The 285,118-nt window shown below is 45.1% G+C and overlaps 11 protein-coding genes and 2 long non-coding RNA genes across 18 annotated transcripts; 1 reads left to right on the forward strand and 12 right to left on the reverse strand.

The window, feature by feature from the left end:
* Nucleotides 1-35,763: 35,763 nt before the first annotated feature.
* On the reverse strand, nucleotides 35,764-162,273 carry LOC132679308 (uncharacterized). Its single transcript, XR_013551525.2, has 5 exons — nucleotides 161,834-162,273; nucleotides 159,889-159,930; nucleotides 125,434-125,499; nucleotides 43,229-43,293; nucleotides 35,764-36,231 (listed from the first exon to the last, which is right to left on the reverse strand). It is a non-coding gene; the product is annotated as an uncharacterized LOC132679308 (long non-coding RNA).
* Nucleotides 162,274-167,245: 4,972 nt separating this feature from the next.
* HOXA1 (homeobox A1) lies at nucleotides 167,246-169,952 on the reverse strand. Of its 2 annotated transcripts, XM_060632772.3 has the most exons (3): nucleotides 169,530-169,952; nucleotides 169,232-169,326; nucleotides 168,659-168,764 (listed from the first exon to the last, which is right to left on the reverse strand). In XM_060632772.3, the coding sequence occupies exons 1-2, from the start codon at nucleotides 169,884-169,886 to the stop codon at nucleotides 169,267-169,269; spliced, it is 417 nt and encodes a 138-aa protein (XP_060488755.2). In that variant the 5' UTR covers nucleotides 169,887-169,952; the 3' UTR covers nucleotides 168,659-168,764; nucleotides 169,232-169,266. The 2 variants fall into 2 exon arrangements, with proteins under 2 accessions (XP_060488754.2, XP_060488755.2); XM_060632771.3 differs by having other exon boundaries at nucleotides 167,246-168,764; nucleotides 169,232-169,952.
* Nucleotides 169,953-170,125: 173 nt separating this feature from the next.
* On the forward strand, nucleotides 170,126-173,846 carry LOC132679317 (uncharacterized). The gene is made up of 2 exons (XR_009610086.3): nucleotides 170,126-170,353; nucleotides 173,708-173,846. It is a non-coding gene; the product is annotated as an uncharacterized LOC132679317 (long non-coding RNA).
* A 333-nt stretch (nucleotides 173,847-174,179) lies between these two features.
* Nucleotides 174,180-181,024, reverse strand: HOXA2 (homeobox A2). Its single transcript, XM_060632770.3, has 2 exons — nucleotides 176,038-181,024; nucleotides 174,180-175,391 (listed from the first exon to the last, which is right to left on the reverse strand). Exons 1-2 carry the CDS (start codon nucleotides 176,429-176,431, stop codon nucleotides 174,652-174,654), a joined length of 1,134 nt encoding a protein of 377 aa, XP_060488753.1. The 5' UTR covers nucleotides 176,432-181,024; the 3' UTR covers nucleotides 174,180-174,651.
* Nucleotides 181,025-181,334: 310 nt separating this feature from the next.
* On the reverse strand, nucleotides 181,335-196,141 carry HOXA3 (homeobox A3). 3 transcript variants are annotated; one of them, XM_078441136.2, is made up of 3 exons: nucleotides 196,031-196,141; nucleotides 184,159-184,804; nucleotides 181,335-182,769 (listed from the first exon to the last, which is right to left on the reverse strand). In XM_078441136.2, exons 2-3 carry the CDS (start codon nucleotides 184,682-184,684, stop codon nucleotides 181,970-181,972), a joined length of 1,326 nt encoding a protein of 441 aa, XP_078297262.1. In that variant the 5' UTR covers nucleotides 184,685-184,804; nucleotides 196,031-196,141; the 3' UTR covers nucleotides 181,335-181,969. The 3 variants fall into 3 exon arrangements, with proteins under 3 accessions (XP_078297262.1, XP_060488751.1, XP_060488750.1); XM_060632768.3 differs by lacking the exon at nucleotides 196,031-196,141 and adding an exon at nucleotides 192,018-193,152; XM_060632767.3 differs by lacking the exon at nucleotides 196,031-196,141 and adding an exon at nucleotides 187,655-187,928.
* HOXA4 (homeobox A4) lies at nucleotides 196,031-204,417 on the reverse strand. Of its 2 annotated transcripts, XM_060632774.3 has the most exons (3): nucleotides 203,667-204,417; nucleotides 200,435-200,614; nucleotides 196,031-196,113 (listed from the first exon to the last, which is right to left on the reverse strand). In XM_060632774.3, the coding sequence occupies exons 1-2, from the start codon at nucleotides 204,298-204,300 to the stop codon at nucleotides 200,436-200,438; spliced, it is 813 nt and encodes a 270-aa protein (XP_060488757.1). In that variant the 5' UTR covers nucleotides 204,301-204,417; the 3' UTR covers nucleotides 196,031-196,113; nucleotide 200,435. The 2 variants fall into 2 exon arrangements, with proteins under 2 accessions (XP_060488757.1, XP_060488756.1); XM_060632773.3 differs by lacking the exons at nucleotides 196,031-196,113; nucleotides 200,435-200,614 and adding an exon at nucleotides 201,341-203,114 and having other exon boundaries at nucleotides 203,667-204,415.
* Nucleotides 204,418-214,690: 10,273 nt separating this feature from the next.
* HOXA5 (homeobox A5) lies at nucleotides 214,691-219,273 on the reverse strand. Its single transcript, XM_060632769.3, has 2 exons — nucleotides 216,705-219,273; nucleotides 214,691-215,718 (listed from the first exon to the last, which is right to left on the reverse strand). Exons 1-2 carry the CDS (start codon nucleotides 217,597-217,599, stop codon nucleotides 215,468-215,470), a joined length of 1,146 nt encoding a protein of 381 aa, XP_060488752.1. The 5' UTR covers nucleotides 217,600-219,273; the 3' UTR covers nucleotides 214,691-215,467.
* A 20-nt stretch (nucleotides 219,274-219,293) lies between these two features.
* Nucleotides 219,294-226,093, reverse strand: HOXA6 (homeobox A6). 2 transcript variants are annotated; one of them, XM_060632775.3, is made up of 3 exons: nucleotides 224,016-226,093; nucleotides 220,976-221,237; nucleotides 219,294-219,553 (listed from the first exon to the last, which is right to left on the reverse strand). In XM_060632775.3, exons 1-3 carry the CDS (start codon nucleotides 224,253-224,255, stop codon nucleotides 219,294-219,296), a joined length of 762 nt encoding a protein of 253 aa, XP_060488758.1. In that variant the 5' UTR covers nucleotides 224,256-226,093. The 2 variants fall into 2 exon arrangements, with proteins under 2 accessions (XP_060488758.1, XP_060488759.1); XM_060632776.3 differs by lacking the exon at nucleotides 224,016-226,093 and having other exon boundaries at nucleotides 220,976-223,888.
* A 1,290-nt stretch (nucleotides 226,094-227,383) lies between these two features.
* Nucleotides 227,384-230,419, reverse strand: HOXA7 (homeobox A7). The gene is made up of 2 exons (XM_060632777.3): nucleotides 229,898-230,419; nucleotides 227,384-228,930 (listed from the first exon to the last, which is right to left on the reverse strand). Exons 1-2 carry the CDS (start codon nucleotides 230,274-230,276, stop codon nucleotides 228,596-228,598), a joined length of 714 nt encoding a protein of 237 aa, XP_060488760.2. The 5' UTR covers nucleotides 230,277-230,419; the 3' UTR covers nucleotides 227,384-228,595.
* Nucleotides 230,420-236,242: 5,823 nt separating this feature from the next.
* HOXA9 (homeobox A9) lies at nucleotides 236,243-239,553 on the reverse strand. Its single transcript, XM_060632781.3, has 2 exons — nucleotides 238,767-239,553; nucleotides 236,243-237,663 (listed from the first exon to the last, which is right to left on the reverse strand). The coding sequence occupies exons 1-2, from the start codon at nucleotides 239,344-239,346 to the stop codon at nucleotides 237,425-237,427; spliced, it is 819 nt and encodes a 272-aa protein (XP_060488764.1). The 5' UTR covers nucleotides 239,347-239,553; the 3' UTR covers nucleotides 236,243-237,424.
* A 6,194-nt stretch (nucleotides 239,554-245,747) lies between these two features.
* HOXA10 (homeobox A10) lies at nucleotides 245,748-248,499 on the reverse strand. Its single transcript, XM_060632779.3, has 2 exons — nucleotides 247,394-248,499; nucleotides 245,748-246,187 (listed from the first exon to the last, which is right to left on the reverse strand). The coding sequence occupies exons 1-2, from the start codon at nucleotides 248,355-248,357 to the stop codon at nucleotides 245,913-245,915; spliced, it is 1,239 nt and encodes a 412-aa protein (XP_060488762.1). The 5' UTR covers nucleotides 248,358-248,499; the 3' UTR covers nucleotides 245,748-245,912.
* Nucleotides 248,500-255,826: 7,327 nt separating this feature from the next.
* On the reverse strand, nucleotides 255,827-259,584 carry HOXA11 (homeobox A11). Its single transcript, XM_060632782.3, has 2 exons — nucleotides 258,731-259,584; nucleotides 255,827-257,283 (listed from the first exon to the last, which is right to left on the reverse strand). Exons 1-2 carry the CDS (start codon nucleotides 259,470-259,472, stop codon nucleotides 257,051-257,053), a joined length of 975 nt encoding a protein of 324 aa, XP_060488765.3. The 5' UTR covers nucleotides 259,473-259,584; the 3' UTR covers nucleotides 255,827-257,050.
* A 10,729-nt stretch (nucleotides 259,585-270,313) lies between these two features.
* On the reverse strand, nucleotides 270,314-274,625 carry HOXA13 (homeobox A13). Its single transcript, XM_060627337.3, has 2 exons — nucleotides 273,677-274,625; nucleotides 270,314-272,957 (listed from the first exon to the last, which is right to left on the reverse strand). Exons 1-2 carry the CDS (start codon nucleotides 274,599-274,601, stop codon nucleotides 272,713-272,715), a joined length of 1,170 nt encoding a protein of 389 aa, XP_060483320.1. The 5' UTR covers nucleotides 274,602-274,625; the 3' UTR covers nucleotides 270,314-272,712.
* Between the last annotated feature and the right edge of the window lie 10,493 nt (nucleotides 274,626-285,118).

Below are 285,118 nucleotides of genomic sequence, written 5' to 3' on the forward strand. Positions count from 1 at the left end.
TGACAGATTGCAAAGCCACCAAGCACACACTTGTACTATTATAAGAATGGAAAGGTGCCTGGCTGGCTCAGTCAGTGGAGCGTGCAACTCTTGATCCCAGGGTCATGAGTTCGAGCCCCACACAGGGTGTAGAGATTACCTAAATATATATATATATATATATATATATATATATATATATATATATATATATGGTGGACTAGACAAAAGAAGCAATTGAAATCTTGATTTTTTTAAGTTCATTTATTTTGAGAGAGATAGAGAGAGAGCAGAGAAGAGGGAGAGGCAAAGGGGAAGAGAGAGAATCTCAAGCAGGCTCCGTGCTGTCAGTGTGAAAATGAAGAGTCAGACGCTTAACTGACTGAGCCACCCAGGCTCCCCGAAATCTTGAATTTATTTTGTGGCCTAATACCTATTTAAAACTTTTTAAACCTGTGTCTTTCAAGTCATCTAGTATGGGCTTTTTAAAGAATTTTCAGAAGTGGGGGCAGGGAACCTGGGTGGCTCAGTCATTTGGGTGTCCCAACTCCTGATTTCAGCTCAGGTCATGATCTCAGGGTTGTGGGATGGAGTCCTGCATTGGGATCCACGCTGAGCATGGAGCCTGCTTAGGATTCTCTCTCTCTCTCTCTCTCTCTCTCTCTCTCTCTCTCTCTCTCTTCCTCTGCCCCTCTCCCTTGCTCACACTCTCTCTCTCTCAAATCAAAAATAAGAGAATTTTCAGAAGTGAAGGTTTGTTGTCATTTTCTAAATTCTTATCCCTCTCTTCATTTGAATCATCTAGGGCTGCTGGGGATGAGTTTATCATTGTGTGGTGCCAGCCAGAAAAACACTGTTTTCTCACTGGAATTCATATGAGGTCATTTACCCTTAAAAGATATGACACATCGGGGCGCCTGGGTGGCTCGGTCGGTTAAGCATCCGACTTCGGCTCAGGTCATGATCTCATGGTCCGTGGGTTCGAGCCCCGCATCGGGCTCTGTGCTGACAGCTCAGAGCCTGGAGCCTGTTTCAGATTCTGTGTCTCCCTCTCTCTGTGACCCTCCCCCGTTCATGCTCTGTCTCTCTCTGTCTCAAAAATAAATAAACGTTAAAAAAAAAAATTAAAAAAAAAAAAAAAAAAGATATGACACAGAACCCACCAGAGCCAACAGGTTCTGACAGATGCAGCTCACTAACTTGCCTTTTCAGTTTTTAGGTCATGATTATTGTTAATCCTATTAATGTAATTTATTGACAAGATAAGGAAGCACATTCATTCTCTTTCGCTCTCCATCATTTGCGTATACACAAACGTGTGCTTAGGCACTTTGCTGCCCTAGCCAATTATGTTAAAAGAATAATAAGCAACTTAATATAGACCGGATTTGAGCTCTTAACAAGGTGCTGCTATATGCCTTTAGGATTCTACCAATCAGGAATAAGGTGAGAGAATGTCCGTCCCATTCCAGACTTGTCAGTCAGGGGCTACCCAGCTCTCTCCCCAGGTAACAGCCCTCTTCGCCCTTTAACTGATGTTAATTTCCCCTATCCAGACTCTCAATGCTTTGGAGACATCACCATTGTAAGGTCAGTCCTGATGGTAACCTGGTTCTAACCTTATATCCCGGTTCTAGTAACTAAGTTTCTCCAGCCTGGGTTCTGAAACCAAGTCTTTTACCTTGCCTACTTTCAGTAAAAGGGGCATATTTGTTTGGATTACTTTTAGCCCTCTTGGACTATGGCTGTCTTATTCTCACAGTCTTGATTTATATCTGGTAGATTCTAGGTAGATCTCCAGAGAAGGGATGGACCCATATCCCTGTGTTGCCTTTTACTAATCAGGCTAGGTTAGTATGTGCACTAACAACATGCCAAGAAAATGCTCATTCTTTATATTATATAAAATTGAATGCAGACCTCCCTCCTTTCCATGTAAACTGTTTTACTCCTCCATGGTTTGGTGAAGTCACCTTGAACTGTGAATAGCTACGTCAAAAGACAAGAACTTTTGATTCTCTCCCGTAATTATTTTCTTCAAAATCTTTATTTTCTACCTTAGAGTTCCAAATTGAGTGACATTGAAGATTCCATTTTATTCTTGGCTCAGAAGAGACAGAGATTATCCTGGAGCTTAATATAAGAGATAATGTGCAAGGACACTGGTATAGTTTAAGCCTTTCCAGGGGTGGCTGACTCAGTTGGTAAAGCATGTGACTCTTGACCTCAGGGTTGTTAGAGCCCCATGTTGGGTGTTCACATTACTTAAAAATATATTCAATATAAATTAAGCCTTTCCAGTCCACCCCACTCCCAAGGATGATCCCAACCTGCACTCCCTGAAGTTCTACCAATCAGAGTCAAGAGAGTGGATGGGTAACTGTCTCCCTGTACACCTCAATCTAGACTGGTTTGAGTAGTCAGGTCATCTTATACCTGGATTAAGCACCCTGTGGCTTGGATGAAAGATAACTGAAAACAGTGTTTTGGAATTTCAAACATCCTGAGAGAGGCACCGGGGTGGCTCAATCATTAAGCATCCAACTCTTGACTTTGGCTCAGGTCATGATTTCTCGGTTTGTGAGCCCCACGTTGGGTTCTGTGCTGACAGTGCAGGGCCTGCTTGGGATTCTCTCCCTCTCTTTGCCCCTCCCCCACTTGTGCACGCACGTTCTCTCTCTCTCAAAATAGATAAGCATTTATATATTTTAAAAACCATATTAAAAAAAATCCTAAGAGAAGGCAGGCTGCATACACCTTCCAAGGAATGGTTTCCAGACCAGCTGTATAAACCAAGCAAGGCGTTCATGGGTATATTTTATGCTATGTGCCCTGCTCTTTCTTTAAGATAGCTCTGGTCCCCACAACATCCTTAACGACATTTGATGAGAAGACAGTCTTCTAGAAGAAAGGAACAGAAGAGCATGACTGCTTTATTAATTAAACTTTGGAAGACTCACATTTGGGCTCTGAGTCTTTTTTTTTTTTAATGATTATTTTTGAAAGAGACAGAGAGTGAGTGGGAGAGGGGCAGAGAGAGAGGGAGATGCAGAATCCAAAGCAGGCTCCAGGCTCCGAGCTGTAGCACAGAGCCCGGTGCAGGACTTGAACTCACAAACCGTGAGATCATCACCTGAGCAAAAGTCGTAGGTTTAACGACTGAGCCACCAGGCATCCCTGGGCTCTGAGTCTTAGTTGGCTCAATATGAACTATTTATTAAATTTTAATTATTTTTGTTACAGGAATTTTATTTTTGTTTCGTTATTGTAGCTATTTTTTTAAAAAAACACAAATTTAGATGAAACCTAATTTTCTAATACACTTCTAGAGTCATTTTATAGCTAAGTTAGCAGAGATTTTAGAACATTAAATAATTAGAAATGGACCTAGGTTTCTTTCTATATGCAAAGACAACACAGTAAATTGTGATCAGAGTCCTTCCTCTTATTATAGTACATCTATTCTCACTAGGCAATTTTAAAATACCAAGCTGTCTTTAGCAACAGTAATTCAGTGGGTTTGTGCCTAATATATTCATGAAGGGCTTTGATGGATTTGATAACCATAAGCAGCCGTTAACATTAAATTGCCATTTAATTTTTTTCAGTGACTTTCAAAGTTGTCAATATTAAACAGTAGTGTTTTACAAATGACTAAGACCAATAAGAATAAAATTAAATAAAATGTAAAAGGCTCAAATGCTCCCTTTTTTCTGTAATATCCCACTACGAAGCAAACAGAAAGGAAAAAAATTTTTTACAGGACCATAAGTCCTGCTTTGTATATTTGACTATAATTTCCATTGTATATTACTATACCCAGTAATTCTCCCATCTCTTCCCCACCCCACCCCACCCCCATTTAATTTTTGTCCTTTGTTCATGTAGCTCAGCTTTGGTTGAAAAAAAAAATGAATTGGAAAAACTACTGGGCAGGTCCACTTAAGTATGAACCTTAACTACAGTGGCAAAAAAATTAAGCACATTTGTCCTCATCCTCCCACAAGTAGGTGAGGTATGTGCTTTTTTATTGTTATTATTTCTTTTTGTTTTTCCAGCTTTATTGAGATACAACTGACATATATAACATTGTGTAGGTCTAAGGTGTACAATGTTATGATTTGATATATGTATATAATACACAATGTTTACCATAATAAGATGATTGCCACGTTGAGGCATGTGCTTCTTAATGATCTAGGTGCCCCCCAAAACAGCACTGGACCACAATATTCTCTTAGATTCTGTGCTGATGCCTTACTCTTCAAGAATTAAATAAGAATTCTAGCTCTTATATTAAAATTATTTACTTTTATTTCCTCACCTGAAATAAACTTGATCTGTTATTATATTATGTTTTATTTATTTATTTTTTGTTATATATTATGTTTTAGAAAATATAAAGCCAACACTGAAGCTGTGGCATTTGCTTTGTGAAAATGGAAGCAAGCAGTTTCAAAACCTGTCCAATAATAAGATTCTTTTCAATATTGTGAACCTGGGGTCTGTCAATAATTGCTCATAGAGTAGATCCAATTCATCCAGGACCAAAGGAAGAGGCTGGAAATGCCACAACTCAATGCATGATTAAGAAAAGGCAAATATTAACTCAAAAGATTAAATGGTCAAAAGTAAAAGACAAAAAAAAAAAACCTCCTACAAATCAATAATAACACAAACAACTCAAAACATCAAGAAAAAAAGACTAAATAGGGAAGAGATTGAGAAGATATGACTATAACATAGAAAGAAACAATATTATTTATATTTACATATGTAAAAATACACGGTATTATATATATGTATAAATATATATATCCATCAAATCCATGTTCAATCCCATTTCATAATACAAAATTTTGAGGGTCATTTTTTACCCTCATCCCCCCCAACAGTATAATTTTATGACATACTTAATCTGGATCTCAATTTTCACCCGTATACTTTCTCCTTGTTGGATGAGTAAGGTGATTTTATGGACTAAATTTTGGTAAGCAAAGGAAGTCAGTACTGCTGGTATCCACCTAGTCTCCGCGTTTGTGGACTGCTGCAGACGTGTCTATGGCACAGTGGGGGCGTCGAGAATTATGCCGTGTACCACACTGTTGGGCTTCACTGTCCCTCAGTCCGTTTGCTCAGCATTCTGAAGACACGTTGCTGTGCATCAGGAACATGCTTCCCCCTTGTTCTCATTCTTTGCTTTAACCCTGAGACCACACTATGGCTTCCTACATTGTGCCTCCAAGAACCATCTATAGGAGGAAAAAGACTGACAGAACGGATCCCTCTCCAGCCAGTTTGCTTTATATCGCCATGAGCATTTAATTTTTGTAATAGCCATTTTAATTTTTTTCAAAGGTAAAAAAGTACTCTTAGATTTTTATGCAATGCTGTCGAAAGGTATATTAACTTGCCAGAACAATTAACTCGCCAGAGTGCGTGCGCACACACACACACACACACACACACATACACACACACACACACACACACAAGGAATTCCTAAAGCATCCTCCAATTATATACTTTCTTTTATTATGTCTCCTCATTTTTACATTTCAAATAAAATATAGCCATGTACTTGTTGGGGGAACAATGTTCATATGGACCATTTTCAGAGAAATATTTGGTTTTTTCTTCTTTTAATTTTTTTAAATGTTTTATTTATTTTTGACAGAGAGAGAGAGAGAGAGACACACACAGAGCATGAGTGGGGGAGGGGCAGAGAGAGAGGGAGACACAGAATCCGAAGCAGGATCCAGGCTCTGAGCTGTCAGCACAGAGCCCGACGCAGGGCTCAAATTCACAGACCACGAGATCATGACTTGAGCCGAAGTCGGACGCTCCACCGACTGAGCCACGCAGGCGTCCCAATATTTGTTTTTTTCTATATAGAAAAATAAGGGGCGCCTGGGTGGCTCGGTCGGTTAAGCGTCCGACTTCGGCTCAAGTCATGATCTCATGGTCCGTGGGTTCGAGCCCCGCGTCGGGCTCTGGGCTGACAGCTCAGAGCCTGGAGCCTGTTTCAGATTCTGTGTCTCCCTCTCTCTGTGACCCTCCCCTGTTCATGCTCTGTCTCTCTCTGTCTCAAAAATAAATAAACGTTAAAAAAAAAAATTAAAAAAAAAAAAAGAAAAATAAATTCCACATCTGTGATAACTGTACTGTCATGACATTAAGAACTATTTAGCCCATACTTCAACATGGCAAGGTGAAATATTCTCTAAGTCATTCAAATAACATTAGAAACATATTACTTGCCTAAAACAAAACACTATACTTTTAAAGCTAAAACTATATTTTAATATATTTGTTAAAAAAATGTACTGCACCTTGACCGCAAAAGATAAGCACCTACACAAAATCGATGTTAATTAGACAAACTTGATGAAACAGATTCAATATATAATCTGCAAATAGGCCAATCTTAGATAATATCTGAAATGATTTCCTCTGGCAGATAATGGAAACAAGTATCTTCTGCTCCTCTAGATATTCTTGTGGTTCACTTTGTTGTAGTTGTGTTTTTATTTTGTTTGGGTTTTTTTTCTCAATTGAAAATACTTGAAAACCATTATTCATAATTTAAAGTTTCAGTTACTTTGAAATTTTCAGTCTTTTCAGTCATTTTAGTTTCTGTCAAAAGACATGACATGTAAATACAGGAAGACAGACCTGAATGAATGACTAGAAAGCATATCCCATTTTCCTTTTCACATATCATTTCTTAATTTTAAAACTAATATAGAAAAACAATAAATTTGACACATGAATTATTAGTAAAAAATCTCACATTTGTTCCTTCAAATATATTCATGTTCTTGATCTGTCATAATGAAAGACAGTATCAGTGTTACTCAGAGTACAGTCTACTGACAGGTGCCAGGCCACAAACTGTTACCAGTGCATGAAATGATAAGCATAAAATGTAAGTGTATTTAGAAACTTTTATAGCAATTTGTATCAGTCACCATGGATTAGAGGTTTAATAACAAAAAATAAATGTTCCTTGTATGTAAACCAATTTGACAATAAATTTCATATTAAAATAATAATAATAAAATAGAGAGTCTGTTTTCCTCTATATGAAAAAAAAAAAAAATGTTCCTACCCCATAGATAGCTTGAGAAGCACCGGTATAAATAACCAAAATCAGTAGACACTATCCATACTCAAACGAATAGTCCTAATTTTTTTTCCTATTAAATTATGTTTTTTAGAATCAGAGTTACAATACATTATGAATATACAACCAAATTGAATAGAGCACAAAGATTTCATTAACCTGAGATCATTTTTCAGAACACCGTTATCAGTAACATAATTTCTAAATACTATTTAAAGAAAGTCTGTATCTTCTTGTACGTATCCCTAACATCTAACATACTCACAAACTAGCTACTAAATAAAAATTTGTTTAATTAAGGGCACATCAATGTAGATCGGCCATGATGAATCAAGTCAATCAAATCTTTGCTATCCAACTCAATCACAGAATAACCTCATGTTTCATCTCTGACTTATGCCCTTTCTCTCCTTTAGGAATATCTGTGAGCTCCACATGAATGGAGCATAGAGTTCCATCTGTCCAGAACTTTGCATATATGATTTTCCATGCCTAGTCACATAAGCACTTTTCAAGCGTTTGAGTGCATCACAGCTGCTAAAATTTCATCGGTCAAAAGGAGTCAAATGATCGATCTCAGAGCCAAGCAGTGGGGAAATATTCCTTAACCACAGTGGATGCTGCAAAATTACTGCAAAGAATATGGATGTATAACGCTACTTCTGGAAAGAGAATGAAAAGTTGGAATAATAATCCAGTCTACCACACTGCAATAGGCAAGAGTAATGACCCTCACCCAAAGGTGTCCACATCCTAATCCCCAGAACCTGTGAATATGTAATGTTACATGGAAAAAAAGGACTTCATAGAAGTGATTAAATTAAGGGTCTTGAAGTAGGGAAATTATCCTGGATTACGTATGTGGGCCCAATATAATCTCAAGAATCCTTATAAGAGGGAAACAGGAGGGTCAGAGTAAGAGATGTGACAACAGAAGCATAGAGATATTTTAAGATGCTATGCTGCTGACTTTGAAGATAGAAGAAGGGGCCACCAGCCAAGGAACGCACTTAGAGAAGGCAAGGGAAAGGATTCTCCCTCTGGATCCCCCAGAAGGAATGAAGCCCAGCTGACACCTTGCTTCTAGCCCGCTGAAAGCCATTTCCAACTTCTGACATCCAAATAATACAATTGTATTGTTTTAAGCCCCTAAATTTGTAGTAATATGTTATAGCAGCAATTGGAAACTAATATACACACTTAGAAAAAATCTATAAACTGGGTAAGAGATTTCTAAATCATCAATAGAACCAGAATATGTAATCCTACTACCAACTAAATATAATTTTAGTTAATTGGACTATTGGTGGGAAACATAGTAATGCTTATGACATTAATTTCCCTAGTATATAACTATTAAACAGTTTTCTTCATACCTCAGACACATTTCCTGACAAAAAGTACTGAGACCATCATCTCTAAACTCCAGACTTGAATAATGAATGCAGTTTGACGACATCATATTTACAAAGGCCATAACTATGTTAGTCCAACCCTGATGAACTTCCCTGAGTTTCTTTCCATCTCCAAATTTGTGCCAGTCTGCCTTCCAATCTGCTTTTCACAACTCACCATCCACTCACTAATAAACTTACTCCGGTCTGGTTCTCATATTCATCCCTTTAATGAGACTCTGAGGTCAGAAGGCACCATTTCGTTAATTAATCATCTAGAAATCTCTACACTTCTTCCTGATTGCCAAAATGGTTTCATTTTTTCTTATTTATACTTAGAGTAAAATTTCTGTAGGTGGAACTAAGAAACATTCCAAGTATAAACATGTAATTTTAAAAACTGAATTGCACAGTGCTTGTTTAAGAAACTTTTTAAAGTTTATTTATTTTTATTTATAACTTTTAAAGTAAGTTATTTATTTATTTATTTATTTATTTATTTATTTATTTATTTATTTTTGAGAGGTGGGGGTGGGGGGAGAGAGAATGTCAAGCAGGCTGCACATTGTCAGCACGGAGCCCACGAATCATGAGATCACGACCTGAGCCAAAATCAAGAGTCGGATGCTTAACCGACTGTGCCACCCAGGTGTCCCAGAGAAACTTTGAAAATTATGTTGTGGTTCTCTAAACTGCATAAAAGCAACCCAAGCTTCAATCTTTGAAAAGGCTTGACTTTTTTTAGAGTGAATTTTCATTGAAAATTATTTTCAGTTGTTTATTTTTGATGATGAGAGCCTTTGAATGCAGTATCTATGCTGTGCTGATTCTCTGAAAAAAAAAAAGCCACTTAAGAGTTAACATGTGTGGGTTAAATGAAAACCATCCAGTTTAATCATAGTGACCCTTACAAACTCATCACACATTCATAGGACCATCTTCTATTATTTCTGTTCATGAAGGTTTATCTGAAGGAAACTAACACTGGAATTTTTCAGTACTACATTTTTTGATGTTTTGGGGATTTGCTGTCCTTATGTGATTGCTTTAAGTAGTGACAAATCAGAAAGCTATCATAAAATTCAGATGAATCAGCCATTCTTCCTGTCTGGGTTCATCATTGGTACTTGGGAACACGTAAATGAAAGTGTGCTCCTAAAATACATAAATAATCTTCTGATCAGCTTAAATCAGAAAATATCTTTTTTTTCCCTCATTGTTTTAACATTTTTCCATGTGGGTCAAACACTCTATTTCTTTTTAGTGATGCATATAATCCTTAAAAACTTCAATAAACATAAAGCATTTATTGTTTCTCTACAAATATTCACTCCGATTTTATTATAAATGTATTGCTAACTTCTTTTTTTAAGATTTTACTTTTAAGTAATCTCTGCACCCAATGTGGGGCTCAAACCTACAACCCCGAGAACAAGAGTCACATGATCTACCGACTGAGCCGGCCAGGCACCCTATATTTGTTAACTTCTGTGGCAGTGGGTTCCATGAAAGTGGCTAAATTCTAATTTGTAAAATAGGAAATCTTAACACACTTTTTTAAAAGTTGTTTTTTAATGCTTATTTTATTTATTTTTGAGAGCGAGAGAGAGTGTGAGTAGGGGAGGGGCAGAGAGAGAGGGGGGCAGGGGATCCAAAACAGGCTCTGCGCTGACAGCAGGGAGCGCCAATGTGGGGCTGCCACTCTGACCGCCCGCCAGATTATTACCTGAACCAAAGTCAGACGCTTAACTAACTGAGCCACCCAGGGGCCTCCTTGATAAACTTTTGATGTAAATTCCAATTATTTCAATAAAGTTATTAGGAGTAACTTCTTTTTTTTTCCCCATTGGAACTATTCAATTAACATTGCACTTCTTAGTTTTATATACGAAATTTGAAGAACATAAGATCAAATTGTGTAGTGAAAGTATGTATACTGGTTTTGAGGAATTATTTACAAAAATACCGTGAAAACTCGCACTGTATATTTGGTAGCCATGATGAGGTACTCTCTAGGAATAAAGAAACTGGGAGAATAGATTGCCCTCTGAGAATTAAACCAAGAAATCAACACATAAAAGGGGCAGGAGCAGATATATGAAACCACTTAAAAGAAACAGAAGACCTGTTCTTCTCAGTTCAGAAGACTTAGCTGTAACCTGATTAAATATGGAGACCTATATCTCAGCCTTGTGCTCAGCTACAAAAGTACGGAAAAGAGAGAATCACAGAGGCGAGCAATGACATTATTCACCTAAGTACTAGGGAAGAGACAGCCTTTGCCAGCAAACTCTCATTTGATAGGTGAAACAAGTTTGTTTATAAGCAGAGGGGAATAATCCAGTTGGGAAGACATTTAAAATATTTAAGATCCATGAGAGAGAAGTGATAATCTGTAGCATATGTTTCCTGAGAAGGCAGGAGGTGTTGGGACTCAAAGCACAGGTAGAGAAAGTGACCTTGGACGGGAAGAGAGACATCTCTTCTATTGTAACAAGAGGGAAGGAGGAAAGGATAATAGACATAGGTGAGTTTGGAAATCTGGTATTAGAAAGTTGAGGGACGTTCCATCTGAAGGCTTTTCTCTAAGAACAAGGTGAGATCATCTACGGAGTGTGTGTGGGTGTGTGTGTGTGTGTGTGTGTGTGCGCGCGCGCGTGTGGAGGGGGCAGGGGATGATGTGGCAGGGGTGGGAAAGAGGAGGAAATTCAGGTGTACCTTTTGTGTGTGTTTAATAAAGATTAGCAGCAATCCCTTCTTCTTTGGCTAGCAATTTGACTTTAAAAATCTGGAATGGGAATAGTTTTAGATCTACATAAATAAAAGTAAATGTGCTCTTATGACATCACACAACAAAATGACTATTCACACACCCTTGAAAACAAATCATGCTAATTTGTATCTATTATGATTGATACATCTATTTTATTTCATTGTAAGTAGTGGAAATTAGTGATACAACTAGAATAAGAAGTCTTGCCTCACTTCCCATTTCAACTGACTTGTAGAAAATGTTTTCCACTATGATGTCTAGTTTGGTTTGTTTTGCTTTTTTATCTGTTATCCACAACAAACAAAGACAGTTCAGTGTCTTTTTAATTGGATTTTTAAATAGGTAGCGGTTTGCTCCCAATGTGGACTCCGTGAACCTGAAAGCTGGTGTATTCATTAGAGTTAGATTTGACTGGGAATGACAGAAAGCCCCAAGTACAGTGGCTTAATCAGAATAAATGTTTATTTCTCTGTCGTAAAGTTCAGCCAGACAGCCCAGGGTGCTATGGCATTCAAGCTGACACAGGACAGTTCCACTCTTAGTTACATGGCAACACAAGCTCAAAGGGGTCTGGGAAGTATTTACTTGGGAGCGGTCCCAGGCTCAGGTAAAAATTCTGGAAGAAGAGGAAACACATATTAGGGAATGACTAGCAGCCTGCCACAAATGTTGAATACATTTCTTCTTGCTGAAGAACAGCAAAACGTAACCCATGACAGCACCAAGCTCTGAAATCCTACAGGATTTGTTTAAAACAAACAAACAAACAAACTTTCTGACTCATCTCTCCTGGCTGAATGTTCTTGTATGTCACAAAGTGTAAACTCCTTCGTTTCTCTGTTTTGGTTTGAGAAAACCTTTTTTCTAAATTCTGGCATTTTCTGAATTTGAAAGATTAGCAAACTGTTTCTACCTCCAGGCCAAGTTAATCTACATCTGTTTTATTTCATCCATGCAAGAAATGGGTTTTGCAGGATTTAAAAAATGAAATAGTAATTGTTATTAATGCATTGTCTTAGGCTTAGCTATAGAATCCACTGCCTGTTAGCTAAAGCAGAGCATTATCTGATTAACTAACTTACCAAAGAAAATGTATTAATCATAAACTTAACTGACATTGAATTGAACTTTCACATATCGTTAAGACAATCTGACTCTGCATTTTGGATGTACTATGCAAAGTAAGTGGATTAGAGTGTTTATAAAAATACCTTATTTTAAAATAGAAAAAAGTTGGGGCGCCTGAGTGGCTCAGTCAGTTAAGCGTCCGACTTCAGCTCAGGTCACAATCTCGCGGTCCATGAGTTCGAGCCCCGCGTCGGGCTCTGGGCTGATGGCTCAGAGCCTGGAGCCTGCTTCCGATTCTGTGTCTCCCTCTCTCTCTGCCCCTCCCCCGTTCATGCTCTGTCTCTCTCTGTCTCAAAAATAAATAAATGTTTAAAAAAAATTTAAAAAAAATAAATAAAATAGAAAAAAGTTATAAAGCTTTTTTTTAGTTTATTTCTTTATTGTGAGGGGTACAGGGGGGAGAGGCAGAGAGAGGGAGAGAGAGAATCCTAAGCAGGCTCCACACTGCCAGCACAGAGCCTGATGCAAGACTCCATCTCACAAATGGTGAGATCATGACCTGAGCCAAAATCAGGGGTCGGGCCCCTAACCCAATGAGCCACCCAGATGCCCCTATAAAGCTTTTTTATATGAAAAATTAATTCAGTGCTCACTAACAGAGGATGATTTAAGCCTTTAGTAAAGTCAAGGTTAAAGCAGAATTTTGCAGCCTAAAGTATTTTCAGAGAACAAAATTAAAGCAGAGATTTAAAACATTTTATTATTGCCCTATTGCTAAAGCTGGTCATTTCTTGGGATGCTTTCCATTTTTTTCTTTTCTTTTTTTTTTTTTTTTTCCCTTTTCCCTCCAGATTTTGCGGCACTTCATATAACAGTAAAAACTTTAGAAAGGCTCCTAACCACCTTACTGATGAAAATTTGGAAGCAGCTTTTGTTCTGGTTCTTCTTGTTGCTCTCCCTGACATTAGCGGTTTAGAGTACAATTTGAATAAATTTGAGGTGGAAAGAGGGTTTCTCCTAAGTGCTTTCAGGCTGTCCAGAAGCATTTTTCCTTGAGCCACTATGTCGTCTGCTCAGAATACAGCATGTGATAACCTATGATGAAGCTGTTATCATGGCACACTAAGCTATTAATATGTCACCATTCTAAAATAAAAAATTCAACCTATGTAACCGATTGGTATTCATCTCCTCTAAGGAATAAAGACAAATATTAATGTGTCCCTTTACTTTAGAGCATTCCGACTTTCAAAATGCACAATAGTCTTTATTTTTAGGTATTTAACTAAAAGTGATAGTGTAGGAGGGCCTGGGTGGCTCAGTCGGTTCAGCGTCTGACTTCTGCTCAGGTCACGATCTCACAGTTCATGGGTTCGAGTCCCGCATAGGGCTCTGTGCTGACAGCTCAGAGCCTGGAGCCTGCTTCTGCTTCTGTGTCTCCCCCCTCTCTCTGACCCCTCCCCACCCCGCCCTCAAAAATAAATAAACATTAAAAAAATTTTAAGTGATAGTGTAACACATTATCATGGAAAAAAACAAATCAAACTGGTATAAAAAGTAAAAGTGCTTTTTCCCTTCCCCGATATTATTACCCTAAATTTTATTTTATTTTATTTTATTTATTTTTTAAATATGAAATGTATTGTCAAATTGGTTTCCATACAACACCCAGTGCTCATCCTGACAGGTGCCCTCCTCAATGCCCATCACCCACCTTCCCCTCCCTCCCACCCCCCATCAACCCTCAGTTTGTCCTCAGTTTTTAAGAGTCTCTTATGGTTTGGCTCCCTCCCTCTCTAACTTTTTTTTTTCCTTCCCCTCCCCCATGGTCTTCTGTAAGTTTCTCAAGGTCCACATAAGAGTGAAAACATATGGTATCTGTCTTTCTCTGTATGACTTACTTCACTTAGCATAACCCTCTCCAGTTCCATCCACGTTGCTACAAAGGGCCGTATTTCATTCTTTCTCATTGCCAAGTAGTATTCCATTGTGTATATAAACCACAATTTCTTTATCCATTCATCAGTTGTTGGACATTTAGGCTCTTTCATCAATAGACACTTCTCCAAAGAAGACATCCAGGGGCGCCTGGGTGGCTCAGTCAGTTGAGCGTCTGACTTTGGCTCAGGTCAGGATCTCGCAGTTCGTGAGTTCAAGCCCCGCGTCGAGCTCTGTGCTGACAGCTCAGAGCCTGGAGCCTGCTTCGGATTCTGTGTCTCCTCCTCTTTGTGCCCCTTCCCCACTCATGCTCTGTCTCTCTCTGTCTCTCAAAAATGAATAAACGTTAAAAAAATTTAAAAAAAAAAGAAGACATCCAAATGGCCAACAGGCACATGAAAAGATAACCTACATTTTAATAGGTATTTTCAAAATGCCTTGTAAAAGGTTTATACTTACTTACATTCAACTATTCTTGAAACACGCTTATAAATAAATGCACTTAATAACTTGGTATTCATTTGCTCAGAGCCTTTCCATATAGATTTGTTCCTGATCTAATTTAGTTTCACAGCTTTCCTACGAGATGAAGATATTAATCTCCCAATTCTATAAAACAAAAATAAGGAAACTTTAAGTTGCACAACAGTAACTCTGTGGTGTGCTAGGAATTGAACTTTAACTTCCTACCTTGTAGTAACATTATCTAGTCACTGACCCATACTCTCAGGCTAATTGGGAAAGACAAAGAAAATCTTACAGAAAATTCTTAGAAAAGATATAAATATTGAGAACTTGGTAAGCATAAAATATCAGCCTACTATTCTGGTCACCTAATTTTTTTCTCTGACTTAGAATAAAAGTCACATTTATGACCAATTCGATATTGTTTCTATACATATGTCAATTGGGACTCATTAGCCAACAGTTATAGAGACTAATACAGGTGTCCACTAATAAACGGCATAGAACACTGCAAACAATGCAGTTCCTGTATTTTAGAGATTCTGGGAAATGCTTTCTTTATCTTTAGTTTCACATCTCATCACAAAATCTCTGTGGTACCTGCGTAGCCACTGTGTCTAGTTGTGTATTATTACTTGAGAGACGAAAAAGCACCTCTGGTGTAGAGTGGTTCTGATTCTAGAAGGCTTAATCTCGACCTCAACTGTGACAGTCACTCTCTAGAGTATCCAGAAAGTAGATGGAGCTTCTGTGAGGATTAAAGTTACAGCTCTCCTCTACAAAAAACCTGATGGGCAAAACTGTCTTTCCTAATGTCCCTTAGGCTGTCAAATCAAATTGTGCCCATCGTTCTCACTCAGATGTCTTAAAAGAGGCTCTTTTCCTGCTGCTGTTACCTCTTAGATTCACACTTAGCCTTCACATGAGTGACGTAGGATAGGAATGCGTAGCCCATTACTCACTTAGACCTCTGAGTAAGAAAAATGGATGTCCTCCTCTCTGTTGAAATAAATAATAACCTTATTCCAGTAACAGCTTTAGAACTAGGTTGTCAAGTTTCTATCAAATTTAATTCTCTAGGTCTAAACCTATAGGACTAGAACCGTATTTATTCAACTAGCGTTCATAGTTTTATGATAGGTTGTCTCTGGATGAGAAGTGAAAATGTTAAGTAAACATCTTGAAGACTAAAAACAAATCTCATTATTTTGGGAATATCCAGGTAACAAATTCATATTCAAATTCACTTTGAAACTGAAAGTTTGAGGTCATATGGGCACAACCTTTATGTCCTATGAATATGTAAGAAGCAAGAGAGAGACTGAATATATAGGCTGAGTTTTCATACCAATTTTGTTTACCCCATGAAATTTCATCTCTCATCAACAGCTCTATATTTTCTCATTTTGATGCCTCTCAGTCCCTATTATTGAATCCTAATGGTTTCTGATGGTTTCTGCAGGATTGGATTGGTCTAGATTCAAGGTATCTAATGCAGAATTGGCTTCTCCATTTAATTGTGCATTTGGATGAGAAAGAAGTAGCTTTCCTAGTAGAACTGGGAATACAGTCAGGATAGACTTGATGTATAAATGAGCAGATGGGAACTTGACCTTGTGGATGCACTGAAAAGATAAAAAATCAGTAGCCTGATACCTAGCGGCCACCTCTGTTTTCTGCTCTAACCCTGTACCGCACAGCTTCGGGGAGAAACAGAGCAAGTCTGGAGTTTCAGCTCTATCAATTTATGCCAGAACTTGGGCAAGTTACTTATTCTGAGTACCAGTTTACTCATCTGAAAGATGAGAATCAGATGGTTGTTACAGGAATTATAGATTATATTTGCATGCCTGGCACACACACAATAGGCATTCAGTAAATAGTAACTATAGAGGGGTGCCTGGCTGGCTCAGTCAGAAGAATGTGTGACTCTTGATCTCAGGGTTGGGAGTTCAAGCCCCACATTGGGTACAGAGGTGACATAAATAAATAAATAAATACATACATACATACATACATACATACATACTTAAAAAAAATAGTAACTACAGAACTAATCAGAAAATAGTAAACAGGGGTGCCTGGGTGATTCAGTTGGTTAAGCGTCCAACTTTTTTTATGTTCATTTATTTTTGAGAGAAAGAGAGAGACAGAGTGTGAGCAGAAGAGGGGCCAAGAGAGAGGGAGGCACAGAATCTGAAGCAGGTTCCAGGCTCTGAGCTGTCAGCACAGATCCCAACGCAGGGCTTGAACTCATGAGCTGTGAGAGCAAGCCGAAGTTGGGCCCTTAACTGATTGAGCTACCCAGGTGCCCCAAGCATCCAACTCTTAATTTCAGCTCAGGTTATTATCTCACATTCGTGAGTTCAAGCTCCATGTCAGGGTCCATGTTGACAGTGCAGAAGCCTACTTGGAATCTCTCTCTCTTTCTCTCAAAAATAAATAAATAAACTTAAAAAAAAAGAAAGAAAATAGTAAACATTACCAAGCTGCCAACCAAGACATGAGACATTTTTATCACCTCTCTCCCATTAAACTCTTTCAAATGGTCTGGAACCATAGAAACATGCAAAACTGAAGTTCATAAGGAGAAGACGCTGGAAAGCCCATTCATCCATTCAACAAATATAAGCAAAAAGGACACACAGATGTCAGTCTGTAAAGTGGTAAGTCATGTATGCACATCACCACATTGTACAGTAGAACAAGACACATGCCACAAGATAAAGTGAGTTGAACTGTTAGGAGCCTTTGAGAAAGAAAGTATTTCTTTCAATTGAATCACCAGACAATATTATATGGAAAGGGTAAGTTTAAACAGGATGTTGTAGGCAGAGTGGGTAAATACAGTGTGTTTATGATATAGTGACTAATTCAATTTGACTAAAGCATGGAGTAAATGACAGGGTAAAGCGTGACACAAGACAAAAAAGATAGGTTTGGACCATACCATAGAGGCCAGGCTAAGGAATTTGAGATTTTTTTTTTTTTTTTCAGCAGAGTGATAATATGATTGATAGAATAACAGCTTTATTAATAGTTGACCTGGAAGCTTTGTGAAAGAACCAGTAGAAGGGAGAAATACCAAATCCAGTTAGGAGATTGCACGGTGATACAGGTGAAAGATTGCGATGTGCTGATTTAAGGTAAGAGCAAATGGAAGTAGAGGGGGAGGAGTGGGGAGTGGATTCAAGAGCTGAGGGAGCTAGCAAATACGCTGTTTATTCATAAAGAAAGGAGGGTAATGTGGTATTTCAACTTCTTACTTTTGTTATCAACATAAAAATGTATGTTCTGTTTGATCCGGCCTTTGTTCATTTATTAAGCTTAATAAATATGGGATGTTTGACAACCAGTCTTATCAGCTGTCAATATGATTTCATTAGCAATTAAAATAAAACTTAACACTATGAAAAATAAATAAAAATAAAATAAAACTTGGCACTATGTTTGACTTCTGTGTTATTCTTCCTAAGAGCACTAGTCTTTCATTTTTAGAAGAGCGTTCTCATTGCTGGATGCTCATTAGAATCCCCTAGAGAACATTTTTTTTCATGTTTATTTATTTTTGAGAGAGAGAGAGACAGAGAGAGAGAGAAAGAGAGAGCCAGAGCTTGAGCAGGGGAGGGGCACAGAGAGAGGAGGACACAGAACCCGAAGCAGGCTCCAGGCTCCGAGCTGTCAGCACAGAGCCAACACGGGGCTCGAACTCGTGAACCACGAGATCATGACGTAGGCCCAAGTTGGACACTTAACCAACTGAGCCGCCCAGGCACCCCATCCCCTGGAGAACATTTTTAAAATTCTAATATCTGGGCTCCAGCCCTGGACAAATGAATCAAAATCTCTGGGAACTGGACTGGGGCATCGGTTTTTCGGTTTTAGTCTCCCCACTGATTCCAGGGTACAGCCTCAGTTGGGAACAGCTGACCTTGCATACGATGCACTATAGGCTCTAAATAAGCACACATGCTCACATGCTCCTTATCCATTCATCGTAAAAGTCACTGAGCGTTCTCATGGTCGTTCATACGCAAGTCTCAGCTGAGGGGTGGTTCTCCAGAATTCCCTGACGTTCGGCATTCCTTGCTGGTCTCTCTCCACTCTACACCACTCCATCGTGGGACAATAAATAATCCCAATTCCTACTGTAAGTACAGATATGAGAAAAAAATAGACTGAAAATAAAGTAGACGCTATCTACTGATAGCAGAGAGCAAAGACAGAAAGAACACACGTCCTTGGTTAATTGAACTACTATATCAATCAGCCCAGAAGCCTAATCTACCACTGGACTTCAGGTTTATATGAACCAAGAAATTTATTTATCATTGAAGCCACTTTGGGTTCGGGTTTCTGTTACAGTCAAAAGAGTATTATATTAGAAGCCCTTTATGCTCTTAAAATAAAGGGTTTTAAATCTTGTTGCTATCAGACTTCAGAAGCGACAACATGCTAACCTGAAATGTGCATCTTTTACAGGATGCCAGCCACAATTCTGTTGTCCTAGTGACATAAACACGTGGGCTGCAAGTGCTACACAGCTGTGAAAACCTGGACTTTGAAATCTGATGCATTTTCCAGCTGCACCCTGACCATTTAACTGTGTTCTTTTGTTTCGTTTTTAGCAGCATAAACTACATTACCTGAAATTTCCTTAGAGTGGTATTTCAGTGTATTTTCAAGGAAGAAAATGATTTCTAAGTTCTAGGCTCTGAATATGCCCTTGAAATGTAATCACACCTATAATATTACCAGAAACTACTATCTATTAAATTATGTGTTGAAAATAAACTGAAAATCCATTTCTTCAAAAGATGCCTACGATACAGAAGAATGTGAAAAAAAAGGGGGGGGACACAGAACCTACATTTATATTTGATTATATGTACATCAGAAAACTCTAAGAGGAAGAGGTCATGAACAATGGTTAATTTCAAGGAAAGTGGGGGACTGGGCAAATGAGAATGTTGGGGGAGACATATCCCTATAGACTTTTTATACTTTATGGTCTTTGAAGTAATGTGATTATATTACCCATACACAATTTTAAAGTATCACTTTAACAAAAATAAATTTTAAAATTCTAAAATATACTTTTTACCAGAAGTACACCCAAATTAATTGACTACTCTACCATCAAGAACCCACCCACATGATACCTGGGTGGCTCAGTTGGTTGAGCATCCAACTCTTGATTTCAGCTCAGATCATGATCCTAGGGTCATGGGATTGAGCCCTGCCCTGGGCTCTGCGCTGAGTGTGGAACCTGCTTAAGGTTCTCTCTCTCTCTCTCTCTCTCTCTCTCTCTCTCTCTCTCTCTCTCTCCTCTCTCTCTCTGCTCCTCTCCCCCGCTCATGCTCTATCTCTCTAAAATAAAAAAGCAAGAACCCACATGAGAACCCTACCATTTCCACTCCATGCCATATTAGACTTTTAGCTATAACAATACTCAATTTGAGATTTCAGAGCCTTTTTTGTGGAATGCTCTTTTTAGTGATTCAATTCTATTAGGACATCCAAAACATTAAGGCCACAAGTGACCCTGAAACCACAAAATGGAAACATTGGTTGTCCAAAATGGGTTCAAGCACTCAGCGTAAAGAGAGAGAAGACACGGTTAAAGATGCAGATCAAAGGAGGCTGCGTCGGCTTTCCAGCCCTGAATATCCAAAGAATACACACAGCTCACAAACCTGATATCTAACAACTAGATGTCCTACAAATGGTACATGAGGATTGATGGGTTACAGCTCATTGAAGGTTGTTTGCGTCTTTGTCCTCCAACTTGCCCCAGCCACCATTTCAAACCAGATCTTGTTTGAAAGATCTAGGGACAGACAGTGGAGTCCAATCCTAATACCAAAAATAATGGTGCCGGCTAACATTAATTGATGATCTGATACTCATTTACCAAGTATATATTTCAGACTCAAGCTAAGCCTTTAAGAGGCATTCAGAGACTCAGCCAGATTCATTAGAAAATCAACAAGCAAAAAAAGAAAACAGCCAGATCACTAATAAACCTAATTTTTTTTTCATTTTTTAAGAAGGCTCCATACCCAACGTGAGGCTCCATACCCAACTCATAGCACTGAGATTAAAGAGCCCTGTGCTCTACTGACCGAGCCAGCCAGGCACCACAATAAACTTAATTTTTGAAAAATTATGGACTGAATAGATTCATAAATTATAGTACAGCAACACTATGATGATACAAAACTGCTAAAAATAACTGACCACTATATTAAAATGCTGAATATATAACATAAGATTTGATCTTTAAGAAGCAGAATGTCAAATGGTATGTAAACTCATTACAATTATGTACAAGATGTGGATGAGGCACAGAAGATAACATACAAATTTTAAGATAGCTGTATTAGGAAAGTGGGATTACAGGTGGTCTTTTTTTCCTTTCTCAAAATTGCTTTCAATCTTGCCGTTAGCCCATGTATTATTTTAACCTATGTTAGTCAGCATATATAAGCAGCTGCAGAACAAGATCCAACATATTGGCAATTTAAATAAGATTGCAGTTTATTTCTCTTTCCTATTACAGTCTCTTTCCTATTACAGCCATGCAGTGCTGATTCGGTGGTTCTAAACTATGTGTCTACCTAGAAATATTGTTACTGAGAGGGAAAGAAGGGATTTGGAAATCGACCAGCAGTTTTTTTGCCTCACTACTCTCTTTTCCTAAGGGTATGAAAATCAGTTTGCAGTTGTTTAGGCTTTTAAACCCATATTAACTGCAAGCTCTCTACTCGCCCTTCCTTATCTAGTAACCAGTTCCTTAAATCAAGGATGCTGTGCCTCTTCACCAAGCACATAGCACTGGTCTTGTCACCAGAATAAGTTTTATGTTTCCCCAGATCCCCATATGGCTGGCTCCTTCTTCTCACTCAGGTCTCTGCTCAAATGTTGCTTCCTCACATACGGCATTCCTGAACTCCCCTATTTAAAGCAGCCTCCCATGTAGTCATCATGTCTTACCTTGGTTTTTTTTCTTTTCAGTCTATCATTACTTGAAATTATTTGTCTTTATGATTTGCCTTCCCCCCATAGAATTGAAGTTCCTAAGAGCAGAGACCTTGTTTACCTCTGTGTCCTCAGCATTTGGTATACAGCACCAAGCACAGTGCCTGATGTGTAGAAAGAAGACAAAAAATTTTCAATGAATGAATGAATGATCAACCCTACCGTAACTACAGTGCTGACGGGATCCAGCAGAGAAATAATAAAAGACACTTGACAATGCAGTGCCTGGCAGGCTCAGTCGGGAAGAGCATGCAACTCTTGATCTTGGGAGTTGTGAGTTCAAGCCCCATGTTGGGCGTAGAGATTACTGAAATAAATAAAACTTAAAAAAATAAAAAACCACTTGACAATGACTAGATAAAGTCCTCTGATGTTTTCTCATCGACCTTAAAAATATCAGGGGGAGGAAAAGGTGTTTTACAAGCTAGTGAGAAAATACCCGATAGTTATCTAAACTCATTTAATCTTGTAGGACTGATTCAAGGTACAGGCATATACTTTCCAATAGCAATGGTATACCACTCAGTTCTATTAAACCTGATCATCCAAATTCCTGATCAACTCATTTTCCTGTAAGCTTCAGAGTTCAATGTAACAGCTGATGGTGTTAACAGAAATCATCCTAACTGGGACTGTAATAATGAATACCAAAAAGAATTCAAAGTGAATTGTTATTTCCCTTCCTTCCAGTCTGAGACAAGTACAACACCCACAGAATTCAAGGGTACATTCCGGTGTGAATGTGTGGGTGAGGAGAATAAAAACACTACCATCCAAAAGGGAGATCTTGTTCTAAATTCAGTTTGTTGACTTTTTGACCGAATTTGGCATTTTATGAATTTTAATCATAGCTCTTAAAGCATGCCTTACAGATAAGCCAATAACAAACCCTTTAAATATGCATGGGGGGGCGCCTGGGTGGCTCAGTGGGTTGAGCATCCGACTTCAGCCCAGGTCATGATCTCGCGGTCTGTGGGTTCGAGCCCCTCATCGGGCTCTGTGCTGACAGCTCGGAGCTCGGAGCCCGGAGCCTGTTTCAGATTCTGTGTCTCCCTCTCTCTCTGACCCTCCCCTGTTTGTGCTCTGTCTCTGTCTGTCTCAAAAATAAATAAACATTTAAAAATAAATAAATAAATAAATAAATAAATAAATAAATAAATAAATATGCATAGGAGTTAACTGTAACAAATGTAAAGTTAAATACACACAAATGTGAAGAGGAATTTCTCCTGCTAAATTATCAGTAATCATACCTTGGATACTAAGACCTTACCTCAAATACTAAGACCCCACCAAGGTGTGAGGAGATGCTGAGGGATTATAGAGAGTGTCTGGCAGAATAATACTCTTAGTGGATTCTTGCACTGAAAGCATATAATACATTACATATTATATGACTTCCAAACATGACATATAGGAGGCCACTTGAAAATCCAATTATTCATGTGTTATTGCCTCTGAAGCTACACAAAACTCGAGCTTTCACAGAATCATTGATGTAAGAAATCTTTTCTTGAGGAAATAATTTGTAACAAACCTGAGAACTAAAACACTCACTAGTTTCCAAATGAGAATTCATTGTTTTCCCTCGTAAACCAGACCTTTCTCTTGGGATGCACACTCGTGAGTGGTTACACATTCTTTCCAGGCACTTGTTGGTATCTACTGCTTTCCCACATTTCCCGTGTCCACAGAGAGGCTCACAGTGCCCGTCTCCTCTCCTCTCAACTAGGTAACAACTAATATCTCTTTCACTTTTCCCTCCACCAACAGCATAAAATTTGAATTCTCTTCGTATGACATTCCAGGGGCATTCCAATTTGGATTCATTTCACCTTCCAGCCTTACCTCTTGCTACAAATCCCCCAAGCATATGCCTGATCCCTAAATAAGTTAAAAACCTTCATCTCTCAGTGTCGTTGTCCACATTTGTTGAGTCTGAAATGCCAAAATACTATCCCCTTCCTTCTGTTCCTTCTTCCTGTTCATCTTCTAGTGCTCAGCTCTAGTTAACTTTATCCCAATACCATCAGTAGAGACTCCTTCCACCTTGCTCCCATGACATTTTGCTTGTTTATAATAAAATTTAAAATAACATTATTATTATTATTACTACTACTAATACTATTATTAAGGCCTTACTATGTGCCAGACACTTTGCTAAGCAGGCATTAACTCATTCAATCATAGCCATTATTATTCCATCTTATAGAAGCCTCTACAAGATTAACTCATTTAACATTTTTTTAATGTTTATTTTTCAGAGACAGAGAACACAAGCAGGAGAGAGGCAGAGAGACAGAGGGAGACACAGAATCGGGAGCGGGCTCCAGGCTCCGAGCTGTCAGCACAGAGCCCGATGCGGGGCTCGAATCCATGAACCGTGAGATCGTGACCTGAGCTGAAGTCGGACACTAAACTGACTGAACCACCCAGGTGCCCCAAGATTAACTCATTTAAAGCCATGCACTTAGGAATTGAAATTAAGATACTCTGACTCTAGAGACAATGTTCTTCTAGAGAATTCTGCCTGACACTGTAATTAGTATTCAGAACTCTGTCTCTCCATTGATACCGTAAGTTCCTTGACATGTGGGCTGGGTCTTTGTAGCTCCGTATACCCAACAGTGTCTACCGATGCGTTTTGTGCGCGATAGTCTTGTGCTCAGATTCTTTAATAAACAGAGAAGAGGATGTGGCAGTTTGCCAACTCCAATAAAGTATAGTTTTCTTACACCACCCCTTTCTTTCCTACCATCCACCTCCCCACCTTATTAGTTCCGATCACCAAACGTGCACATAATCCATAAAGCAGAAGCTGGAGCTATCACAGAGCTCTGGCACCCCGTATTAGTGGAACTGTCCTGAGAAGTGAGGCTGTGCAAGTACCACAGGATGGGCAGCCTAACACAGGCTCACCATCTCAGAGTCAGCTAGAAACATAACAGCAGTTCGAGCTAATTTCCACACGAGCGGCAACAGTTATGTCTAAGCTACAAGCATCCCGGCCCTCCAAGCATTACTACCACAATATTCATTGAGCAATAACAATTGCTAGACGCGGTTGAGAATGTCGAATCGGATGTCATTCTTTACCTAGGAGACTGGTAATTTACAGAAACATAAGAATGGCCATTGCCTTCTCTCCTCCTTCTTCCACCCATACACGTATCCGCTAAGCAGTGCAGCAATATTCCTCCAGTGAGTCAAAGTACCCATGGATACTGAATTGGCCATTCAGCAAAGATGCATTAACTTAATCAAGCTGAGATGATCGCATTTAGTGTGCTGCCATACTGACTCGCCATATAGATCTTAGCGTCCTACACAAGTTAGTACAGTTTTTAAATGTGATTAATGTCCTCACATAGTTTATGATGTGAGATCAAAGATATAGCCCAGGTTGGCCCTGGGAAAAAAATGAAAGAGAGGCAGAAATATAATTCTCACCTCCCCTAATAGCATCACCTTCTGCTCTGTGATATGTACCCCCTTTATTCCGCTAGGCTCCATCCCATTTCTAATTTCAACTAATCTCTGCTAACAACATTTCCCTGGCAATGGGCCAATTAAGACATTACATTGTTAATTTTAATTCTGATCAAAGTAATACATGCACATCATTTAAAAACTAAAACTTGACAGAAAGCAGTCCTCTCACCCACCCTTTCCCAGCCCCTATTCCTGTTTCTTTGGAGTGACTGCTTTCAGTTCTTTTTAGCTGTGTCTTTCAGTGCTTATATCCAATTTACAAATAATGTGCTTATGCTGTTACTTCTTGATTTTTGTATTTTAAACATTATTTGCTTCCCTCTGTGGAAGATGAGGAATTACCTCTTTTGATACAACCCCCCCACACAAACACCCAAAAACACACACATATTTCCCCTTCCTCATCTTCCCAAAGTAACTACACCATATTTTTAGGTTAAACCCATAATTGAAGACTACATAATTATGAATCTATTAATATTGTTTACAGTTCAGTCATGCAATTTATCATAATTATATCTCTTGTACAACTTTTTATTTCCTAAAAGTTTATACTGTCCTCTATTTTTTTGGTTGCTTGATTTTCTACATACCTATCATCAACTCATTCTCAAACTCTCCATTCAAACTGAAAACTCTTCCCAATAGGGTCAAATCCCTCGTGTAGTCTGTCAGCTTAATTTGTTTCCTGGAGACTTCCCTAAGGACTCCTCTGTTCTTCCCTTACAATCCGGACGAACTGTTTTCTAGGTTTCTGGATATCTGCCGCTGTGGGGCTTCCTTTGCGATCATCCTGGGAATTCCTTTTGCCTCCTTTCCGTGTTAGATCCCTTATCTTTTCTATTTCACGCCTACCTCTTTCTTATTTTACTTACTCATTTTCATGGAGCATATCCTTCCATATTGTTTTGAAAAAGGGTCAGTAACTCTGTTGAGACCTCATATATCTGAAAACACATTTATTCTCATGTTTAGACAGGTATAGAATTTTTGTTGGGGGGAGCGCCTGGGTAGTTCAGTCCGTTGAGCGTCCGACTCCTGATTTCTGCTCAGGTCACAATCTCGGGTTTGTGGGATTGAACTCTCTGCTGGGCTCTGTGCTGGGTATGGAGCCTGCCTGAGATTCTCTCTCTCTCTCTCTCTCTCTCTCTCTGCCCCTTATATGAGAGTAAGTCTCTGGAATACTGTAATTCTAAAAAGTTCACTTATTGTGCTGTCACCTTCCAAGGTCAACCTGGTATAGAGGTCACTTAAGAAAACTAGAGGAAGGCTCTGGGATAGACCAAAACAGCACGCTGATGAACTTTTCTGCTAGAGCTGAGGTAAAGAATACAGGTTCCGGGGGCGCCTGGGTGGCTCAGTCGGTTAAGCGGCCGACTTCGGCTCAGGTCATGATCTCGTGGTCCGTGAGTTCGAGCCCCGCGTCGGGCTCTGTGCTGAAAGCTCAGAGTCTGGAGCCTGTTTCAGATTCTGTGTCTCCCTCTCTCTGACCCTCCCCCGTTCATGCTCTGTCTCTCTCTGTCTCAAAAATAAATAAACGTTAAAAAAAATTTTTTTTAAAAGAATACAGGTCCCGGATTCCAGAGAAGGCTATCCAAACTCCAGCTCCTCTCTGATCCATCATGAAGCTTTGGGCAATAGTTTTTTTTTAACTTTTCTGAGCTCAACTTCCTTGTCTGAAACCTGGCTGTGGTAATACCCAACAAGACTGTTTTGAAGATCACAAGATAATGTTATGTACAAGTTTCTGGCACATAAAGGACTCCTAATAAATATTCGTTGAACCCAAATTGCAGAGTTGCCTGGAGCGGTGCTTGGCTTTTCCAGATTAAAATGACACCGGAGGGCGTCTTTTGGGACGAGCACTGGGTGTTGTATGGAAACTAATTTGACAATAAATTTCATATAACAAAAAAAATAATAAATAAAATAAAATGACGCCGAATCCTCACGCCCATTAAAACCCTGAATGTTTTTCCTTATGTAAAGTGCTTTTCCTAAAAGTTAGGAAAAGTTAAGCTCTTTCCTGAGATTACTGTATTAAGATGACGGGGGAAAGCAGAGGTGATGCCAGTAACAGTCTTGAATGCCAAGTAGGGAATTTGGGCTTTATGCCATGAGGAAATGGTTAATGCTTCTAAACTAGGGAATGACACCTTAGGGGAAATTACTCTGAGAGCATTGAATAAAATGATTTGGTGTTGGGTAAAGAGTATAGTAAGAAAGATTGGTTAGGACACAATTTATTCCACGGGGCGCCTGGGTGGCTCAGTCGGTTGAGCGGCCGACTTCGGCTCAGGTCATGATCTCGTGGTCCGTGAGTTAGAGCCCTGCGTCGGGCCCTGCGCTGACAGCTCGGAGCCTGGAGCTGCTTTGGATTCTGTGTCTCCCTCTCTCTCTGCCCCTCCCCTGCTCATGCTCTGTCCCTCTGTCAGAAATAAATAAAAACATGAAAAAAAAAATTCTTTTTAAATATTCCAGAGCAGAGGCCTCAGACATTCAAAGAATGATAGTAATATTGGCAGACCTAACATGAGGTCAAAAAATCTCTTACTGGCTACAAAGTGCTCATGGAAAAGGAGTAGAGTTTACCCGTCAGATGATAGTGTGTTTATCATACATTAGTAACCACTTCACGAAGTGATTCCTTAAGATGGTTGATAGTCTCACATATCACTCATAATAACGTGAATATAGAAATGTATCTTGGCCTAAAACACTTCAAGTGAAGTTTATTTATTTATTCCAACACAAACTCTTCAGTTTTGAGGGAGGAGGATAGAAAAATGAACTTGGGAAGCCAAGACGTGAATTTAAGAGCTCAGTGAAACAGAGATAAAATTTTGGCTTCAGCCTTTAGTTTATAAACATGTTAATAAGCTTTTTATACAAGGAGACTAGGAAATAGACGAATAGGAACACACTGGGCATTCCCTTGCAGGTCTGTGGGAACCAGAAGGCTCACCAGTTGTAGGTAAGTGTGGCTCACATTGCAGGTTATGCAGGGCAGAAGAAATCGTCTCATTATTTGTGTTCCCTTTATGACTGGAGACTCATCCGCTCAAATATTGCCATGGTTTTCAGCAAGCGAGATCATTTAGGTTTACCATCTCAGGGGCTATTAAGAAATATTGGGTGGACATCACTAGGTTCAAGTACTTGTTTACTTCTTTCATTTTTCTCTTTGCTGACCAAAGGAAATTACAAACCATTATGTGCAACCATTACAGATTTATGAGAGAAATAAATGACTCCTTTGATGGATTTAAGAATGCAGAAGGCTTAAGTGGATGCTTTCCTCAAAACATAATTCTATTTCCCACTTACAACTCTGACCCCTCTCGAACTCCCTCCTTCTTCGTAACTACTAATCCCGATGCAGAGAAAACAGAATGTTGAAGAAAAATAAGTTTCATATAACCCACCGCTACAATATGCAATTCCCCAAACACATTCATAATTGTATTCAATATCTGTGTACGTAAGGACAAGGTAAGTTTCAGGGAAAATGTTAGTTCCCTAAAAATAAAGAATGACGTCTGAAAGCTCCTAAGTGGTACACCATGTCCCCCAAAGTATGACAGTTTTAATCAACTACATCTCATAGTGAGGAATCACTGAACATTTTTGAGTATGGAATTCTCCAATAGAAACTGGGAAGAGTTAAACTTCCCAAGCAGACTCAACATAGTTCAATTAAGCACTAAACAAATACTCTGCCAAATACATGGTTCTAGGAAATCTTGATCAGGTAGCACTAAGAAAGCCAGTGATCGGTAGGGCAACCAATCGAGGTGCCAACGAAGCCAAGCCCTCTTAGTGCTAAGTAAAGAAGATGAGAGAAACTGAAGTGGAAAGAGAAGGGATGCGACCGAGTGCAAAAGGGGCCCGCAAATGCCTCCCATTCCTGCACGTGTGCCCTGTACACGGACTTTGTATCATGTGGAGGAGCCAGGCAAGCCTAGTGATGATGACAGACGTGTGGCTATCATTCAAGAAGACACGGAGCAGCCACCAGATATACGTAGAGCCTCCCAACCCCAACTGAGCTAGTTTCGATGAGAAAAAACAAAAACAAAAAAAACAAAACCCCCAGCCAACCCACAAAACTGTAAGAAACACAGCTATTGTTGTTTCAGGGCAAAGCTTTAGACAGCGTGTTGTGCGGCAAAAGCTAATACAGAAAGTGGTATGAGGGGGCACCTGGGTGGCTCGGTCAGTTCAGCGTCCGACTTCAGGTCATGATCTCACAGTTTGTGGGTTCGAGCCCCACATCAGGGGCTCTGAGCTATCAGCTCGGAGCCTGGAGCCTGCTTCAGATTCTGTCTCTCTCTCTCTCTCTCTCCCCCCACTCCCCTGCTCACGCTCTGTCTCCCAAAAATAAATAAGTGTTTAAAAAAAAAAGTGGTATCAGAACTGGAAAGCTGCTATAACAGCAACTTCAAATATGTAGCACTCACTTGGGACCAGGTGGGAGACAGAGACTGGAAAGGTGGCAAAAATAAATGGTAGCCAAAACTGAGGACATTGTGAATAAATTGTTAGCAGGGGGCTAGAAAATCCATGGAGGATCTGCTACAGCACCCTGGAACAATGGAGTCTGGGTCATACAGTAGGGACACGATGGCAAAACTGTTGTCTGTGATAATTTGGAAGACAGGAAATTTACCTAATGATCTTGTAGGTTTGGCTACAGAGCTTCTCAGGCAAAAGGTTAAAGGAGTATTTTCTTTTGATTTTTGGTTGCATATGACAAGGCACAAAAAAGAGAGATGGGCTAAAGAGAGAACTATAGTTTTGCTGCAGAATTCTATAGGCATTATAAAGGAGCCAGGAGTTAAGAGCTTAGAAAATAAAACGATTTCATATCTCTGGACTTTCAAAGTAAAAGATTAAAAGAGTCTCAAAATAAGAACTGATATTGGGGTAAAGATCCAAATAAAGGGTGTGGCTGAAAGACCCTTTGGTAAACTGCTGAATGCTATAGTGCTACATAGAATCTTAAGGATGTCGTATCACAGCAGCCTGACATGCAGCCCGAAGTTGAAAGTGGCCTTCTCAAAAGGAGTTGGTGATATGGCCTGCAGGGCATAGAGTAGGCCCAAATTAGATTCCTAGAAAGCCCACAAGTATATGTGTGTGTGTGTGTGTGTGTGTGTGTGTATGTGTATATAGACATATATATATATTTTTTAATTTTATTAATTTATTTTGAGAGAGAGAGCGCATGTGCACAAGCAGGGGAGGGAGAGAGAGAATCCCAGGCAGGCTCCACAATGCCAGTGCAGACCCCAGCGCAGGGCTTGAACTCACAAACTGGGAGATCATGACCTGAGCCGAGATCAAGAGTTGGATGCTTAACTGACTGAGCCACCCAGGCGCCCAAAGACCACAAGTTTTTAAGAGAGTTGCACTAGCTAAATTCTGGCCAAACTTGGACTAAAACAGAAACAACTCAAAATAAAAAGATTCCTCTGGGCCCCCAATTTTCTACATGCAAGAAGCAAGCTGAGAAAGCAACCCAAATACAAACGTGAGCTGTTGTTTATCGAAGTGGGAGGGAGGGAGAAGAAAGAGCCCTGAAGGCCATAAACCCCCTTTCTCTGAGAAGAGCCTGAAAGGACAATAAGCAAGAGAGTCAATTTTAGGAAAAACTACTGGCCCTTATCAAAAAATGCTCCCTGCTTCTTGAGAAGAGGCAACCTGGCAACATGTGCCTGGCTAAACTTCAGAACTGCTGTGGACAATTTTTTTTTAAGTATTAGCAAAAGTTTATTATTCTGATTGTTCCTTTTTTTTTTCTTTTAGAGTAATCTCGGGGTGCCTGAGTGGCTCAGTCAGTTAGGCATCCGATTTTGGCTCAGGTCATGATCTCGTGGGTTGTGAGTTCGAGCCCCACATCCGGCTCTGTGCTGATGGCTAGGAGCCTGGAGCCTCCTTCAGATTCTGTGTCTCCCTCTCTCTCTCTGCCCCTATCCCAACTGCCCTCTGTCTCTCTCTCTCTCTCTCTCTCTCTCTCTGTCAAAAGTAAATAAACATTATATATATCATATATATTATATATCATATATATATTATACATTTTATATTATATTATACATTTTATATTATTTATATTATATTATATTATATTATATTATATTATATTATATAAATGAATAACCTCTACATCCAACAAGGGACTTGAACTCACAACTCCAAGATCAAGAGTTGCATGCTCTACCGACTGAGACAGCCAAGTGTTCCTCTGATTATTACTTCTTAAGAACTTTAGTATACAGGGGTGCCTGGGTGGCTCAGTCGGTTAAGCGGCCGACTTCGGCTCAGGTCATGATGTCGCGGTCCGTGAGTTCGAGCCCCGCATCGGGCTCTGTGCTGACAGCTCAGAGCCTGGAGCCTGTTTCAGATTCTGTGTCTCCCTCTCTCTGACCCTCCCCTGTTCATGCTCTGCCTCTCCCTGTCTCAAAAGTAAATAAAACGTTAAAAAAAATAATTTAAAAAAAAAAAAGAACTTTAGTATACAAAGTGTTCCAGGGGTGAGGGCTTTGTTCCCTAGGGATTGAAGCTAGAACCACAACAAAATAGCCTGCCCGAAATAGCAGTTCTATTCTTGCTTAGATCTTAAGAAGGTGGTCACTTTCCACATTAGAAAACTATGTGAGATTTAAACAAATAAAAAATAAAATTTAAAAAAAGAAAGAAAGAAAACTATGTGAGGCCACCCATTTTAATTAGTAACCTTTGAATTCCAGATTATCAGAACAACAGGCTTTGATGAAAATTGTGCCAGTTTCACTAATTTGAATTGCAGTTTTTTTCTTCCCTGCCCCATTTATACATGCTAGTTGTTTGCATCCCAAAATCCTCATCTGAGTTTCCTACCTCATCTCTTATGTTGAATAGAAAGGGGTTTGTGTTGGTAGTTCCGGGGGGAAGATAAGAGGCTCTCTGAAAGTAGTATTTATTAACTATAAACAGAAATATCACAGTTTTTCCCAGAATTCTACCTCCCTAATTACTTTAAGTCATATCCATTATACACCTCAAAGGTCCGCTGAGAAAGTAGCAGCAAATCACGTTAATCTGGCCAAGTACAAGAGCACAAGTTCAGGCCCAGTGTCCCTGGCACTATGATTAAGGATACAAAGAGCGAGGAAGGTAGGACTTCAGCTGTGAGTGTTTATTGGGTTACCCTGTCCCCCTCTCTCTATCTGACACAGGGTGTGAGGCCAGACAACTTCAAGAGGTACTGCACCTGAGAAGCTGCATGCAGAGAGCCTCATCCATACCTGGACTAGCTGTGTATCATAAGATCCTGGACTTTGATCCTGATACCTTAGGATAAAATTACAGGGGTGGGGGGCAAGGGAGGGGAGGGGAAGAGTCCTGTGATATGAATAAGCAGATTTTACAAATAGGAGAAATGTGAATGATTTGCAGCCAGAAGGCAGACTGGTAGACTGTTAAAAAAAAAATAGCCACATATTCCTGCCATCCCTGAACGCAAGCCCTTTTCCTATATGACTTTACAACTCAGCCCATCAAGAGATGGAATCTACTCTTCTGGTAAATCTGAATTTGACCATGTGATTTCCTTTAGCAGATAGCACACTGGCAAGCATGATCTAAGTAGAGGCTTAGAAAGTGCCAGTACATTGGGGCTTGCCCTCTGTTGCTACTTGGAATCTTTTCTGCTACCATGTAAAGGAGCCTGGGCTAGCCTGGGGGACGGTGAGAGCTACATGGCTGTCATGAAGAGCAAGTCAGAAACAGACACAGAACACCTCCCATCCTGTGAGGGAAGATTTCTCAGACCACATTCAGCTTGGCCTAGCCAGCCCAGACCAGAAGAGCTCCCAACCCCCACAGAACAGTGGGAAATAATCCATTAAATTTAGGTATGGTTTTTAGTCAGAAAAATTGCATGGATAAATGGGGTTCTTCCTAAAGAATCTTCTTCTTTGACATTATAACGAGCAGAAAAGATGAAGGAACTTGTGACACAGAGCAAGATTTTACAGAACAGCTTCTAAAAGAAATTGGAAAGAGGAAAGCAAAGGGACAATTACGGAGAGGGAAACAAAAGACAATATAACTGACACATCCAGAATTTGGTCTTTAAAATAAAAGCTGGGGGCGCCTGGGTGGCTCAGTCGGTTAAGCGCCCAACTTCAGGTCAGATCATGATCTCATGGTTCATGAGTTCAAGCCCTGCGTTGAGCTCTGTGCTGACAGCTCAGAGCCCGGAGCCTGATTCAGATTCTGTGTCTCCCTCTCTCTCTGCCCCTCCCTGACTCAAGCTCTGGCTCTGTCTCTCTCTCTCTCTTTCAAAAATAAACAAATGTTTAAAAAATTAACTAATTAATTAATTAATTGAAAGTCAGCCAGGAATCTACAAATTTTCAGTTCATGCATCAATAGTCTTACATGCTACAGTAATGGACAACTGGACAACCTCAGTTTAGATGAGTAGATCATTAAATTGTGCACATCATTTTATAATACTAAGGTAGGAAAATTATTTGATATTTCTGGAAAAATTTTCACCAAGAAGGGGAGAAATGAAAAGGATTGTAGTATTTTACATAACAAAAATTATTCAGATTATCTTATTTCCTTGAGTCTTCTAATTAATCAAGAATATGTATATTTTTTTTAATTAATTTATTTATTTCGAGAGAGAGGGGGATTGAAAGCCCACATGCAAATGCAAGCCAGAAGAGAAGCAGAGAAAGAGAGAGAGAGAGAATCCCAAGCAGGTTCTGAATGCTGTCAGTGCAAAGCCTGATGCGGGGCTTGAACCCCACGAACCGCGAGATCATGATCTGAGCTGAATTCAAGAGTCAGACGCAGAACCAACTGAGCCACCCAGGTGCCCCCAAGAATATATTTTAATTAATAGATTGCTCTCAACAGGTCTCAGGACCTTTCTACTTGCTCTTCTGTCTGTCACACTCTTCCCCTGTGCATTTCCATGCTTCAAATGTCACCTTCTGGTGATGCTTTTCCTGACCACCCTTTTTGAATTGTAAACTATCTCCTATTTCCTTTCCCTGCTTTATTTTTCTTTGTACTTAAAAACCTCCCACGTACTATATAACTTACTTACTTGTTTGGCTTAGACCTCTCCCCCACTAGAATGTAAATTTCACGAACACAGGGACTTTTTTCTGTTTTTCTCATTGTTGTGTTCTAAACACCCAAAAAACTGACAGGCTCATGGTGGGCCCTCCATAAATATTCACTGATTCCTTCGTCATTGCATTGCTCTTTGGTGTTGTATCAGCGGATACTTGTGGTTTTCATTGCCAAAACAAAACAAAACACACTGTGACCTAGATATGGTATCCTGTTCACAGCAGTAGTCAATACGTTCAAAAAGAGGTAAAACTTCAGTAGGAACCAAGCCACTTGCTCAGAGAATCATAAGGAAATAGAGAACTGCAAAACTCCTGTGATGATCTGTTTGTGCCCTGAAGCATGAGATTCTATTACCTTTATCTTAATATTCATAACTGCAGTAATATGACTAGTCATAAAATTATCTAGCCCTTTCTAATTCATCCGTTGACTAAATCTATGACCTCCCAGGGTAGTAAATTCCACAGGTTGGCCATACACTGGGTGAAGAAATATTTTCCTTACGCTTTTTTTACTCTACATTTGTATCAGCCATTAATTTTGCAAAATGAGTGACCCTCGTCTTAATAGTTGGAAGACACAAAATTACGTAAATTGAGCCTGCAATAAGGATGTCATCTTAGTCATTTTGTATGGTCGTGTTCCATGTATCATGTGAACATGTGGCTGTGTTCAAAGGGTAGAAATAGCTAACTGTGCTCCCGTTAGGCTTTTACCTTCTTAGGCGTACAGAAAGGACATGTCAGAATGAGATAAAGGGAAAAGGAGAAAAGGAAAACAAATAAACAAGGAACAAGGAACACTATCCAGATTGCAGATCACTATTGTTCTACTTGGGTTCTTTAAAATTACTATGGCCGAAGATGATAAGGAAAATTGATGCAATCAGTTTGAAAGCTGAGTTTTTCCTGGGCAACCATAACAAGCATTTGACTACTTCTATCCCTTAGGTTAGAAGCAAACGAAAGAAGGATTTGTTCTTGACAGGATCTTATTCTTAAGGCTAAGGTTGCCTTTAAAACCTATTAACGAAGTCTTTTCTAACACAATGACTGCATGGGATTTGGGTGTGTGTGTCGTTTTTCACAGGCTGTAGTCCGTTTTCGTTGAAATGGGTAAGGTCAGCTAATAAGGGGCAGTCTACTGCCCACTGCATGATTAATCAGGTTGGGGGCCTCAGTGGGATTAAGCCTTGGAATAAGAAGGGATTGTTTGTTTGTTTGTTTATGTATTTTTTCATCTTTTAGCTTTGGCAGTTCAGAAGAACGTTACTCATTGTACTCATTACAAATTTTTGTAAGAACACAAGATTCTCCATTATTTAAGGTTAGACGTCCAACTAAGTCTTGTAGGGATTACATACAGTTTTAATAGAGAGCCAGAAATGGTAGACATATGGGTGTGAGACGGTGAAGCATTTTGGCACCTGGGGTTTTTAGGAGATGAGAAGTGCGCCCACTGAAAAACAGTTAATATTGTAAATTATAATACACTGTTTATCGATATCTATGCGGGTTGGCACACATGCATTAGAAAAAAAATCATCGTAGCTGGAAAGGATTTTGCAATCATCTGGTACAATGTGAACATTTTACAAAAGAAGAAATGAGAGCTAGAGAAGAGATGTATTCATGATAACAGAGCGACGTAGTGGAAAGCACAAAGGTCAGGCAATAGTGCTGGCTTCCATCAATGGCCAACAATTGGGGTCTCCATCGTATCTTCAAGAGGAGGACCTTTTGACATGTGACCAACGGCTGGTCACTTCAAGATTCCATTCCAGGCCAGAGAAATGTGCTCCTCTTTCTCAAGATCTGGAACAGCAAAAGGACTACTTCACTTTGGGCATAATCAGTCAGAAAAGCAACTTCTAAATGTACAAGGCAAGGGTTGCGCTCGCGCCCCTTCCTTTGTGACCCCCTGCCCCAACCTCAGCTAAAAGATGACCAGAGTAACTACAGTCTTTTCAGTAGTGCACCTTCAGTGCATATGACAACACTGATGAGAATGTTGATCAAATACCTACTAAAATATTACTTCCAAACCCACATGATTCCAGTTTTCTTTACACTTTGGCACATAATTATAACTTTAGGTCACATATTATGAGTCTGGCCGGAGGCTTGGAATCATGCCACTGTTGCTTCTACTATTACTAATTCTCTATTCTTTAGAGATATTTTTATGCTTTGTGCGTCATTCTGTCACATGGAGTATGTTGTAATGAGTATATTTATGAGTCCAGCCATTGGGAGTGGGGACTGATGTATTATGTAGCCTTGCACCTCGTGTGCAGCTGAATTATAACGCAGACCTTAACAGCCAAGAAGTCTGTGTTCAGAGAAAAAAAAAAAGAATTTCCAAACATAAACCATGTTCTTGGCACTAGCCTCGAATACTGGACATTCATAACCCACAAATGCCCAGACTATAAATTTGCAAGTTGCTTTAATATGGCAGTAAAAGTCACTCTTCTGAAAGCTGCACTTGTAAAATATTTATAAATTCACATGGTTGTTCCTGGCAAATAACTACATCTGTCAGCTCTGTCTTTTTGCTCCCAAAGCAGCGGAGTTGTGTCCTGTGTAATTCACGATATGTTCATAAAAAATTATTTTGGAAAACTCAAGATGGAAGATATTTTGTTCTAGGGGGAAATAGATCTGCTCCTTCAATGGTTTGTGTTACTGTTTGATCTCCTGAGATTTTTTTCTCATCAAGACTTTTTCTCTGAACAAGTTTTCCTTTTATTGGACTTATCTAGTTTCCAAATTAGCAAGCTACCTCTTATGGGGTTGTCTTAAAAATCCCATATTAATACGTGCAACACAGTGGACTTTTTCAGTCCCGAGGTCAATATGTATCAGTGCCATATGATGAAGAAATGTTCTAGGTATATTATTATCTCCCTACAGTATTTAGGAGACATTTCTGTAGGGAGATGTCCATATAGACTGTCCAGATAGTTGTTTGTGTATTTTTAAGATAGGAGAAAAATAAAAAGAGAAGAGACACCAGATTACATTTTCATACAGATGTATGCCATCTAGGGTTATTCTTTTCAGCGTCTTGTTTCTGAAAAACACAGACAAACAAACAAAAAAAATGCCCTCTGAAATCACACCTACGAACAGGCTGAGTACTTGACGATAAAATGGGCCATTGTATTTACGTTTATATAATTTTTACGGACATCTAGCTTTTCCTTCCCTCTTCTCCAACAAAAGAAAAAAAGGATTTAGATTGTTTCTAATTGCAATAGATTTGTTATACAGACAGAAGAGTTAAAGGTGAGATCAAAAATATAAAACACCATGTAATACTATAGTCCTTATTAACTTTTTCTGGAAAACGCATCCCCTTCAGAATCTGGTGAAAACTTTGGGTTCTTTCTACAGAAAAATACATACACAACACACACACCTTTGCATACAAATTCAGATGTTCAGAGACTACCAATACTATTTCATAGACTACCAGAGAGGAAGGAGAAAGAAACTGTGTATCAGAAAATTGGAAGAAAATGATCAGTACCACTAGGCATAGAATTTAACTCTAATCTTTGTAACACGGCAAAAAGGAAAATTCAATGGGTTGTGTAGATCTCAGTGTTTAATAGAGGAATACACACCAGGTTTTCAGGAGATACATTTTAAGAGGAAGTTGTCAGGTAGATGGATCTTTGATTAATAATTAAACATTCAATGAACAATGTCTTTAACAGCAGTTTTACAAAGGTGTAAACCTATTTTTCACGTGGCCATTTCTACATTGTTCCCTTAATAAATCCTGAGGATATCCTTATTAAATAGTAATTTTTATGAGCGGTTACACCAACTGAGCCTAGGTAATCTGGCTTCTGTATCTGACCTGACATAGCAGAGAGTGATTTTCCTCTAGAGAAAGCTCCAGTATTCATAAGGCACAATGTGTCCGCAGTGGCCTTCCCTGAACTACACCTAGAAACTGCAGCCTCGGCAGGGCCTCTGGGAAACTGTCCAGATTCACCGACCCACATACCTGGTGGGCTTCCGTGGAAAGAAGGTAACTCTAAGCAAGCAACAGATACATGACTTTAAGAGGTAGAACTAAAAACTACAAATAGGTCAGAGTGGGACTGAAGTCTTGTCTGCCGTGATTTCTGCACATTGTAGGGAACTGTATGGTTTATGTGTTGATCTTTTCTCAGCCAGAAAGCTGTGCCAGTCAGGCATATCACCTGGGAACGGGAGAGAACTGATTTTGGACCAACTCATCCATCACCAAGGAAAAGAGATGCTGGTCAGGGAATTGCAAAGCTAAGGAAGGAAGAGTATTATTAGATCACTAGCTGGAAATGGATTGCCTGATTATATTGACCCATCAAACACTATTCTGGTGATTAGCAGCCCAAATCATACACATATACATATAATTTTTTTCAAAGAGATTGCCACCTAAGCTTCCTTAAAGCACTACGGCATGATGCCTTACCAAGTCAGAAGAGCACAATTTCTTGATCAGATACTTAAGACAGAAAGACCTGGTATCATCTGTGTAAATAAGGTCAGAACAGCTACTGTTTCCCTCCACACATAGAGGGTGGGTTTGGAGATTTGCTTTGTGGCATTCAGTCAATTTTGTTCCAACATTTGGGCCTGGAGGGCCTGGGCTGCATGTTCGTACCAGTGCTTGGGGCATATTCAGGGGCTAGAAAAGTTTAAGAGCAGCAGCCTTCTCCAGAACTTTCTGTTGAGTGACATCTGGGGTAAATTAAGTTTCTGTTCAGTCTTGGCTTTGGCTACAGATGTGGAGGTGTAAATGTGCTTTCCAGGAACAGTAGATTATATGGTCATGATGTAGACCACTTTTATTAGGAGCTCAAGTACCACATTTCCAGAAATATGAAGAATGACAGCAAGGAAAAAAGCCTTTAGAGCTTAAATTACAACCACATCTAATGAACTCAGAGGTGTTTTTCACTTACCAGGGTATTGCTTTTCAACTCCTGTAGCTTAAATGAATCTAGTGATCATAACAGTAAATATGGGTTCCAGAGGTATCCCAAGAGGTATCATTAGTCACATATTACATCCTTTTCTAATTTGTACACTTTCCATGTTTCAGGGTTTCACAGGACTGCTGAAACCTCCAGAATTTCATGTTTCCCTCAGCAGTCTACAATAACCCTTAGTCTGAATGACATGTATTATTTCCTCAGCAAACATGTGATGTGGGAAGCTTAGTAAAAGATTTATTATAAGAAACGGCTCGATGTTTTATTTCCTCCCTTAATTGAATACATTATTGCTCTGTGTTTAGAAATGCTGTGTTGATGTATTACACCTTGGAACAACTATGCGCATGCCATCTGCGGCAGGAAGGTTTATTAGACTACAAATCAGGATACAGATGTTGGCGGGAAAGCTATGTATGCTAAGTCATGATACATTACAGCACATTTTAAATCTGTAAACCGTGGTGGTCCAGCAGGTTTTTATTTTTTAAAAAATTAGATATTGGTACTTATGAAAATGAAGGAACTAGAAACCCTCTCTTTCATCACACAGACGATAGGTAAAGTGATAAGCCGCTGGGGTGGTTGCTATGTCCCTGTAGACGGGAAAAAGGACTAAGTAACTTCAAAAGAAAAATCTCACCTTCTTATCCCTTAATACTAGCTTTAAGATCCATATTTAAAGTCAGCACTCAGAAGCAAATGAGCAGATACATCTTTCGGAAGTGTAAATGATCACATATTTATTGATCCATTTCACAAATTTAAATTTTCATCCATTTATTCAAAGAGCATTTATTGAGTACCTGTTACTTGCTAGGTGATACTGTGCTCTGGGGTTTTATTAAAATGAGACTCACTTGTATTATTTTGATGCAAGAGGAGCTGTTGTTCCAACTATTTCAAGTTCAGTCCTCATAATGGACAAGCTGCCTCCAGAAAGTTTACAAGAATATACCAACTACTTCACTGGTCAAAAGGATTAACAGGCTAGAGCTTGGCCAGGGCAGCCGCCAGAATTGCTTTCCTGAGAGATGATGTGATTCTCTTCCATTGGATTCTCAAAAATATAACTCAGTTGTATCAATCTTAAATAAATAAAATCCAGGATGCTCACCCTTTCAAGAGGGATTAGTGTTCTGCGGATCAATTGATCGTCTGCACGCTTCTTAAAGTATCTGGGGGAAGCATTAACAACACTTTGTTCTGACCTACTTGCCGGTCATCCAAGGCTCTTCCAGCTCTCCATAAATACATTTGTGTTTTATTCATCATGCTTATTCTGTAATAAAGACCTAACATTACTGGCATTTACAACTGGGAGGCTGAAGACTTTTAAAAGTTAGATTAGAGGGGTGCCTGGGTGGCTCGGTCAGTTAAGCTTCCAACTTCGGCTCAGGTCATGATCTCACGGTTTGTGGGTTCGAGCCCCGTGTCGGACTCCATGCTGACTGCTCAGAACCTGGAGCCTGCTTTGGATTCTGTGTCTCCCTCTCTCTGTCCCTCCCCTGCTCGCCCCCCCCCCAAAAATAAATAAACATTTTTAAAAAAATTTTAATGAGATTATATATGCCCTTTAAGTAGGGTATAGATTTTCAAAACAAAGTGGTCTTTTTTTCCCCTGGAAATATTCAGAAGAGAGTTTGCCTTTGATTGGGCAGCACAGGCAAATGCAACAATTCAAGAGACCACTATAAAAACGCACATGTCACCACCACAAAAAGGAGAACATCTTACTTTCTCTTAAGCAGAGTTAAATGGGTGATTATTATTAACCATCTATTACATTTGAATAACAGTTAAGTTTCATGGCACTGTCACATGCAGTGTCTCATTTGTCACAAAGGAGGGTATGTATTCATCCATTCCTCAAACTTTCATTAATGCCTACTAGGTGCCAGGCATCTGACTCTGTACTAGGGACACTATGGTGAATAAGACACATTCTCAGCAAGCTTACTTTCTGGTTGAAGGGTAAGATATAAGCCATTAGATCGTTCTAACATGTTATAAAGCAGATATGATGAAGTATTGAAACAACACGAGCTAGCTTCATTTTACAGAAAAACAAACTGCGCGGTACTAATGTTAACAGCCTAGGATAGTTTTAAAAGTTAAATGAGAAATTGTATGTACCTAACACAATGTCAGCCCATAGTAAGCACTCCATAAATGTTATTGCTAAAGAGGTAGCATGAGTAACAGGAGCATGGCCTCTGTCAAACTTTTTGTCTTGAATCCTGGCTCTGACACCTCTTAGTTGTGTGGCCTTGGGAGAGTAATAGAATCAATCTAGGTTTCAGTTTCCCCAGGACTAAGATGGGAATACCAAGTGTACCATTTACTAGGGTTGTTATTGTGAGGATTAATTTGACGTACATGCTCAAAAAATGGTATGCATAGTAAAGATCAAAGCTGGGAGGAGGTCTGAAAACTTTCAATCACACCAAACCCCTAGTTGACTTCTCACAAAATAAAGACATTATGAGCGTAAAGATCGACAGGCCCTTAAGTTTTACTATGGCAGAGGAGAGCCCCCTGCAAAGAGTTCAAGACGGGAGAAGGCAGCAAAGGATATTTAGCATCTTGGGGATTTAGGGAAAAACTGGCCCAAAAGAGAGAGAGAGCATGGCACTAGTAAGGGTTGGGTAATGGGACTTGGGTGGGAGTCAGAGTGGACACAACAGAGAGAAATGGCTTTAAGAAGAGAGGAGGGATATGTCATCCACACATCTTGTATTCTTCTGGCACTAGGTGAGAAATAATCTTTTAATATGTCTGATCCATATTTTGTAAGTGAGGACATTATTTTTTATTAAATAACTCCTAAAATGTTATGAATGGAACTTAACTAAGTAAGAGTATCCAAAATACACCAATAATGACCTTTGAAGATATCTGATAGAAATACGGGCTCTTTGGGGCGCCTGGGTTCTCAGTCAGTTAAGTGTCTGACCCTTCATTTGGGTTCAGGTCACGATCTCACCTTCATGAGATTGAGCCCCATGTTGGACTCTGCACTGACAGCACAGAGCCTGCCTGGGATTCTCTGTCTCCCTGTCTCTCTGCTACTTTCCTCGCCTTCCCCCAAAATAAACAAATAAACTTAAAAAAAAGAAATATAGGGGTGCCTGGGTGGTTCAGTCAGTTAAGCCTCTGACTTTGATTTTGGCTCAGGTCCTGATCTCACAGTTTGGGAGTTTGAGCCCCATATCAGGCTCTCTGCTGTCAGTGCAGAGCCCTCTTTGGATCATCTGTCCCCTTCTCTCTCTGCTCCTCCTCCACTCGCGCTCTCTCAAAAATAAGTAAACATTAAATAAATAAATAAATATAAATATATATACACACACACACACACACACACATATGTATATACATATACATACATATATATACATGTATGTACGAGTATACATATATATACATATGTATATGTGTGTGTGTGTATATATATATACATATGTATATATATGCGTGTGTGTGTGTATATGTATATATATATATATATATTCTTTTTTCTCATTTGGATTCCCACAAGGAAATTGTTGTACATGAAATAGAAGCAAATGTTACTCCATAATATGTGTCATGATACTGAGAGGGTTTTCATATTTGCTACTTTTTTCTTTTTTTTTTTAAGCAAAAAGTGATTTAAATTTCTTTCTGTACATAATGGAAAAGAAGTGGCTGAAAATAAAGCCCATATATGGTCCTGAAAGTAAACATGACCCAAAAACAGAAATAGTAAGAACAACAGTAACATAACTAAGAGAATCCCATTGTCTTCTATGATAACCCCCCCCAAGGAATCTTACCATGTTATTTTTCAAATACATCTTCTCTTGGTCACTGAACAACAAAGAATCATGGAGTTTGGGGGCTGAAAGGGAAGTTCAAATAATTTAATCCAATCCCCTATTTTAGAGTTGACAAAACTAAGGCCTTTAAGCAATTACTGACTTGACAGTATTTAACAGCCTGATATACTAAGGGCATTTTTCTATCTGAACTCAATGATAACTGCAAATTTGTATTGAACATTTAGAATGGGTCAAGCTCTGGTTGTTCTACATGTACTATTTCTGTCTTCCCTCGAAATAACCCTGTTAAAAAAAAAAAAAGTCCTATTGTAAGAAAAGTCCATTTTGCCAAGGAGATAGGAGCCTTAGAGAGGTTATTTAACTCACCCTATGCCATCCAGCTAAAAGAGCCAGAAATTGGGGTGCCTGGGTGGCTCAGTCGGTTGGGCATCTGACTTCGGCTCAGGTCATGATCTCGTGGTCCGCGAGTTGGAGCCCCGCGTCAGGCTCTGTGCTGACAGCTCAGAGCCTGGAGCCTGTTTCAGATTCTGTGTCTCCCTCTCTCTGACCCTCCCCTGTTCATGCTGTCTCTCCTTGTCTCAAAAATAAAATAAACATTAAAAAAAAATTTTTTTTTAAATTAAATAAATAAAAAATAAAAGAGCCAGAAATTAATAAAAACTCTAGGCCTGCATGAAATCCAAGTCCAAGTCCTTAATTATTAATATTGTCTGTGGTGACTCTGTGGAAAGGATGCTTGGGCTCTAGTGCCAACTTTATTAATAAATAAATTCTTTTAATTTATTAAAAAAATTTTTTTATTAAATTAATTTTTTATTAAAAAATAAATTTAATCTCTCTCTGCTTCTCAATTTCCTGATACTAGAAAGAGGAATCATTTTCATCCTGTCTGTCCCACAGGATAATTGTGTGGGCAAGATGAGATGATATTTATTACAGTTATTTTTTTATTTGTTTGTTTTTGTTTTTTAGTGACCTATACCTCCAACATGGGACTTGAACTCATGATCCCAAGATCAGGAGTTGCACCTCTACCAACTGAGCCAGCCAGGCACCCCCATATTACAGTTATTTTTAAAGTATTTTATAAATGTAAGGAGCTATCTAAAGCTGGAGAATAAAACAACAGGGTACAAAGAGCCACTTTTTTCTCTACAAGCAAGAAGGTATATGGCCGGGTTAAGAGGAGAAAATCAATCCATTTGCTTGTTAACATTTTTACTCACACAGTTGGCATGGAAATGCCAGCTGTGCCCCCAATATAAAAGCTGTCGCAAGTGTGGACAGGGAGCTTGGTTTTCTGGAATAACGAAGCTACTTCACAACAGAGTTCAGAATTGGGCCTCAGTTTCTCCACAAGGCAAATGGCACACATTCACACATGTCACCCAGTTTCCCTACAGTAGTGTTTCTCAACCTCAGCAGTACTGATATTTGGGGCCAGTTACTTCTCTGTCGTGGGGGGCTGTCCAGTGCATGGCAGGATGTTTAGCACCAACCCTGACATACCCCGCACTCAATGCAATAGCACCCCCACAAACAAATTGTGACAATCAAAAGTATCTTCAGATATTGCCAAGTGCCCCTCCCCACTGCACTAGAATATGATTTTATTTTTTTTTAATGTTTATTTATTTTTGAGACAGAGAGAGACAGAGCATGAATGGGGGAGGGTCAGAGAGAGAGGGAGACACAGAATCTGAAGCAGGCTCCAGGCTCTGAGCTGTCAGCACAGAGACTGACGTGGGGCTCGAACTCACGGACCGTGAGATCATGACCCGAGCTGAAGTCGGACGCTTAACCGACTAAGCCACCCAGACGCCCCTAGAATATGATTTTAAAGTAACTAATGAATGTGAACTGAGGAAATGAAGGAACGAAGCACATTGTTTTAAATACTAAGAAATAATAAAGGGGAAAAATGTGCCCCAAATAGCACATTATCAACTTCCAAGGTGAAACCGGTTAGTACAAAATTACACAGCAACAAAATTATAAACAGAGATCTGAGGAGAAAAAAGGAAAAGGGGACCCCAACAAAAAAGTAGTGACTTCCACTGGATGAAAGCAAATGTGGGTTTTTAAACAAATTTATTGAGGTGTGATTAACACACTGTACAACTTACCCACTTAAAATATGCAGTTCAGGGGCACTTGGGTGGTTCAGTTGGTTAAGCGTCAACTCTTAATGTCAGCTCGGGTCACGATCTCACACGTGTGAGATCCAGCCCTGCGTTGGGCTCCGTGCTAGGCATGGAGCCTGCTTGAGATTCGCTCTCTCCCTCTCTCTCTCTGCTCCCTCCCCTACTCACACACGCATGCACATACACACTCTCTCAAAAATTATATATATACATATATAATTCAATGGGGCGTGCCTGGCTGGCTCAGTGGGAAGAGCATGTGACTCTTGATCTCAGCATCATGGGTTCCAACCCCACACTGGGTATAGAGATTACTCAAATGAATAAACAGATAAAAGCTATAAAATATACAATTCAATGATTTTTAGTATATTCATAGGCCTGTAAAACCATCACCACAACCCAATTTTAGAACAGTTTCAGAGAATGAAGGGATTTTAACCTGTGATTAAAATGCTGCCAGTTTAATGTACTAGAGATTACCGGAGGTCTCTTCTCCAGAAGTGAACATCCTAACCAGCAATCACCAAATGACTGAGTAAAACATGACTATATTTCACTCTTCGAGTGGCCACCTTCCTGTCAAAGGATATGTACACCCTCTTTCCTCTTTCAGGAGCTCTCTAATATTATTGGTTATGTTGTAGGCCGATTTATTACATTTGAGAACATTTGAAGCAAAAAGTGCTTCAATTAAAACCCTTTATATATAATTATGAATCTCTGCGGTGCATCACTCTCACTAAGATGATTCATAACTATGTAGCATGTCTAGGCCAGTTCAGATCCTTGTCAGTAATAGTAGGATTCTTTTAATGGCCACGCTCCAATAGATAACACTTCGACAAAGGCATTGATTGTTTGTTCTGTTAGCTACTGAACCAGTCTTTGCATACATGGATGCATAAGCATGCAAAATGGAAATTTTTATTCTAAGTTATGGGCTATACTTTGCATATAGAACAAAAGTTGTTAAAAATATATGTGGGAGGGGCACCTGGGTGGCTCAGTCAGATTAAGGGTCAGACTTCGGCTCAGGTCATGATCTCACGGCTTGTGGGTTCCAGCCCCATATCAGACTCTGTGCTGACAACTCAGAGCCTGGAGCCTGCTTCGGATTCTGTGTCTCCCTCTCTCCCTGCTCCTCGCCCACTTGTGCTCTGTCTCTCTCTCTCTCTGTCTCAAAAATAAACATTAAAAAATAAACACACACACACACACACACACACACACACAGGTAACTCCAATGTGTTTTCTCCATGAAGAAAATTAATCTGTGAACAAAGGTCTAATTTAAAATTGTATAGAAAAGGCAAATACATAACCTCTGATATGCTCTCACTCCTGTTCCCCAACCCACCCTATCCCAATCCCCTCATTAACAAAAAGTTGTCACAGTTCTTTAACATGTTGGAATAAGAATGGTATTTCAACAAAAGATGAAATACTAAGAAATCTCCTTAAAAAAAAAAACAAAAAACAACAGGTTATACGTTTATCCCTGAATCAATAAGCCAGCAAAAACAGGAACATATTTGATCTGGCAAAACCTCCTGTGCTTTTAGATTCGGTGAAAATGGAAAAGGAAAAAAAGAATTTCTCCCATATTCCTTACGCATAACAAGAGCACTTATTAAATGATGTTTAGATATGATGGTGACAGAATGTTTAGATTCATTCATTGCTTGGCATTGGAAGGGCAGTGCCCTGGAGTCTTCCCCCAGTTCAATCTTAAATAAACAGCAGTCCTTTTAGTTTTCAATGTACCGACTTGGCTCAAACCATGCCATGAATTACTTTTGTATGAGGACTGCCACAAAAAAAATTGCTACAGAATGCTTCACTGGCAGCTGGGGCCAGTACAAGCTAATGCAAGCAAGTTATGCAAGTTAAAATAAACAGCAGAGAATTGGGTGTGAAAAAATATTAATCAGGTATGTCCATCTGACCGCTTTAACTTTTAAAACATCTGTGGCACGAAGCCAGTTCTTGTCAAGGTCACTTACTGTTCCAAAAAAGCTTTTCAGCTTCAACAAAAATATCCAAGAAACAAAATGAAGGCAAAAAATAACATTCAAATACTGTAGGTGTGTTTCATTTCATGCCACTTGTAAGAGGTGGGGTTTTCAGCCTATCATGAGATTCCCAGATCTTTATTCCTCTCTAGAGGCACTGTTCGGATAAGTTCAAGGGCTTCAGACAAAGGAGACATTTAGAAAATGAATGATCACCCATACCATCAACATGTCTCTGAGAGCTGAGGGGACCGTTGTTGGAGGAAGTCACAAGAACCCATTTGTCCCCCCCAGACAGTTGCCCCACCAGCATTCCTCAGAATGGAAAGATTCTCCTATTAGCATTAAATTGGGGTGTTCTGTCTTCAGAAAGCCCTTGTTAAGTATACATATGCCGTCTATAAGGATTAACACTGCATGCTAGATTTCGATCAGCCCTTTCGATCTCCATTTTACTCACCTTCTATTTAGAGGGATTAGATAAGCTAAATGCATTTACTCAGAGCACAGATGCTGGTTAGCCCCATCGCTTGCTAGTTACATGACTCTGGTCAGTGTACTAGCCTTTTCTACGACATTGTGAAAAATACCATAAAAGCGACAGACACAGAAACTGAGCCCATCGGAAGCGGAAAAACGAGATGGTGTGGGCTGGTGGATGCTAACCAGGGAATTGGGGCAGTCCACAGCTTCTGGGTGTTTGTGGCCCCAGGCTAGGAAGGTCAACTCGTAGTTTCTCAACTACAAAAGAAGACTGATACTAATAGTACCCACTACAAAGGAGGGCTTTTAGGGGGATTAGATGAGATAAAGAATATAAAGTGCTCAGCACATGCCTGGCACTCAAAAAAAGCCTGACAGATGTTAGCTATTTTTTTCCTTAGGTCCTTAAGAGGCTCCGGCAGCAGAGAGAAAGAATGAAAAAAGAGGTAGGAGACCACCCAAGGCACAAGTGGGGTATGCACTGGCTAAAGAATCCTTTATCTTTAATTTACAGTGAGAGTGAGAAGAGCCAAGTAGGACTCTGCAATTGAAGCACCACAGCACACGATTAGGCAGAGACACCCTTCTAGGACACCCTTCTAGGGTAACTTGGCAGTGTTCGGCAGATCCTGTTGCACTAAGTGTCCAGGAGGCCCCCCACCCCCAAGCTGGGTATGTGGCCACTTTTGTTTTGGGGGGATTTTTTAAGTTTATTTTTTGAGAGAGAGAGAGAGGATAGGGGAGTAGAAAGAAGGAGAGAGATGGTGGTGCTGTCGGTGCAGAGGCAGACACGGGGCTCAATCACACGAGCTTCTCATGCACTGAACCATGAGATGGTGACCGGAGCCAAAACCAAGAGTTGGACGCCGCTCGGGCACTCCCAGCCACTTTTGGATCCACTGGCATATGGGCCAGACGCTGAGCCTGCGTCTAAGCTGTAACTGTTTCTCTCTTCTCTGGTAACAAAACTCTTATATGCAGGTTATTAGCAAAGATTCCTTGATTTCAGGAAGGTTAGGCCCCGACCTCAGCCGCAAGGAATGAGCTGAAAGTGCCCGAATCAGTCATAGTAACCTCCTTCCCTTCTTAAGGGATTGGCCAGAGAGTGGGCACATGACATTCTGGCTAATGAGGCATAGGGTAAGTCCACTAGGGAAGGCTCGTTTCCTAAAGAAAAAGATAAGACTTCACAGAAGAATCTTCACAGAAGAATCTCCACCTGTTCTCTTTCTTTCCGTCCTGAAGGTGGATGTGGTGGCTAGAGACACGGCAGCCATATTCTGGCCAGGAAAATGACAAGGAAGTTGGCCCTATAGTCATTAGATCAACGCAGGCAAGTGCCTACCTCCAGACTTCCTGTTGTAGACGAAATAGGAAATGCCATCTACAGATGGGTTTTCTATTTCTTATGGTCAAATGCATTCCCACACAGTGCTTATTTCTTACCCCTGCCTGAACCATCTGAAAGATAGTTTTTCTTTTTTTGCATCCAACTTGTTTACACTTTGAAAACATAGGTTGAGCAGAAAGACAAAAACCAAGTGGTCTGTTACTTACTTGTTTCTCATCTCTCCCTGTATAGCAATTAACTTCAAAGAGACACAAAGGGATGCTATTTCATTATTTTTGACAGAACCAAATATGTAATGCAAAAAATATGCTAAAATTTTACAACGATTTGGATTCCTTGAGCAGGAGTGGGATGAGCCACTTGTGTAATGGTCCCTTCTCTGTGTCACCTGCCACCACTCTAACCTGATGCTTTCTCTGACATCAATGGCCAGAAGCAATGATTGCCATTATTATTCTAATGACTTACAAACGGATGCCCTTTAACAATATTTCTGAGTGCTTTCGCGTATATTCTGTCCCTGAAGGCTCACAACCCTGCCCTTTACCAGCTATATCATCCCCATAAAAGGTACTATAAAACTTCTAAGGGAGGGGATCCTCATTTTAGAGGAGAGATGTCATTTTCTTGCTCCCCTAAGTCTATCTTTGCTACAGGAACTAATGATATACTATCTACTCAGCACCACTGCACTCCTCAACCAATCATGCAAAATAGCATGTGAAAATGACATGCCCACATATGGCCCTCTGGTCTTTCATCCTTATGTGGGTTTTTTCCCCCCTGTGATCAGATATGATGTCTGAATCTCAGACTGGAACAAGAGTTCTATCCAAACCTTGGCCTTCACCAATCTCCTAAGCCCATAGACTGAATTTCTGTTCTAAACTGGATCGATCCTCTATTAGAACATGAATGATATAAAGCCAGGGAAGTTATTACTATTTTATTGAGTTATCCTTAGAACATAAAACAGATTCTGCTTGATTCACAGCAACCGCTTCATAAATATTTGTTAAATGAATGAATGATTCTAGAGATTTCTGCTACTGTGCCCTAATCACCAGATCAGACCTGTATGGGGTACTAACATCCACGTAGGCCCATTTTTACTTTCCTTATCTCTTTAAATGACACAATATGGACTGTTGGACACCCCCTCAACACTGGCCTTCTATTTCTACCTTCTTGCCTTTTCCATGCAGGAGAGGTCTCAGGATACAGAGCTCTCAGCTGAACCTGCCTAAAATACACCTTGATAAAAGAGACCTTAGAGAAATTATCACACCATAAAAGGGCAGAAGGCCTCAAAAAAAGAATAGAAAAGTGAAAGTAAACCTTGTCCCTTTCATTTCTCCAAGCGGTCAAAAAGTAGCCCCATGAAAAGATGATCAATATCTTTAGCTACCAAGAAAATGCAAATCAGGAACTCAGTGAGATACCACTTCACACCCACTAGGATGTGGGTGACAACACACACTAGGATGACAACAGTCAAAAAGGCCAAAAATATCAAGTGTTGATGAGGAAGTGGAGAAATAATGGTAGCCCTTTAAACAATGATTTGGCAGTTCTTGAAATGTTAAACATAGACTTACCATATGACCCAGCAACCCCATTCCTAGGTACACACCCAAAAGAAATGAAAACATACGTCCACATAAACTACACAAATGTGTGTAGCACCATTATCCATATTTGTCAAAAAGTGAAAGCAACACAAGTGTCCCTCAACTGATGAAGGCATACACAAAATGTGGTTAACGCACAAATAGACTGTTACTCAGCAACAGAAAGGAATGAAGGAGGATTCTGGGAATGTGACAGAGTAGGAAACACCAGTAATCTGTCCTCCTACCTAGACAACAGTTACACTGGCAGAATGTGCCTGATATAACTATTTTGGAATGCTGGAGTCTATTGAAGGCATGCAACTTCCCCAGTTGAGGAAGACTAGAATTGGTTGATTGGTAAATTGCAGTTAATTTCAATTTCAGCTCTTATCACAATAGCACCTACTCATCACCCACTGGCAGGTAGCTGTGCCTATGTTACTGGAGCAGCTTGCCCACAGCTTGTAGGATTCGGGGATCTGTGCTCTAATCACAGAGGTGCAAACAAAAAGGTGGTGACCACTGTTGTTGCACCTCTCCCAAATGTTGCAAGCCCCTCCCCCTTTGGCTGAAGTGACTTCCCAGGGGATTTAAAGGGCCAATGCCTTTACCCCCATTTTTCTCTTTTCCCATTTTGGAAACCAAACATCAAAGAGTAGGACATTCAACAGCAACTTTACATATGAGGAAAATTAGAAAATCACCATGCATGTCCAAGGGCAGACATAGACTCAGAAACGACCTGAACAGACCTTAAGTTTACACTCAGTCTGCTCCTTGGCGCAGAGACAGCCTACAATTAAAATACAACAAAACAAAAACAACAACAATTTAATAACACCAGCAACCCTGAAAAAAGGGGAGAATCTGATTTCTAGAATTATCACATTATTGGATATAAATGTCCAGTTTTCAACAAAAAAATCACAAGGCATACAAAGAAACAAGAAAGTATGGACCATTCAAAGGAAAAAAAAAACTAAAATAAGAGAAACTATCCTTGAAAAATGGTGGATCTACTAGACAAAGACTTTAAAACAACTATTTTAAAGATGCCCAAAGAACTAAAGGAAGAGATGGAGAAAATCAAGAAAATAATGTATGAACAAAATGGAAACATTAATAAAAATGTAGAAAACCTAAAAGAAACCAAAAAGAAATTTTGGTACTGAAGAGTGCAATAACTGAAATGAAAATTTCTCTAGAGGGATTCGACATCAGATTTGAGTAAACAGAAGAATCAGTAAACTTGAAAACGGAACAATGGGAATTATAAAATCTGAAGAAGAGTAAGAAAAAATACTGAAGAAAAGTGAAGAGTCCTGTGAGGCACAGATATGTTGTGGGAGTTCCAGAAGAAGAGAGAAAGTGACAGAAAGGATATTTGAAGAAACAATGGCTAAAAACTTTCCAGCTTTGATGACAGACATAAATTAAACTTCTGAGAATCTCAAAAAACTCCAAGTAGGATCAACTCAATAAGAGCCACACTGAGACACATTAAAATCAAACTATCCAAAGACAAAGAATTTTAAAAGCAGCAAGAGAGAAGCAACTCATCACGTACAAGGGATTCTCAGTAAGATTATAAGATTTTTCATCAGAAACTCTGGAGGCCAGAAGGAAGTGAGCTAATATATTCAAAGCGCTAAAAGAATAAAACTGTCAACCAAGAATCCTATATTTGGCAAAACTGTCCTTCAGAAGTGAGGGAGAAATTAAGACATCTCCCGATAAACGAAGGCTGAGGAAGTTTGTTACCACTATACCTGTCCTGCAGGAAATGCTAAAGAAGAGTTCTGCAGGTGAAAACGAAAAGACACTAGACAGTAACGCAGAGCTGCATGAAAAATAAAGATCTCAGGAAAAATAAACACATGGGTAATTTTACAAAAGCTAGTTTTATTGTAACAATGGTGTGTGAATCCATTTTTTGCTTTCTACACAATCTAAGAAACTTGTAAATTTAAAAAAAAAATAGTCTAAAAGCTACTATTATTGTAACTTTAATTGGTAATTCCACATTTCTTTTTCTATATAATTCAGGAGAGTAGTGCATTTAAAAATTATGAATTTATGGTTTGGGTCACAAAATGTACAAAGATAATTTTGTGATATTAACAACTGAAAGGAGTGGGGACAGACCTGTTAAAGGAGCAGAGATTTTGTAAATTATTTGTATTATTTTTATTTTTAAGTTTATGTATTCTGAGAGAGACTGAGGGAGTGCAAGTAGGGGAGGGACAGATAGAGACGAGAGGGAGAATCCCAAGCAGGCTCCGCACGTGCACAGAGCCTGATGCGGGGCTTGCACCCACGAAACTAAGAGATCATGATCTGAGCTGAAGTCAAGGGTCGGACGGTTAACCGACTGAGCCACCCAGTCACCCCGAAATTTTGTAAATTATTGAAGTGAAGCTGGTATTAGTTCAAATGAGACTGTTATAAATTTCAGACATTAAATGTAATCCCTACGGTTACCACAAAGAAAATAGCAAAAGAATATACACAGAAGGAAATGAAAAAGAGATTTAAACATTTTGCTACAGGGGCGCCTGGGTGGCTCAGTCAGTTAAGTGTCCGACTTCAGCTCAGGTCATGATCTCGCGATCCGTGAGTTCGAGCCCCGCGTCGGGCTCTGTGCTGACAGCTCAGAGCCTGGAGCCTGCTTCAGATTCTGTGTCTCCCTCTCTCTAACCCTCCCCCGTTCATGCTCTGTCTCTCTCTGTCTCAAAAATAAATAAACGTTAAAAAAAAAAAAAATTAAAAAAAAAAAACATTTTGCTACAAAAAAAATCAACTAAACACAAAAGAAGACAGTAATACAGGAAATGAAGGACAAAAAAGGCTATAAACTACACAGAAAACAAATAGCAAAATGACAGAAGTCCCTCCGTTTCAGTAATTACTTTAAATATAAATAAACTCTCAAATCAAAAGACAGAAATTGGCAGAATAGAAAAAAAAATAAAAGACATGATCCAGGTATAGTCTGTCTACAAGACACAATGGAGTTATTGCTTAATAAGTATAGTGTTCCGGTTTTGCAAAATGAAAAGAGTTCTGGAGATGGATGGTGGTGAGGGTTGCTCAACAATATGAATGTACTTAATACCTTTGAAATGTACACTTAAAAATGGTTAGGATATTAAATTTTATGTTATGTGTATTTTACCACAAGAAAATAATTGGGGGGAATGAAGGAACGAAGGAATGACAAACAATAATGCAACACGAATAAACCCTAAAAACACTATACTAAGTGAAAAAAGTCAGACACAAAAAAACCACAGCTTATGTGATTCTGTTCGTATGAAATGTCCAGGATAGGCAAATCCATAGTGACAGAAAATAAATTAGGGGCTGCCAGGGGCCAGAAGGAGGAGGAATAGCAAATGACTAATGGGCACCAGGTTTCTTCTGGGGGTAACGAAAATGTTCTAAAAGTAGATAGTGGTGATAGTTGCACAACTCTGGGAATATACCAAACACCTCTAAGTGTACATTTTAATGCATCTTACGGTACGTGAATTATATCTCAACAAAGCTGTTACGTTAAAACAAACTAACTAACGACCACAAACCTTCCCCTTTGCAACGTTTTCAGGGCTAGAAGCCCCATCTTAGGGGCTGCGATGAAAACGTCTCCCCCCCCATCCCCCCCCCCCCCCCCGTGGTCTCCCACTGCTCAATCCCTCTGTCACTGCTGCCCCCAGGCACTCCCTGTTCCATCAGCACACAGAAACAGTAACAGGTAGAAGCAGGAGAAAATCACTGTACCAAGCCCCCACTCCCGGAGCCAGAAAAGGTGAGAGATAAACTCTGCCCCCCAGAACTTCTGCCTCTGCCTTCCTTTGTCTAGGGCAGCATTCTGCTCCTAAATTGTGATAACGCCAACAGGAAATGTAAGATTTTTTATCTTCTCTATGACCTAAACAAAAAAATTGTTCATTTGACCTTTAATATATTCTTACAGATAATGGCAATCTGAATTATGAATATTTAACTTTCTCCCCATTTAAACCATCCTGCTTCCATGTTTTCCCTCTTCTTGCTTGCTAAACAAGGAAAATTGCTTTCCTACAAAATATAAATAAATATCATTGCGATGTTCCCTGGATATTCTTTTGGAGCCAGTATGTCCTCCATCTTTACTTTTCAACAACTAATCCTCAGTCTAAAAGGGCAAACAAGATAATCCCTTATTTAAATGATCAATGGAAGGGAATTAGTACGGCAAAGCAGACAACTCTCACAACTCTATCACTCAGAACCTACAGAATTCTTTTTCTTTTTTTTTTTAATGTTTATTTATTTTTGAGAGAGAGAGAGAGAGAGAGAGAGAACACAAGTGGGGGAGGGGCAGAGAGAGAGGAAGACACAGAATCCGAAGCAGCCTCCAGGCTCTGAACTGTCATCACAGAGAGCCCTACACAGGGCTTGAACCCACAAACCGCGAGATCACGACCGGAGCTGAAGTCAGACGATCAACCGACTGAGCCACCCAGAACCTACAGAATTTTTAAAACAGTACTGCAGAAGTAGAGATGCATTAATATTTTAAAGGCAAGTTTTTCTGCCTCTCTTAGGCTTCTGGCATCATATATCCATTGTTGGGCCTTACTGTGTGCCAGGCACTGTGCAGACACTTCACAATTGTCTTCTTTCATTCTCATTACAATTATTGTGTCTGTCAACTCAGGAGACTTCCAGTTTGGGACAAGGACCAAGAGTGGAAAAAGAGGGTGGTCAACTGGGGAACTGAGTCAAGGGTGCCTGCTCCAAAATCCCTTCCTTTCAGTTTGTCACACTCCCTGAAATTCCACAATTAGATTTTGAAGGCTTTTCTGTCTGGTTTTAGAAAGTGGAGCCTCCTTAACCCATAATCAAGCAAGACCTCGGTGTCAGAGATTCCGGGAGCTCAGACTTAAAACCAGGGGACCAAGCACAAGCAGGCGAGACCAGAGAACATAATGCAGAATCTAGCGGTTCAATCCAGGAGGCTGCCCCACGTGAGGATCATTGGTCACAACTCCTATTTCTCAGGACACCCTAGCAGGCCCGCATTCTACAACGATGCAGGGTGGTTTGCAGAGTCCCTGTCTTCCTAGCTAGTTCGTCTACCTGCTATTTTAGTGCTTCTGAAAAAAGACTGTTGTTTTTTTGTTTTTAATATTTATTTATTTATTTTGGGGAGAGTGCAAGCAAAGCAGGGGCCAGGAGACCAGGGCAGGGAATCTGAAGCAGGCTCTGTGCTGACAGGCTGACAGCAGCGAGCCAGATGTGAAGCTTGAATTCACAAACCCCAAGACCTTGACCTGAGCTGAAGTCAGGACTCTCAACTGATGGAGCCACCCAGGTGCCCCCAAAAGATTGTTTTTTTTAAATTCTGTCCACCTCCTACTGAGAATCAGAATGCTTAAGTGACGTGCCCAATACCATAGAGTAAGTAATTAGAACCAGGATTTGAACCCTCACAAAGTTGGTGTTCTTAATTACTACCCACTCTTTTTCCCCACTACACTAAAAAAAGTCCAAGCAGAGTCCAGAAGTAACCCCAAAACATTTTGTTTTGGGTATCCCCAACTACTTACTTTGCTTTCCAAATACTATTTCCCTTATGTCTTCTCAAGCCTGACTTTTCAGATTTTTTAATTCTACAAGGGTGAAAAATGGCTAAATTGTTGGCTTTCCCAGAATAGCTTCCGTTTAACAGAAACCAATAACTGCAACTAAAACAATGAAGATTTAACCTTAGATTTACAGGTATTATAGAGGATGGCGGCCAGTCCCAAGACTGACTAAGTGGATTTAGAAGAAATATCTTAAGCTTGGAAAATATGAAAGGCCCTTCAGCACATTGAAACATATTTTCAGCATTATATCACTATAAATAGGACTGTGGCTCAAAGACGATGTTTTCCGAGATCCTAATTTAAATCAGCAAATGAATGGTTTCAAAGCCCGCGTAACACCAGACAATTTGATGGAATATTTTCTTAGCAAATATGAAACACAACATTGCCATGGTGCTTCAAAGGGGGAGATAAAAAGAATGGTTGCTAGCTGAAGTCCTTTACTCTTGATTTAAAGAAGGGGCGGGGGGGGGGGGGGAAGCTCTGCTTTTTAAATTCTTCTCAGTCTAGTGTCCCTGACAAACCTGTTTGATGGGCATCAGGGACCTGAAGCAGACCTGCCAGGGAAAAAGTAGCCATCATTCATGCTTCATTGGATTTCCATGACAGAATGATCACATTCTGTAGAACCTGGCATAAGCACATCATTATTAAGCCTTGCTTTAGCATTTCTTAACTGATCACGGATGCTGTGGTCCTTGGTGGCTCCTCTCTGCTGGCACTGTTTGTAGTTATTTGACCTTTTCTCAGTGGATAATCCACACAAAAAGCCCTAATTACTTCCCCAGCTTTGACCAGCCAGCAGTGTGAATAATCAATGACACTCATTTAGGTATTGCACAATCAGATGCTTATGGTGTTTAAAGAACATTTTTCCATTGAGCTGCCACAGCTGTAGGACAATTACACGCAGTAAAGCTGCTGTTGTAATCACAAGATGACCAAGTGACCTTGTGGGTTTAAAGTTGATGACTGGGGCCTTGACTGGGGCATAGTCATGATACAGAACATATTTTGGGAGAGAAAGGAAGCTTCATTGTATGCTAATGTGACATGCTGAGCCCCAAGAGCAATGCTCTGAAATATTGACAAATCGGGAGACTCATATTGGCAGGTAAAATTCAGTATTTGTTTCCATGGTTGCAGCTACTTCTTCCTATTGTATATAAAATAGTAAATAAATAAGATCGGGGAAAAATTTGAACTCTAGCCATACTCCTTTCTACACCTTTTTTTAAGGTAAACATGAAAATAAAATTGAAGCAATGTGTCCTATCCAAATAGATATTGAAAGATTACTAGGATGTTAAAATATTGTAACATACTCAAATCACAATAAATCCTTATCCATTCTCAGGCCAAACTTTCCCCACAAAGTTCACTGTTAAAAGATATGAAGTCTGTGGTTCTTTGAAATTATTAGTTACCAAATTACATATAAAGCTAAATTATAAAATACGTTGTAAGAAAATGGAATATGGCAACACTTCAAAGTGTGTTCCCTAGGAACACTACTCTGTTGAAAATCTTTTGGAAACGGGAATTCAACATCTAATAAGTTTGGGAAATGCAGCATAGATATCCTCCTCTTAGAGATTTATAACGTTCATTAGTGTATCAAAGGTTCTGGGATGTGTTTCTGAAAACAACTTGGGGTAATACTACATCTATAGATCTTTTTTTCCTTGTTACCATCTTATATGAAAACTGAATTTGTAAATATTGGTTCTTGACTCAAGAATGTCAATGAATTGACTTTCAACTCTACTTTTGAACTTCCTTACAATTTTTATAAGCTTGTATACTTACTTATTAAAAGAGACACAAAGTAAAATCAATAGAAACAAGTAAGAAAACTGGCAAGAAACACACTAGCAAGACAGAAACAGTTACGTTCCTGGTAGAAAAGATGGAGGAAAGGAAGTATCCTAAATTGAGAACATAATGGAAGAGTTTGGGAGCAGAAAAAGTCCCAGATAAAAGAAAAGGAAGGAAAGGTCAGAAGTAATGGCACAAACCATCCTCTCCCTTTCCAAACTCCGAAGGCTGTCCTGATTTAATCTGGCAAAGAAGGCAAACCAGCTCATCAGCATGCACTTGACGACTTACCCGGCCTGTCAGAGACAGCGGTATCTAAAGACACAGTAGAGAATGAGGAAAAACAGGCAAAACCCAGTGGGTAAGCCAAGAAGGCGAATCACTGAAAAAAATATATACATCAAGAAAGACTGCACATTTGATGGGGTGATCTTGATTAATCCCAAAACAGCTGAAGCCTTCATGTTGGGGGCTCCTGGGATGTGTAACCCAAGTTTTTCCTGATACTGGCAAAATCCAATTCATAATATTTGTAGTGAATGAGCCTGTTCTTTAAATTTATTTTTAGTTTCAAGAGGCATCACTGTTTTTTCATTTAGTATAAGACACGCTCGGGTGATATTTGTAACTCCTTCCTTATACGTGTTTATTGCTTTGTTAGAAACTGAAACCCATATTTTTTCTGGGCTCAGAAGTACCTGGGGGTTTACAGCAGATCTTGTCCTTACAGCCCCCTTGCAGCACTCTCTTTCAAAGTCCCAGTGACTCTGCACAACTGGTTCCAGCTTGTAATACATCTGGAAATTTTCTTTTGGAATCCAATGATCCCCTCACAAAATATCAATTCTTACATGTTGCCGAACTGTCAAGGATATGAGGCTATTATCAAGGTCAGTAGTGACAGGGGTTAGAAACTTAAGTGGGGAGGGGGCTTAGAAGCAGGGGTAGCAGCATCAGGAAATTTTACCCATGCAAACTGCTGAGTAAGGAATTTCTTTTGCAATTCTGAAAAACTCAGCCTTGTGATTAAAAGCAGTGAATGTGGCAAGACAGGGTAGAGGATGTATTCAGAAGGGCTGCTCCCTTGCATCACACATTTCACCTTCTTCACCCCATCAGGCCTGTACATGGCCTTTATGTAAATGGGAACACTCTAGATCCCATCCTAAATCTAAGCAAGAAATCTCTAGAATAAACTAAGAAGAAAAAAGGATTGAGAAAGCACACACTCAGGAAATTCCAGGAAATAAAATATATGAATATCTTGCTTCATATTGAGCCCTGGAGTACTAGGAATATGAAATTTTGAGACCTGGTAGATAAGATATGTACTACACACAGCAAATTTTTAATCCTTTGTGGATGAGGAAACTGAGAGACAGAGAAGTTAAATTCTTGACAAAGACCGTAGCTAGCGTGGAGCAGAGTAGACCATAAAGGGCTGACCTTCTTTTAGTGCTTTTTATTTTCACTGTAACATATAAAAAAAAAAAAAGTCTATTCAATATAGGGTACATAAATATGTTACATGTATAACAAGACATTTGCAGATATACCAATTAAACTTTCCTGAATCATTCTCTTTGTATAAGAAAATACCAGGTGGAGTGCCTGGGTGGCTCAGTCAGTTAAGTGTCCAACTCTTCGTTTCAGCTCAGGTCATGATCTCACAGTCTGTGGGTTCGAGGCCCGTGTCAGGATCTCTGCTGTCAGCACAAAGCCCGCTTCGGGTCTTCCGTCTCCCTCTTTCTCTGCCCCTCCTGTGCTTGCTCTCTCTCTTTCTCTCTCTCTCTCTCAAAAATAAATAAACGTTTAAAAATTTTTTTCTAGGAGTGCCTGGGTGGCTCAGTCCATTAAGTGTCCGACTTCGGCTCAGGTCACGATCTCACGGTTTGTGAGCTCGAGCCTTGCGTCAGGCTCTGTGCTGACAGCTCAGAGGCTGGAAGCTGCTTTTGGATTCTGCGTCTCCCTCTCTCTTTCTGCACCTGCCCTGCTCACACACACTCACTCTCTCTCTCTCTCTCTCTCAAAAATAAAACATTAAAAAAAATTTTAATAATAAAAAAATAAAATACCACGTTTACTCTAAGTATCAGAAAAATACTAAAAGAGTTAGAAGTGAGAAATATCATCTGAACCCTATTTGTGTATAACAGAAATTACTTTTAGCCACACCGATTCAGCTGAGAAAAGATGCTTCTTTTACAACACGCAAAATTCCAACCCAGAATCAAAAACAGCAGGACGGTGATGGTGAAGGCATTTGCCCTGCGTTTGTGTCTCCTTGGCTTTGCACCATCCAGACCTGCCAGGAATTATTTGGCTAATCTGGACAAGGACACCTAATTTTCTTACTCTTGTTTGATTAAACCACTGTATACAAGACAGCAGTTTCTCCATTCAGGATGAGTCCCTGCATGATTGAGAAACCAGTCCAAAGGAATGCTTCTTAAACTTGCAGCAACTTAGCAACTCATTATTACTAAGATTGCCATTAAACCATTCAAAGCTTTCTTTACATAAACAAAATTTCTTTTTCTAATCAGTCAGCATATCTGAACATTAAAGCTTGTTTGATTTTCCCAGAGTTTTGATTGGTTGTTTGCTCTGGGGTATTTGGCCACTTTTACAAAGTTAATAGGGTTGAGAAAGGTGCCTTAAGAAAGCTTCCAATGATGAAATGGGGTTTGTTTACTAAGTATTTCCAAGAAAAGACTTTGGTCAGTCGCTTGGGTATTTTATCTACAGAATGCCAAAAAACTCAATGTCACAAATATATTCTTGCACATTGGCTAAATGTTATAAATTGGACTGGTTAAACAATACCAAAGTACTCATAACTTATGAACTTATGTCCCTTATGCAAATGTATCCCAAATTCCAGTTTACCTTGCCAGGAACAAATCTCTGCTCAGTCCCTTGGCTGACAATTTATCTCATGACCCAGTAAGACAGCTCCCTCAGCAAGAAGTAGATACCCTTTTGTTTTTTAAGTACTTTCTACACCCAGTGTGGGGCTCAAACTCATGACCCTGAGGTTGAGTCTGGTGCTCCTCTAACTGAGCCAGCCAGGCACCCCAAGAGGTAGATATTCTTACTAGCCAGTAAGTGTAACTCTAAATTTGAACATGGAAGGAAAATGCTTAAGGCACATAAAGTAATACAAATTGTGATCCAAGAGTGGTCTGGAGACAGACTCCCCACACACACTTGTATAAGACAAGTGAGAACCAGGCTGTCCTTACTCTTAAAAGTACACAGCAGCCCTACCGACTTCTCTGAGTCACACCCTCTAGCCTTCTCATCTCTACAACATTCAGGTCCTAGGACCTCAACCTATTAACCCTATGTTAGGGCTGGTTCTAACATATAGACTGGAACATGTCATAGAATCAGTCAATTTAGGAACATCTTAAAGATTATCTGGTGCCAGAGGTGCCCAAACTTTCCTGGTTCATGGCACTATGGGTGTGTCAGTAATGTTTTTTCATAGTATCCCTAGGCGAAAAGCAGTAAATAATAGCTCCATTTATTAAGTAGTGAGACACAAACACTTAATAAGTTTATACTCTTTCCCTTTCCTTCTACCTGTTGGCTAAACTAAAAAACATGATGCGTAGAGTTCAAGCTGCTACCTTAGACCATAAGGAGGAAGCCACATATGGAGGGTGAGGGGGCAACAACACTGAAGGATCTAGGTTCCTGTTGATCTTGGGGCTCCTTATAAACCCTGGTCTGTTTACCTCTGGATCGCATATATATACGAAATAAATACATTAAAAATTATTCAAGCCATTGTTACTTGAGAGGTTTTGTCAATACCAGTTAAACCTAGTGCTAATAGACTAATCTTCACAATATAATAACACATAATGTACTATAGAACAACTATAGATTTCCACTGTTACACATTTAAAATACGTAAAAACTTAGAACACATAACTCCAGGTACCTGTGAGAAGTCATGCAACCACTCACTATTACCCTCTTGAGAATTAACCTATTTCTTCATGCCCTATGTTTCACATGGAGATATAATTCATAAACCAAATGATATCTGACTAGAATATATAAAGAAGTTAATATATTTTCATAAGGGGAGAAATTGTCACATCAAATTGGTCTAGTTTAAAATGACAAATTGAACACATCATTTATCTCTGCTTCCTCCGCCAAACCCATGAACGATGGCAGAGTTTTTAAGACAAACCCACAAGAAGAACAACAATGAAAGAAGCGACGAAGTCACAAATTTTCAGAAACTAGAAGGCAGTTGAGCAAGCAATAAGACTCCAAAGAGCTGAATCCTAAACTGGCAGCGGGGATAGCTGAGAAGCAACCTAATTTGCTTCTAAGAACTCCCGAAAGGCCGAGGATTGACATCACACATTGCAAGGAAGTGAAGAGGTTCCAATTTCACGTAGCTGGACAACTGCCCCTTCCCAATGTCAGTAGACAACAGGAAGTTTATTCTCTGAAGAGGGTAAAATAAAGGGATTCTGGACTGGAGGACTCTTGGCACAAGTGAGAGAGAAGTATCATCCTAAAAATAGGGAAATGAAATGAAAGTTTATAAACAAAACTTTGAAACCTCCAGCTCTCTGCCCTATTCCACTCCTAGAATTTGGCAGCCACGTTCATATCTTCTGAGAAGAAAATGCATGATTCTTTTTGGGGAAATATGACCAGCCCAAGACAACAGACCTAAAGATTCTGATACTGGTGTGTTCCCCTAAAAACAGCCCACAGAGATCAACCCACAGTAAAGCTCAAAGCCAACAAGCTCTCTCACATGCTCACAGCGTTCAAGTGGCTTTTTAATCTCACTACACTTAATCACCAACAGATAGGCAAGATACACCACAAAAATCTCTAATGTTAAAGTCAACTACCAAAACGAAGAGAAAAAAGCAAGGTGGAGGAAATAGAGACTGCATAGAGAAGAAAATTTCCAAAACACAAAAGAGCTATCTACTCTTACTATACCTCAGAGAGATATGAGAAGTTATCGCATTCATGAAAGAAGAATAGCATGCTTTTTTTAAAACAGAGAGTAAGAATGAGATCTTGAGAATTAAAAATCAAACATTGATGGAGAAGTTAAGATCATCTCCAAGAGAGAGGAATGTTAAGCAAGCCCCATGCCCAACACAGAGCCCGACGCAGGGATTGATCTCACAACTGCGAGATCATGACCTGAGTCGAAACCAAGAGTTGGATGCTCAACCAACTGAATGAACCACACAGGCGCCCAAAAACTGACTATTTTTAAAGTACTGAAAATCCCTCTATGCACTACTACTCTGCTTAGGTCATCACTATGGAGAAGAACTTTAGTGTAAATACTAACCCTTCTACTTGATCACATAAAACTACTTAAAAGATCTAATGGAAGGGTGTTTATATTATGATAGATAATGTGGTAAGAGTTAATGTGAGAATAAACTATCTTATTAAATAGATCTTCCAAGAAAGATTTCTGGTTTCTAGCTAAAAAATATAAACAAATAGGGGCGCCTGCGTAGCTCAGTTGGTTAAGTCTCTCTTGGTTTCAGCTCATGTCATGATCTTGTGGTTTGTGGGTTCAAGCCCTACATCCAACTCCAAGCTGACAGTGAGCCTGCTTGGGATTCTCTCTCTCTCTCTCTCTCTCTCTCTCTCTCTCTCTCTTTCTCTGCACCTCCCCTGCTCTCTCTCTCTCTTACTCTCTCAAAACAAACTTTTAAAAAAATATACATATAAAATGAACACACTAATGCTATAATTATAAATAAAACAATGAAAGCATTGCTAGTAATTGGATATTCAGTACATCCCAAATTTGTGTTTCAGTGTTAGCTTTCAAAGTCACTTAAACCTGGCACCTATTTTTTAAATGTCCTTGATTTTAATGATTTGTACACAGGGCTTTTATTTGAGGATTTATACTGATATTTGACAACCAATTTCAAGCTGGCTTAATTTGCAAGTTTATTCCCTAACACACTGCCTTGGTGTTCTCTGTTTTTTAATTTTACCATTCTTCATCTAAGTGATGATCAGTTTTTAGCAACCAGCTTTTAGTCAGGGAAATGGCTGACAAACTATTCCTTTCTACATACATTTTCTAAAGAGGAAAAAAAAAGGCTATTTAGTTTAATACTAACAGTATTTTAAAATTGTGCCTTGAAATTCATTTAGAAAATAACTTTGAAAAATCAGAATGGCTAGGAGTATTTACCTGCATCCCTAATTAGACTAGAATGGCTTTTTCTAAGAAGACTGTAGGCACTCTCCCTGTTCTAAATGAAATGTAGCCACTGCTTCTCAAATCACCATCATGAGAGCATTACGCAATTTTATCTGTCTACATTCTATTTCTGCTTTATGTTGTTATATGGGAGCTGTACGGGAGTGTGTTTCCTATCACTGCAAAGACCAGATAAAGTAGTTTAACTACTACATCAAATTGGGAATTATACATATAAATTGTCTGCTGCTGTCTATAGATTATGTCTGTAAAAGATAAAAGCATTTTTCTCCTTTTAGAGAGAACACTCCCATGCCTTCTTTGCCTCACATATAAATTATCTTTTAAGGGACCAGGTGCAATAGGCAAAGAATTGGCTGTCTTCCCAACCCAGCTTTGAGTTTTGACTTCTAAATGTACTTGTCGAGTTAGGAATCACAGAAATGCAGAATGCAGAGTTTAAAGACACCAACAAGGACTGTTTTCCTGCACCTTTTGCCTTAAGGGAGAGAAAAAGGTGGGGGATGGCACATTGGGAGAAGTCATCAGAATTGAAATGAACTTAATTGCTTTTCCTGTGGCTCTCCCTCCGCCTAGACAGGTGGCTATGAGAGTCCTATGTGTCCTCACTGATCCATGTCAATGTAAACATAAGAGGGACCTAGAATTTGGAAAGCAGGTTAGACATCCAGGCAGCTCTCCAGCTTTGGTCCAGATGCAGAATGAACATGATTCCGTGGGAAGCATTTGTATGGCATGATTAAGTTAATGATACTCAACACAAAACACCAATACAATAGTGGCCCATTCCTCTCCAACCGATTCAAAGCCAACCCCTGGAGGTATATAGATCTACGCTGGGCATGGGACCTTTGGGTATTGTTGGCACTGTACAAGTATCGCTTCGTTGATACAATTTTGAAATCTGGGAGGACTGCTCCAGAGTACTGTTGGGAGGACAAGAATTTTCTAACTAACTAGGAAATGGCCAGCAAGGAGGCTGGTTAGAGTGGTGTGCAGAGAGAAAGTAAAACTACCCTTTACTCTGGCTTGTGCCTTAGCCACCATATCCCTTCTACAATCCTATGTCCATCATGCTATAACCAATCAGAAGAAGATGCTTTTTAGATTCTGCTCTACTTAAGGAAGGAGTGCAATCCCATACATTTCTGATGGATTAAACTCGGGTCTCACTCCCATTCAGCCCAATCTCTCAGAGTACTATTATTATCTGTTAGAAGCTGATCAAGCCGGAAGTCGAAGAAAGACACAGAGCTTTTTTGCGTTTGTTGTTCCCTGACCCAGAATGCTCTTCATGTGGCCATCTTCTTATTCTGCAAGTCTTCGTTTGAATGTCACCTTCTTAAAGATATCTATCGTCAACATGCTTTATGAAGTAGATTATTTCAACTTTCATCTCTAGTTATTATGGATCACAGCACTCTGTTTCTCTCCTTCATGAAATTATTACACCCGCGATTATTTAATTGTGTACCTTTTTTCATCTCTTATCTATCTCTCCCACTGAAAGCTTTCGCACTTGAAGCTTCATGTAATATCACATTTCCAGGACGTAGCAAATATCTGGAACACGAAAGGTATTCAATAACATTTATGAGTGATTGAGTACTGAAGATTATGAAGGGACTTTACTTAAACATTTAAAACATTTTATTTTTGCTAAGTATATCAGTTAGCTTTTAACTATATTATTCAGCACTAACAAACAACGGCCAAAAAATCTCAGAACTTAAAAATAAAAATGTTTCTTGCTCACTTTTCACACGAGCTGCAGGTTAGTTGTGGCTTTGAGCCCAAGATCTTCATTCCAAGGCCCAGGCTGAGGCAGTGGCTCCTCTCTAGCACATGCCCTGGGTCATCTCATTCTCAGAGGGAAAAGAGCAAGAATTGTTGAAAACTTATAATGTGTCTTAAACTGGCATCTGGCACCTAACATTTCTGCTTACAGGAAGATGTTCTCTAAAAGGTAGAAGTTACTGGGGACAATAATACAATCGACCACAATTCTGCTCAGAAACAGTTACTTACTAATAATTTATAAACGATATTGCTGTCCATGTACTCTTCATTCGCTGGGTTTCTTGAACTACAGTTTTATCGGAAATCCTTTCTACGGTAAAAATTAAGACTTGTGAGTGGTGAGTGGTACTTTAACTCTGTTCCTTTGCCCGATTATACCTTTACGAGTCCAGGGTTGTGGCCTGAGTATTTCCTGGGTATGTACCTGTCTTCACCCTTGAGCCGAGGGCCTCCAATTCCTGTATGACTATGGTTCTACCAGTATCAGAGGGTGGCATGGGAAGTTCTTGTCCCAGAGAAAAGTTCTTCCCAGTCAAAGTAAATGACTGAAATGAACGAAGAGAGGCCATATCTGGCCTAAATCCTCAGGTCGATGTTGAAGTAACAAGTCTCATCTTACATACAGTGCATGAACATGAGGCTCGTTATTTAGTCATATGCTATTATGTGTTCAATTTTAACTGCTCACTTGGGCATCTATCTACCTTTATTCTCTAGTTTCAGTATTTACAACAGATCCCTCTGAAAGTTTTCAGCACTACGCCAGTGAATTGTTGGGAATTCTTATGTAAGATAGAAGTTTTGAACTATGGTCTTAGCCAAGGTTAAAAAGAACATTAAGCCAAAAACAAGTCTCAACTGAGAGCTTCTATATTGAGTTTTTTTGATTTGTGACCTTTCTCCAATCTAGTATCATGTGGAATTACACCCTGTGGTATGCCGCAGATGGTACTCTTTGTAATTTATAAGAAATCTTCTTTTAGAAACTACTTATGATGTAAATCAACATTGCAAGGCTTTATACGTACATGTTTGAAAATTGAAGATGTATGTGTGGATGTGCAAAAAGAAGCTTTTTAAATGTGAATTCTACTTGTCCCTGTATTGTCAGCCATGTCATCCAGAAGAGAGGGTACAGAACTTGGGAGCACAGTCTCCCCAGTTCCATAGACATCTCCCACAGGCCCAAGCCAAAGAGTGTGAATCCCATCCCATTAAGAATTTCCCTGTTCATGTTTCTGGCCTCTTCCTAGATATTATTCTCAGTTGCCTTATTATTTCCTTATAAATCTCAATTTTCCACATTTTGGGTCATTCTTTTTTCCCACCCCTGAGCCTTGGCAAGTCTTGACTTCAGTCTAGGCGTCAAGGCTTATAGAGACAATAAAAGGATGCACCAGCATACGAACAAAATATGCTCCTTTTTACAAGGTTTCTATATCGAAATTAAAGAAATTCCTCAAGTTTCACATTTGCAGATTTGTATAAATTCTATGGGGAACTCTAAAGAGAAACTATCACTTCACCAAGTTTCACTTTCCTCTGTATTTAAAACCTGCAAGGGAAGGAGGCAACGATATCCACTCGCATAAAAGAAATAGGACCACGTTCATTTTCTGTTCCTCTCCTTTAGAGACAACTGCAACCATTTCTGAACCTTTTAGCACCTGCTGTGGTTCAATCAACCTCTCTAATAGTTGTGGAATGTGAAATGTCTACATAAGATTGTGGGAGACCTTTTTTTCTTCCTATAGTTGCTACCAGATGCAAACAAGGTGATGTGTCCCTGCATGCTACTGTTGCTAAACTGAGAGTAAAGGAAAAAGAAAGACTGATTTAGATAATACATCTAAGATGCTTGTTGAGTGAAATGTCAAGTAGATTCATGTCTTGCCTTGTCCATCATCAGCCAATCAATGACACTTGAACCTGGGATGACCAGGTCAACTTGCTACCACTGCTACCAAGTGGGAGAGGGAATGCATAGATCACCTCTCCGAATGACAATTACTATGTGGAGCTATGGTAATTCCACAAGCCCCAGTCATTGTCCTGCCTGGCAAGAGGCTTCCTAGGCTCCCACAGCTAAATACCAGCTCCCTCAGATCTTGACACAAGGGAAACAAAAAGGCCTTTGGGATATCAACTCCCTGGTGACCCAGGTCTGCTCAGAATTGAATTTCACTCTGTTTAGAACAGGTTTGCGAGGGGGGGGGGGGGGGGGTAGAAAGAAGAAAGAAAGAAAAAGGATTAAAGGAAAGGAAACCTTTGAGTGAGCTGTGTTCTTTCTTTTGCATATAAATGAATATGAATACGGTCAATATACAGACTTTTGCCATCTTCCTCCCACTCCCACCCATCCCAGTGACATTTATTTTTTTAGTGACTCAGACTAGAATGTCGTCATAAGAAATAAATCCATCATATTCCTGTTTGGGATCAATACTACATATTTACTGTTAATTTGTCATGCTTTCATATGTGTACTTGTTGTAGCCTGTAATCCTTAAATTTGCTCTGGAGATTTGGAGATTTCATCAAATCCCTGAGATCAAAAGCCTTAAAATTTTTGTTTGCATTTACATGCAAAGCTTACAAAGTTCTCCAGGGGAAATGGTGGTAAGAGCATTCTTCAAACCCTTGTTAATTGTTAACTGTCAAAGCCTGAGGGTGAAATCTCAGAGGTTTGTTTTAACAGGGGGAAAAAACATGACATTAATTTTAAGTTTTCTTCAAACTCAATGGTGAACATGAACAATATTTTTTCTCATCAGCTCTCTTAAAATATAAATGTAATTGTTAGTCAAAGCTAAAAGGGCATATAAAAACATCAACTTGTTTTTTCTCTCTGGAAGATGGATGTAGAGCCTGCCTGGAGGATCATAACCGAGGCGAACTAAGTGGGGAAGCTGGTATTTTAGGTACATTATTTTAAATCACTCAAGTCCCCAAAGAAACTTTCAGTAACAGCTGTTACTTTGATCATCTCAATACTGTTGAAAAATAATATGTAAAATTAGACTACTGTATATTTATCCCTAAAATTAGCAATAAGCTGAAAGACAGAGATATAAATTGCATTTTAAATCTGCCTGTCTTACTATAGAATGACTCAATTACCAGTGATACTATCTGAGAAGACAATGCTAAATCAACTCCGTAGAGACCTACTATTTCAGCATTTGAGATGACAAATTCAAGTATATCATATATACTGAGTGTGTTTATTAAATATTCCATATATTATCATTGTATTTCTATAAAATAAAACCAGTCATTTACAAAAAGAATCACAATTCACTTTAACTGGCTGGCTTTCTAAATAACTAATTTTTTAGGGGCACCTGGGTGTCCCTAAGTCGGTTAAGCATCCAACTTCAGCTCAGGTCATGATCTCACAGTTCATGAGTTTGTGCTCTGTGCTGACAGCTCAGAGCCTGGAGCCTGCTTCGAATTCTGTCTCTCTGTCTCAAAAATAAATAAACATTAAAATAAATATTTTTAAAACTTCATTCAAATGACAAAAGATGAGAGTTATAGGGGACTGGTACATGAACACCTCTCAAAAACACTTAGACTTTTTAATGAGTCTAATGTTAGAGGTCACATCCGGTCTGTACCTCCCCAAATGAACCTACATATGGCTAACGTTCTCTGTACACATCGGTTTCAGAACTGGCAGGATTTTCACAGCAACTGACCACGTTCAGGTGGCCTTGAAATATTCAGTGATAATGACAGCTATCCCATTTTTTATCTCCAGATCAAGCTACTTAAAAAATTAACACCATCAAAGAAGAAAAGCATAAAGATTATTTTTTTAAATGCAAGCCTTGTTTTCTTTTGGCTAAATAGTATACACAGAAATACTCACTTCCATTCAGGAGATGATAAAAAGTGCCAGAGACTTTTGCCAAGATAGTTTACTTTCTAATATTTCCGCTATATGATATGTACTACTTACTCTCATGTCTCCCATTTTGTATTTCCTGGAGAGATTGAATCAGTGCAATTTCATGCCTGCAGATTTGTAGTTTCCAACACTCACTGACTAAATGACTGGTGGCTGTACAGTACTAAATTATGCTTTTAGGAGGAATAACTGTCCAAAAGAAACTCATTTAGCAGTGCACTTCCTTTGCGAGCATTTGTCATTCACTTTTCTTATGTTTTCTTTAACTGTTTATTGCAATTACTAGACACACTTTTACCATTTCCGTTTGTTTTTCTCTGATTGGCCAGAGCTCTAACATTATTCCTGGAAATGCCAGTCAGGGGAATGAGAGCACTTCCAGGAATATAACCACAATGAAGTGATTTGGCCTAAATACAGGCATTTTAATTGAGTATGTGAAGGCACAGAACGTTTCTTAAAAGCAGTGTGAATATTAGTCTCCTCAAACTGCAATTTCAAATTTACTGGCCTATTTCCTTAGCTCAACGACACCATTTCAACCCTCTGTGGGGAATGGAGTGGGGGGAGAAGTCGTACACAAACTCTGAAAAGGCTGATAATTTTACTCCAACTGCTCTTTTCTTCCAGAATTTGCTATAACCCACATATACCTCTCTCTGAGGAAAGGTAACTACATTGATTTAAATTTATAACAATGACGATAAGGAAATACTTTTCACCATTTTGGATTCTTTGGGGCCAATAAGGCACTAAATTTGCTACTAGTGGTGGTGAGGGGCTGAAATGCAAAGACCCTATTCTACGTATCCCTACGGTTCAGTGATATTTTAGGTGCACAACGTAATCCTGTATAAAATCCGAATCACTGGAGTTTGAATCGATTATATAGAATTTAGCTTCAGCATTAACTGAATTTTAATCTATTATATTCTTTGAAAATCACTTGTTTACGTAGAGCTACTCTCAGTCACGTGAATATTTTAACAACCAGAACATTCTATTTCCAAACTGCCTATTACAGTTGATATTGGCCATAATATGCTTCCTAAAAGTTTGGTAGTTGACATTCCACTAAAATGCCTCTTTGTCCTCTATCATTTTAAGGTATTTCTTGAGATGCTGCATCTAATTGAGGGGCACCTGGCTGGCTCAGTCAGCAGAACATGCAGGCTTGCTTGCCTGCATGCCTTGATCTCAGGCTCATGGGTTCAAGCCCCATGTTGGGGGTAGAGGTATACAATGGAGTATTACGCGGCAATCAAAAAGAATGAAATCTTGCCATTTGCAACTATGTGGATGGAACTGGAGGTATTATGCTAAGTGAAATCAGTCAGAGAAAGACAAAAATCATTATGACTTCACTCATATGAGGACTTTAAGAGACAAAACAGATGAACCTAAGGGAAGGGAAACAAAAATAATATAAAAACAAGCAGGGGGACAAAACAGAAGAGACTCATAAATATGGAGAACAAACTGAGGGTTACTGGACCGGTTGTGGGAGGGGGGATGGGCTAAATGGGTAAGGAGCACTAAGGAATCTACTCCTGAAATCATTGTTGCACTATATGCTAATTTGGATGTAAAATTAAAATAAAATTTAAAATAAAATTTAAAAATACAAATACATAAAATAAAAGTAAAAATAAAGTAAAAATTTTAAAAATAAAATCCAATTGAGATTATCACTCTCCTTGTACCACATTGCCTGGGATCCTTCTTTGATTAACCATGGAATGTGCCACAGCCTTTTACGCAGCTCCTGATTGCAAAGATTGCAAACAGTATTAAGCATCAAGCATTCCAAAGTTTCACTCATACAAATGCACCAAAGGGTAATCAGATTAACTACCCTTACTATCCTAAACTCACAAAGGACAAAACAAATAGATCTTCCTTTCTGTTTACCCTTGGCACCCCTGCTCTCTACTTTGAATGAATCCCTCAGAACACCACAAGTGAAGACAGCTGGCTATAAGAGCCATTGAGATTCGACCAAAGGTATTTTTTCTCCCCGAGAAAAAACAAATGTAAAATAATTCTTGTTCTGAGAATGAAAACTAACTAACCCCCCGGAGAAAAGCTGTTTCCGTTCCTGTATGTGTGCATCAACAAGGACTGCGAAGTGCCAGCAGCGGTAAGGGGGATAAGGACAAGAGGTCCCATAGTGGGGTGCTCCCCAGCCACATCTGATCTCGAGAACCCAGAACTGTGATGTCCTCTGCTCTGCACTGTGGGCACATCAATTTCTACAGCTGCCCCATATAACTGTTGTCTCACAGCCTTAAATTTTACACGAACTACATGTATTGGTTTCCTACCACTGCCGTAACAAATTACCACAGATTAAGTCCCTTAAAACAACACAAATTTATGGGGCGCCTGGGTGGCTCAGTCGGCTGAGCGTCCGACTTCGGCCCAGGTCATGATCTCATGTCCGTGAGTTCAAGCCCCGCGTCGGGCTCTGTGCTGACAGCTCGGAGCCTGGAGCCTGTTTCAGATTCTGTGTCTCCCTCTCTCTCTGGCCCTCCCCCGTTCATGCTCTGTCTCTCTCTGTCTCAAAAATAAATAAACGTTAAAAAAAAAAAAAAAAAAACACACAAATTTACGAGTGTCTGGGTGGCTCAGTTGGTTAAGCGTCGGACTCTTGATTTCGGCTCAGGTCATGATCTCATGGTTCGTGAGATTGAGCCACTTTGGGCTCTGCACTGACATCATGGATCTTGCTTGGGATTCTCTTTCTCTATCCGTCCCCCTCACGTGCTCTCTTTCTCTCTCAAAAATAAACATTCAAAAAAAAAAAAAAAAGAACAACACAAGTTTATTCTTGTACAGGTCTAGAGATCATATATCTTAAATCAATTTCACTGGGCTAAAGTCAAGGTGCTGGTCAGGCTGGTTCCTTCTAGAGGCTCTGAGGAAGAATCCATTACCTTGATTTTTCAGCTTTTAGAGGTCACTTATATTCCTTAGGTTGTTGTGTCCCTTCCTCCATTTTCAGAGCACATCACTCTACCCTCTACTTCTGTCATCACCACATGACCTTCTCCCTGCCCGCCCCCCACCTTCTTACTCTTTTTCCTGCATCCCTCTAAAGGACCACTGTGGTCACAGTGGGCCCACACTGATAATCCAGGATAATTTCCTCATCTCAAAACCCTTAATTTAATCACATCTACAAAGTCCCTCTTGCCACATAAAAGGTAAGAGTCACAGGTTCCCTGAGTTAGGACAGGGATATACATGGGGACCTTTATTCAGCCTTCAGCACTAAGGTTAGGGGTGTCTGCACTGATGACAAGGCTACGGAAGTGACTGGACTCTCCCGTATGTATAGCTCTGAAGCCCTATCAACCACACACACGCGGTTCCAAGTGTGCAAGAGGCAGAGATTAGAATAGGCATTTTCCATCTCCATAATTCATGATAATCAACAATGGGGTAAGAAGAGCTATGCAGAAAAGCAAGGCATATTTAAGCTTAAATGAAACTCAGGTCGGAGATAGAATATTTTATAATGCAGTACAATTATTATAAAGTATAGATCACAAAAATGTAACTTGAAGTAAGTGGTGTTTCGATCACAATGTCTACTAAAGGAAAAAGCTAATCTTGGGAGAAAAATGAGGTGTAGTTCTGATTATTTCAAGAATTAAATGAGACAATTGATGTAAGACCCTAAGCATAGTTTACAACAGTAAAAGCTCAAACATGTTAATTATTATGCTCTCTTCCAATACTCTGAGATAAAAACTGTTTTCTTTCTCTGCGCTCTCAATGACGAATCTACATGTAGTTCATTCCTTGTCAGATACGCACTTGTGTTACTCCCCACAAAGAGGGTGCTGACAGTGAGCTGAAGGCAATCTCAGAAGACGGCCATCCCAGCAGTCCACGATCTTCCGCAGGGGACCACCAGCACAATCTTTGACATGCTTTTCTTTCCTATGCTGACCTCCTTTCCCCGGGTTAAAGTTGAGTAGCCGGGCATCGGCTGCTACTTGGAAAAGTGCTGAGTGGCTGATGTGTATTATCAGCATTGTCCACGGCCAGCCGGAGAATGTCCGCGCGGCTCCTTCCCCTTCTGCCTGCATCTGGCAAGGACTTAACATTGTGGTGCTTAGGAAGGTGGGAAGTGATGAAAATGCATAGCTCTTTCCAGCCATATCATACACCCACTTAAAGTGCCATCTTCCCAACAGTTTGCTGAGCTGGTAGGAACAATAATGAAAATGACAACAGGAAACCATCAACTGAAGGGAAGTCTAGTCATTGCAGACAAATTTAAGAATCAGTCTGTCAGTTCCCTAGTCTCCCAACAATGACCTGTAAAAGGCTTTACAGATGGGGAATAGCACTTATTCCCCATCTGTAAAGAAAAAAAAAAGGAGGGTATTCATAATTATTAAATAAAAACTGCATTAAAATGCACCTATCTCAACAAGCAGGGTAAATAATGGGCAGTCTGCCTTCACGAATCCTCCCTTTGTCCTCCTGACCTGACACAGTTTAAATTCATCCCTGGGTTTGGTGGACTTGACTTTCTCCTTCTCCCCTCACAACTTTGTACCCCAAAAAGTCTTCTGGCCTAACTATTCACTTTTCATTTTTTTCAACTTCGTGACATTTGCCAGCAAAGGAAGGAAGAGGCAACCATCCCTCATGTTGGAATCATCCATCACTCTTGTTCTTTTTTTTTTTTTTTTAATGTTTTAATTTACCTCCAAGTTAGTTAGCATATAGTGCAATAATGATTTCAGGAGTAGATTCCAGTGATTCATCCCCTAGGTATTATACCCAGTGCCCATCCCAACAAGTGTCTTCCTTAGTGCCCCTTGCCCATTTAGCCCATCCTCCTACCCACAACCCTTCCAGCAACCCTCAGACTGTTCTCTGTATTTAAGAGTCTCTTATGTTTTGTCCCCCTCCCTGTTTTTATATTATTTTTGCTTCCCTTCCCTTATGTTCATCTGTTTTGTCTCTTAGGTTCCACACATGAGTGAAGTCATATGATATTTGTCTTTCTCTGACTAATTTTGCTTAGCATAATACATTCAAGTTCCACCCACGTTGTTGCAAATGGCAAGATTTCATTCTTTTTGATTGCCGACTAATACTCCATTGTATATATCTACCACATCTTCTTTATCCACTCACCCATCAATGGACATTTGGACTCTTTCCGTATTTTGGCTGTTGTCAATAGCACTGCTATAAACATTGGGGTGCACGTGCCCGTTCGAATCAGCACACTTGTATCCCTCGGATACCCAGCAACTGCTGGGTCGTAAGGTAGTTCTATCTTTAACTTTTTGAGGGATGTCCATTCTATTTTCCAGAGTGGCTGCACCAGTTTGCATTCCCACCAGCAGTACAAAAGGGTTCCTCTCTCTCCACATCCTCGCCAACATCTGTTGTCGCCTGAGTTGTTAAATGTTAGCCATTCTGACTGGTGTGAGGTAGTATCTCGTCGTGGTTTTAATTTGAATTTCCCTGATGATGAGCATCACTCTTGTGCTTCCAAAATCTTTTTTTCTTCTCTCAAAGTCACCTCTGTTTCCCTATAATTCTGGCAGCCAAGTCCTTTGGTGCTCTGGTTTGCCTCCAGGACATTACTTCTCGCCCTTGGTTTTAATCCGATTTGTTTTTATATGAGATACAATATAGGCAGAATGAGGTGTTTTTAGTGGTTTTTTTTTAACCCCACTGTGACATGTTCCTAAAATATTTGACAAATGAGACTAGCTTTGTTAAAATGTTTTTGTCCTCTAAATGGTACTACGGGAAATACCGTCTCAATGAGCAAGAATTATAGACTGGATCAAAAACCTAAGACTTGGTCCTCTTAGCGAAAATAATTACCCCCTGGTATTTGAACAACTATCACTTGCAGAAGGTCATTACAAATATTCAGATTAAGGGCTAGGCAAAAGTAGTTAATTACAGAGCTAAGAAAAGAAAGGGAAGATGAGGTCATAAAATAATAAAGAATTTAAAAAGTGAGGATTAGTGTTCCCTCTTCAAGGTTATCAATTCAGTGGAGGTTTGGGGCGAGGTAAACTGCCTCTATATAAATTATTATCCTTTCAGAGAGTGATTACCCTGTTAAATAGGTTAACTACCTAACCCAAACTCAAATACAGAAGGATGAATCATAAGGGGGATAAGGGTGTGCGTGTGTGTGTGTGTGTGTGTGTGTGTGTGTGTGTGTGTGAAAATATCAAAGTTCAGAGTACAAGGGGATGGGGGAATAAATAAATAACACAAACTCAGAAGGAAAAGGTAAGCAGGACAATATTTATTATGTCAGTTTAAAGACTAAGACCTATTAATATTTCCTGCCCAAGGCTTCAAAATTGTTCTCACTCTCCTATAATCTTCTAGCCTCAGACAATGAGATTACATGTACACATACAATCATGCAGTGAGACAATTGGGTTACATATACCGTTTTTCTACTTCCTCTAGGGCTTCCTAGCATTGCTTGAAATCTAATAGGAACAGAATGTTATGAAAGAAAATGAGTCTGTACAGTCCATTTCAGACTTACTTTCATACAATATATTTAAATGCTCCCATAATTTACTTGAATATCTATGTCCACTATGTCATAAAGAGAATGATTAATATGTAATGACTAAGGAACAAAAAAAGGAATTGGCACACCCAGCCATGAGTCCTAGTAATTTGCATGGCAAATCATTAATACCTCCCTGCCCCTGCGGGGCCAAACTCACACTGAACAATCTTCATCTTGTGTATATTACAAGTCATTGTACATATAAACCAGGTTTCTTAAATAAAATGACCACCTCAGCTTATAGAATGTAACCTGGTATTCAGGGGCAGGCCCCCTGTACACAGTCCCAATCTTCTTTTCCAACAACGTCTCTCAGCACTTGCTTACAAAAGCTCTCCACTCCAGGCAGACTAGCCTATTCCCTGTTCCCATGCACATTCCCATCTCCCTTATCTTGGGCCACCTAGAAAATCAATGGAATGTCCTCCTACATCAAACCATTAGAATAAGATATCTTAGAACCTTGGCACTAAACGTGATTGATTTTTCAGATCATTTGATCTAATCTCCTAATTTATGAAGTATCCAAAAGTGACCCAACCTAGACCTGAACACCCATTTCTTCCGCCTTTTCATCCTGAGCTCTATTGCTGTGCAGATTATCTTCAGGAGTAAAGAAAGCAAAGAAATGCAGAGCCTTGTATTGAAGAATTACTGGTTAACTATGTGAACGGTGGAAGTCAGAGGAGTGGAGACACCCAGGTTGCAAGGAACACATCTAGAGCCCAGGTCTGGGTCTCTAATACGATTCTCCAATAAAAGAACCCAGGGCCCCTTGGAGAAATGGCTAATTCTAGGACTCATGTACAAGTTGAGCGTGGAGCATCCTGTAGTGCCAGTGAGACTCAGAGCTCCAAAAAGCCCACAATGATCGGACGTGTCCGAGAGCGACAGGAGCCAACCGAGAGACACCCCAAGAGCCAAAACCGGAACTGAAGCAACGAAGTAAATACAGTAGTGTTGGTCATAACCCCCCAAATAAAATAAACATCTATGAGTTCATACCAATATAAATCAATGATTAAATAGAGGAGACTAGACAAACGTTTTGATTAGAAGAATTCCCAACCTTTTATATAGATACTCCACTCTCAAAGAAGGAAAATTCCCCACTCTTTTAAGCGTGGACTGCACAGAGTGACTCACTTCCAGGAAATACACTGTGGAGAGGGGAAGAAGAGAGTTACTTTACAGTAGAGAAACCTGACAAACACTACCTCCGCCAGGACACAAAGGCTAGCATCGACAGTGATAAGCCACGCTGACGGTAAATTCCTTTGATATAATTTGATGAAAGTAGTGCTTTACCTCTATGGTCTTCTCCCGAAAAACACATAACCCCAGTCTAACATGAGAAAAATACCAGACTAATCCCCATTGAGGGATGGTCTACAAAATACTTCATCAGTATTCCTAAAAACTGTCAAGATCATCAAAAGCAAAGAAAAACAAGGAAAGTCTGAGAAACTGTCACAGCCAAGAAGAGTCTAAGGAGGAGACATGACAAAACATAATATGGCATTCTGGATGGAATCCTGGAACGTCAAAAGGATATTATGGAAAAACTAAGGAAATCTGAATAAAGTATGGACTTTAGTTAATACGAATCTGTCAATATCCATTCATTAACTGTGACAAATGTACAATAGTAATGTCAGATGCTAATAATAGGGGAAGCTGGGTGTGGAATATATGGGAACTCTAGTCTACCTTTGCAATTTTTCTATAAATCTGAACTATTCTAGGAGCGCCTGGGTGGCTCAGTCGGTTAAGTGTCTGACTTCGGGTCAGGTCATGATCTTGCGGTCTGTGGGTTCAAGCCCCATGTCGGGCTCTGTGCTGACAGCTCAGAGCCTGGAGCCTGTTTCAGATTCTGTGTCTCCCTCTTTCTCTGACCCTCGCCTGTTCATGCTCTCTCTCTCTCTGTCTCAAAAATAAATAAAATGTTAAAAAAAAATTTAAAAGAATAAAAAAATATCTGAACTATTCTAAAATTAAAGCTTTATTTAAAAAAAAACACAGCAGGGGTACTGAGAAGTTTGGAGGGGTGAGTGGGCAGAGGGATAGAAAAGAAAGAAGAGGGGGGGACACCTGGGTGGCTCAGTCAGTTGAGCATCTGACTTTGGCTCAGGTCATGATCTCATGGTTTATGGGTTCAGGCTCTGCATCAGGCTCGGGGATGACAGCTCAGAGCTGGAGCCTGCTTCAGATTCTGTGTCTCCCTCTGTCTCTGCCCCTCCCACACACACACACTCTTGTTCATAAATAAATAAATAAACAAACAAACAAACAAACTTAAAAAAAAAAGAAAAAGAAAAGAAGTAAGAGGATGAAAATATGGGGCCAGCAGGAAGGAGCCTGAATCTAGCTGGAAGTCAGAGGGTTCCCAGTTGCAGAGTAACTGGGGTTCACCTGGGATCCTTCCATTTGTGCTTCTTGAACTTCTCCCCATTCTACCCCCACCCCCAGCCTACTTACATCTCAGTCTTGGTCTCAGTCCTGAAACGATACACTCACAAATGGGCCACCCTATGGTTTTAAGTAGAGACAGAGCAAGGTGGGGGGCAAGGGGAAATGGTTAAGAAAGACTCTCCCTCCTTCATTCTTTCCCTCCTTCCCTCCCTCTTTCCTTCCTTCCCACATCTTGTGCCATTCCTTTATCTCCTCCTGAGGAAGGATAATGTAAAATTCTTATTCTTAATATGATAGGCATACGAATTAGTCAGAGTTCAATCAGGTCAGCAAGCCACTAAGAGTACTTGCAACAAAGGAAATTGGTAACACAAGAGATAGAAGGGCTAAAACGCAAACTGGAGACCGTGAGGCAGTCACTGGAGCAGGGGGGGAGGGGGTCACCTAATAGCAGCTATAACCACAGCTGAAGAGAACTGCTGCGCAAGGAAGAGGGGAAGAGAGCAGTATGGTGGCTTCTTCCTTCCTCTTGCCCTTTAGACTCCCACTTCCATTCCGAAGCCAGGGGGACGCAGCCTGCAGAGGTAGGTCTGCCCTCCTGTAACACAGGGCAAGTAGGGAAAGAGTGGCGATGAATCTGGGGCAATCGGGTAGCAGCAAGCTGTCTCTTTAGAACTATTTCTAGTTTAATGCACGATTACCTCTGGGCGAAAACCAGCAAATTATTGACGTCTTTAGACTTGGAGTTTCTAAAACCCTTTTTTATTTTAACATTTTCTTTCTTTATTTTAAAACCGTCTCAGTAAACATGAATAGCCATTCCCATGTTCTAACTGGAAGGTTGAAAGACAGAGGGCTGTCTGTAGGGGATCTCAAAGAAGGTCAGCCACAGGGCTGGGGAAAGACTGAGGATCTCTTCCATCTGCTGCGCTGTCGTCTGTTTTTCACCTTCTCCCCATTTTAATTATGCACAGGGGTCCTGATGGAGTTGCAGCCAAAACCGGGAGCCTGGTGCCTTGTCCAAGAAAAACTGTTCTTCTACCAAACTTAGCTTATGAAAAGAGTGGTTTGATTGTCTCCTTTAAAACCAGGATTTGCTCTGAACAAAGCTATAGGTCCACACATTTTAAGAAAACAAACAAAAACTACAAGCAGAGGAGCCAGTATTTTGTAGCTTCTGCTGGTGTTCCATCACTTTGGAGGCAGGCGGCCAAGACTCAAGTGGGAAGATGCCAGAAATATGCAGGTAGCAAAACAGAAACATGTAGCAGCTTTTGAGACTATGTCTTGTCTTTCTAAGAGTCTTGTAGCATCCCGAAGGTATTTTTACCGCAAATGTCCTCCAGAAGTTCAGTGGAGCCCAGGGTACGCCACAGCCTCTCATTCTATGTCTTTCTCGTGTTCCTGGGCCAACTGGATTCTCTCTGTCTTAGCAACACTCTGACAATCGGGAAAAGTTTGGACGTTCCTTTCCTTTGCGTTGAAATAACAGGTCTTAGATTACTGCTCTTGTCTGCAGCCACCCTGAAGATTTCCTGTGGGACATTTCTCCACTTGCCTGGGGGTCTTGGGGAGCTGGACAAAAGGGAATTTGATTGTTCCAAGGACACTGAGACATGTAAGCTCATCATACAGGTTTGAAAGGCTCTTAGATTCCTGGGGTGAGAAACCAAGGGGTGAGGAGTAACGGTGGCGGTGGTGGTAAGAACAGAACCTCTGGGAAGATAGGGAGCACGCTTTACAGTTCCTAAGGTCTCTGCCTGAGGTGATGAACACCTATGTCCAGCAGAATGTAAAATGAAATGAACAGCAATGTGGCAAACCACAAACCATGAGCTGATCTAGTCTACTAAAGTTTTGCTACCCCAAATTTAGTCTTCTCAACACACTGTATTCAGAACATAAAGGTAGGGGTAAAATGATGATGAAAACTTTATAAGGGGGTATGAATGAGTTTTATGCCTCTCAAGATACCTTTCAGTTTAACTACAGAATCACTAAACACCAGTGCAGGTTCCATAGGACTTGAGCTCCACGGATGCAAATAGCAATCGTGCTGAGTATAAGCATTCATTCAAATTAAACTGGAGTAGAGCATACAAATTTCCCATTTTACTACGCACAGTGGTGGATTAATTTTATTTCATCTAGGCAAAATAATTTATCACATTTATCAATGTTATTGTTATTGTTATAAAATTCATCCAACAGCACATCAATCACTTTAACAAGCAGTTTCTTTTGTAAAGTAAACTTAAACCAAAAGTGAAGCTGCCTTTGAACTCAAAATAAAAGCTGTATTAATAAAAGTCCTTTGAAGTGATGTAAAAATCACCACTACTTCATTATCTTTTTTTCCTGGCAACTTCCTAAAATGAGTAACAGCCTCATTTGCATTTGCAAACAGGAAACTCTGCAAGCTATACCCAGCGCAAAGCTTAGTTATCAGGTCAGCTGCTTACAAATATTTTGGAACAAGCATTACTCCAGCATTTCAATATTGGCTAAAACAGCTTTAATATGCAAGACAGGATGTAAGAAGCTTAGCTGATCCAAATGCCAGTCTATGGATTTGAAAGACTAAAGATCACATCACTAGAAGGTTGACAGAAGTGACACTTTGCAAAGTGCCAATGATTTATGCCAATGTCGTCCTTGATGACACTGTTATAGACAGCACTGTCATTAAAAAGTCCCTGCTGACTGTCTTCTACATTTATGGTGCACAAATTATAGGTGAGCCCAAAGATCGAAACCTCCCTGCCTTTTAGATTTCAATGGACCATGTATTTCTCAGTTAGGTTAGTTATTGCCTGTACCCTCCTTTCTACCTGCTTCCTTATTTCATCTGTACACATAACAATGAGAAGCCAAGAGATGAAATTTATCCCACTAAGAAATGCGAGAGTTATAGAATGCATTTCCTTCAAGCTCCCACAACTGGTAACCGAAAAGGGATATTTTTCAAGTACCAGAAGTCCTTCACAATCTGGTCTTATTATGGAAAAAGACACCAAACACAGAGCTGTGGAGTAAACTGTCAGGATGACTACGCCTTGACCTTTAGCAGTGTTTATGATATTCCATCACTGTATGATGACTTGGGCATTTCTAAAGCAACTCATAAAATAGCAAGGAACCGCTGAGATGATTATCTTAAACACTGAACTTAAAAAAAATCTTCTGCTAGAAAAAAAAAATTTCTGCTAAACTTCTGCCTCAAATATACACATATGTATTGTGTAAACAGAACTGAGTTTTTAGAAACACGCTGAAAGCAATTTTTATTCATTTTTCATTTTTTAAAGTGTTTAATTAAATTCCAGTGAGTGAACACATAGTCTAACAGTAGTTTCAGGTGTACAATATAGTGATTGACCACCTCTGTACAACACGGGGCTCATCACAATCTGAAGTCAATTTTTAATGGCAGTGTTCTAAAATCCCATTTATAGACACTAATTGTTTTATCTTGTACTTGGAAAAAATAGTCCAAATTTTATTAGCTAATCTCAATTTACTAAAGTGAAGTTGAGATGAAAGGAACTGGCTATCATTTCTTTTTAAAAAAGATTACAAGACACAGGTCTGTTTGTTTTTTCCCGAAAAATCGCAAACACGGAAACATTTATATGTGCTTGATTTGTTTGAATGACTCCTTTCAGTTTCCTTATACCTTTACCTCACAAGAAAATAGGCGACTTTCAAAATACAGTGTGAGGAGGCACCTGGGTGGCTCAGTTGGTTGAGTGTCCGACTTCAGCTCAGGTCATGATCTCACAGCTCACGGGTTCGAGCCACGCATCTGGCTCCGTGCTGACAGTCAGACCTTGGAGCCTGCTTTGGGTTCTGTGTCTCCCTCTCTTTCTGCCCCTCCCCTGCTTGTGCTCGCTCTCTCTTTCTCCTTCTTTCTCTTTCTCTCTCTCTCTCTCTCAAAAATAAACATTTAAAAAAATTAAAAAAAAAAAAAGAAAAGAAAATATAGTGTGAGAAGAAACCAGCCCAGAAGACTTCATTGCAATTCTAACATTTAGAATTTACAGTGTTGGTAGGGTTCTTTCCTTAGTAATCCTATTAAACATAAACTTATACTAAATAGAGCTCATAGAAGAGTTTATTTATATATGTATTAATTGTTTAAAGATTTTATTTTTAAGTAATCTCTACACACAATGTGGGGCTCAAACCCACAACCCTGACATCAACAGTCAGATGATCCACCAACTGAGCCAGCCAGGCACCCCCATAAAATACTTTAAAGGTCAAATTTTTCAAAATGAAAGCCATCAAAGATAAAATTTATGTTGAAACCTAAAAAAAATCACAAAACAAGAACTGCCTTTTAGGGTGTTTGTTTGTTTCTTTGTTTGTTTGTTTGAAGAAGGAGATGAAATAGAAAGCTCAACCTAAAATAAACATATGACTAGGGCACGTGGGTGGCTCAGTTGGTTAAGCCTCTGACTCTTGATTTCCGATCAGGTCTTGGTCTCACAGTCATGATGTTGCAAGATGATCCTATGGTCACAATCTCGCTGTCATGAGATCAGGCCCCGTGCTGGGAGTGGAGCCTACTTAAGATTCTCTCGGCCTCTCTCTCTCAAAAACATAATTTAAAAAATAACCATATGACAGTATTAAATCAAGATTTGCTTCTCAGAAAACCAGCCACACTGAGAATTAAAATACATAGTACCTTCTATTTGCTGGAGGCAGCAGAGGCTGACAGCAAGGAGGCATGGGAACCAAAGCTTCAGCCAAAGGGACCGGATTTAGGGACAATGGATACCAGTGCCCAGTAGAAAGCTGAGACACCTGTCCAAGCTGGTTGATTGGCTATACATATTAGACAGACATAGGGCAGGTAGACCAGCATGCACAGGGATGCTGGGTGTGGGGGCAAATATTAAATGGTTGCCCCAAGATAAGTGTTATTAAAACTTCCAAATTTTAATTATACAAATAGTGTATCAATATATCCTCCTTATTTAAAAAATTAAACATAACAGATAAAGCTAAAATTTATTTCCACCTGCTGACTGCTCCGGACCTTTTCAAGTTCGTGTACATACTAGAAATGACCTAAATGTCAACCGACATGGAAGGATAGCTAAACAGACTATGGTATATACACACCCAGAAGTACTATGCAACTTTGGATTAACATAAATTTTTTATGCGCTAACATGGGAAGCTCTCTAAGACATACTGCTGAGTCAAAAAACAAATTACAGGATGATGCATACTTTTTGATATCATTCATGTAAAATATGTCACTTATGTAAGTAATATTAACGCTCATCTTTGGGAATCGTCTTGTGGATCCTAGCACCTACATCTGCCCCTATCTTTGGCACATAATCATCGATCACCTTGTGACTTGTTTTCTAGTGTTTTACACTCTAGTGTAAAAACTTGTGTTCTAGTGTTTTACTTGTTTGAGTATAGTTTGAGGAACCCTCCATACCACCAAGTATGCCCAGAATAAGCACTCAAGAATACTATTTAGACAAAGACTTTTATGCCTAACAAGACTGGTGATAAAGGGTGACAGCTATAATTCTTGAGAGTCTATTTGAATAGGCTTAAGGGTAAGGTGAGGTTTTGTGTAAATGTTTATCTTCTTTTAGTAAGAAAAAAGCAATGACATTTTTGTTTTCCAATTTTCAGAGTTTTCACAAATACGGAAAGGCTACGGGTCCATTTCCCACTTACGATACTTAGTAAAAGTAAAAGTCTTTTACTCATTTTACTCTCTCTGTCGTGTGTTCACTATGCAGCTTGGGAGAAAACAGGGCCAGTTTAAGAATTCTCAGACTGGTCATTTATACTGACTTATAAGTATTTGTCTTGTTTTAAAAAAAAACTTTACTTTGTCTAAGCTAAAGTGCAATTTCACTTTAGAATGGTTAAGTGGCATCCATTCTATTTGAATAGAGAACTTGAATTAAGTCAGTAGGTGAGGTTTTCATCTTTAAAAAAATCTTACTGCTTTTTCTTTTTCAAAACACCTCAGTGCTCCTTCTTACTGCAAAAATCGTACTTATAATTACTCTTCTCACCTAAAGGAAGCCATGAGAATGTTGCGTCTTATATCTTGGATCTATGAAGGCTATGGTCAATATATTTCATATTGTAATAGCTGCAGATAACCTGAAAGCATGCAATGAAATTATGTGTTTTAATCCAAAAGCATCATGCAAACGTTACACTGTTTAAGTGACCAAACTTTAGGGGCACCTGGGTGGCTCAGTCGATTAAGCAACCGACCTCAGCTGAGGTCATGATCTCACAGTTCATGGGTTCCAGCCCCGCATCGGGCTCTGTGCTGACAGCTCAGAGCCTGGAGCCTGCTTCTGATTCTGTGTCTCCCTCTCTCTCTGCCCCTCCCCTGCTTGCGTTCTGTCTCTCTCTCTTTCAAAAATAAACAAACATTTAAAAAATATTTTAGAAGTGACCAAATTTTAGTTCTGTGGACGAGAACTTAATGGATCATCTGCAAACAAACCTTTAAAAATACTCCTCAGGGCACCTGGGTGGCTCAGTCGGTTAAGCGACGGACTCTTGGTTTCCCCTCCGGTCATGATCTCACGGTTTGTGAGTGTGGGCCCAGCATAGGGTTTGCTGCTGTCAGTGTGGAGCACACTTGGGATCTTCTGTCCCCCTGTCTCTCTGCCCCTCCCCGGTTCTCTCTCTCTCTTCCTCCCTTTCAAAAATAAATAAACATTAAAATAATAATAAAAATCTTCAAGTTTATCTATTTTCTCTGCCTTTCACACTGTGTTATTTCATACAGAATGAAATCAGACCTTCTTAGTTATAGCCGGCACCAATCTAACTTTCCAGTTGTATCTCCAGCTATTCCCCCTGAATCATGCTCCTGTCCTACCACATTTCTCACTTTCTGGAGCACTTCTCCAAAAAAAGAAATGCGTCTTAACACATGTTCTTCCTCCTACCTGGAATGCCTTACCTACTGTTTTTGCAAACTCCCATGGATCCGTTCAGACCCAGCTCCGATGACATCACCTCAGTTTCCCTCCTGCCACCAGGCAAGGAAAGTTATTACATGCTTTGCGCTTTTCTCCTCAATAAGGTTTATCTCATAATACTGTGTTTATCTGTTCATTAGATGCTAAGTTTCCTGATGGCAGAGACTGCCTTCTTCATATTTGCATTTCCAGGAACTAATTATAGCACCTACCTCAAATAAATGTTCACTCAATGTTTATGGAATTAAAGAATTTCTTTCCATTTCTTTTCAATGTAACTGTCCCAGATGACTTCGCATAAGTCGTTCGATGGCTACAGACAGAAGGGTACAGAACAGCTCTGCAAGCCAAAGGGGACTAGATGGATACTAGCGGGAGGCCAGTCTTGGTCAGTGAGCAGGAAGTTCACAAAAAGAATTTGTTTCTTTCAAAATGCAACATTTCTTCACAACACAAAGGGTCTCAGTTAGTTGATAGCCTTAAAGACAGAAGTTCTTTATTCCATATTACATAACTGGCATTGAAAGAAAAATGACCTTAGAACCTTAACCTAAAAAGTGTAAATTTTCCTTTGTTTAAAAACAAAATAATAAAGAAAAACTGAGGAAGGGAGCCAAGAAAAAGAATCTCAAGTTATCTGGGAATTAAACAAGTTCTTTCAACTTTTCAGACCATCTAAGAACAAACAAAATGCAACAGAAATAGCAGAAACAGCACCCCCCCCCCTTTTCTCATATGTAGCACATTCTTAATAAGACTATAAATAACGGAACACCTGGGTGGTTCAGTCAGTTAAACCTCTAACTTCAGCTCAGATCATGAGGTCGTGGTTTGTGAGTTCAAGCCCCACATCAGGCTCTCTGCTGTCAGCACAGAGCCCGCTTCAGATCCCCTGTCTCCCTCTGTCTCTGCCCTGCCCCCACTTGCTCGTGCAGTCTCTCTCTCTCTCTCAAAATAAATAAACATTTTAATTTTTTTAATGTTTTTATTTATTTTTGAAGGAGAGAGAGAGAGACAGAGCATGAGCGGGGGAGGAGCAGAGAAAGAGGGAGACACAGAATTGGAGGCAGACTCCAGGCTCTGAGCTGTCAACACAGAGCCCGATGCGGGGCTCGAACCCACAAACTGTGAGATCATGACCTGAGCCAAAGCTGGATGCTCAACCGACTGAGCCACCCAGGCGCCCCCTTTTTTAAAAAAATTTTTTAAATGTTTTTCCAAAATAAATAAACATTTCTAAAGAAGAATATAGATGAGTAGTCTTCTACACTGGTTCAAATTGAACTTCAGTAGCTTGAGTGCAAACAGAAAGCAAAGAGCTACTGCCTACTTTATTCTTGCATGTCACCTACAGGCTCAGATGCTTTTGTTTATAAGTGTGCTCTAAGATCTTCAGAAACATTTGGGAAATCTGTTCTAACCTGTTAGCAGGTGTGTAAAGAGCACTTCTGGAAAAAGCACTTCATGAATTTATAGAAAGGGAATTAGCATCAGGGGCATGAGCAAGTTAATTTCCCATAACATTAACGAAGCTTAAGCTTCTAGCAATGTTTTTACACAGTTCTATGTTTTTGTGAAATTTGCAAAAAGGAAATATATTTATCCTCAGTAAGGTGAGACCGCTGTCTCTTTGGTTCTGACTTTCCTTCCATTACACTTTCTCTCTTATGCAGGTGTCTTAAAGTGGCCACAGACATTCTGAGATCCAAGGGGATCCAAGATAAGTTGGTACACACTTAGATCGGGTTTAGTGAGGCAGTTATGTGGTTCGCAGTTACCTCCGTGTATAAGTAAGTCGTGACCCGCTGTTCCCAACACAAGAATGACTTTCAGGAATACATCTACCACCCATTGTGCAAACTAACCCACTGTCAGGATCTGAAGGTGCAGGGACAGAGACTGTTTTGTCATAAGTTTGGAGAGTGTGCTGGAGGGTACCACTCACTGCTGGCCTGTTACGCTTGCACTATGTCCTTTGTGTCTTTGCTCTTCTTATTGTTTCCACCTAACCCCGCCTTCCCACTTCCTCCGGTGAAAACCCAACAAGATCTGATCAAATGCCATTTCCTCGGTGAAGCCTTCCCAAGTATAGAATAAATCTCTCCGTCTGTTTTCCAGTCTGTTGCTTTTGTTTGTGTCTCTATTGAAAAATAAACACTAAGTTGTATTTTAGTTACTTGTGAACATGACTATTTCTTCCACTACACTGCAAACTCTTTAAGGACCAGAAAATGTCTTATTTATCTTTGTACTTTGACACCACGGTGTCAAACAATGGTACCTAGAAATGTTGATGTGAACTTAATTTTCTAAATTGGTCTGTTCTTTTGTTAACATGAAGCTGAACATATTTATTTGCCTCATGCACTGTTTCTGCTGTTAGAACAGGGCTCCCACACAAAGATACAAAGACTGAGACACAGATATACGTACATATCATTGATATGTAAACAATTAAACACCTAGTAATCTAAGTCCTTGCGGCTTCATAAAATGAAGTTCTAGGTAGTAAATTAATCTTTGCAAGACTAAGGGCTTAAAAGAAGACAGAAAAGACCATTGAAGGTCACAATTTGCATATTGATCTAACTGTATGCTTATTCTCTTACAAACACATAATTAACTTTGCTTTTATTGAATTTTGGTTCTAAACCAATTTTATGGTCATAGTTTCACTAGTAATTTCGGTGAAGTATGAGAGACAGGTGTTAGTTAAGAAGGTAGCATTATACTAATTTATGTGGATATTAGATTTAATACATACCAAATGTATTGCTTTGTAGGTACTGCATTTGATCAACAGCTGTATTCCCTTCTTATAATATTTCTTAGGGCCTGAAGTATTTCACAGTTAAGACTACATTGGATCTTAAGGTTATAATACAAAGGAGATACACAAGTAAGCCATAATTAGAAGCACCAATTACCTGGTGTGAAAGGAGGAGAATTCATTGCAGTAATATGATCTCTCCCTAAGCACTGTAGTTTTTTTAAAATGTCTTTCCTGTGATCAGAGATAGTAGTAGAAAGTGTGCTGATTTGGGAATCAGAAGATTGAAGCTGAGTCCTGGCTGTGCCATTTATTAGTTGTACGACTCTGAACAAGATGGTTTAACTCAATGGCTCTCAGTTTTCTCATGCGTGTAATAGAAATAATTATATTTAATATTAATACTTGTTCTGCCTACCTTATATGTCTGTTTTGAGGAGTCAATGAAACTCATTTGTTGATTCATCAGCAAGAATTTAGTACCTATGCCAGATAATGGATATTTAAAAGATTTGTAAATTTCAAAGCTCTATAGAAGTAAAGGGGGTTATTTAATACAGAAAATATTTGATTTGGGTACTGAACTAGAGTAAGAAACATAAATGTGGAACTTTTGAGATCTCTTACTGAACAGAAAAATGACATTTTAATTGGCACAAAGCCCTGCCTCTGTAGCTTAGGCAAAAGACAAACATTTCAGCATTTTCTCCATAACTAACAGCAATATTGAACTCATCCTGTATACACAGGAAATTCAAGTGTGTGTATATATACTTACACATACATATTTAAACACAGTATATATAATACAGAGTATTATGTATACACATATATACATACGCACAATATATATGTGTATTTATGTATGTGTATATATGTGTGTATATACATGCATATATATGTATTCACACACACACAAATATCCGAATGTCACACTCCAAAGTCTCAGGACTTGCACGTGGTTGAATTCTAGGGCAGCTGATGCCATAGATTAAATCTGGACCAGGATGGCTCCAGTGGGAGAGCAAAGGTCAGAGTCACATCCAGGATGCCCTGGGAAGTCCAGGATATCAGCTAATCAAAAATGTTTATATGGCTCACATATAAATGTACAGTCAGTCCTAACTGCTCTAGAGAGAAAACAAACAGAAGAAAAAACAGTCCCTAACCTCAAACTGCTCACGGTTCAGCTGAAAATCAGAAAAGACATACAGGTCTTCAGAAACATTCACAGAACAGTCCATGTGAAAATGAACACCATATTGTGCAGTTTTTGTCTTTCTTCAGTATCTCACTTGGCCCCTATAAGAACAGTCCAGAAAAGCCACTTGCCTGAGAGAAAGAGGAAAAAAATGGTGAGGGAGGGGAGGTTTACAATATGCTGGTCGCTCAACTGAAGGCTTTACTTGAAGAAACAAACTCATAGCTTTTAAGTAAGCGTTCCAAACAGTGTCATAAATCTAGTAAGTAACATAACCAGGTTGCAAACCAAAGTCTGATTCCAATGCTCTTAACCACTACACCATATGGTAAGTTGTAGGACCACAGTGGAAAATGTCATAATGCTACTGGGCTCTTTTTTTTTTTTTTTTCATAATTCTTAGTAATTGTTAAGAAAATCCTATTTAGACTACTTCCACGCCCTACCTCATAATACATGAAAACCACTGTGGTAGACTGAGTGCAAAGGGACTGGACAGTGAAGATGAATCTGAACACATTCCAACTGACATTGGGCTGAAGGAAGGTCAAGATGCTTGTTAGTTGAAAGTTAACCCAAGATGCCCTTCTGCTCTGTTAAAGAACCAAGCAGGAAGTGTAGGAAAGAGTACCAGGCAGGCTGTCATGATGAGGAAGGGGAGTCTTAGTGACAGCTATATACACTATTCCATCTAGAACAGACCCAAACTTTAAGAGTACCCCCAAACCAACTGATGTTCTTAGGAGCAAAGGATTCCCTCTTTTCTGAATAAAATCGGTCTTTGCACATGCTGTGTCCTCTCCCTGGAATACCCTTCCCCCCGTATCTCTGGAAAAATACTTCTTTTAAGACTCAGCTCAAATGTCATGGGCCATGGCACTGCCTTCCCTGATTTCTCCCAGGCACCCAGAATTACCAGTAGTTAACCCCTCTATTATAGAGCTTGCTTGCTCTTGCTCTTGCATTTCCTCTGTGTGTGTGTGTGTGTGTGTGTGTGTGTGTGTGTGCACGCGCACCAGCATTCTGATTAGCTAAATTCATTTATACATTGCTTGGTCCATGCAAAAGTCAGTACTGCACAAAAGCGCAGGTTGTGCAAACCATTCTTAACAGTAGAGTAAGTCAGACTGCATCCCTAAAATGTCTGAAATTGTATGCACGTTTACAAAGTAAAGACATCAGTACCTCAAGTGAACGGCATCATTACTTGAAATGATGGAATGTTCTGTCCCTCACATTAGGCGAGGTAGAGTGTTCATTCTACTCATTTTGAAGAGCTGATCTAGAAAAACCTTTACACATTTGAGGCCCCAGAGGGTAATCTCGTTTACCTTAAGACTGAACTACCTCTGAATAGGAAACTATATGGAGAGGCTACATGGTGAAGTAGAAAATCAGAACACCTGGCTTATAGTCCTAACTCTGTAGACTTGCAAGTCCTTGGAACTTGGGTCTCTGTATTCTTTCTTTAAAACAAGGGAGTTGGTGAGACGAGATGTTTTCTCAGGTCCTTTTCTGCCTGAAACTATATTATAGGATTCCATTATAAACTGAGCAACTAGACAAGTGCTTGGCTGGCTCAGATGGTGGAGCATCGACTCCTGATCTCAGGGATGTGAGTTCAAGCTCCACAGTGGGTGTAGAGATTACTTAAAAATAAAATCTTTTGAAAAAATGAGGCACTAGGGGCGCCTGGGTGGCGCAGTCGGTTAAGCGTCCGACTTCAGCCAGGTCACGATCTCGCGGTCCGTGAGTTCAAGCCCCGCGTCAGGCTCTGGGCTGATGGCTCGGAGCCTGGAGCCTGTTTCCGATTCTGTGTCTCCCTCTCTCTCTGCCCCTCCCCCGTTCATGCTCTGTCTCTCTCTGTCCCAAAAATAAAAATAAAAAAAAAAAAAAAAAAAAAAAAAAACGTTGAAAAAAAAAAAAAAAATTAAAAAAAAAAAAAAAAAGAAAAAATGAGGCACTAGAATTCAAGCAGCAGTGCAAACTCAGAAACAAGCTTTACATGCAAGTATGACAGTGCAGTGAACCCATCCATGAGCCTGTCCCAGGACATGATGGAAGCACATCAGAGGATGAGCAAACAGGGCCCTCTTCTATCTGCACCCTTAAAAGTCACCTGAGTTGAACCTTGCTTGAGTCTCTGCTTCACTGTCTTTTCTTGACTGCCTACAATCAAACCATTCTTGATTGTATTTCAGGATTGTAAGTTCATCATAAAGTGATAAATTGTGTAGGAATTCTACATTATTATTATTCCTAGACTTTATAGAGAACAACATGTAATCGAAAGACCTACAGACTCTTTCCCCATTGCATATATGTATGTGTCTTAAATTTAATATGCTGTTCCCTTCCACAAAAAATACAATATTTTCACAAAAAACAATAATTTATTACTATTTAAAATAATATATTGATGAATACTCTGTAATCCAAATTCTGTGGAAATGCCTGTTATTTACATTTCATCATTTGATACCTCAGGTAAATATCTAATACTTTTCCAAACTATTCAACTTTGTTATGGACCAAATACCTTTATTAAATGAATATGGGTCAATGACAAAGTACTAACTGCAAGGTTTGAATCTTTTATTTTATTTTATTTTATTTTATTTTATTTTATTTTAAATTTTTTTTAACGTTTATTTATTTTTGAGACAGAGAGAGACAGAGCATAAACGGGGGAGGGTCAGAGAGAGGGAGACACAGAATCCGAAACAGGCTCCAGGCTCTGAGCGGTCAGCACAGAGCCCGACGCGGGGCTCGAACTCACGGACCGTGAGATCATGACCTGAGCCGAAGTCGGCCGCTTAACCGACTAAGCCACCCAGGCGCCCCAAATCTTTTATTTTTTTTTTTAAGATTTTATTTTTAAATAATTTCTATGCCCAATGTGGGGCTCGAACATACAACCCTGAGATAAAGACTCGCACACCCCACCAAATGAGCCAGCCAGGTGCCCCAGGTTTGAATCTTTTAAAATTACTAATCTGTCTCTAGTCAAAATGTTCTAGAAATCCAAACTTCATAGTCTTTATAAAACTTCACAGTCTAATTCATAAATAAAGAAGCATTTATATATGAATGTCATGATATCTGGGACTTGCTTTAAAATACTAGATCACCATCCCTCCCAAATAGTGAGAAGAATAGGTGAATGGAGATTGGCAAAATATTATGATTTAGTGAAGCTGAAAGAGGGATACGCAGGAATCCATTATACTATTCTCTCTACTTTTATGCATGTTTGAATTTTTCCATATAAAAGTTTTTTCTAAGTTTATTTATTTTTGAAAGAGAGAAAGAGAGCACAAACAGGGGAGGGGCAAGCAGGCTCCACACTTTCAGTGCAGAACCCAATGCAGGGCTTGAACTCACAAACCACGAGATCATGACCTGAGCCAAAATCGAGTCGGATGTTTAACTGACAGAGCCACTCAGGCACCGCTAAAAGTGTTTTGTTTTGTTCTGTTTTTAATATAATGCCTCTACACAGAGCCTGGCCATCAAAAATTCTTAACAAACATATGATGAATAAAGTGTATTAATACATGCAACTGTTTTTATTTTTGTTTTTGTTTTTGTTTTATTATTTTGAGAGAGAGCAGAGTACGAGCAGGAAAGGGGCAGAGAGAGAGTGAGACACGGAATCCAAGCAGGCTCCGGACTCTGGCTGTCAGCACAGAGCCCCACGCAGGGCTCAAACCCACAAACTGTGAGACCATGACCTGAACCGAAGTCAGATGCTTAACCGACTGAGCGACCCAAATAAATGCAAATGTTTTTGAACTCCAGGGTGAACTACTGTAACCATTGAAAAATTATATTATCTTCTTGGGTCTCTTTAATGTTTGTTTCCCATGGAAATTATATAATTCTTCAACCTATTGCCTTCTTTGGGGATCTAGAAATTATATCAAAAGGTGAAAGGAGGCTTGTATATCATCAACAATTAACACTGTCACAGTGTTCACTATGTAAACACGGACTCCTTTTAATATATAACACAATAGCATTGAATGTTATCTACTGGGAAACATCTTTATGAAACCACAAGAAAGACCACAAATGAAAAACAAAGGTCATTCCCATATACAGAAAATGCATTTCATCACATTTGTGTTAATTACTACCTGTCCTAATTCTAATATACTTGTCATCACTTGCTTACTATCTTAATCCAAATGAGCCTACTGCCTCTACATACAAAACCAAACCACACTGACAAAACTCACTATGTATCGGGGCGCTAGCTGGCTCAATCGATGGAGTTGAGTTCGAGCCCCATGTTGGGTGGCGAGATCACTTAAAAAAATAAAATCTTAAAAGAAAATAAACTCACTCTGTATCAACGTTAGTACTAAATACTACTTTTGAGATACTCTGTCGCTCACAATTATGACGTTTTTGCCACATTCATAATGTTTGCAGTGCACCACTGTGGCCAATTTTCCCTGACACTTGAGATCTACTCTCTTAGCAAATTTCTAGTATATGGTGCATTATTATTAACTGTAGTCATCACGCTGTATGTTAGGTCTCAAGATATTACTCATCTTATCACTGATAGGGGTATTGTATACTTGAAATTTGCTAAGAAAGTAGATCTCAAGTGTTCTCATCAAAAAAAAAAAAGTTAACTATGGGAGGCTATAGATGTATTAGTTGGATTATAATAATCATTCCACCATGTATACATATATCAAAACATCATGCTGTAGACCTTAAATATATATAATTTTTATTTATCAAAAATAGATTTTTAAAAACCCATGTAAAGGCAGAATAACTTCTTGTCACCATGCACAGATTGAAAAAGAGGCTTATCCCAAAAAGAAAAATCAGTCTGTCCTGAAAGAGTGACCACGGAAACTTAGTCCAACATTTAAACTTGGTAAGAATTTCACCAGCTAGAATCTAAATTGCTTTAGATTTTAGGAGGTAGAGTGTGTGTGAACAAAACACTTTTATCTATTTCTACCTACAAAGAATCTGAGATCAGTACTTCTCTCTTCACTTTCACCGTGCTTTTTGAACTTTAAAAAAGGAGTTCTTTTGACTTAAGAAACAGATGTAATACATTAACCACGAATGAATCCTACTTTGAAAAAACACTATGGGTATTTGGGGGACAAACGAAATTTGAATACGGATAGGTTTTTAGATGATATCTGGGAATTATTGTTGATTTTCTTAGGTATAATGCTGGTATTGTGGACAGGTGGGAAATTTTCCTGACTCTTAGGAAGTGTTTCCTGAAGTATTTAGGGTTGAACTGTTATGATAGCTGAAACTTTATAGTTTTAAAGATTTTATTTTTAAGTAATCTCTGCATCCAACGTGGGGCTCAAACCCACAACCCTGAGATGTAGAGTCGCACGCTCCACTGACTGAACCAGCCAGACACCCCTCTGAAAGTTTATTTGAAATGCTTCAGACAGATAAAAGGATAAAGGCAATAAGGCGAATTACTACAAGTTTGTGAGTCTAGGTGGAGGGTGTACGTTCCAGGATGCTTTTAAATTTTGCAAAATAAAAATTTAAAAAGAAGCTCTTTTTTGTACTTTACTGAGATGTGCTAAAGGGTGACCTCGGAGAATAATGTATGAGGACTGATGTACCCTTTTGACCCACAAGAGTACTTTTAAAACCAGGTTACTCACTTCCTAAGGGTTCCACAGCTGGGGAACACACAATGAGCCCATCACAAAGGTAGCAGTGATGGTTATCATCTCCTCAGCAAACTGCCATATCCTCAGTACACAGTGCCCTCAGCCACCATCTCCAGATCAATATGGCTATCAATGACAGATGGCCAAAGCATCCCTATCCTCTCAGGTCATTCTTAGTTCACATGGTCCGACAGGATTTAGGAGTCTTGTGTCATTAGACTGTCTTTAGAAAACAGTCTAGCCATTAAAGGCGGAAGCAGAGTAACCTTATATGTCAGACAGCACATTGTTGACAGTTTAAATATACTCAGAACGTTTAAAATGTGTTGATTTCCTGCGTGTTACCATTACATTTTTTACAATATTCTTCAGCACTGATTTGATCAAAATCATAATTTCTGTAGAAAGAAGAAGGGACTTTGGATCCAAATAGAATTTTTAATGTGGTTTAGAGTTCACAGAATCTGATCTGAGGATCTGTCCAGTTTGGAGACGGCACAAAAACAGGTCGCCTACCTCCAAAGAACCTTTGCAGTAACATTTCATGAGGACGCCAACAATTTTCTAGTCAACGCAATATTACCATTGCTTTACCACATGATCCAATATTTTCACTATTAATCACTCAGCCTGTCCCTTGAGTTACCTAAGGTAAGGTATCACTACTTCTCCCCCATCAGGCATAAATGCTCAAACAACACAAGGAAACAGTGATGAGGGCCTACATTTACGACAAATAAATATCCCTTCCCGATTTTAGTACTTAAAATAAAGCATACTCACCAGTAATCGGGATTTTAGTAAAAATAGTTCTACAAATAGTCACTAAGCTAGTTACAGATGCATCAGAAAATCCATTTTACTAATTCCAAGCAAGACCTTAGAATGCATTTAGGCATTTATGTTTATGAGATACAAATAACAGATTTATTACTATCAGGGGGCAAATTACTTCTTGCACAAGTACTACTGACTTCGTTATCTGAGGCTCAGACTTGGCCCAAAGTGTGTTGACTCACAATATTTTCCTTCATGGCAGAATTTCCATGAACAGTCTCTTCAAATTGAAAAACAGACCCAGATTGTTCAGAGAGGCAGAGGAAGAAGACGGTTCAGCATTGGTGAACGATGTGGTCACTGAACACAATGACCTAGTTCTGGTCAACGAAAAGTCACAAACACTCCATTTAGAAAGAGAACTTCAAGATTTCTTAGGGAGAAAAAAAAATAATTTCTTTAGGGAGCAACTTCCTTCAGGCAAATCTCAAAAATAAATGGTAACATTTATATAGCAGTCACTATAATGCTTCCTCACTGACAAGAGAGAATTCAAAAAACAAGAGAATCTTGGCCTCTAGAAAAGCACTGGGAAACCTCTGGCCCTTCGTTTAAGTTCTTCTAGCTAGACCATGAAAAGTTTTCTAAAACCAAGTGTCTTTTGAGCCTCCCTTCTCTACCATTAAGAGCAACAAATACAGCTGTGCAAACAGCAGGAATGTGTGTGTGTTCCTGTGGTAAGATGCGTGCCCAGGCTCTTCCTGGGGGAATTCTCTTCCAGACGTGTGCAATATCCTCTGAGTCAGCAGCCTCAAAGAGGGATGAGGAGATGTTGGCAAAGGTGAATTCCAGCCTGAGCCAGTAAGAGAAGACACAAGGCAGCTGGGTGGGGGTTCGTGGACAACAAAAAGGGAAGATTCCGACAGCCGACAAGAAGGAAGGGAAAGATTGAAACCCCTGCAACTGAAGCTGCAGGGAACACACGTGGAGAAGGCGAGAAATGCTGCTTTTTCTCTCTTACCCACGTTTAGATCTTTCTTTTTAATCCTTTTGCCACCTCCTCTTGTTTTGCTGGTGAGAACAGGGGCTTGGGAGCTGTTGTCAGGGTTTGAATCTCGGCCCATCATGTATTTGTTGTGTGGTTCTGGTGATTTAACTAACATCTCGCCACTTTGGTTTCCTCATCGGTAAAATGGATAGAATGATACTTACTTCACGGATGGAATAAGATACTATAAAATACACAGCAGGTGTCTGCCTCACGGTGGGTGCTCAAAAACACACTAGCACCTTTCTTTTCCTCCTTTTTTAATTCTTTTAGTCTATGTCTTCTTAACTAGTCCATATGTCTTCTTAACTTTCTTTCACATCTGCTAGAACTCTGGGCCCCTCACTTCATTATTCATTTTCCATGGGTCAGCGACCACGGATGGAAAGATTTCCCAATCCCTGGAGTGAATGGGATGTTCAGTTGCAAGGGCTGATAACCTTCATGGTTGTCTGAATCCCAAAAGACTGAGTTTTCTGCTGATCTAATGAAGAGCAATTTTCACAACAGCAAGTTTCGAGGAATCTGGGATTTAGAAGTGAAGAATGTCTGGTTCCTCTTAATCAGAGAATGTTATATTTGGATTCCCTCTCAAAGACTGATCCAACAGTTAGAGACTGTAAGACACTGAACAGCCTGAACCCTGGTGCAATCCTGTGTCCCCTCCTGTGCAAGAGTGAGACCTGAGCTCTGGGGGACTGCTTTATTAAAAGCAAATTTCAAGAGCAGAGTATTAGTTTGAACTGCATCCATAGAGAAGGATAAATTCTGTGTCCAAAGTAAAATGAATCATAGCTCAAATTCCAGCATTTGTCGGTTCTGAACTAGCAATGCAAGTTCTGTGAATTGTTTTTTTTGGGGGGGGTGCATGGAAGGAACCCCAAATTCATTTCAGGAAGCAACCATGGTTTTTAAAAAATTTTTAATGTTTATTCATTTTTGAGAAAGAGAGAGAGAGAGAGCACCCACGCATAAGTGGGGGAGGGGCAGAGAGAGAGGAAGACACAGAGTCCAAAGCTGGCTCCAGGCTCTGAGCTGTCAGCACAGAGCCCAACACATAGCTCGAACTCGTGAACTGTGAGATCATGACCTGAGCTAAACTCAGACACTTAACCAACTAAGCCACCAGACGCCCCAACCAAGATTTTTTTTAAAAAAGGAGTAAAGAGGTAGGAGAGAACAAGTAAGGGAAAGGAGGTGAGAGAAGAAAACATCTCAAGAAGTCGTTTCTCTTTCTTCCTAGCTTCCAAGGCAGTGCCCCTTCAATGGGCAGCCTGGAGAAAGGCACTTATGGGTGGTTCGCCTACAGTGTGCAGCACTGAGGGCTGCTCCATTCTTCTTGGAGCTCCTCAGTCCCCTAGCTTTCTGGACACATCTTTATTCCATTCCTCCTCCCCCTGTACCCTCCCTGATTTAATCTCCAGAGTTCAACTCCTTAGAACTCTCACTCCAGAAGCTCTAGCTGAACAATTTTATTTATATTTATGGTTTTCCCTACCCCTTAAATAATGACAACTCCCTATCACACACCTTGTAACCCATTCTCTCTTCTAAAATCCATAAGCCACACTGGTCATAGTCAGCAGGCTGGCAATCACGTCTAATATCAAAGTTGTTACCTCCATGCTTCCCAAACCTCTTGCCCCTGTCCACATGGTATCTTCCAGTTCTCAAAGTAAAAGCAGCTCTGAAGTCATTCTTGATGTTTCTTGTACTTCAACTCCCAAATCCAATCTATCACCAAGTGCTCTTGATTCTACCTCCTGAATCTCTCTCCAGTCTATGCTATTCTTCCAATCGTACTGCCACCGTCTGAGATAAAATTCCCATCATCTCCCACCTGGACTTCTAACTAACTTCTCGGTTTCTGCTGTCTTTTCTGGACAACTTTGTATCAAAGTGATCTTTCTTAAAACATTAATGTAAATCTCACTCCTTTAATAATCTCAATAACCTCTGATGGCTCTTTTCTGCTTCCTGAAATAAAAATCCCATTCCAGGGGCACCTGGGTGGTTCAGTCAGCTAAGTGTCCAACTCTTGGTTTTGGCTCAGGTCAAGACCTCACAGTCATGAGACTGAGCCCCATGTAGGGCTCTGCACTGAGTGTGGAGCCTGTTTGGGATTCTCGCTCTCTCCCTCTGCCCCTCTTCCCAGCTCTCTCACTCTCTCTCTCAAAAAAATCCAAATCCAGGGGCACCTGGATGGCTCAGTAAGTTAAGTGTCCAACTGTGGCTCAGGTTATGATCTCACTGTCTGTGAGTTCGAGCCCCGCGTCGGGCTCCGTGCTGACAGCTCAGAGCCTGGAGCCTGTTTTAGATTCTGTGTCTCCCTCTCTCTCTGGCCCTCCCCCACTCTCACTTTGTCTCTCTCTCTCTCAAAAATAAATAAACATTTAAAAAAAATATTTTTAAATCCAAATCCAAACAAGTTTCTTTAGAACTTTGCTTCAGTCATCTTTAATATCCCCATGTCTTGCAATTCTCCCCACTGCATTCCACAACCCTTATTTCAAGCCATACACGTAGTTCAGCCATACCAAACTGCTTGCCACTCCCCAAACACATGATCCTTAATTTTTTGTTTTGGCATATTCTGTTCCGTGCATATGAAATGCTTTTCCCTGCCTGGTGAGCTCCTCCACATTCTTTAAGATGAAGCTCAAATGTCATTACTCTTAACATTTTCCCTCATTGCCCAATAAATTACTTACGTCCACCTAAGGGATGCTTGGTCTTTTATTAGGGTGCTTTTCTTTCTTTTTCAAATTAAGTTTATGATTTTAATTTCAGTATAGTTAACATACAGTGTGATATTAGTTTCCGGTGTACGAATGATTCAACAATTGTGTACATTACTCAGTGCTCATCATGATAAGTGTACTCTTTTTTTTTTTTAATTTTTTTTTTAACGTTTATTTATTTTTGAGACAGAGAGAGACAGAGCATGAACGGGGGAGGGTCAGAGAGAGAGAGGGAGACACAGAATCCGAAACAGGCTCCAGGCTCTGAGCTGTCAGCACAGAGCCCGACGCGGGGCTCGAAATCACGACCGTGAGATCATGACCTGAGCTGAAGTCGGACGCTTCACCGACTGAGCCACCCAGGAGCCCCTCGTGTACTCTTAATCCCCTTCACCTATTTCACCCATTCCTCCACCCACCTCCCCACAGTTGTCAGTTTATTCTCTACAGTTGAGAGTCTGTTTCCTGGTTTGTCTCTCTCTCCCTTTTTTTCCCCTTTACTCATGTGTTTTGTTTCTTAAATTCCATATCATATGATATTTGCCTTTCTCTGACTGACTTATTTCACTTAGTATAATACTCCCTAGCTCCATCCATGTCGTTGCAAATGGGAAGATCTCATTCTTTTATACGGCTGAATAGTTTCCATTGTGTATACATACCAATTTTTTATCCATTCATGTATCGAGGGACACTTGGGCTGCTTCCATCATTTGGCCACTTTAAATAATGCTACAATTAACAGGGGTCCATGTATCCCTTTGAATCATTATTCAAATTATTAATTATTATTAATTATTAATTATTTGCATAATCCCTTTAAATTATTATTTTTGTATTTTTGGGGGGTAAATATCCTGTGGTGCGATTCCTGGATTGTATGGTAGTTCTATTTTTTTTTAATTTTTTTTAACGTTTTTATTTATTTTTGAAACCGAGAGAGACAGAGCATGAACGGGGGAGGGGCAGAGAGAGGGAGACAGAATCTGAAACAGGCTCCAGGCTCTGAGCTGTCAGCACAGAGCCCGAGGCGGGGCTCGAACTCACGGACCGAGAGATCATGACCTGAGCCGAAGTCGACCGCTTAACCGACTGAGCCACCCAGGCGCCCCGGTAGTTCTATTTTTAACTTTTTGAGGACCCTCCATACTGTTTTCCACAGTGGCTGCACCAGTTTGCATTGCCACCAACAGTGCATGGGGGTTCCTTTTTCTCCACATTTTCCCCAAAACTTGTTCTCGTGTTCTTGATGTTAGTCATTCCGACAGGTATGAGGTGATATCTCATTGTTTTGATTTGCATTTCCCTGATGATGTGTGATATCGAGCATCTTTTCATGTGTCTGTTGGCCATCTGTATGTCTTCTGTGGAGAAATGTCTACTGACTTCTTCTGCTGGTTTTTTAATTGGATTATTTATTTCTAGGGTGTTGCATAAGTTCTTTATATATTTTGGATATGTCATTTGCAAAGATCTTCTCTATCAGAGTACTTTTCAAGATGCTCTGCGAGTACTGGTTTACATATTTGTCTACCTAAACAAATGAGATCACGATTGTAAGCTTCCAGGGGCGCCTGGGTGGCTCAGTCAGTTAAGCGTCCAGCTTCGACTAGGGTCATGATCTTGCGGTCTGTGAGTTCGAGCGCCGCATCGGGCTCTGTGCTGACGGCTCAGAGCCTGGAGCCTGCTTCGGATTCTGTCTCCCTCTCTCTCTGCCCCTCCCCCACTCATGCTCTGTCTCTGTCTCAAAAATAAATAAAAACATTTAAAAAAAAAAAAAAGATTGTAAGCTTCCAAAAGACAGGCATCAGCTTATTCCTTTTGGTGCCCCCAAATGTTCACTAAAAACTCAATAAATGCTAATGGATATCAGGAGAATCACCTTTCCACACAAGAAAGGAACCCTAGGACTCCCCAGAAAGTGTTCTGGGAAAGACCAGAGAGAGCTCTTCAGGCCCATGGAGTCTTTTCTATGTATCAGCCCATAGCTGGAATAAGATCAGAATATTTTTCTTCAGTTTAAAAGAGGAATTGAGAGGGGTGCCTGGGTGGCTCAGTGGGTTAAGCGTCCAACTTCAGCTCTGGTCATGATCTCACAGTTTGAGTTTGAGCCCTGCATCGGGCTCTGTGCTGACAGCTCAGAGCCTGGAGCCTGCTTCAGATTCTGTGTCTTCCTCTCTCTGTGCCCGTCCCCCTCTCATTCTCTCTCTCTCTCTCTCTCTCTCAACAATAAGTAAACATTAAAAAAATTTTTTTTAATTAAAATAAAAGGGGAATTGAGAGGAGATAGAAGAGCTAGAGAGAGGGAGGAAAAGAGGGATGGATGGCCTCTCCTTTAATAATCCAGTGTGCTTTTCCTAAATAGAGAGACCTTATTCCTTGTTTACAAAGTTGGGGACTCAATAGGACTTTCCCACAGTGCTCTGTATTTAGACACTTAAAAAGCACTGGAATAAACTAATCCACAGGCAAATGCTATCTAGTTGGTAGGAAAGTTGCACTGGAAATAAAAAACAGCTTCTCACTCACTTTAGCTTTACTTTCTCCACTGTCTTTCTCTCTCTCTCTTTATGCGCCTCTGTCTCCCTTCCTCTCTCTTTCTTTATTTAGCTGAGTTCATTTCTGACAAGCAGAGAAAAGTTAAAGTGGCCACTAGGAAATTTTTCTAGCCTCTATACTCAAAAACCCTCTGGAAAAAATACGTTTGATTTACAACCACAACACACACAACTGGGTATCTTAACTGTAAATCTAATGTAATGATTGTTCCTTTAGATATTTCCTTAATTTTATGAGAGTAATAAATACACCCTTTAACGACTATAGGTTCAAATCATTTCCAAATGACGGATTTTCACTGTATTGCTACCGTATGTTTCCCTTATGTAAATAACTAAATATTTCTAAATTGCCCCATTAACATATAGAAAAACATTTGCTATTTATTTTTAAATGGCTAAGGGGCAGGTTATAAGCATATTGCCAAAAAAATGAGCTGTTTAACAATCCTCTAAGCATATTAGATATGAAATGCAATATTTATACAGTAGAAACTATAATACTAAAACCCAACAAGCTTCTATAAATTTGTCCTTTTAAAATATAAACTATTAAAACATTTTGAAAAAACATGAAGAGAAATCTTTTAATGCCAATTCCATATCAAAGTTCTCAGGACTTTGCATTTATACAGAGCAGAGTTCATGAACTCCTGCTAACCATGTTAACAATCTACTAGGTTTCTAAAGACTCAGCGGGGGTTAGAATTAGAAGGCTCTGCCATCAACATCAATAACAGGAGCAGTGACACTCAGGGGAGTTTTCCACTGTGCTCTCGAAGGAGGGCTCAGCATATGCAGGGACCGTAGCCCATAAAGGAAAGAGGTCTATAGTTAGTAATTCCAAATAAAATCTAGAGGGACACATTATTTCAGATTTTGTTTTTAAACAGCGAGAGTGTTTTACAAATTAGATATATGTGTGTATGTGTGTGTAGGTATGTATTTTGTGTATTAGTATATATATTATACTAACAGCGATACTTCTTATTTTAAAGAGCCTTACCACTTTAAAGGTATTTTGAGGGCCACCTGGGTGGCTCAGTCGGTTAGGCGTCCAACTTCAGCTCAGGTCATGATCTCACGGTTTGTGAGTTCGAGCCCCACATCAGGCTCTGCGATGACAGCTTAGAGCCTGGAGCCTGCTTTGGATTCTGCATCTCCATCGATAGCTCTCTGCCCCTCCCCCACTTGTGCTCTGCCTCTCTCAAAAATAAATAAACATTAAAAAAAAAAAAAAAAGGACTTTTGAGTTCAAATTTTTGTTTTGATTCACAGGGAGAATGATGTGAACAAAATCACAAAGGTGTCTCTAAGAGGCAAAAAAATGGCCTGACCTTAATTCAAGATGGAAGGAAGCCTATTGGACATATGATGACCCAAGTCATTGGTGTGTCCTATGCCCAAGGCAGGAAGCAGATCAACTCAGAAATACATAAAAACAAAGGGAATACACCTGAGTTTACAAATATACATTAGAAACTAATTTCAAAAACATCTTTCAAAATAAAAAAAATAAAACCTCATACAATATGAATTCATTACCTATGGATTTTCACTGGCAAGAAAACATGTCCCCTCCTCCCCTCACCCCTCTTTAAAACAGTTCTCAACCAGGACACCTGGATGGCTCAGTCAGTTAAGCGTCCGACTTCAGCTCAGGTCATGATCTCCCGTTCATGGGTTCAAGCCCCGCGTCTGGCTCTGTGCTAATAGCTGAGAGCCTGGAACCTGCTTCGGATTCTGTGTCTCCCTCTTTCTCTGCCCCTCCCCTGATTGCATTCCGTCTCTCGAAAATAATAAACGTAAAGAAGTTACAAAAAATAAATAAAAATAAAACAGTTCTCATCCAATTCCCTTTCTTTAATCCCTTCTCCATAAAAGCCTATTTTGTTTTTGTTTTAACTCAGTGATGGGAGCTTGGTAAAAAAAATAGCTCAGGAAAATGGCAATATTCAAATCTTACGGCTGAGTTACCAATTAATCTTTTGGTATTTTCTCTTCTTTGTGGAGGCCCAAACGGTACAAACTATCTGTATTTCCTGTTGCTGCCTGTGGCATGAAGACGGTGTATCACATTCTATCAATTTGTTTTGAAGCTGAAGCTGCAAATGACAATGATCTCTAAAGCAGTGTTTATTCTGTGGTGCAGTCAACACTAAGAGTATCTATATACGTGATTTGCATTCTGGTCTTCTGGACCTTTAATTTTTAGAAAGCTCAAACATTATAAATCCATATATTTAAAATGCCCAAATTTGTTTTCCTTTCAGCTCATCACTATTGTAGCAGTTAGTGCACACTAAGCAAAGACTTCTGTGAGGTTTTATGGGGTTTTTGTTAACTGTTCTCCAATTAGGCTAAATAATAAACTCAATTTTGGATCCTTTCCGATAACGCTAATTCAATACGACCAAAACTAGTGATTTCATAATAATCTCAACTTATCTGTCCCTAATTCCAGGAAGCATATCCATGGTAGTCATGGCAATTTACACTAGGGAGCTAAATTGTCTCTCTACATTACCGTATGCACAAATTCTGCCTTTGGGGAAACTGCTATGTTATTTGCATCCATGGACAAGCTATTTATATCTGAATACATTCGAATTGACAAAAAAGAAAGTAAAAAAAGGGGGGAGGGGATAAGTTAATGGGAATATATAGGAAAAATTTACCAGAGTCAGCAATTTCTCCCCATTACTTTCTTTCTATATTCATTCGCCATAGCAAATGGTCACAGATTAAACCAAACTGTTGTCTGACTGACTCGGTTAGTTGACAATTCCATTTCTGGTGCACCGTCTTCTTTGAGAGGAAGCAATATATTTTTTCCTTTTAATTTGCTTTAAAAATTGAGTGCTTCCCCTTCTTTTATTTTATCATTTTTTAAGTAATCTCCACACCCAACGTAGGGCTCAAATTTACAACCCCAGGATCAAGAGTCGCATCCTCTCACTACTGAGCCAGCCAGGCACCCCTCCCCTTCTTTTTATTTTAATAAACAATTCCGCTTTACTCAGTTATGAACATTTGTTCACCCAATCCACCCAGCCCCTGGCAACCACCATTCTCGCTGCTGTCTCTAGGAAGTGACAACTATATGGACCTCATATAAGTGGAATCACACAGTATTTATTCTTCAGTGATGTGACTGGCTTATTTCAGTCAGCATAATCTTTCCAAAGTTCATGCACGTTGTGTTGCATATGTCAGAATGTCCTTCCTCTTTAAGGCTGAATAATATTCCATTGTATATAAATACCATTCTTTGTTTAGCCATTCATCTGTCAGTGGACACTTGAGTTGCTTCCGCCTTTTGGCTATTGTGAGTAACTGCTATGAACATGGGTGTACGAATAGCTATTTGAACCTCAGCTTTCACTTCTTTTGGGTAAACACCCAATAGTGGAATTACTGAATCACATGGAAATCCTATGTTTAATTTTTTTGGACACACCACACTGTTGTCCACAGTGGCCACACCATTTTACGTTTCTACCAGCAATGCACAAGGGTTCCGATTTTTCCACAACCTCATCAACATTTGTTATTTTTGCAGGGGGGAGCTGTCTTTTGTCTTTATAATAGCCATCTAAATAAGTGTGATGTGGGATCTCATTGTGGTTTTGATTTGCATTTCCCTAATGATTAATGATGTTAAGCATTTCTTCATGAGCTTATTGGCAGCTATTTGTATAGCTTCTTCAGAGAAATATCTAAGTCCTTGGCCCATTTTTTAGGTTTTGGTTGTGGTGGTTGCTGAGTTATAGGAATTCTTCATATATTCTATATGCAGATATATGACTTGCAAATATTTTCTCCCCATTCCATGTGTTGCCATTCACTCTGTTGATAGTGTCCTTAGTGCAGTTTCAAGCTTTAATAATTTTCTTCAAGCTTTAATAATTTAATGTTATAAATTTTTATCATTTGAGACTTTAATTTTTCAAATTTTTAGATTTATTTAGTTTCATAAATTTTGATTTATAAACTTTTAATTTTAATTTTTTCTTTCGGTGCCTCTAAAGATGCAAAACAAAAAAACAAAATTAAAATATTATTAAAATTCATAAAATTAAATATAAAATCAAGTAAATATTTACATGATATTTTTATAAGTTTTTACCCTTTATACTTCTGAAACTATTAAAGCTTAAAACTTCACTAAGACTTTTTGAACACCCTGCTTTAATTATGGAATCCAGGTGGTGGATATATGGCTATGCTATATAATTCTTTTGACCCTTGTATATTTGAAATTTTTCACAAAAAAAAATTGGGGTCAAGAGATATAATTTAATTATGGTATATTAATAAGTATGTATGCAAAAAAGCTAAGCACAGTGATTATAAGCATTATTGTATCCAAGAGAAAAATTCTTGGTGCAATCTTTGTTTGCTTTTGGGGAACTTTTTTTTTCCAAGATCTGTATTTATGGCCAAGGAGTGCTTTCCAGAGAGGTTTTCTTCCTTAAGGAACAACTGTAATACTTCCCAAGACTCTTTGGCATGTCAGAAAACAGTACCAAGATATTTTTTGACTCACTCAGTTGCTCGCCAAACATTTATTCAGTGTTTCCCACACGCCCGGCACAGCGCTCAGCAGAGCCGACACAAATCATAAACAAAACACAGTCCTTAACCATAGAAATGCATAATCTAGAGGATGGAGAAGGGGGCAGGGAACTAGCCTCATGACAAAATGTAAAAGCACCGCCACAGTGTGTTCAGCATCACAGTATTACAGCAGACTGCGGAACAAAGGAAGAGCGCCTAATCCCCCTTGCACATACAACTAAGGCTTTCCTGTGTAGGAGACAAGTTTAGCAATGGGGTGTGGGTAAAGGTATAGAAACTAAGAGAGGATTAAGCAATGCTTCAGTTGAAGAGAACCCTGTACGTAAAGTCTTGGAGTTCCCAGGTAACATGGTACATTTGAGAAAAAGCAAGCAACTACTGTGAACAGCAAGTAGATGTCTGGACTAGGATGTTAATGCCCTGGTAAGAGAAGGAATTTAAGACATTCGCAAAAATAATCCATTCTCAGCTGAAAGTGAAAGACAGCTAGCCTATTTGCCTAAATATTTGTTTCAGTTCAAAGCAGATGTATTTTGGTTTTATTTTGTTTCACTTTACAAATCCTTTGAAACTAAATTTTAAAGTTTGAATTATCCAAATACAGTAATTACTTTCATTTGGGATTGTATTCTGTGAACTGAAATGGGCTGATGTGTGGAAAACAGGAAATGCATGCATGGATGGCATGAATACACTGAATCAGATGCACAAAATAACCTTGTATCAGCAGTCCTCAAACTTCAGAGAGCACAAGTGGGCTACATAGAATGCCAGTTGTATTGTCTCACCCCTGAAACTCTCACTCAGGAGATCTTGGGTGAAGAATTTAGATTTTTAAAAATAAATTCTATTTTCTACACATAATCTTTTCCTTACTGTTTATTTATTTTGAGAGAGAGAGAGAGAGAGAGAGACAGAGAGAGGGAGCGCTTGAGCATGAGCGGGAGGAGGGGCAGAGACAGAGTGAGAGAGAGAAATCCAAGCAGGCTCTGCACTGTCATTGAAGAGTCCTACATGGGGCACCAACTCACCCACCATGAGATCATGAGCTGAGCTGAAACCAAGAGTCAGATGCTTAACTGACTCCCTGGGAATCTGAATGTTTAACAAAACCACAAGAGATACTTGTTTTAACTGTCTGCAATGGAAATTTTAAACCATATAAAATTAGAGAGAATAGTATAAGATTACCCACATCCCCATCACCCAGCTTCAATAAACACAGAACCAGTCTTATTTCATCTATATCCCAACACTTATCTTTTGCCACTAATTTATTTTAAAGGTAATCCCAGATCTTAATATTTTATCCACTAATACTTCAATTTGTAGGGGCGCCTGGATGGCTTAGTTGGTTGAACATCTGACATCAGCTCAGGTCATGATCCCACAGTTTGTGAGTTTGAGCCCTACATTGGGCTTGCTGCTGTAGGCACAGAGCCCGCTTCAGATCTTCTGTCCCCCTCTCTTTCTGTCCCTCCCCCACTCTCATTCTCACTCTCAAAAATAAATAAAACATTAAAAAAATTTTAAATACTTCAATTTGTGTCTCTGAAAAATATGACTTTATTTTTTTAACATGACTACAATATAATAATCAAACCTAAAGACTCAAAGTGATCCTAATATAACTGCTTTACCCCTTCAGAAAAACTGAACTGGCAGACTGTGGATGAGGGTAATAAGTCAGTGACCATGTGGACTGCTTAGGAAGACATAACTTGATTTATTCCATCCTGGATTCAAAATTTTTTGGTTCAAGAATAAGCAAATTAGGGGTGCCTGGGTGGTGCTCTCTCCCTCTTTCTCAAAATTAATAAATAAGCATTTAAAAAAAGCAACTTAGGGGTGCCTGGTTGGCTTGGTCAGTAGAGCATGTGGCTCTCAATCTCAGGGTCATGTGTGTGAGCCCCACATTGAATGTAGAGATTACTTAAATTAAAATAAAAAAAAAAAGACTAAGCAACTTAGGATTCATACTGGAAAATCCACTGATTCTGCCTTCTTTTAAACTATGCCCAGTTCTTACCCAGTTAACATGAAGAAACCACTGTCTCTCTAGAGGAAAGCTTGTTTTATATTATTAGTGAATCTCTGAATAAATAGCTTATGTATAAATATCTAAGTTATAAGTTAGCGGATTTTAAATAGTTTTTTGAGCCTTTTGAAAAATAATTACATAAATGTTTCTTATTTCTGGGTGAGAAATACTACTTTATATGCAGTTTGGTTTTCTTTTATTTATTATTTATTTATTTATTGAGAGAGAGAGAGAGAGAGAGAGAGAGAGAGCAAGGGGAAGGGTAGAGAGAAAAGAAGGAAGGAATCTCAAGCAGGCTCCATGCTGTCAGCTCAGAGCCCAATTTGGGGCTCGATTCCATGAACCATGAGATCATGACTTGAGCTGAAACCAAGAGTCACATGCTTAATCAACTGAGCCACCCAGGTGCCCCTACAGTTTTAGTTTTCTATTTATAGATATGATTGATGTATCATACCCAAAAAAAGTATCTTCATGTTTATAAAATGTAATTTTTAGGTTTACTTAGAATACATTTTATTTGGGGCGCCTGGGTGGCGCAGTCGGTTAAGCGTCCGACTTCAGCCAGGTCACGATCTCACGGTCCGTGAGTTCGAGCCCCGCGTCAGGCTCTGGGCTGATGGCTCAGAGCCTGGAGCCTGTTTCCGATTCTGTGTCTCCCTCTCTCTCTGTCCCTCCCCCGTTCATGCTCTGTCTCTCTCTGTCCCAAAAATAAATAAACGTTGAAAAAAAAAAAATTAAAAAAAAAAAAAAAAAAAAAAAAAAAAGAATACATTTTATTTAATAAGTTAAAATTCTTTTGGTACACTATTACATGCAAAAACTTGTTTAAAAAATAAAAATATTTAAAAAAGAACTCCTTTATACTCAATGTTTAATGTTTCTGGTTGCTGCTTTCACATCCATGCAATATGCAGGGTACAGTATGGTGTCCAAGAGTATGCTGTATAAATAGACATTTACATTCCTTTCAGGAGTGGGGACTGATTCCTGATTATAGACACCTATTATTAGTTAGGCTTCTGAGCTTGCAATCATATTGAATGTATGAAGAATGAAATAATATCAAAACCTTATTTTTGTACAGTTTTGAAGTTTATACTTAGAACTGACTACCTCCTGGCCACGTGGAGAGCTGTTCAGTGTGTAAATCTGTCTTTACCTAGGTTGGTTTTGCATCTGTGGGATCCACTTTTTTTGTTCAGTAGTTTGAACTATATATGATAAACTGTATAATCTGTAAAGTTTTTATAGAATAAATATTCAGCTGTGAAGCTGGTTAAATAAAATTAATATTTCTTAACACACACACACACACACACACACAAAGAGTAAGACATTCAGTTATGTTTCTGAAATTGTCACCTTCAAATCTTCAAAAAGTATTTTTCAAAAGTGTAAAGTTATTAAACTGATTGAAATTTAAAATGAAACTTTTCCAGTGTTATTGATCAAATTTTTAAAAGAAAATTATATTTTTATATAAATTATATTTTTATATAAATTATATTTTTAGACCTTATCAATCTTCACAAAGGGGAAAACAAGTTACTCAATTTGCTCTTCCTCCAGAGTTACTCAGATTTCACAGTTATTTAGAGTTTAAATATGCTTTTCTCAATGAACCTCGGAAAAGTTCTCCAAAGTAAGTAACAACACGGGTCCTGATAAGTTCCTTATAATTTAATTAACCCCAAATGTTAAAGAACCTTGCTATTTCTAATACAGTAATTATCCCATAAAATGCACCTCTTGAAAATGTTACTACAGAAAATTTTAGAGAAATCTGATTGCGTGGCTTGGTCATACTAAAGCTCCTTTTTTTTTTTTTTGTATCTGCCTTATTATCCTCACTCAGGAAAAATATTTATAAAAATGAAACGAATTATTTGACATTTATGTCTTCTTTCATCTGGCTCCTTAAAAAAAAAAAAAAAAAAAGAATAAACCTAAGAAAGAAGTTAGGAAGGAAGGAAGGAAGGAAGGAAAGAAGGGAGGGAGGGAGGGAGGAAGAAGGTAGGAAGGAACTGGGAGGGAAGGAAGGAAAGAAAGAAAAAACCACCTTTGGGTTTACATGTGAACATCAGTAGTAATATTGAGTTTTCTTCCTTAACCATGCAAATCGTGATATTTCTTTGCAATAATAATAAATTAGAAGTATCTTCCATTTTACCATCAATCCATAAGCAGTACGTAACATTGATATAAATTATATATTTGCATATTTCAGGTATATTTCATTTTTTTTAAGTACAGTAATAATCTGTTATGTCAGCTTGCAACTATGCCTTATTTATTAACGGAGGGAAAACAGATCCATATCAAAACTATGACATAAAATCCCACATATATAATTATTAACCTTAGAAAGCTTATGATTAGGGGCGCCTGGGTGGCTCAGTCGGTTAAGTGTCCGACTTCAGCTCAGGTCACGATCTCGCGGTCCATGAGTTCGAGCCCCACGTCGGGCTCTGTGCTGACAGGTCAGAGCCTGGAGCTTGCTTCAGATTCTGTGTCTCCCTCTCTCTCTGCCCCTCCCCCGTTCATGCTCTGTCTCTCTCTGTCTCAAAAATAAATAAACGTTAAAAAAAAATTAAAAAAAAAAAGAAAGCTTATGATTAAACTACCTCTTGATTTTGTCATTCCAGTAAGCCTTTAATAAACTGTTAAATATTATACGTTTAAGATGTGTCATTTGTATTTTAAATGCTTTACCCTTTACTGAGGTTTTTTATTTGACATGTGTCCAAGATACAAAGATAAATCTTCTCTCTTGCTCTTTGATAAGGTATCAGAGTTCACTTAAAGGTTTAAGAATGAATAGAGCTGTTGAACCATTTTTTTTCTATTGCAAGTTATATATGAGAATTGGTAGCAGCCTGTTGAAAGGACTTTACCTGTGCATAATAGTCCTTATCTCACCTCTATCTATCATGCTATCAATTTCTTTAATACAGGAGTTTACCTTTGGGCGGCTCATACACCAGCTGTCAATCTGTCCTCACCTTGAGACTTTGCAGCAAGCCAAACTCAGGTGTATTGAAGCTTCTCAAGAATTGACTGTTTTCCTTCTTTCTCCATCTAGGGCAGGTGTAGTCAAAATGCAAGCCTCTGGCACTCCAGATGTGCTTTGTCACAGTGCAGAGCCAGAACTTTTTTATTTCTGCCTCCCAGGTCACAACTTCTTATCTGGAAAATTTCTAGATTCTCTTGTCCTCATTTTACCTTTGCCCCTACCCCCACATTCCCTCACTAAAGCATTTAAAATGGTAGCTTTGAAAAGACGGAAACAACTCAAATGTCCATCAAATAAATTATGGTACTCCATAAAATGAATTAGTATGCATTGTTTAAAAAAAAGGGAGAAGAAGAAGGAAAAGAGGATGTTGTCTAAGTACTAACATGGAGAGATTTCCAAGATACATTAAGTAAAAAAGGAAGATACAGATTAATATTACCTTTTGCATTAAAAAAGTTTAAAAACATTCACGATTGCTTCTTACATTCATAAGGAAACTGAAAAGATACACTGAACACTAAACACTGGTTACAGAGCTGAGGTGTGTGGAAAGTAGGCATGATAAAGGACAGAGAGTGGGAGGGACAATTTTCATGGTACACCTTCTTATATCTTTTCATTTATTTTTGAACTATATGATTATATCACCTATTCAAAAATTTTAAATTTTTTTGTGTTTATTTCTTTTTCAAGAGAGAGAGAGAGACAGACAGACAGACAGAGTATGAGTGGGGGAGGGGCAGGGAGAGGGAGACACAGAGTCTGAAGCAGGCTCCAGGCTCTGAGCTGTCAGCACAGAGCCCGATGTGGGGCTCAAACTCATGAACCTTGAGATCATGACCCGAGCCCAAGTCAGACACTTAGCCGACTGAGCCAGCCAGGCACCCCACCTAAAAAACGTAAATTTTTTAAAAAGAAATAGTAGCTTTATTCAGTGCAAGGAAGCTAAAAGAAAGAAAGAATATACTAAAGAAAGTCATTGTAAGGCTATTGGCATTATAGTTTGGCAGAGAGAATAAATTATCAGGAAATAGAGAAATAAAATTTAGAAAAGCATCAGTGATAGAAGCTACAATTGGTTCTGACTGAAGAATAGGCTAAAAGACCTCCAAAATATTTACTAATCTTATATCTTTACTGATTTGCATCTGTGTTTTAAAAGTGAGCAAAAAGAGGGGTGCCTGGATGGCTCAGTCGGTTAAGCGACTGACACTTGATTTCGGCTCGGGTCATGATCTCACGGTTCGTGAGTTCAAGCCCCACTGACAGCACACAGCCTGCTTGGAATTCTCGCCCTCTCCCTCTGCTCCTCCCCCGCTCACACGCATGCACACGCTGTCTCTCCCTCTCAAAATAAATAAACTTTAAAAAATAAAATAAAAATAAAAGCAAGCAAAAAAATATTTTGAAGAGGAATTACAGCATAGCAAGTTCAAATGCTCTCTCCTTAAGCGCTTGCCTCAATTTACTAAAAGACAACCAGTGTGTTGTCTCCTTTACATCTCTGATTCCAAAGGCAGCAGGTGAAGTGTGATGGCCTGAGCCCCAATGCCTGCTTTACCGTTTAGTGGCTGTATGGTCTGTGCACATTATTTAACTCCTTATTTCATCATCTGGACAGTGAGGATAAGAATGGTATCTACCTTACAAGGTCACCGGGAGGATTAATTAATACCCAAGAAGCATGTACCCGGCTTCACACTAAGAAGTGTGTAACGTTTGCTACTTTACCTATTCCTCAAATGTCTTACTGTTTATCTTTAAAAGTGCTGTCTCCCTGGGCTAGTACTTACCTTTTGCATTAAGGCTTCTTCTTCTTTTTTTTTCTTCTTTGTCCCTATCCTTTCCTGCCTCCTTTCTTTTTAAAAGAAGGATGCAACCAGTCACTAAAATACTCCCACAGAGTTTCTGAGACAAGATCATCCCAGAGAAAGGTACTCATAAAGGAAACAGAAAGTACGGAGTTTGCCAGAGAAATTCAGATTAAAAATAGTTGCGTAAAGTTGGTTCTTTACATTTCTATATCGTTCTGCAAAACTATACATTCATCTCATTTGATGCTCACAACAACCCTCTGAGACCATCAAGGCAGATAAAGAAAAAAGGGCAAAGGAGGTTAAAGGGTTGCCCGAGGCTAAACTGCATAGTACAAGTTAGTGACAATGTCTGACTGGCTCAGTTCAACAATTTATTGAACACCTGCTAAGGCCTGGGCACTGCGCTGACCTCCACATTCCAAAATGCTCTTTACTACAAAGACTTTCCATGGTATGAAGCATCTCTCAGAGTTTCACTCAACTTGATGATCATACTACTTAAAAGCTACTGTGACATCGTTAGAGTAGAAAGGACCAGGGATTCCTTGGCAAAAGATCTTGGGCAAACAACTTAATCTCTTTAAGTCAGTTTTCTTATCCCTTAATGCTTGAGTAATACTTACCACTAGGTGGTTGTAAAGGTTAAATGAGAGTGAATAAAAAAGAAGTTTGTAAACTGTAAAGTTCCATAGTAGATATTAGTTATTATTGTTATCTGATTTAGCAGTGGAATGCAAGATCAAACCTAGGTGGGGGGGAAAAAAAGGCCTGATAGAAAAACATCCCTAGGCCCCCAGCCCTTAAAAGACCTCCCAGGGAAAGTAGCAAGATTACAAAAACTCACACTATCTCCCCTGCAGAGGGCACCCACTGAGCCAACAGGGGTAGGCCGCCTGGGTCAGTCCCATTTTAGCAAATGCGTTCCTTTCCATTTGCTCCAATTGGTGGTAGGAGGTGAAGGGGGGCAAACCAGACAGCTGGTGCGACATGAAACAGAAAGATCTGCGTTTTACCTTTGGAAGAAAAAAATATATATATATGGGAAATAGTAGGAGAACTAGAGAAGCAGGCAAGTGCTTGGGGCATTTCAGCTGGTAGGAGAGAGAACAAGAGAGAGACGAGCTGCCCAAGACAGATGCAATCCACACCCTCCGTCTGCAATCAGAGAGAGGCTCACATGTCAGAAAAAAGTTTGTCCTCCCTCAGGGGAATTGTGAAGGATGTCAATGTTCTAGCCATGAGAAAACAAAAAAATCCATATAGAACATTCCAGCATGTGGAGGCCTGATACAGCTCCGAGTGATGTTCTATGGGACTCTGCCTCTTGCGGACTTCTCACTTGGACCCGGAATGTCAGCAGGAGGCATGCTTCACAGCGGAGGGGAAGTGGTGTCTGAAGCTGCTGGGGGACAGGCCCACTGTTTGTGACTTAGAAAAGCAGTAGAGAGAGGCAGCTAAGACAGCCAATTTTTGATCAAACTACCCGAGCTCAAATCCCACTCCTTTGCCTCTGTGCTTAACCTGTGTGATTTTGAGTTGCTCACCATTGGTAATTTGCTTAACTTTGGCAGCAAAGATGCTTAACTTTGCTAAGCTTCAGTTTCCTGATCTATAAAATGAAGGTTAATAATAATACCTTCCTTAGGATGCTGCAATGAGGGGCGCCCGGGTGGTTCAGTCAGTTAAACATCCGACTCTTGATTTTGGCTCAGGTCATGATCTCAGGGTTCGTGAGTTCGAGCCCCACAATAGGCTCTGAGCAGAGCCTGCTTGGGATTCTCTCTCTCTCTCTCTCTCTCTGCTCCTCCCCCGCTTATGCTCTCTCTCTCTCCCCCTCTCTAAAAATAAATAAACATTTTTTAAAAAGTGTTCCCTTTAAAAAAAAAAAAGATGCTGCAATGATTAAATAAGATAATATTTATACAGCGAATAGAAAGTGCCTGGCACACAGTAAGCAGCCAATAAATGTTGGCTATTACAGCATTGTTTCAAAAGGCAAGTTTACTAGCTTACCTCAGTTCCTAAGGCTTAGAGAACAGGAAGTTAGGGTGAAAGAAAGTGAAAACTTTCCTGTAGTATCAAACTTAAGAACAGACCTTGCGTACTCACTGGCAACTGAGGCAATGTTCCAGTGTTTCTGTTTCATGAGTTACTGTAGATGACAGGTTGAACATCTGTATAGAAAGGCAGCATATGCCAGCTACTAAATCCCTGGAATCAGAGCTGGATTTGGATCCCGGCTCCACCTCTCACTAGCTCTGTGACCTCGTACAAGTCACATAAACTTTACACCTCTGTTCCACAATTGTAAAATGAGGATGATAACAATAATAATAGTATCTACCTCATAATGTGGGAGTGAGGATAAAATGAGACAGCACATGTCTTAGTACAGGCCCTGGCCCATGAGAAGTGTTTAATAATCTATAACTATTATTGTTTTCTTCTCTGCAAAAAAAAGAAATAGAGGGTTGTTTGCTAATTAAATTTAAAGCCTACCTCTGAGGGGTACCTGGGTGGCTCACTCAGTTAAGCATCCGACTTTAGCTCAGGTCATGATCTCAAGGTTGCTGAGTTCAAGCCCCGTGTCAGGCTCTGTGCTGACAGCTCAGAGCCTAGAGCCTGCTTCGGATTCTGTCTCCCTCTCCCTCCCTGCCCCTCCCCTGCTCTCACTCTGTCTCTCTCTTAAAAATAAATAAACATTGGGGCACCTGGGTGGCTCAGTCGGTTAAGCGTCTGACTTCAGCTCAGGTCATGATCTCGCGGTCCGTGAGTTCGAGTCCGCGTCGGGCTCTGTGCTGACAGCTCAGAGCCTGGAGCCTGCTTCGGATTCTGTGTCTCCCTCTCTCTCTGGCCCTCCCCCGTTCATGCTCTGTCTCTCTCTGTCTCAAAAATAAATAAACATTAAATAAATAAATAAATAAATAAACATTAAAAAATTTTAATAAAAAAAATAACAAATAAAAAATAAAGCCCACCTCTGAGTAGAGAAAGCAAAACATACTGTCTATTGGAAATCAGTTCTTGCTCTCATCAGAAGTAACTTTCTCTTTTAAGAATTTATTAGTCTTTCCTAAGAAGTAATTTACCCAGGCAATCAGAATAGTTTTATTTTTTAAGTTTATTTGTTTATTTATTATTTGAGAGAGAGAAGAATGCGCCCATGTACGCACGTGAGCAAGGGGCAGAGAGAGAGGGACATTGAGAATCCCAAGCAGGCTCTGCACCGTCAACACGGAGTCTGACCCAGATGGTATCCTACAAACCCCGAGATCATGACCTGAGCCGAAATCAACAGGGGGGATGCCTAATTGACTGAGCCACTCCAGTGCCCCCAGAATACTTTAAGATTGGTCTATCATATGATCTGGTTCTCATTATTGTGGGTTTTTTTTTAATGTTTATTTATTTATTTTGAGAGAGAGAAAGAGAGAGAACAAGCAGGGGAGGGGCAGAGAGAAAAGGAGAGAGAGAATCCCAATGCAGGGCTCGATCTCACTACCATGAGAGCATGACCTGAGTCAAAATCAAGAGTTGGACACTTAACTGAGCTATCCAGACACCCCTCTCATTATTGTGGTTTAACTAAACTAAGCAGAAAAATTTTTTTTTAATTTTTTTTAATATTTATTTATTTTTGAGACAGAGAGAGACAGAGCATGAACGGGGAAGGGTCAGAGAGAGAGGGAGACACAGAATCCGAAGCAGGCTCCAGGCTCTGAGCTGTCAGCACAGAGCCCGACGCGGGGCTCGAACCCACGGACCGTGAGATCATGACCTGAGCCAAAGTCGGACGCTTAACCGACTGAGCCACCCAGGCGCCCCTAAACTAAGCAGAAAATTTATTTGAGGTTTGGAAAATCTGAACTGTCTCTGAGGCTATGAATGATATTCTGCCCATATTTATGTGTTCTATTGTATTTTATAATTAAGTCATAAAAGCAATAAGGCAAATGTCTCAAAAATTCTAGCAAAAATAAAACACATTCACTTTAAGGTGTGCCTTACAATAACTCACTCCAACTATTTTTAAGTTTGCCAGTTCAGTAAAATTCAGTAGCAACAAAATCTTAAAATGTATAGTAAGCAGTTGTGATGAGCACAGGGTGATGTATGGAAGTGTTGAATTAGTATATTGTACAACAGAAACTAATATAACACTGTATGCTAACTAGCTGGAATTTTAAAAAATAAATAAGTAAAAATAAAAATTAAAAATGTATATTAGGCACATAAAAAATATATATACGCCCATTCATTTATTAGGTCAATAAGTATTTCTGAATGCCCACTATGTGCCAGACGCTGCCCTGTTTTAAATCAAATACACTGTATTCCTTCATTCTTACAAAGTTCTTTCATTTATCTTTACCTACGTTTCATTCAAATTTTCAGATTCGCTGATAATATTGCAACCTGATTAAATCGGTTAAATATGTAAAACTCTGTCACTTTAAGACTCTGTAACACTTTCCATTAACATTCCTCTCTGGCTTTATGTACTTGATGGGTGCTGTGGGATGTAGCATAAATTATCTGCCTTCAGCAAAACGAACAGCTGAAATGCACTGCTTCCTGACAGCGCTTGTTAGGCCGTGAGCTGCTGTGAGCACGTACTGTACTCGCGACTGCCTGCCTTTCAGTTGCCTCAAGAAAAGTAGTTAAGTGGTTCAAAACATAGGAGCTGGTCATCCACTAGCCAAAATAGCCCGGTATTTTAGCACGATGCTTAGGTGTCAATTAATAAACATGACGAAAACAATCCTGGAATGTTTATTTTTAAAGAAAAGTATCATCTCCTAGAAATAAGCCCACGCCTATATGATCAACTATTCTCCAACAAAGGAGGCAAAAATACACAATGGAGAAAAGATAGTTTTTTCAATAAATAGTGCTGGAGGAACTAGACGGCTACACGCCAAAGAATGAAACAGGACCAGCTTCTTACACCATATATAACAGTAAACTCAAAATAGACTAGAGACCTAAATGTGTCTCTAATCCATGAAACCATAAAACTCCTAAAAGAAAATATAGGCAGTAATCTCTTGGACATTGGCCTTAGCAATGTATTTATAGACATGTCTCCTCAGGCAAGGAAAACAAAAGCACAACAAAAAACAAAAAACTATTGGGACTACACCAAAATAAAAAGCTTTTGCACAACAAAGGAAACTATCAACAAAATGAAAAGGCAAGCTAGTGAATGGAAGAGGGTATTTGCAAATGATATATCTAACAAGGGGTTAATATCCAAAATTTATAAAGAACTCATATACCCCGGGGCGCCTGGGTGGCTCAGTTGGTTAAGCATCCGGCTTCGGCTCAGGTCACGATCTCATGGTTCATGGGTTCAGGCCCCACATGGGGCTCTATGCTGACAGCTTGAAGCCTGGAGCCTGCTTCAGATTCTGTGTCTCCCTCTCTCTCTGCCCCTCCCCTGTTAACGTTCTGTCTCTCTCTCAAAAATAAATAAATATTAAAAAGAACTCCTACAACTCAAAACCAAAAAAAATCAGAGACAATTCAATTAAAAATGGGCAAGGTGCCTGGCTGCCTCAATTAGTACAGCATGCAACTCTTGATCTTGGGGTCACGAGTTGGAGTCCCAAGTTGGGCATAGAGATTACCCAAAAAGAGAAATAAAAAATTTAAAAATGGGCAAAGGACCTGAAGAGACAGTTTTTTTCCAAAGAAGACATACAGATGGCCAACAGATACATGAAAAGGTGCTGAGGGTCATTAATCATCAGGGAAATGCAAATCAAAACCACAATGAGATACCACCTCATACCAGTCAGAATGACTACTATCAAAAGGACAAGAAATAAGTGTTGACAAGGATATAAAGAAAAGAAAACCCTTATGAACTGTCAATCGGAATATAAATTGGTACGGCCATATGGAAAACAGTATGGAGGGTCCTCAAAAAATTAAAAATAGAACTATCATATGATCAGGAACTCCACTACTGGATCTTTACCCAAAGAAAACAAAAACACTAATTTGAAAAGATATATGCACCTATAAGTTTACTGCAGCACTATTTATAAGAGCCAAGATATGGAAGCAACCCAGGTGTCCACTGATGGATGAACGGATAAAGGAGATGTGGTGTATATACACAATAGAATATTACTCAGCCATAAAAAAGGACAATATCTGGCCATTTGCAACAACATGGACGGACCTAGAGGGTATTATGCAAAGTGAAATAAGCCAGACAGAGACAAATATCACATGATTTCACTTATATGTGGAATCTAAGAGACAGAACAAATGAACAAACAAAGAAACAAATGAAAAACAGACCCTTAAGTACAGAGAATGAACTCATGGTTGTCAGGGGGGAGGTTGGCAGGAGAAGGAGATTAAGAGGTACAAACTTCCAGTTATGAAATAAATGTCACAGAGATGAAGGGTGCAGCGCAGGGAATATGTCAACAGTACTGCAATGGCATTCTGTGGTGACAGATGGTGACTGCACTTATTGTGGTGAGCCCTGAGTAATGTACAGAATTGGCAGATCACCCTGCTGCACACCTGAAAAAGATTTGCCGTATACCTGAAGCTAAAACAGCATTGCATGCCACTTATACTTCAATAATAAATAACTCCTAGAAATACAGTATCACCACATACTAACGCTTTATGCCGCCAATAGGGTAAAAGCCAACGACAGGATAGGATGAAATATTTTTAGCAAAATCCTTCTAAGAGAGCCTAGGAAAAGAATAAGTACAGATTTAAAACGCAAAAGTCATTGTTTATTTATCCAAAAACTACTCTTCAGGTATCACCTCTTGCAGTCTCTCTCCTCAACCATTGGCTTGCCCTGTCTGGAATACCCTGCCTCCCCCTCCATCTCCACACCATGTCTCATGAAAATTCTTTCCAGTCTTGCACAGCCAAGTGCAAGCCCACACTCTGGGCACTCATTCATCACCCTTCTAACCTCTTCTGCAGCTGCTTCCAGGTCACGTTGCTTTATAGTTATTGGTGTCTAAAACTATCTCTTCAACTCAAAAGAGTTTCTTCATTTTGTGTTTCCCACAGCACCTAGTTCAAACTCAGTTAATGATCAAGTGACTGAACTTGGGTGAGACATTCACACTTTATGTACCTCAATTTCCTCATGTAGCCAATGGGCATAACAATATCTGCCCCGCCTAACTGGAGTTTGCCAGGCCATCAAGTTAATAATAAATGTAAATGCATTTCTTAAGTGCTACATATTCTTTGGAAAGCCATTTGGCAATATTTATCATGAGCCTTAAATTTTTTCATTTAATCCTATTCACTAATTATACTTCCAGTTATCAATCCCAAGGAAAAACTATAAACATAGAATAATTTTTAAAACACTGCTCAAATATCATTTATTAGTAAAAAACATGAAATAATTTAAGCATTCAACGAAATTAAGTGGCTGAGTAAGTTACTGCACATAAATTCAATAAAACATTATTATACCATTTTTAAATCATTAAAATTATTTTAAAAGATGATGTAATAGTCAACAACATGAGAAATGTTTAAGATGTAGTATTAAAAGAAAAACATGAAGGGCACCTGGCTGACTCAGTCGGCAGAGCATGTGACTCTAGACCTTGGAGTCATGAGTTCAAGCCTCACATTGGGGTAGAGGTTACTTTTTAAAAAATAAAATACATAAAGCATTTTTTTAAAAACGCATGAATATCAAAACTGTACATCTAATTTGATAAGTATGTAAAAAGGAAATATCTACTCACAAAAAAATTGATTAGAAGGAAGTATACCAAAATACTAACTATGGTTATTTTGGAGCAAATGTTTAATGAGTATTTTTCCTTCTTATTTTGTATTTTCAAAATATTGTATAAGAAGAACATATTACTTTTTAAAAAAAGAAACTTTGAACAGTAGTTAAAAAGCTACATAAATTGGGGTGCCTGGGTGGCTGTAGGTTAAGTGTCTGACTCCTGATTTCAGCTCAGGTCATGATCACGGTCACAGTTCATGGGATCAAGCCCCATGTGATCAGCACACAGCCTGCTTAAAATTCTCTCTCTCTCTTTCTCTCTCTCCCCCCCCCCCCCGCTTGTGAACTCTCTCTCTATCAAAATAAATAAACTTAAAAAAAATAAAGTGCATCTCTTAGGAAAGGTTGTCATTCCCATTCTCTTTCTAGTAACATGTATAGTGATTTAACTTCCATAGAGAACAGCTTTTACTGAGGAAAACAAGAAATCTAACCTTTGAATTTACTCCAAACCTAAATCTTCCTTTTAGAGCACTTAAATAAGAAACTTTTTATTTGACCATTGTCATTGTTCTTTCCCAAGTTAATCTTACTAATATGCGTTTTCATTGAAATTGTCCACTCACATCTAACTGACCCAAATGCCTTATCAAGTGCCCAAATCAGGTCAAGGAGAAGGGCTGCTAGTGATGCTATTTTAAGAGGAAACAAAATGCCAGAAAGCTAGACCAGCTCCTATTCTGTCAAAAACACCACTTTTTTGGGCACATACATGTTACAGTTCACTAATGGGAGAAACAGTGACAAGCTGACAAGGTAGCTCATTCCTAGAGAAGAGTTTGGCTATTTTTGTCCGTGGATTTGCATGGAAACCTTTTCCACAAAAGTATAGTTAACATATAAAGTCTTATATTATGGTTTCCGACTAGGAAATTTTGGAATTACTTCCTAGCTGTAGAGAATCACCCAGTTCTTTCAAGAACCAGAAGTATGTTCAGGTCCTATATTGAGTATCTAGCATATTGCCTGCACTCAGTAGATACTCAATCAACATTTGTTAAGCCAGTGACACAATAACACAATTGACTTTTTGAGAAGCGATTGCCAAGTTGTACCATGCTGCAATAGGCACTAGAGCTAATTAGCTCAGCTTATTTCTAGAAGGAGCTGAAGTCAGGGGCTCACTCCCTAAAAGGTCTTTTGGCCTTGTTCTAGTCACAATTTCATATCTTGTTCCAATAAGCCGTCTCTCTCATGGATGCAAGGAGAATCAGACAAAATAGGTTAGCACAATTCATTACCACTCCAAAACAGACCATTCCGAAATTACTTACTTAGAAATCAAACTGATAACAAATGAGGTTTGCATCATTTTGATATGGAAAGTTTCAATATTTTAGTATGTTAAAATTAGTTATAAGAGTAAAATAGTAACATTAATTACTGATCCCTGAACTAACACAAACTAATATTTGACCCTGTCTCATTTTATTATAACTAAAATAGTTTGTCACACAGGTCTGTTTCTTAGGACAATAATCTTGTGATTGCTAGGAAACATCATTTAATTCGAAGCATTTCACCAAAGGACTTCTATTTTTTGGATTAAAGAATTTCAATAATATGCTTTGCAAAATAAACATATAATATGAATGTATGCAAGACATACAGCCTAAAAAAGATACCTTTTCCAAGGACCCTCAAATAAGCTATCGTGAATAGAGCCAGTTTCAGAAGTTTGAATACAGGCGAGTTTTAATTTGTATTAAGATCTCACTAGCTTTTTTTTTTTTTTTTTCTTTTCTTTTTTTTTTTTTTTTTTTAACGTTTATTCATTTTTCAGACAGAGAGAGACAGAGCATGAACAGGGGAGGAGCAGAGAGAGAGGGAGACACAGAATCTGAAACAGGCTCCAGGCTCTGAGCTGTCAGCACAGAGCCTGATGCGGGGCTCGAACTCACGGACCGTGAGATCATGACCTGAGCCGAAGTCGGACGCTCAACCGACCAAGCCACCCAGGCGCCCCAAGATCTCACTAGCTTTAATAGCTCAGGAAAGTCAAGTAGCTTCTGTCTGTACATTTTCTTACTGTGAAAGTAAAGATAATGCTACTTAGTGCTTCACAGGGGGTACTGCGCAAATCAATTGGTTAGTGTTCTTAATGTTCTTAAAGCACTGCCTAAGTGCTAATCACTAGGGTGCATTGTATATCTCTTCGCAATTATCTGCCACCTTAGAATTTTATGGCTTATAAGGGTGTCTCACTCTTCAAATACTTAAAAAAAAAGGTTAAGGAAAGTTCAAGAAGTTAAAAAAAAAAGAAGCACATGGGCTAAGTTAGAGTAGAAGAAAGAGACATTTGGAATTTGGCACATTTTATTACCTGCTTTTCATTACACCAAGTTACATGCTTCCTAGACTAAAAACCAATTGACTTTATGTTTTAAATAGGTGAATTGTATAGCATGTGAATTATATCTCAATAAAACTATTATAAAAATAATAACATCCAACCTCATTATTATACCAGAAAAAAAAACATATACTCCTTTGAAGTGTGGATCATTATGCTAGGAAAAAGAATTTTATTCATACACATTGAGTCAAAATATGTGACATAGTCTTAAGAAATCAATTTATAATAGAACTAAAACAGTTACATGGTGCATTGAGATAAAGTTATAACTTACTTTTAATAATTTAATTACTAATTATAATCACTACATATTAAATCTCATTGATTAAAACAGTCTATCTTAAGGGGCGCCTGGGTGGCTTGGTCGGTTAAGAGTCCGACTTCGGCTCAGGTCATGATCTCACGGTCCCTGAGTTCGAGCCCCGCGTCAGGCTCTGTGCTGACAGCTCAGAGCCTGAAGCCTGTTTCAGATTCTGTGTCTCCCTCTCTCTCTGTCCCTCCCCTGTTCATGCTCTGTCTCTCTCTTTCTCAAAAATAAATAAACGTTTAAAAATAAATAAATAAAAATAAAAAATAAAACAGTCTATCTTAAAATCAACGAGACCAGATCTAGTAATGCCTATGTTTGCTTTTGCTGACGTTGATGTCTTAGAATATTATTTGGGAGAGAAATTCTTAAATGCACAGAATGAAATTCAGCTGAATTCATAACAGTAGTAGTAGTAGCAGTAGTAAGTACATGTTTGTATAGTGTTTATAATTGTATCAGTTGGAAATAAATGTGAAGGGTTTAAGACTTACCCTACTTGCAAACAAACAAGCCAGCATGCCACAATTTCATGGATGTCAGCGGAAGACACAAGACTCCTGGATCAGAGATAAAGGACAGTTTATTACCTATGGAATGGCAATAGCAAGAGGATCATTTTCTTGTGACAGTTCTCCAAGATTCAATTCCCCCAGGGTGACACAGAAAGGACTAGGGGACACCTACACATATACAGTGGGTTGAATTAAAGAAGAGGAACTCTAAGCTCAGAAAATTTCAATCTTGGGGCACCTGGTGGCTCAGCTGGTTAAGCATCCAACTCTTAGTTTTGGCTCAGGTCAGGATCTCACAGATTCATGAGTTAGAGTCCCGTGTAGGGCTCTATGCTGACAGCACAGGGCCTGCTTGGGATTCTCACTCTCTACCTCTCTCTTTGCCCCTCTTCCCCTCACTTTGTCTCTCTCTCAAAATAAATAAACTTAAAAAACAAAGAAAGAAAGAAAATTTCAATCTTTTCTTTCTGCTCCAGAGAAAGACACCCTCTTCCAATGCTGTTTGCTATACCAACATTCTTAAAAAAATAGCCCTGAACAAAAGGCTGGCAATGGCAATGCTCATAAGACATGCAGAAATTTAGAGAACCAAAACGAATTATGTTCTGACACTCGTGATACATAGTGACCATATATCTTGGTTTGCTTGGGACAGCCCAACCTATTACCTATTGTCCAAGCTTAATTATCAATAGCACCCCCTTTCACTCTCACAAATATCTCAGTTTGGACAACAAATTATATGGTCACTACATTTAAAATTCTTAAGAAATTCCTCTGCCTAGTCAGAGCAGTAATAATCTCACCAGTTAAGGTTTAGGTCAACCAAACAAGAATGAAGGTCAATACCAGACACAAAAGTTACCTGAAGATGGATTAAAGATTTTAATGTAAGACCTGAAACCATAAAACTAGAAGAAAACATAGGTGGCAAGCTCCTTAACACTGGCCTTGGAGATGATTTTTTGGGTATGACACCAAAAGTAAAGGCAACAACAACAACAACAAAATAAACAAGTGGGGCTACATCAAACTAAAAAGCTTTTGCACAGCAAAGGAAACCACCAACAAAATGAAAAGGAAATATAATGAATGGGAAAAGATATTTATAAACCATATACCTGATAAGGGATTAATATTCAAAATACATAAGGAACAACTCGATAGCAGAAAAACAAACAATCCAACTGAAAATGGGCAGAGGAAAATTGTGGAAAGAGCCTAAATGTCCATCAACTGATGAATGGATAAAGAAGATGTGGTTTACATATACAATGGAATACTACTTGGCAAATGCCATTTGCAGCAACGTGGATGGAACTGGAAGGTATTATGCTAAGTGAAATAAGTCAGTCAGAGAAAGATCTCATATGTTTTCACTCATGTGTGGAACTTGAGAAACTTAACAGAAGACCATGGGGGAAGGGAAGGGGAAAAAAATAGTTACAAACAGAGAGGGAGGGAGGCAAACCATAAGAGACTCTTAAATACACAGAACAAGCTGAGGGTTGATGGGGGGTGGGGGAGGGGAAAGTGGGTGATGGGCATTGAGGAGGGCACCTGGTGGGAGGAGAACTGGGTGTTGTATGGAAACCAATTTGACAATAAATTATATTCAAAAAAACAATAAAATGGTCAGAGGATATGAATAAACAATTTTATTTTAAGTTTATGTATTTATGGGGGGGGAGGGGCAGAGAGAGAGAGAGAGAGAGAATTCCAAGCAGACTCTGTGCTGTCAGTGCAGAGCCTGATGTGGGGCTCCACCTCAGGAACCAGGAGATCATGACCCAAGCTGAATCAAGAGTTGGATGCTTACCCGGCTGAGCACCCAGATGCCCCTGAATAGACATTGTTCCAAAGAAGACACACTAATCGCCAATAGGTAGATGAAAAGGTGGTCAGCATCATTAACCATCGGGGAAGTGCAAATCAAAACCACAATGAAATATCACCTCGCACTCGTTAGAATGGCTAGTATCAAAAAGAAAAGAAATAACAAGTATTGGTGAGGATGCGGGAGAAAAGGAACCCCGTGCACTGTTGGTGGGAATGCAGATTACTGCAGCCACTCTGGAAAACAGTATGGAAGTTCCTCAAAAAGTTAAAAATAAAAATTGTAGATCAATTTTTTAAAAATTTTTTTTAATGTTTATTTCTGAGACAGAGAGAGACAGAGCATGAGTGGGGGAGGGGCAGAGAGAGAGGGAAACACAGAATCCGAAGCAGGTTCCAGGCTCTGAACTGTCAGCACAGAGCCCAATGCGGGGCTCGAACTCACAAACCGCGAGATCATGACCTGAGCCAAAGTCAGACGCCTAACCGACTGAGCCACCCAGGCGCCCCAAAAATCATAGATCAATTTAAAAAAAAAGAATGGAAGACAAAAGAGGGGAAAGTCAAATTATGGACATCATTTTAATAACCACTAAGTAAAAGGAACTTCAGGTACTTATCTAGGAAGAAAGAGATTATCTCAGGAAAAATTAAAAGCTGTTTTGATCATTAAGACAAGTCATTGAGAGGTGCCTGGGTGGCTCAGTCGATTGAGTGTCTGACTCTTGATTTTGGCTCAGACCATCATCTCATGGTGCGTGGGTTCAAGCCCCGCATCAGGCTCTGTGGTGACAGTGCAGAGCCTGCTTGGAATTCTCTCTCTCTGCCCCTTCCTGCTCACACACTCACTCTCCCTATCTAAAAAACAAAACAAAGCAAACAAAACAAACAAACTTCAAAAGACAAGCCACTGAAAGGGATGCCTGGCTGACTCATTCAGAAGAACATGTGACTCTTGGTCTTGGGGTCAGGAGTTTGAGCCCCACACTGGGTATAGACGACAAGCCATTAAAAATGGCGACTGCAGGGGCGCCTGGGTGGCTCAGTTGGTTAAACGTCCGATTTTGGCTCAGGTCATGATCTCACGGTTTGTGGGTTCGAGCCCCACATCGGGCTCTGTGCTGACAGTTCAGAGCCTGGACCCTGCTTTGGATTCTGTGTCTCCCTCTCTCTCTCTGCTCCCCCCCCCCCACTCACACTCTGTCTCTCTCTCTCTCTCTCTCAAAAATAAATAAACATTATTATTATTATTTTTAATGGCAACTGCAGGGGTGCCTGGGTGACTCAGACACTTGAGCATCCAACTCTTGATTTCAGCTCAGGTCATAATCCCAGGGTTACGGTATTGAACCCCATGTCAGGCTCTGTGCTTAGCTTAAGATTATCTCTCTCCCTCTGCCCCTCTCCCCTGCTCACACAATCTCTAAAATTAAAAAAATAAAAAATAAAAATAAATGGCAACTGCAGCTTTCAATAGCTGGTATAATAATTATATTATCTTGCCCAAATACTGTGCATCTTTATGAAAAAAACTGAGGTAATATTTATCCCAAGTATCCCCAAAACTAAGAAATAATTTTCTGACTCCTTATTTGGAGTTGTAAGGAATATTAAAAACATCCAGTGCGTTTCAGCCATATCCACTCAATCCACACCTGCTGGGTTCCCTGTCCTCTCTCACCCTTCCAGATGGTTCAAACTGACTTCAACCACATTCCACTCTCGTCCTCATCCCTTTCCCCTACTCTCCCACTCCTGTGCTCAATTCTGACCCTTGTCTCTACAATCAATCCTGACCTTAGACAATAATGATTTAATGAGTTTTAACTCAATGCTATAGAACCAAGTTCAATGTACCCCTTTTGACTGGCCCAACTGGCTCAGTTTTTTGTCGTGTGCCCTTCGGCCTTATTCCATAGGGCCATGTCTATCCAGATCTCACTTCTGGCAAAAGGCCTTCTTGTCAGGCCCCTCTCAGGGAAGAGGAGCCTTGCAGCACATCCTAAATCCTGAGGGAGGAGGTTTTGTTAAACCCACCTGACCATGCCAATTTTCAAATAGCACAAGCTCCCGGATTCTCTGTACCTAAGCCTTGCGTGGCTTGTTGAAGGACAATATCCCCACATGGGAATTTCAAGATATGTATAATTTTACTGTCACGTCTTCGGCCTCATTTACCATCCTGGACTTCCTCTCTAGACCCACCCAGAGTCTCACAACAATGACCATTTCAAAAACCTCAGTTTGATTAGTCATATTCCTTCTCCTCCTGACATTTCTACCCTAGGTGGCCTATTCGTGCCTGACTCTATTCTGAATCATCATTGAGAATTTCTGTATTGCTTTTCTCCGTTCACAACTATACCTGAAGAATTAATTACATGATTCCAGCAGGTTATCAGTATGAAGTCAAAAAAGTTTAACAAAATAGTCTGTATTGCAAAATAGTTTCAGTATGCAACAGATTATTAGAATGTCTAGCTTTGTTTGAGTTTATGAATTTTCAATTTATATGGGTCCTTAGGAAATCCCCTAAACCTCAATGTAAAATCAAATTTTGAAAACAGTAAAATTTGTATTTCTATTATTGCAGTTATGTTTTTAAAAAATCATGGGGGCACCTGGGTGGCTCAGTCGGTTAAGCGTCTGACTTCAGCTCAGGTCATGATCTCACAGTCTGTGAGTTCGAGCCCCGTGTCAGGCTCTGTGCTGACGGCTCAGAGACTGGAGGCTGCTTCAGATTCTGTGTCTCCCTCTCTCTCTGCCCCTCCCCTGCTCATGCTCTGTCTCTCTCTGTCTCAAAAATAAATAAAAACATTTAAAAAATTTTTTTAAATCATGATGTGAGGGGCACATGGGTGGCTCAGTTGGTTAAGTGTCCAACTTCAGCTCAGGTCATGATCTCATGGTTCATGGGTTCGAGCCCCACATCAGGCTCTGTGCTGACAGCTCAGAGCCTGGAGCCTGCTTCAGATTCTGTCTTTCTATCTTTCTCTGCCCCTCCCCTGCTCGTTCTCTCTCTCTCTGTGTGTGTGTGTCTCTCTCTCTCCCTGTCTTAAAAATAAGTAAACATTTAAAAAAATTAATTTATGTAAATAAACAAACAAACAAATAAAGTCATGGATGTGAGCAAAGCCAGAAAATCCACAAACATCAATGTACTTTATACATGAGTGAGAGTAATGTAATGTGGTAATGTAATTACGGAGTTGTTTTCTTTTTAAAAATATATCCATTCTTGCATTTTGATACAGAAAAGGAAACTGTAGTATTTATTTATAACACTTTCCAAGTATGCTGAGATAAGTCAATGAAAAATACTGTAGTTATCAATGCTTCCTTTTTAATGAGCTCTTCCTCAATCAAATCTTGATTTAGCTGTGTATTTAGAACACTCCCCCTTTCATATGCACATGTGTGTTTTTCCAGAGGCCCCAAAAGGTTAACAACTGTTATACATCATTATATACCAACAGTTTGGTCTAATGGATAAGGACTGAGTCAGCAATCTTAATATCTCCCTCTTAGCTCTATGACCCTGGAAAGCCACTTAACATCTATCACCTCGTTTTCACTTTCAAAATGAATAATAATAATTGTTGAATTAGGAAAATACCTATAAAATATATTAAGAGACTTTAGTGAAAAATGAGAAATGAATGTAAACTAATATATTATAAAGACCCAGTTCAGCTAGCCCACTTTTCTAATATAATATGTGAAATTATAACTTGATAGAAATGTGTTCTTGGATTACAACTAAATTATTGGCTAGGGAATATAGACTATTAGTATATTAAAACACTTTACTAAATATCAGAACATTTTGACATACATTTTCAATGAGGAACATAGCGTGGACATAGAAAGACATGTAATTCTTTCTTTAGCCCCAAATTAGGATTTATACTTATAAAGAAAAAAAATTGTTAATTGGTAAAAATGGCTCTGTCAATTTGTAAAGGATAATCTCTAATTAAAATTTTTGAAGTTCCTTTAAAATGTACAGTAGTAATTCTATTGGTTCACCAATGGTAATGCTACTCTTAACAAAAATCGTGCTTGTTCAACAGTCATTGAAGAAATATTGCAGCAAAGATTAATTAGCATACTACTGTCTAAAAAGTGTACCTTCAAGCTGTTAAATGAGTGAACAGAGATCTATTATGACTTTAACAAGAACGTTATTCTCCATGGGGATTACTGCTATTAACAGTAGGAAATGTATCATTTAAAGACATTAAAATTAAACGGAAATGTTTCACCCATTTAAATAAAACTCTTGTTCTTTACTTCACAATAAAACTTGCTTTTGCTAGCTTCCTTATTGTAGGAGTTTATGCAAAATTTCCCTGGTAGTGCCATTTCAGATTTATTTTCTATGGAGATAGTGGTAGAGAGGTATTAGTGTAATTTAACAATGTTTACAATCTGATACACGAGGACTCTCTCTATTCCAGCTACAAACATCATTGCTCCTAATGTAGCACTATTAGTCAGCTACTTACTTCACATTTCAACAAATTATTTACATTCAAGGATCTTAGATCCTAAATTTTTTAGCTTTCTTCCCCTGTGTACTAGATTCTATGTAGGGAATTTGACAAAACATAAAATGTATGTGCCAATATAAAAAGAACAAGTGGGGAGAAGAAAATAACCTCTATATTTTAAAATATTGGAAATGATGAAATACCATCTCCAAAAACAAATAGGAAAGTATTGTAATTTATTTTCATTCCCCATACTGGCCAGAGTGCAATGAAATGGACATTTATGTTCACTTCATTTTGGGAAATAAATTGGCCCTTTCTGGAAATCAATTTGGTTATATGAATCAAAAGCCTTATAAATCATCTCACTCTTTGACCCAGTATTAATACTTCTGGGAGTCCATCGTTATGAAGTAATGCAAAATGTTGACTATCCCCAAAGATGTGCCACAATTGCTTATAATAGCAAAATTCTGGAAACAGTCTAAAAGCCGAACAAAGGGAATGCTTCCAACCAATTATGGTAACGGAAATAATGGGATATTTTACAGCTATTAAAAATTATGCATACAAATATTTTTAGATGAAAAGCCAAGTGCTTATGATGCAATGTTAAGTGAAAAGGGCAGGATACAAAATTGTACGTGTTCTTTGATCTAAATGGGAATGGAAAGAGCAAAGTGGATTTAAAAAGACCAAAAGGAAATATGCCAAAATAACAATTAAGATAACTTCTAGGTTGGGGAGACCATAGGTAAATTTTTTCTGGTTCTTACTCCTCCTTTTCAGTATTTTCAAAACATTTTGTAATGAGACTGTAGTGTTTTCATAAACATAAATTAATGGCTTAGGAATTGAAAGCAAATAACGTTTACTTTTAAAAATGTTTATTTATTTATTTTTGAGAGAGAGAGGGAGGGAAGGGCAGAGAGAGGAGAGAGAGAATCCCAAGCAGGCTCCGTGCAGTCAGCACACAGCCTGAGGCAGGGCTCGAACTCACAAACCGTGAGATCATGACTTGAGCCAAAATCAAGAGTGGGACACTTAACTGCCTAAGCCACCCAGGAACCCCAAATGCTACTTTTTTTAAAAAATGGGGACATGGTCAAATTTTAAAAAGCAAATTACTTAAAAGTAGATATAGAATGATCCTATTTTTGTTTTGGTTTTTGTTTTTTAAGTGTATGAAGTAGTCAAGTTCATAGAAATAAAAAGTATAATGGTAACTACAAGAGGCTGAGGGGCGGGAGAAATGAGTTGTTTAATTGGTATATAGAGTTTCTGTTTTGCAAGATGAAAATGTCTGGGGATCCTTCGCATAACAATGTGAATATACTTAATACAACTGAACTGTACACTTAAAAGTAGTTAAAATGGTAAGTTTTATGTTTTTTACAACAGTTTAAAAATATATATAATTATATAAAAATGTGTATGTATGTGGGTGTACAGTAGAATAAAATACCATATCGTCAGCAAGAGTTTTCTTAGAAGTAGGGAAAAGGGATGGTCAGGAGGGGGCTTTTTTTACTTTAAATACTTCCAGGTGCCCCACATGGAAGTCGGTTATGTGTCCAACTTCGGTTCAGATCATGATCTCGCAGTTTGTGAGTCTGAGGCCCCCATCAGGCTCCGAGCTGACAGCTCAGAGCCTGGAGCCTGCTTTGGATTCTGTGTCTCCCTCTCTCTCTGTGGCACCTCCCCACTCACACTCTGTCTCTCAAAAATAAACATAAAAAATTTTTAAATATTTCCATATAATTCAAATATTTTTAGTGAGCCAGTATTACTTTTATACCTTTTTTTTTTTTTTTAACTTTAGGGTAGGACCTAGATCCATTTATGGTTTCTTGATCCTAATTGCTAAAACTTTCAATGAAAGAGTAACAAGCTAAGTCACTTGTATCCAATTCAGCAGTCAATAGAAGCATGCAGCCTGCAGATCAAAGCAGGATTGAAAAACATTTAGACACATGTATCATTTCCCTAAGAAGTTACCTGAACTTCCACATCAACTTTTCAATGTCAATGTGTTAGGTAGTTAAAGAAAAGATTATTGTATTTAGAGGAAAGAATGTAATAGATGAAAAATATCAAACTGCTTACAACGTTATTGATCAGTTCACATTCAAGTATAAGAATAAAAATTGAATTGGACAAATGCTAAGTACTTACCAAAATTACCTACATAATTTCAAAAATTCATAAAGTGAACTAATTAATCAATAGCAGAAATACAACCATTTGTAATCAAAATGTATATTTCCATTGAGTATGGCTGTTTTATTTACAGCACCAAGCAGCACATTAACAGATACAGAGAAGAATCCATGCATCGGGCTTGGTGACCATATCTCACCTGCTCAGAATTATGACAATCACTGTCTGAACTCTCTGGATATACTAACCAAGAATATTCATTCATTCATTCACTTATTCAACAAAACTTTACTGAGCAGCTACCACTGTGCCAGATATCATGTGAGTCTAAAACAAGAGTATCAGTTTTAAAATATTTCACGAGGATGCCTGGCTGGCTTAGTCAGTAGACAGTGTGACTCTACATCTCGGGGTTGTAAGTTTGAGCCCCACGTTGGGTGTAGAGATTGCTTAAAAATAAAATCTTTAGGGGCGCCTGGGTGGCACAGTCAGTTAAGTGTCTGACTTCGGCTCAGGTCATGATCTCACGGTCCATGGGTTCGAGCCCCGCGTCGGGCTCTATGCTGACAGCTGAGTCTGGAGCCTGCTTCAGATTCTGTGTCTCTGTCTCTCTCTGCCCCTCCCATGTTCATGCTCTCTCTCTCTTTCTCAAAAGTGAATAAACTTTAAAAAAAATAAAATAAAATCTTTAAAAAAATAAAATATTTCCTAGGTACCACCTATGTATTTAGCACTGTGCTAAGTATGTGGTGATTGTTATAAAGTAATGTAGAAAGGTAATTATCATCTCTAAACAATCAGCATTTATTTTTTAAGAGAAATTTATTTATTTATTTATTTATTTATTTATTTATTTATTTAGAGAGAGCACAAGCAGAGAAGAGGGGCAGAGGGATCTCAAGCAGGCTCCATGCTCAGTTGTAGAGCCCTACACAGGACTTGATCCCACAACACCAGGATCATGACCTGAGCCAAAATAAAGAGTCAGACACTCAACTGACTGAGCCACTCAGGTGCCCCTAAACAATCAGCAGTTAAAATAGAACTTTAGGGGTGCCTGGGTGGCTCAGTCAGTTAAGTGTCCAACTTCAGCTCAGGTCATGATCTCATAGTTCCTGAGTTTGAGCCCCACATCAGGCTCTGTGCTAACAGCTCAGAGCCTGGAGCCTGCTTCAGATTCTGTGTCTCCCTCTCTCTCTGCCTCTCCCCTGCTTGTTCTCTCTCTCTCTCAAAAATAAACATTAAACAAAAATTTTTAAAAAGAACTTTAGAATTAGAAAGAATATTTTAGCAGGAATTTCTTACTTTTTTGGAGTGAATATTTTTTAATGAACTGATAATTTTATTAGACAGTATTCCAAGTATTTCTTACTTGGCGGAAAAAAAAAAAATCTGCAACCACATATGAGTTTCCTGATTTTATTTTAAAATGTTAGAAGTTCACGAAATCCAAAAGTCTAGAAATCATTGTCCTAGAGGTCAGCTAGGAAAAAAAGCATATTTTTAATCCCATAAGCAATTGAATGGTGAAATTGGGGCAATTTAATGGTGACAGATTAGAGGCCCATCATTTGTTGACATCTACTTGATAATTTTAGGAGAAGTAATTTAATAAAATGTATAAAAATACACAAAAATAAGAAACTATTACACAGAGTAATTTAACATAGAAACTATCAAATACAAATGGTCCAAACTATTTCCAAACACACACACATCTGTGCAACTCAGCAACAATAAGGTTAGTGTGTGTGTGCCAAACTGAGATATCAGGATCAACTTAACAAACATTATGCACATCTGTTTCCCTCTATTTTTCACAAAACTTAAGGAAAAGAGTAAGTTTGGAAGTGTTGCCTCTAATTTTTCCAAGCCACTAAGATGCATTATTATTTATTTAACATTTTTGTAAACGGAGTTAGTAGTACCTCAGTTTTAAATCTGGATCATGACATTGGCCCAAGTATAATTTGTCACTGCCTTGGCTTTCTCAGAGTATACGATAAGAGAAAAAGTAAAGACTGATAAACCCTGTAATGTGTTCTGTGTATGTGTACCAAGAACAGTTCCACAAATCACGGGATGAATCACTGGATTGCAGGAGACGGCGTCTGCCAAGCATTTTTAAAGCCAGCATTTCTATAGCTCCCTTTGTTCCTCCCTTGCTGTAGGGCAGATGTCTCACACAGTTTAGAACATCAAATAGTGGCTAACCATCAGGACTCAATAATTTGACTGTCAAATTGATAGCTTCATTTTTATTTCTCTTCTGAAATATGTTTGTTACCTCTGATTTTCTTCTTGTATCATTTTTCTTCTGTGAAGCTGCTCTTTTAATTTTTTTTTCTTTATACAAGACTCATCAAGCTACCTGCTCTGGGCTTTGTGATTATCTCTTGAACACATTTCTTTGCAATATGAATTTCTGGACATGATATAAGTTACATGATCCCAGCCTTGATCTTCAAGGAAACTTTCCAGCGAGCTGTACTTGTGGTTTCTTGAGGGAACCTGCCTGGAAAGTACCAACATCTGCCCATTAGAATCAAGCCTTTGTCCTCACCAGTAGTTCAGAACCCAGATGACACTGGAATCGTCTTCTTCCTTTTCTTCTTTAATGTTTATTTATTTTGAGAGAGAGAGAAAGAGAGAAAGAGAAAGAGAGAGAGAAAGAGAACAAGCAGGGGAGGGGAAGAGGGAGGAGAAAGAGAGAATCCCAAGCAGGCTTCGTGTTGTCAGCGCAGAGCCTAATTCAGGGCTGGATCCTACAAGCCATGAGATCATGACCTGAGCAGAAGTTGAACACTTAACTGACTGAACCACCCAGGCACCCTTAGAATCACCTTCTTAATCAGCTTCTTAAACACATGGAAGTCCAATCTCAGCCCAGTTCATTAAAATCAGAAATTTGGGGGATGGTACCCAAATATTTCCTAACTTTCTCTGCTTTGCAGCCAGATCTGCGAACCACTTATAGGAGGGAGAAATCAACTATTTCTTGGTGACTTGTCTTTATTTCTTTATATGTCTGTCTCTGCTAATAGACTATGAACTCCTTGAAGATAGCATCTGGCAAACCAGGTTTTCAATAATTTCATTAAAAATGATCGGGGCGCCTGGGTGGCGCAGTCGGTTAAGCGTCCGACTTCAGCCAGGTCACGATCTCGCGGTCCGTGAGTTCGAGCCCCGCGTCAGGCTCTGGGCTGATGGCTCGGAGCCTGGAGCCTGTTTCTGATTCTGTGTCTCCCTCTCTCTCTGCCCCTCCCCCATTCATGCTCTGTCTCTCTCTGTCCCAAAAATAAAAATAAAAAAATGTTGAAAAAAAAAAAAATGAAAAGCCACATTCCTTTCCATGTTTTTCATGGCCTGGTATAATCTTTTCCCTGCCTGTCCACCTCACATCTCCTCTTGCTCCCAAGTTTCTTGCAAACATGCCAAATTTATTACTACCTACAGGCCTTTGCATTCACTGTGCCCTCGACTAGAAACACTCTTCTCCCAGTCCTTTATTCCTCTGGCTCTTTCTCATCATAGAAATATCTTCTCTGTTCTTAGAAAGTTCTTTCCAGCGGCGCTTGGGGGCTCAATCAGTTAAACGTCCAACTTCAGCTCATATCATAACCTCGCAGTTCGTGAGTTGAAGCCCCATGTGAGGCTATGTGCTGACCACCCAGAACCTGAAACCTGCTTCGGATTCTGTGTCTCCCTCTCTCTCTACCCTCCTCTGCTCACACACACACAAACATACTCTCTCTCTCTCTCTCTTCTCTCTCAAATAAACAAACATTAAAAAAAAAATTTTTTTTTAACGTTTATTTTTGAGACAGAGAGAGACAGAGCATGAATGGGGGAGGGGCAGAGACAGAGGGAGACACAGAATCTGAAACAGGCTCCAGGCTCTGAGCTGTCAGCACAGAGCCCGACGCGGGGCTCGAGCTCACAGACCGAGAGATCATGACCTGAGCCGAAGTCGGACGCTTAACTGACTGAGCCACCCAGGCACCCCTAAAAAAAATTTTTTTTAAAGAAAGTTATTCCCAGCCTATATAAAATGACTACTCCCTCTGCAGTTTCCATCACCTCCCACTGTCTTACTTCTTTCATGGAACTTACCTCTATCAAAAGTTAACTTTCTAATTTATTATGTACTTATTTATCATCTGTTTCCACCCAGCCATTCCCCACACCCTCACACTAGGTTGAAAATTCTAAGGAGTCAGAATGTTGACTTTGCCATTACATTGCTAGGGCTTACTTATTATGCCTTATATTTTGGAATGAACATTGAATAAGCATATGAATGAATGAAAGCATCACCCCAGCAGACTGTTCAAAAGTTCAAGACCTCTTGGCCTATAATTTAGTAACATCTTTTTGATGTGACTTTCTTATCACTAGATCTCCCTTTAAGTAAGTGTCAATAAATGCACCATCCCATTTTTAAAGTTATTTAATGTTGCTTTTAATTCATTGCACTGGCTTTTTTTTCTATAACTTACAACTTCTTTTGCCCAGACCAACTGGTACTTCCTTATGTCAACAATTTTTAAAAGTACCAAGAAACATGGACACCTGAGTGGCTCAGTTGGTTAAGCATCCGTCTGACTTTGGCCCAGATCATGATCTCACGGTCATGAGTTCGAGCTCCCTGATTTGGATCCTCTCTCTCCTCTCTCTCTGCCCCTCACCTGCATTCTCTCTCTCTCTCTCTCTCTCTCTCTCAAAAATGAACATTTAAAAAAAGTACCAAGAGGGGCGTCTGGGTGGCGCAGTCGATTGGGCCTCCGACTTCGGCTCAGGTCACGATCTCACGGTTTGTGAGTTCGAGCCCCGGGTCGGGCTCTGTGCTGACAGCTCAGAGCCTGGAGCCTGCTTCAGATTCTGTGTCTCCCTCTCTCTGTCTCTCTCTCACACTCTGTCTCTCTCTCTCTCTCAAAAATAAATATTAAAAAAAATTTTTTTAAAAAGTACCAAGAAACAGAATATGAAAATCATACACCACCCTGCTGTAGCTTATTAAGATTTGGAGGCTGATAAATTATGATTATCCAGTGTTGTATTCTATCCAAGCAAGTCATTAGCATCTTTCTAGACTGGCCTTTAGTTCATTGTCTTAAAACTAGAAAATATCCTAACTCTTGTAAATTTATGTATTAAATATATATCATATATAACTATACATTTATAATTTACATAACTTATACGTAAATATATGTAACATATTTACTATATAAAATAATATATATTTAAAATACATCACAATAAATCAGTTTTTATATATTAAAACTTGAATTGGGGCACGTGGATGGCTTAGTCAGTTAAGTATCCGACTTTGGCTTAGGTCATGTTCTCACAGTTCCTGAGTTTGAGCCTCACATGGGGCTCTGCACTGACAGCTCAGAGCCTGGAGCCTGCCTCAGCTTCTGTGTCTCCCTCTCTCTCTGTCCCTCCCCCACTTGTGTTGTCTCTCTGTCTCTCTCTCTCTCTCTCTCCCCCCTCCCAAAAATAAATAAACTTTTTTTTAAATAAGTAAACATTTGTTTTTTACTTGAATTAAGTTATATTTTCAGGGTGCCTGGGTGTTTCAGTCAGTTGAGTGACCGACTCTTGATGTTGGCTCAGGTCATGATCCCAGGGTCGTGGGATCGAGCTCCAAGTTGAGCCTTGCGTCAACCCCTGCATCAAGCCCTGCATTGTGCTCCATGCGGAGCATGGAGCCTGGTTGAGATTCTCTCTCTCTCTCTCTCTCCCCCTGCCCCTCTCCCCTGCTCAAGTGCATGCTCTCTGTCTCTGTCTCTGTCTAAAATTTTTTTTAAAGAATTTTTAAAAAGTTAATATATTTTCATTTCCTTTTAACATGTTTGAAGGTTTAAAATTTTTTTTATTTTAAGGTCAATAGACTTTACAAAAGGATCAATCTCTAATTCTGTAAAGAAATTTAGTGTGGAAACGAGTTAAAATTCAGAAATTAATTTTATAGAGAAAAGAATCTATTCCATAAATTCAAGTTCAGCTAAATGGCTCATATAAGAATCAGGATAAGAAAAATACCAGGGGTGCCTAGATGGCTCAGTCAGTTGAGCATCCGACTTCAGCTTAGGTCATGATCTCACGGTCCGTGAGTGAGTTCGAGCCCCACATCAGGCTTGCTGCTGTCGGCAAAAAGATCATCTTCAGATCCTGTCCCCTCTGCCCCTGCCTCACTGGTTCTCTCTCTCTCTCTCTCTCTCTCAAAAATAAATAAACATTAAAAAAAGAAAAGAAAAAATACAAACCAAGAGATAATCAAGATTAAATGTATTATATCATGTGATATCTACTACTGTTTACTACCCTGTAATCTAATATTCAACTTTTTTTTTTCAAGTTGCTTATATTACATCTAGATACTCTTGGATCATACACATCATCCCTGATCAAATGATCATGGAGAGCCTTGCTTGATATAATGGAATTCAAATTTTACCTTAGGAGCAATGCAGTGCCACTGAAGGGTTCCGAAGCAAGAAGAAATACTATCTATCATTTCTGTGGATTGGGAGCTGTGGAAATTTCATTAGGCAGGATGGAGACTGGAATTGAAAGGAAAAGAGCTAAAGGCAGGGAATCCTAAATGGGAACTATCAACCTGGGATTGGATAGTGAACATGAGAAAGAAACAGATTCAAGAGACACCTAAGGAGGTAAAACAGAAAGTTATCGTTGCTACCTATTATATATTATCCCCTTTTATTTACACTTTTTGTGCCTTTTACATGTGGGGATTGGGTTCAAAATTTAGGAATTAAAGTTATTTCACATGAAAGACTGATGGAGGCGATAGCTTGTTCCCTATTCTTCCCCAAATCCCAGAGGAGCTACAGAAGCAAAGCTACAACAGATTCACAGAGCACTGGTAAGTATAGCATTAGAGTATCTGACGAGTTATTTCTCTTGTCCCTTCTACAATTCGTAATACATAACTTGTACACAAAAGTAATACATAAAATTGACAAACAGCAATACCGTCTGTTTGTCTGCACACCTGAAGGACTACAGCAGCAGCCTCCTAAGGCTGTGCTGCAAAGGATACAATGATCTGGAATAGTCCGCGGAGCTGATTTTCTTTCCTAACCATGTCTGCATGTCCAAATTCAAAATATATTCCCCAGCTCCTTTCATCTGCCATCTCTCCATGCAGCTATCTCAGATCCCAGAATCGAAAAGGAACAAATCTTTTCCTCTTCAGAATGCCCATATGCATTTTACGACACTTCGCGTTCTACTTTGGGTAAAGGTCTTACCTCTACTCCAGTAGACTATAAGCTCCTTGTAACCAAGGTTCTTGTCATTTCTTCTTTAATTTACCCAAGTACTAGCATAGTGCCCAGCACATAACAGAAATTCCATAAATATCTGTCAAATAAATAAATCAATAGCTCTTTCCAGCTGCTCTTCCCACCCCTGCCTTGTTTCACCTGGATCAATAACAATGGCAATGCTGTCAGAGATCAAAGGCTCATGAGACTTTCTGAATTATAGGTTCAGGGAACAAGGTTCCCTGGAAACTTTGCAGAAACTAGACCAGATATTTTACTTAAACCACATATTTAAACTTTGACTTATAATCTCTCTGACAACAATTCCAACTGAATTTTTTAATGTAAAAATCCTAACCCCAAGTTTCTTCTAGAATTTGATTATCCCTGCATATCAAACTGTATACAAGAAAATGTCTCAAGCTAGCCAGATTGGGGTGCCTGTATTGAAACCCAAGACAGTATTAATACATCAAAATAAATTTTGAGTTTCCTACTCATAAGTAGTTTTCTGGAGAGATCAATTTCCAGAAAAGAAAACAATCAGTTGAAATCTCAAAGGAGGAAATGTTAAGTCCCTTAAAAAAAAAAAAAAAAAGACAACTGTTAAATATGATTCAAATCCACCCACCTAGCAGCCATGGTACCTTTCAAATGTCTGAACTGCTTCAGTAGGAAACCAGCCAAAGTTCTGTCCATGTAGGCATAGAATACACCTGTCTTTTTAATTCCTTTCATATTGTTTGGAATGCTGCAATCTTTTCAGTATTGTGAATACTCAGTAGGCTTGGTACTGGGTCAGAGATGTATTTGGCTTCTGTGGTCTTAGGAGAAAGGAGTTGAAGCTCCTGATGCCCCAGAATGTTTGGATTTCGGGCTAAATCATGCCCAGCTGTAGTAAATAACAATGATAAAATAAGGCTACTTTAAATTTTTCTCATAATGAGAAATGTAGGGGTAAAATGGCATGATACCTGGGATATGCTTTAGAATATTTCAGCAAAGGGGGAAAAAGAGATGATGGATGAAGAAAATGACAAAATCAATATAGCAATTTAATTTGGGTAGTGAGTACATGGGGGGTTCGTTATACCATGTCTGTACATTTGTGTATGCTTGAGGGTTTTTTTTCTTTTTTAAGTGTTACATTATTGCAAAAACAACTTCAGATTAAAAACAGCAATCCAGACAAATAGTGCCCAAAGTTCTGAATCGTTCTTGAAAACTGCAGGGTGTATTCCATCTTGGTCCATCCATCTCAGTTTAGCTCTAGACTCATGTCCTTAAAGTTGGCGTCTCAGTTTTTATTTCGTCTGTTTAATGAAAACAAAAATGCTTGCAGAGAGTCAAATGGATCTGTGGCCCAGACACTGAAAAACAGCCAGAAATTTCAGGATGTCTCTTCATATCTGTTGAGTTTCTGGGGACACAGTATCTTCTTTGTACAGGTAGTTTGCCTTCTGCTTATGGTGGACTTACGTTGCTTTTGCTATCTGACATCTACTCTGCTTCCTATGACAACAACTCCTCAATTCCCATTTAGGGATCTACTCCGGCCCCATTCCGAAGAAGCAGATTCTATCTCTGGATCTCAGGATAGAGTTTAAGCCCAAGACTAAATCGATCAGAGCATCCCATTCCCCCAGCCACCAATTGGTTCCTAAATAGGCCCATGACCTAAATCAGGCCAATTCCGGCTAAGGAGGTTTAGGTCTTAGTCTCCAGTTTGTGCTTTGGGAAAGTGAACTCTCTTTGTCACTGGCTTTGTTACTGGGTTGATGTGTTCTTGCAGTTGCTTGAAGCCATCTTATACAGCTTGGCAATGAACCGAATACAGCAGAACGTAGCTATATATCCACTGGAGGGGAAAGGAAGACACGTTCTAATGATACCACGTGAGCCTGGACCAGCTGTCCTTGAAGACTGTCCCTGGCCTCTCAGGTGAGTCAAGAAGTTACCTGAAGAGCTCTAACACATAGCATAATCGCTCTCTTTTGTAATTAAGCCACACTAGTATAGTCAGATGGCTTGACAGCATAGCACTTTGTAAAGTCTGCACTCCAAAGGAAGATGCATAAGCTTAGAGCATAATTCTTACCAAAATACCTGAATGAGTTCTGAGAATGTGGCATCAGGATCACCGAATTCCATCATTACTCAACCAATATAGCACGCCTACTCTGTGACTGTGCTAGGTGCCAATTCCAGCAAAGTCAGGGCAGCTCGGCGATGGAAAATAAATGCAGTCCCTGAGTGTTTCTATTTACTCAGTGACATATCTAGCTCTGTTTGAGATTTGAAGTTTATTTCTTTGAGAGAGAGAGAGAGAGAGAGAGAGCGAGAGCAGGGGAGGGGCAGAAAGAGAAAGAGAGAGAGAGAATCCCAAGCAGGCTCTGTGCTGCCAGCGCAGAGCCCAACACAGGGCTTGAAATCAGGAACTGTGAGATCATCCCCTGAGCGGAAATCAAGAGTGGGATGCTTAACCAACTGAGCCACCCATGCATGACTGTTTGAAATTTTTATAACAAATAAATTTAAGAACATTTCAGTAACATAACTGTTACTGGCCCAACTCCCTCCTGGATGATTGGGGGTCCAAATGACACACCTAGGCTGGGGTTAGAAGAACAGAGGTGAGCATTTGCTTAAGGCTTCCTCTAGCCCCTGAGCCTAGAACAAGGAAGATCCCAACAATAACTTCCAGTAAGAAAGCTGAGTCCAAAAAACCCAATCCCACCTAAGCAATAATGTGAGGGGAATGGGTACAGTGAGACAAAAGCAAGTGGGAGCCAATGGACAGTTCCGAAGCAACTGGTTGGAACACAAGATGGAAGAAGTTGAAGAATCTCTGAGACCCAGGTTAGTACACCTTCAACCCATACCTGAGAAAGGACTATAAAGTTGCCAATATATTTCAGACAAACGGTAGAAAAATATTGTAGAATCATCATTATTTTTATTACTTTTCTGGAGGAAATTCACTTGTCTAAATGAAAACCAAAGGGCACCAGGAAGAGAAGGAGAACCCATGGATTTCCTATCCTGTTACATGTTTTTGCTTATTTAGGCTATGAGATGGAAATGGTAAATTAGCAATCAACATCCACTACAACTCCCCTTGGGGGTGCCTTCCAGTACTGCAGAGACTAGAAAGCTCACATTCCCTTGCAGCAAGAGTTCTGAAATCGGGATCCACCAAGAAGATGTACTCACATGAGATCTTGAGATCTGGAAGGTGGGAAAGAGGTGGGACCAATCACCCTGCTATTCTTTCTCTTGCTGCTAGCAGGTAGGGCTGGGGAGGAGACATATTGGATTTTTCCACAGCAAAATTCCAGCATCCAGTCACTAGTTTTGTTGAGGCTACTGTGGTGGGCTTTTGGATCCATAGTTCTATGGCAGCCTCCTGATTCCTGGCCTTCCTGATCAAGTAGCAGCTAACACTTCAGGCTAGTTCCGCAGTACTGTTCTGGGAGTCGCTCCTGCAGACTCTGAGAACACTGAGCTCATAACTCCAATTGCATAAAGACAAAATTCTCTGTATTTAAATCTCTTCTTACAAGAGGTAAAATGGAATGGTCTCTCCTTCCTGAAACTGAACCATGAAACATTCTACTTCCTAAAGCATTCAAGATTTGTGATGATACACAAGTCAAGCCAAAGATGAGTCCCACTTACAGGGAGGTATCATTTGGGCAAACAAGATAGTGCCTACAAAATAAAAAGCATTGGGGTGTATGCAAATGAGCGGAGCAGCTGAACACACAAATTGCAGAAGGAGCTGATAGCAAGACTGTGTCTCACGATCTCTGTCCTCAGGTAGAAGGGTTTCCGTGGGGCACACTTCCATAATGTCAACCCATCCGTTTACCAGTATTAGCCAAGTTAACGAAGTCACCAGTACTCACTTGTTGTCATTTCCCCATTGTAGGCACTTAGGCCCAATGTGAAACATTAATAAATTGAATAGGTCACCAAATACAGTGCTCTGGTCAAGATGGAGCTGTTTGTAAAAGGTTATGAATCAGATTAAAATCCTCATTTGTCACAGAGCCAGGGAAGTAATACTCTTCTCTGAGTCCCAGATCCCTCCACACTTTCCACAAAACTATTATATAAACCCAGATTACAAGATTATTAGAAAGCGTTACCAATTAGAGTATGCACATCACTACCTGTTTCTCTCATTAAAAGGACAGCAAAGAACAATAACCATGAAATGCCATCCTGAGAAAAGCATGGGTTTGGGAGTGAAGGTCGCAGTTGAATTTGGCATCCTGCAATGGCCCCGGAGGGGAGGTGATTCAGCTTAAGTGTGGTATTTGTGAAGATCTGATTCAAAACCTCTGCTATTTTTCAGCACTGCAATTAGAAGGCAGCGGTTCTCCCTGCCCCCCCCACCCCCCCACCCCCATGGAGTCAGGGTGGGAGCTCCAGCTCTACTGTGTTTAGCACAGCCTCAGGTCACAGACCCCACAAAGACCCTGCAGAACTTCCGAAGTGACTCTGGCAAATTCCAAATGCAAGATTGACTTGCAAGCTACAGTGTTCTTTGAAAAACTGAAAACCAGAGAAAGTTCAGAGAAACAGAGTATTGCTATGATTGTTTATTGTTTGTGAATCATTTTTTTAAATGCATTTTGCACTTGGAGGAAACTGTATAGATACCATCCCAGTTACATTTTCCCTGATTGATATATGAACATTTTAGTCATTACGCATATGCTAATAATACAAATAATGTAATTTATATCTTTTGTTAAGGTGAGTATATCTACTTTTCATTTATGAGAATCCTAGGAAAAGAACAGTTACGAAAGAGAAACTCTCCACTTTAATCACTGAAAGCTAACGAGGTAGCCTGCATTCCTATTCCTTAGCTCCTCTGAATGTCTATCCCCTTATTAACATCTCTGCTTTATTACAATAACTGTTTCATATACCATTTCTGAAATAAGGGAGCATAGCAACTGAGCCTAAATGCATATTCTGCAGCCCTGTATATGTGTTTCCCAAAAACCATAGTTACTAACCAAGTTATAAAGATTTAAGCAAGAAATTTAAAATGTAAGCAAGACTTAGGAATAAAGAGCTACCAAAAACAAAACAAAGGGTACATTTTATCATAAAGTGCCATGGACGATTTTGAGCACTTTAGAATATATTGTTCCATTGCTATAAAATCAATTCTTGATGAGTGTATGTGCAAAATGTGTACACGCACACAGAACCAATATTTGCAGATACAGTCAAATTAGAGTGTTTTAAACAATATAAAAACTTGGTGAGTGTACTTTTATGAATCTTAACAAGCTTACAAAGGAGGGAACAGCCTAATAAACATGAAACGTTCACAATTCTGTCTGTTTTGAAATTTAAAAAAAAATAAAAAAGAGCATGGAGTTGACATCACTGTTTGTCACCTAATCTGTGTGTCAGACCTTGCAAGTGGTTCTGCAGTTGCCACACAGTGGGGGCCTCCAGGCCTGTTAGATATCCGATTCCTGTGCTCTGCAACATATCTAACTCCTGCACTCAGAGGGGCTCAGGGTCATTCTTAGGTCATGGTGGTTAAAGATGACTGTCAATTCACTGCTTGGGCTAGGTTTCAAAACTCCTTTATCTCTGTTGTATTGATGATTCCTAGTGATAGCTGAGGAAATTAACCACACCATCCATATGCATCTTAATGGCGTGTTTTGTAGCACCAAAGTGACTGTATTAAAAGCTCAGTGTGCTGTATTTGAAACAGTCTGTCACCCTCTGAAAGCTAAGAACTGGAACAAATATACTTTTATCTGAATAAACAGTTATGGCTCTATGCTGCCTTGCAAATTTTAAAAAGGAGGGTTGTAATAAAACAAGTTTAAACTAGCTGATCCTGCCTTTTCTCAGTGCAAAAGTAATTATTATTCAGTCAAAAAATATGCAGTGAAAAAGAGTAATTGCATGAGAAGATATTATAATCCTGAGACTATCCACCTGGTGTTTTTATTTTGATGAATACTCTTTTGGATCCCTATGACTGTGCAACTTAATGTTTGTCACAATTCTCTACGGCTAAGGAGAAAGACAAGCCTTAATTGTAAATTTGCACATGCTTTATTGCCAATGCAATGGCATGAACACATTTAACAGGACTGCCATTCCATTTAATTACTCTGATTTTGACATGGACCTACCACGTATAAAATTGATGGCATGAATTACAAGCACCATAAAAAATCACTGCTTTCTCTTCAAGGGGTGAATGTTAAGGTATTCCTCCATATTCTCTACAGCTATCTGCATTAGGTGAAGAAAAAATAAAGCATGGTAATAGGATAGCCATCCTCAAATTGCTTCCTTCCAAGCTGAGTTATGCTTGTGACATGACAATGATGCATGGTCTTTTTTTTTTTTTTTTTTTTTTTTTTTTAGCTTACCTGGGTAAGATCTATGACATCTAAAGAAAAATAAATAAACAAATAGGCAAGCGGACAGAAATAGAGAAGAGCCTTCTGCCAAATTAATCCTGTGTTTCATCTCTATTATAGTTGCCATTTTCTTAGCTTTTTCTCGGCAATATTTGATGGTACTCGTTACACTTTTGCCTGAAACAGGTGAAAAAAAGCTAAGGAACTGGAACTGCTCAAGATCTGTGCGGATGGAAAAAAAAAAAAAAAAAAAAAAAGGATCTGTGCAGATGGAGATGGGGTATGGCAGGGCGATGGTAACAGTCATTGCCAGAAATCTAAAACTGACAGTAAGAGGAAGTCGGCAGCTAATTCTACTCAAGGGAGAGAGTGGTGGTGTGGCACCTGGCATTCTGGCGTGTATAGCCAAAGGGAAAGGTGTCAGTTATTGGCTGGAGGGGCATATAAAGTGCTGGCTTTCTCTTCCATAAGTTGAGGGAAGAGCTTTAGTAGCACATCAATGTTTTATGTAGTCACTTTAAACTGTCTGCTACTTGAGTTCATTTTCTACATTCTTGTTTATGACTCACTAAAAAAAGAAGCTAGTGTCTTCTTAAAATGTTTCCATAAGCCTCCCGCCACTGCCCATGGGAAAAAAAATCTAAATTTCTAAATACATCTATAAATCGATTATCCACATAGATGATGAATCAAAGCATTTCCTTTTTTTTTTTTTTTTTGGTCTTTTAAACTTGAAACTGTCACTGAAAATAAGTTCATATTTATTTGGCTATTGATCAAGTAGAAATCTTCAATAAAGATATTCTGTGGTTTCATCCAAGCTTCCTTTGTCTTTCAATTAAGAAATGGTTTTATGCTACACAAATAGGGTGAGATAGTCAGAGGATTAAATCAATAGACTATAAATTATGAGTAAAAGAAAACATCAGGTCACTGCCCTGACACAACAGATTTATTATTAAAGTAGGTAACTCCATGGCAATTCACTACATTAGTTTTTATAAAGTAAGAGACAGGGAGAGATCAATGATAACTTTGGCTTACTGTTGCTTTTAATGGTTCATTTATAATAGCTACTTATCTCCTATTATTTTAGCTTGCTATAATAATGTCAAGCCAAGAAAAAAAGATAATAACCATTATGGGAATATATATTTAATTCAAGTCCGACTGACTATTCTTTAATCTGATTCATGTATTTGTAGAGTGGCCAGAAATACTCTAAAACGCACAGTGATTCTTAGGTATACATAAAAACTCCATTATACAGTCTACATTAGGTGTAGAGTACAAAAAATCTCACAGTTTTTAGCTGTACTCTCAGAGGCATATTTTCAAATGAATAACTACATTGCAAGGCCCACCCATAGCCCACCAACTCAAACCTGCTTGGTGCTATTAACATCAAGAATAACAGCTGAGGGGCACCTGGGCGGCTCAGTCGGTTAAGCATCAGACTTTGGCTCAGGTCATGATCTCGTGGTTCATGAGTTCAAGCCCTGCAGTGGGCTCTGTGTTGACAGTTCAGAGCCTGGAGCCCATTTCAAATTCTGTGTCTCCCTCTCTCTCTGCCCCTCCCCTGCTCATACTGTCTCTCTCTCCTTCAAAAATACGTAAACATTAAAAATAATAAAATAAGAATAACAGCTGAATTCAATGAGGTGCCTGGGTGGCTCAGTTGTTTAAGCGTCCAATTTCAGCTCAGGTCATGATCCCATGGCTCATGGGTTGGAGACCCACATCGGGCTCTTGTGCTGACAGCTTTGGAGCCTGCTTCAGATTCTGTGTCCTTGTCTTTCTGCCCCTCCCCTGCTCATTCTCTCTCTTTCTCTCTCTCAAAAATAAATAAAACATTAAAAAATGTAAAAAAAAAAAAAAAAAAGAATAACAGCTGAATTCTAAATGGACCCTTCAGCCTCACTATGTTTCCTGGAAACTACTATCTTTGCAAATATGAAGCATATTTTTGCTCCAGACACATACATGGACCCACACCCCATTCATGGATTCTCTGTAACCTCCTTGCCATTCTTGAATATTTATTACTCTGATTTCAGTGGAGGTTTGATACAGGCCTCCAAAGGCCATCTCAAATGAGGAGGAATAAAGTCACCTATTTCTTTTGATAAGGCCAAAATACGGAGGTCCTCACCAACCAACCCCCTAGATATTTCCTTCCAGGGAAACTAGAATTAAATAAATATTAAAGGGGAGGTGGAGTCATTGAATCAGGGAGGGAAGGCTCCGTACCACCACCACCACTATTTCTTAGTGATACAGATATGATAAATTTTTAAAACTTGGGTCCTTTTGGTAACAAAAGGTGGCTCTACAACTGCTTGCCCCTGTTGGTTGTCTTGTCAGTAACCACTCTTGATTCTCCACACCTCCGAATTGCATTATTGGTACTGCACATGCAATTTCACTCTATTTACAAGTAGTATTTACTAATATCCAGAATATAAAGAGAACTCCTAACACTCAACAACAAAAAAGCTAAATAGCCCAGTTTAAAAATGGGCAAAGGACTTGAAGAGATATACAAATGGCCAATAAGCACATGGAAAGATGCTCAATAGCATTAATCATCAGGGAAATGCCAATCAAAACTACAATAAGATACCACCTCATACCCAACAAATGTTGATGGGATATGGAGAAATTGAACACTCGTGTGCTGTTGGTGGAATGTAAAATGGTACAGCCATCATGGAAAACAGTATGGTGGTTCCTCAAAAAATTAAAAATAGAATTATCATATGATCCAGCAAATCCACTTCTGAGTATATATACCCAAAAGAAATGAAAGTGGGGTCTCAAAGGGACAGTTGTACACCCATATGCATAGCAGCATTATTGATAAAAACTAAAACATGGAAGGAACCCAAGTGTCTACTACTGAATGAGGGAATAAGCAAAATATGAATGTTATTTAGCCTGAAATAATATACAGTGGTTGCTATTTAGCTTTAAAAAGGAAAGAAATTCTGCAACTTTGCTACAACGTGACAGTTTTTAGAAGAACCCTGAGCACATTGGGCTAAATGAAAGAAGCCAGTCACAAAAAGACAAATACTGTATGATTCCACTTATATGAGGTACTTAGGGTAGTCAAATTCATAGAGACGGAAAGTAGAATGCTGGTTGCCAGGGGCTAGAATAAAGAGGGGAGTGGGGAGTTACTGTTTAATGGGTATAGAGTTTCAGTTTTATAAGAAGAATTCTAGAGATGGATGGTGGTGATGGTTGTACAACATTATGAATGTGTTTAATACCACTGAGCTGCACACTTAAAAATGGTTACGATAGTAAATTCTGTGTATGTATATCTTATCACAATTTTTAAAATGGGGAAAAAATAGTGGTAACTATTTAGAATTGTAGAACTCTCCAGAAAGGCTAAACTATGACTGGCAGTACCAAGCATTAAAAAGGCTGTGGGGTGGGGCGCCTGGGGGGCTCAGTCGGTTAAGCATCCCACTTCCGCTAAAGTCATGATCTCGCGGTCCGTGAGTTCGAGCCCCGCGTCGGGCTCTGTGCTGACAGCTCTGAGCCTGGAGCCTGTTTCAGATTCTGTGTCTCCCTCTCGCTGACCCTCCCCTGTTCATGCTCTGTCTCTCTCTGTCTCAAAAATAAATAAACGTTAAAAAAAATAAAAAAAAAAAAAAAGAAACTGCATTTCAAAAAATAAAATAAAATAAAATAAAAATATTCAGCAAACTGTACACTTAAGATTAGTCCACAGTGTGTATTTACCACACTTTATGTATGCTATGCTTCAACAAAAAAGCTTAAAAAGTAAAACAAAAGCAGAGGTTAAACGGGTTAAAAGACATGTGTTCCAAAACTCTGCTCACTGGTTTGCTAAGTCAAATGCTCACTCTAGTTGTTGCAATGGAATACTAACATGGAAAGCCTTAGGTCTGCAATGAGCCCTAAGGATTCATGGAGTCTCACCTCCACCAGAGAGAAGTGGTCTGTGATATGTTACATAGCTACTCGGGGTGAAGCCAAAACAAACCTAGGACACTGACTCTCAACTAATACTCTAGCGCAACTGCAGCTCAAGGAGGGGTAAAAAAAAAAAAAAAAAAAAAAAAGTCAAACTGATAATTTGGCATTGAATAAGCAGCAAATTTTAAACCAATTGTGTAGCACTGGGCCTCTGCCCACATTTGCTCTCCACTTCCAAAGGTACTGAGAAAACTAATTGGAAGTTTGCAAAGTGCCTTGAGCTATTTAAGCAGCTCTATCTGTAAAATCTGAGGAATCGCAGATCCTCTGATAACATAAAACACAGATTATAGCAGTCTCTTGATCCAGAGGCTCCACTCGAAATCAAATCTTGGCATAACTTCTACCCTTTCCTGTCCAGGCACATCTCCAATATCACCTAGTCAGCCATGCAAAGTACCCCAACTGTTCTACTACCACCAGCAGAGATATTTTAGGATACAGTCCAGGTTCTATGACCCTGAATTAACTCTTCTGAAAATGCAGTTCCTCTGCAACAAAGTCAACTTTTTTTAAGTGCACACACGCACAGCCACCTAAATCAAATCTGTGTGCGGGCAGTTCTCAACAATTGTTCTCACGAAATTGCAAACAGGAGCACAGTGGGCCTTACTTCTCTCCCTAAAACTGAGATATTAAGGAAGTGCTAAATCAGTGGCCCCTAGTTCCCCTTTCTTCTGCTTCTACCTAGATGACCCTTTGACCTCCCATCCTCTTCCACCCCCACTAAGGCCCGAGCACCAACTTCTCTCTGACCTCCACCCCCTGTCAAGACAGAAAAGACTCTAAGTATCAGTTATTTACACTTTTTGATTGACTGACGGGTTACACTTTAGTTTCATTGAGTTTTAGTTGTATGTTAATTCAAACATTTACATTTAAACCATTTTACACCTCATTGCCTAATGAAAAGCCAATTTTCCATTAAAGAATTTTGAACTTCAATTTAACTTCAGCAAGCAAGTAAAAAAAATTTTTTTTTGGAAACAAGGAAGAATTTGGAACCACACTTTGGGTTCCTAAGCCTCAGGAATAATGAGCACATTAGAATAGCTGAGAAGCTACAGACAGAACGCAAAGAATTGTTCCCTCATTCACTCAATCATTCTCTCATTCATGCATTCCACAAACATTTATATTTATCAAGTGCCTACCATGTGCCAGGTATTGTACAAGGCAGAGAGAATCAATGACTAATAAGATACGGTGTCTATCCTGGAGAAGTTTACAAAGAAAAGGCACAAACGGAAGAATTTCAACTCCAAAAGTAATAAGTACTCTGAAAAGTAGAAAATGCTAAGGGAGGACAGCAGACCAGGGATTCAATCTCCTTGGAGCACATTTCACAGAGGACAGACCCATGAGCTCAGCTCCAAGGAGTTTGACAGGGCAAAAGGCAGAGAGAGGGGTTGTTTCCTAACCTTCTGGCCAAATATAAGGGGAGGGTGCGTGGGGGGTGGTTACTTTTTTTGTGAGGAGGGAATTTAAGGAAGGAGAGGCTAATAATGCCAAGCCCAGCGTCTCCTGCAACCGCAGACATGAAGACAACTTGGGCTGTGGCGACAAGTGGGCCACTTCCTTTCATCTGCCCCGATGCGGTGAGGCCAGCTGCTGATAAGCCTTGCCCACATGCCCTTAGCCCCTCAAAGGGGAGGGCAGGTGCAAACATTGTCATACAACTCCATACTCTGCCTGCGCTCCTTAAAATGTTGGGTTTTGCATCAGGATACATCGGTGGAAAATAAATTGTATCCACGTCTTTTAAATGGTTACTATTTGGTTTGGCTCTGTTTTGGAACTTAGAATTTCAAGGCCTTTGTTAGTGTGAAATTTAGGATAATGGAAAGAAAAAGTCAGTAGTCAAGTAATGTCTTTGCCTCAAAATAGCTCCCGTCTGGCAAGGGAAGGCTTGGAGAGAAGCTAATCTTATTAGCTAAAGGCTTATTTCTGGAAGCTTGCCGAAGGCAGAGATTTTATATCCAAACTGTAACAAAACCAGGTGTGTAGTCAAAACACCCAGAGCTGCCCTGCACCTGCCTTGCTCAATTTCTTGGTTTTTTAATCCTCCCTTGCCCCCCAAATTGCAGGTGAACAGGTTGAAGCACAGAGTATATTTGATGTTATCTTAGTGTCTAATATTTTTTTTAAATGTTTATTTATTTTTGAGACAGAGAGAGACAGAGCATGAACAGGGGAGGGTCAGAGAGAGGGAGACACAGAATCCGAAGCAGGCTCCAGGCTCTGAGCTGAGGGCACAGAGCCCAATGCGGGGCTCGAACTCACGGACCGTGAGATCATGACCTGAGCCGAAGTTGGACGCTTAACCGACCAAGCCACCCAGGCGCCCCAGTGTCTAATATTTTTGTATCACATCCCTATTTTCTGGAGTTCTAAAACATACTCCTCAAACCCCTATGTTATTCCAACCTCTGACAATATATGAATGAATATTCAGGGGAGCCTGGGTGGCTCAGTCAGTTAAGCGACCAACTCTTGATCTGGGCCCTGGTCATGATCTCAGGGTTTGTGAGCTCAGAGCCCTGAGTTGGCTCTGAGCTGACAGCATGGAGGCTACTTAGGATTCTCTCTCTCTCTCCCACTCTCGACGCCCCTCTCCTGCTCATGCACTCTTTCTCTGTCTCTGTCTCTCTCAAAATAAATAAACTTAAAAAAAAAAAAAAAAAGAATATTCATTCTTTCAACAAGCATTTATCCAACAATGGAACAGATGGTTCGTTAATCCCCAATTCTCATTCTCACCTTCTTCCTGTTTACTTTTTTCTCTAAAGTTTATTTACTTCTTTAAGGAATCTCTACAGCCAAGTGGGGCTCAAACTTATGACCCCGACCCGAGATCAAGAGTTGCCAGCTCTTCTGACTGAGCCAGCCAGACACCCCTCCCTCTTCCATTTGAGATGGCTCGTGGCTACACCACCCAGAGACAGCATTTCCTAGTATTCTTTGCAGCTAGGTGTGGCCGTATGACTAAGTTTATCACAATAAAATGTGAGTGGAAGGGAGGTGAGCCACTTCCAAGTCACTTACTTTATAGGAAATTGCTTGCCCTCCACTTTCACTCTACCCCTGTTCCTACAAACAGAGTGGGAATGTGGAGGTGGCATGGATATACCATGTGGACAAGACCTAGGGACACTGGAGCAGCGCAGTGGGAGAAACTCAGATTGTGAATGACCTCACGGTGCTAAGGCACCCCACCGATCTGGGCTCCTACCTTCCTCTGAAATTTTACATGTCAGAGAATTAAACTCCAGCCATGTTTAAGCCACTATATTTTTAGATTCCTTTGTTACAGCAGCCTAGTCAGACCCTTGTTAATATAAACATTCATCCAATGTCTATTTAGTAGTTACCAACAGGAACCTTACGTGGGGGAAAACACTATGCGTTTCAGGATTTAGGTTGCTTATGGTCAAGAAAGAAAGACAAAAAATATAAAACTACATTTGCGAACCATGATAAAGTGCGTAAAGGAAACAGAGGGTACTAGGTTAAGGTCTCTCTGAGGAAGCATCATTTAGCTAAGGCCTCAAAGTCTCAGGGGAAAATGGGGGGGGGGGGGGATTCATCCCAGGTTGCAAACTCTCTGGGGAAGAAAGAGTGTGGCTCTTTGGAGGGAATTCAAGAAGGCAGGTGAACAATGTGAGCGATGTGGCCTTAGGAGGAAAGGCTCTTCCTAAAGAGACAAATATGCATATACATGCATAATTGCACAGACACATTAAATTATGGGTAAGTTATCTTTGCTTTTACAGTTGTTCCTAACTCTGGTTTTCTTTCTTTCTTCTTTTTAATGTTTATTTTTGAGAGAGAGAGAGAGAGAAAGACAGAGCATGAGCAGGGGAGGGCAGAGAGAGAGGGAGATACAGAATCTGAAGCAGGCTCCAGGCTCTGAGCTGTCAGCACAAAGCCCGACATGGGGCTCAAACTCATGAACCATGAGATCATGACCTGAGCCAAAGTCACATGCCTAACAGACCAAGCTACCCAGGCACCCCTGTTTTTCTTTTTTATTTTTATTTTTACTTTTTTAAATTTTTTTAACATTTATTTATTTTTGAGACAGAGAGAGAGAGACAGAGCATGAACGAGGGAGGGGCAGAGAGAGAGGGAGACACAGAATCGGAAGCAGGCTCCAGGCTCTGAGCCATCAGCCCAGAGCCCGACGCGGGGCTCGAACTCGCGGACCACAAGATCGTGACCTGAGCTGAAGTCGGACGCTTAACCGACTGAGCCACCCAGGTGCCCCTGTTTTTCTTTTTTAAACTAAACCATAGTTGGGTTTGTTTTGTTTTTAATTTCTTCACCTCTCACATATTCCAGCACTGGATCTAGAAAAACAGATCACCTTGAAACCATAAAGGCTTTGTCTGACTTGGTAGTATCCTTAGATTCCATCTACAGAAGCTTCCCAAAATGAGATCTCCTTTATCCTAAACACACAATCTCCCCAGGGTCATTTCCATCTATCTTATCCTCCCTTTTCTTCCTTTCTGATTCACAAGTACTTGAAGAGCCCCAAGTTTCTATAATTCTTACTTTCTTCTCTTTCCATTCCCTTGTCTTTCACAGTCAATCTGGGGCATGTAGTTTATGTTAACATTTACCAGATACCTTGTCTTCTCCAGCAAATGTCATCATAAAACCTTAGCATTCAACCCAAATCACACGCTGATCACTGCCCCAACCAGAATTAGAGGTTTATTCTCAAGTTACACATTTTGGAGAGAAAGGAGTGTCAACTCCAATTGTTCTATAGGACTTGTTTTAACTTATTTATTTATTTATTTATTTATTTATTTATTTATTTATTTATTTCAAGTAATCTCTACACCCTACGTGGGGCTCAAACTCATGACCCTGCGGTCAAGAGTCACGTGCCCTTCCTACTGAGCCAGCAGGTGCCCCCGTTCTATAGGACTTTTATAATAAAATCCTAAAGCTTAAATGCCTAACTAAATTCTAACAAAAATATTAATAAATAATGTAACATAACATAAACTAGGTAGTAGATTATATGCTTCATAATGATTTATAAACTCCTTGAAAAAGGATGCTACCTTTTTCTCTGTAAAATTTCACATCATCTCTGAATAAGTGTTTTGATTAATGAAGGAGCAAAGTCATGAGACAGGATTCAAATATAAGACAGCAAGAAAAACCAGAGTGAGGAGATGAGAACAGAAGTTCCAAGTGGGTGGGGAGGGACAGAGATAGTGGAGGTCAGGAAAAGGTGAGGTCAGAAGGAATTCTTAGGGCCAGAAGAGCAAACCAAACGGTGCTTCTCAAGGGCACCTGCAGCTGATAGATACCCAACCAGTCACCTCACACAATTACAGATGCTCAATTAGGGACTGAACAGGATGCTTTCATGTCATTCTCAATTAAGAAAGAAAAAAACAGGGGCGCCTGGGTGGCTCAGTTGGTTAGGCATCCGTCTGACTTCAGCTCAGGTCATGATCTCACAGTTCGTGGGTTCCAGCCCCACGTCGGGCTCTGTGCTGACAGCTCGGAGCCTGGAGCCTGCTTCGGATTCTGTGTCTCCCTCTCTCTCTGCCCATCCCCTGCTCGTGCTCTGTTCTATCTTTCTCTCTCTCTCCAAAATAAAGTAACATTAAAAAAAAAATTAATAAAAAAAAGAAAGAAAGAAAAAACTAGAGATAGAAAATGAGAAAGAGGAAGGGTAAGAAAAAAAAAGTTGGATCAGTCAAGCCACTTAGGGAGAAGAGAATATACAATGTTTTGAAGAATAAATGCTCAGGAGCCACAACGCTAAGAGTGAACTTTGCCATTTTCTATGTGGGTGACCTTTCCTCTTAATTTCCTCTTCTTTAAATAGGGGTAATAACAGTACCTACCTACACCTCATAGTTGAGAGGATTTAAATGAGCCAATCCATGTGAAGTGTTCAGCATAGTGCCTAGCACAATGTAAGCTATCAGCTACTGTCGTACAAAAGGGTCAGCTTCAGAAGAATAATTACTCAAGATAGGAAAACCATAAAATAAAATAGAAAATAAGCTATGTTCTACAACTCAATGAGATGCACTTATGCTTTCTTGGTGGGCACAGGGTCATCTTTAGCTTTTTAAGTATATTTATTTAGATTTAACAAGGCCAAACGGGTGTGCATTAGAAGAGTCCAGGGGCAACTGGCTGGCTTAGTCGAAGGAATATGTGACTCTTTCTCTGGGGATTGGGAGTTCAAGCCCCACATTGGGTGTAGAGATTACTTAAATAAATAAAACTTAAAAAAGGAAAAGAGCCCAAAGGTAGGGAAAAAGAGAAAGTAGAATCTGAAGAAGCTGCCATCTGGCCCATATTATATAGATACTTTCTACATTATAGAGTCCAACTTCCCTCCCACAATTCCTAGCCGCAGCCCACTGGTCTTAAAAAATTTCAAAGCACATTGGGGCACCTGGCTGGCTCTGTCAGTAGAGCATGCGACCCTTGATCTCAGGGTTGTGAATTTCACTTAAAAATAAAATCTTAAAAAAAAAAATTTCAAAGCAGCATCATTTGGTATATCACATGGTACATGAATCAGGATTCTTAGTTGTAAGCAACAGAAACTGACTATTGGTGATTTAAGCGGAAATGGAAGATACATGTGGCTCAGAAAATTGCCAGAGAGACTGAAAATCAAGTTAGATAAATGGAAAGCTTAGCAGCCGGAGCCAGTCTGATGAGACAACTGCCCCTGCCCCGAACCCTGATGCTTAACCACTAGACCTGGTACTGCCATCCCTAACACCTTCACTATGGCTGTGCAACCTTTTCTGACTCACAGTGAGAAATTCCCTAACACCTAAAATACAAACATTTTAAAGCTAAAGTTAGATTTAAGGTTAGTCTTACATTATTCTCACATTCTTTTTTTTTTTTTTTTTTTTTTTAATTTTTTTTTTTCAACGTTTTTTATTTATTTTTGGGACAGAGAGAGACAGAGCATGAACGGGGGAGGGGCAGAGAGAGAGAGGGAGACACAGAATCGGAAACAGGCTCCAGGCTCCGAGCCATCAGCCCAGAGCCTGACGCGGGGCTCGAACTCACGGACCGCGAGATCGTGACCTGGCTGAAGTCGGACGCTTAACCGACTGCGCCACCCAGGCGCCCCTATTCTCACATTCTTAAGAAGTCAGGCTTCAACATGTGAGGATTTAACCGTAACAGGCTGCAAATTTAACTTTACTAACCACTCATTATGTTCTGGTGAGAAACTTCTAAAACTTCAGTAAGCCTCAGTTTCTCCATCTGTCAATGGGGATAATAAAACCCACATCATAAGGCTATGGTGAAGAGTAATGTATAGAAGGCTCTTAGCTCAGCATCAGATACAAAGAAAGCCTTCAATAAATGTTAACATAAAAAAAATAAGTTGGCACAGGGTGCCCGGGTGGCTCAGTCAGTTAAACATCCGACTTCGGCTCAGGTCATGATCTCGTGGTTTGTGAGTTCGAGCCCCACATTGGGCTCTGTGCTGACGGCTCAGAGCCTGGAGCCTGCTTCGGATTCTGTGTCTCCCTCTCCCTCTGCCCCTCCCCTGCTCACGCTCTGACTCTCTCTGACTTTCAATAATAAATAAACATTAAAAAAAATAAGTTGTCACAACTTGCTAAAGTCTGGATGTCTCTAGTAGAGGGATTCATTTTTACATAACATAATGAATTGCAAGTTTAGTCCTTGTGGTCCATGGGGAACACACCAGTGTCCCAGAATGCCCTCAAGTTCATGGTGCCTGAATCAAGCAGCAACAAGGAAGCTAACATGCTATCTGAGTGGGTTGGGCAAGACAGTTAAGAAGTTTGGCTTTCTTCTTGATGCTGTTCCTGTCTCATCTGTCAAACCATATAAAGAATTTCTGAAGTGGAAGAAATAAAATGGATCCTTCAGTTTCTCTTTACCCATGGGATAAGAGGGATCTCAACAGCCACCCTTTCTGTAGGATTCACAGAGGTAAGTAGGAAGGAAGAAACCCTCTGGCCATATATCTAGTTATCCAAATCCATCTATTCTTAATAACATTTAGATCTTCAATATTTAATAATTAGTGTAATTAATTACTATAATTACTATATTTAATATAGTAATTAATTACTGATGTTATTAAGATATCTATCCTGAGATTAATTTTGCCTGCCATTTTAACGTCCACTTTAGTACATAGTAAAGATATAAGCAAATGTTTTTTCTTACCACTATTGCTGCCAGCACCTTTCTGGGCTTCAGTTTCTTCACCTGTTAAATAGAAAGACCAGATTAGATGATCCGTGATTCTATAACTAAATAATATCAGTACTATTATAATGCTTGTAGTTATGCCAAGTCCTTGTTCACTTACAAAAGTTAGAAGAGTAGGAAGAAGCAAAGTATGTTCTTCTACATTCAACTCTTAGTCTGACTTTGTGTAAATTGAGTACTGGGAATAACTGGCTTTTAAAAACTGGCTCTCTTTAGGCCTCATGATATATTTCTTCAAGTTCTTGTTCAGCCTGGTTCCTCTGGTTATTCTTAATCAAGAGGTACAAAGTTGGGGTTTCTTTTAAGTTTTATTTATTTAAGTTATCTCTACACCCAACACGAGGCTCGAACTCACTACCCTGAGATCAAGAGTCACATGATCCTCTGACTAAGGCAGTCAGGCGCTAAGTTGTAAGTGCTAAGTTGTAAACTACGAAGACTAGTGCTTTCCAGTGAAGATAAATTCTTCTCTTCTTTTTCTTCAAATGTGAATTGTGACTGGATTTGCAGTGTATAAAATAACCAAACGAAAACTGGGAGATGGAATATTGTGCAAATGCTTCCAGTCGTACGGATGCTTACTTTCATGGAGACAAGACATCTGTATTTCATATTGAATATTCCCATTTTTGTCCAATTGTTAGGCGTGTGACAGACAGAACTTGTGCCTATAAAGGGTATCTTTCTTCTCCCTGCAAATTATTCCCTTAATCAATTAGTGCCAGATTTGAAAAAAAAGCCTCTTATTGTTAAATTACTTCTCTCATGGACTTTATTGTTAAATTTGATCTCTCTCTTTAGCTTTGTTTTCATGCAAGTATTTGTCATTTGCTTATTTTCCCAAGAATGTGTAGCTACAGTTTGCATATATGTCTGATATTAAAATCATTTTCTCCCGCTAATTCTTTACCAATGAGCAATTACCCACTATAGTCCTTGAATTGAACAGAGATGGCCTGATAACTCTTTGTAGAGGGTTCATGTGATTGGCCCTGTGGAGAAGCACTACTATTCAGGGGATAAGAGTTTGGGCTCTGGATTCAATGGACAAGTTACTTAACATCTTGGACCCTTCCATTTCCTTTGCCGTAAAATCAAAATACACTAAAAATACCTCCTGCTTGAGGCTGAGTAAGGATTAAACGAGTTAATGTATGTGTAGTATTTGACATAGGGGTTGGCTCAGAGTCATCCAGGATACATATCAAATTTTCAGGATACTGAGAAGCCATATACATTTTAGAGAAATACTTAAAAGTCAACAAGAACAATCACCTTATTTTATAACTTAAGCTCCTACTGATGCTACAGAAACCGTCTCTTCAGGTTACTGGAAGTCAAGGGCCCTGCCCTCAAGAAGCTTGAGATCCTCTTGGGGGAGCCAAGACTAACACAAATGGATAGTCTAGTTCACAGTCTCACGGTCACAGTTAAGTACTGTAGAACAAAGCTCCCCGTGTAAAAGGTGGCGTTTTGAGGAGGCGCTCAGCTGAAAGAGTGGGAAGTAGTACAGGAAACTTTTCTAGAAACTTTCTAGAAGTGAGACTTGAGGCAAGGCAGGGTTTGACTCTGCAACTGAAATGGGGGCGAGGACATTGGAGAAGCAAGGAGTTCCCCCGACTAGAAAAGCACTAGTCTAGTCTCTCTAGGAACATCCAATGTTCAGAAACTTCTACTCACCACTCCTGCAACCCCCACGTCTACCCTAGTTCACCTTAAGCTGAACTAGGAGGAGAATGAATATGTTACTCAATTAAATGTATTTTGGAAATAGCCGGGAGGCGGTAGCAAGCAGGGGGTAAAATCTCCCTCCCCCCTTCACATCTTAAAAGATGAACCCGGGGGCTAGGCTTTTGCCCTGGGGTGGTGAGTTGAGGGTCTGGAAGCCCCGAGCCCTCACCAGGAGAAGGCAGGCTCCCGTCTGAGGCATTTGAGGCCGCAAGTCTCCGCTCCGGCCACTTCCTGGAGCACCTGGAAGCTAGGCGAGGCTGGCGGGGAAAGAAGGAGGGAACGCGGGGCCCAGCGGTCCCCGGAGACAAAGCGGGGCTCTTGGCAGCCGCCGGGGACGTGCCCCGACCCACGCTCGGTTCACTGCCAGCCGGGGCCGGAAGGGCCGCGCCGCCCGCACACCCGCGAAGGGCCCGGAAGCTGCTTCCGCCCCGCTCCGCGTGGGGCCCGCGCGGGACGGGAAGGCAGAGGCGGCGTTTGCCGAAGAATCCGGAGAGAGAAGGGGGGGGAGCTAAGCACGGAAAGACGTCTTAACCTCGGTGGCGGGACTCCCCGCCACCGCTGCGGGGCGCCGAGGACCCGGCGGCCTCTCCCCACCGCAGGAGGCCCCGCGGGCGGCCCCAAGGCCGGCGCGGCGCTGGCGGAGCGCTAGCTCGCGCGGCCGCCGCTGCCCCGCGACCCGATGGCCCGAGCCGAGCGCTCCCCGGGCCTCGAGCAGCTGCCCCTGCGCGTCCTAAAGGAAGGACCTCATTTGTTCCTCCGAATGAGACTATTCCCGGAACAGTAGTACTGATGGGGGGAGGGGGGGGTCTACTTGTTTAAATCCTTGCTTTCTGCATTCTCGCTATGGTTCTGTGGCGACTTTTCTTTTTAAAAGGAAGCAGGCTGAAATGTCCAGCGTGGCTAAAAAGTATCCCAGTTTAAAAAGGAAAAAAAAAAAAAATTCTGTAATTTTCCCCCTTTATTTTCAATTGCAAGCCGTGGCGTCTTTTAACCCTAAAAGACCAAGCTTCAAATGAAGACGCAAAACAATCTTGATTTCTATCGATCAGGCTTGTGGCTGGACGCTTTCCACCACGTTTTTAAATAGGAAAACATTAATGGGCTGTTTAAAAAATGGAGACACATATTTTAGTCGTGTCTGGAAATGTTGAGGAAAGGAAACGTCGGTCTTTTCATTTGTTTCCAATAAACCCAAAATGCAGTCTTTCCAGAATATTTTACAGGAAATAATTGGGGGGTGAGATTGGGCGGGGAGGGGGGCAGGGAGGGGGGGTGGTTCATAGACTAGCTTCCACCAGCAGAGTTGCTTGATTGGTATTTGCTTTTCAGTTCTGCAATCGAAGGTCAACTGTATTTGATGGCTCTTGTTAGTAGAAATAAGGCTCCCAAGCGCTGAGGATTCCAGTTCAGATCTTCAGACACTGACAGCTGTAGGTTTCCCCTTAGGCAGCAGGTTCTACTGAGACCAGTAGGACCCCACCAAGCAAGGAAAACGTGGAAAGTTGTATTACAAGGAAATTTTATGTTTAAGTTGTATGTGTGTTTGGTACATGAGTGCGTCGTTTAGAAAATTAAGAAATATAGACAGAACAGTGTTCAGGAGGCTATGCTGTGTCACAAACCAAACAGAAACAAACACAAAAAGATTCAGAGTTAAGACACCTCCTGGAATGTTCCTTGCTTTCCAAGCCCTTTCTAGCTGACACCTCTTGACAATTTAATGGAAGTTGAACTTGGGCACAGGCAACTCGTCTTTCATTTATTCTTCCCTTGTCTAGGTTCAAAAACAACAACAAAAATATGTGTGTGTTGAATTTTACCTGTTCTATTTTTATATTTTAAGACATATATCTTAAACATCAAGTAGCCCAACATTGCATTGTTCAAACAAGATGGCAGAAACATTCAACTGGGAGGTTGTTTCAAAGATTCAAATAATCTTGGTGGCTTCAAAATCAAGGACTTGATTGAGTGGATGGCTAGTAAATCAGAAGTGGAAAAACATGAACTATCTCCAGACTGAAATAAATCACATAGAATAAATGAGAAGGGGCAAAATCAAATCAGGAATTTAGAATCAAGAAGCGCAGTGGCCTCAGATTCTAAGCTATCCTGGATTTTATTTAGGAAGATACTAAGGCAAACTAGTCCACCTCTGGGTGCCTTATCTTTCCAATGCATAAAACAAGAGGTTGGGTAAATGGGTCCCTTTCAGTTCTGGTCATCTACACACCAGAAGTCCTAAGGCAGGACTTTTGTGTGCTTTCAGAAATGCAGGCAAAAAGAGTAGGCTTACCCACAACAGAGAGTCACCAAAGCTAGCCATCTAGGGAGTAGCCTCTCTGATAAGGACATGCTAACTTGTGTCCTTGTATGTACTGAAAAAAATCATAGCATTTCTAAGAGCGAGAGAGTTCTTTTAGGGTCCCATCCAAAATAAAGAAAGTTGTTGTCCATGCATTGATTTCAAAATTTTAAAACAGAGGGGTAGCCTGTCATTCAAAACAGTAAATTAAAGACTCAGACTCCAAGAGCTTCTACTGCTTAGAATGATTATTCTTTGGGAAGAAACAGAAACAGCAGTGACCGTTTTGTTTTGTTTTGTTTTTTTCCCACAGACGTGCTCAGCCATCAGAAAAGCTTAATAAATCCCTATTTAGTATGCATTTATGCGGTGATTACATGAACTTTGACCTCTGAAGAGCTGTAGCAATTAGCTTCAGTGACCAGCACCTTCTCCTTCCATTCCCCACTGGCTTCCTTGCGTCTTCCTTTCTCATCTCAATAGTCTGTGCACTAGGAGAGCATAAAATGTTAAAGTTGACTTTCTACCTGAGATACTTGCTTTTGCACGAGTGAATTACCTCCTCCTCCCCTCACCTCCTGTCTAAAAAGTCATCTCAGATGGATATTGGGGCTCTGATTGTCGATATTACTCAAACGCAAATGGATTTCAATTCAATCTTGCCCTGTACTTTCGCAAAGGAGATAAGCTCGAACGGCCCAAAGAGCCTCATTTCAGAGCTCTTGGCATCTGAAATAAATTGGATCTTTTCTGTCAGGCTAATTTAACATTTTAAAAATATTCAGTGTAATTTATTTTAAGTCAAATGAAACCTAGTGGATTGGCAGAACGCTGGAGGAGAAGAGAGGAGAAGGGCAACTGGAAACTCCTCTCCCCACCTACCAAAAAAAAAAAAAAAAAAAAAAAAAAAGCCAGGAAGGGAGAGGAAAGTGTTTTAAGTTTCTAGTAAACACTGTTTAGCAAAAGAATAATAGGAAAGTTGCCCCTTTCCCAAAGAGGGATGGCACTATAATTGTTGCCTTTAGCGGAGAGCTCAGATAAACCGCTGGGACTCATTCTAAAGTGACCCATCGCTACATTCATCTCTTCTTGAACTTTCGGTGAACCTGAGATTAAACAGGGGTGAGCAGCTAAGCAGTTTGTTGTTAGCAGCCTTTTCAACAACCCTTTCAGACTGAGTAAATATTGATCGGTTTGAATCTGATTGCCCCAGAGGAAAACACCAAGGCATCTGAATAGCCTCCAAAAGTAAACTTTCAAAGGTGAAGCCGAGAGCAGACTTGAGAGCCAGATCTCAACTCAGCCTAGGTTGGGGACACCCTGAATTTCAGGAGGACTTTGAATGAGTGTGAAGGAAGTGAGGAGAACGCATTTGAAAACTGGAATTTTGTCTCGCAATTATCCCAAGTCCCTAATTGAGACTCTTGTCCTTTTTAAATTTATCAATAAAATGCTATGTTCTGTGTTCCCTCTTTTGTTGTTTCAGTCACCATTGCTGTCATTTTTCAAGGAGCTAACCCTGCTCCTCAGAGACCAAGACAGAAAAAGAGAGACCTAGAAATAGGATGTGGTAAGCGCCTTTGATTTAATCGATTGGGACAACTAAAAAGATACAAATGTTTTCCTTGTTGAAAGGTATATTAATGTTTCCTAAATGCATTGCTTGTTAACTGATTTATTCCATGACCTAGAGAAGGCTTGGGATGTTTAGCCATAATTTATCGTTCTCCTCTCTCTCGGCTACATTAAAACCAGCACCTTCAAGATTGGAATCTCCAGGATTCCAGCGGGTCGGGCCCTGCTTTTAGATATTGAAATTACGGCAGTGGCATGCAAATGACACTTTAGCACATTAAAGAATTTGGAAACCAGCCATCTGTTTTGCTGTGTGGCCTTACACTAATAAACAAAAGATACTGTATAAGGCCAGGGTGGGAACTGAAAGAAAGAGTTGGCCGACTTTGAAGTTCTCCTCCATCCACTTGAGTCTTTTAGAGGCGAGCCCAGAGCCCAGGAGCCAAGAGGGGAGGGCAGCGGGTGCCCTTGATATGGCCGCAGCAACCGCGCCTGCAAAGTCCAGGCTTGCCCCTTTGACGGGGAAGTACAGGAAATCTCATGGGTGCTCTAGGAGGCCTGCAAATTCCAAGTTTTGTAGGATTTCTCCTCCCACCCTCAGCCCATCCTCTGTAAAACACCCTTTGGAGAGGAAGGAAGTCAGATGCCTGTATTTGTGATGCTGTAAAATTTCTGCTCTACTCTCGGGGCTAAATGAAAGCTTCTGAAAATGTGTGAAAGTGAAGGAAAAGTGGCAAGAGGTCTAGGAGGAGAGCCTTTGATTTGCTGGCTTCCTCTATTTGAGAGCAGACACCTGCCTCAGTTTGGAAGCAACTTGAATATCGGAAGACCTCATAGAGGCTTCCGCAAGTTCAACTGAAAGAAACTGCTGAGCCCAGAGAAGAAAATAACAACTTTTTTTTTCTGAGTTATGGGATTAGAACTGGGTTATGGATTTAGAATTAGAGCAGACCCATTACAGCCATGATGGCTATGAAATCGAAGCTGAATCTAATGGGGATGAGATGTGTAACCCAGAGGGAGTGGGCAGGGGGACATGTAGAGAGTGGCAGGAAGGGATGGATATTGACAGGAGGGATGGGAGGAGAGACGCAAGGGTTTACTGAATACAGACCACACTCAATTTAAGGGGCGAAATATATTGGAACACTGTCTAACAAGCCAAAAAAAAAAAAAAGAAGAAGAAAGAGGGGTGAGATGGAGGCCTCACCCTCAAACAGCTTTATACTGGAGCTAATTAAATGTGAATCTCTTAGCTCTTGGTTCACTGATGTGAGGAAAGACTGACTGAAGAGTTTGGGCTTTGGAAGGGGGTTCTGTTTATATATACGTCAACATTCAGTTGGAGGTGAAAAGGTTAGCACTTGACCCAGGAAGTATCCGTGTTTGTTTCAAAAATAGATCTGCTTCATAAATTTCTTCACCATTCATTTTTTCCAGTATGAACTTGGATTATAATAAAGGAACTATTGTTATTTTAAAGAAAATCAACCTAGTAAGTAGGTATTAGCTAGGTGCAATGGCACTCATAGGGGAACTTTCAGCTACATAATGAAAAGCATTTGCTTTTTTTTTTTTTCCAAGAAAAGGCCCACCTCTGAAAATGCACAGCACCCTTCTCCCCTTCCCCACATGAAATGAGCCAACGCTGTTGGAACCAGTAAATTGTAGCCAAGCCAAATTCAGGGCCGCGTAAGCATATGTGAAACTTGAATATATTTATTACAGACATCTTAAGACCCGTAAACTCTGCTCTAGATCACATCACTCCAGGATCTCAGAGCTGTTCATGATTGTACAGGAAATGGGGAATATCATAGGCTCACAAGGAATAACTGATATAACTCAGTGTGGTACTTCAGGGACATCAAAACATTGTGCGACATGCAAAAGACTATTCACGAATCACACAAAATATACATTCATTGTGCCATCCATCACATTAACAATTGAGCTGAAAATACATCATATCCAGCTAAGATAACTGTGGAAGGAAGAAGCTGGTTCGAATAATACCTTTAGGTTCTGAATAATCTAGCACAAATTTAAAAAAGAGTGTGCCCAGAGAAACACTAAATGGGTGGTGATAGGGGGAGACCCAGCACAGGAAGCAAGGTTTTTGAACCTCGTATTCTGCAGGCCTTCTTAACTCACTGAAAGAACAAATGCAGGCTACCCTCTGAGGCATCTGATTGAGTTTAAGTGAGCGATTTTATTCTTTAACCCATAACATATAAAATTGTACCAGCTTTGAGAGTTGCCTACCCTGTTTTAGTCACTTAATCTAAACATTTCTAGAAAATCCGTATAAAGATAAATCTCTCAGGACAAAGTATTTACAACCAGCAAACTCACACACATGAAACTGAATTAAATTAAGGGATGAATTAATTGTGTAAACAAGCTCATAGTGCCTCTCTTCCTCATGAGCTCCTGGACCCTCCTCTCTCTCTATCCTACTTTGAGGGCAAAGTAGGGGAGAACTGTAAATATACAGATAGGTAAAAGATAGGCCTCCCTCTAACATGTTTCTGCTGGCAAAGGAGACTATATTCCAAAGGACATCTGAAAGGAACAGACTGTGGAAATCTCCAAAGTAGGGAGGAGTGTTGGGGGCCATCAGAAAATTGATTATGGCACCCAATCTGCATCAAGGAGTTAGCACACACACACACACCCCAATCAAGCCTCTACTCCAGGACTCTCTGGAAACACATTGTCCTGGCCAGGAGCTCCCCAGATAGGATCAGAAAGGAAGAGAGAGACTGTAAATGGAAAGGAAGATAAGCTAAGAATGTGCTTTGCGTAAGGAGTCCCCAGCCTGAGGAATAGCCTGGGCTGCGGAGTCTGGGGCTTGGTCGGCCTCAGTGAGAGGTAGTCAGAGTGTCTGAGGTAGAGGACCCCGGGGAAGGAATGCAGGGCGAGGAGCTGGACTTCTCTGAAGATTCTTCGGCCTTCTCCTCACTTCCTGGCGGGGTGGCAGGAGAGATGGGCAAGAGACCCTCCTTCTCTCGTTTCTTCTGCTTCATCCGGCGGTTCTGGAACCAGATCTTCACCTGGGTCTCATTGAGCTGTAGGGACGCGGCAATCTCCACCCTGCGGGCACGCGTCAGGTACTTATTGAAGTGGAACTCCTTTTCCAGCTCAGTGAGCTGCTTCGTGGTGAAGTTGGTGCGCACTGCATTGGGTTGACCCACGTAGCCATACTCTCCAACTTTCCCTGGGGGCATGGTGGGGAGCGATGAGAGAACAAGGTAAAAATTTTTACAATCGATATGAGATCCCCTAGAAGCTTCAGAGCAACATTCAGATAAAGGGGAGATCAAGAATTTCTCAACAGAAACTCAGCTGGGAAAGGTGACTGATGAGGTGTAAAGTGTTAATCTGAAGTCAACCATTAGCAAGGTCAGACCAGTGATGAATGGAGCCTGGAGATATTAACAGAACCACCCCCACCCCCACACAACACTACCCACTTCCTATTCCAGAACCTCTAAAACTCAGCCCCTTGGGAAACACAACAGCCCCAGATGTGCCTTTGCCCCAACACACCTGGGCAATCTGTCCACACCGGACACCAGTGGGAAGAACTTTAAAAAAAAAAAAAGTATTAATTTTCCTTGGCAACTCAACATACTAGCTCCTTCCAGAACCATCAAGGAGCATCCAAGGAATGGCAAGACTGACCTGTTTTGGGAGGGTTTCTTTTGACTTTCATCCAGTCAAAGGTCTGCGCTGGAGAAGATGTCTCTGATGTAGGGGAGCGACAGGCTTCTTGGTGGCTGGCGTGGAGAGGGGACAAGGAGTTATTATACGTGGCCAGGGCCAGGCTCTGGTGCTCTTGTCCATATGAGTGGTGAATGTACTGAGGCGAGCCCACCGCGCCCCCGGCATAACCCTGGTGGTGGTGGTGATGCTGGACCATGGGAGATGAGAGATTTCCAGAGTAAACAGCGGGAGCGCACGAGGGGTACCCACCACTTACTTCTGCTTCCTGATTTAACGCGTAGGGGCTGTAAGGCGCGCCGAAGTTCTGCGCGCCATAGCTTGGACCACAACTCGAATGGGAGTAGGACACCCCCAGGTTCCCGGGAGTCTGGTAGGTGGCCGGTTGGGGGTGATGGTGGTGGTGGTGGTGGTGGTGGTGGTGGGGCGGGCTGATCTGCACCCCCCTGCCCACTAGGAAGCGGTCGTCGCCGCCACAGCTGTTAGCACTGACCGCGCACGACTGGAAAGTTGTAATTCCATGGTCGGAAGGGTAGGCTCGCGCTGAGCAGGTCCCCGAGTCGCCACCGCTGAGGATGGGGTATTCCAGGAAGGAGCTCATTCTTGCATTGTCCATCTGTCACTGAGGGACCGGGTCCTGCGAAGCCCTGGGTGACCGTGCCAACTTTCTCACTTCCTCCATGGGGCCAGAGAAGAAAAATGATATGAATGTACAGTGCGCAAGAGGGGGGGCGCGAGGGCGGAGGGCGCAGGGGGAGGGGCACGTGACTATGTCAGCCAATGGCTGAGCCTCCTGCGAAAGTTTGCTGGCTCCCGCGGTGATGGATCACCGTTTCAGTGGCATTTAAATCCCCGGCGCTCCTCCAGTCTAGGTGACGCGCAGTCGCCCCCCCAGGCGGCCCAGGCGGCGGCAGCTGCTGCGGCGGCTGCAAGGGCAGATTCGGAGCGCTGGGCCGAAGGGGAACAGAAGCCACCTTCTGCGCGCGCCGACTCCGCTCTCCCCCCCTTCGGGAGGTGGGGGCTGGGAGGCATCCCCGTCTCCGCCCCCTCCCCACCGTGCACAGAAAGATGAACTGGCAAGAGGTGAGAAGGGAAGGGGGCTCCGTCTCTCTTGGGTCGGGAATCAGTGGGCCGGAGCTCGCTGGCCTCCCACTAGCTCAGGGGCCGAGCCCGCAGAGCGCGGAGCAGAAAGGGTAGCTCCGCGGGCGCTTTCACTACACAGTCCCTGCTGTGGTGCCGGGGCAGTGAGGAGCGCAGAGGACCGTGGCGTAGGACGAGGCTAGGCCACCAGCTCCCCGAGCTTCGAAAGGAGAGGGAAGTGCGCAGAGGGTTGGCTGGGAGGAACCCGGCTGGGCGTGGAGGGGACGTGAGCAAGAAAAAAACAAAAAAACACAAAAACCAAAAAAGCCTTCCCTTCCCCAAGGAGGGTCTCTGAACCCTATTCCCCCACCGCAACTGATTATTAACGAGGCAATGAGGAGCTTTTGTAATTCGACGCCCGGGAGCGGGTGATTGGTAGTAGTTAAGGTTGCCGGAAAAGGCCGAGGGTGGCCGGCTCTTCGCCCTCCCTCTTTCCTCGCTCTCCGCCCCTTTCTCCTCCCCACTCAGCTTTGCTCCGGGAGCCCTATGGGATCCGGAGCAGCTCGGCCGCTGGATTTTGAAGGGTAGGAGGCGGGGGAGAAAGATGACGCTAGCGGACGTGGCCAGCGTGGGGGCCGGGCGGTGCGCTGCAGGCCATCTGCCGGCTCCCCGGGACCCAGGAGTCTGCGCGCTTCAGCGGGGGCCTCAAAGGGCGAGACCACAGCCCCAACTAAATACGCTGAACTCCCCCCACCACGCCCCAACAGTGGTGCTTGTTTTCTGGAGGGGGATGTTAGGAGTGGTAGGGCTTCCTTTATCCACTAACCGCCCCCCCCCCTCCCATTCTACTGCATGTCTGAAGTGGGGGGTTAGGGGCTGGCAGGTGGGAGGGGCGGTGGACAGATGGCTGATGGTGGACGGGACATTTTCTTCTTCCCCAACAACACCTCCTCCCCTTTGTATCTATGTAGTTCCTTGTGTGAACGTTCAAGTCTTTCTCTAGAGAGACACGTGCAAATCTGAGCGTCATTCCAGGCCAGGGGTCCTGTTCTCCATCACCCTCATCCTACCCTGATGCTGACGGGGTCGTTAATTGCTGTTTACTATTAGGTTTCGTGTCAACCCTTGGCTTGTAGAGAGAAAATGCCAAACTGAGACCGAGAATTGATGCATTCTTAGGTAAAAGAAATCCAGAGATCATCCAAGAAGCTTTGCAGCCAATGCAGTATAGATTTTTCTCTGACCCTGCTTATCACATCGGAATGGGACAGATAAAATTTATCTGAGGACGGGGTTCCCACTCCCCTCTAGTTTTCCCTCCCCAGTTAGAAGAAGGAAGTTTTGTTTGAAGCAGGCACATCATAAATGTGTTAGCCAACCTTTCAGGTTTCTGCATTCTGTTCTTCACATACAGAAGTTACCCCACCAAACCTGCCCCCACAAGAGGGGAACTCTTGCAGACATTTGACTATGGATTCCCCCAGTAGCAAAGACAATTTTTCCCTAAACATTTACTTTTGAAATAGTATTTTTCTGTGACCTTTGACCCATCCCCAACCACGGTTAAGAGCGAGCCCAGCCAGGAAAGGTCACTCCTACCCCATTTCAGCACCTGGGGACACTTATTTCCGAGAAGGGAAAAGGAAAGGAGGCCCTCCTGGAGGCGGCTTCCTTGGGAGTGCCAGGCCTCCTGAGATGGGGAGGGACGCGGCTCCTGTCGGGGAGGCGGTAGGACGTGAGAGTGTAGGTGCTGGCACCGCGGACGATCTGCTTTCCGAACCAAAGTACGTTCTTTCTCCTTGCCTCATTCCTGTCCCTTTGTTGGCTTCTTCGGCCCGGGTTTGCGCAACCCCCTCGGCTGCAGGGCTTAGCGCCACAAAGCCGCCCGGGACCGCAACCGTTCTCCTGCCTCTGCTAGTTCTCGGCCTCTGTGCTGCTCTCCTTCCACTTCTCTTCCTCCCTCCGGGCCTCTTTCAGAGCCAGCGTGGGTGGGGGTGTTTTTCTTGGGACCGCTTTCATGCACTTGCATAGAGGCCCGCAATCTCTCCGGCAGGAGACAGACCTGCCTCCGCGCGCTGCTCCCGGCTCCCGGAAGGCCGGACTCCCGCAGCAGAGCCTGCTCCGCCCGGGCTGGCCGCCCAGAGCGCTGCTCTCCCGGTGTTACTTACAAAGGCGGTCTCCTCTGGCCTGGAGCCCGCAAGGCTTCCGTAGCTCGGTTCTTCCCCCACCCCCCACGAAATCGTGGGGCTCATCCCGCCTTGTAGGAGACTCTTGGTTCTCCTGGCTTGTAGGCCAGTGCCCCACGACTGGAGCTAAAGTCTCTTTAAATGCTCTGGGAGAGTGGGTGAAAGGAGACCTTGGTCACTATTTAAATGATGGCCTGCAAGCGGCTTGCTGGGCTCAAAGCACCTCTTTCAGGGCTCTTCTAGAAAGGGAAGGAGCGAGGAGGAGACAAACGCCGCCGAGGCCCCGAGCTGCTCATGGCATCCGCGGCTCAGCCAAGCTGTTGTTTTAAAAGAGCAATAAAAATGAATTATGACTAAACGCCTTCTAACTTAATGCTTTCGGACGGGGATCCCCAGCAAATACGTAAGAGGATTTTTATTTGTGCATGTGTTCCTGCAATTGATCTCTTTGATGACATTCTCATTCATAGAAAGCGTTTGATTTATGAGCGTAGGACGAATCGCAAACAGCAGCGGCTCAGCCCTGGCTGCGGCCGGGCTGCCCTGCTCAGCTCCGCGCCTGGGGCTGGAGACCCGCCGGGGTCCTTACACGCCTCCGCCGCTGCCAGGATGTAGGGGGCAAAAGGGTGAAGGAAGATAGGGTGCAAACCCATGGAGAAAGATCGCGATTTCATTGTAACTTCCAAGCCTTAACTATTAAGAGCCGGGTTCCTAAATCAACCCGCCCCCCACACATGTTGCTTACACACTGCGTTTTCTCACGGTAAGTAGCCATCACAACAGAGCTCAGTAAGGAAAAAATCAGCATGGGGAGATATAAGAAGGGGGGGGGGGGGAGCAAGACAGCCCAGGAACGTGCCCTAGATTACATTTTATTGATATTTCATTTAAAGTGCTTTTTCTCTTTCTCTCTCTAGAAACTGGGTTAATTTATAACCTAGGGCGCAGAAACTCTCCATTTTAAATCTCAACTTGGTAACCTGGCTTCAAAGCTTTAATGATCCATTATTTGCCATGTAAACAGATTTAAGAATGAAATATTGATTTTTCTGACCCTGAAAAAAAGAATCCTAGAATGACTGGACCAGAGGATTGGAAAGAACGCTTTCTGAAGTGCATTTTCCAGCTAGTAACCATGTTTTGTTTTATTTTTGTTTTCTCTACCTTTTAGGTCTGTTTGCCTAGACCCATCAACATCTGGGAGACTAATCAACCACACTGAAAATGTTTCCAGGGGATTGTGGGGGAGGGGGTTGGAATGTAGATGTTTGAAACAAATGTGTATAAATAAATGAATTGTTGATAACTTAGTTATTGACCTGGAGACTGGTAGCTTGTTAAAGAAACTCCATGTTCCTTCTTCCTGGTGTTGGGCGGTTTCTGTAGGCACTTTTATTTCTCCACTTTCAAAAGCTTGGGCTTGGCCCAACTGTGAGGCTGCCCAATCCTGTTTCTATTACCAATTTAAATCTATGGCTTGAACCTCTACACTGAAAAACCAAATCCATTCCCTTTAAAAAGAGAGAGAAAAAAAAAACATTTCTCAGAAGTCCTATGTTCTGGCTTTCTTTTTTGTTATTGACTACTGAAGACTTTGAACATGCCCCCTTAATAAATATATTAAAATTGAAAAAGAAGATGAATTGTGACCAGAATTTTATTTACCAAGTTAGACTAAAAGAAGAAAAAGAAACCGTTATGAGCCTTGAGAAAGAGGGGGGAGAAAAAATAAGAAAGCTACTTATAGCAAAGGAGAATTTATTCTACCAAAAATACTCATGACAATGCATCCTAATGTAATACAAAAATAAAAAGAAAGTGAAGATACAATTATATGATCACTTTCTTGCAGGCCTCATATATTGCTTTCAGGAAATCACATAGAGGGGTGTTGGATTAGATTTAGAACAACTAAAACTCCAAAATAATCTGTAAAAGATGGCTCTGAAACTGGACCAGGAGAATCACTAAACAGAAAATCTTCCACATTTAGAGGAGAGAGAGGGTAGGTCAGGAAGAAAAGAAAATAAAAATCAACTCTCAGAATAAAAGAAGGCAAAAGCACCTGGTCAAAGGGGTTTTTGTTTTGTGATGCTTTGTTTTGCTTTAATGTTTTTAGTAATTCAGATGCTGCAAGTCGATTGTGGTGAGTGTGTCTGTAAAAAAGTCAAAGCTGTCAGCTGAAATATCTACGGGACTGTCGAGGGAACCTGGCAAACTGGGCGAGACTGCATCTGAAAGCTGCAGGCAGGAATCTGTGGAAAAAACGTTAAAGTCCTGCAAAGAGGGGACCTCGAGGGCCTCGGGACTGTCATTGTTTAGGCCTGAGCCACAGTTCTGGCCCATTGTTGACAAGCAGTTAGAAACAGTGGGTGACTGGTGCTGAAAATGTTTCAGATTTTTCTCATTGCTGGTTAAAGGCGAAACTGGGAAACTTTGGGAGTCGCCATTGTGTCCATTGGGAGCCTGCTGCTGAGAGAGGGCATTTTGCTGAAAAGTGTAACCTTCCCTCTCCAGAAGGGCCCCGGAGACGCTCAGGGCTTGCTCAAAGAGCGACTTCTCTTCCTCGTCCTCCTCCACTTTCTCAGAGTCTTCGAGGCTTTTAAATTTCCCCTCGCTGTTGTGGTTCTCCTTGCACTGGGTCTGCCTCTTGTGCTTCATCCTCCGGTTCTGAAACCACACTTTCACTTGTCTCTCAGTCAGATCCAGCAGCGCTGCGATTTCCACCCTTCGGGGTCTGCAAAGGTACTTGTTGAAATGAAATTCTTTCTCCAGCTCTAAAAGCTGCGTGTTGGTGTAAGCAGTTCTCAGGCGTCGGGAGCCCCCGCCGCTGCCATCGGCGATTTCCAGGGATTCTGCGGAAAGGGAAACCAACAAGAGACACGCGCACAGTTGGAGGTGGAGGGGTCCGAGCGGGGTTATTCCACTGGAGAATAAATATAGCAGAAAAGATCAACTGCAACAAAATGGCCGCCCCTGGATGCAGTGGAGCTATTGTGCTGCCTTTCCTGGGAGCCCAGCCCGGGGAGACCCCATCTCTTTCCACCTCCACCAGATTCCTGCCTGTGGCTCCCCCCAACCTCTCCATCCGGGAGCAAACTTTATATTAGCCACACCACAATTTATAATTAATGCATCAGCTGCTTAGCTGAGCAAGAGCGATCTATCACTCTTCATTACTGTCAAAAAGCCAAACTCTAGGACAACTAGACAAGAGGAGGTCAGTTCCAACTCAAATAAATCATCCCACATTACACAAGTTAGGGAAAGTTTCCCCCCCCCCTTCTTAAAAATATATATATGTCTCATTGTGCAGCGCAGGATCCCTTTTCTCTCCATCACACCCACTCCTGAGCCCACAGGGGAAGGGAAGGCAGCCAAGCATCTCTCCCTCTCTCCCCCTTCTCTCCCAGCCCACGCTCCCCTCCCCCATAACCGCTCCCCGGGCAGCCCCGAAGGAGCAGAGGGTCCCGGGACCTGGGGCCAAGTCTTTGGACTGACCTTTGTGGCTGAGGCAGGCAGGGCCGGTGGCGGCGGCGGCGGCGGCGGCGGCGGCCGAGGCGGGCGGCAGCGCGGTTTTCTTGGCCGCCTTCTTCTCCTTCATCCAGGGGTATTCGGGCGGCTGCAGGGCGCCGGCGGGCACTGGGCTGCCGCGGCTGCCCGCGGGGCTCGGCTTGGGGCGGCCGCCAGCGCCGTGGCGAGGGTGACTGCCCGGGTTCAGGCTGGGAATGGTCTGCTCAAAAGGAGGAGGAATCAGTGTCGAGTGTGAAAGCGTCGAGGTCTTGATTGATGAACTTTGAAATGTATCAGCGACAGGGGGAAAAGATGTCAGGCACTCAGCGAGCGACGGCTGGCTATTGATAAAACCAATCTCTCGCTCAAATTCGTAATTCATGGCCTTCTCCTTGGAGCCCCCTCGGAGAAAAAGTTCCCTCTTCTGGAGGGGCTTTGGGGGGGCAAGGCCCGGGAAAAAGGCGAGAGCAGAGGAAAAAAAAAATCTATCATAGAAGATCGCTGCTGGGGTGTTTTTTTTCTAATTCACTGATTACAGCCGTATGGGGACCGCGCTACTATTAAACTATTGAATTCATGGAGACAAGGTTGAAATTGGACCGAATTGGCTGTCACATGATTGCTTCTGCCCAATGACAATTTGGGCTTTAATCAAAAGAAGCCACTGTCTGTTTGATTGATCCAAAAAAGTCGGGAAGGAACGCCTCATTGGGGGCCAGCGAGGCTTTATTTACACTTTTTTCAGGGCAAAAATACATATATGTGGGTGTGGGTGGGGATGCCCGGGAGTGCGTGGGGGCGAGGGTGCCTGCCTGCCTCCTGATCAGCACAGAACCTGGTGTGTGCGCTTGGGAGTGTGTGTGAGTGTGTGAGTGTGTGCGAGTGTGAGCCCTGCTGCCCGGCCCGCCGGCGGCCGCCCTCTAACTCCCCCGCACACTCCGCGCATTGTTTGGGACTGTCGGGAAGACGCCTCGCACCTCACAAATCATCTAAGCACCTCAGTCTGACGCCTGCAGTCATTAACAAAGTAATCCATTAATCTTCAAAGTTTTGACACCCGAGAGCCCCGCATCCCAGCCACATAAGTTCTGCTAAGGCAGGAGGAAGGAGCAGAGGGAGAGGGAAGATGAGACTGGGAGAAGAAAGAGAGAGGGAAGGAGGAGGGAGGGAGAGAGACAGACAGAGACAGACAGAGAGAGAAGACACAGAAAAGAGGATTCATTCTGGGGTCTCCCCTCTTTTATTTCCATTTTCCTCTGCCTTTTCTAAAACCAGTTACTGGATCTCAGAAGTGATTCCTGTTTTCCTTCCTCTCTTTCCTTCCCTCTTTTCCTCTTCCCCCCTGTCCCCTTCCCTCTCTCCTCTGTCCACCTCTCCTTCCCCAAACCCCTCCCGCATGCCCTCGCCCCCCTCCCAAAGCCCAGCTCGGAGTCTGCGCCCCCCCCCCCCCTCGCCGGACCCGGACCCCGGCCCATTGTTAGCCGGCTTTTCCAAGGCAGCTATGCATCTGGCTCCGGAGGGAAGCGGAAGACGGGGAGGCGGCTCTGGAAGCTTCCCAACCTTCCGGTGCCATCAACTTTTCAGGAGTGGCTCAAGAAAGATAGATGCATGTGCCAAGCAAGACAACAACCCCAGGTTCATGTGTCCAAATCTCTGTAGCCAGGGCGGCGACCAACCAAAGCAATGCCACCCGGAGCAGGCTCCTGCGGCTCCTGGCATTCTGGGTTTCATACCCGTAGGGCTCGGGTGCGGTGAGTATTTCTGATTTCCAGGAAGTCTGTTGGAAGTTAGCAGCAGGGAAGGAGAAGGCGCTTATTCCTCTCTCTCTCTCTTTTCCTTTTTCTTTCCCTCTCCTTCTTCTCCTGGTCCTTGTCGCTCTGATTGGGGGCTTGTTGGTTCAGATGCAATTCGTGTTCCCTGGCAGCCGAAATTGTCTCCCGCACCTTTCCGCTCCTTGGCCACCAGGGATGTTTGCACTCAGGTTCTGTTGTGGGCAACAGCATCGCAGGTGAGAGAGGGCAACCTCAGGAGGAATTATAAACGTTCTCTTTTCTCTGCTCACTCTCTCCTTTTTCCAATTCGGAGACTTGAGACTGAGGGCATCGTGGACTGTGCTGGAGGATTCAAAAGATAACACCTTTAGGTACCAAACAATAACTTTTTAAAAATCCACCAAGCCAGAAAGAGGGGAGGAGGCTGAGAGAGAAATCTGAAGGTATCTCTTTTCCCTCAAACCCTGAGGATGATGATTCGCTTTTGCTTCCTTTGAAATGGACCGAGTGATCAGACTCCCCCAGGCCGGCAGGCATCCGTGGCAGGAAAATAAATCATTCTGATGGCCAGGGAGAGAGAGGTTGGTGGGGGAGAAAAATCTACGTAGAAAACAAGAAAGGCCGACCGCAGCACAAGGCTAGGACTCCTTCTCTAAGGCCGGCATCAAAGGGGGCTTGAGTTGGAAATTACATATAAAGTGGCCTCCGTCATTGACTGGCCCACAGCATTGCCTTACAGATAGAGATGCTATTTTGGAAAATGTGAGGTTTTTCAGTTTTCTTGCTTTTATTCCAAACAAAGCTCTGAAGGAAGTCTGGGCGCGATCAATCTTGCTCACCAAAAGCCTTGACAGCTTCTGGCCCTTAAGAACACATTTCAGCTTCGAGCTCTTTCCAAGATCAAATGTGGCCGAGCAAAGAGGAGAGCAGGAAACGCAAGTAAACAAGGAAAACTAGTCTTTTAAAATATATCTTTCTGGCAGCAGAAAGAGTTATAAGGCTGCTTTTAGGAAAGGTGCTTTGCAGATTCTGGGATAGCGGCTTTTGCCATTTGCTTTTACCAGAAATAATATTGAGGGGTTAAGGGGAGGGGGAGCTACGGAGAGAGAGCAGCGCTGCCCCCATATCGCTGAGGCTTTGTCAGGGGCTGCGTGGGTGAGAGCTTTCTGCTCGCCTCAGCGGCCTTAATTCAAACACCATCTGGAAGCAAACCCTTTTCTTTGACCATTCAACACTGAAATCTTCCCCAAATCTATTGCTTTAACCCAGGAATCTTTTAATAAGGACTTATTTTTAATATCTTGGAAGCTGGAGGTGAGATCAATATATTTTCTTTGAAACCCAAAACGAATGTTTTGATTGCCAAGATATGGGAAATCATATTGGAATTTCATTTAAAAATCTGTGTCCTGAGGGAGGAAGGATGCCTCCAAACCAGTTGCCTCTCAGCTAAATAGCAGATTTTGGAAACGGGTTCAAATAGTGATATCCCTGAAAGATTTCCCTCTCTGAATGGATAGAGCTCCCTGGCTCGCTCTCTCTCTCTTTCTGTCTCTCTTTCTCCACTGTTCCTTATTTTACTAGGTAATTTTATACACTTCTCTAAAATTATTACTCATAAGACTTCCGTGTTGCTTAGCCTGCTCAGTTCAGATCTGAACAACTAAAAGAGCAGACGCTCCAGTCCTCACAAAGACTTGTTTTCCAGACTCTGCATTTCTGAGGTGCGCCATATTTCGGCAGGGAGGTTGGGGTGGGGTGGGGAGTAGATCTACTCCTTCTGTAACCCAAACTCTTTCAAAAATGAAAAAAAAAAAATGTGTATCAGGAGCCCCTGAACAGATATGGGAGAAGCATCTCTGGCTGTGAGAGAAAAACTCAGATCTCTACAGCTACCTGGCTTTATACCTTCAGAGCCTTTTTCTTTTTCTTAAAATGTGAAAAGGTTCCCTAAAAGCAGCTCCTGTGGACCCAGGAGATACCCAAAAATGGCTCCAGTGCCTGTTTCTAAAGATCAGCTGAGGGAGCTTCTCAGGGGAAAGATAGTGGCCATGATGATGGATATTTTGGATTGCAAACAAAATGGCGACATTTTTCACCTCCGTCTCTGAAAGATACAATCCAGGGAGAAGGAGGATTTATTTCTCACATCAGATACTTCTGATCCCCAGACGCAGGTGGTTTCTTGCTTCCAATTTAGAAAGGGGATGTTGATGGGGATACAGTTCTGAGGCTTACACTTTCTGAATTTGGTTCCTTCTCCAAGCAGTTCTTTAATCTGAAGATGAAAATATTTCCCTTTCCTGTGCCTGCTTTTGCCTCTGCCAGCCAGTCAGTAGGTAGCCTTATCTTAAATCCAGGAGTAGAAATGTAACATTTAGCTCCTGAAGCATCATGAGAAAGAAATACTTATAAAATTGCATTTTTATTAGAAAGATGCCAATCTCCCTTATCTCCCCTCCTCCCCCTGGGGCCACAGAAGGAGAACGAGGAGGGATGAAGGAGAGGAAATAAATCCAGAGAATGCCAGATCCCAAATTCCAGGATGAAGCCAAAGCTGGGACTCAAACAGTCCAGGGAAGGGCTCGGGGAGGCTCCTGGGAGTTCAGCCTTTCTTTTCTTCAGCCGGAGACCTGGGTGAGGCTGTCCGGTTCGAGCCTCCTAGCTCCCCGTGGCGATTTTAGGAGTGATTCTTTCCTCCTAGTGCGATAAAGGACCGAAAAGCATCTACAGAGAGTCCGGTTGCTCGAGAAAATGCTCGCCATCCTCCGCGCGGCTGGCGATTCCCAGGGTTAAGGCATTGACTGGTCCTCTTCGACCTAGAGGAAGATCTTGGAGAAGACCGCCCTGCCTTACTCCCCAGCGGGGCCTCTCGGGCACCTGTGCGTCCCCGCCGCGCTTCGGCCCGCGGCCTTTTGTTTCTCCCGCACTCTGCACTCACGCAGCTTCTGCGCCTGCGGCTGGCCCCTCTGTGGCAGCTGGGAATCAGGCTGCCCAGCGGGCTGGCGTTCGGCGGTTTGCAAAGCTGCCCGCCTCCGGGAGCTCCTACAGCCTTCCGAGAATTCGCTGCGCTCCCGGGCGAGCCGCCCGGCCAGGCCCCACTCCGGAGCTAGAGGGCTTGCCGCGGCCTGCTCAAGCCAGTTCGCCTCTGCCTGAATTCCACGCAGACCCCCGTCTTCGGCCAAAGAACCCCTTCTGAACACGGATATTATTCAGAATAAAAACTTTATTTATTTTTTTTGTTTAGTTTCTCAGAATGTGAGCAGCAAGGAATGTAGAACTCTCGAAACAAATCTAGCATTTTTCACGTTTACAGATTGTTTTTTTTTTTTTTTTCAGTTTGGCCGGATGTTACAAACCTAAATCAGTCTTTTCAAAAGCTGGATCCTCTCTGGTATTATTGCATCATTACCGTTTTTATAAAGGAATTATATTTCCCTTTCAAATAAAAAAAAATTTTCTATGTACGCCAATACACTATTGAACAAAAGGCCCAAGAAACCTTCTGAACAATCAGGGTACAGAATTTCTTTAATATAAATACGAACGGATGGGGATAAATAATATTTAAAACTTAGATTATTCAATGCTTGCAAAAAAAATATAAATAAATCTGACTGTTCACCAGCATACACACACGGAAAGACGTACACTTAGTCGTCCTTGCACAGGGAGCCCCTGTTTCAAAGCGCCTTTGATTTTTTTCTCGCTCTTTACAAGAAGTGCAATTTAAAAAAAATCTAAAAGTTAAAAAAAAAAAAGTAATTGCTTCCCCTCGGGAGCCATAATGTACGAACAAATTCACATTGAAGAACTCGGCTAGAAAATTTGTTCATATACCCTGTTTCTGATCAAAGAGTAGAGAAAGTAAAGGGTGCAGGGCCAGCGGCCGAGCGAGGGGGTAGGAGGAGATAAACATCGCTACTGATACTGACAGCCATTCCAGCAACCAAGATTGCTACGTCACATAAACTATAAAAACGCGTTACCAAAGAAAACAAAACGAGGAGGAGGGGAAGGTAGAAGGGGCGGAGAACAGAAAAGAGAGGACAGGAAGAATCTTAAAACAAAACAAAACAGGGAAACGACGAAGAAAGGTGGGGGCGGGGGGGGGGGGACTCTCCTGGCGCGCAGCCCCGAGCCCACCATCACAGGTGGGTGAGCTTGGGGGCTTCCTGAATTCTTCCCTGAGAAGGATGGTGGGCGGTAAGGTCCGTGTAGGTGGGGTGCGGCTCCCCTGGCCCGGGCCCGTGATGGTGGCCGCTGCCCAGTGGCCCAGCACCCCCGTAGTCCATGGCTGCCGAGGCGGCGTGGGGGAGGTGAGTTAGGCCAAAGAGGGCAGGCCCAGAGTTGCTCATGGGCTCCACATAGCTGCCCCCCACGAAGACGGGGCTTCCCTGTAAGTGTGGGGTCCCATAGCTGCCGTTGCCCTGCAGGCCATGAGCGTGCGGGTCATAGTCGGGTGTGCCCCCTGCCCCTGCCGCGGTGTAGCGCTTCTGTGGGGGCGGTGGGGGCGCGCAGCTTGGCAGGGGTGCGGGGTAGGAGGCGGGGGGCAGCCCATAGGCACCCTGGGGAGGCTTGGAGAAAGGCGGGGGCGACTGGGGCTCGTATGGGACGCTGTTGACCAGCGAATGCATAGAGTTCAGATAGCCGCCCGCGCCGGGGGGCACGGGGCTACGACTTGGGGACTGGCCCCCTGATGACGTCAGCATGCCCTTGCCCTTCTGATCCTTCTTGTACTTCATGCGGCGATTCTGGAACCAGATCTTGATCTGGCGCTCTGTGAGGTTCAGCAGGTTGGCCATCTCTACCCGGCGCGGCCGGCACAGGTAGCGGTTGAAGTGGAATTCCTTCTCCAGCTCCACCAGCTGCGCGCTCGTGTAGGCGGTGCGCGCCCGTTTGGACGACGCCTGCCCAGGCGGACTCTTGTCGCCAGCGCAGCTCTCCCCTGCGAGGACAGAGGAGAGAGGAAGAGTGGCGTCAGGGGCTGCCCGAGGCCCCGCCTAGCCCCTGAACCCGCCAGGCCCCTCCTCACTCCAGGGCCCAAGATCCCTCGGTCTGTCAGGGCCCAGAAAGGGGGAGGAGGAACTAGGTGCTGTCCTCTGTCCTGGAGGGGAAATAGTGCCAGCAGCTGGGTAGCTAGCCCCTCATTCAGTTAAGGTGCAAATCACAGGCTTCCCTAAGGGCAAGAGATAGGAAAGCAGAACCCCCAGTTTGCCTTCCTGATCTGTATTTCCTTCCTGGAGCTATTCACTTTCTGAACCATGTAGTCATTCAGGCCTATCAGACTACAAGCTCCCTATGGGCAGGTCTCCCATCTTCATTCCCTTCACAGTAACTGGGATGTGGGGCACCTATTATACACTCAATAAACCTTTCTCTCTTTCACTGTCTGATGGAAGGATTGCACAGTTGCCTCAACTGGCCACTTATTTGGTCTACCCAGTGGAGACAGGTGGAGTGGAAGCCCCAATCTGGAAGGCCTTCTGTGCCCAAAGGAAGAGATCACATTGAAAGTACCAATTTCTGGTGGGGAGGCCCAGGCCCCTGGCGGGGTCCCTTTAAAGCGTTCTTCATGTTATCAAGCTGCCTCCCCAATTTAATCCACTAATCTTGTACCCTCCTATCCTCCCCTTCGCCCTACCCCCACCTTGGTTCTGCAGGGTCCCAGATGCTCAGGCTCAGAGCAGAGTACTCGGAACTGGAGAAGGCAGGGGGAAAGGTAACCAAGATGCTGGGAAGCCTAAGACCCAGGCCCTGTCCTCTAGTCTAGTTTCTGGTAGGCCCAAGTGGTTCCTATTAGCATGACAAATCCAAATCCCCACCCGCAGGAGATCCCTGGCTGCCTTCATTGTACTAAATCTGAGTAGGGCCTTCCCAGAGGTAAGGCAGCCACTCCATCTACTGGAGCAAAAATTAAAAATAGGCTCTGTTTATAGGCAAAGCATTGATTCTGACTTGGATGGTGACTAGGCCTGCTTTTATTCTACCACATTTCAGTGTGGGATGGATGTCACTGTTCCACTAGAAAGGAGTTATGCTAAAAAGAGAGTGTGGAGCTCAGGTTTGCTATGCCCAAAGGTCCTAACTCCTAGAGTGTAACAAGAAGGGGTTCCAAACTCACTAGGCCCCACTTGCTCTTGAGGAAGTCAAGAGAGACTCTCATCAGGTCTGTCTGGGGGTTTCCTGGACACAGAGTCCTGTCACCCCCCTAGTTGAAGGAGAAGGAGCTGTTAGTTCTTGAAAATGTTCCAGCGCTCCCAGACTGTGACTGGAGGTAGCTTGGGGGGCCGGGAGCCAGGCCAGGGGACCCCTCCTCTAGAAGGTACGGCTTTACCTGAGCTGGAGCCGCTGGTTTTCTGCTTTGTGTTTTGCCGAGACTCTTTCATCCAGGGGAAGATTTGTTTGGCCACGGTGGGTGAGTTGAGTAGGGGACTCTTGGCTGCGCTGGCAGGCGTGGGGTTGCTGCTGGCATTCTGAGGTGGGGAAACTGAAGAGGGGGGCGGGGGCGCGGCAGGAGCGGGTGCTGGGGGCTGTGGCGGGGGTTGAGGCTGCTGTGGAGCAGGGGGCGCGGCCTGGGGGGGCGGCGGGGCCAGGGGGGGCTCGCCGAGGCCTGGGGGTTGGCTGGGTGGGCCACTCAGGGTGCGCAGACACGCCTCGCTCAGCTCGTGCGCCTTGGGGTGGCCCCCGGCGCTGGCGGGCGACTGGAGTGAACAGGCAGGTCGGTGGTACTCGCCATCAGTGCCCAGTGCCGAGGACGCCGGATACGGCTGCTGATTGGCATTATAAGCGAACCCGTTGGCTGCCTGGTAGGGGTAGCCACCGTAGATCGCCGAACTGTCGTAGTAGGTCGCTTTTTGCATCGCGTTGTCTCACAATCTTGATCGCACACTCTGACAGGGGCTTGACACCCTTGAGGGCGCACATTGGCACGCCCCCGCGGTCACGTGATACTCCGCCGCCAATGGCTGCCCCGCGCAGACCTGGGGGGCGAGAATCGCAGCGCGGTGAGGGCTCCGCGCAAATCCATCTTACTCTCAATAGCTAAGTGACATGAAAGCCATAAAAGAAAAAGTGGTCAGCAATATTTAGCAGCACGACTTGGCCCCGGGCGCAGAGAGCCGCGCTATAAAAAGCCGCTGGAATTTACTGGCAGCTACAAATATTTGCTTAACTTGCGTCTGGAGTTAGGGGGTTTTCCGGGGAGAGAGGAGGAGAGTAAGTGAGGGCTGGAAGCCGGGACTCCAGAACCGGAGTCCTAAAGAAGAAAGGTTGATGGGCTAGAAAGGAACAGGGCTGGGATTCTTCTTTTCCAGGAGAGAAGAAACTTGGGGTGTCCCTTCGTCTCTGCTCTTTGGCCTTGTCCAGCGAGCCCTGCGACTCCTTCCCTCTCAGGATCATGGGGAAGGGGGCAAGGAGGCAAAGGAGAGCTTAGGTTGCCAATTTGTTCTCCAATCCTCGCTTTAGGACTAATATTTGGCAAAAGAGCCCTGATGCGGGGTGACTTCCCATCGAGCCCCTTCTTGGATCTTTCAGCACCCAAGACAGGTATGCACAAAACATTTTCAGGCAATTGCCCTACTACCCCGCTGGATTTCAAAAGCTGAGCTTGTTGGGCAGTTAATCTACCCTTGGGCAGGGGATATGACCTACCTCCTCCAAATGAGCCCCTTGTAGCCAAGAAGGGAAGAGAAAAAACTTTGGAGGGGACATCCTGCGTGGAAAAGGACCAACAACAACACTTGCTCCAGCAAGTCAAACTCAAATCCTGGACAGTTCTTTACTCCTTTCCTCTCCCTATTTCTCAGGCTTGACCCAGCAAGCCACTCCCACCTCTTCTCCCCTGTTACAGAAGGTCCCCAGACCCTCCTGCCTTGGATTTTCTGAGGTGCTGTTATTCAGGATAACTATCAAATTCTACCTGTTAAAACATGATGGATTAGAGAAAAAAACAACCCACCAGGAACCTGAAAAACCAGCGTTCATCTCCATGACCACGGCTTGAACTCTCCCTCCAACTTAACGATAATAGGTTCTGTCTTAGAAACTGCTATGTAATTTGATGTATGGGGGTCATTTGGCTCCGGACGAGGGATGGAAGCACAAGCCATAAAATCCTGCCAGAGTGCCCTGATCTTTGTGTGCTCTTGTTGTTGATGTTTGTTACTTGGCCTATTTACCTGCTTCAGAAACACCAAGTAAAGGTCAAGACTGGAAATCTTAAAAGCAACTGAAAGCCTTCTCAACCCCTTATTAAAAATATATTATTTAGAAAGCAGTTTGCAGAAGTGAAATCTGTTTTATTTTTGTTTTCAACGTGCATGGTCAATCTCTCGTTCTCAGCTGAGAAAAGTTCTACGTGAGTTAATATGCATACACACACACACACACACACACACACACACACACACTCAGAATGTTAGTGTGACCATTTAAGAAAAAATACAATGACAAATTCAAGAAGAAAATGGTTTAGTTCATGCCCCAACTATGTATATTTGAGTCCTGGAGTCATTCAAGTTCTCTAGGAATAGCAGACACTTTGTTAACTAGAAAAAGCCATCCACAAGCAGATGACTACAATTTTGTTTTTAATAATGGGCTCCTTTGGATTTCATTATTAAACCAACAATCTGACCAACATATGGAAAACAAGCACAATTAATTTTCCAGAACCTCAATTAAAAATTACAGCTTCCCTTATTCGAAGTTAGTGTGCGTGATCCTGAGCCCTGGAGTATTGTTTCTATTTTGGAAGCTACAGATACTATGATCAAAAATTTAAAAAGGATAAAATAAATTTTAAAACTGAATAGTAATTGAATGTCTCAGTTTCCTGCTCTTTCATTGAAAATAGTTCTATTACATTTGGCAGTGTTACTGTCTGCCATTATAAATTTTTAAGATACCAGGCTTGTGTAAAATAAAATGTCAGGTTAAGAAAATTACTCCAGACACCTGAACAGCAAGATATTAGATAAAACAAAATAAAGGTGATTTTGAATGTGCAACATTTCAAGTGACTTTTCAATCCATTATCACAAGCTACACTGGCCTGCTGCTTACTTAAGCCTTTTCATCAAGTTGATCATTGTCTTGTAAATAACAAAAATACCATTAAAAACCAAAGAGCACACAACAACCCCCATAAACTAAAAATATGAATTCACCTTGGAGATCCCACCAGAGTCCTTCCTATTGTTTGAGGTCAGCAGACAACCACCTTGGGACCCACACAGTTCTCCCCTCCCACCCCACCCCAGCCCCCAAAGTTTGCAATCCAGTAAAGAAGTTGGAGATCTGCCAGTCAGGAAACTTGCTTTGCACCCCCTCAAGCAAGGGCTGGGGGTGGGAGGAGATTCCTCCTAAAAGATCTGTTTCTGGACAATAACCCCCAGGTGCAAGAGCTGAAAGAGAGTTGAGGAGGCTAAATTGAGTGCAGAAAGCAAGCCCTATTGTCTTTCTGGAAGATCTGCCCAAATTCAACCTCCTTCCTTCAGACACCGCTCCCTCTTTCCACTCCCGCCCCTTCCTCAGCCTGCCCTCACCCCGAGTTTAAGCGGGAATATCGGGTAAGAGCCCCCTCGTCCCCTTGCCCACCCCTCCCTCCCCAACCCAGAAAAGTTGGGGCTGGGCTAGGGGAGAGGGAAGAGGTGGGGGCGGGGATGGGAAAGCGGCCTGAACTCGAAGTGTAAGGGTATCAGTCACTGCCGGGAAGGAAGCTCCGGCTTGTGAACTCTTCTTGAACCGAGATTTAAGTCTGCAGCCATAAATCACCGAGACGTAAACTCCGCCATTCAGCGCGGAGAGCGGCCGGTTGTGGCCCTGCTTACCTTAACTTCTGATGAGCGCCGCAAGCTCAGGCTCGGGCTCGGGCTTGGGCTCGGGCTCGGGCTCCGGCCCCCGGCCCGGCTTAGCGGCCCGGCCGGGTCCCCTAGGCGCGGGATGGGCACCGACCCTCAGCATCAGCCGAGACGGCTGGCGGGAGGGAGACCCCGAGGCCCGGACGCCGCGGCGCAGAGCGTGGCCGCCTTGCTGCTCCGGCACGGCTCGCCCAGGGCGGACTGGGGCGGCTTGGACCCCCCCCCCTCCCACCCACCCACCCCTCCCCCACACCCCCGCCCCCTGCCCTTCCCGAGGGCAGCAGCCGTGGCCCGGAGATAAGCGCTAGCGCGGCGCAGGGCTCTGCCTGGGCTAGTGGCACCGACTTGGGTATGTTTCTTATGAATATTACACGCGGAGCAGCGTCTGGCTGGGGGGTGCGGTGGGGGGTACTGGGGGCGGGCGGGAGGGGAGGCCGAGGCGGCTGGGGAAGCGCGGGGCGGCGTGGGGGATGGGGCTGAGGCGAGGGGAGGGACAGGAGCGAGAGGGGGAGCTCCGCGGCGGCGGGAGGAGGGCAGCCTCCCCCCAACCCCCAACGCCCTCCCTCTCCTCGCTTCTAGGCGTCACTAAAGTCCAGGAAAATTATGCTAATGAGGACAAACGGCTCTCACAAAGGGGCTCTCTTGCCGGGCTCTATTTCTTGGGAATCCATTTGAGAAACCATGTAACTCTCTGCCCTGAACACTTCCAGTTGGGGTGCAAGGAGAAAGAGAACCATAAGGAGAGTCCCCCAGACTTTGAGCACTTTACCAAATCTTCCACCCCCAACCTGAGAACCTCAAAGGCAATCCTTGGGGGACAGGGATAGGGCCTCCCTTCTCAAGAGACCTCCCCAAGAGCCAACTGGGCTGTCTTTCATTATATTTTTAGGCAGAAACTCTTAAAATCCTGGCAGCCAAGAGGGAAGTAACCTGGGGGAAATGGACACAAGTCCAGGCAGTGAAGTGGGATGCACTGGGCTCAGGTACGTACTAGGGTGCCTAGAAACCCGGGTCTCCAGCTTTTCTATGCCTACTTCATAGTACAGACGGGCAGCTCACTCACAGGAAAAGACAGATAAAACTCTGACCCCAACACAAACCGACATCTATAATGTTTTCTTCTCTAATTAGTGGTATGCAGGGACACTAAGCAAAGGAAAGGCCTGGGTGTGCCCCGCAATACTGCCACAACTTTAAGGAGGATGGTCTTTCTCTCTTCTAATGCCTCCCTCCACTCTCCAGCGAACTCTGCAAGGGTATGTGTGTGGCAAAAAGAGAAATGGAGCTTTCATGCAATTCCAAGGTGTCAACGGCCAGTCCTTCTCAAAGGAAGGTGTTAAAAATATAAGTAGTATGTTTAAACTGTCAGGGAGCCAAAGTGTCACCTTAAAGCAAAAACAAAGCCAAGGGAAAAGGGAGAAATCAAAAAGCACTCCTGGCCAGGGTGGCCTCATGCATACCAATGGTTTTTGTCATTTATGGCTGGGCAAGATTTATGACTCGGCGCCCCAAAGCTGTAAACAGAGCACAAAACAGCAAACACTTGCTCCTTATGGCATATTGCGGCAGCGCAACTTAAAAGGGGGAGCCGGGCGGCGTAGGAGGTGAGAGCCGCCGCAAAAATCGCTCCGCTGCATTTTCTCTTCAAACTGGCCTGGTCGGATGTGGCATTTGAAGAAAGAAGGCGTGGGTCAATAATCAACCCGCACTTTCTCCTCCAAACTGCTGACACGACTCTCACCGCCTTCTCAGCTAAGCCAGCTGCAGGGAAGGGCAGCTTTCCGTGAGAACCTGCCAGGGGAGGGGACCGCCTGGGCCAAGAGGGCCGAGGGTTCCGAGGTGAGGGCTGGGGCATCTGGGGCGCATACCTTTTCACCCGCACCAAGACTGTGCCGGGCAAAATGCTGGGACTGGACTTGAAGAGCCATGGGAGTTGAGGGAGAGCTGGAGTGGGAGCTTGGGACAGGGTCTCTGCTGGATGGTCCCAGACTAGATGGCTTCTGGGCAGATGGCTGCAGTGGGCACAAATCTGGCTCTGACCTCAAGACTGGTCTCACACCCTGGCATGCAGACCTCCGGGTTTGGGCCTCTCTGCTGAAATCCACAGGACTGGCTTTTAGAGTAAGGCAGGCGATGTGATTAAAGGTAATAATTTATGATTGCTGAAGGTTCTGTGTTACTGTTTTTTAAGAGAAAAATACCGCCTGCCGATTTTCACTGCCAGAAATTGCCCACTGCTGCGGCTGCGGTGTCTTTTCTAGGCAAATCCCGCAGCCATTCACCCTGCTCAGCCAAAACCACTGAGGTTATCTTTGTGGAAAGGACCCCTTCGCTCCCCCAAACCCCCCTCCTCAGTCCCTGTGCTCCCTTATGTCTTGCCCACCAGGACTAGAAGAAAACATTTTCCCAGCGCTAGAAAAATATCTGAAATAGCGAAGGTGTGCTTGTGCCTCTCTACCCTTTGCAGGGGCCTCCTTGAGAACAGGTCTGCGGGTTGGGGTGGGGGGCGCTGGGGTCCCTGCAAGGCTGTCTATAAGCCAGGGAGGAAGGTAAGGCACAAGAGGCACTGAAATCTGGGAATGGAGAGGAAAATTAATGAGGAAATACGCTTGCCTGTGAGGGTGAGGCTGGCATTTTGAGGGTAAAAGGGGACTAGCCTGTTTTTTATAGCTGTAGTTTAGCTATTATGGAGTGGCTTTAGCTCCTTGCATGAAGGAAAAACCAACTGGTGCTCTATAAACTGGACTACTGGTTTCTTTTCACTGTGCACACTTTTATACAGAACCAGTTTGAGAGTCCATCCCTAGATATTTATTCCGCTGGCTGGCACTGAAGTGACAATAAAAAGATGCCTTTAACAAACCTCTATTCCCTCTCTCATTCTTTCTAGCGAAACTATATTATTTATGAGTCTTTAACTGGGTCAAAAATGCGCCAGAACTGGGTCATAAATCATATGAAATGCTGACAAGTAATTGAACAGCAATTAAAGCTTACATTTTATTTCCAAGGGGTGTTTTAGGGCACTTGAAACCGCCTCAGTTAAACACGGTTAGCGCCCGAGGACGGCAGCGGGGGAGGGTAGAAGCAGCGTTTCCCTTCTGGGGATGTAAATCCCTCTCAAGTAGGGGAAACCTGATTTGATTTTTTTTTTTTCAAGTACAGAAAGAAATAAGATTTTTTTTTGTTTAAGTCACGGAGAAAATCTGATTCCCGACTCCTTGTAGACACCCCTTTCCTCCACCCCAAGATCTCCAAGAGCAGAGAAAAGTGAAGTTTCCTTCACCGTTTCAGGGAGTTTTCATCCTTCCCAGGAGTGCTGGGTCTCCAAAGTGCAATTAGCACAGGCTTTCCCAGTAATTTGCAAGCATGGTTTATCTCTCATCTGCTTCTATCCTGGCTACAGCACTGTTTCTGGGGTCTGAAGCCGGAGAAATGTCTGCCTCTGCTTCCTGCGGACTCTGCCTCGAATTCTCTCTAGCCCAGGGTGCACCAGCCAGTCCTTAAAACTCTGCAAGCCAGCTGGGTGCATTACAATGGGGCATACAGGCCATGCACATTATGAAGCCCAAACCCAGTTCTGGCTCCCGAAATTTAGACTAACAGAGCTTCTGGGCGTCGGGCACGCTTACCCCTACCCTAAGCCTCTCCTAGATCTGAACTGTCTTCACCCCTACCCGGGTAGAGTACTGGGGAAACAATGGCGCGTCCTCCGTCCTCCGGGTCTTGCACCTTCGGTCCCGCGCGTGGGAAAGCGCGTCCTCCAACCAACCCAGCACTGAACAAAGTGGCCTGAAGCATCATCAATAAAATGGCAGCGCGTCTGCACACTCATTGATTTCCCTCTCCCAGCTGCTCTGGCTGCCTAGGTCAGCCCTACCTCTCCATCCCTGGCCGCCAGCAAACGCGGCCAAGCCGGGAGAGATTCCCCTTCCCATCCACCCAGCCCCCACCCCCTCCAGGCCGTCTCGCCGAGCAAGCGCCGCGCGGGCCACCTCGGCCAGAGCCGCTGCTTCGGGACCCTCCCTCCGCCTGCGGCTCAGCTCCTGGGACTCAAGCCCCGCTGCAGTGGACAAAGCCGCCAGAGCGCTGGAGGCCACCGGGCTCACCTCGCAGCCCCCAAGCGCCCTTTCCTTTACATCCCCCTACACTTTCCAGAGAATTAAACTCAGTCTGAGGTGCTACTGGAGATCTTTCAGATGGTTTCGGTTCTATGAGAGAAACAAAGGAAGAGAGGGGCTGAGGGTCCTGTCGGTGAACCAGGGTCTCCTCGCCTGACCTTTGTCTCTCACAGCCGTAACTCACTCTAAATATGAACAATCGGCGGAAATACCTTAAAATAAATTCCATCCTCCTGGTGTGGCCTCGAGTCCCATCGGCTAGCTCGCCCAGAACCGCTCCATGAGCGCTGAAAACTGCAACCCGCTAGGAGAGCGCTCTCCGGAGAAGGGGAAGGAGAAGGAGGAGGTGGGTGCGTGGGGGTGGGGGGGAAAAGCTCTCGCTCTGTAGAGAATCTAGAAAACGTAATCACAGGCGAAGCCCGCCCGGGTCTCCGCTCCAAATGCCACAATAATGCGCTGTATTATGTGCTCACGTGGTCATACGTCAACTTAAATCCTTTTATTTGAAATAGGAAATCACTGAAGGGACTAGGTTTCCAAGCAGAACATTCGGCTTTGGGGGAGGGGAAGTGGGGAACCTTGCCCAGCAGTGGGGAAGAGTTTCATCTAGGGCAGTAGGACGCTGGGGGCACCCCCCCCCCCAACATGTGCCACACTGGGCCACTTATCTCCACTTATATTTCTTTACAAATGATCCAAACAGCAATGCTGTCCCCATTCTTAGAGTCCATGTAACTTTCTGTACAGTCTTCCACATGCAGACAAGCTGAAGCCTGCACACCCAAGCACACCAGTCTCCTCTGGCCTGCTAGCCAGTACGTCAAAAGGCAAGGCCCGGGCCCTGTTTCCAGAAGAAAACCCAGTAATGACTGGCTTAGTCAGTGGACTCCCCCATGGCCTGCCATTGTATGGAGTTTGCTACCACCCACGCCAAAAGGCCCCAAATTACCTGACAAAAGGCTAAGTTGATTTTGTTCAATGGGAGCCCTCTAGGGAAGAGGTGCTTGCCTCTAGAGTGGTGGGTCAGGATTTTGCAAAATCTGGAGGGACTCAGTGCCCTGGCTAAACCTACACTTGCGTACTTCCTCAGTGCACAGCTGAGCGATACATGAAATTATAGGCTTCTAACAATGGAAAATGTAAGGGGAAATGATCTAATTGACTCTGTAAGAGAAAAACTATACATACAACCAATCTTTGCTGGCATCCCTTGAATTAACCTACAAGGTAACCTGGGACCCTTTTGCAGATGGGTCTGTCCACCCTCCCCTAAGACAAATCTGTCCACCAGCAGAAAATGAACAGGACCAACTCTGCTCTGGAGCAACCGAGCTGAACCAACCCCTGCCCCCCCCCCCCCACCCTGCCCTGCTTCTACTCCTGACTTCTGCTTGGTGACACTGTCTACTGATTGTAACACTTCACCCTCTCAGGACCTGCCTTAAAAGTTTCTCTTTTCACGTCTTAGTTTCTGAACTTCTTAGTTTCTGAAGTGATGGGCTCCTGGTGCCTTATTCTTTTCTTTCTTTAGAGTGGGTCTTCAGCTGGCTAGGCCTCTCTAAGAGTGAGGACTCACTTATAGCAGCTACAGGATTCCTCCTCCTCCTCTCCTGCCCTGCAGGGGCCTAGTGAGAATGTAAGGCCCTCAGTAAGGGGGCCTGGTCACGGGGGTGTCCAAATCAGAAGGGCAATAAAAGAGGAGGAGACCTAATCCTTTGGAAGTGAGCCCTGGCCTACGCTGGTGGCAGTATTCCAACAAAGTTCTGTCTGTGGTAGAGCTGGGAGAGAACCTCTCTGTGAACTGACCCAACTCTGACCTAAGCCACAAGCTGGAAAGTGAGAACCCAAAGTGCAAACCTACTTCTCTCAGGTATGGGGTGTGGGGGATAGAACCAAAGGCTGGTTTCCCAAAAAGCACTCTGCAGTCCCCCAAGGACTCACACAACTAACACATTGTCCTCTGCTCCCCTTATGCAGTCCCCCCACCCTGCCTGTGCCAAATATTTCACACCGAACTCTCCAGGTAGCCTAGAAAGGACCTGGAAGTATTGCCAAATTGCTGGCAAACTCCCATCTCCCCCAACCAAAGTTTCTGCAGAGACTTCAACTCAAAGATGAGAAGGGGCCCCCTTCAGAACTCTCAGAACAGTCTGGAGCAAATCGTAACTCCGAGGCCATAAGTCAATGAGAGAAGTATTTGGTACTGCTTCAGAGAAATGCCTTAACGCCAGGAAGGCCCAGCGGCATCTCGGCTCTAGCCAGGAGCCTCCATTGCCGCTATTAACAGCCCAGTTAATGCTCCAACTGCTGTTTAACAATTAACATTAACGACTTGGGTTGGAATGGGGTGATTTGGTGGGATGTGGAGGAAAAAATCTGAGGAAGTCAAAAGAAATTTAACTTTTGAGGTGAAAATGGCTTTCCTAAGAGAGACCTTGGTCTCGGCAGGCCACCAGGGAACCAGCAGCTGAGAGTCCTCCCTCACCACTCTGAAATCCACTCTCCTTGAACAAGGCTATGGACCTTTTAAAGTTCATTTCCAGAGAACGAGAATAGAGATACTCAAGTATCGAAGCCCAGCCGGGAAAATCTAGCTGCCAGTCCCCTTCCACTCCAGCCCCCAACCTGGCCAGGGCTGGGGACACATGCCCTGAATCCATTTCGCCAGAGCCAAAAGTTGTCTTGGAAGGAGCAGGTGAGCATGGATACAGGGCTTTAGTCAATATTTGCAAGGCTGTTGGCAGATTAGATATATCTGTATCCAAACACTGCAATCTGATTTCTCTGTCAAAAATACACTTAACATTTTTCTCCCTTTAGTTAGTTCTAGTGGTTTTTCTTAGTGTCTGGTAAGGCCTGCTTAGCCCACTTTTGTCTGTGTGTGCGTGTGTGTGTGTGTGTGTGTGTGTGTGTGTGTAGGTTATATATCATTATTTAACATGAGATATTTCCTGTGGGTGCAACTACAGTACAAATGGGCTCCAAGTTCTCTGGACACATATGGATGTGTATATCATTTTATACACATGGTCTCCAATTCCTGTGACTATGTACACATGCAGTGATTCTGTTGTGTGCAGAGATTCAAATCATATGTACACAGTGAGTTGCAAATTCCTAAAATACTCAACCTATACTTGATATAAATAGACATACAGGAGCTGAGAAAGTAACCCAGGTTTACTATTCCCCTGTTTACGTTCTATCTGATAAGATAATAATTGTATCCAGAACAACATATCAGCCTTACAGCATCACTGAATAGCATGTTGCACTTAATTAACAACCTGATATCTATTTGAGGAGCAAATTTTAGGGAAGACTGAGGCCCGCGGAATAGAAAACAAAAACTCAGAAAACTTTTTAAAATAAATAACTCCTGAAAGAACAAAGCAAACCCATTCCCTCATACCAAGCTTCTGAAAGCTATTCCAACAGCCCCTCCCCCAAACAGGCACAAAATTTATGGATCTTTTACAAGGTAATAAACCACAGTAATTACCTCCCTGCATCCCAAACTAAGAGAACAAATTAAGCCAGAACTTGGAAAGAATTTTAAAGAGTCTTCCCTTGTTTCCAGTAGGAAAAGAAAAGCAGAGACCTGGGAAACGCGTGCTTTTCCCGTAGGAAAAAGAGCAGTTCCGCCCACCTAAAGGAACGGAGAAGACCCGCTGCCTGCGACGGTCTACACATTCGAAAGGCAGCAACCTCCCTCATGCCGCGGAAAGGCAAAAGGATAGGAGAAACTGCAAGGCGGCGAGACAAGTTTCCTCAACGCAGATCTGTGACTGACGACCATTCCCGAACTCACAGTCTCCGCGGGCGCCGCAAACAGTCGACAGGGAGCGCGGCCCACGCAGCGGCCGCCGCACCCGTGGCCTCTACTTGCTTCTGCCCTGCTGCTCCGTGTAGGGGTTTGTTTGGAGCTCGCTCGAAGAAACAAACACGCTCCTCTGACACCCCCGGCCGCCCCCGCACGCACATCTTTGGTCTCTGCAGCCGCCCCGCCTGCACAGTGCCGGCCGTTTTTCGGGGCGGACTCTTTGTCTGCCTGAAACCCCGCATTCCCCGGGCGTGCAGCTCAAGAGAACCCAGCTCCAAAACGTCTCCGAGGTTAAATATTGACCAGAACCTCCTTCAAGGGGCTGCAGCTGCCTGGACGAGGAAACTCCTTCCAAAGGCCCGTGCAAAGCCCGGAGGAGTGAAGAGTTGGCGCAGCGCTTACCTCGAAAGATGTTTAAGACTGAACCAGTGATTGTCTCCAACTCCGGGCACTCAGGGAATCGCCTTTTCCGGTGTCCTGGCGCTCTGCGGACAAATAAACAGCAGAGAGTAAACGGTGGCTGCGAAGGAAGGGAGCTGGAGAACCGGAGTTGGAAGTGCGGCCCTGCGCGGGCGCCAGGGTGGCCCCCGGGGTGACGCGGACACGGAGGAGTCGCCAGGGCACTCGTCCATGAGGCGCACTCGTTGCTCGAAAGGGTCCAGTCTAAGAATGGCCTGCAGATGATGATTTATTTTTGTAAAATAAATACATACTCCATCTCCGCACCCACATTCTCCTCTTTCTTTCTTTTTACGGGGGCTGGGATGGGGGAAGGGGGTAGGGAGAAGAAAATGGATTAGGCGGAGGAAGATGGGAAGGTGGAAGAAGCTTTGCCGTTGGTGCCAGCTCTGCTCCAAGAGCTCCTCACGCACCTCAACTTGGGGAATGTGAATGCACGCTTTATTTTCTTTCGCTAACAAAGGGAAGCCCTGTCTGGGAGCATTCAATCACAGACTCTCTTGAAACCTCACTAATAGTGCTCATTTCTGTTTGACTCGAAATTAGACCCCGGCGCAGTCTTTGGGCTGGGGGGCAGTCTTGAGAGGTTTTGTCTTCTGGTTTATTCAAGCCCTGGGTGCCTCACTTCTCGGTCCCAGTGGGCTGGCGGGACCACCGCAGCGCCCAGTCCCTGAGAGTAGGCCAACTGCGGCTGGTTGGAAATAGGGGAAGACTAGGAAGGATGCAGACATCTGACAATACCCGATCTGGGGGCCCTAACCAGCCTTGCCTTGCACAGCAGTCCCAAGCCAACCGATGCCCTAATTCTGCTGCCAACTTGTCTCTCAAGGTATCTGCAACCCTCTCTTGCTCTCTAAGTAGCAAATGGTCAGCCAACTTTCCGGAGATGGAGAGAAGACACTGGGGAAGGTGGAGAAGAATCATCCCCAATGCTGAACCCTGGCTAGGTTCTCCACTGCCTGGGACTCTGCTGGGCCGGTTGCTTCCACAAACCTACTCTCCACTACCCCTTCACCCCCGGCCCGGTAGCCTCCCCACATGCCAGCCTGCCCCCAACCAGCCCTGGATGCCTGATTCCCAGTCCATGCAGTCCTGTTGATGGCCTGAGAGACCACCAAATAGCTGACAAGCCCCCTGACCCTCAGGCTTCAGGGCCCCCTAGCACACTGAACAAATGGTGGAAAACCAGCAACTAGTTGCCCTCTGCCACCCTCTCGACCTGTAGCCCTCACCCTCCATCAGGCCCTTGGGACTCAGAATCCACGCTGGGCCCCTTTCTCTTATTCAAATTCGCCCTCTATGTCCCCACAGGGAGTGTCTCCGGCCTTGGGGCTCCTGGAGGGACCCTGAGCGTGGTGGGGCTTAGCTACCCTGCACAATGCCACTCAACTTCGCCCCAGAAAGAACCGCTATGCCGCCATCCGCCACCCCTCCCCACCAACGACGCTTAGGAGTATTGTAATTATTATGGTTATTATTGTTGTTGCTATTTCCTTATCCCCAAGTCAAATATTCATGGCTGCCGTTCCCCATAAATCGTTCAGACTAATGAGTCACAAAGAGATGTTGCCCAGGTCTCTTTCCCCCTGCAATGGCCGCCGCCGCCGCCACCGCCGCCGTGGCCTCTCTCTCGGCGTTTTTGGCGCTCGCTTGCTCCCTCGCTCGCCCGGCGCGGGTGATTTATGAACACCGGGAAAATTGAACAAAGCCGCGCGCCGGTCCTGTGGTATCTCTGCAGCCTTCCCCCGTGTGAACCAGAACATTATCAACTGTCTGCGCATCCGTCCCACTTCATCACTAAAGCCGGGATGTGACCGCAGAAAACCCAGCCCAAACTCACGTTTCCCCGGACGCGGCGCGCTCCCCGGACTTGCAGAAACCCTGAAGAAAAAGCCCCCAAACCCGGCGTGGGCCCGCCAGCTCCGGTCCTCCCCGCCGAAGGGCTCTCTCTCCAAACCTCCTGAAGGAGTTAAAAGCCTTTGGAGATAAATCTGAGGGTGTGTGTTTTTAAAAATCAAATAGGAAGTTGGGGTCTCACTTCTGAGAGATTCATTCCTAGTGCGGCCCTGACGACTCCGATCCATTCCTGACGATCCGCATTAATTATTTAATGAGTCACGTGACCTCAAAAGATTACAATTTCAATATCTCCCTCGAACTGGCGCTACACCTTTATCTGCTGCAACGACGGTCCTTGTTTGGCTTTTTTAGTCCCCAGGCCTCCAGAACGCAGACACTCCTTGCTCCTTGCTCAACTCCAGGGCAAGCGACTGCCATGGAAATCCCAGGGACAGCATAGAATTAGTCATTCTGGAACTATGAGCATTGTGGACAGTGGGGTGCCCACCGCTCTCCCAGGCACCCAAGCATCTGTCCCCTCCTGGGACCAGAGGTCAGCCCACCTGTGTCAGTGCCCTGGCTAAGGCGCTTTGGTGACCTAATCTCCTGGGGCCGCTTTGATGGCGCTTCAGGTGAGAACCCACCCTACCTCCCTGGACGCCTCAGCACACCTGTGGCCATCCTTGTCAAGTGTAAGCCCAGAGGCAGGTCCATTCCAGGCAGAATAGGCTTGCCCAGAGGAAAGATGCCTGTGCACTTACCCCTCTCCAAGGTGAGACCAAAGGCTCTATTCAACCTGCACATTCATTAACAGGAACATGGGGAACATTCAACTGCCTTAGTTTCCTCTACTGTAAACTGAGAAGATTGAACCAAAATGGCCTCCAAATCTCTTTCACCTCGGACATTCTTTGAAACAAGGATCTCTTGTAGCCCCAGAAATCAAGCCCAGAGACAGGGGAGCTGGCCTGAGTGGGTGGCAGGAGTTACTCCATGAGTGTGGGGCCTTGAGAAGTGATACCAGAATTCCGAGAGAGAAGTTTCAGACTAGAATGTTTCATTAACAGCCCCAGCACCCTCCCTGATTCCAACAAGAAGTGAGAACCTACATTCTTTCCTCCTCCTATTTTTCCTAGCCCTTAGCCTTTGGTAGAGGAAGCAGAGTTCTTCTTGGGCCCCTGGGGTATAATATAGAAGAGGGGCAATAGGAACAGCCCTTGGGAAGGCTGAGTCTATGTTCTTCAATACAGGGCTGCCGGCTAGGCTAGGGATGCAAGCCAAAGGAGTGCAAAGAACAGCCTACTCCCTGCACAGAACCCACCCATTCAGACAGGAAGCCCCCCCACCCCACTCTCTGTTTGCTACACTGATTCTTTGGGTGTCTTTTTTCCCTTTCATTCTAAAGAGTCCTAGATCAGTTTCTATGTTGCAACTGCTGGAGAGAAGGCAGTGGTGAGACGAGCAGCCCAGTTTGGAAGCTTAGAAGATCAGGGGGACAGAGTAGAGACGGAGATACCCACCCCTCTGGGGAAGAAGCTGAGAGGTGAGGGGGGGGGCAGAATGTGGGCACCCTCAAAGAGCTGGGTATAAAGTCAGAGATTCTGTGCAGAGGGCCCACTCCCCATATATCTAGGTAATCTTCCCAGGAGCCCCATCCTGGGTATTAAGTACTCTACTATGCCTGTCACAGTTGAATTCCCGCTGTAATAAAACACCGGGTATATCGTACATTTCAGCAAAACTAGGAAAGAGAGCCTGCAAAGTGCCATTTTTCTTCAGGGGGGAGAGTGTTAAGTACTTAATTCAAACTGTGACCATTAAAGTGTCTCCCATCCGATTTAAGTTGATTTCAGATGTTGACAAAACTTTTATCTCCAGAGTCATGCACAGCTTGGCTCTGTGACTAAAGCAAAAGAGTGTGTGTTAGAGGGAAGGAGGGGGAAAGAGAAAAAGAAGAGGGCAGCATGTGTAAGGGTCATTTTGGTAGGAGAATTATAGAGCTTACACAAAATACTGTCTTTAAAGGTCAAGGGTTTGAGGGGCCACTAGGGTTCGCGTAAAAAAAAAAAAAAACAATTAATGAGATAGAAAATTTGTCCTCTGGGTGAACTCTTATGGTTGCCCTAGCAAAGGGAAGACAATGCATGATTTTAAAGCACAAAGTGGGATTTTTCTAAGCTGTTATAACAAGCTCCCTTAAAGACCAAATCTAAAACAGGAAAAACACTAAAGAAATGACACAATCCTTTGGGTCATTTTGGATCATTTTGGCTTTGTAACACTTACCAATACCTTAATAATTAAGACAGCTTAGACAAAAATGCCATTTTGTCCTGGTATATTAGAAAAACAATCTGTCCATCCTTTCTCTTCCTTTCCTGGACAGACTATAAGAGTAAGTGAAAGAAAGTTATCCCCTTTATCCCCACACAGCTGCCTCCTGTATGAAGCTGGAATGAATGCCTCTATACCCCTCCTTCCCTACAAAGGAGAAATATAAGAATTTACCTTAAATGATGATAATCTGCCATTTGAGGTTTTGCAGCTTGACACTCAGTTTCCACCAAGAGTCTAGGCATTTTTTGAGCAGACAGCCGAGATGCTGCGTCTTTGCCCGAGACCATATTATTTGCAAGAAGATCCCTCGCTTCTCCACAGACTTTTCCCAGAGAATGCCTTTCAGAATTGCTGTTGAATTACAAAGAAGTATTTATTGTATGAGGTGATTAATGATTCCTGGGAAAATTGCTATTTTCAGCGTGATTTAATTTCGTTTTACAAGTGCGTGTAGTAGGGGGAGGGTTAATAAGTTTCAGCAGCAGTTGCAGTGTCCCCAGAAATCCCTGGCACCCGTTCACACCATATAAAACGTACTTCACGCCAGGTTTGGCCTGACTTGGGAAGGCATGCATTTGTTTGCTCCTGAATTTTCTTGGGGAGAGGTGGAGGCCCTTCAGAGACTGGTGTCCATCACTCTCCTCTCAGATATGGTTTGTTCATAGGTAAAGAACTGATCACCCTTGCCTCTATCACACACAGGGCGGCAGCGGCATGAGGAGGAACAGCACTGCCCGCTGGCTGAGGGTTTGCCATTGACGGAAAAATGTGCTTAAAATTCCTCTGATATTCCAAAGGTAGGTGAGCGCCCCCTCCCATCTCTGCTAAAATTATAACGCGAACCTAACATTGCACTCATATAAGGCCAGGTGACAGTTATATTCTAGGGGTGGCATGTGTTGGTTTTCTGCATCTTGTTGTAGAATACTCCTTCAGTGACAACCAAGTCTAAATCCTCTTTACTGATTTTGTAAATCAGCACATAAACACTATGGTTATAGAGACAGCCCTGGGTTTTGATTTTCAGCCTTTGAATCTAGATCTTTAGGTTGGGCAGAAAGATCCAGGAGCATTTAAGAAAAGTGACCCTCGCTCAGAGTTGAGCTTTCTTCCAGCACTGAATACTCCCAGGTCTGCCTTGCTTGGGGTATATTTTGAGGGTGGCATTATGCTTTTTCTTTCCTCAGAAGAAACTTTGGAGGGTTTATTGGGAAAATTCAGTTTATTTTGAAAGCTCTGGCTTCAGAAGGAAAGAGGTAAAGAAAGAAAGACAAAAACCCCGAAGCTGTAGTGAAGTGAACCTTAAAGACAGCCAAGAAACAAAAAAGCAATCTCAATTCTTTGCATAAACTATTTTTTTTTATCTCCAGGGAAACAGGCAGATTAAGTGTGAAGGTGCAATAAATACCAAAGGGACCACTTCTTTCCAAGTGTGCTCAGAGTTCAGCCTGTAGAACAGCTGCAGAAACTCCTGGGCCCGAAGCACTGCGTGGTTTCACCTTTCATTGCAGGGAAGGACACGTTTCTATGCCTTACAGAGACTTGAAGCCTGAAAGCCTGGCCAAGTTTGGGAAGAAGAGGAGCCCTCTCAGGGCTCAAGAGCCTTCCTGCTCTTTGGAACTTTTCCCACCGTGGGTCAAACTTGACAAGAGTTCAGCTCAAGTTGAATACACTCACACAAATTATGTGAGCAGTCAAAATCCAAGTGAACATAACTTGAGCCATCTACAAGATTTTTACACACAAGGGCAGACATCTCCATCCAGAGAACCTTTTTTTTTTTAATTAAAAGTAGGAAACATACAAATGTGTCTTAGAACTTTTAATGGTTTTTAAAACAGAGTTTATTCTTAGCACATGGCTTTTTATATAGCCACACCACAATTTGTACAGTTGCACACGGGTCGAAATGCACTCCCCTCTCCCCCGAGATTGTGCCTCAGAATAAGACAACAATATCTCTACAACAATATTTTAAATAAATGCAAGGAAAGGAAACTAACATGTGTCACATCTACCATCAAGGTCTATACATTTTGAGAATTAAATAATCTTGTGAGGTCCACAATGTCTACTCGTTTATTCAGTTCAATACAAGCTTGTATGAGCTGCCTTAATGTGGAAGGGGGAGGTAGGGAAGGTGGGGGAAAGGATCTGTTTCCTTCTGCTTGCAACAAACATACATGTTTACGTCCCCCAGTCAGCGTGGGCTATCCAGCTGACATTAGCCATCTCAAAAGTATTGATTGCCAAGTGGTGCTCCTCAGGTACCCAATCCTGGCGGCCTTATTCAGGCCAGCCAGCATCCTGGCTATTGTCTGCTCTTAGCTGGCAACCAGCACACACTCTTTTGGGGAGAATGTCTTCTTTTTTATTATCCTTTTCGCCAAGCTGGGTTTTGTTTTGGGGTCTGTTATAGTCCAGACAGGTAGGAGTATGGGGAAAGGGGCAGAAGAGAGGAGAAAAACAGGTGGGGGGATGAAACTGGTCTAGATCTCTGAAGGTTATATGGAGGAGGGAATGGGTGTTGAGGCGCCCTGGTGGGGGTGAGGATGCAGGTGCGGGCTCTGAGTTTGTGCTTTCCCTGGCGGGCCTGCTGAGGCCGAGGCCGAGTTGGAGGATCGCATCTTAGTGTTGGGCAATTTGTGATCTTTCTTCCACTTCATCCTCCGGTTCTGAAACCAGATCTTGACCTGGCGCTCGGACAAGCAGAGCGTGTGGGCGATCTCGATGCGGCGCCGCCGGGTCAGGTAGCGGTTAAAGTGGAACTCCTTCTCCAGCTCCAAGACCTGCTGTCGGGTGTATGCGGTTCGAGAGCGCTTGGGCTCCCCTCCGTTATAACTGGGGTTGACTGAAAGCCCATAACCCCGAAGGAGAATGCCAAGGAGGAGGGAGTGGAAGAGAGGGAAAGGAGGAGGAGAGAGAAGGTGGGGTGGGGAAGAGCAATTGGACATCATCATTATATAATAACCTGACACCAAGTTCACGCAAGATACATAAAACGGCAAAGAAAATGTTTCACAGGCTATTGACAACGGGAAACACCCGAGAGCCATAAAGAATGGTGCTGGGCATTGGGGCTGAAGAAAAGCTTCAAAGACACATGGCCTGAAGCCTCTGCCAGGGCAATTAAATTTATGGGGGCTATAATTACTGCCCTAACAGTTTGGCGTCTCGTAAATCTCTCGATAAAGGGACCCCGGGTACAAAAGGGTTCTCACGTTAGGATCAGGCGGCTGGCTGGCGCGCACACACCCACATCCCACTGTAGCTTGGGCCAGATGGGGGCTCCCCTCCAGAGGCGCCCTTTCCCTCGGCCTCTCCCCCTGACCCTCACCGCGACCCCCGAACCCCGACCCGGCCCCAGCCCACCCTCCCGCGCCTCCCCAGCGGCGCCACATACCGGCGCTGACATGGATCTTCTTCATCCAGGGGTACACCACGGGCTCCTTGCCTTTCAGGCCCGGCGGGCTCTTGTCGGCCAGGAGCAGCGGGCACGCGGGGGCGCTGCCCCCTGCCGGGACGCCCGGGGTGGCGGGAGCCGCCTCGCAACGCCGCGGGGGTGCCGGGGGCGCCGCGCGGTGCTGCGGGGGAGGTGGCGGCGGCGGCGGGGGCTGCCGCCCGGGCGGCAGGACGTGGCTCGCGTGCAGGCCGTGCGCAGGACCCTTGGCTCGCGTCGGGGGCTGCTCGGGCTGCGGCTGCCGCCCGGGGCTGGCGCCACCGCGGTAGCCATAGGGGTAGGCGGCTTCGGCGGCACCGTGCGCGGGGTAGAGCGCGGCAGCGGGGTAGGAGGGTTCGCGGGCGGCCCGTGGTGCGTAGTAGGTGGCGGGGGGCTCGCGGCTGTTGCCTGCGTGGGGGAGCTGGGGCTGCTGCGCCGGCAGGTGCTGGGCCGCGGGCGCTGGGGGCTGCTGGTAGCTGGGGCCCCCGCCTGGGCCGCCGTCTCCGCCGCCCGGGCCGCTGTGCTGCGCGTACTCCTCAAAGGGAGGGAACTTGGGCTCGATGTAGTTGGAGTTTATCAAAAACGAGCTCATGGTCATTAATTTGTGAAGTGCAAAAATACTAATTTTTCTCGCGTTGTCGTTTTTCTGGGCTCGCCGAGGCCCCTCCCCCTCCTGCCTCGCTTCCCATCCCCCCTTTCCTCAGCTCCCTTCCCCTCCCCCGCTGTCAAGCGCCCACCCCTCCCCTCCCCTCCCCCTCCCGCCGCCGCCAACGCCACCAAAGTTCGCGCCGCTCCTCCCCCCCTCCCGCGCGCACGCGCGCGCGCGCTCGCCTCGGCCCCACGCGCGCCCCGCCTAGTACCCCCACGTGACCCGCCCCCGCCAATGGGCGCGCCGCGCGCGCGGACCCGGATCAGGAAGCGCGCGGGCGAGTGATGGATGCTGCTGTCCGGCCCCGGGCGGAGGGAGGGAGCTGGAGCTTTGGTCCCCCCCAGCCCCCCAACTTTGGGTCCTGCTGGCAATTCGGGCCCTGCCAGGGCTTCTGGTCCTCTCGGACGCCCAAGTCGGGCCCTTTTCGTGCCCTACTCCTGGTCTAGGCCTCGGGGCAGCCGAGTGGCCGCGGCCCATCGCTGACCTCGGGCCCAGCCTAGCCTGTCCTGGCGTCTTCTAGGGTTCGAGGCCGGCGGAGGGAAGGAATGGCGTAAGGACCAAGGAGATACCCTGATTTTAACCGTGGCCCCGGATTAAAACGAATAAGGCCAACAGATCCATATTTTCACCAGCTGATCCCCTTCCCCACAACGTGCTCGCCGAGTCCGCCCGAGATCCCCTGCTTTGAGAAGCCCGGCAGGAGCCGCAAAGGGTGGGTGGGTGAACAGCTGGGAGAAATCGGCCAGAGGAGCAAGGCCATTGCAATGTAACCGGGTGGGCGTTTTTCATTTTTCCTTCCTTTTAGAGACAATCTGCTTGAATTTTTAGCTAAGAAAAATCAAAACCTTTCTGATAGCATCTCATTTTGATGGAGGTGTCGGTATGAGACTTAAACATGCTTGCATTTAGTAGGTGCGGCCGTGAGAGAGAAGATAGCCAAAGGGTGGGAATAGATAGCGACGCCTCCACAAAATCGAGCTTGGAAACCAGCAACTTCCTATTTCAGAACAATCCCCAAACAAAAACAAGCTAGGGACAGAATAGGTACCGTGCCCAGTCTGATCGCTGACGGGTCTTTCCCCCCCCGCTAAGAATTTTAGATTTTATCTTTTGGACGCTGCTTTCTAAGGCTGTATCTGAGGCTAAAGTTACACCTACAGGACAGTCTATAATTTCTGAATTGCTGAAAATTAGCATATTAACGATATCAGTAGCTCTGGAAAGTGGGGGGGGGGGGAGAGGACTGTTGCCTGCCATTTGGTAATTGAAATCTGATGGGTAAACTAATTACGCCATTATTAAGAAATAAATTACTTATTAATTCCACCTAATGTTGATCTTTGAAGTAAATACTGATGCCTTAACTCATAGTGTGTACTTTCCCTTTCTTTTCCTGAGTGACAGACACACCTGGCTCCTCTACTTTTCAGCCCAGATTAAAGCAGTGCAAAGCAGCACAGTCACCATTCTAAAAATACTTTCATATTGGCATGCAAAGCAAGGATTTTTCAGCTGGCGCACCTTAGTTGGTTTTTCAGAGAGCAGGATAAACAGCCTTCTCACAACTGAGTCTCAACCGCAGACAAGGAAAGTTATAGCCTAAGCCTGGAGATACTTCAAAAGGAATGTCAATTCTATCTTCATTTATATCGGTTACTCATATGAGTTACTAAATGCTGGAATATATCCATTTGATGGATAGCATTTAATGCTTAGCCACATAAAGCCTATTATATGGGACTAATCTTTAAACTAATTTAGGAAAAGAGGCTAAAAAAGGGATCATGTTAGCTTTCCAACTGGAATCACCCTGAAGCGGTACAAAGAGGTTTCCCACATTGGATGTGTGTCTCTGAAGAGTGCTGTCCATCGACATGGGGCACCCTGAAATTTTTTGAAATGAAATCTGAGCCACAGACAGAAATCAATCTTTAGACATCCTCTGTAGAGTTGGGGGGAAATCTAGCCTGTGATACAGCTGCCTAAATCTGTATTTCTCAAAAGCAAGAAAAAATAATATAGACATATATACTATTTTATATGAACAGTATATACATATATAATATAATTTGCAGAACATGGCTTTCTAAGCTTCAGGGGGAAAAAATGACAAGGAAAATTTGCCTTCCTCCTTATGTCGTCAGCCTTGAGTACTAGGGTCTTAACTATGTCTGTTTAGTATTATTTACAGACACTAAAACACAAAATTCATGTTGTTTAGCCTCAGAACCTTCTACCGAGTTTCTATTTTAAAGTATTAATGAGGCACAGGCACTGTTTTGTATATGGTTAACCTAAACGGGTTAACTGTGCCTGTGTTTTATGTGGTTCTATTACTTGAGGAAGATGGGCTTACACAGAATCCCCCAAGGCCTGTAACTTGTCTTTGTGGTTCCTATCATAAACACAAACGGAGCCAGGACCACCAAGTGTTATCTCACACACCGACATTTTGACATTTTACTGCAAGATTTATGGCTGTAATAAACAATCTCAGTACCTTTTCTGATCCTTCCACAATCTCTCTTTGCAAGCCATAGCATCGTTCCATTGAATCAAATAATCTTTTGAAAAACACTTTAAAAAGCACACACACAAAAACGTCTTGCCTTTACACAAGATCCAACACACCAGAGTAAAGCCAGGAAGAGTCTAACTCAATTAATAAATAAACTGAAGTTTACCAGCAGCATCTCGCCAGAGAAAAGATGGGATGCCCTGAAATCGAGCAGAGAGAGAGCATGCTAATCTTCTCACACCAACTGGCTCCAGTCCCTAGCAGGGTGAAAGCGTTATCCTTTTCTTGGGAAACTGGTGAGCACATTTGCTCATTTCCACGTGCAGAGATAACATATATTCCCAACAAAAGCTTTCTTAAAATCCCATTAAATGAAATAACTTTTCATCATGTCCTCGAATCCCAGATGGAAGAGGAGAGCGAAGGGAGTCTAAGGGAGAGGGAGGGCGAAAGGGAGGCAGTGTTTGCAGCCTAGTTTGAATCTGATTTGAATCATTTTGAATATATTTGGAACAGCCTTCCCTCTTGAATGCAACCCTGTCCCAAGTTTCAAAGTGACCGAACAGTGACACCGTGTGCATTTTGTTTCTTATTAATCTTACACATTGACAGTCTTTGTTAAATCACAAGGCGCGCCCTTCACCAGCCGACATTTTCATATTTGTTAGACGCGCTGACCTGAAGTTCACCTCGGCCTTGGACTTTGCGCTTCTAAAAGGTCTATACAGTGCCTTTTAGAGAGCAGGGTGCTTTGCCCAGGTCACTCCTTCTCAGGGAAAACCAAGGGGGAAAAGCAAAGGAAATGTAAACGTTATGGAATGTATTGACTGTATTTGTCCTTTGTTCTTTAGAGCGAGAGTTCTCCAGACTGTTCTGTGTCTGGAGCGCATACGGGAATAGCTGGATTTCAAAATGCCTGATGGTGGTATTTGAGGGCTTCCCCAATACCTACACTAGGCATACGATTTTAGAGAAGCAATACTTAATCAGCCATTTGACCAAGTAATTGTTTAAGGGCAGTTTCCTTGTAGTAGTTTATAATAGTGGACACAACCCACACATCGGGATTGAAATTGATATCAGGATTAAACCTGAATTTTAACCTGGATTGTGCAAGAGGCCTAAAGATAAAAATCCTCCAAATAAAAAAAGTAGGTACTCTAAAAGCAATAACTTCTGCAGGTACTTTTTTTTTTTTTTTTTAACTACAAAAACTGGCTAAGGGGTGTCTATGCTTCTTGAAGCTGACATGTTTCTAAGGTGTGGCATGCTTTTAACCAATAACACAATAGCAAGGTTTTCTTGAAGAGACACATAATTGTCTTGGTGAGTAATAGAGGGGGTTTCAGTTTTCTTCATTTCGCTAGCCCAGATGTGGTGAAGTGTTCATTGTTGTAACAGCAATCACCACAGTTGTTTCCTTCTATTTTCATCTGGCACACCCCCATTTGGCTTCAAGCTCTTGGCCAGAGTAAAAACTTTACACATTGCACAGTGGAAGCAATCTGATGACTTCCATGAAGTCAGTGCTTGGGAAATATTTACTTTGCCACTAAACGTACCTGGCACCAGGAAATCCAATCAACCAGAGTATATTGGGATGATCTCAAAAATCCCTGCAAGAGTCCACATTCTGAGTAGTTGAATTAACTTCTCTCTAAAGTTAAAAAGAACAACGTAGAAAAAAATTTCATTTTTCTCCTCTGTTTTCCTACACTGATTACTTGAAGTTCAGTAGATAGAAAAGGAAACTATGTCCCCACCCCCCAAAACAGATTCTAATGGCACCAATGGCTAATGTCGGTGCATGAAAAATAAAATATTGTTTAGTTTTCCACTTGCAACTCACACATGAGGCATTGGTTCCAGTTGGCTTCCTTAACACACTATTCCCTTTCTTTTCGACCCTCTCACCCTTCCTCCTGAGCTTGCTTCCCCTCTCCTTAGCTTTTATTCCAAATGTATTTTTAAAGAGTCTTTTCTGGAGAATAGAAGTCCCTCACGGTGGTCTTAACGAAGTGGTCTGGCATTTATGGATTCCATTTTCCTGTCCAAATGGAATCTTCTTTACAGTTCAGTTATTCACCTACAGACGGTGGCATTTCTCTTATATTTCGTTCAGTGTTAACAACAAACGTAATGAAAAATTTCCAACAACAAGAACATGTTCACGGTACCCATAAGCATTTCCTCGCTGGTGGAAGGTGGAAGAATCCTGCCCTTTGAGGAGCATTTCCACTTCTTTCCTCCCCTTCCCAGCTCTGAGAACTCTTTGCGACTGGTGGGTGGCGGTTTCACAAAAACCATTCTGTGTTTGAAAACTGCAAAGAATACATTTTGCAAGGAGTGCCTATGCTTGCCCTTGTCCTCACACACTTTCGGGACCATTGTATGTATGAAAAAGAAAAAGAAGCTGGCCAATCAAAATAACAATTTTCAAATAAAGGAAGTTTCCTGCGCCGTTCTCTTGCCTTTGAAGGTATGGTGAAACATTGGAGACTTGCTACATTATTTCTTAAAGATCCACTGATGAGTTCTGAGCTTTTTAATTTTGTGACAAACCCACAAACAGCCTCCTGGTTCCCCAACATCTGAGGTGTCGGTGCTTCAGTCATCTATGCCTATTTACCTGCTGCTATTCCCTCAGAATGGGAGCGATAATTCAAGATGAAATACAGCACGTATTACTCTTGAAAAGAGGAATTTTCTATCCTTTCCTCCGTAATTGAGGTCATTCAACCACTAGGGTTCACCTGGAGTCCATACCATGATACACGCGTCACTCCGAGCCATTTTATCTTTTGTGCTGATAGTCAAGATCGCGGCTCTAACATTGACATCAAACTCTGTCTGGGCAGATGACTAAGAGTGCTGCACAACATAAACTTTTGACCCTCAACTTTTTGACCCGCAGTTGCAACGCACTAACCACAAAGATACACAAAGCTGTGCCTCTTCTTTCAGGGGGCAGGGTTCCCCCCTCCCAGGACACCCTGCTTCTGCCGCTACCTTTTGGATTAAGAGGGTGGATTGGATATTTTTGTGTTTGTGACTGTATTCCCTGTCAAACCAGCCTCCTACCTCTTCTTGTCAGCACTTAAATAGGAGTGAGATTGTTTTTAAACTCACTCATCATCACATTTACAGGGAAAATTTGGAATAGGACAGTGGAACCTTGAAAAAAGTGAAAGAAAATAGAGGATGGGAGAAAGCAGGCAGTGGGAGCCGGAGGCATTTTTCCCCCCTTTATTTAAAAATAAAGACGCAGCCCTAATTGTTGGGAGAGCTGGCCCAGGCAGGCGAGTTGACTGTGAACTTGTACTAAAGCGTGCTCTGCTGGCGATTCCTAGGGTGTGCAGATTTATCTTCTCTGCATTTACTTAACCCGGCAGTGAACTGCACGAGCGTCATTTGTTAGGCGATGACAGACTTCACCTCCAGCAAGGGCTGCTTCACAAAATCGCAATAATTACCCAATAACCTTCATAACAAATATTATTATTGAAAAGACCGGTTTGTGGGGAGGGGACCTGGTGGAAGGACAGCTTCCTTTGTGAAAAAACACCAAACAAAACAGACCTAGGCATATCTTCACTTCTGGGGTTTAGAATGGCCAGCACTGTGGGTCCCCTCTCCTATGTGGGTGGGAACCTAAGCTGACCCCCTCAGCCCCATCTGGAAGCCCCGTTTATAGTTCTGTCATTGACTAGAAAGAAATTCTGCCTAAGAAGCCAAAGGGATGGAACCCACAACATTCTGCACTCTCCATGGTAGAAGAACCTCGGACAGACTCTGGAGCTATGGCAGGGGAGAGGCTTCAAAGGGCAACTTTTAAGCTAAAAGGATTGTTTCCCTCTTTAATAGCCCATCTTTCAGGATGTAATTTGCTCCCCCCTAATTGTTTGGCTATAATACTCTTCACATCTCAACAAATGAACATGACTCTGTTTCTGGTAGAAAATTCTGTCTTGCTCTCCCAGAGCCGCCAACAACGAAGCAGGGGAAAGAGCTGGAGAAAAGGAACCTCGGCATAATGTTGTGAAATCAGACCATGGAAACCCTTACAAACCCCTAAGTAAGTGTGACCAGAAGCTTCCTATTATATTTATAGTTCAGGAAATATTGTCTCTTCAGCTTGTAGAAACAAACGAGGCCCTGCACATACTGAACACCTTCTCCTCTTACAAGATGAGGAGCACAGACAGACATTTCTGCCACCGGCTAAGGCTGGATGTCTTCATAAAGACCTTAATGACAGAGATTTTTTTTTTCCTTCTAAGTAAGTTCCTCTGCAAAAACAACTCCAAAGAATGTACAAGAAGAAATACCTTACCTACAAAACGAGCAGGTAACAAGCCATCCTCTTTGTTATGCCTCCTATGAAAATAGGAAGAAAAAAATTCTCCCATAACACTCACATAGGTCTGATTGGATGCTGTATGTTTTTAAAGTCATTTAACTCCATGTGAGTTAACCTGCTCTCTTAGAAACTCTGAAGTTTTATAAAGATTACAACAGACAGAAATAAGCAAGCTGACCACATTTATAGGCTGTATTTTTTTTTTTTTAACTCAGGGGAAAGATTCTCTATATTGGGTAATGCTGGATATCGGTCCAATAGCCTTTCTGCCCATCCCTACACCCCCGGGGTGAGATGTGGCCACGGAGGTGGTGTGGACGCTTCCTCCAGGCAAGTTACTCAAATGAACCTGCCAGAAGCCTTATCACTCTTTTCTGCTACTAATTTTAGTCACCAAGAAATCACTCAACCAAGATCACCAAATGAGTAACTAAAATAAAACCTTAACCCAATATTTTCCAAGAAAGAACCCAAAACTCAGAGCAGCAAAACAAAAACTCCAGAATTCTCAGAGACACACAAAATAACAAAAGAGAACGCAAATAGAGTTCACATTCTAGTTCCCACTAAGATGCGGACACTGAGCGCTGCAATGCCAGTCTTTTCACAGGTCATGCAAGATGACTTCAGGGATTTGCCTTGCCACTGGTTCAGAGAAGTGGGACTTGTGGGAGGGTTTTGATTTTTCAAAAAACTTTCCAGGTTTGTTTTTGGGCCTCTGACTTTGGGGACAACTGTTGGACTTATGTTGAGTGCACAATAAAGTTTGTTGAAATTCCAAAACTGCACTTGAAATCTTTTCACTTTAAGCCCTTAGCAAATATCTTTAGCAATTAGCACTTGAGAAAACTATCCAGCTCCTAAAGAGACAGAAGGTCCTAATTTTTTGTTTGTTTGTTTCATTTCTGAGTTGGAGAATTTGGCTTAATTATTCCAGGGAATGGGGGAAATCTGCAAGGTCCCTTGTGGGTATCCATCCAGAGAAAGACCCCAGGACAGGCCACAGCATCCCCAGTCACTTTGTCACTGAAGAATGTGAGGGTTTGGGGCCAGAGGGGGTGGTGGCTGAGGCCAAGTTGGAATTGTACCCAGGAAAAATTTACTTCACCTTACTTCGTGGTGGTGCAATATTGGGAACTGTTTTGGAAATCATAGATTATGTAAATTTCCTGGGATCAAACAGAAAGAGCAGCTAACAAAAGAAAGGCGGAAATCTCCTACTGACAAACGACCAATTTCTTCCCTAAACTACCCTTTATGATGTGTCAGGAAAAACAACCTAATGGCTCTGGGGACTTTTAAGTTGGGCATTGAAGACACCTCGACTTCCCCTCAAACTTTAGGGCACAGTTTGGAAGAGAGAGTTTGTCTGTATGTTGAGGGGGAGTAAATTTCTCTAATCTTTAGTGTTTTCTAGGGGGATCCCTAAGTTGCCTTTTGAGCGTCCTTTGCCTGCATGTTTTAATTCTACAAAGGAGGAGAGGAAAAGGAAAGGAGAGAGCGAGAAGAAAGGGAAGGCGGAAGAAAAGAAAGCGCTTTAACTCCTTTCATTTAGCCTGGGGATTCAAAGACTAAAGTTAAATCCGGCCATAAAGTTTATTGCTTTAGACTCACAGGCGGGTGAGAACAGTCCCACCGAAATAAAAAGAACGTGCAGGCAAACAAGGTTCAGGGCCTGGTCCCGGGTGCGGGGGAGGGGGTGGTGAGCCCTTCCCCCCCGACCCCCACCCCCACCCCCAGGTGGGGACCCGCGGTCCCCGGCGTCCTGGGCTCGGCCTGGCAACCCAGGGGCCCAGCCTGGAGGTGCGGCCGGCACCTCGCCGGCCTCTGCCACCCTCCGGCTCTCCCGAGCCAGCCTGAAACTCGGCCCCGAAGGCAGCCGCCTCAATTCAGTGCTGCCAAATGACCCCGGCCCGCGAAGACATATTGCCACAGCCCCGTAAGGAATCCCGCCAGAGTCCGCCTCGGCCCAGCCCGGGCCTTTCTTTCAAACTCCAAGCACTCCCCAGCGCAGCGCGGCCCTTGGCGCCCGCGGCCGGCGCCCCACTGTCTCCCATCCCCCACCCTAGGGCTCCGCTACCCCCCGAAGAGGCAGCCCCGCCAGCCCCGGAACGGGGGGCGGCCACGCCAAGTCCCCCCCACACAGGCCCATTCGCACACAAAAATCATCTTTTGCGCCGGCGAGAGCAGCGGAAGTCATTAACATTCGCGGTGGTGCAGCAATTAAAGTTAGGCCTGGGGACGCGGCGGCCACAGGCGCTTTTCACCGGGGTGCCTCCGCAGAGCTGGCTCCTGGCGCTGCTCTTGTGGGCAGAGGGAGAGTTGGCTCTGCCCTTTTGAATTCAGAGGCAACCTCCGAGTTACTGAACCACAGAGAGAGAGAGAGAGAGGGAGAGAGAGGGAGGGAGGGAGGAAGGGAGGGAGGGAAGGAGATCGAGGAAGAAAGTTTTCAGAGTACAAATAAACTTGAAAGCGCTCAGGAGGCAAGCTTACCTTAACTCGGAGGGAGCCATTTTTCAGAGAGTTTTGAGAACTTGTGGTTTGGACACTTCTGGACCTAAAATTGACAATTTGAATGACCAGGCGGCACACGTAGCCTGCAAAAGAGTCAAATGGAGTCCAGCGTCAGTGAGATTATATGTTATGTGGTATATAATGTTGGATGTCAACTCCCCAAAACCATAAAACTTACTTTAATGGCCCCACGTGACGTTTTATAGCCAGTGAGCCGATCTGTCTGTGCTATGGATGATTTTACGATCTAATTCATAGACAAAACCCTATTCATTTGGCACCCAAATGTCATATAGCCGGAACTGGGGCTTATAAAGTTTACTGTTTTATAACTTTTAAAAGGAAAGACGGCATCAGTGTAAGCAGTCGGTAAATGTGCAAATCTCTAGTTGCGCTTTAGCTGCCCTGAGGAGTTTCCCAATCGAGCTAGGATGGGGTAAGTACCTTCCATTTGTAGCAAATTAATTGTAGCAAAAGAAGCCAGCCGGGCTCAGGGTGAGGAATGGGAAGGGGTGCCTGGGTGGGTCAGAGGCAGAGGGTTTGGGGGCCACAATGTGGCACAGCAGCCTCTTCAGCAAGTGGAGGCCTAGGATGTGACCTCAGGAAAGAGGCAGCATCAGTGTGGGCCCTGAGGGCTGTTAACAAAGCCCTGTGCTTTGCTCCTTTCTCTCTCTTCCTCTTTTTTGTACCCAGCAAGTTAACTTGGTTTCCTCAGAGATGGGCAGGTCGGACTCAGGCTTGAGAACCACCTACCGCGTCTCCACCTTCTGCCCTGAACTCTGATGGGTCACAGTTAGGGAGGTCGCGGGTCAGGGTGTTGGTCTGAGGTCTCCTTCACAGGCAGGCTGCTCAGGTAGCCTCAGACTCCCTGCCTTCCAGCACTGGACAGACAGACGGAAGAACAGAAAGAGCCGCTTGCTATTTGGCACAAACCAGACCAGGAGAACTTACAATAGAAAGTTTATTTTTTTGTTTCCAGTCAGTATTTTTTCCTTAAAAACAAATACAAAAAAAAAAAAAAAAAGCTGATCACAGTTTGCTTAAACAGCCAGACTCGGACAATATTTGTAACTTTGTTCACAAAAACATACATCACTGAAGCTGCGCTTATAAGAGCCACTTCCAGAGTTCGTGCAAAGGGTCCTACAAAGGCACGCAGGGACACACCGCTTGGAGTCACAGTTTTCGTCACAGAGTCACTAGTCACTACACGTCAAACAAGTTAAGTTGTGTCTCATCAAGTCACCTCTACAACAGCATTAATTACACAAGGAATATAGGTAGTTTGAATAAAAATATCTTTAACAGCTTGGAGCTATTGAGACAGGAACACTTCCACTCACATGCACAGTTAAACAACTGGAGTGCAACACAACATTGGCACTAAACGAGGTTGAAGGGGGACTTTTTTGTGTGTTTTTTTTCCTCTTTTTTTTTGTTATAGTTACTTCAAGTAACACAGCTTGCTTCATATAAATAAGTTAAAACATCTATTTTTTTTTTTCAAGACAAAGCCATTCAGGACAAAGAGATGAACAGAAAGCAGATCTACTTATACAGGCGCTATAATGGCAATAAACAGGCTCATGATTAAAAGATGAATTAGGGCAACAAGAACAGGGCTTCTTCACAGAAGGAACACAAGGGAGTTTCAGAAAGTCACCTTAGTACTGACACTACGCGGGATCCGCTAATACTGCTCAGTACTTTAAACGCTCAAATACTCAGGGGCGGAAGGCCCCTCCCGCCGCCGCCATGCTCATGCTTTTCAGCTTATTATCTTTTTTCCACTTCATTCTCCGGTTTTGGAACCAGATTTTAATTTGTCTCTCGGAGAGGCAAAGAGCATGTGCTATTTCAATCCTTCTTCGGCGGGTCAGGTAGCGGTTGAAGTGGAACTCCTTCTCCAGCTCCAGGGTCTGGTAGCGCGTGTAGGCCGTCCGGGCCCTTTTGCCTTCCGGGCCGCCTATGTTGTCTGCAACAGAAAAGTCAGCGATTTAGCCACCAACTCCTCAGCCCCTGGTTACCCAAGTCAGCTGGACGAGCCAGGGTTCCTGAGCAAGGAACAGGGGAGAAAAAGCTCAACAAGTCCTCTCTCCTCACCCGCCCACCCCTCCCGAATTTCCTTCCCTCTTCCTTTCTAGAGAGAAAACAATACAATTTGGACTCTGGGAACAATCGGCCCATCTGAGGCTGGAGCCGCGTCCCGAAGGATCGCCCGGCTTGCCTTCACCCCTCTCCTGCCCTCTGGCCCTGCCCCTGGCACCCCGAGGCGGGGAACAGCCCTCCCAGGCAGCCCACCTCTCAGAAACCCACGGAAGCCAGGCCCTTTCCTGAGCGTCCAAGTGGCCTCCAGGTCACCCTCCCTTAAAGTTCCAGCCCCGCGAGCCGCCTTCTGTTCCAGCCTGCACGCTTGGGGCGCCTGCTTTCTTTTTCTTCCCTTTCCTGCTGTCCCTTCTGCTCCCAAACTTCAGAATCCCGCCGGCTCTCGCCTCGATTATTCCCCCCCAAGCCCCTTTTCGGGGACTCTAATTAGTAACGCTGTTTCCCCAGCGTAGCCCTCCTCATAAATTATCCGTCCTGACAAGCCCGATTCACGGCCCCTACTGCCATCCTCTACCTCTCTGCGCCCTGCTCGGCTGGCTTGACCCGGGAGCGCGTTCCGAGGCGCTGGGGTTCGATATGGCATTTTTCCTTTCCCCCCCCCGTTGCACCGTCTAAACTTGCTTGGCCAGCGGCCCTTCTCCACCACCCCCCTCCCCATTTGCGAGCGCTGGGCGCTGCAGAGAAGAGAAGGTGAAAGGAGGGAAGCAGGGGAAGGAGAACGGCGGGGAGAGACTCCACAGGGCTGGGAGAGGCGAGACCAGGAGAGAGATGGGGAGAGAGGGCGGTAAAGGAGAGAGGGGGGACCGAAAGCCGCGCCCCCGCGGCCGCGTGGATTTAGAAAAAGGCTGGCTTTACCATGACTTATGTGCAGCTTGCGCATCCAGGGGTAGATCTGGGGTTGGGCGGGCGGCGCCGGGCTCGGCTCGCTCTGCGCGCTCGCCTGCTCGCTGCTGGCGGGGGCGTCCTCCTCGGCTCCGGACGCCGTGCCAACCCCCTCTCTGCTGCTGATGTGGGTGCTGCCGGCGTTGGCCGAGGCGCCGCTGGAGTTGCCCAGGGAGTTTTTCCCGCCGTGGTGGCTGTCGCTGCCGGGCGAGGGGGCCACGGCGGAGCAGGGCAGCGGGTCGGGCGGAGGCGAGTGCGTGGACGTGGCCGGCTGGCTGTACCTGGGCTCGGCAGGCGCCGCGCTGGCGCCGGCCGCGTAGCTGCGGGCGCGCTCCCCGGAGCCAAAGTGGCCGGAGCCGGAGCGGCCGACGCTGAGATCCATGCCATTGTAGCCGTAGCCGTACCTGCCGGAGTGCATGCTCGCCGAGTCCCTGAATTGCTCGCTCACGGAACTATGATCTCCATAATTATGCAACTGGTAGTCCGGGCCATTTGGATAGCGACCGCAAAATGAGTTTACAAAATAAGAGCTCATTTGTTTTTTGATATGTGTGCTTGATTTGTGGCTCGCGGTCGTTTGTGCGTCTATAGCACCCTTGCACAATTTATGATGAATTATGGAAATGACTGGGACATGTACTTGGTTCCCTCCTACGTAGGCACCCAAATATGGGGTACGACTTCGAATCACGTGCTTTTGTTGTCCAGTCGTAAATCCTGCCTGATGACCTCTAGAGGTAAACTCGTGCACTAATGGGGGAGTTGGGTGGAGGCAAGAGGGGTGGCGCGCGCGCCCCAGGCGCGTGCCCGCCACCCGCCGCCGCCGTTCAGTCGGACTCGAGCGCCACCCGCTGGAGGCAGGGCGCATCGCTCCGCTTCCGACCGAGGGCTGCAAGGGCCGGGGTCGAATTGAGGTTACAGCCCATTATGGCAAAATTATTGCATTTCCCTCGCAGTTCCATTAGGATGTACCAATTGTGAGGCCGTCAGCTGCCGATCGCGCGCCCGGCGAGGATGCAGAGGATTGGGGGGACACGGTGACTTGGATTTTATTTACAACAACTTTATTTCCCCGCTGTGCAGCCCCTCTTATTTTTGTGTTGAGGTTGGGGTCGGTTTTGCCCGTCGTGCCGGCAGCTCTGAAATTTGAAAATACAGATATCACCTTCGGGGAAGGGGGGAGGCCATTTAGCCAATTGGAGAAATAAATCCTGCCCGCAGCAGCAGCTACAATTACGGCTCTGTTTTTTTTGTGAGTGCATGAGGGACAGTGTCCCTGCCGCTCTTAAATGACAGGCGTCTATTAAAGATAGCTTTTGTGTAGTGTTTCTCCGAGGCGAGGTCAAATTCCATACACTTTTATAACCGGAGTCGATTTTTCTTTCGTGCAAATATGGTTTTCGTGTCATTAGTTCGCTATTTGATTTGCTTTAAGTATCCAGCCTGGAGAATCTTCACCACCAGGTCCCTTTCCTCCAGCCAGCCGGGCCCCAATTCGGAGGGTTCTCGGTGAACCCAGCGAGTGGGCCCAGGCTCCCCGCAGCCACAGAAGCTGTTTGGGGGCTGGGAATCCGTGGGCCGAGTTATTAGGGTCTTGCTTAGATCTCCAGGAGTAAAATGAGGGTGCTAATGGAAGCATTTCGTGTTAGTGCCTAGGATCTTCGTAGTTATTTTCCTGGGTCCTGAAAGACGAAAGTGAATCACGAATGTAGCCGAAAGGCATGGAGGGTACTTCCCGCTGGAGGCTGAGAGTCGCAGGCACCCCTGGCACATTTGGAAACCAGGACTCTTGCCGTTCCCATGGCCCTGGGCCCCCTCCTTAGGTCCTGAAAGCTACTCTCTGGTGGCTGCGCAGGCACTGTCGGAGGCGGGGATCCGGGATCCGGAGCTGGAGACTTCGGGAGCCCAGTCTCTCCCGGGGCTGTAAAGTTCCACCCGCGCTCAGGTTGGGTCGGCTCAGCTGAGGCTGCTTCTCTTCCACGGACGGTCGCGCGCGGGGCCGAGAGACAAGGCTGTCTCAGGGCCCCCTTTGTTCCTCACGCTTCTTCCTGTCTAGGGGCGGCCTGGGATGCCACCAAAGTGCTGGGGCCCCAGCCTTTATGCCCCCTCTTTCCAGTGGCCGGAGTCGATTTGGTGGTGCCCTCCGGGACTTGGTGGCGAGGGACCGAGGCGAAAACGCCCAGGCACCAAAAGGGGCTCGGCCCAGGTTCTTTCCTCTCCAGCAACCCCGCGTCCCAAGCTCAGGGGCGCGCAAAGGCGCTAGCACAAGAGCCGGGGACGAATTCGGGGCGCGCCCTGGGATCCGAAGCCGGCTAGGGCAGCCTTGGAGAGCGGGACTGTGTGTGCAGTGCGCCCCGCTCCACCGCTGAGATTGGCTGTGTGTGGGATTTTGTGTGTGTGTGAGAAATAAATGCTCAGGCGTTTGCAAAGCTCCCGGCTCCCCTGAAGCTGCAGAAGCCCCCCGGATGGGGGCAGGCGGGGGAGAAAAGTTGGGGAGCAGGCGAAGGCAAGGGGGCAAAGCCGAGGGAGGTTGCGGTGCTGGCCTGGTCCCTGCCCAGGCGTCTACTCGCCCGCCTTTGCCTCAGCGTCCTCCCCGCTGGGCTGTGTGGAATTGATGAGTTTATTTTCCTTTTTCCACTTCATGCGGCGGTTCTGGAACCAGATCTTGATCTGGCGCTCGGTGAGGCAGAGCGCGTTGGCGATCTCAATGCGGCGGCGCCGCGTCAGGTAGCGGTTGAAGTGGAACTCCTTCTCCAGCTCCAGCGTCTGGTAGCGCGTGTAGGTCTGGCGGCCTCGGCGCCCGTGACTTCCATACACGGCACCTGCGGGCAGAAATGGCCGGGCGCCAGTGAGCCAGGAGGATCCCGGCCGCCGAACCAGTCAGACCCGCGCCCCGCGCCCCTGGCCTCTAAGCTGGAAACCACCCCTCTCCACTCCAGCCTCTTTCGCTGTGTCTAAGGCCGAAAGCGGGAAGGATGGGAGAAGATTATTTCATACCAAGTGAGATGTTTTCCACCTAAGACAACCTGAAGTGAGAACTTATTGTTTTTGAAAAATCTGCTCTGCAAGAAAACCATTACAGGCAAAAGGAATAGAATGAGCATTCTTAATTCAGGGTACCTGGGTCGTGTTTTTGTGGGAGTGCAGAGCTTGTGTCTGGAAGTGATGGGTGTGGAGCCCTGTGAGTAGGGTAGACACTCGGAACTAACACACGAATCTCTATGAAGGTGTTACTGTGGCCAGACATGTCAGGACTCAACATGTTTTTTTGGAAAATGAAAACTGGTCAGCCCTCTCAAATCTTTGCAAACGCCCCCAAATTGTATGGCCCTTCTGCGAAATGCAGAGCTCCCTTGGAACAAAACAAAACAAAACAAAACAAAACAACACAAGGCTTTTAAAGCAAAACACTAGAAGCTTAAAAATCTGCACTGGGTTCTGTCCTAGGATTCTCTGTTGAGTTTTTGGAAACCAGAGGCAAAGGGATGGAGCTATGGGCCATCTGGGGTTTCTGGAAATGTAGGACTGTGATGGGCTATCTGTTCTGGTGCCAAAGGAACCCAAGGTTGGGGGGCTCCCCCCAGGCTGGGTGTGTGAGACTCAGGCAGGGCCTCAAAAGGAGGCAGAAGTTGGCTAAGAGTGAGCAGTTGAGTGGAAGGGGGAGGAGGGAAGGGAGGAGAAAGAGGAAAAAAAATCCTGAGGCTGGGGATGTGGCCCTCCAAGGCTTTGGGGAGACACTGGAAGAGGCCAAGTGAGAGCCTCTAACTACATGGGGTTTTGAAGGGCAGAAAGGAGAGGGATTGGGGGGTGAAGGGGAATGATCAGTGATGGGTGCAGAAGGCCATCTTCTACTTGGGGATCTGTGCAGGGTGTTTCCAGGGGGAAGTGTGGGCAGGCACTCCCTCCCCTCCAGCCTCACTCTCTGTTCAGGTTGCCCCTGTCACAGGGTCTCACATAGGGTGGCAGTGACCCCTCTCGATCCCCTAGGGTGTCACCTTACATGGACACCAGTGCCGTGCTTTCACTCTGCCACAGCTTGATTGCCTCAGTGGGAATGGGTTAGTTTTCTTTTTTCTTTCTTTTTCTTTAATCTCTTAAAAAAGCCAAAGAAACTTTGTTCATTCTTTCCTCCTTTCTCTCCATTTCCTCTTTCTAATTTCCGTCTCCTCCTTCCTTCCTTCTTTCCCTGCCCCCTTCCCCCTCTCCCTCCACTCTCTTGGGGGGGCTGCAGGGAAATGCCTTACCCGCGCAGGAGTTCATCCGCTGCATCCAGGGGTAAACAGGGCTCGTGTACTTCCGGTCGGTGCCTTCGTCATGGAGGGCTTTGCCCGGCACGCTGCTGCTGTCGGGTTTGTACTGCTGCTCGGGAGAAAAGTGCAGGTAGTCCCCGGGGCCCCTCTGCTTGCCACTGCCTGAGGGCGAGGCGCCACTGAGGTCCTTATCAGAATAGAAACACGAGGCCCCGTACTCGTAGGACGCCCGGTTGCAGGCCAGGACCGAGTTGGACTGTTGGTAGAAACAAGGTGAGGTGTACGTCTTGTCCGGGAGGCTCGACGCCCCGTACGAGGCCGGGAAGGGCCTCAGCGCGTCATAGCCAGCCGGGTAGAGGGGCAGCTGGCCCAGGAAGGAGTCCTGGCCGCTGGGCAGGCTCCCGGGGAAAGTGGGATTCACAAAATAGGAACTCATTTGCGCGCCCCTCTGCAGGACTGTGATTTGTTGTGTATTAGTACATCTGGCTATAACTATTAGTAGTCATCGAACTGGTTTGTTTCTGGATGGCCGAACGCCAAAAGCGACAGCAGCAAATCGCACCAGCTGACGCGGCGGCGGCCAATGGGAGCGAGCGCTGGAGCCCGCTCCCCGGGGACCGCGGCGACCGAGGCAGCAAAGTTACAAACAGCCCCCAGCCCGCCCGCCCGCCGCCCGCCCGGCAGATTAATGGGCGCGCACAGCCAGCCGGCCCGGCTCTCTTTCCGAACGCCAGCGGCGGGCACGGCCCGGGCAGGGGCGTGCGAATCAGGCCGGGGTAGGGGCACTAGAGTCCGGGCCGCCGCAAAGGCCCCGCCAGGCCCGCTCCCTCCTCCTCCCCTTCTTGCCTTTTCGGATTTTGCTGGTTTTTCTTTCCAAACAGGAAACCTGACAGCCCCGCGCCGGGAGGGGCGGCGACCACGACGGCTTAGCTCCCGGCCGGCTTGCCCGCCCCGCAGGGCCCTGAGCGTGCCCCTCCCTCTGCACGCCCCCGCCCGTGGGTGCGGGTTCCGGGACTGAAGAAGGGGGCCTGAGAAACCAGGCCTTCACGCCCAGCTCCTCACTCCTGCGTCTTAGGAATCCGTGCATCCCTTCCCTCTTTCCTTCCCACTCCCACCAAGGGCCTGGGCCTCGCTACCGCCTGGAGCCGAAGGCTCACCTCGAGCTGACCAGGACGCGGCTAAACGTCTTCCCCTGGCAGCCCCATCCGCCCACATACAACACGTCTCCTTTGAGTCCAGACGGGCTCCCCTCCAATGGCCAGCGACCGCCTGGCCTCAAAGCACCCCACAAGCTGTGCGTCCCCGTACCACCTTTGAACCCAGGAATCCAGAGGCCAGAAACCACTGGTTTCAACAAGAAAGGGACCTACAGGGGAGTGGCCTGGAGACTGAGCTTCGAAGCAAAATGGGGGAACCTGCTCCCCTCACCCAGCCCTTGGGACTCGTCCTCTCAACACCCGAAGTGCTCAGAGCTGAGACAGATCCAGATGTGGAATATCTGTCCTCTTTCTGGAGGCACGGCATCCCAAGGTCCCTGCCGAGCCAGGCATAGAGGGCAGCTGGGATGTCCCAAAGGCTGTGGGATAATTGATGTGCTTGGTTTCTGGGGTGCCCGGCAGCCCGCACTTTCCTGGGGTGTACCCTCTCCCCTGCCTTTCCTGGGACTGCTGGGGGCCTGCCGGTTGCAGTTGCCCCAGTGCCGGGAACAGTTGCCTCACGGGCTCCAGGAATTGTCTGCATTGCTTTTGCCGTTGTCACAGGCCTGGCCTTTCCCAGACAGGAGGTGAAAAGCGTGTCCCTGGCTGCCCTTGCTTGATAGGTGTGCCTTGGAGATAGTTGACTTTTACAGCACATGGATCAATCTCATTTTGTAAAACGTGATATCTTTCCAATGGCATTTTTACAACTGTATTTGTTGGGCTTGTAAAACCCTTGAATTAGCTTTAAAATCCTCAATTCTGTGGAGGCTGAAGAAAGACTATTTATACAATTTGGTTGAATTTCCGGAGGATGTTTCTAAGATCTGTAAAACTATGATGAATGCAGGCTGATGGGGTTCAGGACTTGGGGGTGGCAATGCCCTCCTGGAATCTGACAACGACTTCCTTAATCTCCTCCTTGCTTTTTGATTTTTTTTTTGCCCCTGCCCTCACTTCCCTCAAAGGGAGAAAACTGGGAAAGGACTGGGCTAAGGGTGGCCTCCACAGAACCTAGCAAGCACCCTAGAAAGTGGCTGTTGCCCATACGATGGGGTCTACACCCAGAAGCCTTCTCCCTGTGCCCCAATCAATCCACGCTGGGAAAGTTTCTCCTTTGCATATGTAAAAAGGGCCTGGCAGGAGAAGAGAGAATGTAACATTTCCCTGGAATTTCTTCAGGGAATGGACCCGATAGGTGAAAATGAAAACTCAAGTAAACAATTTTAAAGGGAACTATTTTTTTTAAGGCTATGTCCAAAGAAAATCATGTTTGAGTTATTGTTTCCTAAACAAGACCATCAGATGACAGTGACGTCAAGCAAATTATTATTATATAAGACAAAAATAACTGTTGGGAGATGTTGAGAAATGTTTACATTTATAATTTCTGCTTCATACCTCCCGGTCTCACACAGCATTGGGAGTGATGGCAGTTGACTACGTAGACTACTATTGTTATTATTTGTTATGGTTTGACTTAGATTCTTGATCTAATAATTACCCCCAGACAATGACAGAATTTGATTTCTCAGCTAAGAGCCAAAAACCATTGTGTTTCTAGCTTCTATAGGCAGTGAGACAGAAAAAAATAAATTAAATTGAAATCTCCAGGTGTTAGCCAAGGCTGGTACATATCAGGTTGGCAACGGCCCAATTTATTTCTCCAACCAGCTTTAGGTGCATATATATATATATAGAGAGAGAGAGAGACAGACACACACACACTCAGGCAAGAATAGGAGCCCCAGACGCTGGAGGGAGCCTCTCCTGGGATAGTGAGAATGGCTATCAGGACACTCTTTTCTAGGTCAAAGCCACAGAGAACGTCTACTTACCTTCCAGCTGCTCTTCAAGGGGGACTGGATGGTGAGCAGGGCCCCACAGTCCGCCCTTTCTCTGGGCTGCCCACTCGACCTCCGCCAGCTTGGAGGGCGGCCCGCCGGTGTGTGGGGGGGACCTTGAGGGCCACCCGGGCCGCCTGGATCTGTAGCCCAGGCCAGAGCCCATAGCATACAGGTGCGGCCTCTGCCTGTCACAGGCCCTCGCCTGACGCCAAAGCCCGCCTTCCTTGCCATAGCCAATCCTCCTCAGGGCCAGCCAGGCCTGCAGGCCTCCGGGCCAGGAATGGTCTCTCCGATTTGAAAATCCCAAAGCGGGCGCCTTCCCCGAACCAGCGTGCGCCCCGGGGACGCCTTGGGACGCGCAGTTTGGACAGAAGCAGCCATAACGTGCCAGGCCGCCTGTGCAACCAGTCTCCATGGCGCTGGGGGTAGGGGGAGGACCCGAGTCTAGTCGGGCTTCCAGCTCCTATCAGGGGTGGCCAAGGCGGGGGAGGTTCCCGACAGACCCTGGGAGGCCGCCCCTCAGGTCCTCCCTTGCCCCCCTCTGCTCGGCCTGCTTGGGAATCTCTGAGGGGCCCGCGCAGCAGTCGCGCCAGGCTGCACGACGCGGGGCTGCGGCTGGCGTCGGTCCCAGCGACGGCCACAGCGTGGCAGCAGCGAGCGCCCAGCGCGGTCGCAATAAATAATCTGCCCGCGGCAGCCGCAGTCAGGCAGCCCGCGGCCCTGCGACGCAAACGCGCAGCTTTATCCGCCCTGAGTGCACCCACAGCGCCGGTGGACGTCCCAAACATCTACAGCCCCTTCTTAATTTTCGAATGCACATCAAGGTATTATCTTAAGGTGGAAAAACAACAACAACGACCAGAACCACAGAACAAACAGAACTCGAGCCCAGAACCTCAGGATCATTTCTGGTCGCAGTCCCAGGAAGCTCCCGGGGCAAATCTGGCCGACGCGCACCCAGGCCAAGCAACGGTCTGTGCCACCGCTCCACATAAAGTCAATGCCCACGGTACCCTCCGTGCCTCCCGGGCGGCTTCACAGTCCCCTCCCGGCTCGCGGAAAGTGGGGCCCGCGGTCGGCGGCCCGCTGCGCCGATGTGGGGGTGGTGGGGTCCCCCTATCGCCCAGACGCGGTTTGCGTCCTTCTTTCAACCTTAGCTGCGGGCCCCTGCCACTCTCAATAACACCACTACATTCTCTGCACCGAAACTTCCCGCCAAGCAACACCCAGCCAATTAACCCCATCCTCTCCTCCAACACAGAGTTCCACCCACGCACCTAGTCCCTCTCCCCGCGCTTCAGACACATCTGTCATCGGAAAACCGCGTGAAAGGAAGCAGGCAATCAGCAGAAGAACCTGGCCGAATTAGTAAGTTTTTGTTTGTTTGTTTTTTCCCCCTCATTCTACCTTTCTCTCCAGAAACCGATTCCCTCAGAATAGAAGGTGCTGTGTTGACACTAATAAAAAGCAGGTCGATTAATTCACTTTGCCCTCACCTCTTCCCACCTCCCCAGGTCGGGAACTGTCTTCAATTGTTGGGAAATTCAACCGAGCCAACTGGGTCATGAATGAAAAAAAAAAAAAAAATCCAAACCCGGGAGACTGGCAAGGAACGCGGAGGGCAGGGCCACTTCTTTTTGGGCTCGGCAAGGTCGCTGGGGAAGAGGGGAGAGACCTCAGTGCTCCTGCCCCATGCCAGGGCGCTGTGCCACTGAAAGGAGGCTGGCATTCACTGCCATGGTGAGCAAGAGAGAGGAGAGAGGGAGAGTGTGTGTGTATGTGTGTGTGTGTGTGTGTGCGCGCGCGCGCGCGCGCACGTGTGAAGGGGGGCAAGTGTGAACGGTGAGTGTGGGCGAGGGTGAGTATGCCCCTCTTCAAAGCCGCCCTAGTGCCCTCTCCCACCGCCGCCGGCGCCTGCTGCCATCTCACCACCTTTGCTCCTGTCTCCCCACATGTCTCACCTTCAGATGGCGGCTCCCAGAAGCTCCTGCCCCTCTGACAGCTGTCGCTTGGGCAGCCGGGGAGACGAATTGTCCTCCTTCCTGGTGCCAGAGGACGCAGGAAATTAGCCAGGTTGCGAGTTGCGAAGCGGCCGCCGCGGCGCCGGGAACTGGACGCGCCCCACCTCCAGCGGGAGCGGCCGGGCCGGGCCGGGCCGGGGCCTCGTCTCGCTCGCCATCGCCGGACAAAGCGCAGCCAAGCCCGGCTGGAAGGCAGAGCTCCGAAGCAGGCAGGACGGAGCGGAGCAAAAGAATGCGGCTCTATTCTCGCAAGGGAAATTATAAAAAAGTTCATGTTCACGGTTCCCATCCACATGACCGACAGCGGCCAATGGAAGGGCCGAACAACTCATAAAGTTGTATTGCAAAGTTGTAAATTTTCATAAACAACAACGGATTTATGACCCTTTCCCCATCACTAAGAGGAGGCAGCTCTTACACCGGCGCCATCTTACCACCGAGGCTGCCCCGACTTGGGGACGCAGGTTTTACAAACCCAGTTGGGCCGGATTTTATTAAAAGAGCAATAAGAAGCGGGCCCAACCTAGGCAGGAGGCTGGAGTCGAGGTCTTCGCCCGCCGAGCTCAGGCTATTCTGCGCTGTCCCCATCGCCCTTCGCCCCTTACGCAGACCCTCATCCTTCCCCGCACCCGGACGCCCCCGCCAAGGCTCCGCAGCCAGGGGGTCTGCGGTCCCTGCCTCTTCCTCTACCCCTCAGTTGCAGTGCTGTGCCCAGGCGCCCTTGCTTTGCCTGAATGCAGGGTGGGAGGGGGGCTGCGTCAAAGGGCCTGAATCCCACCTCCTAGCATGGGGCTGGGTTCATGGAAAATTCAGGATCATTGGCAGGGTAATACCCCTTCCCAAGCCCACCCCACAGCAGTAGGGGAAAGGGTGGATTTTGGATTTGCTCACGGAATTTATGGGTTTTTAGAGAGATTCATAGAATACAATGTATCTACCGAAGATTCCGTTTTCTAGAGATCCGGGAGATGTTTGTGCACACACACAAAACCAAGACAAAAATCTCCAGAGAAATGCATATGTACAATTATAGGCACACAGAAACACACACACTCAATTATGGACACAGAAATACATAAAATTATGGATTCCTGTAGTAATACACACATACATAAAAATGCACATACAAAAGAGGTACACATGCACCTATACAAATCCACACAAAAAGGGACCTGCCACACATAAACACCAAACCATGGACACTCAACACCTGGACGTTATTCATCCTTCCATTTTTGCTTCCCCAAGACCCCTTTGGGCATGCAGACATACCCAGGGCTTGCTCTCCAGCCATGGTCACCTCTCTTTCCCAGGCCCCCCTAGATAAAGCAGTCCATGTTTCTTTGTCACCAAGCATCTTTATTTTTCTGTTACATAAAACACGGTTAGCTGGGCAAGACAGGAAGCATGCCTTCCCATTCCTGGAACCCCAAGCTAAAGCCTAAAGGGACAAGGGGGGACGCAGGACAACACAAGAGATGAAGGGCATTGAGAAGGGCATTAGCCCTCCCCACCAGCTATAAAGTTAGCTCAAGACAACACACCATGCTACAAAGTCACCCCATTAACACATCCTTCCCGAGTCAAGACATTGCCTTACAAATGACCTCCAAGACTATATAAATGACAAAAAAAAAAAAAAAAAACTTGTTCAAATATACAATATTTGCTATCGTAGGAAAAGTCAGGGTGTACATATTCAACATGGCTGGACAGTAGGACATGGGGCCAGGGGAGGTGCAGGAGGCTGGGAGCATCTCTGCAGTCCTACTAAGCAAAGCTAACCCAGAGGTCTGCAGCTAGCTTGGGAGTGCTCCCCTCCAGAAGTGGGAGTAAAGGGCCTGAACTTGGGGTGCCCAGACCAGAGATGGAGGGATTCTAGGTTGCAGCACTTAGAATGCTTTGGAATAAATATATTATTTTTCAATTTAAATAGAAGCCAATACCCTGGTCCCCGGACCCCAGCGTCTTCTCAGTGCAGCCTCAGGGACCCCAAAGGCTGCTGGGCAGAAGCAAGAGGGGTCTGGCCCGGGGAAGGGGCCGGTACTAGGTAGCAGGCGAGCCAGTGAGCACAAAATAGGTAGTTTGGGGTGAGTAGGTAGTACTGAGAAAATCAGGTCCTTGTCGGTATGGGGGAGGTGCTGGGTGTCTGCCAGTGTTGGGACGCGTCTGGGCTTCCTGGGAGTGGAGGCCTACTGGGGACTGGGCCCATAGGTAGTTTGGGGTTGCCTCTGGCCGAGGCCTGTGCTAGGTAGTATTTTAGCCGTGCCAGTGCAGAACTGGGCGGCCGGGGTAGGGAGAGTGTCTGCTGGGAGTCCTTGGGACAGAGGGATCCCCAAGGGGACCCAGTCTAGGCGGCTGCTTAGTCCAGAAAAGGTGGGAGCTGGGATAGGTAATGGGGTAGATGGGTGCAGGTTGGGGATTGTTTTTGTTTTTGTTTTTGTTTTTCACGTTTTCTTTTTATTTTTTCCACTTTTGTAAATAAATTCAGTGAGTCTCTAAAGACGCTTTCCCGACTGTCTGGTGCAGCCAGGGCCCCTACTCGGCCCCTCATTCCTCTTCCTCGTCGTCTTCCTCTTCGTCGTCTTCGTCCTCATCGTCGGCCTTGTCCGTGGCGGCGGCGGTGGTGGCGGCGGCGGCGGCGGCGGCGGCGGGCACTGCGCCCTCGGGGGCTGCGGCGGCCGGACCCTCATCTTTATGCTCTTTCTTCCACTTCATGCGGCGGTTCTGGAACCAGATCTTGATCTGGCGCTCGGTGAGGCAGAGCGCATGGGCGATCTCGATGCGGCGGCGCCGCGTCAGGTAGCGGTTGAAGTGGAACTCCTTCTCCAGCTCCAGCGTCTGGTAGCGCGTGTAGGTCTGGCGGCCCCGCTTCCTGTCGGGCCCTGGAAGCAGACATGTGGACACACGGACACACGGACAGTTTAGCCAACACAGACACAAGACAGTGCATTAGCCAGACCGCTATCCCAGAGCCTGCACCTTTCTCCCAGCGCTAGCCCGGGCGCGCGTCCCCCTCCGCCCGCGCCCCGGAACGGAGCTGGGGGAGGAGCGGGAGTGTTAGCGGAAGACCCCAACTGCGGTGCCAGACGCGCAGGCAGCTCTGTGAGGAGGCAAGGCGCAGAATCCCAACTTTACAACCGCCCTTTCCAGCCGGCTAGGCTTCCACAATGTCCTGCTTCCCCCTGACAAAGGGAAATTGTAAATATAGAGTGTGGGCAAGTGGGAGACGCTGCGCTTTTGCCATTCAAAGGAGAGCTGGACCGCTTCCCCCCCCCCGCCTCTTGCTAGGCAAGTGGGTGACCATCGGGCGGTCCGCTCTCCAGGGGCGCCTTTCCTCCCTAGAAGACCGCGCCCCCCATCCCCGGAACTTCCTAGGGCACTCCGACCCCCTGTCTCCGCTCTGGTTCCCCACCCCGCCTTTAAATGGCCCCTGGCACTGGGGCGTTAGAGGGGCCCAGATGAAGGGTTTGGCTTTTCCTGCTTTTGAGAAAGAAAAGCCAGGCTGAAAGGAAAAAGAGGAGGGAGGGAGAGAAGAAAGGGAGAGAGAAAGAGAGAATAGCGAGCAAAATGTTAAAATTCCAAGGCAAATGGAGTTAAATAAATTTACGAGGATCGAACCCATTAATTGGGTCATAAAAAGTTTTATGAGCCTCATTTACATACAATGCTACGGGCTCTCCACGCTATGGCGCCTCGACTCTAATTAAAACCAGAAAGGCAGCGCCGCCAGGAGTCACGGGGCCGCCGGCTCCCAGTCGCCTCTCTCGGCTCTCCGCGCTCCCCAGCCCCGCGCTCCCTTCTGCCTGTCCGTCCGCCCACCCACCCGGCCCGCCTAGCTGCTGCGCCTACCTGAAGACCGCATCCAGGGGTAGATGCGGAAATTGGCCTCAGCCGGGCCGTGCAGCGCGCCTTCGTCCGCCTTGTCGCAAGCGCCTTTGGCGAGGTCACTGCAGAGCCCGGGGATGTTTTGGTCGTAGGAGGCGCAGGGCAGGTTGCCGTAGGCGTCGGCGCCCAGGCCGTAGCCGGACGCGAAGGGGCTCTGATAGAGGGGGCTGTTGACATTGTACAAGCCCGGTACGGTCGAAGCGAAGGCGCCGGCGCCGGCCCCGTAGCCGCTTCTCTGCGAGTTGGGCGCAAAGGAGCAAGAAGTCGGCTCGGCATTTTGGAACAGAGAAGCCCCCGCCGTATATTTGCTAAAAAGCGCGTTCACATAATACGAAGAACTCATAATTTTGACCTGTGATTTGTTGTCCGGCAGCTTTCAGTGTCGGTTTTACGAGGTAGCGTGATATATGATAACATTACACCCCCAGATTTACACCAAACCCCATTTTCTTTTGGACCGAGCTCGCCGCAGCACGTGACCGCCCACATGACCGCCTCCGCCAATCTCAGCAGCCCTCACAGGTGGTCTCGCTCCGCGGGGCCAGCGGCAGCCTAGAATGGAAGGGGAAGAGGCTCAAATATGTGGTCAACGAATCTGCCCGCGCCTGGCCCGCCTGGCGCGTCCCGCGGGAAAGGGACCCCGAGGCTCCGTGCGAGCGCTCAGTCCACCACAACCTGGACGCCTAGTCTGCAGAGGCCGCGCGGGGTCGGCCCAGCACAGCCTCCTTTTTGCCTATCACTGAACTCTGGACCAAGCCTTCGGGCCCTCCCTACCCCCGTCCTGTCCACTGACCCAGCCTAGGGAGGGTCTCTGCGCAGTGCGCACCCGCCCGCCCTACAGCAGCCCATGGGCAAGTCTCAGCTCTGGGCAGATGGGTTCTTTGCCCGCGTCCCCCGACCCGCCCCCCACGCCCAGGTCCACTGGGCGATAGGCCGGCTTAGACTCTGATCCAGATGGGGCCGGCGCAGTGTCGCTTCCAGCTGCAGTGAGAACGCCACCGCAAGCTGGAACCATGTGGTTCGAATAAAGTCAACGTCTCCCAGCTTCCTTTCCTTAATCGGCAGCACACTGTTTATCCGCCTTAAAGGAAGCAGTGAAATATTTATCTATTGATGAGCCTCATTTGCCAACAGATTTATTAACATGGGGTTCCCCTCCCTCCTTCTGGACACCGCTGTCCTGGCAGGGTACGTGCATTCGCTCCGGGGCACCTGGCTGGTCTCTGGCAGCTTAAGAAACAGCTGGTTACTCTTTTGTCCTCCCTGCAACCTCTGGTTCCCCCTGGTTCAAGGGGAACCAAGTCTCTTTCCCCAAGGTTGGAGGAACCTTGGGCCCCACACCTTTCCAGGTACTCCTAGCGCTGGGACTGTTCTGGAAGACGTCACAGGGGCCACCCATGGGCCTCTGCCAGCTCCTCAAGGGCTTGAGTGCCTGGGAACAAGCAATACATACTGTAGAGCCAGTTTGGAAAGGAGAGAGGGGGTCCAGGTGCCTGGGGACTTCAGCCCACTCTGGATTTCCATTTCTTTTGGAGACCACCAAAACAAATAAGAGGACCCCTCTCGAATGGCCACCCAGACTCTGGTGTCTTCACATTTGCAAGACTGGCTCACAGAGAGCGGAGCACACAATAGTCTCCCTCCCTCCCGTCAGGTCCCCAACGCATGGAGCTTACCTTTCCAAGCCTCCAACCCCTGCTCAGGGTTGGACCAGCCGAAGTCTCTGCTGCCCACCGCTCGGTGGAGTGTGGTGGGGCAAACCCTTCCCCTAAACGCCTCATAAACTGCTCAGGCCTCGCTGGAAGCCCAGCCGGCAGGTCAGTATGCCTTTTACTGCTCAGCTCGATTGCACACCATAAACCCGACCTCACAATGGAATTGCCCCGGAAATTCTCCTCTAAATTATAGAGTTTGGTTCCTTGTGTACAAAGCACTTCCCATCACTTTCAGAGAGTCCAGGCCACCCCCCCTTCACTGCACCCTCTCAGGGGGTCCCAGGAGCACAAAAGGCAACCAGGGGGTCCAGACCCGGATGCAACGGAGTCCCAGCTCCTGCCCTAATGGACTGCCCAGGGGAGTGGGTGGGGAGGCAGGGGCTGTCCGGGCAGGTGGGCGCCTGCTGGTTTCCCCTGGGGGTACAAGGGCTGTGGGGGGGGGGGCAATATCCGGGGATGCCCTTTTTGAAGCATCAGGATGATAACGTGTCTGGATTGGAGAACGGAGGATGTAACATGGGAAGGGAAGAAACATCAAATATTCCAAATAGCATCGCTTTCTGGCAGGAAATAAAAACATAAGAAAGTTAAAGGAAGACGAAGCAAGCAAGAAAGCTAGGAGATCAAAGAGGCGGAATTAGACAGCTTTAGACCAATAAATTTTTCCTCGGGTGACACGGAGCAAGATGCAAAGAGAAAGACCGGGCCCCGCCGCCGCCGCCGCCGTCTGTCTAGACTCGGGCGGCTGGAGCGGCAGACAGCGATGGCGTTTAGAGTAAAACCTGCCCTGAAGTGAGATGACCCAGACCGAGTGGGGAGAGATTTCAGGGAGCGCGGGAAGGAACGCAAGAGGGCTGAGAGCCCACGCCACAGGCTCATCCCTGCCCAGCGCAGGTCCGGCGCAGGTCCAAACGGTCCTGGCAGGACGCGCTGCCCCTCGGCTGGGGCCAAGGAGAATCCAGATACCGCCGGCAAGGCCTTGGCCTTTCTGGGCCCAAGTCAGCCAACTGGGCCGAGTCCCGCGGGTGCAGAATTTTTTCTTTCGTTTCCGGGCTCCTCTCTCTCCTCCTGCCTTCTGGGGCAGGGTTTTAAAACGGAAAGGCCAAAGTCAGGCTTTCAGTAAGGGCCCCTTATAATCGTGTGTTCTCCAGCCATTGGTTTCCTACTTATTTGGCTGAAAAGACACAAATGCACTGGGTTATATGTGATAATATTCACAGAAATACTCGTTGACGCTCGGCCTGGAGCAGGCACGTGTAGGTGGGTTTCTCATCAGCCGAGCTGTCTTTACAAAAAAGCATTTTTTCCCCCCTCACCGCTCTCATGGAGCTGGGTTCCTCCCTACCAGACAGAATGTATTTCCCTTGCTTCTTGTTCCCAAACAGTCCTCAATATTTAAATCCAGCTAAGAATGTTAAGGCCAGCCCTGGGGTTGCGAAGGGAGCCTGTCTCAGGTCTGGTGACTGGCGATTTGCGTGTCTGAACGTTTCCACCCGCGCCCCTCGCGCGAGCTGCGCATCCGTTCTTCATCCACTGAGCAATCCCCGGTCGCGGCGCGGGGACAAATCCATCCCCGACGAGTGCAAACGAGCTGGGGCTGACGCGGGGGGTTTTGTTTGCGCGGCTAACAGGGAAGCGCTTCCCAGGCAGCCGGGCGGGAGAGCCGCCTCCCAGCCACCAGCCGGCCAAGGGCAAGAAAGGCCCCGCGTGGCTGTCCGGGAGGCCTCTGAGATCTCGACCGGCCGGCACCTACCTGGGGCCTCCATACTCGGTGGAGAGAAGCGGTGGCCACCGATCTGCTCCTTCGCCATTTATTTGTAGTTACATAAATCGAGCTTTGTATCTGCAGCTTGGCTACATGGCCACGGGCGGCTCTCGGGGAAGCTACAAAACCCTTCTTACAATCGGATGCTGTGAAATACTGCGTATTATAGGAGGAAAGATAATGAGGGCGTGTGTCTTCAATACCAACGTGTGTATATAAATGGAGAAAAAGAGAGGAGAGGGACGGCCGGGAGGGAGGAAGGGAGGAAGAGAGAGAAGGAGAGAGAAACGCTCAGGAGATCTGTCAGCCAAAATCCAGTCGCCAGTTTTACAGCGTGTACCGCGCGGAGATGCAGATTGTAAACATTTTGTGGGCTTGGCAGAGACTATTACAACCCAAATAAATACACCGCGTGGCGTGTTCACAGGGCTCCGGGGTGCTTCGAAGTGTTTGTTCTCTGTTTGCTTTGCGTGTTCCCTCTGAAAGCATTCTGCACCAGGGGCTGATCCTCGCACCCGCAACTCGTGGCCGCCTCCTGGAAGGTTCCGGGGCGTGTTCCCCGCCCAGGGTCCGGGATAGGCTGGGCCTAGATTGGGGTCCCCTCCCTCCGCCTCGCCTCCTGAGCAGGGGAAACCGGAGTAGCCTAAGCAGCTCCACTGCCAAAAAAAAAAAAAAAAAAAAAAAAAAAGATCCGGTGGCGAGAGAAACCAAGGGCAGCTTTCACGACGTGAGCTCCCATTCTGGAGCTAGGATATGTTGTTATAATTATTTTAAATATTGCATTTATTTTAGAACAATCAAAACAGTTCCCGGTGTGCCTGCTCCCAGGGATTCCCCATCCCGCGCAACTTAACCGCTAAACCCACACTGGAAAGTCACCAGAATGCCTCCCCCCCTCCCCATATTCAGCCGCCAAATTTTATTGTCACTTATGCAGCCCGGGTCCTGGGGTCCTGGCTCTCCTGCGGGTGCTGGCTCACAGGGCTTTGTACCGGGGCGCAGCGTTAGGGAGCCTCCCCCGGCCGCCGCCGGGCCCTTGGCCAAGGTATGCGCCCTGTGCACACCCTCTGGGGGGGGTCACCGAGTCCCGGGTCTGTAGGCCTTAGTCCTTGCGTCTGTCCGCTGGTCAACCGGGCTTTCCGAGCGTTGCGCTGCCCCGAGGCTTGTCCTGGGCTGGGGACGATGACCCTAGAACCACCCCCGCGCCTGGAGCGATAGCCCCGCAGCCGCGGGACGGCTGCAGCCACGCAGCGACAGGCCTCCGGAATCCGGGAAAGAAACAGGGGAGGGAACGGTGCAGGTCCGGCAAGCCCCACCGCTTGCTTGTTTCCCAGCGAGGTTTCCGGCCGGGCGTGAGCAGCACAGAAAATATACGACCGCAGTTCATTCAAATCTGGGGCTCCCATTCGAGAAAGGCTAGCGTCAAGTCGACATCTTAGGAACTTCCCAGGGTTGCGGCGGCGGGAGATGGCGGCGCGGGCTCCTCTTGCGTGGAGCCATACTGCCATCTGCTGGCCGAATCTGGGCACTGCAGCCCCAGCAGCGCGGCCTGAACTTCGTCCGCTGGCGCCGCGGGCCGGGCACCCTATCCCAAAGCTAGGCGAGGGCCCTGTCCCTGGGGAGTGTGCATGGAGCCCGGAATCTACGCTGCCGAGAGGGCAGTGCCCATAAAAGAGCTGTTTCCGCAGCCGCTTTATCGGCTGCAGACAGAGCAAACAAATGAAAGGGCTTTGGTGGAAAATCTTAATTGGGGCTGGACAGTTGTAAACTCATTAAGGGCCGAATTCCAGACAGTTCGCAGACCCGGCCTTTATGGCACACCCTTAACTGCCCATTCTTTGAAGTTCCTTCTGTCTGCAACAACAGAGGGCGTCCCAACCTGGCGGCGGGGTGGGGGTGGGGGCGCGAGGGGAAGCCCCATCCTCCGGTGCCCTGGTTCCCCCTTTACGCATCAGGACACAGATAACTTTCCAGAAGTCTCGGGGTGGTGGGGGGAGGGCGGGGAGAGCGAGAAAAGAATGCGGGGAGACTAGGCTGAACCCTCTGGCCACATCTATAAGGCGCTTGGGCCTCCGAAGTTGGAGCCATTCCCCCCGCAGCCTTTTACACCCCATAAACGGTAACAGCCCTCATTTTCTTTTATGGCGCTTCAGGCTCGTCGGCTGCCTAGGCCCTGCCTCTGTCAGGACTTGTGCTTGGGAGGGGAGCGTAGGGCAGGTCCCAGAATCCCCTGGGCCAGCTTGACAGGACGCGGAGGTGCGGGGGCGCAAGGCTTGGGTCCCCTGAGAGCCCCCAAATGTCTGTCCTGGCGGCCGCGTCGGGGCAGTCGGGCTCCTGTTTCTCCTCGGAGACTCCTCAGGAGGCAGGCCCTTCAGCTCTCGGTCCTGCCCTCCTGTTCCTTGCCCTCCCCCACCCCTCCCCCCCACAATGCCAGGGGAAGGCTCCGGGAGTCTCAGTGGACCACGGCTGCGGAAATTTCTCGGGGCGCCCGGAGCAAAGAGTGGCCTTTCACTGCTACTGGACAAAGATACTGGGATTGCAGCCCGGCCCCTCAGAGGCCTCTGGGCCTCCCGGCAAAAGGGACAGGTCAAAACCAGGAGCCGGGCCTCGCCTCCCCTTGTTTCCTAGCCTTCCTCGGTTGCTTGCGCCGCCAGGCAGCTGGCCCCAGTGGGAGCGAAGCCCAGCAGGTTCCCGCTCTAAAAGCCGGCCAGAGGTAAAACCGGGGTTCTGTCCTCCTCCACCCCAGTCCGGCCCGGCCCCCACCCAGAGACTCTCCCCCACGCTCCCCTGTCCCAGAGAAGAAGGTGCAACGAGCTGACCCGCAATAAATAGAAAAGAATCAATATATTTTATTTGGCAAAAAGTTAAATATCTCAACACAACAATTTGGTCAGTAGGCCTTGAGGTAACTATTGCAAAATATACAGTGTATGTTGAGCCCGATGGAGACCCCAGATTCATCAAGGATACAAATCTACAGTAGCCCAATGGCGGTTTCATAGTGTATAATTTATTATCAATAAAATTAACTCCATTACAATAAGCATTCATTTTCCCCCCGACTAAAATTAAATGTAAACCATAGGTAGTAACCTTCTGCACATATGTATAGCTCCGAATTTCCTCCATGTTCATCCGGTGCAAGAACCATATGCAAGCTTGTCTGATTAATTTTTCTTTAATATGTGGATTATATATACAATGGATAAGACAGGTCTATAGAGTATGTAGAGACTAAAATGCCCACATTTCAAAAGAGGAGAAAACCCATGAATCTGTGCATCCTGGAGAACACTTTCTTTCTTTTAAAATTTTACTTCACTGGGAAATCCTTACAGCTAGCTTACAATCAAAGGTTAACAGCCTAGTTATACAGAAGACATATTTCACTACCGAGAGCTATACTCTATGCAACTGTTTTTCTCCCTCATCAACAACCTGAGTTGAAATTGAATTTTCTAGCTTTCACAATCACAACGGGTGCATCACCCAGCACAGAAGTTTGAGTCACAAAACATAATTACCACAATAAAACACAGTGTTCAAGTATCTGGGCAGATCACTCTGCCGCACAAAGAGCAAATTAAATTAACTACACAGACTAAAAACTATACAGCTCGCCATCAACAGTTGTGCATTACAAAAAGGTAGTTTTTTTTTTTTTTGTTTGTTTGTTTGTTTGTTTGAAGTCAGGAACAGGTAGATTTTTAAAAATATATATACAAGCTAGCACACACAGCCATCAGCACTAATGCTCTCCCCCCCCCACACACACCTTTTTTTCCTCTTATAGAAAATGGAAAGCTTACAATACCTCCTCCTTGAAAGCGGCAGGCTGAGGAACCAGCCTGAGCCGGGTCTGCCAGGGGGAGATGAGGCCTGGAGTTTAGAGCCGCTTTGTGCGGGGTGGTGGAGGCTGGGGTGGGATGGGGGTGGGAGAAGGGGACGACGGGCAGTCCTTTCTCTTTCTCTCTAGCTCGCGCTCTCTTTTCTAAATGAACTCCAGTCGAATCACTCGTCTTTTGCTCGGTCCTTGTTGATTTTCTTCATTTTCATCCTGCGGTTCTGGAACCAGATCTTGACCTGCCTCTCGGTGAGGTTGAGCAGTCGGGCCACCTCGTACCTGCGGTCCCTGGTGAGGTACATGTTGAACAGAAACTCTTTCTCCAGTTCCAGCGTTTGGTGTTTCGTGTAGGGACAGCGCTTCTTGCGCGTGGAGCGCGCGTGGAGCCAGTTGGCAGCCGGGTTGCCTGCGAGGGAGACAGACGGGATTTAGGAGGAGGAGAAGCACTACCCACCCCCCTCCGCTGGGGGCCAGGGAACCTCCTAGGGTCTCCCGCCAAAGTGCAGGGCGCTGCTGAATTGGTTAGGGAAGGCTGCCGGACCTCCGACACAATGGAACGGTGGCAGACAGACAGAGGAACGGTCACTTACAATTGCACGCAGTAAAACCTCAGCTTCCCCCTCCCTTCAGAGGCCCTCTTTTCTCTTCCTCTGTCCTCCTGTCCTTTTCCTCTCCTTCCCACCCTCTGCACTTAGGGCAAAGAGTGAAATTTGGAAATAGATCTTCCTCTTGCCAGGCAGGGCGAAACCACCCTGCCCTGTGTTCGTGCAGCATTAATATTCTCTTCTCCCTCTCACTAATACACGCGCGCGCGCGCTCTCTCTCGCCTTCCCCACCTTTCCTTCTACTTTTCCCACTCCTTTGACCTCTCTGGAAGGCCGTGAGAGCTGGGCAGCCGGCCTGGCGCCCCTAGGCGCCCCGAGGGCGTTGATCACTTCTCCACTTTATTTGAATAATCTTGCACGGGGACCCTCGTGGCCCGGTCTCCTACAGCCTCATCTTGGGCAGGATTTACGCCACCACTGGCTGAAGGCAAGAAGTGGAAGGAATCGGCCCGTCTTCTCCAGCGTCTAGGCTGCAGTTGCTGCCGCCGCTCCAGGACATCTAGCCGCACAAAAGATTCTCTCTGCCGAGCTGCTTTCGAAGAACGGCCCAAAGTATTGCTGTCCTGGTACCGGGCAGCCAGGAAGAGGGGCTGCTGGTCTTGGCTCGGCCAGCAGCGCCCGCCTCTCTCTCTCTCTCTCTCTCTCTCTCTCTCTCTCTCTCTCTCTCTCTCTCTCTCGGCGGCAGCCGCCTCCCCTCCCCCCGAAACCCGGCGACCAGCTTGTCATTGCTCCCTGGACTTGGGGCCCCATCCGAGGCATCGTAAACAGCAACTTCTGGTTCCCGGCCCCTGCTCAAGAGGCTCCCAGCGCAGGCGAAGGCAGGCTCAAGAGAAAGCTGAAGGGCTGGCAGATCCTGGTGGCCGGCGTGGAGGCGGCGGCCGGCCTGAAGGGAGGAGACACTTACTGGGATCGATGGGGGGCTTGTCTCCGCCGCTCTCATTCTCAGCATTGTTTTCGGAGAAGGCGCCTTCACTGGGCTGTTTTTCTCTATCAACTGGAGGAGAACCACAAGCATAGTCAGTCAGGGACAAAGTGTGAGTGTCAAGCGTGGGACAGTCACCCCTTCTGGCGGACAGTGGTTCAGGTTTAATGCCGTAAGGCCGGCTGGAGGGCAAGCCCGCGAAGGAGAGCGCGCCGGGCGTGGGCTCCAGCCAGGAGCGCATGTACCTGCCGTCCGGCGCCGCCGCCGCCACGGGCGCCTGGGGGTGCACGTAGGGGTGGTGGTGGTGGTGGTGATACACTGCAGCGGGCACCGCGTTGGCGCCCGCCGCGTGCACCGGGTTCCACGAGGCGCCGAACACCGCCGCCTTGGACTGGAAGCTGCACGGACTGAAGTCGGGGTGCTCCGCCAGCGCGGTGGCCTGCCGGGGAGGCTGACCCAGGGCCCCGGGCGCGTAGCGGCCAGCGCCCAGCTCGTCCGCAGCGTCGGCGCCCAGCAGGAACGAGTCCACGTAGTAGTTGCCCAGGGCCCCGGTGGTGGCCATCGCTGTGCCCCGCGCCTGGCCGGTCGGCCCGACCCGCGGAAATTATGAAACTGCAGATTTCATGTAACAACTTGGTGGCACCGGGGAGGGGGGGGGGAAGTACAGTCACCTAATAAGTTGCCGGCGCCCGCGCCCCCATTGGCCGCGCGCGTCACGTGCCCGCCCGGCAGAACAATAACGCGTAAATCACTCCGCACGCTATTAATGGCCCGGTGTTTTGCAGTCATAATTTTTATAGCAAAAGCCATATGTTTTTATGCAAAGGGATCGCGGCGCTCCACGATCGGGTTTGTTTTAATTGTGGCCAACGAAGATTAAAAGATCAAATCTGGCCTTGCCTCTGTACTCTCCTCCCCTCCCACCGCCACCACCAGACACACACTTCTTAAGCGGACTATTTTATATCACAATTAATCACGCCATCAGCAAGGCGCGGGTCCCGCGTGCGAGTGCGGCCAGTGGAGCCCCTCACATAAAATTAGACAATAATTGAAGCCATAAAAAAGCAGCCAAATCGCATTCTCGCTCTACTGTATTTAAATCTATATTTATGATATTTCATAAGGAGTTATTGTTTCAGAAGCCACACAGGCTGGTGGGAAGTTGGGAACGACCAACAGATTCGTTTGCTTCGCCGTGGCTCCCAGCTGTAAAAATTTACGAGGACTTGGAAAGGTTAAATTAGACTGTTGTGTTTGGTTGGCGAGCTCCCTGTAAATAATTCCTGCAGTCCCCGGAGATGCGAGTTTACCCCGGGCCGGCCGCGAAAAGTCAAATTCAACGCAGTATCCGTCCCAATCGAGCCACCGCCGCCCCTGCCCGAGCGCGCTGGGCAGGGACAGGCCTCTGAGTGGGGCACCGCCTATTGTGGGGCCCTGAAATCTGCCCGATTGGATCTCCGGGCGCTCGGGCAGCTCCCAAATTTGCCGCTGCGCCTCCAGCGAGCGCCCCACCGAGGAGCGGCCAGCTGTCCCCGAGGCCAACGGTTGGAGGGCCTGGTTGTGCCGCGGGGTTCGCTCCCAACCCCGCGCCCCCGCTCTCTGCTTGTTGTCAGCCGGGAATCAGGATCCCCAGGCAGACGCAGCAGGCGACCCAACACTGTGCCCCGACCTCGAAGGCCCTCACGCTGAGTTCTTCAGGCTTTGTCGCACTCCCCAAACCCGAGCTGCGAAAAAAACACGAGGCAGCCTCAGTGGAAGGAGAGATCGGCTTTGGAGAAGGTAGTGCCTCCAATGAGACCGCGCGGCTCCAGTAGCTGGGAGGCCCGCACCAGAGCGGCTGGCCTCGGGGCCCAGTATGAATTCTTCAGGGTTCGCTCCTTCCTTCCTTCCTTCCTTCCTTCCTTCCTTCCTTCCTTCCTTGCCACTGTCCGTGTTCCCCCCTCGGTTTCCACCAGGCCAGACGACTCTGCAGAGTCACAAGGCCCAAAGCTAGGCCACGGCAGCTCAAGTCCAGGGCTAGAAATTAAAACGGGGAGGGGCACGGGGCATTGACTTTAATCCCATCCTTTAGCTTGGCCAAATTGAGGAAGGTATTTCTCACCCCTTAGAGTCTTTAAGGGGTAAATTAAAAGGCCTCTGCCTCTGTTAGTTGGAAGAAAATACCCACCCCCAAATCCGAACGGAAAGCAGCGACTCCTAAAAACGGGGTAATTAAATTCACGTGTGAACACTGTGCCTGCAAGAGTGTGTTTCTCATTAACCCACTTCCCTGGCGGCTAGGGCAGGCGGCGAGGGCGCTTCCATCCCCTTTTCTGCCTTCATTCTCCCCAACAGTTCCAGTAATCCTCCCCCAAACCCTGTACATCCCTGTCCCTAACGGGACCCTCAAATGCCAGGCTCTGCCTCGGGGCGAGGCTGAGACGCCAGGCAGAGACCAACTGGGTGCCCCTTTATCCGCCCGCGCCGGAAGAGGGAAGTGGCCGACACAGTGAACTCCGACGACGTGGCTGGTCCTGGTCGCCTCAGCCTCCTCCCCCCTAATATTTTCCTTTCCCTGTAAATTCCTCCGCGTTATCCCCACCCCCACCGCGGCCCGGTGTGTCCCAAATATCGGGCGGTTCGCGGTGCCTCTGAGATTTTCATGAAGATTTTCATTAAGAAATATTAACCCTAGAGGAAACCTCGCTCCTAATTGTAATTGTCTGCGAAAAGGCTGGACTCGCCTTGTTGTTTTTTCGACTTTTTGTGCCCAGAGAAGACACAAATTATTACTAGTATATTTTTTAAAACAAAAAGGCTCTTCCTTTAAATGGCTTTAGCCCCCAGAATAGGGCAGTTACTACATAATCAGCAGGCGCTGAATGTTCATCAGTACTTACTTGTGCCTAGACGGTGAGAAAAATTACAAAAACAAAAAAAACAAAAAAAACCCTAACGTTATCCCCTTTCAGCCCAGAGATTTGGGGAGAAAATATTCAGGCTTTTGAGTCAGTTTTTTTTTTGGAAATGAAAGGGACTGCGTGTGTATAAAAAAATAACAAATGGGTATAATTACAAACCATCTCTTTTCGCCTGAGAGTTCTAAAACCTTGGCCTCCAAAACAAATCCAATACTCTGGTCCAGAAAATAGCACAGAGGAGTTGAGGGGAAAGCAGTGTGCCGGCCTTTCAGATAACAGGACCGCAGGCAGAGCAATGGAAACAGCTCCTGCAGCTGGAGCAGGGTGGGGACTCAAAGCTTGGTGGGCATGAGTCTGATGGCGTGTGTGTGTGTGTGTGTGTGTGTGTGTGTGTGTGTGTGTGTTTGGGAGCCAGGGAGGGACGAAAGTTGTTTTCAGTTCCGTAAGGATTCAACTGGCTTCCAATGGTGGACTACAACTTGGAACAAGGGCTCAAGTTTGTATTACAATGGTTCTGGAATTTAGGATTTCTTTCTGCTATTATTTGAAACAGACTAGAGCTGGAAGGGTCCCTGCCTCCAGCACCTTTCTGCACAAGGATGCCATATCTAACAGACTCTGAACCTGACAGAAGCTACTGGCAAACAGGCAACCAATCTTTGCCCTACCAGGGTTCCCTTACCGCCGCTAAAGCCTGAGCTGGGACCTGCAGGCCCAGGAGACTCGAGGAAGCTTCCAGGCGGAATTCCCTGCGTAGCCAGGCTCCACATAGCTTGGCTGGGCCTCAGCACAGGTCCCAGCCTCAGGTGCCCAGTTAGGGTAGGGAGAGCCTCCTTGCCCTTGGTGTGGGCACACAAAAACGCCGCCAATGCCCTCTAATCGGATCTCTTAGGCTGCGGTTGCCAATCCGCAGAGTAAGAACGCAAGGCCGCCGCCATCCGGTCGTGATCATAACCGAGGCCTTGTCTGTGCAGCACCACACCAGGCCCAGATCCACAGCCCTGGACAGCTGTCCCACGCAAGCCCTTCCTTGGCAGATTCCGACCACAACTTGAGCGCGCAGAGAAAAATAAGTCCCCAGCCCCAGACTCTCCCCAAACCAGCCCTGGGTCCCTCCCGGAGTTAGAGCTAGGGAGGCGAGGTGGTAGAGATAGAAAAGTAGGCACAGAGAGACTGAAGATGAAAGAAAAATAAAGGCAAGGGAAGACGGAAGAAGTAAAGGAAGGGAAAAAACAAAAAAGCAAAAAGAGGAAGGAAGCGAGGAAGAAAAGGAAGAGTCAAAGGCGACTCCTGGGAGCCGAGGGCAGCTTACAGAAAGAAGGGTAAGTGACAAGGCCAGGATCCCAGCCCCTTTCCGCCCTGTCCCTCCTAGTTTGGCCTGAGTCTCTCTCAAAGGGATCTTTCCTGATCTCGACCCTGGATTGGGACTGGTAGTATCCCAGCCTTGCAGGAGAATGGCAGGATCCCTGGCCAGGCACAGGCCTGGAGTGGGGGGAGGCCCAGGATGGAAGCGTGCGCCCCTGACCTTGAATGGCTCAGGGCCCAGAATTCCTACCACGCCCCCGGCGTCCGCCAAGGAGTAGCTAACCTGACCATACCTGCTCGGGGCCAGGTGGGCACGGGGTGGGAGGTGAAGCCAGCAGCCTGACAAAGCGCTGAGAAGGAGGCAGGGACGCGGCTCCTGCACGGGGAAAAGCCAAGGTTGCCACCGCAGGCCTGGCACGACCAGGGCCTGGATGCCCCGCCCGGCCCGGCCCCCGCGCGCACAGGTACCTGGAGACGATTTCAACTGAAGTAATGAAGGCAGTGTCGTGCTGTCGAGAGAAAGGTGGATCCCAACAACAGGAAACTACCTAAATCACCGACCAGTTCTGGTGCTGCCCGCGCGGGGCTGCCTCGCCCGCCGCTGCCGCCGCCACTGCCGCCGCCAAAGGGAGAACCCTGCGATCGCGCCCGGCCGAACCCCCCCCACCCCCACCCCTTGCCAACCTGCGCCTGCGCTGCCACTGTGTGAGCGGCGCTACCGCTAAGGCATCACGGAGGGAGAAGCCACCGGCCCCGGTAAGGTAAACCTGGAAGAGGGAAGGAAGGAAGGTAAAGGAGAGAGAGGAAAATGGAAGGAGAGGAGAACGCGAGAAGAGAGGAGAGCGAGCAGTGTGCGTGCTCGTTTCCCAAATCTTGCTTCTCAGCGAGCACGCGCCGAGCTGCGGCAGCCCCGAGCAACTCGAAAGCGCCAGGGTCGGCACGCAGCCCGGCTCCCAGTCTGGTCTCGGCCTCCGGCGGCTCGCTCCCCGCCACTCGCTCTCCCCCTCTCTCCCTCCCAGCCAGCCAGCCAGCCGGGGCGCTCCCGCGCCCCCTCCCCCTGCCGTCGCGCCCCCCCCCCCCACCTCCCGCGAGCAGGAAACGCGTGGCCCCGAGGAGGGCGACCAGGTGGGGGAGGCCATGCTGGGGGAGGGGGCCATGCAGCCAGCAGCAGTCTACCTAACTGCTGCCGCGGACGCTAGTGACGCGCTCTTGGCCCAGCCTGCTCCCCGGATTCTTAGGCTGGGGGTCATCTGGGACCAGGGGACCCACAAAACAACCGGCGTCTGCGAGCCTCCCTGGGGCTCCCGAAAGAAATCCTGTTTGGCTTCCTCTGTCTATGCAGCTCCCCTCGCAACTGAAACCACTGGTCCAAGACAGCCACAATCCAGATATACTAGCAAGTCATAAAACTGAACAAAAGCCGACAAACCTTACGGCACCAGGGCTATAGGGCCCAGACAAATTACGACCGTCTAGGTAATATTTAAATAGATGCCTAAAGTAATTGCAGGGGGCGCGGGCTAGTCCTCCTGTTGTAAAAGTGGTGGCCGGGATAAAGTGGAAGGTGAAGATAAGAAGTCAAAAAAAGAGGTAAAATTAAAAAGCTTCATTCCACAGCTTTTATTCTTCTATAAGAACATAAACATCGTCTTTTTTCCACGCACAGCAGCATTACAATATTAATTTATTCTGATTTAAGATTAGAAGTAAATAGAGCTAGAACTAACATTTATAATAACGATAGAATGCATTTGCATAAAACAAGATTGGCAATTTTTCATAATAATAGACATTTATACAGATTTGTATTTATAATTTTTCTTTTTCTGCACCTACAGGTTTGACCCTTTTATGCATGTAACTTCACAGTATAAAGGAAACCCAAACAAAGTCTCCCTTCTCTAGTCTATTCCGCTTGCCCCAGCCCTCCTTGGGTTCTATGAATTTTAGAAAGGAAAAAGAAAGAGGAAGAAGAAAAAAGAAAATGAGAAAGAAAACTCTCCACAAGACAGGGAGAATTGCGGTGTGCTTGTCGTGTGTTACCAGTGGTAACAATTACTTAATGACAAAAAAACCCCCACTAAATCCGCACGCATAAACAAAACTACCTTAGGTTATTTATCTACAGGCAGAAGGATATGGAAATTCAGAGGTAAGTGAAATAATTTAGTCCCACAATGCAAGACTAACACAAACTGGAAGAGAAGTTTCCTTCTCCTGGTTGCTCTTTTTTTTTTTTCTTTTTCTTTTTCTTTTTTTCCTTTTAAAGCTGGGATATCTTACAGAGGAAGGAAAGATTAATCTTTCTTACTCTCAATTTTTTAATCAGCCAAAGTCAAGCCCTTTTGCCAGCCTGCATGTCCATGCCTGTAAGCCCTTCTCTTTGCCAAGGAAGAAAGAAAGAAAGAAAAAAGAAACCCAGGGGCCTGTGTCCCCTGATTAAACACAGCCCAGCACTCCAGGCAGGCGAGCCCGGTGGCGGCTCCTTGCACCATTGACCTCAGGCCAGACACCTCAGCGCCTACAATGGGACCTCGGCCTTCCGGCTAGGTTTGCCCGCCCCCGCAGGAAACCAGCTCCACCGGGAGGACCGGAGCCATTTCCAGCAGAGGAACCCCGAGACAGCAAACCAGCCCAGTCGCCGCTCGACACTTCAGGATAATAGTTCTCTCTCTAGAAATTTAGCACGATATGGCTTTTTCCCCCAGAAAACAAGTAAACCAGCACCAAGCAAACAAAGGAACAAAAAGTCAGAACAAACCAGCCCTGCACAGATGTAACGGCCAGCGAGATGGCGAGTGTGGGAGGGAGGAATGGGGCTCCGGCACAGGTGCGAGTTCCTGGGCAGAGGCCGAAGACAGAGGGAGGAGAACGGCTCTCTGGCAGCGGGGAAAAAAAAACGGCGTTGCCTGGAGCTTCATCAGGAAAAATTAAAATTGGCTGTGAGCTCCCGGATCCGGTTTTCTCGGTTCATTTTCTTCAGTTTCATCCTGCGGTTCTGAAACCAGATTTTAACTTGTCTGTCCGTGAGGTGGACGCTGCGGCTGATCTCTAGGCGCCGCTCTCGAGTAAGGTACATGTTGAACAGAAACTCCTTCTCCAGCTCCAGCGTCTGGTGCTTAGTGTAAGGGCAGCGCTTCTTCCTGCCGCTCTTTGCTGTGAGCCAGTTGGCTGCGTTTTCGCCTTTGGAATTGCCTGGCATTCAAGAGAATAAAGAGGGGAAGGTTAAATCGGGGCCAGGCTAGGCTGTGCGCAGGGGTGAATTTGGGACTTCTCTGCCATGAGAGGGATGCCCTAAGTCACACAGAGTTTTGCGGCCGTCCCCCCCCCCCCCCCTTTAGCTTGCTCAAGAAGAGCATTCCTCCAACAGGCATGTGCAAAATGGACAGGGCCTTCAATCTACACCTACCCTCCCAGCTCACATGTCCCTCCACTTTCCCCCAAACACCTGTTTTAACATAAAGCTGCCCAGGCGCTCCCAGAACGAAAGAAGGAAAGCCTGCTGCTGTACGGCAGGCTGTACTGCTTGAACTTAACGCCTTTCTCTGCTTCTCGCCCCAAGGCAGACAAGCACTTCCTGCAGCCCCCAGGCAGGGGGCATGGGTGCCTACTTGGAAGGGAGGGGGGCCGTTTGTGTCTCACTCCAGTCCCCTGATTGCCTAAGGCCCAATGAGGAGAGGGACAAGGACACAGTTGGGACCTGGAGAAGGCACAAAAAAACTGATTCGGGGTCAAGGGCCGTCCCTCACGTCCTTCCAGGAGCCAGGGACGTGCAGTCTGGGCGATTCCGAGTTTCAGGGGAAGTGAAATGGTCCCTTTCGGACTCTCAGCTCAGGGCCCCGGCGTCCGGGCGGGATTTGCCTTTTCTTCTCCCCGCAAGGAGGATTCCCGCCCCTCCAGCAACTTTGAAAAAAGCATGGGGGATCGTAAACTCGAACTTCGCCGGTTAATGGGCTTATTTATTGGTGCTGGCGGCTGCTTATTTTGGATGCCTTACAAACATCCGTGCTATCTGCGGGCGAGCCACTTTCCTCCCTCCCCCTCCCCCCGCGTGGGCCGCGCCTCGCAGACTGGGCCCAGACCACGGCTTAGGGTGCTCCGGGCCACGGAGAAGGGCATGCACGAGAGGGGGGCTGCTTGTCCCTGTCCTCGGCCCCAATTGGGGTGAGCTGAGGCCAGCGCGGAGGACGTCTTGGTGTGGGGCTCTAAGTCGGACATGAATTTTTACTGCGTCCCCACGCCCAAATATTAAAAAGCAAGTTCACAAGGTCAGCCTGCCTGCAGCTTGGGCCAAGGCCGGCCGGCTGCTGCGCGGACTCCTGGCTCTCTGCTCTTTCCCTTCTCTGGGTCGGCTTGCCTGTCTGCCCGCCTGACTGCGCCCCTTCAGCGCGCCCTGCTTACCCAGGGAGTCCTTCTCGGGCGAGGCTTTGCTGCTTTCGGAAGGGGCTGGGGAGAGCTCCTCCGCGGCCGAGGACGACGCGTGCGCCTCCTCGTCGCCCTGCGAGCCCCCGCCGCCGCCACCGCAAGTCAGCGTGGGGGGCGGCGGTGAATCGAGGGCTCGCTCTTTCCGGGCTGCATCCGCTGAGCCGGAGGCGAGTGCGGGTGGCGGGTCGAAGCCGCGCCCGGGGGGCTGAGCGGGGAACGGGCCGGCGCCGAGCTGCTGTGCGCCGCCGCTGCTGCCGTAACCCTTGGCCGTGCCATAGGCCTGGGAGAGGCGGAAGTAGCCGGGCACTGGCACCCCGCTGGAGGTGCTCAGGGCGCAGCCGTCGGGCGGCGGGCCTCGCGGGAAGGGAGCCAGCTCGGCTGCGGCGGTGGAGCCTTTGGGGCATTTGTCCGCCGAGTCGTAGAGGCAGTAGGAGCTCTCCTCTTTGATGTTCTGCGCGAAAGAGCACGAGGTGGCCTGCGGCGGGGGTTGGGGTGGTTGCGGCGGGGGCGGTGGCTGTTGCTGGGGCGGTGGCGGCGGCGGCGGCCCCTCGGGCTGCTCCATCCGGCACGACCGGGGCGCGTCTAGCCACAGGTCTATAGGCGCGGGCGCGTAGCTGTGCGCCCCAGGACCTAGGCCCCCGCTGCCGCCGCCGCCGCCCGGCGACGCCGCCTCATTGCGCTTGCCTCCCAGAGCCGGGAAGAGCCCGCAGCTCTGCAGCCCGTAGGGCAGGTCGGCCGCCGGTGGCAGGTAGACCCCGCCGTGGGCGTAGTAGCCGCCTCCACCGCCGCCCCCGGCGCCGCTGCCACCGCCGCCAGCCTCGCCTCTGCCGGAGCTGATGAGCGAGTCGACCAAAAAAGAGTTCGCGGCCGGGCTCTCCGAGCATGACATTGTTGTGGGATAATTTGGCGAAGGGAGCAGATAGCCCTTTCTGGCTGACATTTCTTGTGCAAAACATGCTGAATACGATTAGCAATCCCCCCGCACCGCGGCGGGCGCCCGCAGCCAATCCTGAGCCAGAGTTTCCGCGCGACCACTCCCAGTTTGGTTTCGTAGGCGCGGGGCCGCTCTCCGAGGGCGCCCTCTGAGCCCACGATTGATATAAATATGTAATCTGTATTGATGGGCCAGGAGACGCACACCCAATACCTCAGCCCAAAGGCCAGGAGCTGTGGGGGCTGCCCCAACGTGGCTAGTGGGGGGCCTGGTTCCCGGGCTAGCCCCGCCCACGCTCGGACGTGAGCCCTCCTGCGGGGTCTGTTTCAAGGGCCCTTGGGCCCCCGCGCAGTTAACAAGTGGGGTGTTTATGGTGCGCACCCCGGCCCGCCTTGGGTGCTCCCCACTCTTATTTCGGAATTAGCCACTAGCCCTCCGTATACTCTAAACACTAAGCGGGCCTATTGTAGGGCCTCAGACTCTTCCCATTCGGCTCCGGACCTGGAACTGTCTCCTACAAGTGGCCGACCTGGCCGTAAGGCCACCAAGAACCTCAGAGTGTCCGAGATCCAGAGCGCACTGGAAGCCGGCTATTGCCACTTCTTTCTTGATTCCCATACGTAATTTCCCCCCAAATGTATTGCCCTGGCTTCTCAACCCCCACTCTCTCCCCAGCCAGTCGTTGATCCACTTAGGATCTTTGTCTCTGGTATGCTCACCTGGCTTGCTTTCTCTGAAGCTGCTGTCGGTGGACCCTGGTGAGCTGGAAGAGAAGGGGGGTGGGGATGGTAGAAGCGACTGGCAACCTTGGCTGAAAGACTCCCCTACCCCTATTCCGAGGTCAGAGCCAGGTCCAGGCACCCCATAGCCCCATTTCCCCGGTAGCTTCCAAGCTCAAACGCCGTTTCAGGGAAGTGAAAGAAACATTGCTCTTCTGGGTCTTGGGTTTGACTGGAGGCGACGACCTGGAGGGGTAAACTTGGAGAAGGGGCGGCGGATGAGCACCTCTGCCGTACAATTCTCAAGCTCTCCCTTTAGCCTTGGCATTCGCACGCTCTCGGAGGTTATGACTAGAACCAGTGTCACCACACTCCTGCCTCTTCGTCCCCTCCCCTCTTCCCCCCTCCCCTCCAAACCCGCGGCTGGGGCAGCCCTCACTCCCGCGGTGTGCGCATTTTAACGAGGCCCGCGGTGAGGAAATCCGTTCCCGGCAAGCCCGGGCTGGGCTCGTGGCCCAGTTATAGCAGCATTTGGAGGCCAGGCCCTTTGCTCAGCAGACACCGGGGCCTCCTTTTTCCCTGGCCGTAGGAACGCTCTCTCAGTCAATGGAAACTGCTGTCCCAGGGCGCTAGCCCCTGTGTGGGCCTCTTACATGTCTCAGGAAATGCGACCTTTTCCGGCCCGGATCCAGTAGAATCCAGGAGGTCTCTGCCTTGCCCCTTGCCGGTGGGCTACAGCTCTCCAGGATGCCCCAGGCCTGCCCGCCGCACCAGCTCCAGCCCCTGCAGAGGCCTAGACTGGGGCTGCTAAACGCCGGGATCCCAGGAAGCAGACCGCTCAGGCCTCTGCCTGCAGCGGGGAAAGACCCTTGCATCCCGGGTGATTTGCCAGGCACTTGGCCTTGTTCCTCCCGGTGTGAACCCAGACCGAGAAGGAAGCCGAGCCTGAGAAGACCCAGAGAGGGTGCACGGGAGAGCTGGCGGAAGAGCCCTGACGCTGGCTTCTGAGATGCAAGCAGTTGCGGAATCTGCCTGTTGTGGCTGCTCTCCGCCCGCCCGCAGCGCGGGCGGCCGCGCCACAGTTTGCGCTGCGCTCTAGCCGCTTCCACCCAACTGGCCTGCGCCTGGCGGTGACCGGATCCGCAGACTGGGCATCGGGGGTACAGAGGAGGGGGATAGGGAAAGACAGAGAGACACAGAAGGAGAGAAGGCCAGAGGGAGAGAAGAGAGAGGGGGAGAGAAGGGGAGAGAGTCTGAGAACTAATTCTTTCCAGTCCACAAGCTCCTGAGGCCGAAGTAGCAGCGCAGCCGAATCAAGTATGTGTGGAGAGATCAGGAGCTGTCCTTCACTGCCCACCTCCTTCCCACGAACAAGGCCAAGGTATTTCTAATCTGGCTAGGCCCACGAGATGGACAAACTTACATATGGAAAGCTTTAGAGCTCGGAAACCTAGGACCCTTCTCTGGATGGGCTTGGTCCTTATCCCACTCACCAGGAGGGTGTAACGCATTGGGACTGTGGCGCTCAGCAGTGCTACTGGGAAATGCCACAAAACTGAGGACTGCTTGAGAAGGGGCTTTGCCTCTTAGCACTGCTCATGCCAATCAAGAAAGCTCTGCAGAGTGTGAAGTAGGTCCCAAGAACAGGAGAGGGTTCCTTGAAAAGAACACGTCCCAGCAGGCCAATGGGCCGGGACTTGGTTACTCTCCCCACTAAATGCACAAAGCAACTTCCCAAGGCTGTAGATTGGAAAGGGTCAGTGGCCATGGGAGAGGATGCTTGAGATGGCAGAGGCTAAGAAAATAAAGTGAAAAGTCAATGATCTAAACCTATCTTTCTCTTTGAAAGTTAAGGCCCCTTTGGAAAAGCTAAGGCCAAGCTCTGATTCTTATCCTGTGAAAAATGCACATCTGGGCATTCCCACAATTTGACCCATCATTCTCAAGGAGTTCACAGACTCCTCACAGTCTTCTCCTTGGGCCCTCCAGTATGTTCCAGGACCCTCTGGAATTCAGCAGCCCTGCCAGTTTGACTGGTAAGACAAGCCGGTTGCCCCGGCCCTAGGCAGTTCAGGCTTAGTCTGGTCAGGGCTCTGTAGGGTGACCAAATGGGCTTCTAGGCTGGATAAGATCCAAGAGCATGCAGGTGCCAACCAAGGTTACAAAAGTCAGCTTGGTGCTGCATCTGCTATATGAAGGTCCCCTTGGCTGCCGACTCAGAGGAGGTGGAAGGCTTGCTGCAGCCTCTCAGACCATGGCATTGGCACTTGGGTCTTCACTGACCTTTGGGAGAGCTGGATGTTTTTCTCCAGTGTCTTTTCTACCCTTGCAATAAACCAAACGGGATGTTGAGTTTCTTGCTTAAAAAAAAAAAAAAAAAAAAAGGATGACGATGATGAGGAGTGTGTAAGCCCATGTGAGAGTTCTTCTCTGGCCCAGGACCGCCACCCCACCCCCACTGGGGCTTGCCGAGCCTGAAGCCGAGCGGAATGGACAGCCTGCCGACGCGCCGGGGCGCCGACTGGCCTGCTGCCGCTGGTTCGGACGAGAAGATATCCACGCAGCAGAAACTCAAGTTAGAGGCTACTGCCCTTTCAGCTGGTCTTGGAGCTCCCAGCATCCCCGACTGCCCCCAAGCCTCTGCACTCCCCAGACTGTAACACTGAGGTGTTAACTTTCTCAATAGAATATTCCGTTTATCGATTGCCTGGGCTTTCCCAAGGTTCTCCATTCCCGAGAGAGATTAAGAAAAGCGATTTAGTTGCAGCATGTGTAGGCTTCTGGACACTCTCTTCCCTCTAACCCATTTGCCTTCTTTTCTTCTCTCCTCTTCTCCCTCCCTCCCAGCTGCTGAATTTCTCTCTCTCGCCCTCAGGATGCTTTTGACCTAAAACTCTCGGTGCCTGCTTCCTTCAGCCAGGCCTGTGTAGTGGTTATATGGCAGCCCCTAAAGCCCACGTTTTATTTAGGAGTAAATATCGTCTGTTTCTACCTGGGTAATAACGCTTCCCCTCCCCGTGGCCATGGAGCCGAAGTAATCGCCAGGCCAGTGGAAAAAGCCCTTTGGTGAGGATTACGATGCATTTCACCAGAGAGCGGCTTCCTACTCCTCCTGAGTAGGCCCTCGCAAATGACCAGAAATAACAAACTGTTATTACCAAAGAACACCTCTTTTTAAAAATACTGGGTACTGAGATTGAGATAGCCAGTAAACAATCTGTATCTGTAAATTGTTCTCAGGGCTTTCCGGGGTCAGAATTAACTGACCCGTTGTGGAGTTGGGCTGTAGCATCACAGAGGAAAAATAAACGCTACTTTCACATATCTGTTTTAACAAAAATTATGGACTTCTCTGATTCTCTCCTTTACTGTATAGTTAAAATATTTTTTATTGTAAGCGATGACATTCTTTTCTCGTTCATCTTTAAGAATGTCAGCATTTCCAGGGATATTTGCTGTGTCTGCTTTGAATTAATCAGGTGCAATCTATCCCTCAACAACGCACTTTAAACTTTTCTCTAAATCCAGCCATTAAACTGGCCCTTCTCTCCTGATGGGGGAGTGTTGGGGCCTTTTCTCATGCTCCCTAAGTTACAGTATCCTTAATTTTGTCCGTAATAAACTGCTTCTGGCCTTGAAACTGGAAGTGGTTCTGGGATTTTAGGGAAGGCTCAGGCTGCAGACAGCATGGTGCGGGTGCCCACTCGGTGTGGTTCCTGTGGCTGCCTTATTCTGACAGAATTTGGAATCCCGAGCTCAACAAAGACTAGCGACTTTTGATAGACAAATTTACGAACACACACACAGGCACACAGGCAGCGCCTGTTTTCTGAGATTCCTGCCCCCACTCACCCATGCACTGTATATTTGTAAAATAAAAAAAAACCATTTCAAGAAACTAATGAAAACATCGGAATAAAAACTTAAATATAAGAAAAGAGGACCTTTGAATCCAGCCTCTGAAATCTTAAGTCAAACGATTATTTTAAAACTTGTTTTATGACAACGCTGATGGACAGATTGTGATCAGAGTTGATTCTCAGTGCGAGCTTTCGAAAACGTATAGGTATTTACCAATACCCTTTTTGCATATTTTGCAAAATATGCAAAAGATATCATTTTTACATCTAAGAAATCACCACAAAACCCCAGCCCGGTTTATAATGGTACATTCCGAATAAGCAAATACAGACTTCTCCGGAAGCTTCAAAAATCATATGTGACTTTTTTGAATTGGCCTTCTTCAGAACAAAGGTTTTCCCCAGGCTGCTGGGGCACCTAGTAGGAAACCAGCAGCCTCCCGGATGTCTGCCCCAGGGAATAAGCCAGCCCCAGCGGCCACGGTTGCTGACCACCTCATTGTTTGGAGTAGAAACTTTATTTTTCCCAGCCCCGCCATCTCTCTCTCTCTCTCTCTCTCTCTCTCTCTCTCTCTCTCTCTCCCTTTCTCTCTCTCTTTTCCTCTCTCTCTTTTCCCCTCTCTCTGCCCCCCCTCTCTTTTTGTTGCCACCACAATCCCGATCCCAGTAGAAGCAGAACTCTTTCTCTTGGATGCCCCCCATCCTTGGCTCGTCCCATTCTGAACATTTCTAGAAAACTGAAAGATCGCCTTGGGTGAATTGATGGCGCAGGGAGCTTAAATCGTCAACTTTTCCACTTAGGCCTCCCCCTGCTTTCCAACCTTAGTGAGCGATGGGAGAAAGGGGGGGTGGGCTGAGTGCCTATAGCGTCACCCAGAGCGCACAAACCCAGCCACTTTTCCCAGTCCTGCTCTGACATCGGCCACTTCCCCACTCCCGCCTCAGCCAGATTGAAATTGCTAAACTTGTGGCCTCTTACCTTGACACATTTCCGAAATCACTGCCAAGGGACAGCAGGCTTCTCCGTGCCGCGACGCCTGCGAGGCCTAAAGAAGGCGCGTTGCTTTAAATTACACCAATTACTTCTCGAAGGTGACCCCCCCTTTTTTTGATACTAAGGGGAGCGGGACAAGTGAAATAATGTAACGTGCTGCTCTTAGTATCAGAAGCGAACAAAGGCCGAGAATCGCGCTGGGGTTCCCGGCTCCCCGGCGGCTTTGACATTGATCGGACGTGCGCCATCTCGTGGCGGCTGAGTGACTAGGCCTAGCCCGAACTTCAGCCCGGAGCCCGGGAGAGGGAAGCAGGCTCCAGGCATAGACTGAGGGAAAGAATGTGCCCAGCCCGCTGCTAAAGAGATCTCATTTTTACATCTAAGAAATTGCTGCAAAACCCCAGCCGGGTTTATAGCGGCGCATTCCAAATATGCAAATTGGCCGGCCCCGGACGGGTTTACGACCACATTGTCACAGCCATCGGAGGATGGGCTTTTATAGGGCTCAGAAATCAAACCCGCGCCCGCTCGCCGCCCGCCCGCGAACAGTCCTCCTGGCTAGACTCTCTCTAGCAACTTGCAAGACTTTGGTTAATCTTTAACCGTCCCAAAGGAAGTCTTTCCTTAAACCCTGGGTTTCCCTGCCCACCCCTCACTGCCCCCCAAGAGAGTCGTTGTTCACCTCCGTGTGTCTGTTCATCAACCTAGACATTCATCTAGGGGGTCTGTCCCATTCCCTTTTGAGCTCGATTTCCCCAGCCGCGCCAGTTAGACAAACACACAAACACATAAACAAAGCGCGGTCTGGGGTCTGTGGCCTCTCTCCAAATTCCACCTTCTCTGCAGTTCTGGCCCTGCCTGGGTGGCTAGGGAGAGGGTGGGGGTAGAGGTGGGGGGGGGGGTGGGCAACAAAAGGCTCTGGCCTTTCCGCTCTGCCCCTCAAGGTTATGGGTGATGTCCAAATTTAAGGCAGAAGTTCAAAGGCAGGAAACAAAGAGGAAACCGGCATCTTTCTTTCCCCAAAGGGAAAAGGCAGCCTCAGCTGGGAGCTTGGGACAAAGTGCCCATAGAGGCTCCTGAGAGTCTACTCTTTGTGCCCAGACCAGTCTCTGTCTTCCTAAGGAGATCCCCAGGGCACCCTACAGTGCTTCTACTTCAGGCCTCCTAGTCCTGAGGTGAGCAAACCCAGCTTGGGATCAAACTAATCAGCCACTTCAAAGCCCAGGGCTTTCTCCCAAGCCTCTCTCCAGTCTGAAAGGATGAAACCCCCAATTCCAGGTCCTGAGATACTCCATTCCTGGGACCCCGCCCCCCACCCTTCCCAAAAGGACCTGCCCAGCCACCTTGGCTTCCCAAGCCTGGCTTCCAGTGGAGTTAAATCCCGACTAAGTCACCTCCCCACCCCTGCAGGGGCCTGATAACTTGCCCCTTTTTGGGGGGGGAGGGTTGGGGGGGCAAACATTTGGCAGTAAAAGGCAAACAGGAAGAGGACTGTCACACCAGGACCCAATACTCAAGTTTCCACAGTCTTTATTTTCCTTGTGCCCTGTCGCCTGTGTACATGCTGCGACATACGTGGTGGGTGAGAACGGAGGACAGGCCAACACTCCCATTACAAACAGAGCCATCAGACACTTCTTAAAACAGGGAGGCAGAGGAGATTCCATGGGAGGGTACCTGGCTTTCTCAGCTGAGGTCCCCAGAGCCTGTAGGGCCAGACTACCTTAGAGCTTACCCCTATGCTTTCCGAACATTCCAAGAAATCAAAAAGATCATTCCCAATACCCTTCCCGCCCCTCCAATCCCCCAAGGAAGTCAACGAATGGCAAAATTTAAAAAGTATTCAAACAAAATAGGTTATGGTTCTTTTATTTACAAGTCTTTTGAACACCATCCCTGTATGAAGCGTACATTCAAATATTTTTAGCAGTGAGTGAGTTTAATCGTGGAACACTGTAAACAGATAGAGCCTTTAAATATTCTCTTCATCATCTTTTTCCCCCTCTACATTGCATCTTTTAAAATTCGCTTTGGTTCCTGCAGGGAAATATATATATATATATATATAATATAATATTTATTTTTTAAAATAATTCCAAACTCCCTTGAGCTCTTGGAAGGTCGCCGGAAGCTTCCAAGCTCAGTTCTGGGGTGGCGAAGGGCAGAGTGCGGTGCCAGAACTGGGTATTTTGGGGACTCAAGCCCCTCATAGCTGGGGACCGCTGGCCCAGCCCACTGTGTCGCTGAGCAAATCCAAGCCTCAATTAAGTGTGGTGGAAACTTTGCCAGGCTGCCGCACTCCACAGGCATTTCCTGCAGAGATCTTGGGGCCAGCGGCCTGGATGCAGCCTCTTAGCTTTTTGATGTTTTCCACCTCGGGAAAGGTCTGCTCTGTGACCAGGCTTTAGGCCTGAGTGGCAGGCCAGGAAGAAAACCCTCACCGGTAGGAAAAACTAGGTGGGCTGCAGGAGACAACTGCTGGAAGCCCAGGCCTCAGACAGTGCATTGAGTGGCTAGGAGGGGTGGAGAGCTGCTAATGCCACCTGGAATAGATTTTTTTTTTCCCCTCCAGGATCAGCAGCCCTCTCCCACCTCACAGTCACCTTTTAGTCCAGCCGCCGTCTTTCACATTGGCTTTGGAAAGCAGCCCCACTCGGAACATCTAGGAATCCTCCCCCCTTCCTCCTGTTCCTGTCCCCAAGCTGAACTGGGTTTAAAGACAGAATAGCTTCTTGACGCAGGGGTCCTGGGGGGTGGGCAGGCTCCATGTGGAGGGTCCTGGGCCCAGGTCGTTCTCCAGGGCGCTTGGCAGGGGGCCCAGTCCTGATGGAGACCACACCCAGCCCAAAGCTCCACAGTCTCCAAGAATGAACCACCAGGGGTCCCAAACCATTTATTCTAGTTGATGCACAACTCTCCAAATCCAATTTTTGTTAGGAATCTTAACCACAGATGCCCAAGAGAGTCCCGGGCCGCCTCCTTAGAGGCTGTCTCCGTGTGGCCTCCTCTCTTTTGCACATCTCTTTTCTTCGAAAGTCACCACGTGCCTTGACCTTGTCAAGGGCAAAATCTGCATATAATCTCACGTGTATGAAACCCCCCACCCAATTCCAGCAGGCTGGAGCCTTAGAGGAGCGGGTTGGCCGAGTAGTACTGTAAACGGTCTCTGTTAATTTTTTTTTCCTTCATTCTCCTGTTCTGAAACCAGATTTTGACTTGACGGTCAGTGAGGTTGAGCATGCGAGACAGCTGCAGGCGCTTCTCTTTGTTGATGTACACACTGAAGAAGAATTCCCGCTCCAGCTCCCGGATCTGGTACTTGGTATAGGGGCAGCGCTTTTTTCTGGTGCGTTGGCCACCTGTGGAGGGAGAAAGAAGCAGGGAGTGAGTCAGGTGTGGGGGCTGCAGTCCGTCCTTGAGCCCCGAGTGGAGGAAAAGGGCTGGCCCAAGGGACTGGCCCTGTGCAAACCCCATCAAGGTCTCCTCAGTCCCCTGCCTTCAGACTCCTACTGCCAGCTGGGAACAGGCTGCAGGCGGAGACTCAGCCCCAGATAAAAGCCAGCTTCCTAGATAGGCCCCCAGGGAAGCTGCTCACGCTGCCCCCAGAGCAGAAAGGAGGGTTCCTTACAGCAACAGGCTAGTTTGTGCCGCAGAGGCGGCTTTCAAAGCCGCCGAGTGGGGGTTGCCGGCTGCCTCCAGCCCCGCCAGACTAAACAAACAGCCGCCCGCGGACATTTCACCTTCAAGCACCTGGGCTGCTGGTTCCTGAGGCAGTAAAGTCGGCCCCAGCCCCAGTCTTTCCCGGCTGCGGCCCTGACTCGGCCCTTGTTAGCATCTGAGTCAGCTGCCGGGTCTTTGTCAGCCTGCGTTCTGGCCACCAACTCCTGCCTCCTGGACCAGCCTCCTGGCTTCCACGAGGTGAGGGGGTGGCAGCGGAAGCCCCCTACCCTGGGCCTTCCCTGAGCACCAAGGCCACAGAGCCACCCAGGTCCCCAGCAGGGCAGGGGTGCTGATTTAGATAGGGTGGAGGGAACAGGGGCTTCCCAAAAGCTGCCGGCAGGCTTCACTTGCTCCCCTTTTCAATAAAACTTCACAGGAGGAAAGGAAAAACCCGCTTTTGACAGATTGAATAACAATTGTTAGTAACATGCAGTTGGACAGAAGGCGGCACGTAATTGCCACCGCGCCAGAGGAAAATGGCTTCCTTTTGGATAAAAAGGCCAACTTTGGCTTAATTTGTTCCTTTTAATGTGTTGCTCGAGCTACAGCGGGCTATTTTATCTGTAAAACACGCTCCTAGCGCCGTCGTTAAACAGGGATGCCTTTGAATCCCGGCTGGGACTGGAGTCGCGGCGCAACACATGGCTTTTATAAAAATCTCCGGATTACCTCGCTATCAAAGGCTCCCGGAGCCTTTGCAGGGGGAATTTACAGGCGCCCACCTCCGGCTCCCCAGCCCGATCTGGCCCTGAGCGGGGTCGAGCTGCCGGGCTTGGGACTGAGAAGGGAAAAAAGGGGAAAAGGGAGTTGTGTGTGTGTGTGTGTGTGTGTGTGTGTGTGTGTGTTGTGTGTTTTTTTTTTTTTTTTTTTTTGCAGGCATGCCTTGGCCGGTGGGTATTTCACGGCCAATTTCAGCACTCGCCACGTGATCCCGCCTTTTATAACAAAGTTTTGTTGGGGGAAACCTAAAGGCCCTTCATAAACCTTATATGCTTATAAAACAGCATATAAAAATTTAACAGCGGTGCTGCGCTAGATTTCCAACTCCCCTTTCATAAAGCGCAGGGCGCTTGCCTTTATACGTACTGGAGCCGCTGGCCTTGTCCTCAGTGTGGCCGGAAGACGACTCGGGGCTGCTGCTGCTGTCAGGGCGCCGTCGCCGCTCCTTCTCCTCCGCCGCTGCCGCCGCCGCCTCCCGGCAGCCGCCGCCGCCGCCGCCGTCCGAACTTGAAGTTGCCGGCGTGCCCGTGCCCGTGGCCGCTGCCGCTGCCGCCGCCGCCGCCGCCGCCGCCGCCGCGGAGGTCGCTGCGGCCGCCGGGGGCCCTTTCTCGGCGCTCTTGTCCCCGGGGTAGTCGGAGGAGGCGAGGTTTTCCGGGGTGCCGTAGGCCGTCTCGAAAAACTGGTCGAAAGCCTGTGGCAGAACGCCGTTCCTGCCCACGGTGCTATAGAAATTGGACGAGACGGCGGGGGTGGGGTGGTGGTAGACGTTGGCCGAGCTCTTGGCCAGCACGTCGCCAGGCACGCCGGCCGCGCTGGGCGCCTGCAGGCAGTCTCTGTGCACGAGCTCCTCCGCGGAGTAGCAGTGAGCCAGATTGCCGCGGGGGTGCCATTTAGTGGCGGGCTCAATGGCGTACTCTCTGAAGGTCACTTCGCGTACGGGTTGGACCTGGGGCAGGTTGGAAGAGTAGGAGTATGTCATTGGGCGCGAAGACGGGGTCTGGGGCAGAAAAGAAGGGAGGCTGGAGAAATCTGGACCCGAGACGTAGTAAGTACAACTTGGCAAATACATGTTAGAGGAGCAGGGACCACGCTCATCAAAATCCATCATTGGGCTACCTTGGGCTCTCCGCAGTAGCCGAGCTTAACATGATTCTCCACTGCAGCTGCCTCTTTGAAGCGGATCCGTGAAGTAGAAATTTGGAGACGTAAGCTGACGTGGAAATCTATCCCCATCCTTAGCAGGGAGGTGCTGGTCATGTGACCCGATGTTGAAATTGACAAGCTGCGAGCTGGTCCGGGCCTTTTTTTTTTTTTTTTTCTCCCCTTTCCTTTCCCCCCTCCCCTCCCTCCCCGGCTTCCTTTCTTTGTAGCCACCTCAGGGGAAGCAACAGATCGTCACTCGGTGTTCTCACCGAAAGCACGTAATCGCCGGTGTAACTCATGTTGGCTGGGGGGCCTCCCGGCGCGCGGCGAGGCTGGGGTGCGTCCCATGCCACTCGCTTGTGCTCAGCTGCACGGTCCTGGCCCTCAAGTGCGCCGAGGGCGGCGAGAGAGCTCAACTCCTGCCACCCATCACTCCCCGGGTGAGGGATGCCCCAGGCTGGGGGTGGCCGGGTGGGAGCTCGTCGCTGCGTGGCCCGTGCGCGGTCCTGGAATCTATTCTCCTGGAGGCTCGCGTTCGCACCTCCTTCTTCGCTATCCCCCTCCCACAGGCTTGCTCTGGAAACCACCTCTGCCTCCGACTCTGGCCGGACCCCCTTCGGGGCCAGGGTTCGCAGCCGTGGATGTGCCTGCCTCGTGGCTTGCCCGATTTGCACGGTGACTTGATTACACGCTCGCATTCATGGTCACTTCCGAAGCGCTTTAGTGCCTTCCGTCCCTAAACCGCCAACAACCAGGGCGGCTTCCCCCGCGGTTTGTCAGGCATCTGCAGGTCCCGGAAGGGCCTTCGTCTTACCCGGGATCCACCTCCACTTCATTCTCCCCGCCGGCCTCCTCACTCCACCCCCTGCCCTTGAAGAACCCCCCCCCCTCCTCCCCGCTGCCTGCCGGGGTTCGGAGTCGCCCGGCAGAGCCGGGGGCTGTGGGGGCTGCGCCACGGTGCATGGGTCCGCCCGCCTGCCTGGTCTGATGGAGCTGAGGACCCGGGAAGCCGTGCGGTTGAGGCGAGCCTTGGGCTGCTTTAGGGGCGCTGACAGCCGAGGAGCGTTTTCCTGGGTATGCTGCACCTTCCGCGGGCTCAGCAGGCTGCCAGCGGAGCTTCAGAGCTGAGTGGGGGCAGTGAGGAGACGGCTAGGGACAGGGAGCCGTGGCTGAGAAAAGGGTAACATGCTTCCTCTCCTTCCTGGCGAAGCGTGAGAGCCAGTGATGTGCAGGGAGAAACTCAGAAGGCTCGGCGCCTTTTCTGCTACTCATCCCACAGAAGAAACACAATACCAGAGGAAAGAGCGCTGCTTCCCAAACTCGCGGGACCGGGGGTGACAAGAACGCCTCAGAAAGGCTAGATTTGAGCCCAAGGTAGAGACAGGGGCCATAGCTGCTAGTAGGAGTCTTAGCTTTCTTGGGAAAAAGAAAGAAAAATATTAAGATGGTGAAAAATGCTTGCCATCCTGCAGGATTGAATTATCAACGTTTGGGAGAAGTGAAAGAGGGCACAGGGCTGCCAGGCAGGACCGCAGCTGGGAGGGGCCCAGCCCTGGGGCCTCCCCACACCTATCTTCTTGGAAGGAGCTGGATGTCGCTGAAGCAAAGTTGAAAAATGAAAAAGGATAACCTTTTCCCTTTCCCCATCCAGGAAATAGCTGAAGGTATTTATATATCTCGGGGAGATTTAGAGTATAAACTCTAAGATCTTTGGTATTTAAGTGTCAACATCGATTTATTTATTTATTGCTGAGCTGACTGTAACTGACTCAATAACAAATCTAATCATGTATTGCACTGGAAAAGAACTATTCTCATTATGTGTTTTCTCCAAATGATGGCCCACCGTTGCATTTGAATACCTGCTGTAAATATCAATAATATCGAGTAATTACTCTGCAGTGGAGTAAACTAATTTATTGGCATTAATGTTTATGTGGCTCCTACCCCCTTCCTTTACAAGGGTTGCTTATCACAAATCAAACTAGTCGGACACATTGGTTTAATGAACTCTTTATTCAGGATTTGCTGCAGGAACTTTCATACCCCTTGAATCCCTAAGAGTTGAACTTGAAATTATTTGTGCATCTTCAGCTTGACCTATTTGTCCACTGTGGCTTGTCCACTGTGCAGAGGGCAGCAGTGGTGTGAGTGAGGTCTGGTGGGAAGGAAGGTTATTGGGGAAAGGCAGCTTGAGACCTCCTAAAGCTGGGAATCGCAGTTACGGGATTGCCCTGCAGCGAAAAAACTTCGATTTCCAGCAGTGACCAACAAGGCAAAATATTTATTTCTCCACAGCATCTCTTTCTTGGAGACAGAATATAAAAGGGAGAAGGAGAGGTTTGCGAACAGTAGTGTTTGAGCCGTTCCCGGACTTGATTTTGGCTCTCTGAAACTATCTCCCAGTAGCCCACCCAGTCCCCCGCCACCCCGACCCTCGAACAAAAGGAATGCTTGAGGGGTTTCAGTGACTTTGCTGTAACAAAGGCGCCACCATTTCAGGGCTTGCCCCGCCCCTGGGTGAAGGCAAACAAATTCTTGCACTTGTATTAGGGCTTTTAAGACTATAATTGAACCCGGGGGCGTCTAGGAGAACCGAAAACAGTTCTAGACAGACCTGGGGTTTTATAGCAGTTTTGGCAGTCAACTTCAGCTTGTGCCTGAGCAGACCGGCTGTGGTGGCCCGCCAGCCGGGGACGCCAGGCTACCTCCCCCAAGCTGCACGCAGCCCCTCTCCTAATTAGATCGGCTTTCCCCTTAGTGCCAGGGAGAGGGGGTACCGGCAGAAAGGTCAGTATGGGGATATACACTGTTCTGCGTAATCAACGCCTCCCGTGCCCCTGAGAGCCAAGCCGAGAGGGTGCCAGCAGGTCTGGATCCCATGGGTATCTGTAGGAGACAAAGGCAAATTTCCGAGAAGAGGCTGGGATGGAGGAAGGCTCTCCCAAAGCAGCTGGCAGGGTAATTCAAGAAGGCTGTACCGATGCGGGGTGCCGGGAGGGACACACAGCCCGGAAGAGGATATGTTGGGGTGCTGCAGCAAAGATGGATGAGGGGAAAGGCTTTTGATGCCAGGAGAAGAGAAAATGCCTGGAGTGGCGAATGTTTTTACTTCCCCAGCAGCGACAGGAGGGGGTGCTCAGATCCCCAAGGCTTCGGACTTTTCCCAGCTTTGCCCGCTCCTGCCCCTCTTGCCCAGAATATACTGGCAGTGTGAATGTTTGCGGGGGTGGGAGGGAATAGTTGGGGGTGGGCGAAGATTGGAGCATCAGACCAAATCTGGGCAAGCAGGGGAGGCACAGCTGCAGGTACTTGGTTTTGACTTTGCTTTGAGCCTAACTGACTCTTCCGCTTTGCAGGAGGCCCTACACCCGAACTGAGCCCACCCTGCTCAGGGGAAGACCTGACGGGTGCTAAGGCCACCTGGAATGCCAAGTCCGAGTTGTATTTCTTAAAGAGATCGAGTGGATGAGGCTGTGACATTGGCCCCTGCCGACTGGTTTCCCACGAGCTGTTCTTTCTCAGGAGCTCCACAAAGAGGAGCCATCTCCAGAAAGCAATCTTCAGCATGTATTTCCTTTTATCCTCAACCCAGAGCCCCACGGCAGCTAATGCAAAAGGCCAAAAATGTTTTGGAGGAAGAAAAACAAAGGCAGGAAGTGGCGGCGGCCTGACGGTGCGTGTGTGTCTGCGGAGAAGGGAGGGAGCCGTTTCAATCTCTTCTTGTTGTTTTTCCAAACTTCAAGGTCTAGGCAGCCCTCGCAGGGCCGGGCCCTTTCGTTCCCCAAGCCGCGTTTGGAGATGGCCACCCGGAGAGGAGAAGGCTGGCGCCCCCGCGTCAGCGTGGTCAGGCGGAAACGGCTAACGAGGCGATTTGCTCAGCAAAGCAGACCGAGCCTTTGCAAGGCTCCGTGTGATTTGGCCTTAAATGGGGGGGTGGGGGGTGGGGGTTGAGGGGTTCGGCAGCACCTCCCGGATCCTCCTGCTGGGGCTGAGTGCATCTTGGTGGAGATGATTCCTGTGTCCTACACTCCACCCACCTCCCCAGGCAGGATACTGGAATAAATTGTGTCCAGGTGCCTCTGCCCAGCACTGCCGCCTCCCTCCACTTCTTTTTGCAGCCGAAGGGTGCCTGCTGGCGGCGCCCGGGCCAGGTAGCTTTGGTGCAGTCGGTGCGCACCAGGGCAACGTGAGGCTCTTTCACTGGGGGGGGGGGGGGGTTGTCATGCTGGGGATGTCTGCAGCACAGCCCTTTGAGGGGCATGAGCCGAAAGGACTGTCACTTGATAGCTTAACACCTGTTCACTCAAAGGGAGAATAAAACAGTGGGCAGGGAGCAACTCTAGACTGGGGTTCCCAACCCCAAGTGCCGCTGCTGCTAGGGTGCCCTCTTTTCCCCTTAGTGCTAGCTTGGGCACTGAGGCCAGCTCACTGACCTCCAAATCTGAGGATCTGAAGTCCCCAGTGCCTGCACTTGCAACCCCTTCAGGCAAGTCAAGCCCCTCGGCAAGTAGCTAATAGTGGGAATGCCAATACCAGGCTGCTCGCTCACCATATTCCCTCCCTAGCTGGTCCTGTCTCCCTGCAGCTCCTGTTTGCCTGTCTGCCCATCCTCTTTCCAGCGGAGTCTCCCCTTCTCCAGCCTCCGGCCTTTTCTGATGCCCCTCCTAGGCTAAGCAAGAACTGAGGTGCCATGGGAGGGCACCCAACACTCAAGCACAGAAAAGGGGGCTGTTAGGTTCCTGACCACCCCCCACCCAAGTTTAGGACTTCACCAGGGATCTGAACTAGATCTCTTACCTCATTCTTCCGAACACTCCATTCCAAGGCTCTACCGTGTTATTTTTCTTTCCTTCTCTCATCAATATTTCCTTCTCTTCTTGGGACCTAGCTCCAGGATGGCAGCTAGCCTGGGAGGGGTCCGGCCCACTTGACAGACCAAACCTCACTCGCAAAGATCTACAGTCATTTACCTATGGATCACTTAGGGCACCAACATTTTTTGCCTTTTCTTGTTGTACTGAGCCCCTAGCTACCTCGGTCCCTAAAACGTCACACTTATTTCTAGAAAAGCTACACAGAAGACTATTTCAACCCCAGTGACCACACTGCATACAGGTGCAAAAGCCAACTGGTGGCCTGGTGTAGAAACAGCCATTGAGCCCTTCCTGGGTTTGGAGGCCAGGCTTTTATTTGAGGGCCGTCTCCTTCTAAATGGGAGGTGTCTGGAGGTGCGTTGTCCTCCATGGTGATTCTGGATAATGGGTTGTCTGGGGAAGCCCAGGGGATCTCCCAGGATTTGTTCTCAGGAAACAGTTTATCGGCAGATTTTGGCCAATCTATATCACATTTCGAGGCGTTGTCCAGAGGTGGCACTGAGGCTGCCATGAAATATCTGGAGACCCTCTCTATCACTAGTAGGTGGAGGCAGCAGTTAACTTCTCTCCTTGCCTTGGCAAGGCACCCGCCTGTCCACAAGCTCTTCTACCCTTGCCTATAGCACAAGAACAGGTAATGCCTTGAACTTGACCTTACAGTTGGTTCTCATCTGACTCACAGGTTCAATCTTCCAAGGTCCCTAAACATCTGAAGAAGTCCACATCCTTCCTCTGGTTGCTAAAGAGTGGGGCATAGGGCTCAGCTGAGGGTCCCAGACACTCAAGCAATCTGGTTATATTTAGTTTAGTGGGTCCCAAATGGATGGGAGAGAGTTACTTCCTTTGAGAATAACTATTTTTACTTTTATTGTTGTGGATTCATTATTTAAAAAAATCACCCCCCTCATCTTATCAAGTGGGAACAAATGGAGTAGGGGAAACTTTCAAGGACAAAGCCCTGGTTCTCAGCATCTGCTTTCTATTCTCCCTGAAACTTCGGCCCAAACGGGTTTCTCCAGCAGAGGGTATCTGCAATAAAGTGGACAAAAGAGGGCGGCCCAACCAGAAGGCTAGCCCTGGCCCTCAGGGTCTTGTCCTTACAGCTGTGGTTCACAGGAAGCCTCCAAGGCCCCAAGCTCCAGCTGCCTCCTAGGTCAATTCCCCAGGCTCCTTCACGTCTACTCCGGCAGCAATCCGTGGTTCACATTGCAGACTTAAAAAGAGCGAGCCCATGCCCAGCCCATGGCTACCCTAGGAGTCTCTCCCACATGCCCTTCCAGGCAGTTCTGCGACCATACCTATTCATGTACAATTCCTCCAGCTAGTGTCCCTTCAAAGGCCCTACTTCACCCATGCAGCTTTAGGTATAAAGCCCAGCTATTCTGTCCTCTGTGGAGGTGGGCGGGGGGCGGGGGAGATGAAATCCTTTACAGGGCCTCTTTGATTCACCTGGAGCCTAAGCTCAGGGCTGACTCTGCCTAAGCTATTTGTTTACCACTGGGCCTGATGGGTGACCCTGTGCAGGCAGGCTACGGGGCAGAGGGCAAGGCTCCCACCCCTCCAGAGCACAGTGAGTGGGTTTGGGGGCCCCGGGAGTCAGGGATTTTTACCTTTGGCAGAGTGCACCTCACTTCTTGGCACAGATTTTAGGCAGGAGAAGAAGAGCATCAAAGTGCACAAAGCATCAGCATGCACTTCAAGGAGCAGACCTGGACTAGAGGACCTTAAGAGAGGTTCCCAGCAGGGTCCTTGCTCCCCTATCCTATTCCTGGCTCTGCTGGCCCACAGGCCCTGCGGGTCCCCTGTTTCTGCCGGAGCCCAGACCTCTGATCCAGCCACATTCGCTCTCCGGAGCTTGCAGGCGCTGCCTCTCGCCGGGGCTAGGCCTCCGCGGGCTCCGAAGTGTCCTGGACCAGCTTTTCCAGGACTCGACGGGGACATAGCCTGGGCCACCTCTGGCTGCGGGAACTCCTTTTCAGTAGGGAAGCCAGGAAAGAACCCTGGCCTCCAGTCCATGAGTCCAGGCCATCAGAACCCGCTTGCAGCCGGCCAAGTGTGGGTCCCGGGCCTTCCTGAGTCCGCCGCGGCCCTGACCGTGGAGGCGGCCATCCTGCGGAGGACTTGACCTTTGCGGCTCGGCGAGGGGAGGGCGCTCTCTGAGCTGCCGGGAGGGGGATTCTGCTTTCTCCAGCTTCTCCCACCCAATAGCAGCCTGGACAACCCACGCATGCAGCGCCGCTCACCTCCATCCCCCCTCCATTTTGTGCAGTGTCCGCAGACCCGCGGCCGAAACAAAGCCCCCAGCAGTGCTCTCACCACCTCCTTTGCGAGCTCTTGTCCCCAACTCCCCTTGGCTAAAAGGTTCAGAGCTAAAGCCAAGCGGTCCAAGGCCCTCCCCAGCGTCCTCTTCTCTCGCTGGACCCCAGCCGCCCGCAGCCAATGCCAGGGTACTACTGAGGGTGCCAACCGGGCCCCTGCCGGTGCCATCTTCCCGGGAGAGGGGTCCTGGCCTCGGGCTGCGGGCGGCGCCGGGGCTACCGCCGAGCAGAGCCACAGAGGCGCTGGGCGCAGCGAGGCCGGAGGCCGCTTCCCTGCCCAGGCCCAGGCCCAGGCCCAGGCCCAGGCGGAGACCCGGGGCTGCCCGGAGGGCCCGGATTCGGGTCCACAGCGTGCTCCCGCGTGCCCAGCTCGCTCTCCGCTCCCTCGGATGTCACCCCACCCCTCGGCCCGGGGCTCAGAAAGCGGAAGTATTTGGTAGAGAAAAAACACGGTTTCTTTTCAGTCCGTCCTCAGAACCCCTTTTAGAGAAAATGCTCCTGTCAAGTTTTATTTCCCGTGCAAACCACCTTCCACGCTGCCAAGAATTAAGACCGGGAGAGATTAAATACCCGATTATTCTCTTGGGGAGGGCGGGGCGGGGCGGAGAAGCGGGCACCCGCACAAAACATTCGTTTCAATCGGCTTGTCCACATCAAATCACGCCTGGAGAGGCCCGCCAAGGCCCCGCTCTCGGGCGACCGTGACGTCAGCCTGCAGCTGCGGGGCGACTCCCCGGCGCGGGTGCCCGGCCCTCGGAGGAGCCCGCCAGGCGCGGGCCTCGGGGGTCCAGCGCCCTGACCTCGGCCAAACGTGCTGCTGCGTGCCTCCTGCGACACACAAGCCTTGCAGGCAAGGCCGGCTCTGGCAGGGTCGGAGCCTCCATTTTGAGCAGAGGGTTCGCTTGGAAGCAGGGAGGATTGGGAGCGTCGCCTCTGCCCCGGGGGCGCGACATCAGGCGGCGCTCTGAGTCCGCGGCTGGCGCTTCTGCGGCTCGTCCACACGCCCGCACCTGGGCCGAGCCCCGCGCCGCCGCGCCGCCGCCCGCCAACGTTCCAGCGTCTCTAAGGGGCCGTGCTCATGCTTTCTGCCGGGGTCCCGGCTCTTCAGCTGCGCGACGGAGCCGGGCAGAAATGGAATCAACTGTGACAAGGCCGTAGCTGCTTTCATGGAGGGATTTTTCCGTGCCGGCGTCTTCCTTCCTTCCTTTTCTTTTTTCCCCCCTTCCTTTTGAAATCAAATTAAAAATAGCAGACACCTCTCAGGCATTCGGCGGCGCTAGGTAGAGGTTGGAGGATTGAAGCAGCCGATCAGAAAGTGGGTGTTTTCGTAAAGAATGAGGCCGGCTGCTATTTACCCGGCGGCCTAGCCGATGAAAACTTAATTGTTGTGTGCGGTTCCTAAAACCTACGCATAAATCTCCCCGGGGCCGCTCGGATAACGCCACATCGTTGTTTATGAAAACTGGGATGTGAGCTACTCGCTGCACATTTCTCTGATTCACCAGGTCTTGGGCTGCTGACACGCATTCGATCAACTTTAAAGGAACGCGCATAAATCAGGAAGCCCCTAGCGTCTCCTCCGTAGAGGTCCGCAAATCCGGAAGGGCGCCTCTGAACCCACCCGGGCGGGGGGCTTAGCAGTGCTGGACAGCCTCCGTCTCCCCTCCGAAACTCCGGAATCCGTAGAGAGGAAGCGAGAAGCCGCATCTTCACCAAACCCTCCAAACACACGCAGCAGGGTGTAATCTGCACAGACATTACGCGGTGAAATCTGTGTCATTACCCGCACGCATACGTTATCACCCTCCGCTGAATTTCACTGACTCGTGAATTTTTCAGAAAGCACTTCCATTAGGTTGAGTTTTAAAAAAGAATCATTTTCTTTTCCCCTTTCTTTAAAAATTATTGCTTCTCTCTCTCTGTGTGTCTCTTAACAATTTAAACGGATGGCTTCAGTTCTGCATCAGGCATAAATAGTAGTTAAATGCAAAGTGACATTTTACAATCATCCACTTAAAATACCTTAATAAATTTGACAGTATTAAGAGCATATGGAAAAAGTGGTTGTTTTTTTTTTTTTTTTTTTTTAAAGTCCCATATTTACAGTTTTTAAAGGGCAGGCCATTACAGGATTCAAAATCTTTGCTAATAGATGAAAACACTGTCTAGCTGTTTTCATATTTACAATTTCTTGTTCAGAAGAGGCTTCCTTTTTAGGGAAAAATAAAACACATTTGAATCAGCTATCCAGCTGTACTATCCTGGTGTCTGGTGTTATTATTGCTATATGGTGGCTGGAGTCCTTCTGGATGTCTTTTTTCTAAAGGTTTAGACTAATTGCTATTTGGGTATTAGGGATCATAATCCATGCTTGCTTTAGGTTATCTGGTAGATCCATAAGAATTTTAAATAAGAGGGGAGCTAGATAGGGTTGACTATCACCAACCATTTAGAACGGGGGGGAAAAAACCTGAAATATCTTCCGTCATTAGTTTCAAAAATTGAAGGGGGTGGGGGGAAAGAAAACTACTACTTTACCCAGAGTTCCTGCGATGGGTTGTGAAAGGGGCGGTATTCGGGCTTCAGAGCGGCTGTTGGCCTCCTTCCTAGGCCTGAGGCTCAGAATATTTCTCACATCTAAAGAAAAATATCCCCCGTCAACAGAAGAGTCCCCTTTGGAGCTGTTCGTAAACACACAGTATGATCCAGCTTCGAAGGGATTTTCCACCACTTTAAACATTTTGGGGAGAAAGTTGTTCCTTTGGCTTGATGGTAGCTTGTTTAGAAAGGGAGAGCTGTGGAACATGATGTGGGGCGCTTGAACTGGACCATCATTTTCATTTGTTTCCACCAGTGGAGTTAAAATCTATGTTCAGGGCAGCAAAACTGGATTGCACGTCTCAAGACCAGCCCACACGTATGCTTCAAGACCATGCTGTTTCTGAGACCGCTTCAAAGATTCTAGAATTCTCCGTCTATAAAGAAGCTCTAAGTCCAGGTTGGAGAGGTTTCCGTCAGCCAGGTTTCTCAGCAACCAATGTTGTTTTCCATAAATCGATGAATATGGTTTTTTAATTCGCAATGACTTTCCTCTAACATAAAGATAAAATTAACCTCATCTCAAAATTCTACATCCTAAGGCTCCTGGTTCCACCAACATTTCAATATATATATATGGCATGGATTTGACAAAAACACATTATCTTGTGTGTATATTAAATAGAAAACATACATACGTGTTATTTATGACTCTAAACACAGCACCTGATGTGTTGTTGGGGGGTCAACAAGTAGTAGATATACTTGGTATTATTGTTATTGTTTTGATGGTGATCGTTAATATTAATTGTGTATATTTCTTCCACAAATCAAATGGCAGTTTTTGCAAACAGCAGTATAAGATTGCACACCACCCACGAGCAGTAATCGGCTCTGAGAGATCCAGGATAACTCTCCGTCTGCATCCATAATATGGTCATTTTGTAGATATGAGATCTTTCAGCTCTCCATACTGACCTCCTAAGAGGTTTCTTTGAATTTCTGAAATGTAACTCTAGAACTCTAGAGTTAGCGAGGCATCTGAAACTTTTTATTTGCCATATAGACTCCTCTATAGTTCTAATTAGGATGGTAGGCCACCTTGGAGGGTGAGGGCAGGAAAGAATGGTTATTTAAGAACACCTTTTAGACTGTAACAAAAACGTACAGCTTTGAAGCAGATCTGCAGAAATCTGAGGCAGAGCGGGCACTGGGAAGACAAATCAAACTTGGCCATTAAAGAAAAGGAACAAAACTTCATCATGTAAAGTACATTTTGTACCTCAACTCTAGAAATCACCTTAAGTTACAACATCTTGGGTCATCAGTAATTAGTGATATTGTATCTGTACAGACTCTACAAATATATATATATATATATATATATATATATATATACAAGCACACACAAGCACTGATATGCAAATGTATACATGTATACACACAAATAATATATATTCACATATATACAGGCACATGTATAACTTACATATATTCAAATTTGTTCCATCTGGAGCCAAAGAAATGAGTACTAAATCTCTAAAACAAGGAGTCAAGGAGGTAAGACCTTTTGATTCCCTTGAAGCTGAAGAATTACAAGGAAGCTTGTCAACGCGAGGTGGCGCCCTTGATCTACTAATCCAGCCGAGGCCAATTCATGAGCTGTCAAAAGTCAAGGTCACAAATTGTCTTTTTTCGTCAAGGTCAAGGTTTAAGGCCTTTCCTAGTCCTGTCATTTCAACAAATATCAAAACCTGCCCTTTCAGACACATGCAGACCCAACAGTATATTTGAAAATACGATATAGCCTGGGCATCACTGATACTAAACAACTGGTTTTCATTTTCCACAGTGAGCCTGGGAATTTATACTATCTCTTCCTCCTTTCTTTTTTCTCCTTCTCAGAATGTCTAATGCTTTAACTTTCTTGAAGCACTTATCTAAATTTTCAGGATTTTAGTTATGAGGGAGTTCTCCTTTTGCTTAAAAAATTTGTAGTGAAAAAAAAAAAAGACTGAATTAATAATAGAAAAGAATGGTCCTTGGTTTGTATAGGACAAACCCGCTCCATTTTTTTCTTTCTGTGCAGTGCACATTTAGTATAGGAAAATAACGAGTATTTCCTTTAGATTTTAATGGCAATGACTATTTTATTACCATAATTAATACCACTATATCATTATCTACAGGTCTAAGGTTTTTAAATTCTTATTTTTAGTAGAAATGTTTGAAAAGCAGGTGCACAAATACATTTTCACAGTGTGCTGAATGTCTTTATTTACAAGATAGCATTTTATAGTGAATGTGAACAAAATGAATGTGCTGGTCGAAATAACTGCTTGATTAAAAATGTGCTGTAAAAATGAATCCTTAAACTTCCTAATGCAGTCTTATAACACAATAAACAAGGAAAAAATACTAATCCCTTACTAGATCAAAGTATAGAATTGTAAACATCTAAATGTTTCAGGGGAATGGATTTCCGTTCTGAGTTTTCTAAAAAAATTAAAAAGCAAAATTATTCTCCAGCAAATGTTTAGTAAATTCTGGGGGAAATACCAGTTTAAATGAAACATGAACCCTGTTCAATCCAAAGTCCACTATGTCCCGATGGACCTCTCAGGATAGCTGATAAAGTGAATTCTATGAAACATCTGATGCTTGAAATTTTTTTTTTTTGAAAAGTTATCAAATCCTTTGGAAAGTAAATGGTATCAGGCAGAGCATATAATTCAAATGCCACAAAATATGCTTGTTATGAGCAATTTAAAATTATTGTCAGAAAGACGTTCCCAACCTGGGGTTCCCTTGTAGCCTCAAAGGCTCAGCTGGTTGTATTTACTACCAAGACAAATGATCCTCAGAAAAGCTTTCTCTCCCTTTCTTCCTTCATTGTAAATAGCCCAAGATCATTATTTCAGTACCTTCTCCTCTCTCCCCTTCTCAATCTATACATGTTTTGCAGAATATACAACAATGGTAGGCATTTCACTGAGATTTACCTGAGCAGTCACTTAACATGCAAAGGAGATGTCAATGGCGACCCAAAGACAAGCAGATGTTTACAACAGCCTCTTACTTTTGTAACCAAGTTTTGGATTATTACCATATAACACAGTATCCTGAAATATTATGGTCACATAAATACTTACAAGATTTCAGTAAATGCGTAACTTATCTGAAATTGCATATTTGGGGGTTGACGTTCAACTCTAGAGTTTGTCATTTAACGGTCTGGTGGGGTTGGCGGGAGAACTGGAAGTCTTTACCTTTTTCTTAAAGTTTTAAAAGAGTTGTAGATTCCACCAAGGAGAAAGAGATCTCCCTTAGGAAAGCAAAATGCCAGTGTCTTTCTCTTTCTCTTTCCCATTCTTCAGTTATTATTATTAAGCATCATGTTCATTATATCTGGGCAAAGCAACGAGTTCTGAAGCATTTCTTCAAGTTGCTCTCTCGCTCCACTTTTAATCCATTAACTAGTGGTCTTCAGTTTGTTGATGACTTTTTTCTCTTTGACCCTCCTGTTCTGGAACCAGATTGTAACCTGCCGCTCGGAGAGATTTGTCGTGGCTGATATCCTCCTCCGTTTGTCCTTGGTAATGAATTTGTTTGTAGCATATTCCCGTTCGAGTTCTTTTAATTGCACCTTGGTGTAAGGGACCCGCTTCTTTCTCCCTCGCCTGTAGGAGCTGGCGTCTGAGGGATGAGAAACCACGTCTGGAAGATAGGGAAGAAGGCAAGTTACACAGGGAGCAGACCCAGACCAGGACAGGCGACAGCTCGATCTGAGCCACCCGCCTTGCATCGCCCAGCTGCCTTTTGCCATGCGTGGGTACAATCCAGCCTTCCGCTAAGACCTGAAGGGTCGGTGGGGTGGGGGGTGGGGGGTGGTTAGCCCTGTACTGAAATGAAATAGCCTATGGCTCCATTGGCCACACAGCCGAGCCATCCAGTCCACACAGCAGGCTGGGTTCGCTTGACCGCCTGGCCCAGCAGCCCACACCTTAGCCCCAGACGCAGGGGATAACACTTCTATGCCTGGCTCCTCTCTGTATACCCCAATCCCCAACACTTGATGCTTCTACACTGAAGCCCTTTTTTGAGAGAACGAATAGGGGTAATTTTGTAAACCGTTTCCAGGTCAACTTTCCATCCTTAAGTCGATGTCAAGGGCTAAGGAGGGCGGGGCACAGAGGGAGAAAGGGAGCCAGCCAGGGTCCGCACAAGCTTCTTCCCAGCCATCCCTCCTCACCCAGAGAGAGCCAGGAGTGGGCCCAACTCAAGGGCAGCGCGGGCCGCGCCAGCTAGCCGGGGTCGGGCTCCCAGAGGTGCAGGCCAGGGAGAGAGCAGAGGGGCAGGAGGGTGACCCGGGAGCGAGCGGCAGAGAAGCTGGAGCAGAGCCGGAGGACCGGGGTTGAGAAGGGGGCGCCATTTACCGGGCAGAGTGGACTTCCAGAGGTGGGGAGGCTGCGCCTGCTCTTTGGGGCAGTACATTTGGCCGTTCCAGCCGTTGGGCAGCGCCCAGGGCTGGTAGCTTTCCATGGGGAGACCCAGGGGCTCGTGGCGCGACTCGCCGGGGCCCCCGAGGCCGGGCACCACCGGCATATCCAGGTAGCCAGGCACGGGCTGATGGTGGTGGTAAGGCCCGGGCGCGTAGCCCTGGTGGTAGAAGGCGAACTCCTTGGCGCGGGAGCTGAACTCCTCGGCCGCCGGGCCGGCCGTATCCATGTACTTGTCCGCGAAGGCGGCGGCAGCCGCGGCGGCCGAGGCTGGCTGCGCGCACGACTTGATGGCGTTGGGGTGCGGGCCCATGCGGGCACACGGGTAGTAGCCGCTGCCGAAGTAGCCGTAGGGCAGCGCCGCGGGCCCCGACGAGCTCTGCGCCGCCGCCGAGCAGGGACTGCACTGCTTGGCGGCCTCGGCGCCCGCCGGGCCCGCCGGGCCGGGCCCTCCAGAGGACGACGCAGCCGCGGCCGCGGCGGCGGCGGCGGCGGCGGCGGCGGCGGCAGCGGCGGCCGACGGGGGCGCCTCCCCGGGCGCGCTGTTGTAGGCAGCGGCGGCGCCGGGCGCCAGGGGCGCCGGATGCGCCATCAGGTTGCGGCACTGGTTGGCTGCGGCCGCGGCGGCCGCTGCGGCCGCCGCCGCCACCGAGAAGTTGCCCCCCGCGGCCGCGGCGGCCGGGTGGGGGAAGCCCCCGCCCCCGGCCCCGGCCGCCGCCGCCGCTGCCGCCGCCGCCGCCGCCGCCGCCGCCCCTTCCATGTTCTTGTTGAGTTCGTCGGCCACCAAGCCACCGCCGTTGTCGTAGAGAAACATGACGGTGGGCTCGATCCAGCGGGGGTGGAGGAGCACGGAGGCTGTCATAGCCCGAGCCGCATGGAGAAGACCCCAGTGGCGCTGTTTTAAAAAGCCCCCAAGAAGTGAAGAGCGCGCGGCGCGGGGCCGGGGCCCGAGCGAGGGGGGCGGATCGCGCCCCGCGGGGTCGCGCCAGGCGGCCGCCCATTGGCCCGCCCCCCCCCGCTCCGCCCACGGCGTATGCAAAGCGGGCGGCTCCAACCCGGGCTCTGCGCTGTGCACCCGCGGTCCCCGCCGCCGCCCGCGCCGTCCCCAGCGCCAGAGCCAGCGCCCGCCGCGCGGCCACGCACCATTCACCCAGAAGAGAGGCGGGGGACCCGGGCGGGTGGGGGCGGAGGACCGGGCGGGTGGGGTAGGGAAGGAAGGACGGCCTCCTCCAGCTCCCCTTCTCTTCCCCTAACCCAGTGGGGCCCAGAGTAGCGTAAAGCGGGGAGGGGACAGAGGCGCGCCTTTGGGTTGAGACCTGAAGCGGTGGGAATAGATCAGGTAAATCTGCGGAAGGTTGGGGATGGGATAGTAGCGAAAACGGGGCGTAGCCCAGGCTGGGTGTTTCCTGGGGCCTCCGACGCTGTTTTCTTTCCAGGTATCCGCAAGTCTTCCTGCCGTGGGACCCCAGCGTGGACACTAGCGTTTTCGGCTTCGACAGCGTCACGATTTGGCTCTTTCCAGAGGAACAGTGGCGGGGGCATTTGCGGATGCGCCTGGCTCATGGGCCCCCAGGACGTTCCACTTTGGAAAGTTCGGACTGTGTTTAGGGGATCCCTCCCCTTTGCTGTCCACAGTGTTGGTGGGCAATTTCATACACTCGCACTTAGGCCCATAGGGTCAGAACGACCCCCTCACACCCACACTGACACAGGCACACACACTCAAGTGTACCCTGTCCACATCCTCACATTTAGGTATAGAGACTGCTCCTCAGTCTGCCCCAGTGACAACTCTCCCTCCTCCAGAGACTTTGGAGCAATCTGTGTGCACTATTCTCTGGTGCTCCCACCTCTCCAGCCAGGCTGGCCTGTCTTGGGAATTTAAAAGGAACAGCCCCAAGTGCTGGCTGGGCGCTCCCTTTCTGGCGCCCAAGGAGGCTTCAGACTTCGTAGCTCTTGGACAGGAGCTCATTCTTCAGGCACCTGGGCACTCCCCGTTTCACTCCATTTTTCGACAGGAGAAAGAAAGGGACTCTGTAGGGCCACTTCAAGTAGAATTGGGGAGAGCGTTGTCGCCAGCCTGCAGAGGGTGTCCAGTCCTCCTCTGTCCAAGAACCAGCCGGAGAAACCTTCCCTCTGTGTCGGAAATGCAGACCCTTTCCTGAGAGCAAGGTGGGGTGTCGGTGCTGGAAGAGCCAAGCAGCCATTTTTTTTGGTGAGGGATCCTGGAGGTCCTGTTGCTTTTGGGTTACATACTTCCATTTCCAATTGTGGAGGCTGTGAGCGTGTCAGATGCCCAGAAGGGGAATATGCGTTCAAAATGAAAGTGGGTGTATTCTATGGGAACATCAGGTTTGGAGAGAGCGTTGGACTCCCTTTGACACCAGGTGGATTGGTGAGCATCCAAGCATGGACCTGTCCTCCGGTCCTAGCTTGCAGACTCAGCCAGCAGCTCAGGGCACTGCAAATATCCCCAGTCCCTGTTCCCTGCTCTGATCTGCTCTTTAAAGCTCCTGGTCTTCCTGCAGAGTCCGGACCAATGACCCTGGGCTCTGACTTTTATCTGCCTTGATCCCCAGGTTTGCTCAGACCAATGTAAGTGTTGTTCAATAACACCTTCTATGACACCCTCCTCCCAACATAGACATACCCAGTGTGCCCTTTCCCTCCTGCCTTTTTAGTAGCTCCGGGTAAATATTGATTTGCCTCCAGTTTACCTCCTCCCTGAATGGCCGTTTGCAGACTGAGGAACTAGCCTCTGGAGCGACTCGATTTTTGTGTTACTTTCCGGCCCGTTCGCCCCCCTTTCTTCCTCCAAGTGGCATTGTAAAACTCACAGTGACAAAGAAACAGGGTAGGGTTCGAGGCCCCAGTTCCTGAGAGGTTGAGGGCTGTTTTACATACAGGTCAGACACGGCTAGAGGCCAAGGTCAAGTTGAAAGTTGCAGTCTAGCCAGCGTGAGAACTGCTATGCAAGCCTGGAGACCCAGGCAGCTGCCGATAAGCCCACTGCTCACCTCCCTTGTCTCGCTCTTGACTCTTTTTTTCCTTCGGAATGATTCTTTCTCGCTCTGTTTGGTTCCTCGGCATTTTTTTTTCTTTTTTCTTTTTCTTTTCTTTCTTTCTTTTTTTTTTTTTTTTTTGCTGCCTTCGTGGAGATTTTGGGGCGGTGTTTACAGACTCTTCTTCTCTGCCTCCACCCTGCTCTCTTGGCCCGGGCTTCCAGCCTCTTCTGTTTTCCAGCCAGACCCAGAAAAACGAAAACACAGCTCGGGGAGCCCCCACCAGCCGGGGCCTGTGCCAGCTCACCTCTGGCCATGGCGCAGCTGCTGGTGCACGCAGCGGCCAAGGCCGGCTCCACATTCCTCCCTCCCTCTCCCCACTTCACTGGAGAACGAGCCCTGCATGCAGAGGAAGGGCCCCAGCTCCACGGACTGCCAAGGTCGACTGGGTCCCTCCTCACCAAAAATGGTGAGACAAGATTTCATCTTGTCTGCAGAGAAGCCACAAGCAGGTTTGTCTGGGAGGGAAGGCGCTGGGGGAAGACCTTGGGTTGCATCTCTCGGATTAGGTTTTGCTTCCTAAACTTGGCGGCTCCTCCAAGGAAGGGCTTCAAGCCTGAATTATTTATTGAGCTTTGTGGTGGATCTTTAGTGATCAAGTAATCTGGATATTTTCTGAGTTCCCCATATCTTTCTATCAACTTTTAAATACTCTCAAGACATCATTACTTAGAAAGAGGCAGGCTGCTTGTTCCCTTTTTTTTTTTTTTGTCTTGGATCTCGATATATATGAAATGATTTTTTTTTTTTTTAACCAGGCAAGTCAGTGGCATCCTGGTGTGCCTTCACTGTTTTTTATTTTTTTTTTTTTAAGTCTGCAGGTCCTATTAGATATTGAATTGCAACCTCCAACCAGTGAGGATAGTTTCTAGAATTTGAATGAGCTCTGTGAATAATTTTGGGTCTCAGTTTCTGGAATTTCGACTCAACTTTGAAGCAGGAAAGTCTCTCCACCTTCTTCTTTTTTTTTTTCCCCCCCAAGACATAAGAGATTCTTTAATGGTTCCTAGTACTATTTCTTAGCCTCTTACCCCTCCAGGCAGCTACCAAACTGACTTTTTGTGGGAAAAGAAAGGATTGAGAACAGTGAAGAACTGGAGGATGCCTTAGGAAGCAAGCAAAGGCTCTCCCAGTACTCTTCCTCTTTCCCTAAAGGCAAGATCAAGATTCACTTGCCTGCCCAGCTAGTTGCATCTGACCCTGAGCCATTGCTTTGCTTTTTTTTGTCTACTAGGCTCAGGAATTCCTATGGGATTGCAGGGAGGCACCATCAACATGAATCCTGGAGATGACAGTTTTACCCTCAGACCCTTTGTGGGCTAGGCTGGGGAAGTCAGAGGACCCAATGGGATCTGCAGGCAGCGGTGGCCCTTTAGCAAGAGGGCAGCAGGGGTCGAGGTGGGCTCTGTCTGGTGCTCCTCGATTTCCCCCTGGAGGAGCCCTGAGTGGGCAGCATGGGCAAGATTAGAAGGCGGCAGCTTAGTGGCTTGGCCTTTGTTCCAGAGGCTGCCAGACCCTTTCTCTTGCCAGATTCTTGGCAGGCATGGCTTCTTACCTCCTAGTGCAGGCCAAGGTGCCCTGCGGGGCTTTGGCTGCCCTGGAACCTCCTGCTGAAGAAAGAGACCTTGGCTGGGGTTTTTTTGGGGGGAGGGGGCAGGCGGGGTATTTGTTGCCAGCCTGGGTCACGGGGCCCTGGGATTTCAGGGTTGGAAGAAAAAAGGACAAAAGGAAACCAGGTTCTAATCGGGTTTGATTTTCACTAGCAAATGAAATTTACCTGCTCTCACTTTAACTTGAGGAGGCTGTCAGCACTGCTCCTTGGCACTGTTTCTCTGCATCTATCCAGCATTAGGATAAACATTCCTCAGTTGGTTTAAAGACACTTTGTATTTCAGGATATTCATGTGTTTCTAATGTATCCAAGCAGCTTTACGAGCTGCGTTTGCAGAACATCTTAACCCTCTCTCTCCCACCGCAGGAGGGGTAGGGGGGCACAGAGATAATGGCAAAGGAAGAAAGATCCAGAGGCAGGGGTGGGGGGGGGGGGATGGCTGAGGAGCTGAGGCTAGCTAAGAGAGAAAGAGAAAGAAAAGGAAAAGCACCCAGATAACATCTCAGAGTCTGCACTCAACCAGACCATTTAGGAAGAGAGAAGTGAGGCACTGCTCTATTCACCGCGGGCTTTGAGGCTTCCCTACCCTCATCCCAACCAGGGCAGAAGCTTCTGAAGAAACTTGGGCCGAAGCTGGCCAATAGGCAAAGAAATAGCGCATCCTGAGTCACTTTTGGTCAAGCTCTCACTCTAGATTTTTGTGCATTTTGAAGCGTTAATGAGGCAGCAAAAGACCCTACAGCAAAAGGCTGTAGGGATAGTTCTGGACTGTGGGAAGCCACTTGGCACTGTGCTGACCAAATGCTAACACGGTGAAAATGGGAGGAAGAGCAAGTTCCAGAAAAAGCTACGTAGACTCCACCTTGCCTTTAAGATCTCACTCCACGGAACTTGGAGGAGCGGCTCTCCCGCTGCCTGGTGGGTTCCTTCCAGTACCAGGCCTTCAAGGTCACCGGTGCACAGCGCCTGGGAAGAGCGGACGCCCAGGGAGCATCCCAGTTCCAGCGCTGCCCTGTAGTGTTTTCCCCAGAAAGTCCCTGAGCGGGGACGGCCTCCCTCCCCCTTCAGAACCACCAGCCCCAGGTCCCAGGCTCCCTGAAAGAGCAATTTCTTCCGCACAGTGCCTGTCACGGGAGCCCAGACTCCCCAGGTTGGCGCAAACTTGGAGTGAAGGGCGCGGTGCCGCCCTGGCCCTGGGGGAGGTCGGGGTGATTCCGCCAGCGGTGGTGGTGGTGGTGGTGAAGGGGACGCAGTCTGGCCCTACGGTGCGGGTGCCGAGGCTCTGCCCTTGGCCGGACCTGCTCAGCATTCGCTGAAAAGAGGTAGCACGCGTTAGAAGCAGGGAGAACTCAGAGAAGCGTTCAGCCGGAAGGAGGAAACGCCTTCTCGCAGTCCTCAGCTGGCGGCGGGGGTACGGGCCCGCTGGACTGTGGGGCCCATGCCACCCAGAGAGTGAGCTCCCCGTCACTCGGGGAGCGCAGGGCAGCCCCAGGGCTTCTGGGCGGCTGCGACGTGAAAAGGGCGAGAGGTCTCTGGCCCCGCCGCGGTCTGCCCCTGCTACTGCCCCCGAAAGCAGTCCCACCCGCCGACCTCCACCCCCACCGTAGCTGGATGCTCAGGGCCCCGCAACAAAGCAGGAAACCAGCGCGGGGCTGCGGATTCATTAGGTCAACAAATACAGTGAAGACGTTCGAGCGGTCGAAGGAAGCAGGGGTTTGGGATGTAAGCCAGGCCCCGCGCAGCGCCGGCTTTCTCGCGGAGAAACCGGTGCAGGCAGCCAGGCGGCCACGCGGCCTGGGCCCGCGGGAGTCCGTCGCTGCTCAGAACCCTGAAGACTCCCGCGTCCCCGACCCGGGCTGCGCATTCTTAACGCACAGAGCAAGCGAGGGAAGGAAACTCACCAGCGCAGCCACGAGCAGGGGGGACAGAGCAGAGGATGCGAGGTGTGAGCAGACTTTTACGGCACGTTGTCTGCCGCAATCATCATAACGATGCGTGCGCCTCCATAGGCACGCAGATTCGCACACGAAATGCGCACACACACGCAGTAAAGGAGGACATCCAACGTCGTGGGGGTGAAATACAGGCATCATACCGAGCCCCGAGGAAAACTATTTCACCCAGTCGGACCAGCCTGGTGACATGCTTTGGGGTGGCTGGTGTCTGCCTACCCGGTCTGATTTTTTCCGGCCACTCTCCATTCCGTCCCTCGTGGCTTTGTAAAAACACCTGTCCCCAGTGGGAGGCGAGCCCCTGCCTGGCGTTTACCTGGTCGGGGCGTTCTCCCCAGAAACTCCGGCTGGCTCTGGGAACCCGCGCGGAGCCCGACAGGAGCACCGACGCTGCTCGTGGCGCCCCAGCCGCTCCTTTGTCCCGCTGCTCCAGCCCCACTCAGCCCAACGCTCAGGGAAACGAAGCAGCTCAATAAAAACTTTTGATATTAGTTTTTATGGGTATTTACACTCTAGTCAGGGGAGCTGAGTACGGAAGCTCCATTAATCAGCCCCCAACCTCGGGTTTGGATGCTCAGTTTATGGGTTGGGAAAGGGAGCCTGCCGGAAAGAAAGCCTAAGGATGGCCGGCTGATTCCGGAGAAATGAAAAGGGAGTCAGGTCATTTTCCGTTCTTGGAAAAAGAAGATTAAGTGGGTAAACTCCAGGTGCTACCCAACTGACTGAGTTTTTGTTCGAAACCCCTGGCAGGGATAATTTTTTCACCTTTGCTTAATACAACATTTCAAAAAATCTTTTTATTGTGGAATTTTCCAAACACACACAAAAGTATAATGAACCCCTGTATACCCAATTCCTAGTTTCAACCACAAATCATCATTTTATTTTTTATGTTTCATCATCCACTTCCACTCTTTTTTTTTTCCCCCTGGAGCATTTTAAAGTAAATCCCAGATATCGAATCATTCCGCTCCCAACAGGATTTTGAGGATAAATTTCAAGGTTGAGCAATATTACTCAATAAAAAGAAATTCTTCCTATGTCTGAGGGTAAGCGGTCAGTGCGTTTGAACTTGAACTGTTCCGGTTACAATCTAGAAAGAACTTGAGGATCCACCCAAGAGAAATCTGGGCAAAAAAGGAGTTTGGGAATGTGAGTGCATTTTGCCTGAAATTTTATATGTCTCTTCTTAATCGAAAATATCTATGCGTGAGGGAGACTTATATTACCTCTTCTCATGAGTTTGTTATCCTTTAATAGAAGATTTGTATTGCTGCATTAGGATCTGGAGAACGATGATAACCATGCCTCAGTCCCTTCTATGTTCCAAGTTAACTTATACCCCCTTCTGATTGGACAAATGACCATTTCTCATTTCAACACACCTCTTTCCCCGGTAGAAATCACAAAGGGATTTCTCCTGATTGAGCTAGTAAGGAAATGTTTGTACTGGGTCTGCAGTTCACCTCAGCAGCCATAGTTTTCAGGGAAAAAAATGCAACTCTATGTATTTTTAAACTCTCCTCAGCAGTAAAACATTTTTCTTTAATTAATAAAAGCATTGTGGTTTGTTTTGCTTTGTTTTAATTGAGTGGTCTAATTGACAATCAGCATGATCCTCCCCAGCAAGCTATGAGGGTGATCTAACTAACAGCCTTGGCGACTTTGGAAAGCAAAGACGCAAAAATAGAAAATAGTGAGCCGTTGAATTCGACAAGTCCTATACCAGACAGCTACTTAAGTTCTAAGACCACTTGTCTCAGTGAATGTTGGTCGTCCTTTCTGTGGCAGAGGGTTGAGTTATTTTTCATTTACATTGTTGATGGTTCCTTAATGATCTTTTGTTTTGTTTTGTTTTTGAGGAGTTCTTAAATACCTAGGAGCTTTTACTCTGGCATGCTTCTACGCTAATAATATATGCTAAAATAACTGCTCATTGTATTAGAAAAGAGCTATTTGTCTGAACTCATAAAGGATGTGTAATTTAAACAGGAGGAGAAATTACATGCACAGATTTTATATAACTCTCTGACAGCTCCAACTGTACCCAGCAAAAGTCCCTGGGGACATTGGTCATAAGTCCCTTCCTTGCAGGCTGTGGGGCATTACAACAAGATGGAATCCTACTGGTGCTTTGGGAACAGCCTCTCATTTTTGAGGGTCCCTGGCCTCCTGGCTCTAGGATGGAGTTCACCAGAGGGTTAGGGTTTGGGTCAGGGTCAGGTTGGGGACTGCAGACGTGAGAAGATTCTGAGGAAGAGGGAGACAGAAGAGAGATGCCCCAGAAAAGCTGGGGGCGGGGGGGGGGGGGGGGAGGAAGGGAGAGATGGGAAGGCAAAAAGCAAGAAGCAAGGAAACCGACATTCCCAGCAAAAAGTCAAGCTACAGCCACCCAAAGCAGGCCTGTGTTTTTAAAGATCTGCAGAAACCTGTTCTCTCAGGAAGTCTATTCTCTGAACCCTGGCTGGGGGCCCCCCACTGGTGGCGAGGAGGGGACGCTTGGGCTGCAAGCCTCCCTGAGATTTCTTTAGCTGCACAAAAATAATCTGGGTCTTGAGAAACTGATTGGGGTTCAGGCTTAAATACAGGCATGAACTTCTCTCCACAGGAGAGCCCAAGCAAGGGTTTCTGGCTGGTATCAGCTGCCCCAGCATAGGTTATGAGCCAGACTTGGGACAATCCCTCAAGCCTGCTAGCAATTACATGCTCTCAACCACTTTTAAAAAGGCCATATTTCTTTACATTTCTAGGACCTAATGTGGGGTTATGTCAGGTCATGGGACCCTTGGCTAGTGCAAAGTAATTTGATGTCACCGAGAGCAAGCGCACTCGTTTGTCACCCCGAGGAAAAGACGTCGCCATGGGTCTGAGCTGGGAGCAGAGCAGAGCAAGGTTGGCTGAGACTGTGGGAGGGACCCAGCCTCGGTCTGGTGCTGGCTTAGCCAGGTGGGCTGGGAAGGAGCTTTCACGGTCATGTGTGGCACTGCCGGGAATGAGGGGTCAGCTCTGTTGCAAGCACACATATTGGCCCATTGAACTCATGTGGAATCTTGACCGCTCCAGGCCCTTGGATCCTAGACTCATTTGCTATAGGACCCAAGTCTTAGTTTTTCAAAAGCTGGTTAATCCAGCCGCAGTCCTTCCTCCCACCTCCCACCCACCGCTGCTCCAATGCTCTGTATCAGATTCAATAAAACCCAAGGGAGTCTCCCTATCTGAGGAGCAAGATTCATCCACCTGAGAGGTGATGAAGAGGGGAGGGCAAAAGGGGCCATAACCCTTACCATCCTTCGGAGATGCACTTCAGTGTATGCTGGGGCTGGCTAACATCTTGGTGGAGGGCTTTAAGGCATTTGCCCAGAAAAATCTCATTCACAATTTCCAGTTACTTTCAGATTTTGAGGTGGTGGGAGGATAACACGAAGCCAAAGAAATGGGGTTCCCGAGCCTTCCTTTGAGAATCGGGGGGGATCCAAGCCCTGAGTATGGGCAGGTGTGGGGAAGGCACCTTGATGGGCAAGAGGAGGTGGGGGAGGGGGAGGCCACTCCTGACAACTGTGGACTGAGCATAAGGTGGGGTTCTCCGACAGAGGGCAACTCTTAGCAGCCATCACCGTCCCCTGTAAGGTCTGGAAAGCCTCAGTGGAGCCCCCCTGCAGGCTGCCTAATTGTGACTCCATAAAATCCTGGGATTCACACACTGAAATGTGGTGCATACATATCCCTCGATGATACAGAAGGCATCCTGGCTATGCTTCTCCTCCCTGACAATTGTAAGATGATGTAATGCCACCATAAATAGAACCAGAGGGGAGAACTTAGATCCAGCCCAAATGGTCTGCCAGGAGGCCCTGAGGAGGGATACCCTGCTTTAAATAGGTGATGTGGGCCAACAGAGGAGCTTCAGTTGGCATCTGTGAGGCAGATGGCACAGAGTCTATCGTTCTGCCTGCCTTCAGGTTACACAGGCATTGGTGAGGTGGCGAGAGCCAAGGTAAGAGACAGTATTCCACACGTGGGGCTCATTCCCCCAAGGCTGTGAGAGAACACCCAGTCCCCCACAGAAATTAGACAGTCTGGGTGAGAGGAAGCAGACAGGCAAAGTTCAATGGCCCCATGAAAGAGCTGGGGCGAAAATACTGCCTGTGCAGCTAGGAAGCTGGGCTCCTATCGCTCTGCAATGTGTCTGGCGATCAGCAGCCTGCAGGCTGCTAGATGTCAAGGGCAACTGCTGGGTGGGATGCCTCCGGCCTCACTTGGATTCTGTGATGATCCGTTGGTCCCCAGAGTCACTCAGGACCCTTGAGAAGATCGCATACATAGTCGCTCCAGGACTCCACCCTCCTTGGGTTCTGGAGTCCCAGGAAGAGATCGATGGGAATCCAGGTATCCTGGGCCCCATGAGCCCTCACCTCGCTGACCAGGACCTCAACCTGGAGAGAGGAAAGCCAGTGAGAGCTGGACCTTTCCTGGCCGAGTTGGACAAAGCGTCTGGGGCCCTGACTAGGGATCTTCAAGACCAGGGATGCTTCTAGGGGAGGCGGAGGAGAGAGGGTTTTCTCTTTTCTGCCCTCCCACCCCCACCTAATCCAGGGGCAGTCAAGTAGCTAGGGGCTAGGCAGAGGATGCGCTCAAGGCGGGCTGCAGTTGCGACCTCTTCCCACTAGATGTCTTCCCAGTTAATCGGAATTGAAGGGCGCTGTCTGCTCCTGGGGCCGAGACTCGGTTCCCCCTTCCCCGCCCCCCTGCCCCG

This window comes from Panthera onca, chromosome A2 (genome assembly GCF_046562875.1).
Source record: "Panthera onca isolate mPanOnc1 chromosome A2, mPanOnc1 haplotype 2, whole genome shotgun sequence".
NCBI classification, from domain to species: domain Eukaryota; kingdom Metazoa; phylum Chordata; class Mammalia; order Carnivora; family Felidae; genus Panthera; species Panthera onca.

Bases quoted from the DNA above. Each gene is read 5' to 3' on its own strand.
- HOXA10 (XM_060632779.3), bottom strand. From the start codon at position 248,357: ATGTCAGCCAGAAAGGGCTATCTGCTCCCTTCGCCAAATTATCCCACA. The intron at 246,188-247,393 runs GTAAGCAGGGCG...CTTGAATGCCAG, and splicing joins GCCCGAGAAGGACTCCCTGG to GCAATTCCAAAGGCGAAAAC.
- HOXA5 (XM_060632769.3), bottom strand. From the start codon at position 217,599: ATGCGCCCTGCCTCCAGCGGGTGGCGCTCGAGTCCGACTGAACGGCGG. The intron at 215,719-216,704 runs GTAAAGCCAGCC...TTTCTGTTGCAG, and splicing joins CAAGCTGCACATAAGTCATG to ACAACATAGGCGGCCCGGAA.
- HOXA9 (XM_060632781.3), bottom strand. From the start codon at position 239,346: ATGGCCACCACCGGGGCCCTGGGCAACTACTACGTGGACTCGTTCCTG. The intron at 237,664-238,766 runs GTAAGTGTCTCC...TCTCCCTCGCAG, and splicing joins CAAGCCCCCCATCGATCCCA to GCAACCCGGCTGCCAACTGG.
- HOXA13 (XM_060627337.3), bottom strand. From the start codon at position 274,601: ATGACAGCCTCCGTGCTCCTCCACCCCCGCTGGATCGAGCCCACCGTC. The intron at 272,958-273,676 runs GTAAATGGCGCC...CCTATCTTCCAG, and splicing joins CTGGAAGTCCACTCTGCCCG to ACGTGGTTTCTCATCCCTCA.
- HOXA7 (XM_060632777.3), bottom strand. From the start codon at position 230,276: ATGAGTTCTTCGTATTATGTGAACGCGCTTTTTAGCAAATATACGGCG. The intron at 228,931-229,897 runs GTAGGCGCAGCA...GTCTGCTTCCAG, and splicing joins CCCCTGGATGCGGTCTTCAG to GGCCCGACAGGAAGCGGGGC.
- HOXA11 (XM_060632782.3), bottom strand. From the start codon at position 259,472: ATGATGGATTTTGATGAGCGTGGTCCCTGCTCCTCTAACATGTATTTG. The intron at 257,284-258,730 runs GTACGTATAAAG...CTCCCTCCACAG, and splicing joins GGACAAGGCCAGCGGCTCCA to GTGGCCAACGCACCAGAAAA.
- HOXA4 (XM_060632773.3), bottom strand. From the start codon at position 204,300: ATGACCATGAGCTCGTTTTTGATAAACTCCAACTACATCGAGCCCAAG. The intron at 203,115-203,666 runs GTATGTGGCGCC...ATGGGCTTTCAG, and splicing joins GAAGATCCATGTCAGCGCCG to TCAACCCCAGTTATAACGGA.
- HOXA3 (XM_078441136.2), bottom strand. From the start codon at position 184,684: ATGCAAAAAGCGACCTACTACGACAGTTCGGCGATCTACGGTGGCTAC. The intron at 182,770-184,158 runs GTAAAGCCGTAC...CTGTCCTCGCAG, and splicing joins AACCAGCGGCTCCAGCTCAG to GGGAGAGCTGCGCTGGCGAC.
- HOXA2 (XM_060632770.3), bottom strand. From the start codon at position 176,431: ATGAATTACGAATTTGAGCGAGAGATTGGTTTTATCAATAGCCAGCCG. The intron at 175,392-176,037 runs GTCAGTCCAAAG...CCCTTTCCGCAG, and splicing joins TGCCTGCCTCAGCCACAAAG to AATCCCTGGAAATCGCCGAT.
- HOXA6 (XM_060632775.3), bottom strand. From the start codon at position 224,255: ATGGCAAGGAAGGCGGGCTTTGGCGTCAGGCGAGGGCCTGTGACAGGC. The intron at 221,238-224,015 runs GTAAGTAGACGT...TTCTACCAACAG, and splicing joins CCTTGAAGAGCAGCTGGAAG to TCCAACTCGGTCCTGGCCTG. The intron at 219,554-220,975 runs GTAAGGCATTTC...TTCTGCCCGCAG, and splicing joins GCGGATGAACTCCTGCGCGG to GTGCCGTGTATGGAAGTCAC.
- HOXA1 (XM_060632771.3), bottom strand. From the start codon at position 169,886: ATGGACAATGCAAGAATGAGCTCCTTCCTGGAATACCCCATCCTCAGC. The intron at 168,765-169,231 runs GTCAGTCTTGCC...CCATGCCCCCAG, and splicing joins AAGAAACCCTCCCAAAACAG to GGAAAGTTGGAGAGTATGGC.